Raw genomic sequence first — 243,793 nt, forward strand, 5'->3', positions numbered from 1 at the left:
TGTTTATATTTCTCCACCAAGTGTCCCTATTTCACATCAAACCAGACTTCAGGAACTCTGGGGTTTAATATGTTGTTTTCAAAGTGATGCTCATCAAAACCTTTTAGGTTCAGGTTTCTTATATTCACCATATTCCTAAAGGGTCATTCTGTGTCCACACAGCTCCTAGAATTGCTTTCCTCTGATTCTTGTTTCATTTTCTCAGCTGATGTCCTCCAAATCCCCACAAATCCCCCACTCCAGTGTGGGCTACCACATCTGGCAATATGGATTTGCTGCAGCTGTGCAAGTCCTCCCCACACACCTTTTCCAGTATGTTTTACTGCCCTGTGTCCTCCCCACACACCTTTTCCAGTATGTTTTACTGCCCTGTGTCCTCCCCACACACCTTTTCCAGGATGTTTTACTGCCCTGTGTCCTCCCCACACACCTTTTCCAGGGTGTTTTACTGCCCTGTGTCCTCCCCACACACCCTTTCCAGGATGTTTTACTGCCCTGTGTCCTCCCCACACACCTTTTCCAGGGTGTTTTACTGCCCTGTGTCCTCCCCATACACCTTTTCCAGGGTGTTTTACTGCCCTGTGCCAAGGGGGTGCCCTCACAGTGACAGAGCTGCTCACACAGAGCCATGGGAATTCCTAGGTGAACTCAGAAGCAGCTCTAACAGCTTCTTAGAAATGCTGCCTTTTATTTTGTATCACTTATGTGATGAACAGAATTTCTTTGTGTTTCAGGAGGGATCCTGGCCCTGATTCTCCAAGGGGCAGTTGGATAACTGTGTTCCCTCATGACTCACAAAAGGGACTCTCTAAGAAGTTGTCTGCAACTTCTTTTCCCATCCCTTTTCCCCCCTACTCCTCCATTTTCTCTGGGATAACTTCCTCTTTTACTAAGGAATTTCTCCCTGGTCTTTCAGATTTCTTGGGAGAGAGTGCCACCTCAACAAGCCCTGAAAGAAGAGCTGCCTCCTCCACCTTCAAGGATGATGGAAACTCTAAACACACTGTCAAACAGCAAAGATCAGCCTGCTTTTAAAAATGTCATTTTTAATGCCTTAAATGAGGTATGAATTGTAGAAGTTCATCTACAGATGCACAATCAAGTCCCTAATCTATAGCTACCTATATTGTAAAGGTCAAAGCCTGCAGAATTTTTTTTTTCACTGTTTGGCTTTGCTTCCTCCTAAGGGATCAATAAAGTAACTCATATTTCCTTTCTATTTTAACTGTGTTGTTGAGAGTATCTTCTCCTAGGCAGTGAACTGCTGGCACTACCTTTTTTATTGGCTATAACCTTTAAAGAATAGATAATTCAAACACCACCTCGAAAACAAGCTGTAATAAAATGCAACACCAGAAAAACAGCACAGAGTAAAACTTCCAGCAGAGTCTCCTCTATCAAGACTCTTCATGAACTTTCTTTTTCTCTCTCCACACCAGCAAGTACAGAATGAGAACATCCTGTCCCAAACCATGACTGGTTTTGGGATCCACCACAGGCCTTTGGTGACACCAGCTCAGTGCACAGTGGATTAAGCCTTTTTCTGACCTAGAGATGGGGTAAATGACAGGTGTTTTAAAACCTTTTATTCCATTTTCAGTCTCAAGTAAAGGGTGAGACAATACAGATGTTATAATTCATGCCATCACAATCAGAAGCTAATTATTTCTTAATTACAATACATTATAAGTGTTTCTTGGCCTATCAGTTTTTGCCACACCATGCATAAATGCCTTAAAGCCAATAATCTAAAATTATCCTTTGTGGGTCCTACTACAATATATCTTTCATAGTTCTATTTCTTCAAAGTATCCAGTCTGATTTGCAGGGCCATCCTTTGAAATTTGTTTCTAGTTCCATTTCTCTCTCAGCAATGTCTGTCCTATTCTATGACATTTCTAAGTCAGCATTTCTTATCTCAAAGTTTGCATACAGATGCACGCTGTGTGAGCCTTCTGTCAGGCTTTGAGAATTCTCTACAAATCAATTTCCCACATTTCCCCCTCTCTCTTGAAAGGAAAAAAATCTTCTTTGATGGCCTTGTTCATCATTTGCTGTGCACAGTGGAGTACACAAGGTACTATCACTAACATTGATACTGGAACTATCAATGCATATAAACCAATTTTGTAAAGCTCTTTCCACTAAGGTGTAAAACTCTATCCTTCAAACAAGTTGCCTGGAGGTCTGGAGAAGCCAGGAGAATCTTGTTGGAGGTGATGCAGATCTCACATCCCCAATTGCAACACACAGGCTGCTGCAGGAATACCTTGGTGGCATTAATTTTCTCCCCTCCCTAGCTTGACTCTGAGCACAGACATCAAGCAGCCAGAAAAGCAGGGGAAAAGGAGTGTCCCAAAGTACAGCCTGCTGCTGAAGCAGAAATTCACTTTAATCCCATTCCCAAAGATGACTCATCTTCTTCAGCAGAACTTAAAAGTCAGGGTTCTCCCCTTTAAAGTCTTCATCTTCCTGCAGCATTAGTCTCAGTGATTTTCCATGTAAACAGGGAAGTTTTAATTACATAATGGATGCTTCTGCTGTTTTCACAAGAATTCCTTTATTCAGAAGCAATGCTTAAAGGAAGCTGTTCATCTTCAGAGGTCAGGTTGTTGAAAAAGGTGAGTTATTGTTCAGAGCAAGTGAAGCAACGTGGAAGTACATTTTAATTAAGTGGTATAATCCATAACTGCAGGAAATGCATGTCACACTCCTTAACCCTGGCCAGATTCAAGATGGGACCAGGTGGTGCTTATTGGGGGGGGTGGTCTTAGAAAAGCCACAGATAAATCCACTCAAGAAAAGGTTGTGCAAATGAAAGGAGGCACAAGTTGCAAATTAATAGACTGTGATGGCCTAAAGAATAACTAAGGAACAGAATAAGAAGTAAATCTTCTCCTGGAGCCTGGTGGAGCTGCTTCAGTCCCCTGAGATGACAACAGACACCGAGAGCCACCCCAAAAGCATCAACATTTGTGAAGGACACTAAGTAAGGTAGGCTACCTCTAGAGGAAATCAGGGGGAGCAAATAGACAACAAAACAACCTGAAATTTATTGTAGAGTTCAAGGTAACCTCCTTTTATAACACAAATATTTGTTGCATGTTACTGGCTGTTCTGTTGTACAAAAATCATGTTGGCTTTGCTGTAGGCAGTTAATGAAACTCCTCAGTGCCTGGCAGCATTAATAACAGAAAAAGGTGTCATACTTGAAAATGAAATCTAATCTAGCCTGACACAGTGGATTGTTTACCTCTGACCTTCCCACAGCCAAAATCCTTTTAAAGATATGAAGAGGCTTTGGCTCATTAGGATGAGCAGCAGCAGCCCAGCTTAAGCTGTTTTGCTTGAGAAAGTTGATAAATGATTGTTGTCATGAAAGGTGGAGAAGAGGGAATCTGGGCAGCAGTGCCAGGTGCTGGGGAAGGTGAGTCAAACCTTTCAAGAGAGGGGATCTCCATTATTTCAGATTTTATCTGGCTGGTCACATCAGGTAGTGAGTCCTTCTCCATTTCTGTGAGTCTAGCAAAGTTTTGGGAGCTGAGAATGGCCCCACCTGGCTCTGCTCTGCAGGGGTTGGAGTGGGAATGATCACACAGCTAAAAACATTGGGAGCATTTGAAGAGTCTGTGGCCTGTTCAGCCAAGAAAAGCCTGCTGGGACAGATGTTGCCAAATAGGTAGAAGCAATAGTAAAGAGGAAGGGAATAAATGTTTATGCCTAGAGGAGAAAGAGCAATAAACATAAAGGATGCAGTAAACATAAAGGATACAACAGAAGAGCCAAGTTAAGTATCAAGAAAAGTCTCATAAAAAGAATAGTTAATCACTGGGAAGGAGTTTATCCCTGAAGATCAGATGAGAGAGCACCAGCTGAGCTGTGAGGCTGCTCCTGGGGCTGCACAGGGCTGACCCAGGCTCATGGAACACTTTGGGTGGGAAGGCACCCCCAAAAATCATCCCTCCACCCCCCCTGCAGTGAGCAGGAGCAATGCCTGCTGGCTGATGTAACCCCACAGCAAGGACAGGAATGCTCAAATTGCCATCTTGCCTGGGAATTCCATTTTTGGGACACTCTGCCACCTTCCCATTGTATTTAAAGCTCCCTCTCCAGAGTCTCCTGCAGAGGGTGAGCTCACAGTTCTCCAGCTCCTTTCCCTGCACAGCCCATCCATGATCCATCAGAGTTCCTCTTGTTCCCTGCCCCAGCAGGGCTGGGGTGGGTGAGGGATGCCCCCAGGGTCTCACAGCCTGCCCAGAGCTGCTGCTGGCACCATCCCAGCTGCAGCAAGAGGCAGAGATAACTTCTGTCAGCCCCACTTCCACACAAAAACCTGGCTTTTCTCCCACAGGCAGGCAGCTGAAGGAATGTCACATCTCTCAGCTGTTGTCTGCCCAGTGATTTCACTCTCCCATCAGCCAGGGGCTCTCTGTTGTTTAAAGCCCTCACCCTAAAAACCTGGAGAAGCCCAGGAATTGTGATGCAGCTGAAACCCTGACTGAAGTGGGTGCATTTCATGTAGCAAAGCTAAAAAATGTCAGGATTTGAGGCTGCTCGTTGTAGGCAGCCACTAATTACAGGCTCAGGTGGTAGTTGGTTTTTTTTTCACCAAGTCTCTGTATAATTCCTACAATTTAAAACAACTTCAAACAATGACAAGCATGAGACTGTTTCAGGAAATGGTTGCTACCAGGGCAGTCTGTAACAAGTATAAGGCCCTTAATTGTAAAGCTTCAGAAAAGAAGTGCTTTAAATGTAGTGTAGGGACTGAGATAAAACTTGGCACTCACTTCTTTTTGCCTCATGAAAACTAAGGCTATAATAAAAATGTGCCACCTTTTTTAATGCTATGGCCCACTTCAGAAAACTTCAAAACTCTGGCTTTAGTCCAGCCTTTTTGCTAGGATAGGTTGTGGCTTGTAGCTTCCATCATAAACAGAAGTCTAAAAAGTCTCCCAGCTGTAAAATTGTCTATTCAACACTGCAAGATTTTTCATGGCTAAGTGCCCCGAGTGCATCAAAATGCCAAATAATGCTGATTTGATCTGTGTATGCAGATCATTTTACTCCTCTTGACAGTCCCCAAATGCAAAATAAATAGCTGATGATTTCAGTGCTGTTTATACTCAGAACTTCAGTGAGCAAGATGAAAAAATACATGAGCTCTTTAGAAATCAGAATCACAGAAAGCACCTGCTCCAGAAACATGCAATCAAAGGAGGTAGAGATGCTCCTAGAAGCTTCCCACAACACTCATGGCTCTGCCCTTATGGCTCTTGTGAGTCATTTTACAAACTTCTTTACCACATTATCCTGTTCTCTGCAGGCAAAGTGTTTATTATGTTAATTAACAACTCAGAGGGATAAAGTTAAATATCAGCAGAGCTGTCTTCATCTTCCTGGTGGCTGAAGAGTGCTGCAGCCTGCAGACTGGAATGTTTTAAATAAAACCATTTTCAGTGTGGTCCACAGCCTCAGCTTCACTGCAGGTCAGAAAGAAAGGCCATGTGTAAATCCCCCCTTCTTCTTCCATTGCAGCAGCAGAGAAACCTGGAAACTTTTAATTTAGAAAGGAAGTGCCTGAATTTTTAAATTTAGAAAGCAAATGCACTTATGTGTGGCATGCATTGCTTTTAAAAAACAAATGGGTTGTGTTTTGTGATGCTGCTCGTGTGAGAAAATTCATCTCCTGTTTGATGAAAGCTTTAGGACAGTTATTCAGAGGGCAGCTCAAGAAATGTGTGTATTTAGTGTTTTTCTGCTGGTTCTGTTGGCACTGTATCAGTGGCTGACTTATGAGGAGCAACCTGGCCCAGGTATGATAACAGCTCAGCTAATTTAATGTACAGCACTGATGAAGCTGTAGAAGATGAGAATAATGACATCACTGAGGCCTTTGGGCTGCCTGGATGATTTCCTGCACCACCTCTCCCTGTCCCAGGTGGCTTTTGCTGCCCACAGGTGTCACCTGGTGAGGCAGAGGCAGGGGGGTCTGTCACTTATGCACCACCAGTGGCATCATGAAGCTCCTTATTCCTCCTCAGTGTAGTTGTGAGACTTTCCCACATGGCCATGAGTTACTTTGGGTGGGTCACCAATAACTCCCGTGCACAATTTCTTCTTGCCTTCTGTATCACGTGCTGAGATTAATCATTAATTTTCATTTGCAGCTGCCTCAACAAGTTCATGACATCACACTTATTATAAACAGCAAACTTCATTTCAATAGCCAGGCTCTGAAAACCAACTTTTCATTGGTGGAATTGACAAAACTCTACTGTATTGTCAGCATAGCTCCAAAAATTATATAGGAGTGGAGTGTACTGTTTCAGTAATTTGCATTCTAGTGTGAAAGGTTTAAAAGGACAGATGCATGGAACATCTCTATTTGCAACAAATAAAAAGCTAAAACTGAGGTGAACTATAGTGTCCAAACCTGTAAGGGATCTGAGCTGAGCTGAGGCCATTGCAGCAGGTTTTTCTATAACAGAAAACCCTTTTCCAACTAATTTCTGGAAGATATGAATGGGGATTTGTCACAGTCATATTTTCTGGAAAGATCCCTTTGCCAGGATTTCTCTCCTGGGAATCTGAGAAGCCTCAGAGAAAAATGAAAATAATAATTGTCTGATTTGCTTCTCCTGTGTTTTGCTGCTTTGGAATGTGGTTGGGAGATTGTTTATCCAACAGGTGATTCTTTCATTGGTTTTCTGTAAATTGTTTTAACTTAATGACCAATCCCAGTCCAGCTGTGTCAAGGCTCTGGAGTCACGAGTTTTCATTATCATTCTTTGCAGCCTTCTGTCTGTACCCTTTCTCTATTCTTTAGTATAGTTCAGTATAGCATTTTTTAATATAATATCATAAAATAATAATTTAGCCTTCTAAGAACATGGAGTCAGATTCATCTTTCCCCCTCTGACGGGGGACCCTGAAAATACTACAGGGATTTTTTTTTTCCTGCTCATAAAATACAATCTCATGTTGTCAGACTTGGCTGCAGTTGGCTTTGACGTGGATTTCCTTACTCCACAGAAATGGTGCAGTTTAAACTCATCTAGACTAGAGCTTTGATTTGGAGATTTTTCAGCAATAGAATCTAAAGCCAGCTCAGCTCACAATTATTACATTGTTCCTTTTAGGACAGGGGTCCAACCAGATGTGCTGCACTCCAGCACAGGGCAGCCCTCCCCAAAGCCATTAACTTCCCAATCCTTTTCCATCTGCCAACAAACTGTCTTTCCTTTTCTGCTTTGGTTTCCTTTGACTGTTTGTGTTGTCCAAACGAACGTTCGGATGCCGTTCTCGCCGCTTTTCTGCAATAAAATATCAATGGAAATCCCTTTGTCTGCACGTGGCTGATTTCCCAGCACAGCTCTCCTCCAGCCTTTCCCCCAAAGGAGGTGTTTCTTTTCCACCAGCAGCCATAAACGCCAGTGGGATGAGGAGTTCCAGCTCTTTCCATTCACTGCAATAAACCTTTTTAGCATCAGTGTGATGGATCTGTTCCATTATCCCCAAGGATAATGGGAAATGTGGAATTCAGGGGAGCTAACATTAGACAACTTTGCAAAGTTTTCTCTGTAACATGAGTTCTCTGATGCCATTCCAATTATTAAACATATTCCAAAGGGAGATTATATGATCTACCAAAATATGAACAATAAGTGAATCTCTTATGGCACAAATCAGGAAAACTTTGATCCACTGGGCTCTGCAAGCATTTGCAGATGGTTACATCCTACTGATTTTGGGTTTTAAATAATCGTTTCAAAATATAACTTATGAAGTTAATTTCAAGAGTAGGCTGGGGTCTCCAAGTTCCAGAGTGATCTAAGGAGAAAATATTTCCTAATGGCAACAGAATTCTTAGTGTGAAAATTGGAAAAAAATAAAAGTGAGAGTCCTGCTTTCAGTTAGCTAGTAAGGATTTGAAAGTCCATTTTGGACTTGGCTTCTTTTCCTGAATTTCTAATTTATTTTTTAGTTTTACATCTTGGGTGTCTTTTTTGGGCTAGTTTTGGTGATGATGGGTGTTTGTATCACATTTAGATTGTCCACATATCCTGCTCCAGGGATTTTCTTGCTTATACCTAGGAGGGAAAACAAACTTTATGCCACCTGAGTTTTGTTTTGAGAGGGTGCTGGAGGAGGCAGAAACTCCCTTCTCTGCAGAAGAGCCAGAAGAAGAGGCACAAGCTGTGCTGGAGCCCTGATATTTGAGTCTGGGGGTGATGGAAGCTCTGAGCCCCTTCCTCACCCTAAGCTTTGCAGGGTTACTGGTTCAGCTGCAGGGAATTTGCAGCTCCAACAGCCCCTGGAGTTTGGAAACACTTGGTCTGAGCTGGGTTCACATTCCCTGTGCCCCTGCCTTGTAATTGTTGAGCTTTGTGAGTTCTTGGCACTCTCCAGAGAGCAAAGCCTCTGTTGGTAATTTTTCAGTGAAGCATTAAAAGATCTGTTTAAAGATCTGTTATAGACCAAGCTGTGTTTGTCCATTTTCACTTTACTGGCCAGCAGTGTGTAATAATACTTCAAGATGAAAGATGATAACTTCACAGACACAAACAAGTTGGAGCAATAAATGCATTAGTCAAGCACTTTGCTGAGGTGCACAAGGGTTTTTTTTGTGCTAAATCCAATGCAAAAACTACACAGAGAGGGATCCTCCACTTGAGCTGAACCTATCAAAAGCAAAATATTTCAATGAGACTAAAACTCTTCAGCATAAGTGGTTTGCCTCACACTGTGAGGGAGAATAAATGATAAAAAAGAGATGTTTGCATTCAAACAGAGGAAATGTAAGGAAATTCTGTAGAATGAAGAGGTCAAAATGACACAAGGCAGAAAAGCCACAGCTTTGAAGGCAGCTTTTAGTAGGTTCAGAGAGAGTGGAAGTCATTAAATATACACTGCTAGCTTTAAAAAAAGAAGAAAATATGGATGTGTGAGATGTAACAAGGAACAATAAAGAATTAGGTAAGGGGGAAGGGCTGGAATGGTTACTGAGAGCAGCTAAAGACTAAAGAAATTACATGGAAAGTAATGACATGGAATAAAATGTAATTCCACCAGATGATGAGCAATAGGAAGTGTTTCCAACATGAAAGTGTTGATGAAGGAGACTGTGGGCTTTTCAAGGCAAAGAAAATCATTTCTAGACAATAGACTCAGCCTATGCAAGAAAAAAAAAATTAAATAAATTCCCTGCTTCAGTGTTCATAAAGGATATGGAACAGATGCCAAGAGCAGATGTACAGTTTCCAAGAGAAAAAAAAAGAGAAACATTGCAGAAAATCATTGCTATAACAGCTGATCGAGATATAAAACAATCTCAGCAGTGGGGAAGAAAGCCAAAATTAAACAAAGATTCATCTCACTGTTCAGAAGACATCCAGAAAGGAAATATGAGCCTGGGTCACAAATGTTAAAACAGGGAAGCAAGGATAGACTAAAGGGATATTAAATAGGGATATTAAACTCAATGCCCCAGAGCCTCATCTTTCAACTCAGAGAGAATGAGAGGGAATGAGCCTTAACTTGTGGTTTTCTTATAAAGGCCTTGAGGTGTTATGACAATAGAGGCATCCGTTTAAAAAGAAAAAAAAAAAGGGGGGGGGGGGAAAATAAGAATTTGGTTTTGTTTATTTCCTCTGAAACATCCATTTTGTGGCTCTTAACTTTCTGGATCATGCCTTCCCTCTACAGCACTAGATGTGGATCAAATACATCATAAAATAATTGGTTTTTTCCATTTTGGCACATTCCAGCCACCGAGTATTATGTTTTCATGATGAAGAAGGACATTTTTCCCTTGTGTTCCCGTGCTTCACAGGATTTTTAGCAATAAATATGAGCTGGTAGCTGAGGGGAATTGTGCTTTGCAAAGTGGCCATCACAAAAGTAAAGCATCATGCACTAAAATTAAACTTGGGGTTTGGGCTGGTTTCCAGCGGTGGGATCCAATTACTGGTGATGAAAGGAAGGCAGCAGAGTAAATCAGAACAAAGTTATTCCTGCAGCCAGAAACCAGAGCTGGGCAAAACCTTCTGCATGAGGTGGGGCACAGCCTGAACATTTTGAGTTAAGAAGGGAGCTGATGCAAAGGTTCTGGGGGAAAACACTTTCCTGTCAGAAACCACTCAAACTAACAGGACTTTGCACTTCAGCTGAAGTTGAGTGGATTGTTTTGAATCTCCTTGGGAAGCAGCCAAAACACTTCAAGAAGTTACAGTAAATTCATAAACTTCTCAAGAGAAAAATAAGGTGCGTTGTGATATTTGCAGGGAAGGGAAATGTCAGCACGTGAAAGGACTCGTGCAATTATCAAATGTTTTAACTTTATCTTTGAAAAAGAAGTCAAAGGTTAAAACAGAGAATGGAGAAAATGTTGTGTCCTAGGTGCCGGGTGACATCTCTGCATACTGTGTGTTACATGGATGGGAGAGTATGTTTTGGCTGGTGGGGGACATTGAAAATATAATCATCATTGGTTTTTTTCCTCCTGTTGTAATTTTGCAGTCAGAACAGCACTGGGGCCACATTCTGCAGCCATTCCTATGTAGTATGACCAAAATTCTTTGTGTGGATGGCATGGCACAGGTGAAACTTCCTGCATTTGTAAGAAATCTGTGAAGAAAGGAGCCTCAGGAGGATTCAGGAGGTCTGGGACACTTGCACTGGCTACTGATGTTCTGTCATTTTGAACAAATAATGGAGATATTTTTCCCTGTTTCAGAGACTGAGAAGTAGAAACCATTTACTGCAGAGGAGTATCCACCCAGAGAAAGGATAACATCATGGCCACTTCAGTAAACAAGTTTTGAAAGAAAGTTGAGAGGAATAAAAATAAGATTTAAGAGGGAGGGAGAGTTCCATCAAAGTGGGTACTACGTGGGAGGGAGTCGTGTTTGTCTTTTTGCTCAAAGTGCAATAACTCCCTATCATTTCCTGCACTTTATTAATAACTGCTCTTCTGTTTAAAAATATTTTAATCCCTTTCGTAGCTGGAATGAGTCACCAAGTCTTTTTTCATTGTTAAAGATGATTTCTTCCAGTCTCTCAGCCACCCGAGCAGCATCCCCAGGGAATAGCATGGTGCTAAACAAACACTATGTCTATTTTATCCCCCCAGATCCAGTCTAATTATTCTCATTAAGCTTAACAGACAGCTAAACATCTATGGTTATTAAAAATAAAAGAGTCAGAAAGCAATGCTGTACTCTGAGCTGTAAAGAGATGTGAATCTGTCAGGAACAAGAGGATTCCTGCTGCATCACACGGAGATGTGCTGATGTTTTATACCCCAGGAATCACAGTTTTGCCTGTTCTTGCTCTCAGCATTCATGAATAGATAATTTAGGGAGGCTTTTCCCAGCAAGCTGTGCAGGGAGGCTCATGCCTGACCCTCTACCCCGCCACCCCAGCTGGAGTTGTCCCTCCAGCTCTGGGGTCCCCAGCCCAGGAAGGACAGAGAGCTGCTGGAGAGAGTCCAGAGTGAGGAAACCACCAGGTGATGAGAGGGATGGAGCAGCTCTGCCATGAGGAAAGGCTGGGAGAACTGGGACTGTTCAGCCTGGAAGGGAGAAGCTTCATGGAGACCTGACTGAGGCCTTCCAGGAGCTGAGGGAGCCAACAGCAAAGATGGAGAGAGGGACAAGGGCTTGGAGAGACAGGACAAGGGAATGGATTCACACTGCCAGAGGGCAGGGTTAGATGGGATATTGGGATGGAATTGTTCCCTGGGAAGGTGCTGAGCCCTGGCACAGGGTGCCCAGAGCAGCTGGGGCTGCCCCTGGATCCCTGGCAGTGCCCAAGGCCAGGCTGGACAGGGCTTGGAGCCACCTGGGAAAGGGGAAGGTGTCCCCGCCATGGCAGGGTGAAACCAGGTGATCTTTGAGGCCACTTCCAACCCAAACTATTCCAGGTGCTGGATGGAGCCCAGCATGTTTGTTAGAGGAGAGGCCAGGCCCCAGGTCATGTTTTCACCCTGGTCTTGGTTGCCCCATTGTTTTGCCCCCCTGTGAGGGGCAGGGAGCTCAAGGAGAGGCTGCAGCTCCTGCCAGAGGACAGGGAGTGCCAAAAGCCTGCAGCCAGCAGGGGAAGCTGGTCACAAAGGGCACTTCCCAGCCATGGAAAATGTTGCTTTCCCCAAGCTTGAATTGCTTGATTTCATTCTCTGGAGCCCCGAGTCCCGGCGCAGAGCGTGGGGCAGGGCTGTGCTGTCACACGCTGTCACCACACAGGAAGGGACCCGGCCACCACGGCTCCTCCTGCTGTGAGGTCTCTGAGCCCAGCCCAGGGGAAACCAGAGATGTCATCAAGTCCCAAAGGTGGTGTGAGGACACAGCTCTGGCTGCTGGGCTCAGGCAGAGAGGCTGGTTAAGTGTGAAGGGTGAGTTCATCGTGCTACATCAGACAGGGATGTCTTCATTTAAAAGCAATTCTTTTTGTAGCATATTGAAGTTATTTTCCCACTTGTTGTCTATGTCAGTGCTGTATGCAGAGAAAATTAGGCCTAGGGGATGGTGGCTCACCAGTTTTTTATTTGAAGTCTATGAGAAAGGAGAATGTGGTGGAGTCTCCATTTCTTTGAGGTCTGTGTTCCAATGCATCAAGACAATAACTCCCTGAGAGATAGGCTATACTTCAAGTGTGCTTTATGAGCTGAAGACAGAATTATTGACTTGGTTCCTCTAGCCTGTGTTGTGCAGGAGATCAAAGAAGGTGTTTGCAATTGTATTCTAGGAACCTGACCAACACCAGTGTCACAAATCCAACATAAATAACCAGTGTTTGCCACCCAAGAAGTCACAAAGATGGTAAAAAAAAAAAGAAAAGTGACTCAGAGAAAAAATGGAAATAATAGGAGAAAAAACCTGACAGCTTTCCAAGTGTGAAATTTGTTTGAGAGTAATTATGTAAGAATACTATGCATAGTTTATTCCATGCCAGATCTCCTGGTGAGTGTATAAACATATTCATGCTGTTAATGTTTCCACTCAGAAGCAAATTACCATTGCACTATTTAGAAATTTGCCAGCAGAGAGGTGGAAAAGGTGGGAATTAAGGTCCTGCTGCAGCAGAGACAGTCCCACAATCAGCAGTGAGCCAAGCTCAGGCACAGCCCTGCAAGAAGAGTTTGAGGAAGATGTTTGCCTCAAATTGCATTTCTCCCAGGAAGAAGAAACTGGAGCTACCTGTCTTCCTCTCACCCAGGACCAAAGCCCTGGGAAAGCATCTTCAGGGTATCAATGCTTCAAGTTTGAGCATTCCTTCTATTCAAATGGGAACACAATGGACTTTATCTTCACTGGGCTCACTGGGGCCCTCGAATGTCAGATCTGTAACCCTGCAAAGCAGATCCTCATCACTCCCCATTGTTTTCCACCAGATGAAGATCTTCCAGAGAGGCAGCAGAAATAGGCCATTCATAAAAATATAAAAACATCTTGTACCAAGACAATAGCTCAACATCATCCCTGGTGAAGTTAGCAGAGTTAAACATGCAAAGAATTTCCCTCTCCTCCTGATCCAGTGCAGAGTCCCAGCCACCACCATCTCTGCCCCATCTCCATTTCCATCACCACTTCATAAAAACTGGGAAGTAAAGATCAAGAGCAAAGGCTTTGGTTACCTGGAGAGCTCTTGTGTTCAGGATGCAAATGGATTGTGATAATGGACTTACAGTAAAAGAGAGTCTATTATCTTGTCCTCTCTAAGAGGACTTCTTAGGAGATTTCTTTGATGTTTGCAAATTGGACAAGTTATTGATTTTGCTATTCATGATCCCTTTTCTTTTCTTTTCTTGTTTTTTTTTTTTTTTACCCTGCTTTCCTCCATGCTCTACATGTCCAGATGGGAAGCAAATGGAGCACCAGGACAGAAATGAGGGGTTATTTAATTTAATCCAGGAGTGGGTTTCATCACATCAGGCTAAATAATATTTATCTGTGCTTCTGTGCTAATTTTTCCACCAGGTTCATGTGGAATAAGACACAGGTGACTCACTTGATGGGATCATTAACACTATTAGACACTATCAAACACTATGGTGTTTAATATTAGAATTGTGTTTAAAACTAGTATTGTGTTTAAAATTAATATTGCCTGCATGGGAAAATCCACGTGTGCTTATTCTTCCCTCTTCCACATGTACCACTTGGATTCTGCTTTGTTGAAAAACTGAGGAAAAATTGAATTGTTCAAGGCCTATTTTCATTTGGTCACAGGAGGAGTTTCCTTCGGTCCTTGCTTGAAGAGAATTAATGTGAGAAATATAAGAAGGATGTGGATTTTACTCACACATTTCCAGGTTCTTTGCCTCTTTCTTGGACATATAATGTATTTTATTTATGCCACATCACTGAGAGCATGGTGGCAGCCCTCAGTGGTGATTTAATGACTGGCCACTTCTCCAGGTCAGCATCAGCCTTTACACAGAGCAGAAATGTTCCTTCCACCTGATTAGGCACCACTCAGGAGAGCAGTGGGAGGCCAAGGAGTCTCTGGTTAAAAGGCTGATTAGCCTTCCTTAAAACAAGCTTAAACTGAGCCAGGGGTGAATGATCTAGAAAGTAACAAAGTGCATCTAATTGGAGAAGAGATGGAACAAACTGTGCTCTTCCTTTTTGGCTCCCTTTTATGTTTTAATGAGAAGTGATAAGCACCATGTCTGATGATATTAAAGGGCTTGAGTGGATGAGCCCCTTGTCTGGGGCCAGATGCTGCTATCCTTGACAGCAGCATAAACAAGAGTTTTCCCTGGGATGGATCCAAGGAGCAGAGGCCTGTCCTACATTGCAGCAGCCCAAGTTTGAACCTTGAACAGCCCAGGCTTCTTTTCAGTCCTTCACATTGCAATGAGAACATCTGACCTCTCTGCTAAACCCTAAATTAAATCGGCCTCTGCTTTTTCAGGGCAGGAGGGTCAATTTGCAAAACATTTGGAGCTGCTTGGTTCCCACCAGCATAAAGTTCAGGGGAGGCCACCTCACAGCAGTGCCACAGAGCCCAGCCCTGCACATCTGCCCCTTGTCACACGTGGAGCTGCACATCAGCTGTGCTGAGCACAGAATTCACATGGTTCTCCTTGGGGCAGCTTCTCAGGCTCCAAGTGCACTGAGGCTGAAGGAGGAGGCACAGGAATTCCTTCACAAGTCTCTGGCTGAGTTGAAAAGGAGGCACTGAAATGGGCTGCTGGAATAGGAATGTAAAGAAAAGTAATATCAGCACTGGGTGCTGGTGAAATTACCCAGTTTTTTTATATCATGCTGCAGATTGCTCTGCTGTCCTGTACCCTCATATGTGTGTGGGACAGCTTAAAAGAAATAAAGGTGCTGCACCAGAGATGTTTGGGATCTGATAAAAATCAGTCTCTCTTTCATCAATATCCCTTAAGTATGCAACTAGGGACAATATATTAATTGGGACAATATATTCATTGGGACAATATGGTCATTTCCAAGTCGGGGGATAAATGAGTGTAGAAAGTCCTTTCCTGTGTTTAATCCTAAAATGATTTCCTTTAGAGGCTGAATATTCTCCTTACAGCCCTGGAGGCAATTCAGTAAGAGCACATTTGACTGTACTTTGAAGCTCACCAAGGGCTGGCTGTCCCCTCACCAAGCACACAGCTGTACAACATCCTACACAAGGCAAGAATGAGGATCTGACTCGGATTTTAATGACTTCTTAGTCCAGACAGGAACCAGGCTGAGCCAGCTCCCTTGCCCTGGTGTGTTTTAGGAAGCTGATTGGGATTCTGGGGAGCTCAGCCAGGCCTTTGTCCCTCCTAATCAGCCCACTCTGGCTGAGAGGTAGCAGTGCCAGCCCTTAGAAAGGTGCCAGTTGTGTTCTTAAATGCACTCAGATTTTCAGGCTGAAGGTGTGGGGAGAGGCCAATCATTAGTTGTCAGTTTAGTTTGGTTTCCAGGGGTGTTGTGACCTCCTGCCCACGGAGGTTTGTGGGCTGTGCAGCTGCACAGGGCCAGGAGGTCACCACTGGCACGCACAGCTGCCAGCATTGCTCACAGGTCAAGCTCCCAAAATTGTGAGACAGTCCAAGAGGGGAAGGAAGAAACCTAAAGCTTGGAAAAAAGGCAGGGGGGAAGAAATGCCTGAAGCTTAAATGTTCCTAAACTATGGAGAGAGGTGCTCCTGTCTCTGCAATCCAGATCAAAGCCAGGGTTCAACCCAGAGCCAGGCTTCATTCCCAACTCCACCCTCAGCTTCAGCCAGGCCAGACCAATTCTCCCAGCTCTTGACAAAGCAGATCTATCCCAGGGAAGAGTTTTTCCAGCATGCTGGGACAAAAATCTGGCAACGCCTCTGGACAGCTTTAGCCATCAAAACACTCTGGGGCCTCTCATTTGTTGGTAAGATTTTCCTATGATTCCTTGTTTAGTTTTCTTTTTATAGATTTTTGTCTTGCCTGTGAAATGACAAACCCTCGATGTGTTTGCTTTATTTCTGTCCTTTTAAAACTGCTCTTAACAAGGGTAGCAAAGAGATGCAGGAGCCTGGTAGAGGCTGTGGAGGGATCAGCTGCTGGGCCATGTCAGGGATCCTATGGACCAGTCTTAAAGCTTGGCTCCATTATTCAGGGCACAGGTGAACATTTTTTGGAGGCTGAGGGGTATAGGAATGTTCCTTTCCTGCTCCTTCCATTCCATTTGATGCTGTCCCAGCTCCATTTCACAGTGCAGGGCAGGAATTCCCTTCTCCTGCAGAGTTTAGGAGAGCATTGAAAGATTCCTTCGTGCCAATCCAGCTCTAAAAAGCACAAAAAGCAAGGGAAGGCTTTGAACAATGAGTGAGTGAGTGAGTGAGTGGTACCTTTGTCTCTATAGAAATGCTCAGACCTTCCAGCACAGGCTGTATTTCTGCATTAACTCAAAGTGAATGATCTCAGCCTTGAATTAAATCACTGGGGATGATGATGGTAAAGCTGGCTTTATATTGATGGTGTCACCTTCTCTGTGTCTCCTTCCCTGTGCCAGCATGGCAGTGCAAGTCCATTGTGGATGTTCCAGCATCCCTGTCACTTAATGCAACTGTCCCTGGTCTCACAGGATAGATGGCTCCATCCTAAACACATTATCTCCTTCTGAGGAGCCACACAAAGGGGATTTTTTTTTTATTTCTATTTTTATTTTTATTTTTATTTTTATTTTTATTTTTATTTTTATTTTTATTTTGGATATGCCTGCAAATACACAGCTGCACAACGAGGGGACTCGTGCACATCAGGGAGAAAAAAACACCTTGAAAAGTCCCTCTCCACATCCAAAGGCCTGCAGAGAGGAAGAGCAGGAGGAAGAGTGAGAAACTGAAGCCAGCCCTGGGATTGCATCAGGCTAAATAATATTTATCTGTGCTCATTTATCCACCAGGTTCATGTGGAACAAGACACAGGTGGCTGGCTTGATGGGATTACTAACACTATTAAACACTATTAAACTTCTGGAAAGCTCATAGCACTAAACTCTCACTAAAGTTTCTTTTTTATATGTACAAATTTACAACAGCAAACAGCAAATTCTTGAAGATGGACTGGAGGCCTGTCCCTAGAATACAGGATGATATCACATGAATTTCTGTGTCTCAGCTCCATTTAATAACACCCAATTTTTCTAACCCGATGGCAAAATAATTCTTCTAAACCACTAGCAAATTTATTCTATTCCCTCCTAATAAAAATTGAGATGTCCTGATCAAGGGTTTGATGCAAAAGTGAAAGAAAGCAGTGATAATCTTTCCACTGACCCCAATAAGCTTGGATAAAGACCCCTGAAATAAAAGTTAATGTGTATCAGGAGAAACAGTGAGCTGGAAGTGAAACAAAATAGATAAATCTATTGCCTAGAATTGCTGCAGGAATAGCATTTGTCTGATGTTTTAGTATGGTTAGATTCTAAAATACATTCTCTATGTGGTTAGAGCAGGCATTTTCCTTAAATGAAAAAAAATGGAGCCAGTCAGACTTCTCTGTTTGAATGCTGATGGCATTTTTCATTTTTATGCCCTGCTCCAAAGCAGAAAAGCAGGAGATTTTGCTGAAGCGATAAGGGAATTTATACATTCACAACAGATCTGCACTATTATGACTCCAACATGTAATGCTGAGGCAATAAAATTTATGACTGTCTTCCTCAGTGCCTTAATGAGGCATTGCAAGGCTCACTGTATATTTGCAAATGTCTTAACAGATAATGATTTTAAAAAGTACTGGAGTACAGCTGCCAGCACAAATGGTCATAACACCAATTATCTTTGCAGGATTTAGTCATTATGTGGAATCAGAGGCACAACTGAATCACAGGCCAGTTTTCTCCTCCAGTTTGAGAGGGAGGTGAAGGGAATGTGTTTCTCCAGACCCATCTCCTGTTAGCTTTCCTCTCTGCTGCTGGTATAATCCTAGCAATTAAGCTGAGCCTCCTGATGAGATTTATTATCTTTAATCCGGCTCGTAACGGGGCAGGAGCGGTTTCACTAATCCCTTTTTGGCACCCCTGCTCTTCCAGCTCTCTCTCCTTGTGGCAGGAGCAGGGCAGCTCTGGGAGCACCTGGCAAAGGCTCCTCGAGGGATGAGGGGCTGATCCCGAACCCACAATCAGCTCAGAGTCAAGTGGCACCAGGGGGAGATGGGGAAGTGAGTGCACTGACAAAAGCAGTTGTGGAATTAATTCCTGGCAGGAAACTCTCCATTTCCACACATCTGTGGGGCTGGAAATGGCAACAGAATGAGTGGGATCTACATTGTTCCCTATCTCCAAGCTCCCCAAACTCTTCCATGGTTTTTGGAGTGAGTCTGTTTGTTTGGGGAGGAAATGGCAAACCATGAAAACCTTCCACCCCTTCTATTTCATGGCCAAGACAGTGAAAACCCACAGGCTTGTTTTTGGGTTGGCCATTATATGGGGGTTTGGAGTGTTCCAGAAAGGTGCAATCATAGAATCATGGAATGGTTTGGGTTGGAAAGGACCTTAAAGATAATCTAGTTCCAGCCCCCTGCCACAGACAGGGATGCCACCCAGGAGATCAGCTTGCTCACGGCCCCAAAGAGCCTGGCCAACAACTGATGCTAATTTCACTTCTCCTAAATTCTGACTCCAACAATAGGAAGTAGCAACTTTTTTATTTCTCTTCAGAAGAAGGACATGTGTGGCCCATTGACGTCTTCAGCCTCCCCTGCCTGCTTTCAGAGTGAAGGGAGAGCCCTTTATGTGTCATTTTTCCCAGGGCAGTGCTGGTTCCTGTGAACAGGCAGGAGGAAGGTACCACACAAAGCCTTCCCCAAATACCTTACCCCATGCCTCTCCACCCTCAGAGGCCTCCAAGAGCAGCCTCTGGCTGGTCAGCAGCTCCTGGATTTCACAGCATGGGCTCCTGGGGGGTTTGTGAGACACCCAGGGCTGCTCTGCTGAGCAGTGACTCAGCTCCCCACCAGGAAGGCCAGGGGTTTACTCATAGGTCGTGATGAAGTCATTAATCCTGAATTTCCACCACGCTGGACTGCAGTTCAAGCAGCTCCCATGGCCTCAGAGTTTATCTGAGCAATTCCATCCTGGCCAGGGAGAGATTTCCAGACTCTGATGTGCCCTGCACCCCTCCAGCAGCCCCAGTGTATTGCCCAGCTCTGAAGGACAAACCTTCACTGCACTTTCTTGTCTGCTGCCACACCTGACTGGCCAGACAAGGCAGAAATCTGTTTATTAATTTAGCTTTCAGGTCAGGCATGAAACCAAAGGATGTGATGAGCTCACTGGCCTAATGTCCTTAGCTGCTTGGGTTGATTTAAGGTATGTGTTTTGGTAAGGTCCAGAGACCAATTTTTCCTGTCTAATAAAGCAGATAAATGAAAAAGAAACATTTGCCTCAAAAATATTTTGTGCAAATGCCCATGGTTTTTCTCTCTGAAATAAATGAGATTTTTATTTTTGTCTCATTCACTTGGATGCACTTTATAGGATCATAGAATAGTTTGGGTTGAAAAGGATTTTTAAAGGTTACCCAGTGCCACCCCCTGCCATGGGCAGGGACACCTTCCTCTATCCCAGGCTGTTCCAAGCCCCATCCAGCCTGGCCTTGGACACTTCCAGGGATGGGGCAGCCACAGTTTCTCTTCCATCCAGAGACAGAGCTCCATGTGAGGCTCTAAGCAGTAACATTTTGGTGGTTTTCTTTAGCTGGAAAATCCTGAAGAGAAAAAAAAAATGATGCTGTGGGTTGCACTGCTCCCCATTCTCATTCCCCACAATTTCTTCTTAATCTTAATATTCCATAAACACATCCACCTTAGTATATGGTGCCACTGTAGGATGAAAATTGCCTTGAAATAAGTGCTGTGTAAACCATGGAAGGCAGAGAAATTCCCAATCCAACCATTAAACACGAGAGGAAACGGTGACAAAACAGCCTGGCAGCTGCCTGCCCACACCTGAGAGCAAACAACACTTCTGGAAGTGAAGATTCCTCTGAAATTTTGCCCATTTTGGAGCAGCATCCCATGAGCAGGTAGAATGTGAGCATTAATTTGTGGATTGCAACATCCACCGAGGTCAGAGTGAAGACTCAGCTCCTTTATGGACTCACGTTGCTAAGAGCAAGGGTTGCTTTCATTTACCAACCCACAAATCCCATGTGTGGTATTATTTCCCTGTTTTTCAGTGCTAAGAAATGTGTCTATATAAAACCTTTCAGAAATATTGCTCTAAGGATTCTGTAATTCATTGTAACTCCCAGCCCTAATAACTACAAGGTGATTTTTCATAGATTTCTAAAATTGGCAGGCTAATATTTCTTGGATCAGTCAGAAAAGAAATACTGCCCTATCCTTTGCTTATCCTTTCCTCATCAACAAGAGTAATTACAAAACCATATTTCCCCAGCTCAGGATTTCAGGATTCTCTGTCAGAGCCATTTTCCCATCCTCCAGGAGCCAATCTGAATCCTATTACTCCAGGGGAATGTCAACTGATTCATCTCCCATCCCTGATGGCTTTAACTTCCATTCCTACCCATCAAATATCTGTCACAGCTGGAATGGATGAAAAGCAGAGATATTCTCACCAACCTAAAACTGAAAGACATTCACATTGAGGAGAAAAAAGAGGGATACAGAGGTTTCCATCCTCCCCAGAGAGAGTGGGACAAAGGAACCTCTGAACTCTGGGGAGGGAACAGAGCATCAGCTCCAGAAAAAAAAAACAAAAAAAAAAACACCTTCTGCTTATGGAGGGATCTGTCTGGGACCATTTACTGCTGTCATTTAATCAGCTCAGAGGTTTCACCTGCACTGGGAAACAGCCACCTCTATGGAAGCCATGAGTGTGATGTGGAAGAGAAATGGGATTCCTAAGCCAAAAAGAGGAAGACCCTTTCCACACAAAGGTTATGGATGCTTTTAATTCCAAAGGCCCCTGTGCCAGGGCTGCAATAATTGATGCTGGAACTTGACAAGCCAGATCAATGATTAATGGTGGGTTTGCTAGTTTTGAACCTAGAGCTGCAGCAGAAGTTAAATCCATTTTTACCCTGTCATAGGAGGGGTGTGCTTTTAAAAAGACAGGCAGAAATTGGCAGGATGCTTTACAAGGAGTCTGGTGGAGAGAATGATTTTCTGCATCCTTTAATAACAGCTTAATTTCATTCAAGGCATGCCACATATTCAGGTTACCACAAGCACAGGGTGGCTTATCTGACAAGTGGTTGTGATGGATCTCCTGTATGTTAAACACTTTCCTTCAGGAAGTGTCAAAAACATGATTGATTTCCTTTTATCCCTGTGCCGTGGGGAGTTCTGTTGCAATTCCATGCACTTTGTCAGAATTAAAACAAAAATCCAGGCAGGCAGGAATGAGCAAAATGGAATGCAGGCAGTGTGTGTCATTGCTTTTGGTGGGAAAGAAGGGGGGGTATGATTCTCACCTTTGAAAAGATCTTTACCCAGAGGTGGAGCACCCCTTTGCCTGAATGGCAAGTGGTCTACAATTTCCAACCCTGCTCTCCAAACTGCTGGATGTGAAACCAGGATCAGCCCTGAAATGTTGCTAATCCCAGGTATAAAGCAATCCAGAGCTAATCTTCAAATTCTCACTCAGGGAAATTACCCTGTGCCAGCAGTGGGCTCCTGACTTGTGCACACAGGTCAGGATTTGACTAATTGGTGATGATTCACAGCAGAGATGCAGCAGCAATAAATGTGGCAAATGTTTTATGAACAGCAGCACCATACTGGGAAGGTGCCAATGGCATGTTCTCCTCAGGGATGGCTTTTTGGGAGCACCCTCTGCCCTCCCTGTGGGGCAGGAAGGTGCCACCATGACATGGCAGCTGTGTTTTAAAGCACTGACACAAAACTGTCCAGTCGAGCAGCAAACTGCCAGCACTCACATTTTTACCATGTGAACCCCAAGTCAAGGTAATCAGAGCACAGATTCTCCTTCCCTGCAGGAATGCATGCCTGTTGCTGAAATATTTCCAACACAGTGAAAGGTTAATGTATGCATTGCCATGCATGTGATTAACACTTCTTCTCTTGTAGCACACCACCTTTTAAATTAGCACTGCTTTTGTCCATTTGTGGCAGGAGCTGGCATTTCCCTTCATTTTGTTCATATCTTTAATTTGCGGTGCTGGTTTTCTGTCCTCCACATGTACCTGCAGCCAAACCTCATTTCTGAGGTTTGACTCCTCGTTTCTGAGGCTCATTTCTGAGCCTGAGCTGATTTCTCAGCCTGTGCCCAGCACTGCAGTGCTCCCAAGGCAGCCTGTGGGCACGTGTCACCCTGATTTTTTAAGATTTTCTAAGCCTTCTGATGTTTACATTCTTGTAACAAACTTTCTCACACACTTTCTGTAAATAACTTACTGGTTTGCATTCTTTTATGCAGGAGGAGAAATTTGATGGACTGTTGGTTTGTCCAGTGTCATTGGAGAGGTGGCACTGTCACCCTCCAATCCACTGTCACTTTTGGAAATCTATAAATGCTAGAGTCAGAAAATAAACTTCCCTTTTTTCACCTGGAGAACAGCAGTGTGTGAGCTCGTGTTGTTTCGTGTCCTGTAGTGGCAGGGAAGGATGGGAAGGATGGGAAGGATGGGAAGGATGGGAAGGATGGGAAGGATGGGAAGGATGCTCTGCTCATGTTCCCTCTGCACCCACAGCTCCCAGGGGCTCCCTTCAGGCTTCCTGCCAGCCCATGCCTGCAGCATGAAGTGCAGCAGCTCCTCTCTGCCAGTCCAGCCCCTTGTCAAAGCCCTGCATCACCCAGAGATGCTTCAACCCACCCTGCCCTGATGTAGTTGAGACAGTCACAATACAAAGCAACACTCCATTTTCAGAAGGCTTCAAACTGCTTTTATTGTACCATGAATGCTCTTTATACATTCTTACAAAACTCATAAATTTACCCTTTACTCATTGGTCAGGAACGACAAACCAAGTGCTCATTGGAACAGAGTTGCAGGTTTCTCTTATTTATCCTTCTTTCTTTCTTGGTTTCTATGTCAACGACCTTGGTAGGGAATTCTTTCAGGGGTAAACATGGATCCTCCCATCAAACATGGATCCTCTCATCAAACTCCTCCTGGCTCACAGAAGTCACTGTAAAGCCTCTTCCACCCTGCCCCTCTGTCCCACCTCCCACCTCAGCTCCTCTTGTGGCATTTTGACATTTTTGGTTCACCTGCCAAGCTGCTCCTGCTGATGATGTGTGGCAGTGCTCCCAGGGGATGTCAGCTGATTGCTGTGCTGCAGCTTCAGCTTTTTCTGGAATGATCAAGGCTTTATTAGACCCAGACCAGGAGCTGACTCAACTCGGGGTTGATTGAAGTGTTCAGCCCATTTAACATCTGAGAGCTCTGTGCTGGAAGTCAAGCCATGTTGGGGTTTTATGGGGTTTTTTTAATTAAGGTTGGGACTGAAAGTGTTTGAGATTATTTTTGTGTTTAGATTTAGATGTTTATTATTTTATTTATATTATAGTCTTATAAGCTGTGAGTTTTGTAGTATTTTATTAAGTTATAAAATGGTTTTGTATTTATATCTGTAAGAGATTTTTTGTATTTATGTTTCTCTCTATATATAAATATTATAAATATATATTTATATATTCATAATAATTTTATTATATTTATAATGTTTTATATATTTTTATATATTTATTCTCTATTATATCTGTAACTGTATTTATCTCTATATTTATCTCTATCTCTGCCTATGACAAACACTCCTCAACATATAACAATCCAAACACCTTAAAAAAATTCAAAAAACTTCTAGAAACAGCAAAACAAAAACCTAAAAACCCCCTCACAACTCTCCACATAACTCTTCAACAAAACAATTCCACAAAAATAAAATAACAAAACTCACCAAAACACCATTCCTCCCCCTGCTATTCCCATCCCTGCATTTTCCTCCACAACAGGGGTGATGAGTGCCCTGCTGTGGGAGTTCTCTCCCTGAAGACAGGATGCATCACTCCCTTCCAAGCCCCTGAGGAGTTTCAAAGTCAAAATATTGAGAAAAAGAGCAAGGAAAAGGGTCCTTTTCTATTGTAGTTCTCGGAATTATTTTTCACTATTGTAGAAAAAAAATAAAAAAACCAGCCTGAAAACAAACAAACAAAAAAAACAACGGAGGAGAAGGCTTTTAAAAGACCAAAAGAAATAAACATCAACTGAAGTTCCTTTGCTCCAGTTGTCAGACTTGGAATTTTCAATACTTTTAACATATCCCACATGCCTCTGGAAACCCAAAGGCCTTCTTGGGGTTTTTGTATTTCATTTTAGCTTGATGAAAAATGAGCAAAAGCCCATGTTTTTGTTTTTCCAGCCTAACACAAAAGTTCTCTAAACAAGGAGGAATATCCAGGTCAACAAAGCAGGAACAGGCTGCACCATGGAAAAATAAAACATCAGCTCAGTTTCCAGAGAGGTGAAGAATCAAAGGCCTCGTCCCTGCCAGGAATTCCTGTCTCCCAGAGAAACTCAACAAACTCAAAAAGATGAGCAGAACATTCTCTAAAATGGAGTTTTATTTTTGTTCCCCATGGGAAAAGGGGATTTTGCATCTCCTGCCTGTTGCAAAAACCCTACATTTTCCTAACTGAAAGCTGGATACGTTTTCAGTGTGCCTCAGTGCTTTACAAATCATTTTGTATTTTAGTCTCCCTTACTCCCCTGCCATAGGAAGGGCTGAATTTTTGATTTATATTTCATAGGAGTAGGTGATGATACTTTAAGTCATCTTGGAAAGCTGTTAGCACAAGGAGTCCTGCTGGAACATAATCCTCTGCAAAAACTGCCTCTTCGTGAGAGGTATTTGCAGGCTGGCTCCCACCAGCAGGGCTGGGCTACATCACAGCCAGTCATAAAATATGATTGTAAGGTCTGTTCTTTCCCTAAATTGACTATCTTAAGGCAAAAATCCTTCAGCAGGTATTTTAGCCAGGGACTAAGGATACTTTATCCCACTTGAGCAATCCCACTCCCACTCATAAAAGTCCACATTATCTCAAAAGCAGCCCTCTGGATTTAGTAGTGCTTAGTCAGTAAAGCCCAGCCTATTTCTTTTTGTTCTTCTCCTAAAAGTATTCAATAAATTCAAACACATCATGAAAAATTGTACCAAACCAAAAATCTTTTTAAAAAAGTCGTAATAATAAAGGGTATGTGGAGGGCTTCCAAGGATTCCTTAGGAAAATTCTTTCCAATTCATGTGCATTCAAAAAATCATTATTTCATTCCAGGCACACTGACAAAAAAATGTTAGGAACTAGAGCTGGGAAAAATATGTTGGATTTGGTAAATGGCAGCAGATTTTTTTTTTTTTTTACCAGTTCAGTAAGGACCAACTTGTAAAAACCATTTTCATCAACTGCAGAACAGTCCTGACTGAATTACAGCACCAAAAACCAGGTAAAACAGCACCTTCCTTGGGAATTTACAGTGAAAACATCAGGCTAGCTCAGCAAACACATTTATTTATGTTCCACACATCATTCTTAATTTCAGCAGTGGCCAAGGTGAGCATATTTATGTGAGGAGCTGATTCTGTCACCCTTCCTTGGCTGGCATCTAAGGAATTGCACATAATTACTGGAAAATACAAGGTGGGAAGGAACTCTTCTTCCTTGGATTGAAAACCTAATGATGACACATCCTTAGAACCACAGAATCATAAACTGGTTTGGGTTGGGAGGGACCTTACAGATCATTTTGTTCCAATTCCCTGTTATGGGCAGGGACACCTTCCACCAACCCAGGCTGCTCCAAACCCTGCCCAACCTGGCCTTGGTATTGATCACTGGGAGGAAATTCATGTAAACAAAAAATTCATGGCTCCAAAAATGTGTTTTCCCCCTTCTTCGCTCCACTTTGGCTGCCCATGTCCAGCTTTAAGTCCTGCTGCATCCCTCTGTAGCTGCCAAACCTCCTAAATGCATCTTCCATTGATTTCCCTCTTTTTCTGCTGAATCCTGTTTTAGCCTTTTTATGAAGCTGGCAGCTGCAATAAAATATGCAAAATCATGAAACTCTCAGGGCTGCCTTGAGCTCATCGAGTTTGGCACAAAGGCCAGCAAAGGGCAGAACCTTCTCCTTGATGGATGTACAGAAAATGCTCCTTTCCAAAGCAGGACAGCCACAAAATGCTGCAGAAAATCCCTCCAGGCATCACTGAGGACCAGTGCAACCCCTCTTGTGGAGTAAAAACAGTTGAGAGCAGCAGGATTGTAAAGGACAGGAAGATGCAGGAGGTGGGGAAGCTCCAGCCTTTTTTACATGGTCTGTAAAAATAAATTCATAAATAAAAAATTGTCTCTGGGTGACCTCATTGGCCGTGCTTTCATCTGTAGACACTGCAAATTGGGAACAACGAGGCACTTCAGCAAATTGGAAAAGTCACTGGAATAGAAAGAAGAGGGAAACTGTTTCAAGCAGAACATTGTTATTTTTGTCAAGTGTTTACCAAAATATAAGTGGAAAAATTAGTTTGAAAATCCATCTCTGACATCACTCAAGGCTCAGCGAGGGCAAGGGGATGTGGAGTATTTTCTGTGTAGATGTGATTTACTCTGTATTACAGAAGGATGTGGACTGTCTGACTTCATCAGGTTAATTAATTATACACTAGCCCAAGTCAGAGTAGGTAATTGCATTTCTAATTGATCAGCAGTCTTAGCAGAAGGTGGATGCAAGCCAGATATTTTAAAGTATCCTCACTATTCCACTTGCTTCCAAATAGATGTTTTAGCTTTGAGTTTGAAGTCAGAGCAGCTCCCAGCAAAGCAACAAGCACCAGTTTCTCACTGTGGTGATGCCTTCTGGGCCATTTGAAGCACGGATGCTCTAACAGGGTGGAAGCTCTGCCTCAGCAAAGAGGGGCATCACTCTGAGGTTATTATAGATACATACCTTGAATGTCAGGGACTTGCCATAACAGATCTACATTTGAGAGTGGGGTTTTTATAAATAACATGGCACTTGGCACATCTCCCACTGCAGCAGGGAACGGGGCTGTCATGCAAACATGTCCTCACGGTGCCTGGGGGGAGCATCCTGGCTGACACTGTCATGTCCTGCTTCTGGAGATGTGTTAACCAGCACTAAATTTGTTCTGATCCTCTCCTGGCTTTGCTGTACCTAGACAAGAAGAACTCTGGGTCAGGAGCTGCTGCCTTATAGTTGTAACATATGGGCTCAAGCAGTGCCAGGCATCCTCGGTGGGAAATTGGAGAAACGAGCTGTAGTGACACTGCTTGCTAAATGCTGCAAGGAGATCACTGGAATTCATTGCTATTTTCATACTTCTGTGGCAGGGGAAACTAATTCAAGGCACTTTGAAAATGCAGCCGATGTGCTCTGAAGGCTGAGACAATACGGGCTGAGAGCAAAGGCCAAGAGCAAAATTCTTTCCGAGGAAGCTGAGCATGTGTTAGATATGCAGGGACCTTCTAAAGCAGTAGGAAATGCAACTGCTGCAGGAACTCCCCTTGCACAGACTCTCTCCAGCATTCAGAAGATTTTGAAGCCAGCTTTTTCCAACCTCAGCGTTCTCCTCTCCTCTCATTTCAGCTTCTCCAGCCAGCAAGAAAAAGGAAAGAATTAAATATTTTGAAAAAAGACCAAAAAGAACTGGCAGGAACTAAGGAGATTATCAACTCAGATAGAGAGCAATCCCCTTTAAAACGCCTGTCTTTGATATGCAGCCCTCGAGGTACATTTAGGGCAGCTCCCATTGAAATTGGTGGCAATTAGGCACTTAGGTACCTCAGCCTTCCCACTCCCCAGCAGCGACCAAAAGCTTTTGAGTGCAGCCCCTGCAGGAAGAATTAGTTTGGAAAAGGGAAATGGGTTTACAAGTTGTGAACTCAGACAAGGACATTCGAACAACAGAAACCTGGCCGGCTCCTTTGTTCAGTCACTAAAGCCAACCACCATTTGGCTGAAACCTTCGGTTTTTCCACCGCAGCTCCTTAAACGAGCTTTTGGAAGGTCAATTTGCAAGAAGCAGATAAAACCAGCTGCCAGTAAGGAAATGCCATCTCATGGTGGAGAAAGGACGTGCTGGGAAATCAGTGCAGATGCTGGGGCTCTGCAGGACCAAAAAATGTCCCCACCATCAAGGAGGAGCTGAGTGAAGGCATGAAGCTCCTGCAGCAACTGTTCTGTGGGGGAACCTACCCGTGCCAGGGCTTCAAAAAGGCACAACAGAACCAAAAAGTTCTTTTCCAACACAAGCTTTTGTTAAAGAAACAGCACAGACCACTTCTTGCTGGATGCCTTCCTCAACTTCTCCCCCTTTCCCCAAAAAGACACATGGTTGTGGCTCCCTTTGTACTGCACAGTTTCTCCTCCAGGCTTTCTTCCTCACCCAAAACCCTGCTGAAGATGGAGACAGGACTTGCAGAAGCACAGACTTTTCAAGAAAGTTTAAAGGAAAGTTCTGAACAGCCTGGCTGCATAAATGCTGAGAAGAATGTTAGTATCTGCCTGCCTGTGTCTGAAAATGGAAAGAAAGGGAAGGAACTTGTTCAAGGTGTTTCAGGAGGTTATAAATAAAAATTATGAGATGGGATTTCAAAAAGAAAGGGTAAGGCTGAATATCAAGGGGAATTTCCTGACAGTGGGTGCTCCTAGTGGTTTCTTAAGGAAAAACGATGGATGAGTTATCACTGAAGGCAGGAAATGGAGAAGGCACATCAGTCAACACTGCACCACTGGGCTGGGGTGGGCAGACCCAGTCCTCCTCCACCTCCCCTAAACCCTTCTTACAGTAATGTTACCCTAATGCCCGTCCCCAACCAGCCAGAAGCAACCAGATTCTTGTCACACAAATGCAGAAGCTTGTGGAAATCTCACTGAATGTGTGATCCAAGGTTTCTGCTAAGTTAAGTTTACTGAAGTTCCTGGATCAGGTCACAGAGCTACTCCTTTCCAGATTTCATTTCTATCATCATCTTTAGCCTCCAGTTAGAAAGTTCCCTATTACTCAGAAACCATGGGTTTTTTTGCATAGATTCAGCAATAAAATCACAGACCAGTTTTCAACAATTCCAGGGATGGGGCAGCCACAGCTTCTCTGGGCAACCTGTGCCATTTTCCATTCAAATGTAGCCCAACGTAGAAGGAAAAGCAGGAAAATTAAAGTTTCTGCACTTGTCACATGCTTTACACATGAGATTTATGAACCATCTGCACATACAGCAGCCCCAACCACATGAGAGCTGGATCCTCTCCAATAATCTGTTCCTGGCTTAGCCAGTGACCTTGAAAATCATTAATCTGTGCATTAAAATCGATATAATAATTATTTTTTTTTTCTTTTAGTACTTCACTATCTGTCCCTCAAAGCTGTGATGGAGATGTTGGAAATTAAATAAAATTTGTAACAGATTTGATTCTGCATCAAACAAATCGTGTTTAAACTAATGCCAGGTTCCTGAATTAGGCATGTACCTTCCCATTCAGAATTTGGGCCTTTACCTATGGACCTGAAATCAGATTTTGTCTCAGTCCTGTAATGAGAGGGGAGAGCAGAGAGATGCAGCTCTACTTTTAGCCTCTGACACTACAGCTGGGACCTATTTATGAGGCACTGTGCTACAGGATTAGATGATAAATAAGACAGTAAAGCTCTTCTACCCCAGAAAGAGAAGACAGGTGCCCAGAGGTGCTTGCAAGCATCCCTGTTCCTTATTTGAATGATGAAACATCAGTTTCTAAATCAATAGCATTCAACTTGTTCAGAGAAAACTGGGTGCAAAGCAGGGCTGTGTGATAAAGTTGTGTCATACTGGCTCTCCAAAAGCCAAAGGCTTTTTTTCCAAAGCCTGTTACAATTGTTCTGGGTGTTGCATCTAATCCTGAAAGATCCAGTGATGAAACATATGAATATCAAAGGAGGGATTACATTTACTGTAACTTCAGAGTCTTTTTCCTGCTCCCTCCAGGTGGATTTAGAAATGCTTGTTTAGTTTCCATTCACTGAAGGTTTTAATCTCCCCAGAAAACAAGAGCATACTTAGAAATTATCAAAATGGCAAAAATATTTCTTCTCCACACTGGTCACCAGTGAAATTTTTGATATAAAAGCAAAAGAGGGAACAAGGTACTTAAATCATTTTGCAGCAACAAAATACAAGTCTGATTAACCATATACTCTCTTTTCCTCCAGCAGCCAAAAAAAGTGTATAAAAATTTCAGTGCTGCCCAGTAAAAGTTGGGTACTGCAACGAGCTGGAATGGCTTGGCTGTACACAGAGAGTGTAATGACTTGGTTAAAGTCAAAGAGCAAATCAAAATTACTCCCAGGACAAGGACATGGACATTCACATCTGTCATTGTGTGCCCTGCCCACAGAGGTGATGATGGAAAAGCAAATTCCTGCAGCACTTCTTTCTAAAAGTGTCCTGACAAGGTCTTCAGACATCAGTACTTAACACTTGTCCTATTAGTAAACAGGAATGTCAATGAAATGTTAATGTGACATTTTACCACAATCAGGGCATTAATTTAATTATGCAAAGATCCTCATTAATTAGATTCTCTAATTGCTAAGTTTTTTGCTTCCTACGCCTGAAATTATTTGCAGGATCTTCATGCAATAGTTTCCATTCCAATATCTGTGTAAAGCCCCTGGACCTACAAGGTTCTCCAAGACCCATTCAATAAAGTGAATTACTTTTACTGACATCCATGATAGTTTGGGGGTTGTCATTGTACCTCCTACTTTTGATTAAAAAACCCCACCTCTGAACCAGGTAGCTACTCCTTGATTTTACAGAACATCTTTACAAAGAGGAAAGCTTGCATGCACGATCCAAAATACATTTGACAACACTTTTTTTATCTCTTTCTTGCCCTAAACTACCTGTTCTGTCTGCTGGGAAGGTGGAACAGAAAACCTTGCCAGACTGTTTATGGTAAATTTGTTAAAAACAAGTAGGTGCTGGAAAGATTTCCAGGCTTGCTAGTGGACTATGTGTTTTTGTGCTTCAAATTCAGCACTGTGGGGACGTGTTTGTATAAGTTAACCACAGGTGAAGTCCAGCAGCAAAAGCTCCCATTGCCATCAGTGGCAAGGCCATTGTTTGCCTTTCCCAATAAATTCCAAGTGCCCTCTAGAGCAGCCAAAAGCACCATCCCAGGATAAAATGTTATTTTTTTCTTTCACTTTAACAAGTAGATAGCCAGGAGGGTGGAGGGCTGCTTTGCTATGTTGTCAGAAAAATTCATTTGCAGCTGATGATGACAGGGAGCAGAGAACTGTGTGATGGTAAACCATCCATGAGGAGCTCAGCACCACGGTGAGCTGAGGGAAACTGGGCAGCAGTTGAGGTTTGGGACTGGAGGGCTGAGTGTCCAGGGGAAATGGGGCACACAAATCCTCTGACCCATGGCTCCAATGCACAGATTATCCAGCAGATAGGGAAGGGAACGCCAGGGACTGCCAGTCAGAAGTTCTGTCTCTGTCTGTCTGTCCTGTGGGAGCAGAGAAGTCCATCAGCACACTGGAGCTCAATGCAGGGAGCACTGGGATGCAGTGGGGACACCAGGATCTGCACAAAGTGGGATCTGCATGAAGACACCACAGCCCCACAGGCCAGCAGCTCTGTTCCCACCACCACCTCCTCATTTGTTTTCCCATTTTATTCTTGTTCTTTCAGGTGGAAATGACTAACTCCTTCCAAAGGACGCTGCTGGAGAACAACTTATTTATGTCTCTTGCACAGCTGGCCAGAGCCCATGCAGGAAATGCAGGTGATTTATCAGAGCCTGTTCACAAGGCTTCCTGCACAGCTCTGGGGCTCTTCCCTTCTTCTATTTCCTCTTCTTTTTCACTCTTCCCTGTTCATGAGGGTTTGCAAATTCCTCTCCAAGGGTTCCAACCATGCTGCTGTAAAATTACTGATTTCTTTCATGCCTAACAAAGTGCTCTGCCCTTTTCAGTGCAATTTTTTTCCTGCATCTCTCTGTTTCCTCACATCTCTCCCAGCTCACAGCCTACATCCTTCATCAGTCACAACCACAACTTTGAGCTAAATGCAGTAGAAAACCACATGAACTGTGTGGTGATGAAATGAATTCAGTACACACCATAAATCTCAAAAAAAGTCCAAAAAGCATCAATCAGCACATACTGCACATATCCATTGTCACCAGGATCTCACAGTCCTGAATTTAAAGGTTTCCCTCTTGAACTGGGTGAGTATGTTCCATCAGGTAGCACAGATGTATTTGCAGATCCCAAGGGCAGCCCCAGGCTCAGCAGAGGGTGCCCTGATGGCACCTGCAGATGGTTTCTCACCTCATGCCATGGCACAAATCAGGGCACAAATGTCTGAGCTCACATCCAGCAGTCCTTGCCCTCCTCAGCAAAGCTCACCTTTCTCCTCACTCCTTTCTCCTCCCACCTGTCCCTCCTCAGCAGCACCCTGTGCTTTCTGCAACAATGCCCACCCTCACTTTGGCATGCCCTTGAGTTGTTAAGAGACCTGCTTCCAAAATCTTATTTTTCGTGTTCCAAGAGGTTGTCCAGCTCCCAGCAGGGCCACATTTCCCAGCACTTGGTGTTATCACAGAATACAGAATCATGTACCTTGGAAAAGATCTCCAAGATCATCAAGTCTCCCCAAGAACCCACCACTGCCAAGGCCAGCACTGTCCCATGTCCCCAGGTGCCACATTCCCACAGCTTTTAAATCCCTCCAGGGATGGGGAATCCACCACTGCCCTGAGCAGCAGTGCCAGGGCTGGACAGCCCTTCCTGTGAAGAAATTTTAATACCTGTTTAGAAATACCTGATTTCTCTGCAGCCATACACATTTATACAACACAGGCAGTGCTGTCTGCTACATGTTCCTGGCATCCTAATAAAAAGGATGTACATGTTTCAGGGGGACTCCTCCTGTCAGAACAATTTCCCCCTGCCCTGTGTGGGTTATGGCTGATCTGGAAGCAACAGGACTCTCATGGTGGAGAGAGAAGTGTCACATAATTTCAGGAGCACATGGAGTGGAAGCACAATTTAAAATCTTTCTCTTATTAATATTTGATATGTTGTTTTCTTTCATCTGTGCTAGAGAAATCAGAGGAGTTAGAAGAAGCAAAATTATTTCAACCCCCACTTTCCTGTCCTGAGGGACTATAAACACCATTTTTCTTCCTTGATGTACCAAGTGAAGTGCCTGACAGGTACTGCATTAGGGAGCAGAAACACTCTGTGTTTTTCAGTCTGTTACAAAAGAAGGAAAAGCAAACCCAGCCAGGGTCTGCAGCTGGCTCGTGGCTCCCGTGGCTGCTGCTGACAGCTCACGTGTGAGCCAGGAAACAGCTGCACAGAACGGGGCAGTGACACTTGTCAGGGTGCTGGTGGCACTCAACTTCAGGCCCAGCTGACCTGTTATTCAGCTCCCACGTGGTTTGGCTTTTATACTCTCCCTTCTGGAGTTATTTGTTGGTTTTTACCTGCTTATGGCTGAGTAGGTCTGTGTGGAACTCCCAAGGACACAAGCACCTTCTCTTTCACTGCAGTGCACCCCTGCCACTCCCCACTGCCACTCCCACAGGGAAGGATCCAGGGACAAACAGGGAGTCCTCCTGGTCCCTCACATCCCACTCCATGCCCAAACCTCTTGGAACCCTGGATACTGAAAGTTTGGGGATTTTTGTGCTGAAAAACACAGACCCTCAAGACAACACTACATCTGACCTGAGGCTGGGGAGAAGGCTTCCAAATTAAGTAACAGACAAAAAAACCAGCACATAGCCATCAAGAGAAATACTTACAGTCATTCCTCTGCCACTGGACTAAGGGGTTTCCAGGGAGCAGCACTGGAAACACATCCTGCTTGCACTGACATTTCTACAGGACATCTTTCCCTCCTTGGAAAACTGCTCAGAAAACAGGCTGCACACATGTCAAGCTGCTGCTTGGCTGAAATTGTGAGGAAAAAAGATGACAGGCCAAGAAACCCTTATAAAATAAACCCTTTGAAAATTATATTATAGTTAGGAATTAGTTGGCTTCTGACTGAAATGGCATGAATTATAACACCTGTATTGTCTGTCTCCCCCTTCACATGAGACTGAAAATGGAATAGAAGTTCTGAAAACACCTCTCGGTTGCTCCATCTCTAGGTCAGAAAAAGGGCATAATCCAACAGAAAAGAGAATTTTTGATGGGCCTATCACTGTAAAGTTTGAGCTTTAATTGCATTGGGCAAGTCTTTCAGCTTGCCTTGGCACCAAGTCATAAGGAAGGAGTCTAAGTAACTGTGTCAGGTAGTGATGAAATGATCACAAAAGTCTCCTAGTGACCAGCAATTTACAGAATAGTAATTTATTCATAAGGGGAAAAAATGGAAGATTTATGCAAAATCATCAGTTAGGGCTTTGAATCTCAGACAAACCTGTGCTCAGTGCTAGAGGGTGGGAAAGCAGCACTCCAGAGATGTGGTGGTGCTGCTGCTCCTCTTGCTGGTTATCACCTCTGTAGCTTTTTCCTGGCAGGGAACAGCAGAGGGGATGAGCAGAACTCCAGAGTGTATGCTGGAGATATCTCACAGGATGGACCCCTGGGAGAAGCCTCAGAGCCCTGGGTTCCCAGACCAGCCAAGTGCCTCAGTGCTCCTCACAGGAGCCCCCCTTTGCAGCACAAACCTGTAATAAATTAGGTGAAAGGTTGATTGGTGCAGCTAATGAAACCCCTGCTCTGGAAATCCCAGGGCAGGCCATGGGCTGACTGCTGAATGGTTCCAGTGGGATCACAGGGACTGACTCCAGAGCCCACAGACAGGCACAGGATACAAGTTTCATTTCTGGCAGCAATTCTGTTAATCCAGGTAAATATTTAATAAAATGAGCAAGAGAAAATGGTATTTTCTTAAATGCATTTCTCTCCTTATATGGGGAAAAAAGGATGGATATTAAAAGGCCACGTACTAATGCTAATTTTTTACTAAGTCTTTTAGTTTGCCTGTGGCAAAAAAACATTCATTCAGGGTGGAAAAGCACAGCAAAAGGCAGGAAATATCCAGTGCAAACAAGACACCAAACACTTCCAATTTAAATGCCCAGCTGGTTTCCGGCCATTTTTGTGGCCACAGATCAACTGTGGAAAAATATCCATGAGAAATCAGTCCCTCCTTTCTTCCTTTTCCCTACCTATGAGTGTCTTCATAATGCTGTGTTTCCAGAAAGTGCTGGTGAGTTTCACAGCTGAATAAACTCAGGAGTCCCTTTAAAATGCTCTTCCCTGGCCTCAGAGGACCCCAGCTGCCATGGACACCATGGTCCCAAACCATTTCCTATCTTTTCCCATCTCCCCTCTCCCAGAAGGAAACTCCATGGATCCATCTCTCTTCTAGCCACAAAAAGCCCAGTCTGCTTTGATCACCAAAACCTGGCTGAGAATCATCCAGGGACGAGGCCTTGGGCTGGGAGAGTTCATCTTTTTTTTTTTTATTATGTTGGACATGTTTTCTCTTTTCTGCCTTTGGTTCATAATTGTTCAAGGGAGGGGAGTGTGTGATCCCTTTGTAGTCTTTAGATAGCCAAAGCTGGACACAGTAGGCAATCCACACTGGATTCACTCCCAGCCCACAGCAGGAGCTTCACAAGCCAGTTTTATCTCAGAAAATAAGAGATTCATGCTTGACCTTCTCATGGCAGACAGTTCAAATATGAATCCCTCTGCAGATGAAGATAAAGACTTCGTTTAAACTGCTCTAAAGGACACATCCTCCTGCTAGAGTTTTCCCAGTGGGAGCAGGGGACTTGCCAATAGAAATTCTCTTTGCCAAGCTTCTTGTTCTTTGGTGACTGAAGAAAACAGATTTAGCCATTCTCCATTGATGCAGACCAGTAATTAAAACCGTGTGACCCAAGTGTGATTACAAAAACAAGGAGAACTGGGCTAAGCTTTTACACTTTCTGACAGCAAAATCCTTCACTGAATCATGGGAATAACCATCCTCCTGCAAAGCTGGGAGTTAAGAGGGGAAGGCTTCAAAACCAGAGACAATGAGCCAACAGGATGGATTTATTTTGATGAGTTGTCTCTCAGCCTTTCTCCAGGAACCACCTGGAGTGATGCTGCCCAAGCTCAGGTGGTGCTGCTGGACAGACAGACAAAGGATGTGATCCCCACTGGGCTCAGCTGTCCAGTCTCTAACCCACAAAGGGAACAGAACAACTGAAAATCACCATCTTTTCCTTCAAATGAGTTTTTCTTTTGGGCAGGAAAAGTCATCAAAGTTTTGTTTTGGCTTCCTCTTTCATTAAAAAAAAAAAAATGCAGATGGTAGCACGTGTGAGAGCATAAAAAGGGCTGTCCTGCATCTTTGGAAAACAGCTCCTTCCAAACCTCAGACCACCCTTTCTTTGGGAATATATACATTTTTAGAAGAGTTAATTAAAGGCTTATCTCTGAAAGTAAGGGATTCTTTCCTGACCTTCTTGTGGAAGCTGGAGTACACACGTGAAGCTCTCTGAAGATTCAGAAAAAGACTCAGTTTACACAGGTGTAGCCCAATCCTCTGCCTAAACCCTGCTGAGTTTTTAATGGCTCTGACACCCCCAGCCTCCCCCTGGAAAAGCAAGCTTTGGGTGTCTGCCTGCACACAGGAGAGAAAGTGGGATGCTTCCAGGAAATTCTGTGGTTTTATTCCTCAAAAAAAACCCCCAACAACTGCCTTCAGCTTTTTGATCCCTGCACCTTGGGTGCCACCACCCATGGCAACCTGTCACATGTCCAGCCTTGCACTGGGGTTGCCACCTAAGCACCAAACACATCCCCCTGACTAGGAATGACAAGAACAAACACTGGAGTGTCATTTCCCCTGCACAAAAGCTCCTCTGCCTTCTTCCTTCCCCCCAAAACATGGAGCAGCCGTGCCTTTTTCAAACACAACTCTCTTCATATGCCTTCTGGATCCTGTGGTGTGACTTCCCACATGTGGATTTTTTCCATTGTCCTTGGCAGCTAGAGGAGTCAAATGCCAAGTGTGGAAGATATTTTCTATAGCCACAGCATCTGGCTTCCTGGCTGGCTGCTGTGTCAGTTGTGCTGTTGACTGTGGAGCTACCTCTGTTCCTGTTTGGTGTTTAAATCCATGGAGTTGCCTCATCCCCATATGCTGTTTTCCTTTCTCACTTTTCAACTGCTTTGAACATTTTTCCAGAAATTAATACTTCCTTGCATAATTTCCACATGGGTTCAAGATGAGAGATTTCCCTGGAATGGTTTTTCTCCTCATGTTAGGAAGATTCTGGAGAAATCCTCCAAGTTCATTCCTGGTCACATTTATGATATTGCTGAGAGTTTTCCCATGGCTTTATGACAGATGGTATTTGCTCTAAAAACAACCATATTTTCTGTTAGCTCAGTGCTGCTCTGTACTGTTGGTTGTCTCCTTTGGAAAATGACCTGCATTCCACCCCAAATCACTTTTTATCTAAAACATTTGGAGCATTGTTTTGTAGGAAGTGTATTAATTTGGTTTGTTCTGATTACCAGGGGCTAAAAAAGGCTGGCTCTCAATGGAAGAGAATTTAAAGACAGAGTTTTCATAAAACTGTGGGACACATCTTAGACAGAAGAGATGCATAAAGTTATTGACAATGAAACTACTTTGTTCCACCGCAGCAACCAAGGATCAGTAAGATCAGACTCAACAATTTTGGTGGGGTTTAGTTGTTAATAAGTATTGTATAAAACCAGATTCTCAGCAGCTATAAATCAATATATCTTTACTGAGTCAAATGTAGCAGCTCAACCAGCCCAGAATCCAGCCCACTGCTTTCTCATCTGTTTGAAAAATATGGGAAGACAATGCTGGGAACAAAGAAAAGAGGTGGGAAAAGTATTTTGACAACATTAAAGTTCTCCTACCTGACAAGCAGTTCAAAGGCTGTCATTTTTTACCCATAAAGGAAAGCTGTCCTGCTGCTGCTGAGCTCAGCACTGCAGAGGGCACACAGGAAAAACCAATTCCCCACCTGCTCCTGATTAAAATGAACATTTCTGCTCCTCTGCTAAAAAAGCAGCTGCACTGATGACACCAGGAGCACTGCCAAGCCAAAATATGCAGTGGAGAGGGGGAAAGATGGGCAGATAGTGACAGGACAAAGGGGAATGGCTTTACACCAAAGGAGAAGAGATTTAGATTAGATATTGGGAAGAAATTCTTTCCTGTGAGTGTGGTCAGGCCCTGGCACAGGGTGGCCAGAGAAGCTATGGCTGCCCCATTCCTGGAGTCTCCACATGACCTGAAAGAAATTAATCAGCAACTGTTAGACACCACAGCTCTTCGGCAGACAGGAGTGAGCACATGTGAACTGAGGACATTAATTAATAAAAATCGCAGTATCTTGTTAATTATGCCCTAAGCCATGTCTACTCCACAAATCAGTAGCTTTACAAAGCTGCACAACTCTTCAGCATTGCAATCTTTTCTGGTTTGCACTACAACAGGGAAAATTCTTTTTTAGGGATTTTTTTCTTAGGTTGTCTTTTTTTTTTTTTTTTTTTTCACATTATGTGGTTATGGGTTACAATACCTAGGAAATTAAGGTTTATGCTACGATGTCAATGTTACTTCAACTATAGAGGAGAACATTGTACAATCTCAGAAGACCATCTGGAAAGAAATTGTTTTTGAAAGACATAAAAGCCAACAGATAGCACTGTTCATCAGCTTCACACCATCAGAAACCATCGGGTTTATCTTTGTACAGAGACCATCCGTGTCATCAGTCACATAATTTAGAGTGAGAAATATATAAAGATTCTGTTCAGTGGCAATTACAGTTATAAAGACCAATAGAGAAATCATTTGCTGTGCTGTCAGCTCAGGGATTACAGATTTCATGCGAGGTTTTAGTGACCTTAGGGCATTAGAAGTGATATCCCTCTCAGCACAGCAGATTGAAAAGTATTGATGAGAAAGTCAAGATGAGAGAACAGCAGCTTGCAAAGACATTCCTCTGCCTCTGCCCATTTACTGCTACATTAATCTTTCCCTGATCTATTAAATTCCATTTTCTTGAACATTTATTCTGGGGACATGTAGGAAAGGAGGTGAACCTATATCATCATGTCAGCTGACACCCTAAAAGGACTCCAAAGCCACGAACCCCAAGGGATAGGAAATATGTCACTTGGCAGAGCAGGATATGAGCTTTCTATCAACAAATGAGTGAGACTATGACTTCCTTTTCCCCCAGTGGCATTGGCATCAAGGCTCTTAACTAAAACTGAAAGCATTTTCATTTTACCAAGTTACAGAAGCACACCACAAGCAATATTATCTTCACAGCAAAAATGATCCTGCACAGCCTGAGAGAGGGGGAATATTGACTTTATTAGGGTCAGGAGTCCACCTGCTTGTAGCTACTCTGTACAATGTTTATTCACATGAAATACTGAGCAAGGCATTCCAAATCAGGTGGACTCCCCATCCCTGGAAGTGTTCCAGGCCAGACTGGAACAACCTGAGATTGTGGGAGGTGCCTCTGCCCGGGACAGGGGGTGGAACAAGATGATCTCTAAGGTCCTTTCCAAGCCTCTACTCTCTGCAAGGGCGTGCTGCAAAGACCTTCAGAGAGTAAAAGGTACCAAAAAAGTAAGGTAGACCATAAGCAGTGCTTTACAAACACTAAAGAAGTGCTGCCAACAGCTTCCTTCAAAGCCTTCTGGAGGAAAATCCAGGAGGGTGAAGTTCAAGCAGATGCAGAGCATAGAGTGTGGTTTACCTCCTCTTGTACTCTTAACTCTGATGGAAAATTAATCCACAGCTTTAGAACTGCAGCTTCAATATTAATTTGTGAAGAGATATTAATTCTCTTGAGGAGATTCAGTCTGATCCAGTCATCATAAGCTTTTACCCCTTAATGCCCCTCAAAATGTGCTCCTCAAGGCAGTGAGGCACCTGACTTGCTGAGATGCTGAGCTGTGACCATGGGTGTCCCAGAAGGATTCAAGGACATTCCTTTCTGCACCTTGGGGAAGACTTTATCATGTCCCTGTGTGGAGGAAGAGAAACTTTTCTTCTGCCCCTCATTACAGCCCCCAAATCCATGCGTGAGCTGTTCAGCCTGCACAGCTGCATTTCAGAACAGAACCACTTCTTCACCAAGCTGCAGATGAGCTTACACTCTCTGAGTCACCACAACTTCTGTGATGAAGCATTACCAGAGGGAAAGGTGAAAATAAAACAGCCTTTCAGGTGGTTTGAGTCCTTGGAATTTCATATTTAACAGAATGAGAATCTTATTTAATCTCTTCTTCAGCAGTAGTCAATGGTTCATAACTTTGTTGCTCACAGACCCCACTGAATTCTAAGGGGATGGAAGGAGTGGTAGATTTGGCAATGCTGGGTTAATGGCTGGACTTCATGATTTTTAAAAGCTTCTTCCAGCCTAAATGATTCTGATTCTATCTCTGCTAAGCTTCACTGGCCACTACTGGCCCCATCCAACTCTCCACCTGCACATCTGCAGCCCACTGGAGCAGCCTCTTCACTCTGTGGCTCAGGGAAAATTGTTCTAATTAAAGCCAATGACACTGATAAAAGGATGAAGAAAAACCCTGCAGTGTCCCTAATCAAACTGGGATGACTTTGAAGATGCTACAGGTGCAAATGGCAGCAGCCTCAAGCCCAGAGTCACAGCCCTCACCTCTGACTGCAGGTGTGCATGGAAAAGGGTGGATGAACACAGCATTTAGAGAACAAGAGGCACCTGCACTCAGCTAAAGTACTCAGTTAACCAGATTTACCTGGCTGTGCATCCAATTTATTTTTCTTTCTTTGTGCTGCCTGATTTGTATTCTCCAGAAATAGTCACTCTTTGGGATTTAGAAAATAATCTGCATGTTCTGGAGAAAATCACATTTTCTTTTTCATCTCTTTGTCTCCCTTGCTGTCAAAATCTTTTTTTATGCCTTCCTCTTGCAATCAATTTTAACAATGGCAGTGGCACAGGTAATACTTCTCTGTGCTTGATGAACTGAGGGACACTTGCTTATACAACTGGGGGACAATGATTATGTCTGAGTCTTTGTGAAAGATTTGAAAGCATAAGGGGAAAATGCTGTATCCCAGCAGCATCTCACTTATCCTCACATAAAGAAAACAGCTCTGCAAACCAAAGTGTCTCATCCATATTCAAAATTAAAATAAAATAAAACAACACCTCAACAGAGTGAGTCCAGCCTGCCAGGGCTGCCTCACCCAGGATTATCAACTCTCCAAGTGGTGTTGTACTCAATTTTCTTTATTCCAGTTAGGAAAGACAAAAAATGACTTCTCACCAGTGTGATATTGGGTTAATGGATATCTCAAAGCCCCTGGCTGTGATTCCTCCTGATCTTTCACAGAGCGTTTTTGGTGTAACATTCATATCTGTGCCAGAAGCAATGGGTCTAGCTGATAAAATACAATCCAAAAAGGAAATGCAGCCTTTCACAATGTGACATGTACCTCAAAATCATTAAACTAAGCAAGAAAAACACATGGCCTAAATCCATTTTCCATTATTTCCACACATAATTGTGTTTATTCTCAGAAACCAGCCTGTACAATGTACCTAGCAGAAAGAAAAACAGAGAAATGTCCATCATACATCACAAATGGAAGGGAGTTTGTATTTCTACAATTTTGACTTAAAATTCTCTCACTGCAGCACTTCAGCTCACAAAGTTTTCAGCAGATTCCACCACTGGAAGCAGTCATGATGCTGAAGAAGTTCCAGGGAAAGGATATGCATAACCAGCCTCATTTTTTCACTATTTACTGCATTTTTGTACGAGCCTGAGAAGGAGAGAGATTCCAGGAATACTCTTGTGCAGTGAAATTACAGGGCTGGTCCTTGTTAAGGGTAGTGATCTCAGTAGTGAATGAGCACTGATTGTTGTTACCTCTTAGAATTTAAAAGATAGTTATTGCAGATTAATAATGCATGAGCTTGGAATCTCTTCCCCTGAGTTGAGATGCACAGCACAGGAACATTGCTGTGATTGCCTTCAGTGTGCTGCCTTATTGTTCTGAAACACAGCATAATGATGCCTCTTAAAACATCAGTTTATACAACTCACATCCACCAGGAATGGGGAGGATTTGTAGAAATGAACCTCTCACAGCTCCTGAGCCCCACCAGCAGCTCAGACCCAGGCTGGTCAGTGCTATCTGTTAAAACCAGGAAACAGAATTTGGGTTTTTAGACAGAAATCATGTTCCTGCATCACCTCCAAGGCTGCTACGTGTCCTCTGCTGGCTTTCCAAAGGCAATGGGTTATTGATCGCTGCTGATCAGGCAAATGTGCCTCCTGATGAATATGCAGACACAACATCAGGAGTGCTCTGAGCATCACAATGTTTTCACAATGTTAGGCTGGGTTCCTCAGCCCAGTATTCTGGGCTTTTTTTCAATGGCTCTCTTTACAATCTCAGTTAAAATGGATTAATTTATACTCCACACAACATCCAAGAAATCAAGTTCCTCAAAAATGCCATGCCAGCCTTGAAGCCTTGCTCTGCTCCTGCTCTTCTTGCCAGATCTCTCCTTCAAAGAGACATAACAGTGAGCCAAGGATGATGCCTTATTGCAAGGGATTGAGAAATTCAGCAACTCCCCCCCTTCTTCCTGCATGAAAACATCTGCAGAACAGACAAAATCAAAGTGTCACCTTATTCCACTCTTAAACTTCTAGTCACATGAGTGCTTCTCTGGACAACTCCACCTTCTTTTCTCAGTGTTTCTTATTAATGGACAGGGTTTTCATGGCTCACAGCAGTGGCATTCAGTGATGCTTCAGGTTTGTATTTGAGCCTTAGGAAAGTGGCTCTTCTTTAGGTAATGGAAAATATTCTCTGACCTAAAAGACCTTTTTCCTATGGGGAAATAACACGGAGAACTAGGAAGAACTATGGAACTTAAAGCACAGAGGATTTTCACTGATAGAGCCCTGAGACAGCACTCCCAAAGTGTTCCCTGCAGCTTGTTCAACACACAGGGAATTTGGGTTAAGTAGGATTTCTATTAGTGTCTCAATTAGGAATAGATGTTAAGTCAGACCACATTAAAAGCAGTTTCCCAGCTGTTTCAGCAAAACAATTTCTTTGTAAAAAAGGTGAATGTTATGTCAAAACAGCTGTGAATGTTACTTTATTGAGTCACTGGGCACAGATATGTAACTTATCCTTTAATTATTCTGAAACTTTGTAGATTTTGCTGACAAATAGCATGTGACAGCAGGATATTTATAGATTCCTACAAATTGCCGTGAAATTACCCTTAGAGAGCTTTGTGGTGTGTGTACTGTGGAACTGTTACATCTTTATTTTGGTACTTTGCAGTCTTAAATCTCTAAGGCATCCCCTCATTCACCACCACGCCTGGCAGCCTCTTTGCATTCATGTCAAGGGAGGCTGTCAGGGAGCAGACACAAATCCTAACACGTGTCTTCCCTGAAAGAATTGACTTTTGCTGTGTTTCTTATTGCTCTTCTCCCTGAAGGGTAGTAGAAGTCTTTTAGATTGAAAACAACATCGTTGTGCCATGTGTGGAGAAAGAAGAGCTGGCTTCAAAAGTGACTTTAGTGCAAACTGTGCTTCTGTTTAGGTGACAACAACAGCCTCCTTATAAGCTCTGTGTGCGAGGGAGTAGGGATGAGAGACTGATTTCCACAGCAGTTAAACTGTGCCAGTCATAGTCCAAAACAAGCAGCTCAAAGCAGCAAGGATGTCACAGTCATATTTTCTGGAAAAATCCCTTCGCCCAGGAGTCTTCTCCTGGGAAGCTGAGAAGCCTCAGAAAAAAGGAAAACAAGACTACCTGATTAGCTTTTCCTGTGTTTTGCTCATGTGGAATGTGTTTGGAGATTGTTTACCCACAGGTGATTGTTTCATTGGATTCTGCTGTGAGTTGTTTTCACTCTTTGGCCACGCAGTGCCAAGCAGTGTTGGGGCTCTGGAGAGAGTCACGAGTTTTCATTATTATCTTTTTAGCCTTCTGTAAGTATCCTTTCTGTATTCTTTAGTATAGTTTAGTTTAGTCATCTTAATATAATATAGTATCATAAAATAATAAATTAGCCTTCTAAGAACATGGAGTCAGATTCATCATTCCTTCCTTCGTCTGGGACCCCAAAAATACAAGGACAAACCCCCTCGGTTTTGGCAGGGATATTTGGTGGGGGCACATTCAGAAAGTCATAAAATTGTCTCAGTTCAAAGGGACTTTAAAGCTCATCTCATTTCACTCTCTGCCACGGGCAGGGACACCTTCCACTGGACCAGGCTGCTCCAAGCTTTGTCCAGGTTTTCCTGGGAAGCTCCCAAGGAGAGAGGGTGGCAGGTGAAGCCATCACTGGCTTTTGTGGCTATCCCAGGAACAAACTCCTCTCTTTCCCTGGGGTGTGTTAGGAGAGCCCTGGAGAAAAAGCAGATGGGAAGATATAAACTTTTGAGAAGATTGCAGTGTGAAAGGCATCATTTTGTTTTTTAATGGTCTGGGAACCGACTGAAGCTTATTAAAGAAATGTCTGTGACTAATTCTTCAGGAGCTTTTCAAAATAAAGCAGTCATTCGTTGCTGTTTTTGACTTAATATTACTTTATATTCACTTCTTAGTGTCATGGCTTCCAGTGGGAATATTTTCCATCAGAAATTTGGTATTAATTGACTGTGGATATCCTTTAACTGTTCCTAATAAGATACCCATTCACTAAAGCTTTAATGGAAATGACCATCATGCATTCAGCTAAGGGAAAAGTCCTGTGAGATGACACAAGTATTATTTAGTCAAAATAATTACTGACACTGCAGGAGGACACTGGAATGTCAGTAATTATTTGGACTAAATAAACCACACTGTGTGAGGCACAATGTCCTGTAATAATAAAAACATTATTCCTGATAAAATGTTATTTGTCAATCCCCTGACTGTAATTCATGATGTTTCTTTTCAGTCAAACTGGAAACATACAGCTCCAGCTGTGGGTCAGAAAAAAAAACAGGAAAAAAGAAAAAGAAAAAAAGTCTCACTTGCTTTTTAGCAGGCTGCATATTTCCTAGAAATCTTAAGGAAATAATTTTCATGATGTGGTAATTCTCTTTAATTACAATGACCTGGTAAAAGAGACCAGAGGAGGCCACAAAGATGCTCCAAAGGATGAAGCATCTCTGCTACAAGGGCAGAGTGGGAAGTGTTCACCTGGAAAAGGATCCAGGGACCATCACAACCCCTTCCAGTGCCCAGAGGGACTCCAAGAGAGCTCGAAAGGGGCTTTGGACAAGGGCTTTCAAAACCTGTGTCACTGGCCTAAACTGATCCCATCATCAGGTCACTGGCAGCAAAGATCAAACCAAGCATTTTTTAACATCTAAGTCTCTTCTTGACTGCTCATTTTTAACCAGCCTCATCACCCAAGAGCAACAATTCTGTTCACAACTGATTACACAGCTGTGCCAGCCCTGAGCAGAATGAGAGTGAGTTTTGAACCGATCAAGCAACAACTGATAGATCAAGACTGGGAATAAATCCTCTTTTATCTAGAAAAACTGTAATGGAAATAATTGGAAAAATGTGTTTTATTACTTTCCCAGAGGAGACGATTAGGGAACCTGAAGGCAAAGGCTGCTCTATGGAATTAATTATTTGAATTTTAACTGGCAATGCTGAGGCTCAAATGAAAAACCGTTTTAGACAGCAGGAGAGAGTTTGCCCATTTTTTTAAAGTGTTTTTATTACTTGTAGTAAATACATTTGCATAATTTGTACATCCAAAGTATCCCAACTGGGACTAATTATCCACTGTGTTAGACAACATACAAACACACAACAGAGCCAACCTCTGATCTGGGAGTCACAATCCAGTGCTCAGTTTCAGCAAACAACACTTGATAAGCCAAAGTGTTCATTCTCTTTTCTCTTTTTGCCCCCATTTACTAAAAAGGGCTCCTAGCCAAACCCTCAGTGGCCCTTTCAGAAGGCAGAAGAACAAGGAAATATTGTGCCCTGGTTAGTGCAGAGGGCTGGGCTTTGCAAATCAAAGCCAAGTCTCCATGCTCTGGAGCAGACTTTATGTGTGACAAGAAACAGTTCAGCTCCTCTGTGCCTCCAACAACCAATTTGTTCAAGGGTAGCAGCACTCCCCACCCTCTTAGGGGCACACTGAGAGGGAAGACATGAACATTTGTAGAGAAATTCCTAGAAAAATTTAAGAGACTAATCTTTTAGGATTTTGTCACCCTGGGACTAGACGGGGTCGTCATTGGGTGCACTTTTGTTTCCTCACTAAAACAAAACTTAAAACAAAATTTAGCAGTAAAATGTATGGTTTCCAGTACTAAAACTCAGCACTTGCAAGCTTGGATGTGTTTCTCCAGCCAACTTTGCTGCTCCTGATAATGTCCCTGTTATAAATGCCTGCTCCTGCCTCACCATCAGGTGCACAGTGCAACTCCACTGCCCTTAACCTGACACACCCTCGTAAAACCTGGGCTGCTGTTCACATCCAACTCGACACCATTAGCTGAACCATCAAAAGGAAAATGTAAAACTTGTGGAGTTCCAGCTTCTGGGAGGCTGCAACATTTCATGTTCCAACTGCTTGTTGAGGTCAGGAATGAAAAATGAGACAGTAAGGATTTTTATCAAACGCACCACCAGCTCTCTGAAATGGATTCATCTTCTTTACTCACAGAGGGCAAAGCCTCACTGCAGGGGTATTTTCACCCCTTACAAGGCTTCCTGTTTTCTGCTTCTTATCTGAGGATACCAATTTCATATCCTGGTTCTGAACAGACCTCCAGCACTGTAAAATGTGTCCTGTACTTCAGAACAGGCTCCCCAGGAAATGGCCATGGCCCCAAGGCTGCCAGAGCTCCAGGAGGGTTTGGACACTGCTCTTAGGCCCAGGGTGGGATTCAAAAGTCCTATTCAAGAATCCTATTCAAGAGTTCATGAATGTAATAAATTAAATTTCTAGTCTGGTTTAAAATACCTACTGGAAAACAAAAGGTTTTTCTTTGTGAGGTGCCCAACCAGTCAGGTGTTTCAAGGGAGGACAGAAGCCATGGGATGTGCAGTATCACTACAACATTCACCTCTGCTGTGAGGTTATAGGGAGGGAGAACCTACCCCTGAATTAAGAGTGCCTTAATCACGTGTATCTGAGCTTCTGCTGGCTCCCAGGCCCAGCAGGATTTGTGGCTCTGAGCTCGGAGGGAAAGCTGACTCCTCACAGGGCCATGTGCAGGGAGCCTGCTGTGACAAGCCTCTCCTCCTCCTCAGGCAGGAGATGATCCCAGGGAGACATCACCCAGCTCTGCCCACACACAGGCACTGACATGTGGGGGTGTTGTCTGGGTACTTTGGGCAGACTTTAGAAGAAGCCAAACAGACTGGACTCCAAGACACTACAGCATCCAGCACTCAGATAACACACAGAATGGGTGATAAACTGGGGGTGAGGGTAAAAGTGCATTTATTATTAATTGAAATAACAAAAGAATTGGTTTTTTTCTTATAGAGAAGTCTCCGTAACATTAACAAAAAGAACTTCTCTCCCTAAGTAAACTAAAAATAACTACTAAAAGTAGTAAACTAACTAAAATTTTATTCCTTTACACTATCAGCAAGAAAAAATTTATTAAAAAAAAGTGTTCTAAAAGTTTTATTCTAGATTTTATTACTCTTAGTTACTGTTAATAAAATTTTCTTTATACCCTTTAAAGTTTTAAACCTACTTTATCTTTCTCCTAATCCTACCTCACAAATAAATACACTAGTAATTAACCAACACCAAATTCACCACACTCATTAGTACATTAACAAAAATCTCAAAATTAACTGAAAACTCTTCTCTAAGAAACAGAACTCAGCATGGTTTCCATAAAACCCCTGGGGAGAAGCTCATGTCCTCAGAGACAACAATAAAGGCAATGAAAAAATCATCACTTTTTAATGATCCTCTCAGTATCCCTCACCTCTGCTCCATGGCAGAGGTTTTCCTTCACCCAGATTTGAGTCCTTCCAAGCTTTGTTAACCCTGTTTCCCTGCCTGGCAATATATCACCTGTGTTATATACAGTGCCTCTTGCTTTCTTTGGGATTCCTAAAGGAAAAACAACAAACTTGAAATTGCAATTAATTTATCATAGACATATTATCTTCAGATTGCTTCACCACTGCCTCAGCAGCACTTGCAGTCCATCTTTAGAGAGGGCAAGGCTGACAAGAGCACATCAACCCCCCCCCCCCTTTTTTTTTTTTTTTTGCCCTGTAGGTCTGTAAATAGCAACTTCTCCCAGGCAGCTGGTGAGAAAGGAGTTGCTGTGTTGAGTCAGAACCTGCAAGCCCAGGCATTGAGCAGGAATGTTATAAATGTGTGCCATTACTGAGTTATGTGTGTTTGGCTGAGGGTAGGGTGGGGTACAGCTGGTTACCTGGGACTGGGGCTGCTGGGATAGCCCAGACTGTCTCTTTGGGAAGCAGGATGAAAAGAGACTTTGGCCACAGCAGCTGCAGCACACAAACCACTCAAGGATTCTGTGAGATTCAGGAAGAGTTAGCATCAGGGAGCACTGAGTTTCACTCTTCATCTGGTCATTTCTTAAAACATTTATAACAACCCCTACTCCAGATAATGAATTTTTATCATAAGGCTCCCCCCAGGAAAGGAAACCAAGACACATGAGATCTGGGAAATGATAACAGAGGGTGCAGTCACAGTGCATCCTAGGCCTGAGAGGATGCTGGGCTGAGTAATCTGTATATAAAGCAAGAGAAAAGGTCATTTTGAGGGAAGATTTGCATGAAGGAAAAATGGCTTACAAATAGTAGAAATAAATAATTCTTGCAAACCACTGGAAGTGATACAAACCACTGAAGGTGATACAATCCAGCTGGGATGAGCAAACAATGGGAAAAGAGCAGATTTTCCTAGAGAGACCCAAGAAACCATAAGCCCCTCCCTGCCATCCTATCCCAACACCTCTAGCTCAGGAAAAAAAAAAAAAATCTGCTGGGTTTTGTTAGTCTGGATAAAGGGCACATTTTTCCTACCAAAGAAAAAGTTTGTTTCAAAGCCTTTAAGCTTTATGTTAGGGTAAACTTTCCATAGGGCAAGCAATTCTACTCATATTTGGAATAACTTTTGTTTAAAAGAGAAGTCTGACCTGGGGAAGAGTGCCAGGCAATGGAATGTGAGTCAGTGCAATGGACTGCTTCTGATGTCCTCTGCCAGGCTCAGGAAAACCATCTAGAACATGTCATGTCAGCAGGTGGACTCTAACAGATCAACTTCCTAAGGTAACAAAGAAGCCTGGGATATTCCTTCATCTTGTGTCCTTAATAAATCTGAAGAGCAGAATTGAAAATATACAGAAATGTGCTCCTTTTGCCCTTGAGAAAGCTGGCACTGCTGGGTCTGAAGGGAGGAAATTCAAGGCCAGCCATGTTCACTTGGTATTTTGGGATCTCCCAAGCAGAACTGCACCATCCCTGCTGTGCCCAGACAAAAACCTGCCATTAATTCATCTGTAAAAGCAGACCCTAAATGCTACCCAGACACAAAACACACCCCAAACTATTCCCAGATAGCCTCAAGAATGTCTGAAATGCCTCTGCCAAGGTATTTAAGGGCATAATTAGACAGACCTTTTAGAAATTAAAGGTGATGAAGTTGTAATGAATGAAAATTTTCTTTTAAATGAGGTTTAGGGAATGTAATGGATGAGGCACAGAAAGAGTCAGGAAAGGAAAAACATCCTGGGAAAGTTCAGTTGTCCTGGATAAAGAATAAATACAAATGAACAGCACAACATTCACCACACATTTTCTTACAAAAAACATTCTTTCTTACATCTTAAAAAAATTGCTGTTGCCATTTACTACACAGCAAAATGCTTTATTTATGCTCTGTATTTCCTAAAGGAAAACACTGGGAATTGCACAGAATATCATTGGGAGGAATGATGTTATTGGATATAACATGAAGGATCACTGTTCCCATTGCTTTTACCTATGACTAAACTATTTAATCATGTCCATTACATCACCTGTGCTGATGATGAGCTCGCTGTGAAATGCAGATTTTAAAACAATTCCTGCCAACAACCCCTCAACCTTCACTATTTCTTTTTTTCCAGCCACGAGACTGTGTCAGACAGACTCAGAATACATTTTTATTAATCTGTGCAAGAAAAAACCTGGTCACATCCAAATCTGGGTGTGTACTGCCGGAGTTATAAAGGCATGACTGCAAGGTGGCACATAAATCACATCACTGCATGGGAAAGCCCCCACTTTCAGCAGACCAGTAAATAGGTCAGCAGCAGTAAACAGGTCAGGAATTCAAGATTTGAGGGAAAAAAGAGACTATATAGCAAAGGAAGAAAGCTTATCCCCATTCCCATGCAAGTATTGGGATAGAATGTTTGTTTTCTACATGGTGATTTTTTATATTATGAAGGGATGGATGATTGTTATTTTTCTTTTATGATTTGTAATAGTAATTATGAATTTATTTTGTAAATACAGCGTGATTTTTAAAATTTTTGTGAAAGTGTTTATGAGTGTTCCAAGATTTTAATTAATTGGTTAAAATATATCAGAAATTATAGTAGTATTTGTGGTGGTGTTTAGTATATTGTAATATTAATTCTTTTACTATGACGTGTCAGACTGTAAGCTAGTTGTGGTTGTTTATTGTTGACATACATTTTATTTAAAGGATATTCAGTGTTGGACTGAAGTTCTTAAGTGGTACTAAGAAAACCAACATGCAAGAAAGACAAGATTTGGATTTTTCCAGTTTCACATGAAAGAGCAGTGGGGTGAGGAATGGCAAAAAGCTGTCTGAGGGTTTATGTGTGTGTCTCTCCCATCAGGTGTGTATGATAGCATTATCCCTTCATGTGGATAAACCTCTTTTCTCACAGAAGCTGTGGCCAGGATATGGGTACACACAGATGCAGCTCCCCCAGCACATCCCAGCTGTCCAAAGAGGGAACAAAGCCACTGCCTTCAGGTCTCCTGGGACTGCTGGGACAATGATAGCAAACTCCACACATACAGTCCCCCAATATAAAAATCACATGAAAGCCAAAGTACACAAAAATGAGGGCTAGAGTTGACCTCCAAGAGTATGAAAATTCTTCAGAGGTTTTTCATATCTGAAAAGTCTCCAAATTTGGTGTGCCTTAACAAAGTTCTTGACTAATATTAATAAATACAAGATCACTTACCAGCAAAATAACCTTTGGTAGTGACCACCACTGAGAATTGCTTCTAATTCTCATCTGCTTCTTATTTATTCAAAAGTATGGGCTGTATTTTAGCATCTCAGGACTAACCCCATACATTTCCTGTTTGTTTCATAAATACACAAACCTGTTCCCTGAGAGAAGACACAAACCCCCAAGTGGCTCCAACTTCCTTCCAAGCAACTGCACAACAGCAAGATCCCCTCCAAGCCTCCTTTTTTTGAGGCTGAGCCCTATATCCCCCTCTGCTGCTCATCATCAAATGTCTGCTCCAGATCCTACCCCAGCTCCATTCCATTCTCTGACCATGCAAGAGTACTTCAATAACTTTCTTTTTTCTAAGGGGCTGAAAACCAACTCAGGAATTCAAGGTGCCTCAGCAGCCCAAGTAGAGAAGGCAGAAAACTGCCCTGCTCCTGCTGCCCACACTAGTGCTGCTACAGGGACAGCTGCCAATGGCCTGCTTGGCCACATGGGCACACGCCACCTCACACTCAGCTACTGCCAACCACCACCCCCAGATCCATTTCCACCTGTCAGCTTTCCAGATGGGATTCCCCACACACACAGCATAGTGTGGGACTGCTGTGGGTGGGAGCTGAGTGCCTGACAGGGCAGGAGCAGATACCAGGACTGGGCAGGTTTTCATGTCATTGGAGCTGAGAAGGCTGATAGGACATTGAACACATCCTGGTCTGCAACTTGCTTATAATATCAGAGTTGGAAGAGGAGATGACAGGACAAAGACTTGTGGGATGAGATATTTTAATCAGCAAAACAAATCACAACAAATCCTACAGGTGATGAAAAGGCCACGCTGGCTCACAACCAGCTGCCATAGGAGTTGCCACTCTGAGAGCAGCAGCACCAAGGGGTAGCTGTGCAGCCAAGCAGACTTGCAGTCAGGTGTGGGCTCTCCCTGGGATCCCAGGGATCTGCTGTCCCACCTGTGTCCCCTGCCAGCAGCTGCTGCCACCAGCCTGCTCCCTGCTGCTGGGGCTCAGCAGCACGACAGGCCTCACCACTCACTGCTCAGCCATGGCTCACACAGCACTGTGTCACCCACATTCATTTTGTCACAAAGACAAAATTCAGTCCCAGCAGAATTTAATCCCATCCCCTCCAAAGAAGCCACTACTGCAACATCACCTCATGGGATGGGCAGGACATCACCATCACCCATCACCACACATCAGTGCTGGCCATGTCACAGTGGCCCCAGTGACATCACCACCCCGGACTAAGCCATCAAACGGAACTGCACCTCAACACCACCCTCACAGTCCAGCAAAGGACTGTGGAGAAGGAGCTTGCCTGAGGCTGCTCAGGCACCAGAGTAAGTCAGAGGCTTCTGCTGCCTCGGACACAGCTCACACGCTTCCCTCTCTTCACTCAGGCTTGGTGCACAAGTGTCAGGAGGAGAAATGCCAGCACAGCAGCGCAAGAGACGCTCCGGCCACTCGCCATCAACCTCTTCCAGATCCAAGAGGGCACGGCCAGAAACTGTCCCCAAGGAAAAAGGTGGCAGCAGAAGCCTCCCTCCCCACAGTTCCCTGGCAATGCCACAGGGGGTTCTGGAGTAGTGTGTGAGGAGCCAAGAATAATGCCAGGCCAAGGAAGGAGCTCCCCAACCAGGCTGAGCTCTGGGCACTTGCTGGGGCACCCATGCCTGACCTGCTCTGCCCTTTGGCCAGCACCACACAGACCCAGCAGGGCCCTGGGCCTGATCCTGCACGGACACTTGCCCAGCCCCACGGACATGCTCATGCCTGGGACATTTGCTCTGTCTCTGCAGCGTGCATGCTGTGCCACCAGACCCAGGACACCGACATCTGTGGGGACAGGAGACTGAAGTTCAAGCTCTGTGTCCACACCTACTGCCAGGTGAAGTCTCTCGGGGCTCCCTCCGAGGCTTTCTGCCCACAAGGGCCCGGCCTTCCACACCTAACACCCTCCTGGCCTTCCCTGCCTTGCAGATCCTCGCCACTGGGCTTTACCCACAGGAGGCCACTGGACACTTCCTCGTTGGGGACACCAGGCGCATCATCAGAGAAGCAGCCAAGAAGGTGAGGACGACCTGGCAGGAGCAGGCAGCTTTGCACCTGCAGAGGCTTGGCCAGTTCCTCCTGTTCCCCAGCAAACAAGCCCCAGGCCTGGATCACAAAGGAGGCTCCTGTGCAGGAGGCTCCAGAGGCTCAAAGTAGGCTCTGCCCACATCCCTCTCCCTGTCTGGAAATTCAAAAGGACCACAAAGCTCCAGTCCTGACTCTCAGGGGGTACTGTGCTCTTTCCAGAGCTGTTTCATCTGCTGCAAGATGGGGGCCACCATCACCTGCTGCGAGACGGGCTGCGACCGCACCTTCCACCTGCCCTGTGCCCCAGACGGCCAATGTGTCACCCAGTACTTCGGGGCCTACAGGTAAGGGCTGCCCGCCCTCACATCTAGCCACTGTGCTCATCTCCAAGCTCTTTCCACCCCAGAGGGCACGCAAGGGGTTGCCAGCCCATGGCGACCGGCAACATGTCACACACAGGGGCAGAACCCACAAAGGGGTTGGGGCTCCCTCACAGCTCAACAACCCACAATGCCAGCACAGCTGAAGGACTCTGCAAGTCCCCCTTCCCTCGCCCATCTCCTCCATCATCTTCTTCACAGGTCCTTCTGCTGGGAGCACCGCCCCAAGCAGGTACTGCAGCCACGTCCAAGCCAGGACAACACCTGCAGCATCTGCCTGGACACTGTGGAAGACAACATCTCCTACAAAACCATGGGGTGCCCAGCGTGCCAAGGCGCCCGCTTCCACCGGCACTGCATCCAGAGACTGGCTTTGCATGCTGGCGTTGGCTTCCGATGCCCGTGTTGCCTGAGCCAAGAGCCGTTCATGACGGAAATGCTCATCATGGGGATCCGACTCTCTAAGAGGTTGGGTTTTCTCCTCCCAGCTCCCAAGGCAGCAGGCACAAACACAGTGCCAGCCTAGGGACTGCCCCGCCAGGCCTGGCCACTTTCTGGCCTGCACCTCTTGCCCTCAGCTCCACCAAGGACCTCTATATGGGACAGGCAAAGGAGCAGTGACTGCCAGAATCTGCCTGAGGGGACTCAGCTGGGCTTAACTCTCTCCCTTCCTTCTCTGGCAGACCCCCATCATGGCACAATGACCACGAGGTCGGACCCTCAGATCAGAGGCACGGCCGCTGTGATGCCGCAATGTGCCTTTGTCCAGGAGGCAGGGAGCACACAAAGGCAAATGGGTAAGCTGCCAATGCAGCAATGCAGGCATCTGAAAGGGGTCTGTTTCCCCACAGGCTTAGGGATAGAGATGTATGCAGAAGAGCTCTGCCAGGCATTCCCCTGCTCTGACACTTTGTTCTCATCACCTCCTTGCTCCTCCAGACCCTGGCAACTGCAGCTGTGCAGCTCCTGCGCTGCCGAGGGCACCCACCGACTCTGCTCCTCTTTGGGGAACAGCACCTGCTCCTGGGAGTGCAGCACCTGTGCTGCCGCGGACACTGGTAGGCACCAAAGCATTTGGCACCATGCAATGCACACAGGGACCAGGATGGGTCTGGCAGCAGGGCCTTCAGCACACGGCTTGGCTCCACGAGGGCGCTGGATACCACAGCAGTCTCTCCTGCCTGCCCCCTGGGGTCTGTCCTGACAACCTTCCTGCTGCCCCTCTTTGCAGGTTCCACTGGCAAATCCGAGCTTGTGGGGCCCAAAACGTCCAGCACAGAACTGCTGACACTGTCCCAGAGCACGGTGCTCCTCAGGAGCAGCTGCTCCACCAGCCCTCAGCAGGCCTTAAAGCAGTGCAACACTGAGGAAGAAATACAGCCAGAGAGAACGTACAGCCCTCCTGCAGAACGCTGCAGAATCCAGGATGGGCCTGCCCACAGGGCTGACACCTGCAAACCCAGCACTTCCAGCCAGGCAGCATCACAGCTCTCCCAGGGCAAGTGTCCTGCCAATTCCGGCAGCTCTTCCTCTTGCCCTCGGCGGGCCTGCAAACGGGGCTGCCCACAGCAAGACAGTGACTCAGCGATATCCTATGGCCCACCTGCAAAACGCCGCAGGATTGACACTGGGCCAGCCCAGAGTGCTGATGAAAGCGGCCCCAGCACTTCCAGACAGACGGTGCTGGGGCTGTCTGAGGGCACTTTGGCTGCCAAGAGTCAAGCAGCACAGCCACAATGTTCATACAGGCCTCCATGGATCTTCCACGGATCCACGACGGACAACCGCTCCCAGCCTGGGCCAATTCGCATGAGACACGTCTGGCAGCAACAACAGCGGGCAAAAAAGCCCTACAGCCGGCCACAAAAACACAGCAGCACAAACTGTCAGCCTGCCCAAAGCCCCCATCACCCTTATCCATCAAAGACACATAAACAGATACACTTTTAGATAGAGATAGATATATACATAAACACATAGGTAAGTAGAAAGAGATAGACAAGAAATAAAGGTTTTTTACACTAAGAGAATCCTTATGTCTTTTTCAGTAATTTTCTTCAGACTTCCTTCAAGCTTCTCTTAGTGTAATGAACACAGATCTACGTCCCCAGGGATGGCAGCACATTTCCAGTGTGCAGCTGCTCTTCCCGGCCGCCCAGCACCATGGCCATGCTGTTCAGGCCTTGCTGGCCTTGAGAAGCTGCTTTCAGTGGCCCTGCAGGGCAATGCCTGGCTCCTGAGCAATGTTCACACCCCCATCCACCTCTTAGCACACTGCATTCCCTGGCCTCCCACTCCCCATGAGGAGCCTGAAAGCACCAGGGGCCCTCCCTGCCAAGGACGAAGTACACTCAGGTTGCCTCATGACAAACTGTACCTTACACCTGTGAATATGAATAGTGGTACCAGTCCTCAGCCCTGTTACATGACCCCAGTTCATCTCCACAGAGACCCAAAGAGCAAGGCCTGTCCAAAACTGTTTCATTCCAGCAGCTCCTTAACTAGCAAGAAGCAGCTGTGCTTGGAGATGGCACTCTGTTGTCACCTGAGGTCTGTAATGATGTAGGTATGGTCTGCTCTGCACCAACCCCTGCGCAGGAACACCCACTCCACTTGGCTTTAACCTCGTTTTCATTTTTGTGCTTTCCAAGATTAACTTCAGAGCTGGGAGCTCAAACCCGAGCTCTTCAGCTGGGACTGCACTGCATGCAAATGCCAGTCCCGTTCTCACACTGCCTTTAGCCTTGGTGCAAAGGAACTGTTACCACAGATGAGAGCGAGAAATCAAGGACTGTACCAGTAAGGCCATGGCTGTGTTTGTACAGCAACTTCCTGGCATTTACTGCAGTCCAGACAATACAACATGTCTCAGTTACATGACTCTAGTCCATGCACACACAGAGCCTCCTCTAGAAAAAGCCAGCCTCATGCAAAGGCACAAAAACCCTAATTTTCCCTGTCTTCTTTGACTTTTCCCTTACAATATTCTGCTATGTAGAAGTTTGAAACCCCTTATGTGCGTGGGACATCACTTCCTCAGGGCCTACTCCATGATGGCAATGCTTAGAGGCCAGAGGAGGAATCAGGGTCCGGTCATGCCAGGCACAGGGCACCCCCAGAGGAAGGGACACTGTAACTGTTAGGTTGGACATGACATACACACGGGTTTGAAAAAAAAAAATCTTTCTAGTTTTGTGTGTTCCCCCCCTTATATATTGTTAACAAAGTGTAATCTTTAATCATTAACTACATCATAATAATTTATTATATTCATTGGTGCAAAACAATTAGCATCAATATGATTGGCAAAAGTTTTACAGAAATTTAACAAGGCACATAGGCACATACACACACCTACTTATGCATGTAGCCTAGCTTACAAAAACTTTCACTTATCTTTTCTAATCTGTTTCCATGCTGACAGCCTGGTCTTTTTCCTTCCTATAGATACACTGAAAAATCACCAATAATTATTTCTCCTATTAACTCAGCTTTAATTACAAACCAGCTGTCAAGCCCCTCCACAGGACCTTCATTGGTATCTCGAGAACTTCTAGTCCATTAAATGCGGTGGCAGAATAAATGCAGGTGGATTTATCCTTGTTCCATAGAAGGGGAAGGTGCTGGGCTCAGCAGCAGGGCAGTGACATCTGTCCTATGGAAGTAAGTGACTGCCTACAGGTCACTGCCACTCCTCAAGCACCAGCCCCCCAGGAGTGACCTGGGACTGGCTCACCACTGCCTTCCCTCACCAGAGCAGCTAAAGAAACACAAACTGCTCAGGAAAACTGAGCACTGACTGGTTAACACTGTTCTGTTCCTTAAACCAAACTGAGAAGCCAAAACTCACTCTTCTAAAGGTTTTTTTATCTGAAAACCAAGCAGAAACAAGTGCTCCTCCCGTGGCTTCCTGATGCGTCCCACCAGAGCCTGGGCTGTGCCAGCAGGGGGGAACTGCCTCAGTATGGGATTTACCAGAGGCACAACCTTTAGAACCACTTGCTCAACACTACCAGACATAAGCCACAACAGGGACCAGACACAAGAGAAAAGAGGAGGCTCTCCATCTTGAAGCCGCACAACAAAACCTTCAATCCAGCAAAGGAGAGTAGGAAGAAAAGAAACTCCCCAGCTCCCTCGTACAACAGATTTTATAGAGCTACGAGCCAGGGGGTGGACACAGACAGCAAACCAATAGGGAATCCTCAGGGGAGGAGTGAGGGGATTCCATCGAGGGTCTGGGGCCAATTGGGGTAGGAGGGTGGAGAGGATGGCTCACATGGGCCAATGGGGTCTCCAGGAGTAGGGGAATTCCAAAGGGGTGTTGCAGACAGGGATTGGCCCAAGGTGAGAGTGGCAGGGAAGGTTCGGGAACAAAAGGGGCTGGGTTGCCTTGCTAGGCAGGGACAAGAGCTGGAAAAGGGGTGGGGAATGGCAAGAGGGACAGCTTTGAGGGAGGGTAAAACCCAGGGGTAAACCAAATTGAGGAGAAGAACATGGAGGTACGGCAGAACAAACTTGACAAGGAATCAATAAAATAAATTCAAACCACAACAGCTTCCTGTCCCTGCAAACGACATAACCCCAAATAAAGGATACTTCTCAAAGCACCTGCTCCAACAAGGCTTCCCACACACACAAAGTACAGTTACTCATCTATAGTGCAATGCAACTAGGAATGTTCTGCTAAATCTAAGTCCTGACCAAAGTTTGTGTATTAAACTGAAGTACATGTAAAAGTGTGGATTTTTTTTCCCCTGAGTCTCTACGGTTGCTGCTGCTGACACCTGTGATGACAAAGCTGGCCAGTCCCTGTGGGACTCACCCTCATCATTCAAAAAGGCGAGTTTTTATCCTCAAAGAAGGCAGGAGCTGCCACAGCACTGGTGGCAGAAGGTATAGAGCAAAAATAATCACTGAAGCTTTCATAGGCTTTGTGGTTTCATCACCTTTCCTGCCTCCATCAGGGTAGAAATTAGTGTTTCTGTTCTACTAACACATTATTCAGAAATGCTTTTGAAAGACCAAGTAATTCATATTTAATGATTTCTGACTGTTAAGGATAAAAGATTAAAAACTACTAAGGAACACTGGAAGATACATGCTCTTGTCCCAACACCAATGCATGTAGAGAAGCACTCCTGAGCATCTTCTCCCTCAATGGTCTTAGGATGACTTCTGAAGGAAAATTATTTGAAAATTCCCACCACATCCATGTGAGCCCAATTTCCTTCGGCACAGCCCTAACTGCCAAATACTTCACTGACCAGGCACTGGCCATCTTGCCAACAAGAGCCAGATGGAATATACACCACTGTCACTCCTCCCAGGACAGCCAATTTGAGCCATGGTTTTATTCTTTACACAAAACTAGGCTCTAGCACAGCTCATCTGAGGCAGGGCAGCCTCAGTGTCTGCTGGAAATATCTATGGTAGACAGGGAACTGAGTGTTTAGAGGATAATTACTCCCCTTCCTCAGTTCACAGCTCCTCCAAATGACTGTATTAGTTGGAGGATTAGGTCTCCCATGTGTCAGACCCGGAGAAGGTCTGGGAGTTCATCCAAGGTCCAGGCCTTTGTTTGGTTTGCACATTGTGCCAAGGGTCACAACTCTTGAGGGGCTTTCTCTGCAGCCAAAATCATAGCAGATTACTTAGGATTTTATACAGGAACGAGTAGGAGTTGCTTTCTACCTCTATTTGTTTGGACTAGTGCCGATAACAGCCTGGGGATTTTCCAGACAGCACCATCTCTGCTCAGATTTCTCCAAGCAAGCCTGAGCAGAGGGATAGAAAGCTTTGAGGGCAACAACAGCTGAAGAGGATTCCTGATGGTCACCTCTTATCTGCACCACAGTACATTCACCACGCTGGGCTGCCTCAAGGATGAAATCCAAAGCTCAACAACTTCAATTGGAAATTAAAAACAAAGCAGCATTCCAACCTGTGCCTAAGTCAGCTGCTCTTCCTTGAGCTGTGAGCAATCTGACTTCTATAACTCCCCGTGTTTGACAGGCAAAGCAGAAAGACTGGACTTGATGATTTTAGAAGTCTTTTACAACTTTAATGATTCCAAGAAATCTTACCACTCTCAAGCATTTGGTGACCCTCAGGACCCCTTACAAGTGATGCTCAACACAGGAGCTTCATGAGCTTCCCACTAGGGTACTACAAAGGGATTTTAATCCAGTAATATTTTTTCTCTTGCTTTTCCTGCTGAGGGAACATTCAGCAAAACATCTCTTTTCACTGCAAAAATACAGCAACTCCAACTACTTAAGGATGGAAACATGACAGGGAGGTCTAGGGAAAGCAGTTCACAAGTTTAAAGGTCTACTTAAAATTTTGTCCCAAATCTCCCCCTTCTCATTTCTCTACTTCAGTGAAGTGAGGAGAGCCTCTTTTTTTCCCCTCTCAGCTGTCCCCACATCTCTATCAGTCAGAATTGCTGAGTGTTTGCCACACTGGAGGTACAGGAACTCTTCTAACAATCCCCTTCACTCAAGATCAGCCACAGGAGTGCACAGCACAAGTTATGCACTGAGGGAGCACCCAGAGCCGAGACTGAAGCTTGTGTCACACCTTGGTTTTAGTAAAGCCCAAAAGCAAGCCCCCAGGAGTTCCCAAACTCCAAAAACTCTCCACCCAGCAGTAAACTCTAAGTTTAAAGCAAAGCTTCTGGCTCCACCTGCTGCTGGAAGGTTGGAAAAGAGGAAGAAGCAGCTGCAGACAAAACAAAACAAAAAATTAAAAAGAACAAAGAAATAACTAAGGCCTGCTTTTCTAATTAGCTCATCCTCCCAACATTGTTGTTAAAAGACAAAACAGAGATTGTTTCATCATGGAAAATTCTAACAGGTTCAAGATGTGAAGCTCTTTACCCGGTCATGACCACCAGGCACTTGGGTCCTATTAAAAATTACCAAAATACATTACTTAACTTTAGAAAATAGTGCCTGATGACACAAATTCATGGGTTTTGCAGCTGAAAAGAACCCAGGTCAAGGACAATGTCATAAGCATGATTCCTAAGACTGCCAACAGGAAGGAGGAAAAAAAAGGAAACCCTGCATTGTATGTTTTCCCATCTCGCCCTGTTCACTGTTTGGCTCTTGCCTCTGTGTTTCACATGGTCCCCTTAAATCTTGGTTTACATTTATCCACAAACAGTGTAATTTTTTCTTTTTATGCCAGTATATATATTTAATGATTTAATGCCAAAACCCACACACTTTTCCCTTGCCAAAGTGCACAGGTGCCAGCACAACTGAGCATTATTTCCACAAACAAAGCTCCCAGTGAAGCCAAGGGCTGCCCTGGGTGCCTCAGGAATGCTGGTTTGGCTCTGGGGTGCTTGCATTACCTCCGTGTGTTTGCCCAGCACTGAAGGCAGGGTCACTATTCATTTAGAAAAGCATTTCATATACCTGATTTAAAGAAACATCACAAGCTACTTCACAAAAATATGTGCAAGTGATATGATGGAGACAGATTAAGCCTTTTCAGCCAAATTCTTATAGCAACATTTTGCAGATACATATTTGTGCCTTTAAAAAGTTTTATTGCTGTACAGCTCTTGCTAAAGAAAACTAAGCCCTCTGGATAGGCAATACAGAGTTGTTTCAAGTGCCATTTTCAAAATAAATTTCAATTGCAGCAGAAAAAAAGTAATGCCATTTCCACACTTGCATCTCTACCTAATGAAAACTTAAAAAAAAAAAATACACTAGGAAGGTTCAGAAAGGGAATTCTCTGAGACTGCACTTGTCAATTTTTCACCACCTACACTTACGATTCAAAAACCAAATTCATTTCATGAAACATACATTTTCTCTGCACATTCCAGGCGTATATTGCACTAATTTGTAAATTATTTTCCATTTCTTCTCCTTCAAGTTAAAATTTGCTCAACACCAGCCTTTGGCTGAGCTACCTCCACTGGAGCAATCAGTGGAACAAGTACAAACCCCAGAGCACTGATTTCTGGCACTCAGCGGGTAAGAGCACTTTAGTTGTCTACATTTTTTAGGGAATAAAAGCCCTGAAGAAATTTTCTAAGGCTAATTAAGATCCCAGACAACAAAAGCACATGCAGGTTTTACAAGCACATTAGTTATACAAGCAGCAAAATTTGAGAGGTTCAGGCAATGTCAATGACAACTGGCCAAATCCCAGTTTAGGATTGCCAGAAGACACAAAAATCACTTTCCATGATACAGCAAGCCCCCAAAACAGACACATCATGCCAAAAGCTTTCTGATAGCCTATCATTTTATCACTTTGCACAGAAAAAGGAGCTTTGACATTCCCTTTGAGTATCCAGCTCCACCTCCTAACTCACAAACTTCTGCCAACAGGGTTTTCATTATTACTGAAGTGCAGGTTAGCTGGTGACAGGCTTGGTGTTTTGGAAGAGACATCCTGTATGTGTCTTCACTCCTGAAATAATCCATGTAATTTTGTACTTGTTTCTGGTATTGAACTGTAATAAACCAAACAATCAAAACCCTCTGTCTGCTCTAGCTCTGGTTCCAGACACACACCCTGGACCTTGATTACTTAAGAGAGCCAAAGAGCTTTCAGCTTAAAAGAGAAAACTCAATTACCCCATCATTAAATAAGGGCAATTTAGGATAACTTGTCTTGGGAATTTTCATAAGCTTGCAAAAAAATTGGACTCATGAAGTAACAAAAAGATAAATTAAGAGCTCAGAGATGCAACAATGGTGTGCTGGAGAAAAAGAAAAAATTCTCAAGTTCTGAAAAGTCTCAGCCTATTAAAACTGCAACCAGAAAGTGGGTTGGGTAAAATCTGAGCTCAAATTGATCAGCAGCAGACAGATAAATATTTTGAGACAGTACAAATGAGTAAAGCATGTCACAGAGTTTTACATACAATTCTTGTTTATTACACAAATAAAATAAACGAGGGGGAACAGCTTCAAAGCTGTTCTTCAAAACAGCTTCAACAAAAAAAAAAAAAAATCCTCCACAATGGTGGGCATCAACTTCAGGACAGCACCCAAATCATGTGAACTGGACTGGCAATGGAGGAGCAGGGAACTGCAGAACAAGAGCTCTAGAAAACAGCACTGCTAAAAAAAAAAAAAAAAAAGAGAGAGAATTTTAACCAGAAAAAGGTTAAGAACTGAAACAAGAACAACCACAAACTTTAGGTACGTGAATGGCTGTTGCACAAAAGGAAAATAATGCTCTGTGGCCTGAGGGGCACAATGGCAGAGTGACACACACGAGGCAGGAATATTGCTGAGAGTGAGGACAGGGAAGCACCAGAACACAGACTGGAACGTTCTGCCCTACAGCCCCTTTTGGCAACTGGGCAAACAGTGGCAGAGCTGGGGCAGGAACAGACCTGAGCATGTCCTTCATCCTTGCCAGCCTCGTAACTCTAAAAAAAAGTCAACTTTTGTGCTGCCAAGAGTTTTGCAGGTTTACCTGTTGGGGCTCTGAAAGGTCTCCAGCAAGTGCTGTTTACCCCGTGGTTTCTCTCAGGTATTTCCCTCCTTGCCCATAAGCCCAGCTTTCAGAAACATCCAACTTCCTCAGCAACACCTCCCTGCATTTTTTTATCTTATTCCTAACGTGTGGAAAACCACTCTGCCAACACTCAGTGCCCACAAAGGAGACGGGGAAGCCCTACAGAAATCAATTCTATTGGAACCCACGAGAATTTCACCGCACGGGAGCCCTGGGGCTTCTGGAACGTTCGGGGTGTAGGCAGCTCCTTATACAGCTAACCTCGAGCCCCAGTGCCGCCCTCCTTCCCCCATGGGCGGCGGTCCCTCCCGGTCGGGCACAGCCCCCGTTCCCCACGCCCACCCCTCGCTGTCCAGGCACAGGGTCTGCCCCTGAGGTCTGCCAGCCCCGTTCCTGCAGATCCCGAGTGCTTCCCGCAGGTTATCCGGCGCACGCAGCCATTCCTCCTGTCCCTAAGGATAACAGTGCCACTGCCACGTTCCCCCTTGCGACTCAGAGGCTTTTCCAAAGGGAGCTCAGTGCTGCTTCACCCACAGCTGACACATCACCCAAGGCAAGGAAAGGAAATGTTCTGCCACCCCACTGGGGCACTGCCATGAACTAAGGTGCCTTCCAAATCCCAAAGGATTCTTTTATGAGCATGTGACTGTATTTAACCCCTATGCTCAGCAAAGGGAACATTTTGCACTGCATGATTAATCGGGGTTTAGTTCAGCTAGAACCAACTAAGAAAAATTTAAAACTATGAGTTTTGCTCTATTTGAAGACTCAGACTATTTTCATTGCAAGTCAACGTATTTTTTTAATGTAAAATGTGTTTTAATATAAACATCCAGATGATAGAAAGTTTTGTAATAGTAAAAACAGATCTAAATGTTCAGATTTATTTTACAAGATTGTAAAGCCAAACACTGAGGCCAGGCTTGAAAACAGCATCTCTTGTCATACAATCAAAATATTGTACACACAGAACACAGCTCGATGCTTCTCAAGTCCACCAGCATAACACCCAGTTTGTCAAACCTTCAGCATTAGAAATTTTTTTCAAGCTGCACACGAAAAACACAAATTCACCCACAATGATAAGTGCTTCCATCCTACAGACATCTTGCTGAGAGGCAAAAATTGCCAAATGCCATGTTTTGGAGAGTGATATGAGAGTGCAAGGCAACCTAAAATAGATATATATAAATCACACTTGAAACTTTGGCCAAGACTTATAACAATTAAGCAGATTTCTATAGGTATCTCCCTCAAATATTCCAACCTAGTTGTTCAGTACGTACAGAACTTTATTTCCAAGTATTTCAAGACTGGAAAGTCTTTAAAATCATTCTGTATTTTCTACAGAGCCATTATAATTTAAAGATACAGCTATGTTTTAATGGTCAAGTCCTCTTAGATAAAAGGAGAGATGCTTGCTTCAAGAGCAGGCCTCCATCACACACATTTCAACACACCCCCTTGGACCAGTCAGCAGCCAGGCTGTAAGAGCCATGTTTTCAGAAAGACAGGATGGTTTTGTGGATGATTTCGATGGACTCTCTGATCTCATCCTCCTTGATGACGAGGGGCGGGGCCAGGCGGATGATGTCGCCGTGCGTGGGCTTGGCCAGGAGCCCGTTGTCGCGGAGCCGCAGACACACCTTCCAGGCGTCGTAGTCTGCAACGGGAGGGAGAAAGGGAGGGAGAACATCAACAGGACATTGAGGACGTTCCCAGCACAGCAGAGGAGGTGTCACACGTGCAGCACACCTGGTGCTGTGTGCCAGCTGGCAGAGGGGTGATGCGGGATGTTCACAAAGGAGAGGTGACGCTCTGGAATCCGCACAGAGTGACACGGCTCCAGAGCTGTCCTTTGCCTCAGCACACACAGCTCCTTCACAGCTCAGTGCTTGTCTGGCACTCAGTTAGACTTTAAAATAAATTTTAAAAGGGGAACCCTGTGAGGAGGAGGTAAGAGAACATGTGGACAGGACTGCAGATAAGGTTATGTTTATGTAATCTGGGTTTCAGGCAGGGCATCATTGTGGAAAATGACACCACCTTTTTGCAGCACTTGATCAAGTACTGCCTTGATTTTCAGATTCCTGATATAATTCAATATTATTCTGATATAATTTCTCCCTAGAAACTTGTTCTCCATCATTAATTTTTTTCTTCTTTGTACCCTCCTGTATTTATTGTAACTCTTCTGAAAACGACTAATCCCAGCCCATGCTCCCATAATCTGGCAGGAACTTGTGTTACAGCTGTAGGCAGTTTTTTCCCAAAGAGGATAGATAAAGGTATTTGTTGGGAGGCAGACTCACCACCAGGTTTGGACATTATCAAATCATAAGAGTTCATATAATTTAAAAATAATTGTTTGGTCTTTCTTAATTAAAAAACTCTATTTTTAACAGTACACAGTAACTTAAATCAATTTTTAGTGGTACGACAGTACTATAGTCATGTTCTGAAAACAAACATTATGTCTACATGCTGTCCCCTATCTACAATTTAAGTTGAAAAATACTTCTCCATGCTGAGTTTGTGCAGTTGATTTTATTTCCTTACCTTTGGTTTCCCGAATTACGATTGCATTTAAGAGTCCTTTTCCTCTTACAGCAGTCACAATATTAGATGGAGTCTTCATGAGCTCACTTCTTAGCAGATTACCCATTATTTCTGCATTTTTTGCCAGATTTTCTTCTTCAATTACCTAAAGAGAAGTCAAATCTACAATCAGCTGAAGGGCACTGCATTTGTTTTGCTTACCATGGGGAAGGATGGATAATGTCACTGAACCTGCTGATTTGTCACAAAAGTTGTTGCAGCCACAGTGTCCCTGCACAGGCTGCAAGTCCCAGCAGGTTGGTATTGAGCCTTTACTCATTCATGTCTACAAAATACAATAATGGCTTTGAAATTTTATTCTAAATAAACTGCTCTTTGATTGCTGTTATTTGCAAGTAAACAGCAAACCTCTGAAGGCTCTGAATCTCTCCGAGTACTGGGTAGTGATGAGGTTTTCTGTGTGACCTGCATCAATAAAGTCAATTAAGCAATTACAAAATAATTGAGTTGCACCTTCTGGACAGGACATTGTCATTTCTGTTTGAGATCCATACCTGTTCTCAAGCTCACAGAGCAGCAGCTTCTACTGATGTAGTAAAATAAGCCAATTTCAAAATGTCTTCATGAAATTAATGAAGGTATTTGGTGAAATTTACATAATTGCTTTAAAACTTCTTCTAGATGAATCTTATTTTGACATTTAAGACATTAAGATCATAAGAACACAGGAAGTGGGCCACATTTCCAATAAAAAATTTAAAATTTGTTTTATGATTTGCAGATAACCACTACCATTTTTCCACACTTATTTAAAGCTAGATTTCTACCGATAGCCTGAAAAAATAATACCATTTATTTAAGCAAAGATCATGAGACCCTTTTTAATTTGGATTCCAGACCTCTAGACCTCTAGCCCCACACACAAACCTCCAGTGCTGCCATTGCCACACGACAAGCTAATGGATTTCCTCCATATGTGGATCCGTGTTCACCAGGTTTAATGGTCAGCATAATTTCATCATCACACAGCACTGCTGAGACCTGAAATGGGAAGGGCAGCAAATTCACATACTTACAACAGGAAACTTTAGTATATCTAAAGCAAACCTTCCCTCAGAGCTCAGGAAATTTTCAGCCTCTGGTGATAAATTACATTTACATTCCCAGCAGAACAGCAGATCTGACAATCCCATAATTAATCCCTTAAATACACTTAGCTATAGTGGTAACACAACTTTCAATCCCAGTTGAGGGGAATTTCTCCAAACTGAGTATTATTTCAAGAGTTTAAGCAGAAATCCTGTCAATTGGCCAAAAGAGTTCAAGGCATTGTAATTTCCAGCCTAATCAGCAGGAATTTAAGTCACTCCAAGAGGATAAAACCAGCCATGCAGGCATGCCAGCCAAATGAAATAATGCCAGTTGGTCAGCTATAAAGGTAGTATTTGGTATTCCCTTATTTTATTATGTCTCTCTCAAGCTGGACTGTCTGGTCATAAATCATAGTTAGTCTTGCAAACAACAATTTCCAAGTACAACAAACATCAGATTCATTGTTCTTCCAACTGGCAGATTTTCAGAGTTGATGACTAATTAAAAAAAAGATTATTCAACAAATGTTTGGGTAATTTTATGTTACTTTAAATTACTGATATTTCTTCAGTACTCACAGGGTATAAGCCACCAGAAAGGGCCTTTCCAAGAAGAATTATATCAGGTCTCACATTTTCATGGTCAACAGCCAGCATTTTCCCTGTTCTGGCTAAACCAGTCTGTATTTCATCAGCAATAAACAGAACCTTTAAAGAGAAGAAAAATCCAAACAGAACAGGGAATTACTTTCACTGTCATTTCAAACCCAATTCTGATACAATTTTTTGAGGTATCACAGCAATAATGAAGACAACTTTATTAATAATATGTCAATGTCTTTCTTTGAAAATATGAAAATAATTATGACTAGCACAAATTAGGAATCTGAATTCTGCTGGAACAGAGAGACCTCTGAATTTTAAATCAGAGATCACTGATAACCATTTTTCTCAGTGTTTCATTCTGTGACCCATTATTGTAACTGATTCTTGGTAGCAGTTATACACATCAGCAACAAAGGTCTTGGATAGCCATGGTAATTGGAAACTTATAATGGAAAAGAAAATAGAAGTTAAATGAGTATAAAATAAATCTAGTTGAAGAATATTAATTAGAAACTTAAATCAGTGACAATAGTAAGAAATATTGAATAATGTGCACTGCTAAGAAGTAGTTTTTAGTGAGATATTACCAGGAAACACAAGAGGTATCCCTGCATTGTTCCACTGAAAGAAAAGGGAATTATTAAATTGCATATTAAGTTGTATACCTTGCATAGAAGGGTGACCTTACAAGTTACACCAGTAAACACAGTGTGTAGTGTTAAGTGTTGAATGTTTAATGCTACAGTGAATTCTCACATTGTGCTTTGTGCAGAGGTCCCTCACTCCTGTGAGATAGCCTTTGTCAGGAACAATCACACCTGCTTCCCCTTGAATTGGCTCCACCATGAAAGCTGCCACGTTGGGGTCTTGAAGGGCCCGCTGCAACATTGGGCACAGGGAGAGGAGAGACAAAAAGAAAAAGATTTTACTCAGATCAAATACAGAAAATACATGTAGTAGAACCTGATTCTAGCCCTGGTGTTCTTCCTCAAAGGATGAGAAGAGAACAGCATTGCTGTCAGACAGCTCTCTCTGAGTGCCACTTCAGTTCCAAAGCTATGTCACCGTCGGCAGTGTGAAGTCAGCTGCTGTGCTGGCTTGGGAGGTACAAACCTTGCAAACTGCAAACCTAGGCAAGCAGTTTATCAGAACAGTTCATAAATCACCTCAGAAATACCCTCAGTTTCATATTACCCCATACAATACAAACAATTGCTCAACTCTTCTCTTAAACAAAAAAAGAATTGAGCCCCTCCAGACAATTTTACCTTAAAGCAAAGTCCACAGGTACATTCTGCACTATCAAGGTCAAAAAGGTTTAGAAGTCCACAAGGCACAAGAGATCTAATGATTCCCAGCATGAATTTAGTACAGCTTTTCTCAGCTTTGCCCCATGAGCAGAATGAATTCAGCTCTAATGATGGCATGAAATATTTGCAGGCCTTTCACCATGGGCAGCCTGCTGTAGGTTCAGATCTGAACAAGCTTTTCCACACTGCAGCTCTAGCCCACTGAGAGACCTTTGTGTCCCCTAAGCCAAGTCCAAGGAGAAAAGCAGCTCTGTCCTATAATCCCTCAATCTCCAAAGCCCACTTACTTGGATGAAGCAGGCCCAACAGGCACAGAGGTTTTTACTCACAGAAATGGTACCTAATCAAGGGTCACCCCTCCTCAACTACTTGACAGGATTAACCTCAGAAAACCCACTGGGAATCACTGGCATTTCAGGAGCTTGTGAAAGTGAAACAGCAGCCTGGCATGGTTTTAAGGATGCTGTGAAACTGGAAATAAATCTTTGCAACTGCAGTGAATTCTAGTCATAGAATCACAGGGTGGTTTGGGTGGGAAGGGACCTTAAAGCTCGTTCCATCCCACTTCTTGCCATGGGCAGGGACATTTCCACTAGACCAGGTGGCTGGGAAATTAAACAGATCATGTAGTTTTTCTTTCACATCCTGAAGCATAACTGAAAATCAAAACCAAAGCAGAATTTACCCACATTTCATATCCATAATTATAACAGACACATTCCTTATATACATCTACTTACAGATATCTTAATGTCAAAGCACATGTTTCAAAGTATAACCCTCTGATTTTCCTTGCTATTTACCAAAGAGACATTGTAAAATGATTCCATATAAAATAATAAAAAATTGTCAAATACCTCAAGAGCTGGTAGATCATTGTATGGGATCAGTTCAAATCCTGGCATGAAGGGCCCAAAGCCATCATAGCTGGATGGGTCAGTAGAACTGGAGATGGCAGACATTGTCCTGCCCCAGAAGTTGCCAGCTGGAAAAAAAAGGGGGAAATTGTTACAAAACTGACCAACAGCCAGAACACTTTAAAGGACATCACACTTTCCACTTGGTGATGCATTTTAAGGGTTATCTAACAAGATATTAGGATCCCCCTCCTAATGGTTAGCATTTTGCATTGATGGCATAAATACACTCTGTTCCTATATCAAAAACCAAAAGAAAATTATACTCTAAGTCCTGACAAGTACACACAATAATTTCCTTAAGTTTTGTTAGTAGTCTGGAAAACTGAAAATAACTCTGATACTGCCAGTTTCTGGAAGACCTGGAAAATGCAGGACAAAAGCCCTGGTAGGTGAAGCCAAGAGGATAGCTTAACCCTGTTGAGCAATCTGTGAGAGGTGTGGCACTAATCTGAGGAATTAATCCACAAAGAAGTTATGCAGGAACAACAACTCAGGAATAAAAAGTACTGCACTTTAAGTGATTAAAAGAGCATGGAGGACTGGATGTTCTTTCTTTCCCTGTGACTTCAGGCTGCCTCCCAGTAACCCAGTGTCCAGATCCTCAAGTCCTCAACTCATAACACACATTTAACATACCTGCAAAAATTATTTTAGCTTTGTATTTTGGAATTCCTTTCACAGTGTAGGCCCATTTCCGAGCCAGTTTACAGGCAGTTTCTCCAGCTTCCACTCCTAAAACATAAATCAGCACCGTTATCACTCTTGCACATGAAACAGGCCATCAGTGCAGCAGAGAATGTTACAAAACCATTGAATCTCAGAGACAAGAACTAAAATGGAAACAAAATATTTCCTTACCAGTGTTCATTGGAAGAACTTTGTTGTAATTGAACATTTTGGTGACCAGCTCCTCATACTCCCCAAGGACGTCGTTGTAGAATGCTCTGGATGTCAGGGTCAGTTTTTCAGACTGGGATTTCAGAGCATCCACAATCTTTGGGTGACAGTGGCCTTGGTTGACTGCACTGTAAGCACTCAGAAAGTCAAAATACTTCCTACCTTCAACATCCCACACGTAAACACCTGGGAAAAAAACCTATGGTCAGCACACAAAATAAAAGAAGACACAAGACCAAAAAAGGCTCCTCATACATAATTAAAGACCAGAGTAAATTTAAATTAAGTGATAATATATGAACAGCCCACAAGGACTTAGATAGGGTTCCAATGCACCTTTTCCTGCTCACATTAACATTAAACCTCTCCACACAAGGTAACAGAAGAAATTAAGTTGCTTAAAAAATTTCTTGTGTTATTCTGGAAATTAGCAACCCTTTAAATCATTTTAGAGACACCACAATTCTTTCAGGTGCCCTTATGCATAATGATCCAGCTCTCTAATCAACAATTTGCTGACTTTATTTCATCAATGATCTCAATCCCACACAACAAGAACCCAAAAAAGATTCAGAAACCAATCAGGTCAAAATCATTCTGCCACGTTCTCATTCACCTCCGCAGACACCTACAACACCTACAAGCTCCAGGAAAACCTAAATAAAATACCTTTTCCTCTTTCCAGAGCAACAGGCAGTGGGTGATAGTTGTGAGCACCATATTTGGCCTCACGTTCAAAGATTAAATCCGAGGAGAGAGGCCTCTGAATGGTTTTTTTGGGAGCCACTGAGGTAGCAGAGCTCAGCGAGGAATGAAGAGCTCGGCAGAGAACAGCCAGGTGCTGGGAGCGAGTTAGCTTGGAAAGCATGATGGACTTCAGGAGTTCTGATACTCTGGAAGGGAAAAAATAAAGACAGTTAATAATTAGCACTAAGGACTCTTCAGAAGAAATGTCTGAATGATTGAAGTGGTTTTACTGCCAGGATTACAGGTTCCTCAACTATTTTGCAATTCAGCCAAGAAAGCTTATATGAAGTATAATTTAATGTGGGATTAACATCAAACAAGTACTTTTTTCTGTTCTCTGCACTTACAGAAACAGAAAGAAAACTAAACTGTGTGACTCAGCAAGTCTGTGAACTAGTTACATCATTTCTCCTGTAAGTTCCTTTTTCACTGCACTTTAAATTCTGATTTACCAGTATAAACTACAGTAAGAAAGTTAAGTTCATCAAATTTCTTGTTCTATTGGAATGCCCATTTTCTACTAGATTTTCATCAGACAAACTTCCATGATATTGGCTATCCCTGGAAGTGTCCAAGGCCAGGATGGATGGGGATAGTGGAAAGTGTCCCTGCCCATGGCACTGGATGAGCTTTAAGGTCCCTTCCAACCCAAACCATTCTGGAATTCTATGATCAAAAAATAGATGTAAAGTAAGAATATGTCAGATATTAATCATCATTAGAGCACTCTGTATTTTCCCAGCAATTTCCCCTGAATACATAACCTTGTATTTTCACCATTTAGGGATTACCTGAGGGAAGGAATTCATGAGGAAAATGCACTTTGATTTCTTCTCTGTGCCTGCACCTCAGTCAATATAAAGATACTTCCCAGAGAAGAGGATGTGAGCTGGCACTTGAAAAGCTGTTTGAGGAAGCTCTTCCCACAGCAGGGAACAGCAGAGAGCCAAGAGTTCCCAAAGTTCGGGTTTCTGGTCTCACAGAACATCACACAAACTGGCAAAAGGTTTAATCCCCAGAGCAGGATCACAGATCACAAGTGCTCTGCCTGTCAAATGCAGCCTCTCTGTGACTCACTGACAGCAGAGTGAAGAGCTGAGCAGCCTGGACACTGCTGTACCACCTAACACAGGCAGACTGCAAAACCTCAATACCAACAGCAGGATGCAAAGATGGCTTACACAAGGGTGCTGTTATTTCAGGCTGCTTGCAGAAGACAGAAGTAGTAAGTCATGGATTTATCCCTAATTTATTTTGGAAAAAATCCACCCCCTGAATGTGCTGCCTTGAACAGAGAGGCATTTCTTTTAGCAGACTCCTCAGGTATTACATTTCTGCTCCTCACTTCTAACCAAAGCCAAAAGACTTTTCTGCATCTACCAAAATCCAAGCATTTAGGAAGAGTCAGTATTCTCCATTCCAGCAAGAGATGAATGCTGCACAACTCTGGGCACGTTTCCAGCTGTTAAAGATTAGCCCTTTGTGTTAATACTTTTCAAGAGTATTATTCAAGGATTTCGCAAACAAAAAAGACAAATACTTCTCTGTGCAAGAAAAAATTTTGATGACTCAAAATTTCAACCTGCTCAACCCCTAAAATGTAATTGGTCTGTGACATCCTGGCCCCTGGCACACCTCCATGGCAGAGCAGCTAATCCTATCACAAGCTTCTAGATTTTGGAGATTTTCCAGACATTCCTGAAATGAAAAGTACAAAGAAGTTAAACTCTTATCTGCCCTGTACCAGAGGTAGCTCTCTGCATGAAGGATCACAGATCCCCAGTTTGAGGTTCTTGCTTTACTTCTTGCACACTGGAAAATATTAATCAGATTTTTTTTTTAAAGGGCTTTTTCCTCCATGAAGGGAATTGCCCTGCACACTGTGCTAGTGAGACCACATCCTTTAGCCAAGTGTGGAAGATTACAAGGAGAAGAGGTGAGTAAAGCTGAGAATTAAAGATGAATCTGGAGTTAAAAGAAGGGGGGAAATTTGGGGTTGATCAGCAGGACAAGGTGAACAGAAATTTCAAGAAAGAGGAGGGGGCATAATAAGGAGAAAAACCCAAGCAAACAAAATGAAATAAAATCAAGCTCATTACCAAGTGTGAGAAATACGATCATGTACTGGAGCAGGCAGTGCAGGAATCAGAAGCCAGGAAGTTACACCAACTGGAAGAGGTCTTGCATCAGAACAGAAAACCATTCAAAACACAGCTGTAAAACACTTGAACAGCTTTGCTCAGCTATTGAGCAAGATTATCCAGACAGGAGCCTGCAGACTGCACAGGTAAATTGAATGGTTGTATGAACCTGACACTGAAAAACACCCCAAGGTAAATGGGGGGGTGTTTTCAAACACATTAAAACACTCAGGTTCATGTTGATAGAGCAGAGTGGAATTGGTGCCATGCTGCAGCCTCTACCAGCTGAGTCAAAGGGTTGAACACTCAAGGGGACAAGCAGGGGGGACATCAGTGTGGACATGCCAAGCTACCTGTGCAGACCAGCACCACAGCAGGAACAGCTCAGGACCTAGGCTGGCAGACAAGAACTGCAGAATCACCGAGGCTGGAAAAGACCTCTAAGATCACCGAGTCCAGCCTGTGCCCGATCCCTACCTCGTCCCCAGCCCAGAGCCCTGAGTGCCACATCCAGCCCTTCCTTGGACACTTCCAGAGATGGGCACTCCAGACCTCCCTGAGCTGCCCCTTCCAATGTCAAATCACCCTTCCAGGGAAGAATTTCCTCCTGATGTCCAACCTGAACCTCCTCTGGCACAGCTTGAGCCCATTTCCTCTTGTCCTGTCACTTGTCACCTGGGAGAAGAGCCCGATCCCTACCTGACTACAGTCCCCTTTCAGGGAGTTATAGAAAGGATGAAATCGCCTCTGAGCCTTATTTTCTCCAGCAAAACAAATGCAAAAAAAAATATATATAAACAAGGAAAAGCAGTAAACTCAGCGGTGAAATACCAGATCCCGCTGGCCATCTCCGCGCCAAGGCCACGGTCAAAGACAATGCAGAGGCAGGGATGTGGCATCGCGGAGCGGGGCTGGCACAGGCACAGAGGAGGGGAGGGACTGTCGCCTCCCCCGCTCCCCGCGCAGTGACAGCGCTGCCGGGGCCTTGCCGACGGAGCCGGCTGCGGCGGGACAGAACCGGGGCACGATGGCCCGGGGAGAGGCAGAAATGGCCCCGGAGAGCCGGACGGGCCGTACCTGGTGCTGCTGGAGGTGCCGGAGGTGCTGCCGGTGCCGGAGGTGCTGCCGAGGCCGGGGCCCGCGGATAAGAGGCGGATGCGGCCGCGGGCCACTGTCACCGCTCCTCGCCCCGCCCCTCCAAGCTGACGTCGCTGGAATTGCGTCCGGCGATTGGCTATCGGGACTGATTGGCAGCCACCGCCCCCGCGCTGCGGCACCTCCCTTTGGCGCGGGGGGTCTCCATTGGCGGCGCGCGCGAGCCAGCGCCCCGCCCGCCCCCTGCCCTCAGGGGCGGTGCCCCCGGCCCTCGGAGCGAGGGCTCCCTTCCCTCTTCCCTCGCCGCCTTCTCCCTTCCCTCACACCGGCGCCCCAGGCCCTCAGGCTGGCGGCTCGTCTCCTCTCTCCTGAACTAGCCTTGGGAGCAATCTTTGTAGCCACAGAACCCCTCCGCCCCCGGCGTTCTGCCGCTGTCACCGCTCCTCCGCACTTGTGCCCTCGAGGAAGTCACAAGAAAAGGGCGAGCCCTGACGAAAAAAATCGAGAGGAATTGGGAAAGGGAATAGGTAGTGTGTGGGATGGTGGTGGTACCTCCACTGGTGGCTGCAGGTTCCCCAGGGACGTGATGACAAGTGCTCTGTGTGTGCTCAACTCTGACCTTTCTCTTCCCAAGAGATGAACATGAGCTTTTTCCCAATCTTGTAATATATGGCTAACAGAAAATAATTCAAAATAACAGCCAGGGATTCACAGAGGTTGCTAAGGAATTGTTCATGGAGCTCCTGTAGCAGGTGGTTTTGCCTACACACACCAATTTCCTCCGCAGTCTGTCACGGTCCATCCACTGTCCCCGTGCCTTGCCCTTCTCCTCATGGAAGGGCATTGATGGAACCCCGAACTTCAGGCTCTGCTGCCTTGGGAGAGAGGGAGGGAACGTGGGGGGAGTGAGGTCCAGGAGGGCCCGGGGAGCTCTGAGCCAAGCTTTGAGCTGGGACCAGCAGGTCAGCAGGGACGGGCTGGAACGAGCCAGCGCAACCCTGACCTTTCTCCCGGCTAAATTACACCTGGAGAGCATTTTGTAACCAGAAGATCTGGGCATTTAAGGGGAACTATGAGGTGTGCTTCATAAATACATTCTGGTTTTAGCCAAAAAAAAATCATAGACCTGTTTGGGTTGGAAAGGACATTAAAACTCATCCAGTTTCATCTGCTGCCATGGGCAGGGATACCTTCCACTATCCCAGTGTACTCCAAGCCCCATCCAACTGGGCACTTCCAGGGATTCAGGGGCAGCCACAGCTGCTCTGGGCACCCTGTGCCATGGCCTGCCCACCCTCCCAGGGAACAATTCCTTCCCAATATCCCATCTAACACTGCCCTCTGGCACTGAGAAGCCATTCCTTGTGTCCTGTCCCTCCATGCCCTTGTCCCAAGAACTACTCCAGCTCTCTCAGAGCTCCCTTAGACACTGGAAGCAGCTCTGAGGTCTCCTTGGAACCTTCTCTTCTTCAGGCTGAACAATTCAAATTCTCTCTCTCTGAGCTTTTGCTCATAGGAGAGGTGTTCCATCCTTGTAATCACCGCTGTGCCTTCCTCTGGGCCTGCTCCAGCACTCCAGGTGGGATCTCACAAGAGCAGAATACAGAAGAAAACAAACAATATTTCACTTTTTTCATATCCACCTCACTAGGAAGAGCAACAAAAAAAAACAACCCCCAAAACAACAACAAGAAAAAGCAAGCAAAAAAACCCCTCAGTCTTAGCAGTGGTAACTTCTTAGTGCTTCTTGTTCTTTGTCCATAAATTGCCCTGACAAATTTATCAATGCTGGAAAACAATTTATTTCTTCCACAAAAAAACACACTATCCTAGTTGACACACAGAGAATTTGCATAGCTTCCTCTCACTAAAGCAAGCAATTTGAAAATATTCCTGAACCTTGTCATATCTTCTAATCAAATTGCTCAAATCTTGGATGTCAGGGAGCAGCACCGCTTATGCCTTTGGAGAACAATGCCCTCGGAGAAAATTTTCCCAATGTGCAGTCAGCCTGATGCAGCGAGGGCTGGGAGGAGAGCAGATGATGTTGAGCTCTCTATAAACACACAGAGAGTAAGGCTCAATTTGCTAATATGTTTGTGTCTCCTACTAGCCCAATTCTGCCAGCAAACAGTGCCCTGCATCTGCTGCCAAAGATGAGTTCATAAAGCACCAAAAGGTTGTGCCTTAGGTGCTGAATTGCAAAATACATTTCAGAGTCATGACTGCTGAATGAATACACAGTAGTACTGTGCCCAGTTCCTTAAGTCCAGAGGCAGTTATTGTCTAGGAGCTATTGAAACCTTTATTTCTAGTTGAAGTTATCACTTTTTGTGAAAAGCCCAACATTTTAAGGCTGAAAATAAGCAATGACCTCTCTGCTTTGAGTATTACACACTGTCCCAGTTCATTTTGCCTCCCTGCTCCACTCTGGTGAGATCCCATCCGGAGTTCTGCATCCAGCTTTGGGGTCCCCAGCGTGAGAAGGACAAGAACCTGCTGGAACAAGTCCAGAGGAGGCCACCAAGTTGATCAGAGGGATGGAGCAGCTCTGCTGTGAGGAAAGACCGAGAGAATTGGGATTGTTCATCCTGGAGAAGTTTTGGGGTGACCTGACTGAGGCCTTCCTTCAGCTCCTGAAGGGGGCTGGCAAGAAGGATGGAGAGAGACTTGGGACAAGTGCCTGGAGTGGCTTCCTAGTGCCAGAGAGTAGCTCTAGATTAAGAAGAAATTCCTCCCTGTGAGTGTGCTGAGGCCCTGGGCACAGGATGCCCAGAGAAGCTGTGGCTGCCCCATCCCTTGAAGTGTCCAAGGCCAAGTTGGACAGGGCTTGGAGCACCCTGGGATGGTGGAAGGTGTCCCTGCCCACGGCAGGGGAGTTTGGAACTGGGTGAGTTTTAATGTCCCTTCCAACTCAAACTGTCATTCTACAATCTCTGGTGTGAGGAAAACAATCACATAATTTGTTTGTTGCATACTCACGTTTCTTAAATGGCCTTATAGGACACGGTTTAGGTTTGCAATTCATGAGATCAATGGGATTTTCCCAGGTAAGAAATGCTGGTTCAAGGTTAGATTATTTTTTACTTTGACATTTCATTAGCATGGCATTTCATTAACATAGATCTCTTATCTCAGGTGATGCTAATGATGCCTTCTACCTATTTAGCCACAAAAATAACATGCTGGGAGCTATATCCCTTTCATCTTTCATAGACTCAACTCAAGACCTGACTTTTACCTGCCTTTAAATGCTCTTATTCTTAAGCTCACCTCCAAATTGGTTTAGATTCATCCAACCATGTTCTTTTCACAAAAGCAGAAAAATATAGAAAGAACAAAACTTGTTCTAAGGATTAAGTAGCACCGATCATGTAAGGGAAATGCACATCTGCAAATGTAAAGAATGCAAACTAAAGGCAACCAAGATCGACTGAGTGCTGAATCTTGGGTTCAGCTCTGCCTCATGGGGCTGGAGGCAAACTGCCCTGAGAGGTGAATTCAGAAGCCAGACATGCAGGAAAACAGCAGATTCCTGTCTGGAAGGTGGAGATTCAAAAACAAGATAATAAACAAACAAGCAACCCTCAAGCAAAAAAAGTCTTGCTTGCTTTTGGATTCTGTAAGGTCTGAAAAAAGAAATAAAGGCATAATTTGGAATGCTCAGATACTATATGTAAATGTGGTTTTTTAAGCTGATATGAACTGTTTCTGAGATTTAAAAATTATAAATATGAAATAACTCTCAAACTGGAATCTGGTTAATCAAGACCTGAAAGAAAGTGCCCTCAAAGCTCTGTTTAATTTAAACCTGATCAGTTTTATACAGGATCAGTGTCATGGCTTGCTTTCTTTCCTCCTTTGTTTTTGGTATTTATTATCAAGACACAGAAAATATCCACTTTTGTTCTTTAAACACTATCAAACTGGAATTTTAAACCATTCACATTGTGCACAGTAGCAGCTATTACCATAGATCTTGGAGGAATTGTTCTCAGTTAGATGAAGTATTTTATGTGAATAAAAAAGAGAAAGAAGAAGCCTAATGTGTACTGTTTAGTTACCTGTAGATACCTAAAAGACTCCACATGACAGTAACCAAAATATGAAAAAGGGAACCCATGAAATGTTCACATTTTACAGTAATTTGCCCTGCAGAAAAGAGGAAAACTCTGACCTACTTGAAGAAAGAGGGTTATTATATTCATTCTGCTAATCCAGAAAATACAATTTGACATGTAAGTAAACCATAAAGTTGTAAGAAGGAACAAGTTAAGTCATGCCAGTTGTTAGGAGTAATTCCACAGCCCTGTCTCTGGCAGAAATGCTCATTGAAGTTGTTGGGAATTAGGCATGTGAGGAGACTGAGGAATTGCATCCCACTTATTGTGGTCATTTAGAGGCAGAGTAAATAGCAGGGAATTGTGTGTTGGTTTGGCTGCACAAGCTCAGTGTGTGCCAGGGATTCACATGCTGCTCGTGGGAGCCGCTCAAGCACTGGTGCCAAGGCAGGATTGCAGGACCCTCACTCGAGTTTAACACTGTCTTAGGAACACTGCAGGAAACATCCAGCATTCCTTGAGAGCTGATGTTTTGCCCCATGGCACCAGTGTTCAGTTCCTCAATGGCATGGGACAGTTCCTCACCTCTGAGCACAGGGTGGATATGGAGCTCACCAAGCCAGGAGGCTCGAGGTGCAAATTCATCATTACCTAAAACCAGCACACATCTGCAGAGCTGGCACGAGGACAGTTCCACCTCTCTACCCACCCATAGCAAAGCCACAAGGACAGGCTTCACCCTTTCTCCTCCTGTTGAAACTCTGCTGCCACTCAGCAAACATGAAAATAGGCACTTTTCTGAACCAAAGGCAGGTTTGACGGCAAACAGTTAACAGTGCCCTGGGGAACTCGACCTTCAGTCCCAGTCTGACAGTGAAGAATATGAAGCTACTGGAAAGTGACCAAAGGAAGCTACAAAGAGGGTGAAGGGGGTGAAGGGTCTGGAGGGGAACCTGTACAAGTGGCAGCTGAAGTCACTTGGTTTGTTCAGTCTGGAGAAGGGACTGAGGGGACACCTCACAGCACCCTACAGCTTCCTCACAATGGGCAGAGGGGAAGTACTGATCCCTGCTCTCTGCACCAGATACAGGAATGAGGGAATGGCTGGGCTGTGTCAGGGGACGTTTGCACTGGGTGTCAGGAGAAGGTTCCTCCCCCAGAGAGTGGCTGGGCCCTGAACAGGCCCCCAGGACAGTGGGCAGAGCCCCAGCCTGACAGAGCTCCAGGAGCATTTGGACAATGCTTTTAGACACAGGGTGGGATTATTGGATTGTTCATAGTGCCTTATATAGAAAAATGGCTTTCCATGGCCCATGATTGTGTTACTGTGCTTGTTTACTGACAGTAGAACTCTACATTAAAACATATCTTGCAGGACAAGAAACCTTAGCCTTTCCTGCAGCACAGCTAAAATATTTCACAGTGCAGTGTGTCAGAGCAGGTCAGCAACAAACTGTAATGCATGCAAAGCAGATCTGCCTCTCAAGTCCACTTAGAGATTTCTTTTTTAGTTCATATCTTTCAAGATAGTTTGGCAAAGCATAGCACAGCCCCTTCAAAATAATGCTGTTTTATTGGATGGGTGTTAGTTAACCCAGCGTAAAGCATCACAAACAACCCTTAGAGCTGATATTCCTTTTGCAATATAAACCTTGAGCTACAGCTCATACTTATCCTCCCTCATTTGTATGTTGGCTTATTTTACAAAGATTTCCATGATACTCTGTTAGATGACAGCATGGATAACTGAATTATAGAAACAAAGGAATTTAAATTGCTGTCTTCTCTCAGGCAGTGTTCCCCATGTTTGAACTTAACACTGTCATTTCCCTCTGCAGCTCAGCAATACCTACATCCAGAGGCATCCACGAATGAGGTGAGATGTTTTATTTCTGTGTGAAACCTAAAGGTGAATTATAAACTCTTTCATTTCTCGGACTTGTAGTTAATTTAATGAGCCTTTTTACACATATTTCTGGTGAGCATCACATTCCTTGGATATCATACTAGCAAAAAGACAAATTGGAGGGAGCTTGGGAAAAACAATCTTTTTTTGGCTTTCCCAAGACAGATTAAAAGAGCTTTATAAATGGCATTTTATGGCATAAAACTCACAAATGTTAAAATAAAATCCAAGGAAAATTGGAGTGAGACTTGGTTTAAATTTAAGGTTTTCAAGTGCCTTGGATGTGACCTTAATTCTTCCTTGAGTGAGTGTATTTTGTTTTGGATCCTGAGGACCTTGTGCTTCCTAACTCACAATCTTCATTCTTGGATTCTATCAGGACAATGATTATCAGGAAAACTCCTTTACATGCTCTCCTGACTTTGAAAATCTGACCCAGATGGCAGCTCTGAGAGCACACAGAAAACAAACATAAATACTTCTAACCAGATAATAAGAATAAATACCTTGTCAATTTGGTTAATCTCAGGACTGAGCACTGAACATCTGGATATGCTTTATCTCAGGAGCTGGGAAACTTCTCCAAATTCCAGCGTGACACATCCCCACTGGCCCTGCTGTTGCAGAGTTTGACATTGCTGCCACCAAGATTGCCAACCTTGCTAAATGGTGAGCACTCAGCTCTGACCTCAGGGCTGCTGTAGTTAGACACTGGACAAGTTACATAATGCACCAGGTCAGGCTTTAACTGGGCATCACTGAGGTGAAAGATCAGCAGGGTGACCGATTGCATCACCTGTCCCTTGTCATTACCCCAGGACTTCCTGCACTTCCCCAGTTAGGACTTTAAACAATCCTTAGATTTTTCTAGAATATTAGATAATTGAGAAAATTAAAGGTTTTCTTGATACATCTTAGGATAAAGGAATTTGCTTTTGATCTGTTGTTTCAAGACAATTTCTTTCATCATAATTGTTTTCAAAAATCACACACCTTGAGATATGGAAGTACGGAAAGCATGCTGCCAAAAGGAAGGAATCTTCAGAAAGACCTTGACAGAAATTGTCTACTCTTAAACTATCAAGTGCCTGTTCCTTAGAAGGGACAAATAAACTGGTGAAGAATTTAATTCATTCTTTGCTCTCTGCAGCTTGTCTGTCAGAGTTCCCTGTCCATGACAGGGGTGTTGGAACTAGGTGGTCTTTAAGGTCCTTTCCCACCCAAACTGTACTAGGACTCATCAGTTTTGCTCTTCTGTATTCCAGTGAAATGCAGCAAATCCTGAATTCAGCAATGCTTGTGCTTTGCAGGGTAATTCCATGGAGGGGACTGGATGATAAGGGAAGCTGTCAGTCCAGTTGGTACCCACAAACACCACTGGAGGTATCAGATGTTGGGACATCATCACAGAACCGGCCTTACCTGAGAGGACAAGGTTTCAATTGACCTAACTCTCAGTTTGTTGTGTCAGGCTCTTAAAGACCCACAGATACAAAACCTAACAGCTTCGAAGGTTCCCATTTTGCAAAGTTGATGTAATTTCATATATTCTCTCTTTTTTAAAAAATGAATGTTTACAGCATCTTTCTGTAAACAATAGCAGTTGTTTATGATCAGAGCTACTATAATAAATCAGCATGTGTAGAAAGGAGAAAAATCTTTTATTTGTATTGATCTTGTACCTAGATCTAGTATTACTCAAAGTGTTTTCAATCTGTCAGAGGCTGCTCAGTGGAAAAGCACAGATCTTGAATACTGCTAAAATCCCTCTGCTGTGTTGCAGCGTGCCTAAGCCCCATGGAATGCCACATTTTTAATTACATTTTTCCTGTGGCATTACAAAGAACACAGAAAAAGCAATGATCAGCTTGAGAAAGAAGCCAGCTTGGGAACTCTTCAGTGTTTGAAGGGGAAAATCTAAGAGAAATGGAGTTTTATAGTAGTGCTGCAGTAGAAAGCACTGGTAGTATTGCTACAGGCTGCATGAATCACAGCCAACACAGAAGAGCTCCTGTGAACAACATGGTAAAGATGCCAGCTAAGAGGATAAAGCAAACCTGTAACAAGCAGCTCATAAATTAGTTGTACACATCATTATCTTCCCAGAAACTCTTTCTGAGTGCACCACCAGAAAAGGGGCCCACAACATGAGTTTGCCATGACAACAAAGTGCTGTAAAGATTAAGGTGACTTCAGCTGATACAGGATCATACTGGAAAACAAAAATGGTTCAGGCCTAGTGATGCAAGAACATAATTATCAATTTTTCTTCAGGAGGATCTCACCCATCAAATATTTTGCTAGACATCTCGTCGGCCTGTGAGTTGTAAAGCTGCTGAAAATCAGACTTTGCTCCCATTCCTGAGAGGTTTTTGGGGGCACAGCAACACTTCTCATGCGTTTCTGAGTCACCGGAGAACGCTGCCATTACCTCTCAACCTCTGCTGCCACCAGGAGGTGAGACTTGCATGCTCCACAGTGACCACAAAAATCAGTGATCACATCTCTTCTGAAGGAACTTCTGCCAGAAACAGGGAGAGTAGGAGACCTCTGGGCTCTCTCTGCTCCTTGTCTTGGGTCACCTCTGGCTCTCTCATGGTCCTACTTGATCTCAGTGAGGAAAAATCCACAGGTGGAAAACAGGAGTCTGTTCTCACCTCAAGAACCTGTGTGTAGGTAGCACAAATCTTATTACACATGTTCTAATAATAATAATAATAATGAGAGAGAGAACCAGAGAGAGATTTCCAGGAAGAAAACAGACTTTAGTTTAATTTTCCAGTCGTGTATTACACAACAAATACCATTGATTTCCTTCAAGAAAAATGCTTGGTCAGTGACATGCCAATAAATACATTTTATCTTTTGTTCTTCCATTTATTTAATTTTTCATTGTATTCATCCAACTTTGCAAACTCAACTGCATGAATTGTTGTGGATATTTTTTCTTAAGTACGGTTCTGAAATTCTGGTTAAATTGGCATTTCTAACATTTCCCTAACTGTGATGTCATGGTGTGCCTCCCTGTACTTGTTTCATTATCAGGTTAAATGAAGTCTATTTCCAAAGTGATTTTGTGGTTCTTGGACTCAGAATTGGGAGCAGTTTGGGCAGTTTGACCCCCAGCTGCTGCTGCCTGCTCACTGCAGACACTCTCAGGTGCTGAATCACAGAATTGTTTGGGTTTGAAGGGGTCTTAAAGATCAGCAATTTCCAACTCCCTGCCATGGGCAGAGATGCCACACACTAGATCAGGTTGCCCAGAAATGAGGGGGGCTCCTAACTTTCCTGTTCTCTCTGGAGCATTTGAATTCAAAGCTCTTTTAATTTAATATACATGCATTTTTGCTTTTTACACTTAGGACTTACTCATGATTCCTTTTAACATCTATATTCAGCTGTGAGTAAAGTCAGTTTCTGTATGTGCCTGAAAATATTGCACAAATCTTTATTCAGAATTGTTAGAGATAATGGATACTCAGTGGGGCATTTCTAGAAGTGTTACCAGTGCAAATGGCCTCATCTGGGCATTGCAAAGTTTGACTTCAATTGCTGTTCCCAGGACTGCTTGGAACCTCAGCTGGAATAAGTGCCCAGCTACCACATGCCTAATGAGAATCACCCATCCAAGCAGCCCCACTCAACAAGGCAGGGAGGGAAGGCTCTGTCCAAAGGGCTTGGAAGCATTTAGCCAGGAAAACTTTGGTGGCCTGGGATCAGAGCCACAAAATCTGCATTCCCATTGATGTGTATCCCCCTTCCAGTGCCATGCAGAGGTGCAAGTTATGCAAAGTGGGGACCATGACTGCTATATTCTCTGGAAATAACTGTAAAACATCTTTTGGGAATCTGGGCTAGAAGTGACTAAACAGAGAGATAGGGGAAAAGAAGGCTAGAGTGTCTTGCACAGGAATCAATATTTCCTCTAAAGTTAATACAGTTTTGGCAAGGGTAAAATTGCTGGCAAAGCAGATCCTTGAAAGGCTTATGAACACCAAAAACCACATCTTGAAGGAAGAGACAATTTGTACTATTTATTTTGACTTGTAACATTCCCTGTTTTTTTGCTGTGATTTACACTTCTCAAGGAGAGGAAGTAACCATATGACCATAGGAGGGCACAAGCCTGTCTTGTACCAGGGCTGTGGGTACACTGTGGGTAACCAACCCTATCATGCTCTGGGAACCTCTTAGAGTGACAGCAAGGTGACATCAAGACCTGTTTTTTGCATGGACAGCAATGACAATCACAAGTAGGAGGCCATGAATAGTCAAGAGGATTTAGGTCTAGTTAGTTCCAACCTGAGGCAGAGAAGATAGACTAGGCCAAACTGCAGGAATGCCTTTCCCACCCTGCAGGGCTTGAGCTCTTAACTGCCATTGAGCGGCCAGAAGTGGACACACAGTTTGTCAGCAGTGGTGGGACCAGATGGCTCAGGCATTTGAGATTGCTGATTGCCTGGCCAGAAAGGAAGGCAGCTCTGGATGCTCCCCAAGCAGCTGAAATGCCCTGGTCTTTTGTAAGTCTAACTTAAATTAGGGTTTAAAAGTTACTTTAATTAACCTCCAAGTAAAGGCCGTTCATACAGCAGCCATGACTTCCAAGTCCATGACCTGAGGTGAACTTTGTGTTCTGTTAATAGCTCTGCAAACCACTGAGGAGACACTGAGTACCTCCTCTCGATGTGGAAAGACAGCCTCAGGTCATTTCAGCTGGCCCAAGCTTAGGCTTGTGGCTCTCACCCTTGATCCCTGCAAAGCTGGAAGTCTGGAGGGTGACTTTTGCAAGAGAGGGTTGTCCCATCACCCATCCAGAGGAGATGAGGTATCACCCTCAGTCACTGACATGCAACACAGGGACCATCAAGACCCACACCAGGTGGGCAAATAGTCCACAAAGCAGACAGTGCCTCATCCCAGTAAAATTAAAAACAATTAAACAGGGAATAATTTAAAAACCCTTTTTATTTAGACCAACACAAGAGCTAGATAGGATTTATGAGCTAAGTTTTTTGGTTGGAAAGCCAGTGTGTACTTTAAAGCATTGTCAGAGACCAAGAGGATACAGTCTGGAATACTGTGTTGTAATAATTTGTAAAACTGCATGAGACAGATTTTTTTAAACCAATTACTTCCCATCCATTCAGGGACAGATGAGCCCCCAGCTAAAATTCCTTTTCATTCTGATGCTTGTAACGATGAAGATGAAATGTGATTTTCCTTCAAACAAATGCTCCAAAAAGCAAAACCAGAAAAAGCATGTGTTTTTCTGTTATGGAAAGTAGGTCTCAGCATGCTGGAAATTCTGTGTTTTACTTACTTTCTACCACAAATGCCCCATTTTTAAAGAAATGAATAATGTAATCATTTTCTCTGATTTATGTTTTCTTTTCTGCCTCATTTGGCACTAATGCTGTGTTATTACAAGAACAACTGGTCTCTGCAAAAAGAATGATCTTTAGATTTCTTATCCAAAACCTGTGAAGTCATTGGGACTGAACTGCAGAGAAAGCAGAGAGGCCGTGGACATGAGCAGCAGTTGAACACTTTCCCACTGACCAGGCAGATTTTTCCTTCTTGTCTCCCGATGACACAGAGCTGCATTTTCCTGCACCTTCCCAAACAAAGCTCTCCTCCAGGTAGGGTGTCAAGAACATTACTGGCAGTTTTCAGAAACGACGATGAAACGTGGGTCAAACAGGGCTCAGAAGAGTCCCGCGGGCACAGTCAGAGCCTGGGGACGTCTTCACTGCCGAGCATCCCTGGGATCCGACACGGCCGCCTGCACCCTCATCAGCATCAGGATCGCAGCAGTGCTAACGAGTGCCACAGCTCCCGAGCCCCCGAGGCTTCAGACGTGTGCTGGCAAGCCGAACAGCAACGAAGAGCATCTTAACAATGAACTTGGAGAAGAATCTGCAGGGAATTAGTGTCAGGCATGTGTAAAGACGGTTACTTTTCCCATCTCCAACACCTATAATTACATCTCAAAGGTGCTAATAAAATCCAGTGGTTACAGTGGGTTTTTTTTTTTTTTTCTCTGTATGTCAAAGTTAAGCACGCTGCCGCGACGCCTAGGAAAAATCAACTTTCTTACACTTCAAATGGCCACGCAAGCAGCAGAAGTGATGACGGTGTTCCCCGCTGGGTCAGAAGGGCTGAGGTGCGCTCCTGGCTCCCGGGGGCTGCCCCGCCGCTGCCGCCTCAGAGGTGCGGGGCGTAGAAGGGGCCGAGGTACGCGGGGCCCAGGAAGGGTGCGAAGGGGCCGGCGCCCAGCGGGAAGGGGGCGGCCGGCGGCACCAGCACGTTGGCGGCGGCGTAGGAAGGGAAAGTCTGGAGGGGCAGAGCGGCGGGACCCGGCGGGCTGGGGCTGCCGCCGCTCGCCGCCGCCGCCGCCGCCGCCGCGGGGGATGCTGCGGGGGCCGCCCCGTCGGCGCCCGGGTGCTGCTTCTTCCACTTGGTGCGGCGGTTCTGGAACCAGATCTTCACCTGCGTCTCGGTGAGGCTGAGGGACAGCGCCAGGCTGAGGCGCTCGCAGACCGACAGGTACCGCGTGGCTCGGAACTTGTTCTCCAGGGCCACCAGCTGCTCGTAGGTGAAGGCGGTGCGCGCCCGCCGCGGCTTCCCGCAGCCCGGCTCTGCCCGCCGCCGCCGGGCGCTCCGCGGTGACCCCGGCTCCTCCGGCCCGGGCGGGCTCGCGGTCCCGGTCCCGTCCCCGCTCGGGTCCTCCTCGTCGCGCTCCTGCCCCGCGTCCTCGGCGCCGCTCTCCGCCGGGGCGTGCGCATCTAGGTGAGACAGCGGGGTTCGTCAGGGGATAGCGCACCCTCCTCCCGTTCCCCCTCCGAACCCCGAGCTTCTGCTCCCACATCCTTCCCTCCCCCCAACATAAGGGCAATCAGTAAAAGTAAAATAAAAGGGAGAAGAATTCCGCCCGTCGTGCGAGACCACCCCCCCGCCCCGCGTCCCCCGCTGTGCCACCGCATCCGCGGTGGGGAGGGGGGAGCCGTCGATATGGATTTCTTACCAATTAAAAAAGAAGTTATTAAAGTCCCCTTCTGAAGCGAAATAAATCCCCTCCCCCCTCCCTATCCCTGCGCTAATGGAGTTTCAGATTTGCGAGGGCCAGATCGATAGATGTCATCTATTAAAGGTAAGTTTTAATCGAACAATATTAGGATCAGGCCGGGGGAAGGAGGTTTGAAGTGGGCACCTGCAAGCTGCGGGGAGGAGATAGGCGGGAGTCGGTAATAGGATATCGATCACCGGGAGCTAAGGCATCCTCCGGTGGGGACGGGCTGAGCAATTACCCAGCCGGCCGTCCCGCGGGCCGGGGCATCCGACCGCGGCCACCCCGGGGAAAGGAGCGCCCGGGGGCCGCTCTTGCTGGGGGAAAGAAACCCCTGCGGTGCCTCGGTAAGAGCCGCGGCCCGTACGGCGCCGGGGTGGGGCGGCGGCGCGCCCTGATGTGCGCCCTCCTGCTCCGGCGGCAGAGGATGCTCCGCACGCCGGGAGCCGGGCAGGGCACGCGGATATCGAGAACTTTTCCCTTTGCATCATCAAGGCTTAAAATCCAGTTCCAGCCCCCCTTCCCTCGCTCCTGCGGGACCCCGCGCGGGGAGCGCGTCCCGCCGGGCGCGGGGACGAGGGTCCCCGTGTGCCGGCGCCTCCACCTGCGCGCCCCGCCAGCGCCGGCCGGAGAAACGCGAGCGCGTTCCTACCATGTGCCTCTAGTTTATTCCTCCCGCTGCCGGGAGCAGCAGCGTCCTTTCCTACTTCAACTCTTCCCAAACTTTTCTCCCGCTCGCCCGAGCGGGGGGCGCTGCCCCAGCTCCCCGAGGACGGTTCGCGTCTTCTGCTGAATTTCTGAGGATCCAGGATGTCTAAGATGGAGAAGGAGATTTTATGATGGATGGGGGCCGCCTTGGCCCCGCGGTCCGGGCATTCCGGCATCCCACCCCACCCTCCGCGCTTCCCGGAGACCTTCTGGCTCCCAGCGCGGAGCCGGCGGAGCGCAGCGCCGGGCGCGGAGCCGGGCCGCTCCGGAGCCGCACGCTCGGCGCTGGCGGCGCGGAGTGAGCGGCGGGGAGGAGGGTCGGCCAGGGAGGCGGAGGGGCCGGCGGTGGGGTGGGGGCAGAGGAGGGGGCAGCGCAGCCATTGGCACGCCGCCCCCGCGCCCCCTCCCCGCCGCGCTGGCTCCGCGGGGGCGCAGCGGGCACCTCCCTCCATCGCAGCCTCTCGGCGTCGGGGCTTTCCCGTTACCTGCCCCGGGTTGGGCGGGTAGACGTGCAGAGGGGGCGGCCAGGAGCCCCGGCACCGGAGCCGGGACCTCCGCCGGAGCAGGGATGCGGCCGCACCCGGCAGTCCGACGGCAGCTGGGGTCCCCCGGGGCCCGGAGAGCCACCGGCTGCACCTGTCCTCTCGCCCTCCGCTGAGCCACCTGCAGCTCTCCCGGTCAGTGCGGGTCCAGAGGGGTGAGCCTCGTGTTCAGAAGGACCCAGAGAGGAGGGATGGCTCCTGCATATCTGTCCTGCTCTGAGCGGGATCGAAGCTCCAAGTGCTCCCTGTGCCAGCAGCTGCTGTTTGAGATGTGAAGCTACTGCCTGGTCTTCAGGGAGAAAGGAGCAGCTTTTCTTTTAGGAGCAGCTTGGGATCAGTGTAGTTCAGACTGGGCAAATCCTGAAACTCTCCCGTGGTGTTCATAGTGTTCCCAGTTAGTAGGCAGGGAAACTGAGGCCTGACTGAGCTCCTACCCACTGGGCAACCCCATAACCAACTCTCCTTGTCTTGGGGGAAAACACTTTGTTGCCTGTTCACACTATAACTGGGACAGGGCAGGTGACAGCAGGCCAAGCCTTCCTACTCCGCACCAGCCCTGTGACCACTTCTAGACAGTCCTGCTTATTGAAAACACACTTGCAGTGTATTTCTGCACACCTATATCTGTTCATGAGGATGCTTTTCCCTCTCCTTGGCATTTCAGCGTTTGTTGGTGCCACAAATCATCAGATAGATTGGGGAAAGGCACCCTTCAGCCAGGGAAGGCAGCCCTCAGTAGGAATCTGCTGGTCCACCTGCTTTATTCCAATGGAGAGACGGAGAGCACTGCCCTCCTCCTCCTCTTCGTCGCTGTCTCAGCCTCAGCAGAATTGGGCTCACAAATAATTCTTGGCATAGGCCTTAAGATAAGAGGAAAACAGGAAGATGAGATGATGAAGTACAAGGGTGATGTGATTAAATGTAACTGTCACTGTTAATTATCTAAAAGCCCATTTGGTACCGGCCTCTAGGGTAGAATACCACAAGAATGCAGAAGAGAAGGGAGCTCAGACCTGAGGAGTTCACACTCACAAGCTACAGGTGGCTAAAGCTTGATTTTGGGGATGTGGGAGCTGGTGAACTGGGAAAAAAAAATCTGGTGTATGTGAGACTACAAATACTTCTGCTTGAGTTGCTTGGTCTGCAGGAGCTGAGAATGTAAATTGCAGCATTGAAATGAATCTGTGAGCTACAAGATGTTTTCAAATCTCGCCAGTTTCACATATATATATATACAACAACCTACAAACATACATGCATGTGGAAGGGCACATACTCATGGATTAGTTCCAGCACTCTGAAGTTGGTCCGTTTCCCAGCTCAGGCATTAAGATTCAGCCCAAGTGCTGTCTTTAAATTGCTTTGATGCTAGGTGGGTTTCAACCCTGACCTGTCCTGACGGCAAGTGATGGCTGTAACAAGCTGTGGATCAATATTCATAGCGGGTGTCCTGCACTGATAACACTATCCAAGACAATGTTCACTATTGCTGCAGACAGCTGAGATATTGTGCCATTAGTAATGTTGTTTTAAATAACCTGATCCATTTCTGAGTCTATTTAATGAATTTCACAGTTTAGATATTATCTTTAGGGAGAAGCCAGAGGCTATTCCAGAAGCGGTGATGCAAATCAATGCTGCCAAAGCTCCTCTGCTTTCCTTGAAACAAAACGGACTATAATTCCACCACAGCTCCTTATACATTCTGGGAGTCGTGCCATGCTATTGATGACATTAACAACGAGAAGATATTTGGGAGAAAACAATACTATCCGTAAAGCTGGAACAAAGGTGATAACATCTTATCTGCGATTGTAAAATTCTTTACACGATGAGTTAGTGGGATTTTTTCCTTGGTTGTCATATGAACCAAAGAATGGTTTGGGTTGGAAGGGGCGTTAAAAATCATCTCATTTAACTCCAGTGCCATGGGTGGTAATGCTACCCACTAGGACAGGTTTGGGTTGGAAGGGGCGTTAAAAATCATCTAATTTCACTCCACTGCCATGGGTGGTGATGCCACCCGCTAGGGCAGATTGCTCCACATCCAGCCTGGCCTTGACCGCTTCCACGGCTGGTGCAGCAGCAGTTCCAGCGCGCTCTGCCCCGCTCCGGGCGGTGCAGCGGGGCGGGCTCGGGGCGGAGCGGAGTCGGGACTGCATTTCCCGGCAGCGCCGGGCGCGCAGCGGGAGCGGCCATGGCGGAGCGGGGCCGGGGCTGGGCCCGGGCCGTGCGGGGGCTGCTGCTCGATGTCAGCGGGGTTCTCTACGACAGCGGCGCCGACGGCGGTGTCCCCATCGCGGGCTCGGTCGAGGCCGTGCGCAGGTGGGTGGGGGGCGGCGGGGAGACCCGAGGAGAGAGGGGGGTCCCGGGGCACGGCGCGGGGCCGGGGCAGCACCGCGGGGCAGCGGGGTCACCGCCTGGTGTGAGTCAGCCCCCGCTGCGCTGTGTAAGTGAAGCGGGAATCGAGAGCTTTTGGGGGCACCGTGGTGATTTTGGGGGTTATTTTAGGGAAGGGAGCCCTCAGAGCCTGGGCTGATGGGGAGGAGAGTCTGGGCGGTGGGGCGGGCACGTCCCGCGTGGTTCTGTGTTTGCTGGTGTCACTGCACGTGTGGCAGGAGCTGGCACTGTGTAGGAGATCTGGCACTGTCCCGCGTGGTTCTGTGTTTGCTGGTGTCACTGCACGTGTGGCAGGAGCTGGCACTGTGTAGGAGATCTGGCACTGTCCCCTGGTTGTCGTTTTTCAGGTATTACCCACATTGGTGTGTCTGTAAATTGATTAACTCTGCTGTCAAATTAGCTGGAACTTCCTGCAGGGAGCTTGCAACCCTGCAGTGGGAGAGTTTCTGTGCTGGGGTTAATGATTGCCCAGCTTGGAAGTGACTCAAAAACAAAGTGTGGTCCTGGTGAGTTACTCCCAGTGCCCACAGGTAGGGAACTCCTTCACTTTTAGCTGGGTGATGCTGTTCAGGTAACACGAGCCAAGTAACTTTAACTTAACTAACTTTAATTAATTAGGTTGACTTGCCAGTGTGTCTGTTTCTGCCCAGCTTGTCCGGAGGAGCAGGATGGGGCCAGGGGAGAGCAGGGGCCACAGGGGCAACTTTGTTTAAAGACAGGTATTGATTGTGTGGTTGTGAATTTCTGGAAGAGCCTTTTGGCTCTCTGTGGTGTTTCATTCACCCACTGTGGAAAGTCCAGATCTGCTTCACCTGGCCAGTGCTGGATGGAGCTTGGAGCAACCTGGGGTAGCGGAATGTGTCCTTGTCCATCTCAGGAGATTGGAACTTTAGTGTTCCTTCCAACCCAAGCCATTCTGTGATTCAGTGCTGCTGCATGTTCCCCACTTGTAATGTTTCAAATGTCTAAATTCTGAACTTCTGTGAAACACTGACAGCTCTGCTTGGTGAGCACCTCTGCAGCTTCTGCCCTCTGGGGCCACTCAGCACAGACACAATTGGGACAAGTGCATTATTGAGTAGGAAAACATACAGGAAGAAATATTGAATTCAGTATAATTAATGTTATGAGGTTAGTTAAATGTGTGCCTAAATGTTGGTGGAACCACCATGGAAAGGCAGAACTGGAGAAGATCCAAATTAGGTGGTAATAACAGAACTCTTTTCTGCTTGCTTTTTTTTTTTTTCCTACCCATAATTATGTGTTCATATTTCTTGAGACACATGTAGGATGCACAGAAGGTGGTATCAGATGGAACAGAGTTCCCAGTGCTGCCAGGAAGCAATATTTGAAGTAAGTTTAAGCCTTATTGAGGCTCTTGGCCAGTTTTTGGTGCTCACCTGCCCAGGAGAAGCTGCAGGTGCCAGGATAGCCGAGGGGAGAGCAGCATTCCCAGGGAATTCAGTGAAATTAGGCAAAAGGAGAAGTTGCTTCTATTGAAATCCTGTGGTTCTTCCAGGGGATTGTGCATGTGCAGAGCACAGCCTGGGATAGCCAAGGCCTCCAGGCATGGCCAAACCAAGCATAAATAACAACAACTGCATGAATACTGCCAGAGATCCGATCATTCCTTTAGAAACCAGGACATGTTCAATAATACCTGTGTTGTGGTTCACCAGATGATTTTGACATTGTTTTTTTGCTCCTAAATTTTAAATATCATCTTTTGTCGAGTTGCAGGCTGTTATTTAATAACCTTTGTCACTGCATTTGTTGAAACCTCCTGCATGGAGGCAACTTAAGCTGCACTCTAACTCACAGTAACATCAGAAATATGCTGGTGAAGCAGCAGTAAAACTCTGGCCTTGGGCTAAATGTAGGACAATTTTCTCTGGAAATCCTGGGAATGTCTAAGCCCTTTCTGCCTGTTAGTCACAGGAAGCCCTCAGCAGCTAATCTGACCTGTCTGCCTGTCTGGAAGGGCTGCAGGGGTTTTTGAGGAGAGTTTGGAGATGCAATCCAGCAAAAGGCTCTGGAATGTTGTGCAGGGAAAGCTGATCTCATTTGGGCAGGATTTGGTGAGCAGTGTTCATAGCTGTGGGAACTGGGAACAGCAGAATGGAAAATTGCCAGGAAGGGAAAAAAACCCCACCAAACCACTTTGTTCAGGTCACTCAATGTAAGTGGTGAAGAATAATCATTTTCCTTGGGTAAAGTCAAGCAGCCTTATTTATCTGCCTATTAGGTTAGTAATTGTTCTGGCTCACACCATTTAAACTCTTTATTGACTCATTATCCTATTGCCAGTTGCTCATTAATATTTGTGTCTGTGTCACAGTATAGCTGGGTGGTTTCAAGCAGATGGATCAAAGCTAAAAGGAGCTCTTTTTAATTAATTCCTTTTTTTTAATCAATTAAAGAGCCATAATTGCAGATAGTAAGGAACCTTATAACTAATTCAAATTGCTGTGGCCCTCTGCTAAAGGAGCTGTCTAACATCTTTTAGTGCATATATATGTCCAGCTGAAACCTTAAATCCTATTTTGGTAACTCAGAGTACAGATAAGGACTCTTACAACAGGACAGCTGACCTGTTCTTTTCAGACTGTCTTGCTACATCACCTCCCCATTACAGCAATTAACTTAGTGTAGCAACATATAGTACACTCCAATAAAAATGATAAGTAAACATACTAATTTGTCATTGGTTTCATGTGACTGAAGCTGTCCTGACCTCCTAAAACTACGTTTTCTGCATTATTTCTCTTGTTTTCAGGCAAATTCTGCTGTGCAGTTATTTGAATTAGTGTTTGTGAGAGCAGCAGCCTAATTTCTGCCAGCAGAATTTGGCCTGGTTTCTATTTGTGATGGCTGCTTCCCTCTTGTTTGTTTGTTTTTAGCCAACAGTACAGTCAGATGCAGCAGAAACATGGCCAGAGAAGCTGATGGACCCTGGAACACCCTGAGCAAGGTGACATTCACTGCTGTAGAGACCCTGCTGAGCAAGGCATCAGTAGGTGGTATATCCTGTGGTGAAACACTAAGTGTTAGCAGCTGGGATTGCTTTGTTTATTGCTGGTGTACCTGCAGCCCTGATACATCTCACCTGTGAAATACTGAAGGATTCGGTGTGCACTTAGAGGGGGTTGATGAGCTGGAGGCTGAGAAAGTGAACCACAGGAGTGTTTGTTGAGCAGAGCTTGTGTCCTGTGCTCAAGGGATAAGGTGAATCTGGATCCTTGTTACTCATCCAGACTGTGGCAGCCAGGCACCTGTGTGCCAAAGGGTATTGGCACTCCTGGAACCAGGAATGTCTCTAAATTCTCCAGGGACTGTTCTTATCTTTAGATGGGATATTACAGCAGTGGATGGCTAAAAAAGCCAAAATTGGCTCGATAAGATAATTTATCCCTTTAAAACTTTTAAGACACAATGTTTCTTGATGGTTTAACTTACTGTGGCATATCTTTGTTGTTGTTTTGAAAAAGTTACATAAACCCCACCCGTCTCTTCCCAGGGTGTGCAGTTCCCTGGCAGATGCTTTGGAGCAGATCAGAAAGCCCGTGGGTGAGATCAGAAGGGCCATTGGTGACTTAAAGGCTTCTCCTGGAGCCAGCCCTGACAGAGCCTCAGTGCCGTGCTGGTATTGTCCTAATCGATTTACACAGCATTGACACGAGGTGAGCTAGCTGCTTTTTATCTTACAAATAGCAGGGAGCTGCTCCCTTACAAGACAGAAGGTGGTTAAACACCCATAAAAGATGCTCAGCCTGTGCTCTGGCATTTGCATTTAGGGCTGTGTGCTGATAGTGTGTCCATTAGCATATCCATATGAAAAGCACACAGGAGTTGGAGGTTTACAACATCCTGTTGTTGGGCTGGGATGGTGCATCTGTTAGCAGAGCTTTCTACAGAGCCCTTGAAAGGGGCAGCGGAAATCTGGGGAGCAGGGAGGCTGGGGAGCAGCTGGACACTCCTGGTAAAATAAAATACATGGGGAGTCTAACAAGAAGAAGATTGTGAGGAGAACAAATGGAACTGGGACTGTAAAACAATTCAGGGTGTGGGGGTTCAGAGGAGCTGGGAGCTCACAAAAGAGCCTTTTGGAAGTGTGTGTGCCACGAGGAGTAGGAAATCTTTGTTGTCACAGCAGATAACGTGGCTTAGCACAGGCTGTGCAGATGTTCAGAGTTCCAAGGCTTGCTGTGCCTTCGGGACATTTGATAGAAAAGGAGTTGTTCTCCTAGAAAGAGACCTTCAAATAAAGTATACAGACCCTTGTCTAAATATCTGCTAATTTGTTTTTATACTTGACTCTCTTTGCACTTTCTACCCAAAGGAATCCAGTGACCCAGGTGTCACTGCCCTCCTGAAGCAGCAGACACACAAAAAATGAAGCATTCTGTATTGCCATGTGGCTGTGCCCTGGCAGAGCCAGAAGGGGATCCAGGAACTGATCCTCAGCTGCACTCCAGTCTGTAACATTAGCAGTGGTCTCAGTTTTCTGAGAGCAGTGGCTGTTCCTAACCCATATTTGCTTTCCTAATCAGCAGTGTTATTTCTTTATAAAGATTTGTGTCCCTGAAGTTGTGGGTGTTCACCTGCTTTGTGCACAAATTGCCTGAGTGAGGGCTTGCATTTTTGGAGTTTACACATCCTTAACCTTCAGGGTCTCAGAATTCCTTCTTTACAAATAGATGCTCTTTGTGTACAAAGTGAGAATTCAGCCCTGTCAAAGATAACTTGGTTTTGAGTGATTTTTTAATAGGGTAATCAGCAGCTTCATAGAATCATAGAATAGTTTGGGTTGGAAGCAACCTTAACGATCATGTGCCCCACTTTTTGCACAGAATAAAAACTATTGGGGTATCATTCACTGTGTTGTCCATAAAAATATCTTGCTTAATACAAATAAATATATCCCAGACCTGTTCATGCTAACTGAATCCCCAAAAATCTGTTTTTTTTTTCTTGGCAGCTCCCAAAGTGGAGATTTACCAGCTATTTAAGGTCTGCCAGAGTTTACTTATTGAACAATTTGCAGTGTGGTTAAAGTCTTTTAGGTGTAATACATTAAGCTGATTTGGTAATCTGCAGCCTTAAATGCATCTTGTTACTGAACTTAATGGACCAGAGAGGTTTTTCTTGTATTCTGCTTTGTGCTTCCTTTCTGCAAGTTCCTTTCAGAAGCATGTGTTATTTTTATTAAATACTGAATTCTAGATGTCACTGTTGTGGCATATTGCTGCCTACTAATCTATTGTCTTCCCTGCTGTTCAAGGAGGTGGGTTATGATTTATGGTGTTGGATAATTTGTGCAGTAATTCTGGTATCTAGCTGTATTCAATGGCCTTTGTAGAGGATTCAGGGCAAGATGGACTTTGTGTTTGTTTTACTGTTAAAACTTCCAGGATTTCCAGTTAAAACTTCCAGTATTTCTTCCTACCTCTGAAAAATTCTAAATTATCAAAACACCTAAATAAAAGTGTTCGTGGGTGTTTGAAGTTTGCTTTGAGCTACAATTTAGCGATTTTTTTTTTCAGTTTTTACTGTCAAAGACTATCTCAAAGTGGTGTTTCCAGAGTTTTTACTCTTATAATTGTACCCTTCCTTTTGTCACCCTTGCCCACCCTTAAGTAACATTGGCCTCTTCTTGTGGCTCCTTCATGTGTGCCTATTAATCTGCTTTTATTCATGTGCAAAGGTAATGCCCTCCTATTTTTTAATCCCTTTTACAATCCCTCCTTTGGATTGCCTCCAAATTATCCCCTTCTATATTTAGAGAGAGGTGAGCCATATGGGGCTGGAGAGGAAATTGTGCTGGGGAGATGGCAGATGTAGAGATGAGTTTCAGGAATGCAGGAGGGACTGGGGCCAAAAAGTGCCATGTGTAAGGATTTGTCAGGGCTACATGGAGCAGAAAGTTGGATCCCCAGAGAACCAGGGCTTTAATGAGCCTGGCTGTACTCAGGACCCATGACAGGACAGCAGTGAAGGGAAACACCAAGAGGTCAGGGGGCAAAAGTGGCATCAGAGATGTGACAGCAAGATTGAAGCAGTTTGGATGTGCTGTGATGGCAGAAATCAGAGGAGCGGGAAGTTTTGGGCACTGGGGGAGAGAAGGAAAATCCTGGAGTTTTATCCACAGTCTTCTGATTCCATTGCACCCACCAGGTTAAAAAACCACTGGGGAATTCAGTGTTTCCATGGAATTCAGAGAGGCTTGTACCATGTAAGGATGGGCAAAGGCACTTATGGCCTCCTTCAGGCTTCTAAAATAATGCCTTTGCTGCAATGGCAGGAATACAGATTTGCAGAGAAAATACAGCACGTTTTTGCCAAAAAGACACTTTTCAAGCAGAGCAATGTGCTCTCCTCCCACCAGGCATCTCCACAGCTGGACCCCAGAAGGAGTTACTGCTCTGAGCCAGTGTTGAGCCAGAAAACCCTTTTGGATCCTCAGGTGTGTGTGGTGCTCCCAGGGAGGTTCTCCTGGAAAAACCTGCAAGATCAGGAGGGGTGTTACCTGGGGCACCAGCACCGTGGCCCTTGCAGAGGGCACTGACATTAACCCTGCCCAGTCCTGCTTTTCAGACAAGGTATCAGAGTGCTGGAAGGTTTACACTGAAGCACACTCATATTTGTCCACTGATGCAAAAGAGTCAAATAGCAAAAGTGCTCAGCATGCTATTTTTTTAAATTAAAAAAAAAAAAAAACCAACCCAAAACTCTGCAAAATCTTATCCCCAAAAGCAGGATAAAAAGCCAATTCTCAAAATCTCTTGTAGCACATTTCCAAATCCCTTTGAAGCTGTTGTTGGACAGTCTTCAAGCTGAGGTTTGTTGCCTGTTCCGGGGTTTTGCTTTCTGCCCCACTGCCCATCTGCACAGGACCTCTGACTGTGGGCTGCACTTTCCTATTCCCATCTTAGGAAAAACCTTCATTGCAAAAGACAGTGGGAAAAGATGGGAAATCTGAAGTTTAGCCTTACACCTTTTTTTTTAGTTGCTCCAGCCATGTGCAGGATAATGTGAATTTAAGTTTGATGATTCCCAGTCTGGATTCCAGGACCATTGCTTTTCCTACGGGTGTCACAACCTTTACATCACCTGAAAGAGCTGATTTTGTGTTTTATGTGCCCAAAGGCTGCCCATAAAGGTTGGCAAGGGCAGCTGGCTAAGTCTGCACAAGGTCAGTGAGGATGTCCAATAATTGTCCTAACACTTTACCTGTTATGGAGCAATAATGAGAGTTTTTTTCATTATTTTCGGGTGAGTGAGCCTGGCAGATGCTGACAGCCAGCAGATGTGTAAAGTTCGAGGTGATTTGTAAGGGACCGGCTCATCTGACGCATGGTAATTGCACTGGGGGACATTGTCACTCAGCCCCGTGTCCTGCTCCAGCAGAACGAGGTAAAGGTCAGTTCAAAGAGCTGCTGAGGCTCCAGGGGCAGCTCAGGGCTGCAATTAAACCCCTCACATCCACTTCTCCCCCTGGGCAGGTGCTCAGGGCTGGGTGGGTGCCCCAGGTGTGGATTTGGGGATCATTTGGGTGGGTAAATGCTTGTTTGGATCTGGAGTGGGCTTAAATCCCTCCTCTGGTAGGGCTGGTGTGGTAGCTCAGTGCTCACCTGTCCACTTGTAATTTGGGGCTTGGAAGTTGTTTTTATTTTCTGTGACTTTTTCCTTCAGTGTCTGTGTGCTGTGGCAGCTCCCTGGCAGAGCAGGCACTGGCAGCAGAGTGACACACAGCTGCAGGGGACAGTGGCCTCTCCATCTGCTCCATGCTGCCATCTCTGTTCTGCCATGCCCTCTGACAAGTTTCTTTTGCCACTGTAGCTGAGTTGGCATTTGTCACACCCTGGAGGGCCAGGAGCTGCTCTGCCTTGCTCAGGTGAAGCTCCCCTGTTCCTGTTCTTGGGCATTAGGAGTGATGTGAGCAGTGATGTTGGAAATCGGTGGATTTGGTAGAAAAAGTGGATTTGTCTGATGCTGAGCCTGCTGATGGCCCCAAACAGTGAGGGAGAGGCAGCCTTGGGGGGATGCCCACAGGTACCTGAGCCATGCTGGGTCCCTGCAGCATGGGCAGCAGTGCTGCCTGTCCACTGCCCTAATCAGGATTGATTTTCCTGGTGTTTGAGTGGGATCTTTATCACAGCCACGATGTGTGGAAGTCAGCTGAAGGCCTGATTGACTGGATTTCCTGGGTGTGCCTGTGTGCTTCTGTAATGGACCTGCTGATAAATCTGTAATACTCTGAGATCTCGATAAAATGTGTGTCGTGTATTTCATCTCCTGCTGCCTCATTCTTCTGCTCTTGCAGGTACCTAATCCCTTGCTCTTTATCTCATAAGACATCACATTACAAATCTTGTTCTTTATTCTTCTCCTGACATCCCCACACTTGCCAGCAGTGGAAATTGCAGTGCCTTGCCTTGCTTTGCTGGGAGTATGAGCAGTGGGTCACTTCAGAGGCTGGAGGTTTCCCTTGAAGCTGTGCACCCTGTAGACTCACTGAGCACAGCATCCCACTGTGAAACACACACCTTCAAGCCACTTCTTTTAGCCTCTCCATGTGTAAGACCTGCCAGACCAGGGAAACTGAATGAGAGTTTTGCTGTAAACATGATTGGAGGCAGGTTTTCCCCCATGCAGAGCTATTGGTAAAAGCTCTCCCTAATTATTTAAACTGTGACTTTAACAGTTGTTTGCTGGCCTGCAGGCTCTGCTCACCATCTGTGTGCTGAGCATCCAGGGATGGATTCATCCCAGTGTGTGATACTGAATGCACAGGTGAGTGTGACTGCCAAATCCTGCACAGAGCAGAGTTTACAGGGCTCTTTTCATGCTTATTGGGAAGGAAAAGGTGACTTTTCATTGGAAAGAGATTTTTGTAGAAATAAGTCTTCTCTAGAATTTTGTGGATTTTTGTTTCATTTAGTGTTCCAGGATATTTTTAAAAGTCCTTTTCATGTGTCACCAGAGGACTCCCATTTTTTGTCCAGCTTGGCCTAACTCTTTGTAGCCCTGATCCTGAGCATTTCCTGAGCTCACATGTTGGGGTGGTAATTGCTGGTGGCCACGAAGGCATGAAGCAGTCTGGGATGTGCCCAGACTCCTCCTGCTCTGCTCAGTCCTTTCAGAAGTGTCACTCTGTTTTCTATCCAAAATGCTGAGAAAGAAGTGAAGTTTGTAGTACAGGAAAACTGAATCTGTGCTTTCACTGAGCTGACCTGTGAGGATGCTGGTTTGTCTGTGCAGGTCTGTGGTTGGTGTTGTCCCTGGATTCATTATGTTGACCTTTAGGAAGAGAAAAAGCAGATTCTAATTCAACAAATGTCTGCTTCCAGGCAGTTGTGATTCATGGGCTTTTTTTCCCCTAAAAGTGTGCAGGGAGGCTTTGCATTTAGAATATTTTTTTTTCACCCGTGGCACACTCTATTAAAGTTTGTTGTGTATCCAAATTACACTGCTTTGCTTTTTAACTCCAGCTGAAACCATGTCTCAAATAACAGATGTGGAATATTGTCATCCCACTGTCACACCAATTGTTCATTGTTCTGAGAAGGTCACATCATAATTCATTAACAATAATTATTCCCTGGGTACACCCTGCACTTCTTCACTCAATTGCTTCATTAACTTGAGAGTGAATCTCACATTCAGTGCTCCAATCAATGAAGATATATTTGTAATGTACAAGTGGATGCTATTAGTTACAATATATTAACTGCCTAATTTAAAAGAGAAAAGCTATCTTTATGAAGGGCAATTAACCACTAAGTGTAATTGATAATTCACATATCTATGATTAGGAAAGACAAATAATAAGAAAGAAATGAATCACCAGCATTATTAAAGAAGACATTGGTGTGTAGTTTTGATGAGCAGAAGGGGCTCTCTGGGTCAGGACCAGATTTCCAAGAATCCTTTGATGGAAAGTTCATCATCAGATCTGGTGTCTGGAGGTGGCTTTGGTGTTTGTACCATCCAACTGAGATCATCTTCCCTACAAAATGGACCCAGCATGTTTTGTTGTCTTGAGAATCAGTGCAGAGGCTTCCTTAACAGAAAAGACCTTTTTTGTTTTAATACAAAGAAGAGTCATAATATTTTTATAAGAATTTATAAGCCTGGTTCCAGACTTACCTAAGTATCTGAATCTGCATGTGCTCAGGTTCTCAAAGACGATTTTGCACAAATTCACATGAAAACTGATAAAAAGCAGGCATTTTCATGTATTAGAGTCCCTTAGGCAAATGTTTATTTTTTATTAATTGTGGTACATTTTCAGTGCTTCTGAGTTTCTGTGGCCACTCTGAAGTACATTGGCTCTCCAGACAGCTGACAGCTCATCCTTGGGGAAGAGGCTTTTTGGGGGCATGCACAGCAGGTCCCCAGCTTGGGAAACAAAGCTGCTGAGAGGCAGAGGGCTTGCAGGGGATTCACAGAATGGTTTGGGCTGGAAGGGACCTTAAAGACCCCATTCCACCCCCTGCCTTGGCAAGGACACCTTCCACTATCCCAGGCTGCTCCAAGCCCTGCCCAGCCTGGCCTTGGACACTTCAGGAACGGGGCAACAACGCAACTTTTGCAGAGTACCAATCCACAGGAGCCATGTCCTTGGCTCTGGACACTCATGGCTGTGTTTTCTTCCCCTGAGAAGCCCATTACCTGTAAACATTTATTAATGAATCAGTCAAAGTGCCACATTTTTCAGGATGATCCACCAAGTAACAGCACAGGTGTTTCATGAGAGATTTAATGATAAATGTGATTGGATCCACCCCAGTGTTGATAAAACATCATTGCACTAACTGGCAGCTGCAGTGCCCAGAGTCAGGATTTCAGTGCATCTGGTCACAGCAAAGGATCCTGCTCCTGGTTTGGAATATCATCTGCACCTTTGTAGCAGAATTCATAGAATGAGCAGGTTGGAAGAGACCTTCGAGACCATCGAGTCCAACCCAGCCCCAACACCTCAACTAAACCCTGGCACATCCAGGCTTGTTTCAAACACATCCAGGGATGATACCCTTCCTCTGGGAGCAGAAATCATCTCTCTGTGGCTGTGGGCAAACCAGGAAAGTCAAAAACTTCCCACACACATTCCAACACACCCAGGGATGGTGACTCCACCACCTCCCCAGGCAGCCATTCCAGAACTTTATCCCCCTTTCTGTAAAAAACGTTTTCCTTATATCCATCCTAAATTTCCCTTGATGCAGCTCGAGACTCACGCTCTTGTCTCATTCCCTTCATCTGCTTACCCCCTCTGCTGCCTTCCCTCCACAGGATCAAGGCCTCTGGGCTGAAGCTGCAGCTGTGCACCAACGAAACCCAGGCGACCCGGGAGAGCTTTGTGAGGAAGCTGCGAGCCCTGGGCTTCGACATCGCGGTGGCCCAAGTGACCGCGCCAGCGCCGGCCGCCTGTCACCTCCTGCGGCAGCGCGGCCTGAGGCCACACCTGCTGGTGCACGATGGTGGGACAGCACTGGGGACACAGGGAGGGAGGGAGGGGAAATGCTCTGTTTTCCTCTTTGTCTTAGGATAGATGAGGAGGTGTTTGAAAAGCACTTGATTCGGACTGAGATTTATTTATTTTTTCGTGTATTGTTGTGAGTGAAGGGGAGCACGAGTTGGGGATTTGTCTCTTCCATGGGGTCTGAAATGGTGAGGTGTTAGAACTCTGGATGCTGAGAATTTCAGACTTTCTGTGCTGGCAGACACTCATACCCAGGAGAGCACTGCATTGACCTGAGGCCGTGGAGAATGCTTCCAAAATGGAATGTCAGAACTGGGATTGTGGGTGTGGAGTTTGAATAGAAGTTAATAGAAGTTGAATAGAAGTACAATATCACATGGTAGAAAACTTAAGAGTTTCAGGTTTTAGAATACAGTAATGTATATAAAGCAAGATGGAGGTTTTAGGGCCAAGGCTGGTCCTTCTTCTTCTCCTCCTTCTTGACCTTCTTCTCCATGGGTTTGGGTGGTTTTGTGTCATTGGATGAAAAAGTTATGGATGGTTGTTGGGTTAAAAGTAAAAATAATTTAAGTATCATTTCTAAATTAGACAGTTTATCCTTAAAAGGCCTTGTAGAAAGAGAGACACACGTCTCCATTTTTAGTTTGTTGGAGTGAAGTCCTATAGAACTCATGGTTTATGAGACTGTAACACAGATAAGAACTAACAAACATCTGAGTCCCAACAAGGAATTCCATCTCACACATTTAATCCTAACCTTGACAGAAAAGAGAAGCAAAGAATCCACAGTGAGGGATTGGTGATCTTTTTGGTTTTTGCCTCCTTCTGTAGGTCTTGTCCCTGAGTTTGCTGAGATTGATAAGACAAACCCAAACTGTGTGGTTCTTGGAGATGCAGCAGAGAACTTCACCTACGCAAACCTTAACGAGGCTTTTCGACTTCTGATTGGGATGGAGAAGCCTGTTTTGATCTCCCTTGGAAAAGGGTGAGTTAAGCTCTGTTTTTACCTCAAGTCTTTACATTTTTTAATAATGTCTTTAATGGAGGCCAGAAATCAGTGTGGGCACTCCCAGTACCAACTTTTCAGTTTTTAACCTGTGTGCCTGGGCTGAGAGCCTCATCTGATCTATGAAGAGGACTTGTGGTGCTTCAAGAGAGCCTCAAAGCCTCATAGGAATCATGGAGAGTTTGGATTTTGATGTGTGTGACCCCCAAGTGAGTGAGAATTTAGTATCTCAGGGGTGAGAGCTGTTGGTTTAACTGCTGCCTGTAGCCACGTGTTCCTCTCTGAACTGAATATAAATGATTTTTCATAGTGAAGGAAACCCAAAATTTCCCAAGGCCATGCTAGGGTCAAGAGCTCTTGGTGTAGGTTTGTGATGCAGTTTGGTGCTTTTGAAGTGGCAGATCAATTGTTTTGGTAGTTTTAATGTCAGACAGCATTTTAAATTATTCTCTGCCCATTAAGGGTAAATTTTGACCTCCTGTTTTCACACACAGGAAAAAATCCAGTCAGGGAGTTGGAATGTTTTCTGAAAATAATTAATTTAGATGTATTCAGAGATTTTAAACAGAAGGTTATTAATTCCTGTGCTGAAAAATGACAAATCCCAACAGGAGCAACAGGAGTTATTCTTACCTGTTGTGTGATGCATGGGTTTAAAAGAGACTGTGCATGTTTATCTTGGGGAAAGTGCAGTGACAACTTTGCTCAGTGGTTCAATAGACTGTAATGGGCATGAAAACCCTTCTTAGTTTGTGGGTTATTGATCCAGCTGGGCAGAACTTATCAGTGGGAAGGAGCAGTTGAATTCATTGTGCTGCCTTACCTGACACTCTAATCCTCCAACAGGGCTGAAAAATCCTTACTGCTTCTCAGAAGGATAAGGAGAAAATGTTGAGTCCACAGGAGAATGGCTAATGTACATAAAATAGTCAAATTTTGTGTTATGTAATACCATATTTCAAAATTAAATATAGAATCAACCTTTTCTTAGGAAATATATTGTCACCAATGCAAAAAATGCTTTGTACCCTGTGCATGTAAAAGTGTTTATTTGGTCATTCATTGATAGAAACAGCTCTTTTTTCTTACTTCTTTGAAATATTATTTTATTAAAAAATAAAGGTTTTGGGATATTCAGAGCTCAATTTTCACCAAGAGCATATTGTATTTTGATGGCTGATCATTGAGGTGATGTGAATACAAGTTCTCTGACTCAAAGGAGGGAGATTATAAATTCTTAGAACTGTTCTCCTGACTGGAGAAGCCTCATGGATGCAAAGGGCCATCCACAAAACTCAGCTTCATTTTCAACCTGCAGAGCCAGCACATCTGGGTGGGCCTTTGCAAGGTGCCTGCCTTGGGCCAGCAGGTTGCTTTTGGTAGAAGTTTTAGTTCATTCCATAGAAAACAAAAGTGTCAGAGTCACTGAAGCAGAATGCCCTGCTCCTGGAAATGGAGTGATTTACATTTAGCATCTGTTTTGGGCTGAGAGTGGGAATTGGCTTTGTAATTTCTTCTGTCATGCCACTGTCAGAAAATTAAGCTGTTTACGCCAGACTATGGAAGGTTAATGGCTGTTCCAGCAAAGGTCAAGTGGTCATTTTAAAGGAAGGCTGTGCTGAATAATCGAATATGGCAGAAGGATAAGGCATAAAATCTTAGCTGACTGCTCATCCTACCTTTTTTCCTGTCATACAGAAACCTGTCTTTGCTCTGCCCAGAGCTTGGAAAACCTGTGTGAATGTGAATTGCTGTTCTAGAAAACCTCTCTAAAGACACCTCCTAATTCCATCAGCTTCATGGCCATGGGAGCACTTTTAGAAGCAACAAAATTCAGCTTGGAGGGCTTTTAGTCCTGATAAACAGGGTTTCCTGGTGTGGGAGAGTGAGACAGCAGTGATGGTCCTGTCTGGGGTCTCCTTGCAGACACACTGAGGAGGGGTCACAGCTGCTGGCTGGGGCCAGCCCTCACCTTTTACCTGCCAGGGCTCTCTGTCACTGTGCAATAATGCACAGCCCAGTCCATCCTGGTTCAAGCACACTGAAATCCCTCTGAACCAGTGAAGTTGTTCCCAGATGGGCACCTGGGATCCTTTCCCTGAGCATTTCACAGTCCTTCCCCTAACTCCTGGTGTTAAACCTGGCCTGGGATTTTCTGATTACTTGACTTTTTATGCAGCCATATGGACATCCATAAAGGCCCAGAAATAATAAAATGTGGTTTCTTTGTCTTTAACTGCCAGCATTTTCATTTCATGGGAACTTTATCACTTTCATTTCCAGACGCTACTATAAAGAAACTGATGGGCTGAAACTTGATGTTGGAGCATATATGAAGGCATTGGAGGTATTTTATAGCTGGAATTGTGCTTACTCACCCTGTGCACCTTGTTAAAAGAGTAACTGGCATAAATATGGGTCATCTGCTGTAATTACTCACCTTGGTGGAGGGAGTTTCCACACATTGAAACTCATTTGCTGCATTCTAGAGATGGGTGGATTAATTTCTTTTCTGCCTTTGTTCTTTTTTTTGTTTTAAATTTGTTTTACTTAAACCATGAACTTTTTCCATTGTGGTACCTTTATTGCAAGTGAGGCCCTTGAAAGGAGGAATCAGACAAGAAAAATGTGGAATATTGTGTGCAAGATACCCAGGAAAACCTGAAGGTCCATGTTATCTGCTAGGTTTTTGTCTAGAAACAAGCAAGAAACAATTTTTTTTCAGCATAGCACTGATATTTAGTTGCAGTAAAATGCAACTTGTAAAATCTGCTTTTTCAAGTGTAACTTTTCAAAACCTGGATTTGAAACTCGATTTTTCACTTGGATCATTAAAGTCATGCCAGGTGGTTGAAGAAATCCTTTATATCTTTTAACGCTCTCCAGTACTTTTGATAGTTTTATATAAAGAATATTTGTTACATTTCTAGGAGTGGTGCTCCTGACAAAATGAGCAGTACTGGAACTGAGTCTGCAGATTACTCAGTGATGGAGAATGTGCAAGATTTGTACCTTGAGGTGTTTCAAGAGCATTTTCTCTCCTGCCAGAAAACTTTAAACACTTCTGTTATCCAAATTCTCTGATATTCACCTTCACCTGCTAATCCATTGTGTTATTTAAGGGCAAAAATCAATAATCACAAAGGTTTTATAACTGGAGTTATGGAGTTGAACAAATCCTTTTCCAATCAGCATTTTTTGTGTTTCTCTCTTCTTTTTTTTTTTTTTTTCCCCAGTATGCTTGTGATATCCAGGCTGAGGTGGTGGGCAAACCATCAAAAAGGTTTTTTGAGTCAGCCCTGGCAGAGCTGGGAGTTCCACCAGAGCAGGTAAGGTTGAGGTGCCATGCCCAGGGGCTGTGCCATCTATTTGTGCCCACTGGTGTTTTTTTCCTGCTTTGCTGTAGCTTTGAAAAGTTACAGAAGAGGCTGCAGGAGAATGTGACCAGGACTCAGTGCTTGTCAGAGGTAGAAGAGGTGCCCCAATGCCTGGCAGTCTGCTTGGAAGACTGGTGGCTGCACTGACCCCAAAATGCCATTTATTTCCTGTGCTGTCACACTGACTACCTTTTATTAGTAAAAGAAAAAGGCAGAAGTAAAATATTTTATAATTTTGGTGAATAGGATGCACTGACTGACCCCCAAACCCCCTCCTGGATTTCTGGCTTTGCAGAGACATGCTGTGCTTCCTCAGCACAGCCCATTTTCCCCTCTCTGTAGTTGTTCCCAGCTCCTCTTTATTGATTTGTTGTTCTGTCACACAGGACATCAGGATGAGTATGAGAAGCCTCACAAACAGCAGTGAATTACAACACAATAATCCCATCAGGGGGGTTTGGGTGACATTATAAACAACAGGAGAGAAGTTTGGGGTGGCTTGTAGGTCCCTGGAGCCTGGAGATGAAATTACGGCCCTGTAATTCAGCATGTGCTTGGGTTTTGCTTTATTACAGAGTGGGGAGATGGAAAAGACCTAGTGGGCCATCTAATCCATCTCCTTCCCCATGCAGGAATGTTCCCTGCTCCACAGTTATTAATGTTTTGTCCACAGTGGTTTTCAGAGAGCCAAACAACTGTCAGTGCCCTGGGATGGTGTTCAGCCCAGTGGGTCTTGGGGGAAGGCAGCTTTTCCTGAGATTTATCAGGATATTTCCCTTTTAAACTGCATCTCCTTATTTCTAGTTTTACTCTAGTTAACAACCAAAATAACTTCCTGGACATTTTCTCCATCCAGTTATCTCTAGACTTGCTGTCATTGCAGGAGGGTTTTTTTTGATGAAACTGTTTTTTAGTTCTGCTTCCTTCCCTTCAGTCCCCCTGCTTTTTTCTGTGCTCCCTTCAGTCTGTCCATATCCTCCCAGGAGTTAGATAGCCCAGTCTGGACTATCCCTGGAATACCCAGGTGCAGAACTCCTGTCTCTAAATCCTTACCCCAGGAAACAAACGTGATGTGATGCATCCCCAGGCTGGCAAAACTGGTCCCATAGGGTGAGCCCTGGGGAGTGGTTCCCATCAGCTTCAGGAGTATTTATTCTGGGTACAGAAAAGCAGGAATAGTCCCCAGAAGAGATTATTTACTCATTCTCTGCTGTTTTCCATGTCTGCTACTTGTACCTAACTTTATGTTTTGTCAGAGTTTTGCCTTTTTTTTCATATTGTTTCTAATGTTGAGTGCCATCAATCTGTAGTAGTGATATATCTGGTTTGTAGGTGTAGTATTTTATAATTAGAGAGTTTGCAAGTGAAGGGAGTGTGTTCTAACCCATGAGGAGTGCAGCAGACACCTCTGGATAATGGCACCAGCCACTCCATGCTTTCCACCATGGAAACAATAATCCACACTGCTGGAGTTAAAGCCTGGATCATGATCCACACATATGTAGGAGGAACAAATTCCAAACAAACAAACTGCCTTAGTTCTGGCATCTTTTCCTAATTTTTGAGTGCTTGACCTTGTGACTTTAATGTATTTTTGGAGAAGGATTTGCTGGTTGGTTTGGCTTGTGGTACACAGTAATAAAATCTCATTATTTTCAGTTTAAAACCTCAGTAAGTTCCTGTAATGCACTGCATTACATTTTAATCTGTTCCTGAATGAATTCTGCATTTGTAGTAACATGACAGGGGCTGATTTTACTTTCCTTTGCTTTTACAAAATGTTTATTCCAATAATTTATTCCACCTGTGGAATGCATTTAATCCACACCATCATTAAACCATTTTAGATGAGCTGTGCTTTTGAAAACATACTACAATTTTCTTTCACTTGGCTTTTAATGAAAATACCTTTTTAATAAAGCTGTCTCACCACAGTAATTTGAGACAGTGGCAATTCTGAAATTCCTCAAGCTGCTTTAATCAATAAAGTTATCACCAGCCATTTCCCTTGATAACTGCTTCTTACTGAGACCCTGACTCTGCCTTCTGCTGCTGAGATGTTTTCAGCCTGCACTTAGAATAAGAGGAACTCCCTAAAGTCCAATTTTCATTTTAACCTTTCCTCAATGGCCTAGAAATAACAGATTGCCAGTATTACTTTAATAGATTGGAAATTTAAACCTCTTAGAGGTAACCAGACCTATCTTACAATTCAGTGCTATGACAAAGAATAACACATCTTAAAGGTTACTGAAATGCCTCATTCATGTGTTTTAAGGCAGCTGTTAACAGTGGATGATTTTTACAGCTTTACAATAAAACCTAAATAATGTTAAGGTTCTGGTAGTTTTATATAATCATAAAAAGTTCTCTCTGTAGCAAATTATGCTGCTTTAATGGGAGTTCTGGCAGGTCATACTGGAGTCCATAAACTACTGGTAGTTAAACAATTCCCATTGCTGCCACCTGCAAGCCTCAGGTGAGTTAGTGGTGCATGAGAGCAGAGAGAGGTCACCCAGGGGTGGCACAGGGGACCTGCTCCTGGGCCAGCATCCCCTCCTTGCCCCCCAGCCTAACAGGGCAGGGTCTTCTATCCCAAAATAAAAGTGCCCAAGGGAAGTTTGGAGCTTCAATCCATGTGAAAGCTTAGTGAGGACTGTCTGGCCCTGCACCTTTGGAGTTCTGAGATAGAAACAAAATGAGCAGTAATGTGGGATCCTGCAGCCTGGGATATTATTCCTTGGGTGAAGGAGAACAGGGAGAAAAGTAAATGTGTTGTATTTCTGGTGTAAAGGGATTTAAGACATCAAGGTGTGGTGTATAAGTTTTATTTCCTTATGGTTCCAGCACATTTAACTTAAGATTATTAAATCTATAGCAGAAAGTCTGTTTAGGCATAAATATGTCTGACTCTAGAAGCATTCTCTCTGCTTAATATCCTAGTGGAGTTAGCACACTGCCTTCTGTGCATCTCTGTTTGCATCCTGCCTGGGCTCCAGCCTCCAAAATCCCCCATCTGAGGGCTGGCTAAATCAGGCTGTTCTCATCTTTCTGCCTCCTTCATTTCCTTACTCTGTAATTCCTTTTCTGATCAGACTGGCCATCAAACTGGTCATTTTCCTGTGACCAGTTAATGAATGCTGCAACTCTATTTATGGACAAAACCTACCTGAGGTTCCCACTCACCACCCCAACAGCATCTCTAAAAGATTTACTAGTTTTGGCTGCTCAGGGTCTGTGGCACAGACAGCACCAGTGGCATTGCTGACTGTGGGGAGTATATTTTGCCTTTCCACCCCAAATTCCTGGGGGCTGTGTTGATCTCCTCTGTTCTCCCTGCCCCTCTGGGCTGAGTCTGGTGGAACCCTTTGAGAGCAGTGTTTCCCCTCAGCTTTGGCACATGTGCTTTATTTGCTGTGTCTACACCACCACACACCACCTCTCACCATCTTAGGGAAATAGAAATTACACCCATCCTCCTTCTTTGAGGATTTGTCTTAAAACCCAAACACTCACTGCGTTTTTTCTCCTTCTTTTTAGTTAATTTGTAGCCAATCTAAAAAAAAGTAACTTTTGCCAAAGGATTGAACAGATTAATGGTGTGATCCCTGTGTAAAATGTGAACACAAGTGGAGATCTTTTAATTCCAGCTTTCAGTGGCTATATGACCTTTCAGTTTTATATCTTTCTCTCTCTTCTTACCATATTGCAGTCAGAGAGGAAGTTAAACCCAGGTTTGACAGGTAGAATTTTTTTATTTCCCTTGACAGCACACCTTCTGACCTCTATCTTCTTGCCAATGATTTTTTAAATCCTAAATGATTTTGGAATAATTGCTCCTCCTTTAGTGATTATTGCCCTTCACTGATAGTAAATCTGTGAAGTCCCTGGGGGCTGGAGCACATTTTTGTATGCGTGTGCCACAAGCTGGCCTGGACAGGCATCGCTGCTCAGCTGCAGCTGCACTTCCAGAGCTGCCAGTCTTGCAGGAAAACTTCCCTGGATGGGGTAAAATACAGCCCTGGTGAGCAGGAGAGGGCTTGCTTGGAGAGGCTGCCCTGCTCTGCCCTTTTTGGTCACAGGAAATTCTTTTTAGGGTTATTAGGACACAGGACTGAAATTGTCTTTACATCCCAAATGTTGGGATTTGGGCTGAGCGAGGGCTTGAGGTGGTGCAGGTCTGTTCCCTCTCACCCTCAGGGAGATGTTGGAAGGAATTCTGTAAGAAAAAGGAATTATAATCTCTTAAATCCAATGGTTGAGAGTGATTAAATATCCTGGAGCAGCCTGGGGGGAATTGGTAATGGTGCTTGGCTGAGGATGGTGTTGCCAGGTTCTTGCAGCTCTCCATGGGATTATTCTCTTTCCCTTATCCACATTTACATGCTTTATTTGCTAATTACTTAAATCTAACCCATCATTTTCTCCCCATTTCATGCTGAATTGCTGGTTTGGAAGAGCACTAAGGAAGGGGGAACTGTCTACAGGAGAAGCTGTCCCATATTTACATGTTTGTAGCTCAGTCTGGTTTATGAATCCTCTCAGAAAATTTAAGTATATCCTGAGATTTCCTTTACATGCAATGTAATATGTGGGAGAAGATCCTGTTGCAATTAGAGAATTCATCAAAATAGCTCTGGAGGTATTTTTATTCTTTCTCAAGCAAAACAGAGCTGGGGAAGGGATGGAAATTCAGGCAGCAATGTCTGGAGCTGGAAGGTACCATGGTTGTGAAAGCCAGGCAGTTAAATTCAGGAAGCAAAAGGCTGATTTAAAAGATGAAAATAAAATACTTAAAGATGCAGCTAACTCTGTATTAGACAAAATTCAACTTTAATGCAAAAGGTGAAAGAAATCTGATTGATAAACCACCTTACAGACTTTCAAATCTGTCCCTCCCCAGTTTTAGGTGCTGCCTCTGTTCTCTGCAGAATAATCCAGAACACCTTTGGGAGGTGTAAAGCTGATTTTGGATCATTAATGGAAAATAGCTGTTTTGTGTATATATTGGGTTTTGTTGAAACTGTAAAATGACATTCCCCCAATCATTTTTAATTTGAAGGATAGAATAAATACAGTAATTTGTAATGCAGGATGATAAGCACTTGAAATTTTGGTGATGTGATTGTCAACAGAAAGGACCCCTTGGTTGATACACTCTGATCTAATAAATATCTTTAGCAGAGGCAGGAAGGTGCTCTGTGCACTCTTTTTATCAAGCACCAGACAAATCTTAGCACAACCAGTTACTTTTTTGGTAATCCACTCACTTTTGTTTATTAATATTGGCATATACTTAAACTGATGGTAACACAAACAGTGCTGGGCCTGTACACATTGTGTCATTCTGTGCAAAAATGAATAAATTCCATTTTGCAGTGATTTCCTGAATTTCTGTATCAACCTGAGAACAGGTTGGGATCGAGCTCTCAGTGATGACAAGCTTAAGCTTTTGACCAGCCTGTAGAACAGCAGATTTAAGAAGTTAAGCTTAATTTAAGCTGTTTGGAGGGTAGCAGGAATGGATTGTAAGGAACAGAAGAGACCTAACTTCATAAAACTCACAATTTTCTTTCAGCTGTGCCCCAAATCACTTTGATTTCTGTGATTGATTACAAATGGTACAGGTGTGTGCTGTGCCAGTACACTGCTGGAGGAGCTCTGGCATGAATTTCCCTCAGGGTAGGATGACTTTTAATCAATACGGTGACAATATTATCGTGTTTAATTTGTCCAGTGGCAGCATTAGACCTCAAATCAAGCTGTTTGTTATGTCAGGGGAGGGTGACAGATGGCAGAAATGAACTTTTCCTGTATTTCACTGCCCTGACAGGCCATCATGATCGGGGATGACATTGTGAATGATGTCGGGGGAGCCCAGCAGTGCGGGATGAGAGCGCTGCAGGTGCGGACGGGCAAGTACAGGTCAGTGCTCCCCCTGCACCTCCAGAGCAGAGCCTCAAGGCCAGGCTTTGTCCCTGCCTTTTCCCCATCCTTTCCCCTTGCTCTCAGTGCAGGTTTGCATTTGTTGTCTGCCCAAGCACCTCCTTGTGCAGCACAGACTTGGGTGGATGGTGATATTTTCTTGTAGGAAAACACTGTGTGAAAGTAGCAGGAAGGGGAGTACAGACTGTCTGTGATCTTTTGAAGAAAAACTTTCTGCTAAATTCCTGCTGTATTTTTTTCATCACACCGCATAGAATTGAGGTATTTCCTGGGGTTTGCTTATTTTTTTCCTGCTGCTGCATGGAAGTGTTGTACACTTGATATAAGACATGTCTGAAATCTGTGGCAGGGGTTATATTATTGGGATTATAAAATTAGACTGTTGACTCAGCCATCCCTGTGGGTCATTCATCTCTCCATATGTCTGCCCTTCCCTCCAGACACACATTCAGCACTGAGGTGTCTGAAACACAAGAGCTGCTTCCCCAGCTCTCCCCTTCCCCAGAGTGAAGGGTCCTGTAGGGTCGCTCATGGCTCCAAAAGCAAACCCCTCCTTGAGCAGCTGTCCCCATGGTCTGTGCTCTCACTGAGCTGTCACAAGGCCAGCTGCTGAGGGGGGCACAGAGTGCACCTCTAAACAGGACATGACCCAGTGCTGAGCAGGTTGGGTTTGAGGTCAGCTCAAGATGACTCCAAATGCACTGCAGAGATCTGTCCCTCCCTTTGACATTCTGATCCCAACACCAAAATCTCATTTTAGCCATCTCCCCTTACCCAGAACCATGCCTCCTTGTAGTATGGTTCAGCCACACCCTTTGCCATCTGATGTCATTTGTATTTTCACAGTTTTTCTTCACTTTCAAATGCTGGGACTGTAAAAGAAGGATGCTCCTTTGGGGAGGGATACAGCACATGAAAATTATGCTTGCCATAAACTATCTGAAAAGTTATTTTGCTTGTTTTCAAGTCAATCTGTTCCTCAGTTTTCCTTTTTAGTTTGTGTAAGGTGATAAAATAATACCCTGTGCCTTAATTCTAATGGACCAGTAGGTGATGGTTTCTGAGGGAAAAAAGTCAGGTACAAGTGTATTGTATTTTCTGTAATTTTAGGTTAGTACATCTGAAAATCAGATATGTATCTGAATAAAGCTTGGGAAATCCCAAAGATTAAAATAGTAGTTATATAATTTGTGCTTTTAGGGTTATTTATCTGTAATCTTTGTAGTCCCAGGAGCTGGACTTGATCCATGCAGGTCCCTTCCAACTCAGGACTTTCTATGGCTCTAATCCTATGAGGTTCCTAATGGAGAAAATAAGGATTCAATGTTGATTTTATCCTGATATTAATGGGATCACTTTGCAAATCCACATTTTGTTGCCCCACAGATCCAAGTGCCAGCAAAGAAGGTATCTTTGCACACAAAGGTGAATTAGGTCTTTGCTGCTGACCAGAGCTCTCCTGTTCCATGCTTTGCCCATCATGAAACGTGCCCCAGGTGATGTTGCATCCACACTGCTCAGGCAGCTGGCACAAACTCTGTGTGCACAAACACACAGAAATAGGTGTAATCATGTGCTAGAGAGGCATTTTCTTGTGTCAAGTTTGAGTCATGAATTCCCAGCTGAAAGGGAGTAGCTGGCTGTCCTGGATGGGGAACAAAGGCTGTGTTTCCTGTTTCAGTGTGTGCTTGGTGCTTTCCCAGCTCAGGCACTATTGCAGAGCAGTCAAACACAGATGAGGGTTTCTCTCAGTTCCCTGTGTTGTGCCAGGCCTGCTCTCAGCAAGTGGGAGTAAAATGAAGTAACTCCTGTTTGCCAGGAGAGGTCAGAGGTGTATCTGTATTTTTCAGAATGACTTACTTAGTATGCTTAGAAAATCAAGGCACACGGTGAGGAGAGACAGAAAATAAACGAGCCATGGGCAGGATAAATTAAAAATAAATAAATAAAATGTAATTATTTTGGTGGTGAGGTTAGTTTAAAATCTGATTTTCAAAGGTCCTGTCTTTGCCTTTAGCCTTTGATGGCACAGAGTTCTGTGCTGCACCCGAGCACCTCTGGATGGCATCATTGGCTCATGCACATTGTCAGCCACAGCCTGGGGCTTCCCCACCATCCTGGGCTGTTTGTCCAAAAGTCTTGTAAAGCACAGAGATGCCAGGGGTTTGCTGTGAGTGTTGGGGGAGTGCTGGTGTGGTGGGATTGCCCCAGGTTTTAATAACAGCAGCACTGAATGGTTTGGGTTGGGGTTGTCCCCCTCCTTCCTCAGCCAGGGGATGTCCCCAGCTGGCATTGTCACCTCCAGAGCACAGGGGTGCTTGGGGCAGCTCTGCTGCTTTCAGGGCTCAGTGCAGGTTACATGAACGTTTTAGGCAAAGGTTCTTCCCCCAGAGGTGCTGGCAGTGCCCAGGCTCCCAGGGAATGGGCACAGCCCTGAGGCTGCCAGAGCTCCAGGAGTTTGGACAGCACTGCCAGAGTGGGGTTGTTGGGGTGTCTGTGCAGGGCCAGGAGCTGGACTGATGACCCTGTGGGTCCCTTCCAGCTGAGGACACTCTCTGATTCTACAGTTCTGTGGTTTTTAAGGTCTGCTGCCCACCCAGGTTGTGCAGGGATGTGCCCTGGGGTTGCCTCCTCCCCAGGCTCTCACCCTCCTGACCTCTGCAGTCTCTCCACTGCTGGCTGCTCCCAGCATGAGATTCAAAATATGGATTAAACATTCAGTTTTGTGCCACCTTGCATGGAGTCCTGCAAGTTGGCTCCTTTGTCTTGCTTCTCTTGGATCTTTAAAGTCAATTAAAATCTGTGCAGCCTGTTTCCTTTAATATGATGCACTTTGCCTGTCCCCCCTCCATCTCAAGTGCTGAACTCTTTCTCAGTAGCCAAAGCAGGCATAGATCAGTCCAAGAAAAGCTATAAATAATGAAACAGAATAAAACTTCTGCTGGCACAAATCAGGGCAGAAGTTGGAAGGTGAAGGGCTAAGATTGGTGTGTTGGGTGACCTGTTGGGTGAACAGCTGTGCTGGCCTTTCCTGGGTGTAAATCCAGATGCAAAGGGTCAGTCTGGGCTGCAGGTTTCTCCTCTCTGTTTGTCCCATGCCCAGGACAGACCAGGCCATTGCTGCAGGCTCCTGAGGGCTCTGAGATTTGTCAGCATTGGGAAATGTGATGCCAGTTCCAGAATTTCTGTGCACACCTGGCCAACATCTTTCCCATCTAGGGAAGAGCATGTTCTTGTCTTCCAGCTCGGGGCATGTGCTAATTCCACTTGCAGCTAATTGGCCTTGACATCAAACCAATGATTCCCACAATAACTATTGATTCTGCAATGCTGTGTGATATCCTCATTCCTTTTTGTAGCCTGCAAGTTAGAGCAGAGAAAAATGACTTTGAGGCTTTTCCAAGTGTCTCCCTGTACCTCTGGAAACAGCTTCCAGGTGCATCAGATGGATCTTGGCAGGGGGTAAGAATTGCTTCCCCCCTTCTACTCGTTGTTGTTCTGAGATTTTGATTTGTAAATAGTGAACTTTCCATTGCTGGTGTGTGGTAGCAGCCAGGAATATTCATGGCCCACTGCCCCTGCTCACCTGTGAGCTCTGGGCTGGCTTTGGAATGTGGCAGTGGGGATTCATCCCCCCTTGGTGCCCCCCTGGGCTTTCCTTCCTTGGATTAGGGGTTTTTCTGGTGGCCATGGCTGATGCTGACATCAGAGTCAACATCCTCATTACAGACATCAGGGATTCCCCAGGGATGGAGGTCCCTGAGAGCTGCCATCTCCTGCCAGCTCTGACACTGTTCTCCAGAACTGGGTCAGGTTACTTCATGTGTCCCTACTTTTTAATTATCCTCTGAGAATAATTACCCTGACTTCCTTAATAAAGTGGCTTGTGATCTGTTCCTCTTGCCTGGTTAAAGAAAACACACAGAATTTGTAGTAAATTGGCTTGCTAGGAGAGAAATCAGAATGTGACCAATGCAAAAGTTGGGGCAGAGAAATCTTTTAGGCTGACTAAGAATTGGGAAAAACAGATTGTGTCATTTAATGAAGTTGTAAAAGTATTCTTAAAAAACATCCCACACATAGATCAATTCACTGCTGTCACTGTGTAATTCAGTGAAACTCATGACAGTTTCTGTGAAGAAATAGTCACCTCTTGCTGCTCTGCAGAGAAGGAGCATCCCTCCAGCCTCTCTTTCCTGCTCCCTGTGTTACCACCCCAGCCAAGATGAACAATTTTGGGAGTTCTTTCCCATCTCCTGGGTACCAGCAGTGGGTAATGAGAACAGAGCAGGCAGAGGCACTCCCTTTGTGCAGAAACACAGCCAGAGGCATTCCTAGGCTCTCACATCCTGATAATTAAGCCTGTTTCAAGCATTAAATGGAAAGAGTTCCACCCCATACTTGCACTGTGAAAAGTTGTGTTACCATTCATGTTGGTTAATGTCTTAAGCAATGTTTATTAAAGCTGGAGTCAGTGAGTTGGTTGTGATGGCTGATTGCAGGCAGTCCCAAGGCACAGCCTTATCACCCTTTATTGCATATTTAAATTATAGTTTGGTCTGACTGTGAGAGGATCTTCACATGTTTTTATCAATTTCTTGACCACAGTTTGGTTACCATAATATTTGAATCAGCTTTGCAGAGGAAGCTCAGAGTAAATCCTGCAATGCCTTTAGTGTGCACATCTGATCACAGCCTTCCACCTTCCCAGTATATTCCAGTGTCCAGTCACAGAAATTACTAGCTCATGCATAAATTTAATTATCTTCAGCCTGAAAGAGGAGTGTGAGTTTGAGGGGGGTTTATTAGCAGGTAATTTATTTATTAGTAACATAATAAACCTCGAGGGAGCAGTGTGTGCTCAGGACACAGCCATGCTGTGTGCTGATGTGCTGCTCTGAAAAAAATCAGCCTGAATATCAGAAAAGAGATCAATCTGCAATGAGAGTAGGAGAAATAAAGGAGGAATGGATCAGGTGAGTGGGGAAAAGCAATATTCCTCAGGACCTGACAGTCCTGCTCTCTGCCTGTCCAATGACAGACACTGCAATCAGCTCCCTCATCTGCAGCCCTTGGGAAGGCAGGCAGTGCAAAGCAGGCTGGCACTGACCACATCAGCTGCAATTCTGCTTCCCCTCTTGCCTCACATCCTCCCAGCTCATGCAGCAGCAGCAGAGGCAGCTCAGGTTTCTCTTCTGAAGCTGATGAAGGGCTGGAAGAGGAGGAGCTGGTGCCAGTTTCTGCTACCTGAAGCCAGAGGCAGCAGGACCTGGGGGGACACATGGCTCAGCTGGTTTGATGTATGGGACCAAAGCACTTCCAGGCCCTCTCTGACAGCATCCAAAGCTAATGGCCTTTCTTCTTTCATTCCCTTTTGCTCTGGTGCCTGGATGTCTTGGCAGGACGTGCTCTTCCAGCCTGGGCTGGCAGCCACCCTCCCTCCACAGCTCCTGCCCTGCCTGAGCAACACCAGAGCCCTTGGCAGCTGCTTGTCCAAAGTGTTTTCCTTTCCCTCCTGCTGCACATACACAGTTCCTGAGCTGAGCTGGTGCTGGTGGCAGTTCAGGGCTTTTCCAGGGCTCCCACAGGCTGTGTCCATGTGCACAGCACCTGTGACCTGAGCAGCACAGCCCAGGGGATGGTCCTCACTTATTTTTATTCCTATTTTTATCCCTTTTCTCAGCACCTGCACAAGGCTTCAGTGGAGCATTCCCCAGTGAAGGAGCCTTTCTCCACATTAGTCCCTTGCAGAACCCTGAGCTGCATCAGCTTGTCCAGCCTTTGGCAGCATTGATGAATTCCTTACCAATGGAAAACCAGTTTATTTCTGTGAAAATGCAGATGAGAGTGCTGAAATGTGCTGTAGAAAGGGCACAGCTGGGACAGCTGCACAATTTGGGTTTCACTAGAGATTTCCTTTTTTTTAAGCACAGGTTCTTCCTCTCTGCTTGTCTTTTTCCTGCAGCTAAATATCCTCCAGGCTCTCTGGTGCTGCAGGGAGTCCTCTCAGACTGCTCTGATTGATAAAACCAAGGCAGAGCTTTGTTTTCAAAGGCAGGGAGAAGCAAATAAGAGAGAGACAGGCCAAGTCAGCTGCTGATGTAACTCCCTTGAAGCAAATGGTTCAATATCTGAAGTTCAATCTGGCTTGGGCCCTTGCTTGTGCTGTAAACATGCTCAGGAGCAGCAGTGCCAGAACAGTGCCTTGTGCTGGCACCCTGCAAGCACAGAACACCTGAGCATTCCTGTTTAAATGCTGCTCTGTGTGCCCATGGGTGCTGGACAGTCCCTGCAGGCTCAGCCAGTGACATTTATTTTTTTTCCTCTACAAGTGGGTTCAGCCAGCAAACCCAGAGTGGCTGCCTTCCACCCCTGGAAGTGTCCAGGGCCATGTTGGATGGGGCTTGGAGCAACCTAGGACAGTGGAAGGTGTCCCAGAAGGTGGAACTGGGTGGGCTTTAAGGTCCCTTCCAACCCAAACCAATCAATTCTGTGATTCCAGCAGCTGCAGAGGGGGTGCAGGGGACAGGGGCTGCCAGCCCCACAGGAACTGCTGCCCTCCAGCAGCCCCTGCTGGGCTTTGGGAGGGTGATGGGACTCACAGAGTTAAAAACTGCTGCAGCCTGGGATGTGTGAGAGTGCTGGTGTGCTGCAGCAGGAGCTCCAGTGCAGGGTGAGAGCAGGGCTTGGGGTGCAGGGCAGCTCTGCCCCTGCTCCTGGCTGGCTGCAGACAGCCTGCAGCTGGCCTGGGACGTGACTCACAGTCACACTTTGCCCCCAAACCATCCCAGTTGTCACTTGTCTGTGGTTTCCAGTGGCTGTCAGCAGTGGGTATGGTTCCACCTCAGCCCTGCTGAGAGGAGCTCGTTCAGCACACGGGGCTGGTGCTGCTGCTTTGGGTCTGCATCCTCTGGGCCTTTGAACTCCAGCCAAAAGGCTCCCTGCAAAACAGGGTGAGTGCCTGTGAGGAGCAGAGGAAGAGCCTGCCTGCTCTTTGGGTGGATCTGCAGCTCATCTCAAAAGCTTTTCCTTACTTCACTGCTCTGTGTGCACAGCAACACATCACTGCTCAAATGGCCAAAGCACAGCACAGGCACTGGCTGGTCAGGTGTTGCAATTAGGGAAATTAGTGCAAGGAGTCTGATGAGGAGCAGCTGGGAGGGCTCAGCCTGGAGAAGAGGGAGCTCAGGGGGGACTTTCTTGGTCTGTAACTGCTTGGAAGGGGGGTGCAGCCAGGTGAGTGGCAGTCTCTTCTCCCAGGTAACAACAGGACAAGAGAAAATGACCTCAAGCTGTGCTGGGGAGGCTTAGATTGGATATTGGGGAAGATTTCTTCCCAAAAAGGTTTGTCCAGCTCTGGCACAGCACTGCCCAGGGCAGTGGTGGAGTCCCTGTCCCTGGAGGGATTTAAAAGCTGTGTGGATGTGGCCCTTGGGGCCGTGGGTCACTAACAGGAATTCGGGGAGGCAGGGTGGGCTGATGGAGCTGTCAGAGCCAGGTGGGTGGGTGGGAGCTCCCAGGCTGCAGCCACAGGGCCCTTCTCCATCCCCACTCCCAGTGCAGACTGGGGGGCACACATTTCTCACTGGGAATTTCCAGAGGGCTCTGTGGGGCTGCACACAGCCAGCAGACTCGTGGAATAACAAGAACTGTCCAGCTCAGCTGTTGGCTGCACAACAGAGTCCAGGCCTAAAAATAGGAGGATGTCTGACCCCAAAGTGAAGGATTTTCACTTGAAACCCAGCCTGGCACCCACCCAGGGTGACATCATCCAGAGGGGAAGTTGGAAAAGCTTCCAAACTCGTTGCTTTCCGTGGAGAAGTGCTAAATGCATGTGTCAGCAGATAATCAAGCAGCACATTTGCTGTGGCCATGAATCAGGGGAGAGAGGAACTGGGAAGGAAGGACCTGAAAGGGGAGAAGCAAGATTGGAGCTGCAGGTTGGAAAGGAGTTTTAGGAGTGTTGTCTGTATAACTCAGGGATAGATGATAAAGTCCATTCAGGCTGAGTCTGTCCTGTGAAGATGACATTTTTCTTTCCTTTAAAGTCTGCTAAAAGTTACTGTTCTGCTCTCAAGGTTGTGGCTGTGAAACCACCCAGTGCTCTGTGGTGATACTGGCCACAGCTGTGCATGATTTGGATTTGCAAGTGCATGCACACTGCTCCAGGTGGCCATGGAGATCTGAGAGGGCCAGGTACTGACTGACTCCCTCGGTTTGGGCTCTCTGATATTTGAAGCAGCTTTTCCCAGGCTAACCTTCAGGGATTTGATCCAAATCTGTGCTCAAGTGGCATGGGTGACCTTGCTGTTTTTCTGTGCTCGAACACAGTTCCTCATGCTTCTGTGCTGAGCTGCTTTTTCTTCTGCAAAAGTGGCAGTGTCTATAAAATGTGGTGGCAGCTTTCCTCTGAAACTTGGTGTCTTTTCCCTCTGGATGCTGCCAGGCAGCTCCTGTGCTCACCCTCTAACGAGGACACCTTTCCCTCAGTGCTGAAATGCGTAGCTCTTTTGAGATGATGAAAGCTGAGTGTGATATGGGGAGTCTCCTCGATCTGTTTTCCTTCTGCCTTTTAAAGTCTCATTATGTATTTATGATGCTGTTGTAGCAAGGATGCCTGGAGCACAACCCTGGGCACTGTTTGGTCTCTGGGTCCCCAGTGAAGCTGAAAAAGCTGCTCTTGCTGTGTAAACACTGTGTCAAGAGCTGATTTCATGTGTGCTGCTGGGCATTTTCGCCAACTCTGATAATGAAAAGAGGGAAAGAGTTTTACCATGTCAACATAGACATCTGATAGGAAACCAATTTATTGGGTAGAGACTGAGAGCAGGGTTCAGGCACACCAGCCCTTCCTTCTTGGGGTTTTAGCACTCTTAGATCATTACAGCAGTGAAACTGCTTGTGTGCTGGGAAATGACGTGGCTGTGGTTGCAGAGGTGCTGCACTGGCACTGGCTGAGCCTGGGACAGGCAGATGATAGCCCAGGCAGGGTCAGGAATTTACTTCCATCAAATACGTGGCCCAGACAGGAGCTTGACCAGTTTTTCCACAGTTTACCTTTTTTCTGCATGAAAGCTTGCAGCCTGCCTGACCCAGGGACAGATCTCTGCTTGCAGCCAGACTCTGAAACCTCTGAGCTTTTGATCCCTGGCACTCCTTATGAGTTACAGCCCAAGTGGAGCAGCTGGGTGAGTGGCAGGGGCCTAAACCTGAGCAGCTGGGATAAATCTGGCACTCCAGGAGTGAATGGCAGTCCTGCTGCAGCTCCAGCACAGAGCCTTCATCCCACTGAGCATTAGTGGAGCTGACAGACGTGAGAGTGAGCACACACTGGACGAGCCAGCTCTCGTTCTTGCAGATGGAGCACTTTTATTTTTCCTTGCTGGTTGAGATGTTCTAGCAAACACTCGACTTCCTTGTCATCCTTAAACTATGTGGAGAGGTGGGGAGTTGCCTTTTTACCCAAGCAAATGGACTTCTGCTTTGAAAAGTCCCTTCCTGCAGTTTTTGGCTTGTCTGATCACTCTGTTCTCAACAGCCCCTGAGCTTGGTGATACAGTAGTTTTGTACAAAGCTGTATTTTTATGTGCATAAGCTTTTAGAGTTCTTTGAAAACACATCCCTAGATATCTGTGCTGTGGTTTTAAGGGAGAGTTGGAGATGGGCCTTGCTTGGGAGGAGGGAGTGGGTTCTGGGATTGTGAGACAGTGGCCAGAGGCGCTGGCAGACACACGCTGCTGGCCAGCGCTGCTGCACGTAGCACAAGTTGTCAAATCACATGCAGATAAAAATACTGCATATTAAAAGACCATTACAGCATGAATTGAGCCATATTGTGCATTTACTCAGAGGAGCAGTGCTTGATGAAACACTTGCATCCCCTTCCCTATGCTGAATCCTCATTTCCCCCTTGCACACTTGTGGGGGGACTCTCAGAACAGCCCCTTCCCCTCTCCAGTCATCTCTATTTTTCTGCCACATCTTTCTGGACGTTAAATACAAACTTTAATGCACTTATTTCTGGAGCAGAGCTTTGCAATCCTTCCCTGTGCACACGGGGCCAAGAGGCACAGCTCAGAGCTGGCACTGGCCACAGGGCTGTGCGCTCACGTGCTCGCTTTGAAAGGACTCGAGCATTTTGTGCAAACATATGTTGGAAATGCCACTCGTGACCGCCTCAGGGGCATCATGTGGGCTCAGCCCTGCTGCAGATGGACTCCCAGCTGGCCCTGGGCAGGCACTCAGAAAATCCCAGTGCCCTGAGGAAAGCCTGGGAATCACAGAGGAGCAGTGTGGCAGGGCAGAGGGAGAATCCGCTCCTCTGCGGGGCAGCGCTGACCTTTGTCATCACAAAAGCATCTCTGTCTCCCTCCATCAGGCAGAGGGGCTGCTCTCCTCTGGGGGCTCCCAGAGGCTCTGCTGAGGTGGCTCTTCCCCTTGACCTGGCTCCTGGGAGAGGAGTGAGAGGACAGGTTTTGGCTGAGGATGTGGAGGCCGGCTCCTATTCATACAAATTGGGTACAAAGACCTCAGTGGAAAGGGGGGAAAAAAACACCCTGTCTGCATTTCAATCAGCCTAATTAAAGTGGTTTTTGCAGGGGCTGGCAGGCCCAAAGTGATTTGTGCAATTAATGCCTTTTGTGTTTGTCTGGTGGGGTTTTTTCTTACCTCACTCATTTATGGGACCATCACCTATGTGTAATCTGTGCTTTTAAGGTTTGAAATGAGGGGCTGGATCTTCAACTGCTCCAAGGAGTGGAGTAAATGGGGAGAGCTCTGCTGATTTACACCTGTGCTGCTCTGGATGCCTGGAAATAGCTTAGCAAGTGTAAAAGAGGAAAAAAAAAAAGGTTTCTCCATCCATCTGGAACACATTGCATCCATCAGGGGAAGGAGAGGCATTTGTGAGAGTGAACGCTTCATTTATCAGTGCATGAGCTATTGAAAAGCCTGGATGTAGCTGGGATAATTAGAACCCAGATTAGTCTTCTTGGAATGGAAAAGTAACGACAATCCTAATTTTACCAAATCCTCTGAAATTTATTGCCTATTTGTTTAACACCCCAGACCCTTTCCTACAGCAGGGGATCTGACAGATTTATGGAGGTGCAGTTTGGTAATCTGAATGCTTGGGAGTTCATCTGCCTGGGCTGCTCTGGTTATTTTCACTGTCACCACTTGGAGGCCGTGGGAACTGGGGATGCCGATGGGAGCACACGGGAGGCCCAGGCCAAACATCAGCTGGAGCCACTCAGAGCATTCTCCTCCCACTGGGCTCTGCAGGTGAGGAGGACCTGGCCAGCTTCAGCTCTGGGTGGGAAGGGAACAAAGCTCCTTTCCTTCCCCTCTTCAGGACCTGCCCCTTTTTTTTCCCTGAATATTTGGGGTTTTTTTCCCACTGCATGTTTCCCCCATCCCTGGAAATGTCCAAGGCCAGGCTGAATGGGGTTTGTTTGGAGAGACCTGGTCTAGTGGGAGGTGTCCCTGCTGGTGTCTGGGATTGGAACTGGATGGTTTTTAAGGTCCTTTTCAATCCAAACCCTTCCATGATTCTCTGTAAGGAAAGGCAAGATGTATTCAGAAATACCCCATGCAGGGAAGGAAGGTCAGACTATCCAATATTTGGAGATATTTGGAGAGCTGACTGCAGTTACCCTGTGCCAAGCCATAGGTATCACCTGTCCCTCACAGTCTTATCAAAACTGAAAACCTCTGCTAGAGGCAGGAACAGCAGCACAAGAAGGAAAATCCCTCTGGGACAAAAGAGGCTTTGTAAAGAGCAGGGGTTAGCCAGAATCTGGGAAAAGGCAGGTGAAGGAGCAGAGCTCTGCACCTGGAAGCTTCATTTGCTGCCATCATTTAATAATAGAGGAAAATACCTGGGCTGGGTTTTTATAAATGTTTCTGGTCTTATTTATAATAAGTTCATAAGTTTTAGGCTTCTCTGCATTTGTGGCTTTATGGGCTGTGCTACCTTTTGGCTGAATATTTACTCTTTTCTTACCACAAAAGTCAGTGTCTTTCCAGTGCAGCAGGAGCTGAAACAGAGTCCTGATTTCATGTTCAAATCTAAAGCATTTGGGATTTTAGAGTTTTTGCAAGCACTCACAAAATTCCAAACAACAAACCCTGAAAGATGAAAATGAATTCAAAGAAGAATGAATTCCAGAGAAGACAGAAGGAAAATTTCCTTTGCCTCCTTCTGAGTTGGGGGTTTAGTCCAAGGGGTTCAGTAGCATTTCAGGCCTTCATGCTTCAAGACACAAGCCAAATTCTCCCTAATAAAATTCAAAAAGCGTTTTTCCTTCAAGGCACAATTTCTAATGTAAAATCTCCCACATTTTCCTACACCCCTGTCAGAAACTGGCCCCTGCTGGAGGTGGAATGCAGAGTTAGCTCAGCTGCCTGTCTGAGCTGGCGTGGAGGCTTTTCCTGCTGCACCTTCCACGGGAGCACACAGAGGGGGCTTTGTCAAAACAATTGTATGAATAAAAAATCCTTGTCACCAGGATTGCTGTGTGGTCACTGGGATGGCCACCAGCTCAGATGGGACAGGGCATCAGGGACACAGGAAGGGTTGGGACGTGTCTGGGGTGGATCAGGAGGCTCCAGTGTCCTTGTGGCCAAAGCAGTGTCTTCACAGTGCTGTGCTCCCAGCTCCTGTGCTGCCATCCCTCAGTGCCTGATGACATTTCTGCAGGATCCAAGTCCTGAAAAGTTGGGGTGAGCTGTTGGCTGGTGGTTTATGAGGGAACATCTGTGCTTTGTCACCTGGAAGTTACAAAACAGTTGGCCTGAGTGAGACAAAGGAGGGAATCTTTGTGTGTGCTTGGGAAAATGGTGGGGAGCAGCAAAAAATGAACCTCCCTTTGTCCAAAGCAGAGCAAGTGCCCTCAGTGCCAGCTCTGCTCCACATTTAACCCTCCTGGAGGCAGATTGCTGATCCTGGGAGCCAACAGCAGCTCCAAGGGTTAGGAAATCAAAGCCACTTCTGAGGTCTTTTTATCTCACAGGTTTCCTGCTGCAGCCTTGGCAGAAATGGTGCCAGGCAGGGATGTGGCAGTGGCTGTGGCTCGTGCTGCCAGCTGTGCAGCAGCTGTGCACCAGGGAGTGTTGCCATCTGTGTGTGGCAGCCCTGCCAGGCTGGAGAGATGAGCAGATCTGGTCCCTCCCTGTCTGAAGCCAGTGGGAGCCTCTCCATCACTCCTGAGCTGGAAAACATCTTGCACCTCCCAAATCTTCCTGTTCTTTTTTTTTTTACTTTTAAAACATCCCACCCCACAGTCACAAGAGGCAGGGCAGTTCCTGAAATCCTGACCTGGGATTGTTTTCAGCTGCAAAATGCAGTGGCAATATTTGTGCTGTGAGAGGATTTTCATGGAAAAATCTTGGGAGAGGATTTTTCATGCTGTGTAAACATGAGGTGTCTTAGAAGTTGCTCTTGGGGGTTTTGGGAAGTGCCTTACAGGAGATGCCAAATAGGGTGGTTGAGGAGGGTGGGATGGAATAACTCCTCTGGCCTCCATCAGTGCCTTGGACCCTCTGTTCCAGCTGCAGTGAGCACCATTCAGCTCCAGAGTGCTGCACCCTCCTCCCACAGCCTTGTGTGGCCATTCCCAGGAGCTTTGTCCCTGCCAAAGCACAGCCTGCCACCAGGAGGAAAGGACAATCAAAAGCAAGCAGTGGAGTTTGCCATAGAAACATTTAAACCTTATCCAGGCTAAATAATGCTGCAGAGGCTCATTCCATACAGAGGGATGCTGCCTGGATGGGAAGGAGCCCCTGGATCTGGTGGGAATGGATAAACAGCTTTGCAGCTCCCAGTTTCTGCAGCTCAGGTCCCTGGGGTTGTCCCACTGACTGTCCCTGCCTGGCTGCAGGTTGCTCAGGGAGGGGATTTTGGTTGTTCAGGGGTTTTGATGGGATTTTCTGTGCCAGCCCCAGCATGGGCTGTTCCTGCTGGCTTCAGGGAGGGTCTGCAGAGGCACATCACCAGTGCCAGCAGCTCCAGCTGCCTCCTGGCACTGCCTGACTGCTCTCAGACTTCCTATACACAGAATTCCCAGAGCCACTGGGTTGGAAGAGACCTTCAAGACCATCGAGTCCAACCCAGCCCCAACACCTCAGCTAAACCCTGGCACCAGTGCCACATCCAGGCTTTGTTAAACACACCCAGGGATGATACCCTTCTCCTGGGAGCAGAAATCATCTCTCTGTGGCTGTGGGCAAACTAGGAAAGTCAGAAACTTCCCTCAGTGCCCTCTCTGATGCTGGCATTGTGCCCTTCTGCCCTGCTTGCCAGACCACCTCGTGCACAGGGTGGTCTGGCACTCAGTCCCTGCTGGATGCTGTTTGTGGGGACACCTCCCAGGCAGTGCTTCCCAGGAAAAGCCAGGCTCTGCTCAGAACCCTCAGGGACAGGCTGTGTTCACCCTCCTGACTCCACCTGGGCAATGGGAAAGGTGCAGGGAGATGTTTGGGGGAGGAGCAAACCCAGCCAGTGCTGCTGGGGCTGGAATCAGAGTGCTGGCCCTGCTCTGAGCCAGACCCACACACACAGCCAGGTAGGCTTTGTAAGGGAGCAGCACCCAAGGAAGAACAGACAGAAAAAGCTGTGGTGCTTGTCCCAGCTCGTGTGCAGCAGTGTTTTCCAAAGGGAGAATTCCACACTCCTGCAGGAGTGGCTGGAGACAAACCCCATCCCTCAGCCCCTCACAGAGCATCTCATCCTGACAGCAGAACGACCTCCCTCGTCCCAGGTGGCCATCCTGGGGAAAGAGGCTGATTGCCAAGTAAATCCAGGAGCTGCTGCCTTTATAGGGACCTCCTAGAGGATTGACAAGGCAGTAAAACAACAGTTTTTCTATAGCAATTGCTCTGTGGGGAATTTGGTCAGAGCGCTGCGTTGCAAATGTACAGAACAGCCTGCCTGGAGAAGTCCTTGAGAGTGTGATAGGATTTAATCAATCCCATTTGTTTGGATGGAGAGGCAGCCCAGATCTCCATGGCAGATGCCCAGGAAATGCTGGAGGCAACAAAACCTGTTAAACAGGGCTATGTGTGGCCCTGTGAGCAGAATATACTGAATTTGCCTTTTTTTTTTTTTTTTGACTCAGTCAACCCCTCCCCTTCTTACACCTCAGGTGTGTCCAGTCTTCACTCATCCTGTCATTTTCCTCATTTTTTCCCTTTCTCCATTTCCTTGCCTCAGACTCCTGTTTTTATTTATTTGTTTCTTTATTTATAAAATGTGCCTTGGTTCCCTCTAATGCTTCACTCTGTGCTGGGAGGCCACAGGAGGAGTTGGATGTGGTGTTGGGCAGCCCTGCTCAGTGTAGGACACAGGATGAGCATGCTGGGGGTCCTCCTGGGACCCAGGTGTGGGTTCCCAGGGGTGCTGTGCTCTGTGATGTCCCTTCAGGAGAATGTGACATGCTGCAGAATGAGCCCCCCACCAGCACTGGGCTGTGGAGGGGGGTCCTGTCCTTGGGGTTACACACAAATCCCAAATGTGATCCTAACCATCCATGTTGCTTTAAAGGGCTTTTATTTCCAGATAAGTGACTTTCTCAGGCTTGTTTTTCATTCCCTTTGAAAACTCTTGGTTCTGCTGCTTGTCCAAGCAACAAACAGTGATAAAGAACAACCTATTGGCACAGCAGTGCAGGGGCCAGCTGGTTGGGCTGTGTATTTATTGGACTGCACATACTGGCAGCGTGGAATTATGAAGATCTGCTCTTAGTTTAGCCTTCTCCTCTATCTGCTTTGGCCAGCTGTCCTTTCAAATAACAGGCAAATCTCATGTAGTAACAGGAGAAAAGTTTATTCCCATGGTTTATCCAAGTTTGCTGTTTGCTCACTGACCACACGTTGCCTGCCACCACCTTTACTCCTTCCCCATGGCAGCCAATCCTTTGTCTGCTGGCTCTTTTGTACAACAGAATGAAAGAGGAACTTTCCAAAGGCCCAGCAGTGTTGTAAAGCCCCAGGAGGGCTCAGCACGGGGCTGGAACTCCCTGGAGCTGCCAGGCTGATGGAGGAGCCAGGCCACGTGGCTGCCACGATGTTGTCAAGCTGGTTTTGGGAGGGAGTGTGGGAGAAATGTCCTTTATCCTGAGATTGCTGGGTCTGCCATCCAAGGGGACACTCGTCAGCAATTTCCTATCTGCAAATCATAATTACTGGGACAGGGAGAAAAACAGCCCTGGGCCAGTCTTGGTCTTACCTGCTGTGGTTCCTAAAGAAGAGGCACAAGCTCCTGTAAATAATCACCCCAGGAAGGGCAATATGGCATGTAACATCTTTCTAAAATAGCTAGGACTCAAGAAGCACCCAAGTGTTGTCTGTTTGTCTTGCAGAGTGTCTGCATAAAGCAAAATCTGGTGGTTTTGGTTCAGTGGGAGGTAAGCAGCAGCAGCACAAGGGAGATAGGCAGAGATCTGAGCCTTGCTTTTCCTGTCATGAGCTGCTCTGGTGCTCTGAAAGGCACATGTGGGAGGAGGAAGACATAGATGGTGCTGTGCAGGGACTTGATGAAGATTGGCCCATCCTGATGGGAAAACCCCAGGGATTTCTGCCACACCATCCCAGTCTTGCTTCTCCTGTCATTTACAGGCAGCAGCCCAGCCTCATGTGGTTTGTCTGGAACCTGCACTGGGCTCTGGCTGCAGATGGAGGAAGCTCTTCCTCCTTTAAGGAGCTGCTGTGTCCCTCCTCTCCACTGCCAGGAGTGCCATTGCCTCCTGCAGATCCAGCCTTGCAGCATTCCTTGGGCTCTGCCTCCCTGCCACTTTTCCCTGGACATCTGTGGGCTCGCAGGAGCAGCACACCAGGTGTGGGAATCCTCTGAAATCTCCTGCTGCTGGGAGTCCCACTGCAGCCCTGGCTCCTGCAGAGCATCACTGTGGCCTGGCAGCCTTTCCAAGCCTGCATCCCACTTGCAGCATGGGAACAAGCCCTGCTTTTGTGTCTCCAGCAGAGCAGCAGGTCCCAGGCCCTGGAGCCACCATTCCAGCAGATGGCATCAAAGACAGCTCGTTCCTCTGCTGGATCCAAGGGCTGCTTTCCCACAGTTCCACTCCCCACAGTCCCATTTCCCAGCAACTCTGGAGCAGATATTCCTGTAAGAAAAGCCAGCTCCTTATGAGAAGTGAGCTGTGCATTGTTTTTCTTTTGCCTCACTGTTGGGTGACCTGTCCCATGTCACACGCCAGCGTGGTGCCCAGTTCTCCACCCAGCAGCAGGGACTGGGGGCTTTTTGCTCACCTTTGGCCATTCAGCCACAATCTCACCTGAAAAATGCGTTGAAAAATTAATTATAGACCTTCAGGTGCAGGTTTTGATGTCTGAATTTAGTTTACTTTATATTCATATGAGTAATATTTGCATATGCTGTGCCCTGCATAGTAGGGAGATTAAATCTTCCTTTTTCTTTATTTATTTATAAACTGAAGAGGCCTCATAGTTGCTGGAGGTCATTGATCTACCAGACATGAAGAAATCCCTCTTCTTGAGTCCAACCTGTAGGATTTCCCACGACCAGCAGGTCCAGCACACTGCCAGACTTCAGCTGACACATCACACTGGAAAATCCAATCAGTGCCACATCACATCTTGAAAACTTCAGCACTGACTCACCATTATTTCTGATCTCTCTGGGACTATTCCAAAATCAGGCTCCCTCCATTAGCAGAAGGAGGTCAGGAGTAGTGAGTGAGTGCAGGAAGAGGGAACATCAGTGTAGTTTTTACTTTTAAACTTAAGACCCCTGTGACTTTTAAATGTAATGATTGTGACATACCCTGCCCTTGGGAAGTGTATTCCAGCTGCCTCCCAGTGCTTGCATTAGCCAGTAGACTTAGGAGGATTTTATGGATCTATTTTCAATTAAAAGGAAAGAGCTGGAATTTCTTCCCATTGGGTTTGTCTTCTGCTCTATTTGTAAGTTCAAAAAGAAAAAAAAAAATTACCTTTCCTTCTTCACTAGGCCATAGATACCACATATCCTTTGGGCTGCACTCTTCAGTCTTCACCTGCTCAAGGTGACTTTGGCTTCTTCAGGCTGGGCCAGGCAGGCTTTGGGCTGTGGGGTGAGGTTTGAGGGAGGCAGAGCATGGCAGGCACATGGCAGTGTCCATGGCTGGAGGTCCTGCTGGAAAATCTGTGAAATTTCAGGGTGGTTGGTCTGTGCCAGGCAGATTTTTGATATGTTCTGTGCTCAGAGCAAGCCCACTGCAAAAACCTCGTGCAACAGAGAGATGTGACCCAGAGCTCTGCTGGAGCTCCAGGAGAGAAGCAAATCTGCATAATGCATTTGTTTAATGGATTAGAGCTGAAAGCAGGATTAAGCCCTGCTGAGGGCTCTGGGTGGCAAACAGAAGGCTCAGCTGGGCCAGTGGATGCTCCTGTGGTCCCACGGCAGTGCTGGAGATGCTGCTGGCACTGGTGGCACCTTTCAGTGGGTGCTGCTGCCTTGGTGCACCCTGAGGCTGCCAGGGCTGCCAGCCTGGTGCCCACCAGGGCCAGCTGGGAGCCTTCAGATGTGCCCTGGCCTCCCCTCAGGTGGGGACAGCATCCTCCAGGTGAGCAGTGCATCAGTGCTGCTCCTAAAGCATCCCCTCTGCAGAGTGCTGAGGGAGGGAAGCATTGCAGATTTGGCTTTTAAGGCACAAACTTAGCCCAGAATGCTGGCAAATTTTCCAACACCAGCAGCTAAATCCCTTTCACAGGGTGAAGCTGGACCGTGTTTTCCAGGTGGGATGTTCCACAGTGCCAGGGAAAAGATTCCTTCCCAGGAAAAGTAATGAAAGGTGGCAGTCACCTTGTTATGCTGTGCCCTGGGAGTGAGCAGAGCCTGAGGAACAGGTGTTGTGGGGAGAAGGGGATTAAGGGAATGAACTGAAAGAAAAGCAACTCGATGCTCTGCAGGAAGGGATCACAGTGCCTGGGGCCATTCAGGTGTTATCCTGGTTACAAGGGCTGGAAAGCTGGGAACAGTGAAAGGGGAGGTAGGAGGGACCTCTCCAGGTGACACTTAGAGATTTATCAGGAACCTGAAGCCTACAAAAAATACAGTATTAGTAATTTTGCTGGGAAGGGACTGGAGGGTGTGCTCTCAGAATGCTGCTGTGCAGTGGCAAACCCTCTGTCCCAACATATTCCTCCTCATTTGGAGTTTCAGGAAGGTTTTACACAATAAAACACCTCACTCAGCAATACCTGGGGGCTCCAGGGATCAGTCCACAGCCCTTGGCTCTCACATGCACTCCCAGGAGACAGGGAGGGTTTGGCCCTGCCTGCCCTGAGGAGTGAAGGAATAAATAATTAATCCTTCCTGCCCTATGCAATTCACCATTTATAGTCCTGCAACAAAATCCTGCATTCTGGTTTTCAGAGGGGTGGGAGCAGGGAAAGGGGGATCCTTTCCATCCCTGTTGTGGGGAGCTTTGTCCAGAACACGGGGCAAAGTCTGATGGGAGAAGATAAAATCAGCCTGTGCTCTACAAAAACCACGTGGAAGTTATCCAACAGCAGCTCCAATTTGACTTTTCCTTGTCTAGTTTCCATGTTGCTCCCAGATACATGCAAACATATATATATATGAATATATATATTTATATATATGTATATCCTGGGCTTCACAAATTTGGCCATTGGTTTGGGGGAATTCTGGAAAATCCATCTCCCTGGTTCAGCAAAGGCAGCTGAAACATTTCCTGGCTGGAATGCTGGGCATTGAGAAGATGCTGTTTTCAGCCTGATTGGAGCAATCTCCTGCACATTCCAGATTTTGCAGAGATTTATAAGAAGGTTTCCTCTGTAGCTGTGCCAGGGAGGGGCAGGTGATGACTCAGAGCCAGCTGGTTCCTGATGGGGTGTCAGGAGCACAGGGACATGTGAGGACAGAGCCCAGGCACAGAGAGGGCCAGAACAACCTGTCAGCAGGTGTGGGGGAGCTGACCTGGCCCTACAGCTCCAATTTCCACCAGAGCACCTCCAAGGCCAGGTCTGACCATGCCATCCTGGCCTGGGCCAGCCCAGCTGAGCTGTTTGGGGAGTACTGGGTGACATTTTGGGGTTTTGGGGCCAGCTGCTGCCTCTAAGCAACCTCTACAAACTGAGTTTAGCTGGTCATGAGTTAGGGACACAAAATACAGAGCTTGAGGTGATTCTTCATCTCTCCCCTCATCACCTGCTGTGAAGGACAGGCACACAGTTAAAAGTTTTCTGTAAATGCTAATTAAAATGGACTTAGCTAATGACTGATTGGTCTTTTGATTGCATTAAGATTCTGAGTGTAATGAACTTAACTGAAGTATGGATTACAATCTTGTTCTAATTAAAACAAAAATGTCTAACACATATTAGCACATATCAGAAAGAGTTTTAATTGCTGTTTGGGATCAAGCTGTTGAAATTATTAATGTGTTGTCTAAAGCCTGCAGCACTTCATTAAATTCTTCATCCAGTTGCAATTCAGGTTACTTCAAAGGATGCATCCATCCACCATTTTCTTGTGCTCTCAGAAATAGAGGGAATATAGATCTGGATTGTTCCTTCCATGCTTCCTGCCCCTCCTTTGTCCTCCAGCTCTGGATCCTGACTTCTCAGTCCCCTCCAACCCCGTGCCCTGTGGGAGAGAGGGGAGTTTGTAATTCTGAACCTTTTGCATATCTGATTGCTGAGCAAGGGGCACCATTTTCTGCCTTGCTTTGGGCACAGAGAGCAGGGCCAGGAGGTTGTTGTTCCCTTGCAAAGATGGACAGGGATTAAACAGCACCCTTTGCTGCCAGCAGCCCCTGGGAGAAGGTGTTCAGTGTTGGTGCAGCAGCAGTGCCCAGGGAAAGCTGTGCTCAGAGAAGTGAAGCAGGGCTCAAGTTGAAATGTCAGAATGCAGGGGGTCAGGAAGGGCTCTCAGCTCTGCCTCTCCCCTCTGCAGCTCTAGAGGGACTGACCTACTTTAATCCAAATTTTTAGTGCCAGATGAAGAAGGGATTACAGACAGAGCGTTCTCCCTGGAAAGCACTGGACTTAATTTCTTCCACTCTTTTGGCAGCACCTGTTTCTGCACTTCTTTAGGACAAAACACAGCCCTTTCCTTTTCTCTGGATGCTGCCTGGGGCAGAAGAAAGCCATTTGCTGTAGGTGGTGTCTCCACCCAGCTCCTACAGAAGTGACATGTTTGCAAAGTCAAACACTCACTGCTTCTGGGGCCTCTCCGACCACCACAAAAGTATTTTTGAATATCTGTGATCCCTTTTCTCCCAGCTGTGACCTTCAGCTGTCTGCAGTAACCATTCCTGTTTCTAAACCACCTGGAGGTGCTTGGGAGGGCACAGGGGAAATGCAGACTCACCTCTGAAGGGGAGCAGGATCCCAAAACTACCAGTGAGACATGGGCAGTTACACATTGACAAGCTCCTGCATCATTTCTATGAATTTGGTGTCAGGGCTTGATTTTTGAGGAGCAGCCCAGCAGATGTCAATGTTCCAGCTGCCCCCAGCATGGACAGGTCAGAAGCTGGTGGAAAGGATCTGCTCTCCATCGTGGCTTTCCCCCAAAAGACAGACAGATCAGAGCTGGGAATGCCCTGTGCTCTCCTGGCCATGAGGAGTAGGGAAGAGGCTCTGTGGGAGCAGCAGCTGCTCAGGGGCAGGGCTGGGGAGCAAAACGTGTGAGCTCAGGAAGAGCGTGTGGTTATGAGTCAGGGTGTCACCAGGCAGCTTGTGAGGTGACACTTAGACCAGAACTAAAGGCTTCCTCGAGTCAGAACATCTCATCTGGGTCACACTTGAAACAAACCAAGCTCAGCAGCACCTCACACCAGCTCAGGACTGAGGTGGGGCACTTGTTGCAACAAGTCTGGCAGTGCAAACCCTTCTGGTCTTGGTGCCACAGCACCTCCAGTGACACATCTGTAACTGGGGCCACACAGCTCCCCTCACACTGTGACACAGCAGCAGAGCACTGCTTTTAGGGCTGCTCTGGCCATGTCTCTGCCCAAATCAGTGCCTGAATGGTCTGGGATCATCCCAAACCCCCTGGCAGCACTCCACAGCTGCTGAGCCCTGCCATGGCAGTGGCACGACATCTGTGAGTTCTGCAGATTCCAGGATAATCTCATTTCAGAGAGCCCTGACTGGCCATGTTAACCCAGTCAGTAGCTGGTGTTTACTCAGTTTATCAAGTCCTTGGCTGTGCAGGCCTGGGTGTGCCCTGCATTGATAGAGGAGGGGATTTTACACCAGAATTTGGAGGTTGATTTAGGAGTCCTGCTTGCCTGATGTCCAAGTCTGTGGTATGAGTTTACAAGCAAGGCAGAGAGGGTTTGAGCCCAGTGAGGGCTGAATTGCAGCCATCAGCTCTGCAAAGAGAAGTACCCAACCCTCTGAACAGAGAAGAGGAGGAACACTGAGTGAGTAAACCTAATTATGTGCCAAAGAGGTTGCCAGGAGCTGGAGGGACAGGAGATGCTGTAAGGGGAACTCATGAGCATGAGATAATGTCACTCCTGTGGCAGCACAGAGAGGAGGGAGCCTGCAGCCAGAAGAAGCCATGTCAAAAATCCTCAGCACCCTGAAATGTCCAAAAACCCCAACAGCCTGAAATGTCCAAAATCCTCAACACCCTGAAATGTCCAAAATCCTCAACACCCTGAAATGTCCAAACACCTCAACACCCTGAAATGTCCAAACACCTCAACACCCTGAAATGTCCAAAAACCCCAACACCCTGAAATGTCCAAACACCTCAACACCCACCCTGAATTAAAGTCAAGGAGAAGAATGGGACAGGCTGCCCAGGGCAGTGGTGGGGTCACCATCCTTGGAAGGATTTAAAAGATGTTCAGGTGGGGCTGGACTCTTTGAGGTCTTTTTCAACCTGAAAATGCTTCTGTGATTCTGAGGTGATTCAGTCTAATTCAGGGTAAAGACAGGGCTTTGGGACGTGGAGAAGCCTCAAATGCATGTGGGTCTGTGTCTGTGTGTGTGCAAACGTGGCCGTGTAACCCTGGGGACAGCTGGGGAAGTCAGCAGGCACCTGAGAGCTGTACCTGAATGTGATTTACTGAGAAAACTCCAGCTCTGTGTTCCTCCAAAAGCCACAGATTCTGCTCCTGAGGTTTCTGTGCCATTAATCTCGTTAGTGACAGGATTTACATGTTGAGATGAGGAGGTAAAGCAGGGTTAAAAAAAAGATACCACAGATGCTACTTCATGAGCCCCAGCTAATTTTCATGCAATTCTGGTTTCAGATAAAGAGCCTTCCCTGGGTTTTTGTAGGAGAACAGCAATGCAGGCTATTCAAAGGGTGATAATACATGGCTCTCATGGCTAAAGCCTCCTGCTTTCTGAACACACATCCTCCAGGAGCACAGCAGGGAGCAGGGATGTGCCTTCAGCTACACTGCTGCCAGACTCAATCTCCTCCAATCTCTTGCTCCTCTCCAGCTTCAGGGCAGACAATGGGAGAAAAATTATTTAGAGTGAAGCCCTTGCTCACTAATTGCAATTTGTGCTGAGAACCAAGCAGGAGCAGCCAAATTTATTTGGTGTTTTGGCTGTTTCAGGGAGTAATGGTGAACACTGAACCCTGCACAGATTCAGGAAGGGACAAGATTAAAGCTTTGTTAAAGCAGAATAAATGCATTGGAGTTCCACTGAAAACAGAGGAGCTGAGTAACATCTTCAAGTGTTTAACAGAACTGCAGCCAACCACAGATCCATAAACTAGATATTATAAAAAAGGAAAACAAAACAAAGGAAATCCACTTTAGCTGAGATAAAGTGAACCTGGACACATGTGCAGACCCAAAAGAGCAAGAGGCACCTCACAAGGCTGAATGAGCTCCTCGTTCCCAAGAGTGTCAAGTGTGATCATCTGCAAAACAGGAATGCAAGCCAATGTTTCTTTTAGTAAAAGGGTGAAATGAAATGTTAGTTCTGAAAAGTTTACATAAAGTTAAGTGAGCAGGATAATCCCAGCCTCTTACAACAAACCTCTCATGCTTGACAATGAATGAAAGAACCCTCTCCTCATGTGTCCTGTATTGTGTCCCTAGCTCATGACCAGCTAAACTCCCTTTGTAGAGGCTGGTTAGGAAAGACAGCAGCTGGCCCCAAAACCCCCAAGCCCACGGTGCCCCCCGTCCTCTCCCCAGAGAGCTGGCTCAGGTGGATGGAGCTGTACAGGCACTGTGGTGGGCTGGACCAGCTCAGATCTCACCAGAGCTGTTTTGGTGGGAAGTGGAGCTGTAGGGCCAGTCCAGCTCCCCCACATCTGCTGACAGGTTATTCTGGCTTTCTGCTGTGCCTGGGCTCTTGAGGCATCCTTTGTCCCCAATATCACCCCAGTGCAGCTGGGATTTCCCTGCCCTGTGTGCAACATCCTGACAGAGCTGCAGGGACAGCCGTGGGGAAGCCGGAGCAGTGGGCACTGCCCTCCCTCACAGCATGGCTTGGGTTGGAAGGGACATCTAATCACACAGATCATCTAATTCCACCCCTTCCACAGTGTGTCAGGGGACACACTCAGGGCTGTTGGCAGGGCAGCTCCAGGCACCCACAGCCAGCCAGGCTGTGGAAGCTGAGGAAGGCAGCCCTGGCTGCTGGCCGAGCCGTGGCAGCAAGCTGTGCCTTTCTGCACTGGCAGCCCCAAGATCTTCTCCAAAATTGCTTGTCTGCAGATAATGATGAATAGTCCCTTTATGCACAGTAACTGAGCAGGGCTGGTGTCACCTCCCTGAGAAAAATCAGCAGCCCTCCTCGAAGGGATGGAATTATGCTCCTTTGGCCATACACAGGCCACATAATTCACTGTAATTTTATTATCTCTGTGCACTCAGACCTACACCACATGGCTCTTCTGTAAGTGGTGAAGGTAAGAGGCTACACCAGCATGAATTTTCTTTAATAAGATTATACCATGATAATAGGCTTTGAGAATAATTCAGCTTCTAATGATTTTGTTCTTCCTTGCTTCCACATGATCAAGGGCAATATGCATTAAAATTGTGGAGGCTTTCTTAATTATGAAGTAGTGAGTATATATTTTATGTATCAGCTCTAATATTCAAAGGGAATTTTTTTTTTTGTGGGAAAAACTTATTTGGTGTTGCCATTTTCAAGGCTCTCTGTGTAAGCATGTGCAGACCTATGACAAATTTCTGCAATATAGTGGTGGTGTTTTTGTGGGAAAAATCCAAGTGTTGAAACACAATGCAGCCAACCAAGCTGTCTGAAAGGGGATCAACCTTGTAATACTTTAATCTGATTTAAAAAAAAAAAAAAGAAAAAAAAAAAGAAGTAGTAGTAAAAATTATAAATTATTTCTTCATGCAGATGAGTTGCCTAACATCAGGCATTCAAATTAGGAAATGCTGGCTCAACTCCTCCAGGGCCTCAGTTTCCTTTTCAGTAAAACAAATGCAGGAGTCCTTGGCACTTCCAGACCTGCCTCGGTGGGTTATCCCAGCCTGTTTGTGTTGCACCCTGGGAGCACCAAGAGATTTGGTTCCTTGATGTTTGTAAAACTCTCAAAGATCTCTCAAGAAACACTGCAAAGCCTTATTTTAACATTCCCAGGAGCAGCTCTGGGTAACGGCTGCCGCCCGGATTATTCCCGGTCCTTGGGGAGCACGATTTTATCCAGGATCCTGAAAGCTTCCAGCCCTGCACGGTGCAGCTGGCTTGACCTTCAGTGCTATCTGAACCTGCCCTGCCATGTGCCAACCTCCCTGCAATCTCTGCTCTTGTGGATGAAATATGGCTCAGCGTGGCCCGTTGTGAACAATGGCTCCTCAGTGAAATTCATATCAGCACCGTTCCTGACACAAGTGGGGAGGGTGGAGGCCCAGAGCCACACATCTATTAATCAGGGCTGGGTGTCACTTTGCAATTCAGGGATGGTTTGTGTGGAAGGAAGCCGAGCTCTGCAATGAAAGACTTCTGAGGTTTGCTCTGAAAAGGCTTCTCACCACTCGTGACGTGCTTCCCCACCCCAAGGCTGGGTCTTTGTGGCTTGCATAGAGTACCAAGAGAGCAGAATTCACACCAGCTGGTGAATCATGGTGAAATTGGTCCCTTCTTCAAGGACCTCCCTGGGTCCACCTGGGGAAGGAGGGAGACCGGGGTCCCTGCATCTCCCAAAGCTGTGGAGTTCTCAAAGAATGAGGATTTGCAGCAGATGAGGCTTGCACTGGAGTTGTTTGATCTAAAGCTGCTCACCACTCGGGCAGGGTGGCTTTCACCTGGCCATTGGGGTTTTCACCTGGGAATAGCAGCAGGAAACTTAATCCAGGTGGGATTTCAGGTTCTGGGTTGGAGGGAGAGCACCAGCCTTTCAATCACTGCCTTGCTCTGCTGGCTGGAAGAAGGGTTGTGTAACCCAGCGCTGTGAAACTCATCAGCTCCTGAGCTCTGCCTGCACTGGGTCTCTCCCTCCTTTGCCAGCAGAGGGGAAACAGCAGAATTTTTCCAGCTAGATGAGGCAGTGGAGTTGGGAAATGGGAAAGGATCAGGTGAGTTTTCCTCTGCCCTGGCAAAGGCCTTTCCCCAGTGCTGTTAACCAGGAGGATTAAAGAGTGACTTCTTCAGACACTCCTCAGCTATTGACCCTGAGCTGAACCCTTGGGTTAGGAGCTGACTTTTCATTTGGGACTGACAGACTTGCAAGCTAAATCAGAGCCCAGATGGCTTAGAAGAGCCCAGAGAGCTCCAACCTGAGAGCAGCTCTTGCCACGCACGTTCCCATGCTCTTTCAACAGGCTGGGGCTGCAGTGCCAAGTGTGATTTCAGAGGAAGCTTGGAAAGAAAGTCCAGCCCCGTCTGTCATCCTTTTTTTCAGAGAACTTCTGGTGCCTTTGCCATGTGCAAAATAGCTGAGAGAAAGGGCTTTTACAAAGCTCAGAGCTGGGCTTCTGTGCGTCCTGCTTTCCTTCTTCCGAAGATGTGTTCTCTTCCTCCATGAGTCACCCCGTGGATGAGAACAAGAGACTTTTTAGGGAGAAGGAGACAAAATAGAAGCTGGCTCTTCAGAGTGGCTGTGCTGTGGCCGTTTGTTGGTGGCTCTGGAAGCATCTGTCATCTTTAGCCCGGGGAGATCAGTCCCAGGGCTGAATGGCTGGGCTGTGTTTGTATGCGTGGCTGCACGCTGGGCCAGCGGCCGCCTGCCACCCCTTGCCCAAGGTGGATGTGCCTCCCAGGAGAAGCAGTTTGCACGTACACAAATATCCAGTGCCTGTGGGTGAGCTGCAGCCTGTGCCAGTCAGGCTGGTAAAATAATTCCTGGGGTTTGCTCTGAGGGCTGGGCACTCCAGGGATTTGCTTTGTTAGCACCTGAGGAGTCAAACCTGTCCTGCCATGGGGGCACCTGTGTCTGGCCACGTCCCAGGGAGGTGTCTCTGCTCTGACATTGCTCTGGAAGGGGCTTTGGGGACCTGGTAGCTGCTCCCTGCTCCTCCTGAATATTTTAGGACTCTAAAAGAATTTGCAGGTGTCCATCCAGCCTTGTCTCAGCACCCAGCTCCACGTGCCAGGCAAGCACACCTTGGCTCTGAGCAAACATCCCTGCCGCTCCTTCATGGAGCTGTGAGCTGGAAAACTTCTAATTAAAGCCAGATTATTGGTCTTGGCCCTTCGTGTTAGTGTTTTGATTTGGGGTTTTCTTTTTTAAGTCCCTTTAAGATGTCTGGATAGATGATATCAAGGTTAATTTGTTTGTGATGGAAGAAATGTTTTCACATGGTGGCTAAATGTTGTTGGAAAAGAGCAGAATTAATAGCTGCTCACTTAATCCTGATTAAACTGGCAGCTGGGAGATATTGATCAGTGTGTTCACAGCAAACTATCCCTCTCTAATGCTTGGGGTAAACAAGCCTGGGACTGTGGTTACCTTAACCCTTCCCACATTGGCAGCCTCATGCACTGGGCAGGACCTGAACCTGTGCATCCTCCTTCTCCCCAGCACAAGGGCTTTTTCTGGGGTTAATTCCCTGGGGTATAGCCAGGTTGGCTTTGCCCCAAGATCTCCTGGGGTTGCAGAGCAGTCACCCAGGGCTGGGTGTTCCTGGGGACCCCTCTCTGCTGTGGACCCCCTCGGTGGCCCCCAGGCCCGGCCACTGCCACAGCCATCACATGGGGTGCTGGGAGCAGATCATTGTTTCACAGAAAAAGCTGCTCAGGGGGCTAGCAGCAACTGATTTTAGGAGTTTAAATAAAAAACAGGGTTTGGCCAGAGCGAGCACCAGCTTGGACCTGACCCCAGCTTTGCTGATGTCCCCAAATCCTGCTGCTCCCACCGCTGTCGGTCATTTCTGACACACAAATTTCTGGGGACAGATGGCAGGATAAACCCTTGCTCTCCTCCCAGCCCACCTGTTTGATTGTGCTCTCACCCCCAAAGTCGTCAACCAGAAACAATTTTGAGGCTTCCATGAGAGGGAAGGATGCTCCACAGCCCCAGCTTTCCTGCTCAGGCTTTGTTACTCTCAGCAAAAACACGTTCCACATTTGAGCCTGTGCATTCTTAATGCAGCCACTGCCAGGCTGGCTCCAAACAACACAAATTGCTCTGGCTTGGGTCTGTCTTCACTATTCACAAGGTCACTGCATTTTTGCACCTCTGGCTGCTGCACTATGGTCAGCTTCTTGTTAACACAGACAGGTCTGGAAAGACCTAGAACTGTCTTCAGCCTCCCAGGGAACAAGTGGGACTGCTGGAGTGGATGGGGAGTAACATGGCAAGGAGCATCTCTCCAGAGGGCATTCAGGAACGTGCTTTTCTCAGGGAGGTGAGTACTGCAGGGGGTCATTTTTATCCTTGCTAGAAATTCCATTTAGAAGAGCACAATTCCTGTTGGAGGTACCATAACTGTAACCAGTACTGGACCTGGACCAAAATTAATGGCTCAGTACTTCTGGAAAAGATCAGTGTTTCTTTTGTGAATGTCAGATAAACTGTTTTTCCATGGGGTGAGTAGGAGATGAGGAAGGGAATTGACCTCCCTGTTACCTTAGGCAGCATTGCTCCCAAAAAAGAGCAGCTGGCTCTCCCCACCCTTGCTCTGCTTCTCCATCCTGGTGCTCTGCTCATCTCACACTTGATGGGATGAAGGTTCCTCACCTCCCTGCTATCCCAAGGAAAGTATTTCCCCAGATGTCCCTCCTCACATGACAGTCTTGCAGGGATTGTATTGTATCCTGTGAGGACAGGCCCTGTTACAATCCCTGCCTCTGGGCAAGCAGGCTCAGGCTTCCTGTTCTCTTTTTACCCTTGTGCCACCAAATGTTGGGTGCATCCACACAGAAGCTGACTTCCAGCCCACTCCTGTGTCTGGGCTTCAGCCTGGATGATGGATTGGCCTTTACCAAGCATCCTCTTGCTGACCACAGGGCCAGCTCATCCTCCTTGCATCCAGGTTTACGAGGTACAAAGCCGTGGCAGATGAAACCCATCTGCTGCAGGTGAGTGGAGTTAAGCTGTTTTACAGCTGAGGGAGCAGGCATAAATCAAAATGGGGAAATTGATGGAGTTTGGCTTTACTGCAGGGGCTGTTATTCCACACAGGCAGGAGCATTGCTGCTCCAAGCTCGTAGTTCAGTTGTACCTTCAGGCTTCAGTGCCCTTCCTGCACTCCCTGGGGTCGATGGCATCACTCAGCTCTCCTTTGGGCACAGGCCTGACTCTCAGAAAGCACCGTGTTGGCAGAGGCTCATCCTGCCACTCCCCAGGGGACTTGACTCCTGCAAGTGATCCTTCAGCATATTTGCATTTGGATTTTCTTCATTCCAGCCTGGGCACGTCTGGGTTCTCTCTGCTGGCTGCTCAGGACTGGCCACGGCGTTTTTGTGCTTTGTGGGATTTTTCCAGTCCCAGGGAGGTGCTGGGTGAGCAGTGGCAGTGTGTGAGGGCATCCAGAGGGATTTCACACCCCGTGCTCACTGTGACCTCTGAGCCATCAACAAGAAACTGCATTTTTTCCTCAACTCCTGCCAAACCTTGGACCTTTCTTCCATCCATATGCTGCCTTGTTGGCCTGAACAGCCATCTCTTAATCTAAGTCTGTCTGGGGAGAGCCAGTTAGTAAAACATCCTTAATTAACCTTGCTGGGTTCAGCCTAAAAGCAGACCAGACCTACTGAGGTGCTGCTACGCTTGTGTCAGCAGCTGTTCTTATTTGTAAGAGAGAAGACACAGGTGGTGTTTGTTCCTCAGAAACTGGGATTTGATGTGCCTCCCCATGCTGCTGGAACAGGCTGTGGATCTTCCATATCCCCATCCCTTTTCTCTCCTTTGATTTGCAGGAGCCTTGCAGTGGCTCATTGTGTCTCCTTCTTGCTCAGTTAAAAGCTGAACCAGCTGGAGCTGCAGCACTGGAGGCAAAATTGTTTTCCTATTCAGAAGCAAGAAGGGTGGGAATCTGGGGTCATTCCTCAGCAGCCCATTTCCCTTGAGTAGGACAAGAGACTCTGCTCTTGGGTTACTTACCCCAGGAGCTCTTGGGTTACTTACCCCCAGCTTCCCTGTGGGAAATCTGGTCCTTTTCCCCTCTTCTGGAACAGAAACAGGGATGGGAGATAGAAGGGTTTGGCCAAGTGGATTGTGATTTGGACAAATGAATTAATTTATGGGTCGGTGGGCAGATAGGTGGTTATTTTAACATCTGAGGCAAAGAGAAATGCTCCCTTCTTTTATTATTATACCTGGAGCAGAAGACTCTTATTGTTTAAGCTAGGAGACTTTAAGGTAGGTGTCGATTCCAGCTAATGTTTGGAAAAATCTGGTGGAGGCACAATAAATGAAACCTCAAGACAGTGGAAGGTGGTGTGTGAATTATCCATCAGGTAGGACAACGCTGTTGAGGGAAATGGAGAGGCTCCTGCTATGATTGCTGAAGTCAGAGCATTATTTCTGTCTGTTTGAGTCCCCTCCACTCTGCCTGGAGCGACGTGTGTTTCGTGGCCCTGCAGAGAGAGCAGCTCGTCTTTCGTCTTCCTCGTCTCACAGCTCAGTCTCACTGATATTGTGACAGAACGTGTTCAGTGCACAGAACTATTAAAAATGTAGCTCATATGGTGCTGATGGGAGGTTGACATCTCCTGAATAATTTATTTTAACTGGAAAGATTTGTAACACTTAAGCGTTAGCGGGACTCTTTGTTTTAACTCTTCCTGAGGCAGATGCTTGTTGTGATTCTCTTGTTTGGGCAAGAAGTGGCTCAGCCTGTCCGAGGCCAAAGCCACCTCCCTCAGGGACAGTCAGACTGCTGGTCGTGGTCCCTTGGAGGCTGGAGAACCCCAGAAGAGCCCCAAAAGGAAGCTGGAAGAAGCAGTCTCAGTTGGATTGCCCCTGCCTTGGGAATAGCAAGCATTTTCCAGTGTGGAGGGTTGAAACAGGCTGCAAAATATTTACAGTAAGCAAGGACCTTTAATTCCTGGCAGCAGCTCCCTTCCTTGGGGCAGTGACTGTAAGGACCTGCTCTGGGGAGTGGCTGCTGCCATCCCCCTTGTCCAGGGGGAAGGACCTAATGTGTGCTGGGCCAGGGGTTTGCACAGGGTCTTTTCCAGTCTTAACAATCCTGTGATTCCATGGGTATGGATGGAAGTCAGTCAGGGCCATTGCTTTCTTGTATGCAATCAGTAGGAACTTTGTGCAAACGTTCTTCCACACAAGCCAACAACCTGAATTTCTAAATTTATTCTGGCAGAAAGGCAATCACAAGGGGGGCTTATCAGTTGAATTCTTGGTATCAGTGTTAGAAAGGCCAAGATCATTTCTGTCACGGTCATCTAAGAAGGCTCTTCCTCTTTTTTATCATTGCACATAGAGGGACAAATCCTGCTCTCAGCTGCAAGGAAGCAATTCCCACTCAAGTCAAAGGAAGCTGCTCAGAGAGACCAGAGTTTGTCCCATAGTTTATGTACAAATTCATCACTGAAATTGCTGTGCTCACACCCCATGGCTGCTTCAGCCCAGAGGGGCTCAATGCTGACTCACAAACAACTCCTCCTTATTTTGTCTCACTCTTCTTCCTCTTATTGCTGGTTGTGTTCCTTGCAGGGTTGTTTCACTGCCTTTCAGTCTTCCTCCAGGTTCCTACCAAAACTGAGTTTAACACCTTAGGTAAGACACAGTCTGTCCTTAAGGGGTGCAAAATCCATGTTGGTGAGAGGGAATGGGAAGACAGAAATCCTGCTATTTCTGGTTTACACCTGAGGTCCTGCAGTGTAGAAGATCAAACTCTGAAGGTCTTGAAGTCAATGCCAAAATCCATTTATGGCTCCCAGCTGGCCAGGGCATCATCCCAAACAGTTTGTGGCTGATCCATTCTCTTTTTGGCCACAGATTCATCCATCACTCTGAATCTTCTCCCTGCCTAGTCTTGCAGGGTCTGGAAACACCTCACTCTTCTGTACCTGTTTTTTCCCTAATGAAGTTCTGAGGTGCTCAGACCAAGCAGCAAGGTGGTGTTGTTCTCATTTTTCAGTTGTGGAAACCAAGAATGGCCAGGTAATGTACCCAAGGTCACACACCAGTGTCAGAAGCAGCAGCAGCTTCTCCATGTCCTCTGTTCCTTCCCAGCCTGTCTCATAAACCCAAAGAGCAATAAAATGAAACAAAGGTTCCTGGCAAGAAAAATTGGATTGGAACCTGCAGCAGCCCAAGATCAACCATGGAGACCCTGTGGCCCAGTACAAACCCTGGAGTTAATGAACTCTGCAAAACTGATGTATTTTTACGTAACAAAATTCCAAGAAAAAATTAAGTCTTTATTAATTATTAAGACATGAACTAGTAGGAGAGAAGATCCAGAGTCTTTAGGTCAGATTCATCTAAATCCATCACCTAGTGAAAATTTATATTACGAATAAATACACCCTAGAAACTAGTTCAATAAATTTTTCTTATTGTAACAAGTTGTCTTCCTGCTTTATGTATCATTTTAAAGGAAGGTAATTGAGTAGAAATTTTCTCCATCTACAGAGAAATGGACTTCCAAATGCATGTAGGTGTCTGTGAGTATCTGTGTTTTGGGGATAGTGCTGACATCTGTGTAGGACATGTTGGGCTGAGTCTGACTGAATTCAATAGCTCTTGGAGTGGAAACCAGCCCTGATCTCCAACCTGGGGAAAATTCTCCTCAATTCCAGCTTCTTTGTGCATTAGCAATTACTTTCAAATGTTTGAAACTCAATAGCTGTTGCCAGAATCTGCATTGCCTCCCAAGGAAAAACTCTTTAATTTCTTCGTGTTTAGAGGCCAAATATGTTACTAAACTAAGCTTGATGATAGCTGAGGTTTGGTTTTGGGCAGATTGTGAGTCCATGTACAGTTAGTGCCTGGAATATGCACTGGGACTGTGTCTGTGGAAATGTAAAAATATTACTCTTAAAAAGAAGGTAATCTTTCCCACATTTCCTGCTATGGTTAGAGGTGATTTTCTCATTGTTTTGTTCTCAGCTGTCTCAGTGCTTTGAGTCCTCCTGCCCCAAAGTCTCCTCTTGCAATCATTTTGCAGCCTCATGTATTATGTACACATGAAGAATGGTTGGGTGAGTAAGAGCTTTCTTGGTTTCAACCAGAAAAGAACTACATGAAGTCACTAGAAAGCGATTTTATGAAGAAAATCTCATATATACTCATAAAATCAATCAGATATAACAGGCCTGGCTGTGAGCAGAAGTAAACTGGTCAAGTTTAAGACTTCATGTTTTAATGCCTGTGTAATTCAAGTGCCCATTTGCACTCCACTGGCTCTGCCAGCTCCCACTGCCTGTTTTACAGCACGGGGTGCAGGCTCAGGGCCACATTAAGTTGTCAGATGCAGGAGGATGTTTCCTGCAGCCCCGTCCCTGCAGCAGCAAGGAATATTGCACTGCTTCAAACCTGCAAGGAGAGGGTTATAAAATTATCATGCCTGTAAATTCCAGCTGCAAACCATATGATTGCAAAGCCCTGCTCCCCATCCTTGTTTAAATTGACTCTTTCCTAAGCCTTCTCAACATCTGCCTGGCCTGGAAGTGCAGATTTCCCTGTGCTCAGTCACACTCTCGGTGAACACCTTGTGCTGGGACTAAAAAGTCTTTTTTAACAAAAAAACCCCTGTGCAGCTGATGAAGTGTTTGCTTAGGATTAGGTGCTGTGCTTAATATAAGCATTAAAAAATGTCTCTGGCCACTGTCCTGTGTCACAGCAGCCTCATATTTCCTCTGCTCTGGAGACGGATGTACATCTGGTTTGGGTGGCTTTTGTCCTATTCCCTGGCCACAGAGAGAAAAAAGAATACTGGGCTTCTAAGGATGGAAAGTTATGCAGCAGTGCTAAATATATCAGCATTTCTTGGACCTGGGCTTAGGGAGATAGGCTGTTCCAGCAGCACTTCCAGCACAAGAGGCAAGGCTGCCCCTGAGGGTTGTGTTTTGAAACAGGGAGGTGCATCCACGTGTAAAGGAGAGCTGGAGAGCAGGGCTGCCCTTGGGAAGCTGCATCCCAAGGCAGGGCAGAGCCCTTGGATGTGTCTCCTCTTCCCCAGAGCGATCGAGTTACACGCCTTGAGCTTTGCCATAGTAGCAGAGGAAGGGGAGAGTACAAAGGTTATGGAAAACAAAACATTAATTTTCGGGACCAGCTGTGTTACAAGCAAACTGCAGCTTTATTTATACCCACAGCATAGTGTCCATAAATCAGGGCTGCTCTCCAGCAAGGCATTTAATGAGAACTATTAAATGATTTCATGATGTACTCATTGTTACCATCTGATAAAAACCAGTGCTCCCTCTTAGGACCAGGACTTTTCAATTGTAGTTTTCGTGGGGGAAGGAGGTGTGTGGGGGAGCCAAGCCCTCAGCAGATGAGTTCTGCAAACTTCTCTGGGCACATCGTGCTGGGAGGATCCATCAGTCCAGCCTCCTTGCAGATTTCAATTAGGGACATGGACTGTGGATGTGAGCAGCCTTTGGAGTTTATGTAACTCCTTTTGGAGAGAAAATACCTGATCTGATCTCTCCTCCATGTGCCAGGGTAAATCACAGCATTGCTGTGGAGGTGGGTGCATGAGGTGGACCCCAGCCCGTGGTGCACAAGGAACCACAGAATGGTTTGGGTTGCAAGAGACCTTAAAGCTCATCTATGCCATGGGCAGGGGCAGTTTCCACTAGGCCAGGTTGCTGTGGCCTGGAGCAGGGAGTCAGGGAGCTCCACAGAGCCATGCACAGCCCCTGCCTGTCTCCCATCCTCTTCTTGCTGTTGGTGGCAGTTCCAGCCAAAGGGATCATGCCCGATGCAGTGTGGCATCCTGGAGGCTCCCCATGACCCTGGGGCTTGTCCACACGTGGTGAGGGGGGCACAGGTCCATCTACAGCCTTTCCTGGACCTTCCCCCAGATTTTCAGGCCAGAGAGGCTGGATCTGATGGCTGCACAGAGCCCTGTGAGGCTCCTTTGTCACGAGCACACCCAAGCACTAAAATCACAGGGATGGCTAATTTATGGGAGGTTTTCTGTGAATCACTGGGGAGGACGTTGTGCCCAGAGCCTTGCCCCTCTCCAAGTGCTTAATTGCTAATCAGAGGCTGGATTCAGCAGCTCCCATTCTCTGGCACTTTCTGTCTCCATCAATAAAACTGGAGAGGCTCTTGCTTTCCAACAAAGATGTTTATCTTGCCCGAAGTTGTGGGAAGCTGTAGGAGGCTGTCCTTTCTTACTGCACAGCTCTAATGGGGTAAACAGTTGCTGGTACTTTTAGTTTCCAGCCAGATTTTTCTGAATGGGGGCTGGGAGGAGGATTCCTTAATTAATCCTTTGGGAAAGTGGTTGGGACTCGGCCTTGTTGTTCTGGGTTTGTATCTAACTAGCATCTCCCAGATGCAGAGTAGTGAAACCCAGGTCCAAATGTCACCTTGCATTTCTGCATCCCTCTGATGGGTATTTTTTCTTCCTCCTTTAAGCCAGCTGCCCCTTTCTCTGGGGTGGAACTAGATGGTTTTTAAGGTCCCTTCCAACCCAAACCATTCCATGGTTCTATGAATATTTTTCCCCCCAAAAAAGAAGGAAGTGCCCTTTCCTGGGGAGGAAACAGCTGTGTGTGAGGGGCAGCATGGTTTAACATTAAAGCTAATGATTAAATTCAAATATAAACAATCATAAAACCTGCAGAGTATTGCATATGTGATGAGCTGCTCAAACAACTTGTACCAAACACACACATGTGGTGTTCTTCAATGTTCCTTGCTTTCTCAGGACATGCCCATTTGCAGGGCCTTCAGACAAATCCAGGCTAGCTTGCTGGTTTTTTCCATCCATGTGAGTGTATGAAATGAGAGTGAGGTGCATAATCAGGTCTGGAGGAAGGTTTTCCATTAGCTGCAGGTAGTAATTTATGGTGGGAAAGCAACAGGCAGTTAAAGTCTTTACATTGCTGAGCATTAATGTATAGTGCTGTAAGTTAGAACATTTCCTTTAATGTTTTACTGGATGAAGTCTCTTCCTTTATGATCTGCTAAAACCCTTTCCACAGAAGGGCTTGGGTGATTTGATTCAAGAAAATCTTTATTATATTTATATATATTATATTTACATAGCACACATCCACGAGCCACTGCTTCATTTTAGACTGAGAAAAAACATCAGAGGATTGATCAGCCCTCCACTGATTGCTCTGTGCTGCCTTGAATGCAATTTGAAGGGGACTGGCTTATTGTTAGGTTGTTTTTAACTCCACAGACAAATATCTCCACCCTGAAATGCCTTTGGAATTTAGCAATATGTGCAGACCACAGCCTTGGCTGTCCCACCTCCAGTGCAAAGTAGACCTTTGAAGTATTTTAAGTATTAGATTTTCTCAAAGCTATCAAGCATGGTATGTAAATAGATTTCATTTAACCAGGTTGGGTTACAGAAGCACAGCTAAAACCAGTATTATGGGCTGTTCATTCTACAAAGGATCAGTCTTCACTTGAAGCTGATGCGAAGGGAGGAAACTGGTCTCAACCACAATGCTCAGATAAAAGCAAATACTGCAGATACCAAGAAGGTGAAGCAGTTACCATGCCACTGCTTTTGTTTGTTTGGGGTTTTTCCTCCTCTGTTCTAAAGCTGTTGAGTCTTTTTTAGTGATTTCATGGTTAAGAAATGTCCCAAGTTCAGCCTGATCCTAAGAAATGGGAAAGCCTTGCCAGCTGCACTGGAGGTGGAGAAGCCCCTGGGCACTCCTTTCATTCCCAGCCCTCTTGGGCACCTTGCACAGCCTGATCCTTGGCTTCTGGGTCTTGGAGCTCATGAAGAGCTGACTCAGAAACCATCTCAGCCCTACCAGGGTGAATGTGGCAGGGTTTGGAAGCAGCAGTGGTGCCTGGTGCTGTTCTGAGTGTGCCAGGTGTGGTACAAACTCATCCTGCTGGATGGTTTTTGGTTCCAGGCTGTGGTTTGCACGTGTGATAACAGCCAGCAATAAACTGCTGTGGGAAATGTCCAGTCAGTCCCACAAAAACTAATTTAAAAAAGCTGTTTGGAGGTGGCCATAGAATTAGCTATTGTATTTATAAAGATGGAAGGGACTGACAGAGAAAATGATGCTGGAGGATGTGCAAGTTAGCACCGGACACAGACTGACGCCGTGCAACTCCCTGCACTGAAACCAAGCATCCCAAACCCAAATATTCATCACTCAGCTGTTGCAAATTTGGGATTATCTCTTTTGACAACATGCAGCAAAATCCCTGTTGACATGACTTGGTATTTGACAAAACTCTTGGAAGGCTTCAGCCAGGGGTTGGCTCTGAGCCTGCACTGAGAGCACAGCAAGTGGAACACACGAGCAGCCTCCATCTGAGGAGCTGGAAGCCAGAGCTGGAAGGAAGCAGGTACAGCCCTTGGCCTGTTCTCTGTGTCCAGCCCCAGGGCTGGCTGCCAGGAGCGTGGGGATTTAATCCCTACACTAACACTGTTAGCTCAGTGCACTTTCCATAATCCGTGCTTAAGCACGAGCCTAGCTGTGGTTTGACACCTTGAAAAATGTGCTCGCTGCCTTCCCTCAGCCCAGCGCTCCCTCCTGCGTCCTGCCGGGGTGGAGGAGAGCCAGGAGCAGGAGGAGGAGCCCAGAGCCATCCCTGCAGCACTGGTGTTTCAGGGCAGCAGTGCTGCCTGCTTCCTGCAGTGCTCCAAGGAGCCCTGGGATCCTTGGGCGAAGCGCGGTCTGCGAGCGCAGCGTGTCCTCATCTTTTGAGCAGCTTCCCACATTGTGAACCTCGTCTGCAGAGGACATCCTGCCTTCCTCTGGAAGGTCCCCATTGCCAGGTAAAAAATGAAAGAGATCCAGTGTGGGCTGGCTATGGCTGCTCCATACAGAACTGTGTTGTTTTCTGCTGGATTTAGGGTCTTACCCCCCTGCGACCCCACTCAGTATCCTGGAGGCTGCAGGCACGTGGCACAAAGTTTCCTTCATTACCTGCTCAACAGCTCAGCAAATCTGGGTTTTTTCATCTGTGAAACGAAGCAAAAAGCAAACCTGATCAGCTCCATCACTTCATAGAATCATGGAATAGTTGGGATGGGAAGGGACCTTAAAACCCAACCAGTGCCACCCCTGCCACAGACAGGGACACCTTCCACTATCCCAGGTGGCTCCAAGCCTCTTGAACACTTCCAGCAATTGGTAAATATATCTCCCAAGCAAATAAAGTTTCATTTCCTTGGCACTGTGGTCATGGAAGGGAAGGCAGGCAGACATTCAGGCCATGCAAACTTCCAAAGATTATGAAGATCTCAATTACAGAGTTGCTTAAGCAAATGAGCTGTAATTTGGAATAACTTTAGTAAATTTTCTGCTTTAGAAGGGACAGGAGTTTCTGAGGAGCAGGGCTGAATTATTTGGGTGGCTCTGTGAGCTCAGGTGTCTCTGAGCCCTTCCAGAGGGCATCAATCATGCACTGACTCAAAGCCAAGGCAGAACTCCTGGGTTTAGCCCAAATATATATTCCCTTTTGTTATATCAGTTCAGCATGAGCACATTTAGAGTGTTCCTGACATCCTTGAGTGAGGTTGGATGCAATATTCCTATCTGGAATCTGGTCTGGGAAGAGAAGTCAGACAGACCCCATGCCATTGCCTTGTCCAGGCCGAACAATTTTGCAGACAAAAATATAAATTTTGCCTGCATTTTCCTGTGTAGGTGCTTTTTTGGCTTCCCACGTGAGAAGGGTTTTGGAGCAGGGTGGTGCTGGTTCCCAACACGTGTGTGAATTGGCTGTTCCTGCCCTTTGGAAGGAGAATTGGCTGTATGTCTGTCTGCTTGGGTTTCCTGGGAGTGGCACAGATAGCTCATAGTTTCATTCTCATTTAAAATTAAAGCTGATTTAGTGAGCAGCATCTGGAGACAAATATTATTCTCCTTAGGGTAGCTCAAATTCTTCTTTGGTGAGAAACAGTCTTTTAAAGCTGTAACTTGGAGTGTCTTGTCTCGAGGGTTGAATTATCAGTGCCAATCTGGCCTAAGAGTTTTTAAGTCAAACTTTTCCAAACAGCATTTGAAACCTTAAATTAAGGCTTCTTTCTTTTATAATCTGCAAAGCTCCTTTCTTGCTAGAATCTGCATCTGCCAGAGTTCTGTGACTTAAATCTCTGTGAGATGCTTTGCAAATGTAGAAGCCAGCATTCGTTTTACACCTTTCACAGGGATTTTGTAAGTGATATATTAAAGGAAAGCAATGAAATATTCTCTTAGGCTAAGGTCTTTAAAAGTATCTAAAAGAGTAAGATGTCTGAGCACTGCTGAGCTTTACATTCAACCCTTGAAATTAATCTTTCTCACTCCTGTGTAATATTAAATCTGATTAATAGCTAATGCATCAGCTCCATTTAAGATGCACATCTGTTTGTGTGTATGCACAAAGAAAATATTTATGTCCAAATTCTTTCTCAGGGGCGTTTAAAATTATTTTCTACTGAATTGAGTAAGGTCATCTGGCAAAGCCAAGCAGGTCATCAATAATTAATCCAGGCAGGCAGAGCTGAGTCTCAGGGTGCTTGCAAACACCCTGTTAGACTGGATAGTTTGGCAGAGCAGGGGCAATTCTCAGATTTTCTCAGAAAACAAGCAAATGTGCTTTTCACTTTTGAGGGGGAGAGGGAGGCTTTGCTTTTATTGGAAACAGCTGTGCTGTGCTTGCACTGCAGCACTTGGTGCATCCACATGTGCAGTGAGAGCTTCTGGTCCCCCACTGCACCCCAGGCCAGGCAGGGGGTCACTGCACTGACACAGCCTGGCACTCATGGCTCGTTTCCACCAAGGGGGTGGATTTATCTCACTGAACTTTATATTTTATGAAAAGTTAGATTCTTTACACCTAACCCTTACTCTGGCTGTCCAAGAACTGGCTCTGGGGTATGAGCTTGTCATCTGGTTTAAATAGAGTCAGTAGGGAAAAGAATCATCTCTTCCAGAGGTTATTTCCTATCCAGACTTGTTATCTAAGAAACTGGGATGAGCATGGGATGAATAAGAAGGGGGAAGAAAGCTGGTGAAGGGTCTGGAGCATGAGTCCCATGAGGAGCAGCTGAGGGAGCTGGGAGGGGGCTCAGCCTGGAGCAAAGGAGGCTCAGGGGGGCCCTTGTGGCTCTGCACAGCTCCTGCCAGGAGGGGACAGCCAGGAGGGTCGGGCTGTGCTCCAGGGAACAGGGACAGGAGCAGAGGGAACGGCCTCAGGCTGGGCCAGGGCAGGCTCAGGGTGGACACCAGCAGGAATTTCCCCATGGAAAGAGTTGCCCAGGGCAGTGGTGGAGTCCCCATCCCTGGAGGGATTTAAAGGACCTGTAGATGTGTTACTTGGGGACAGGGGTCAGTGCTGGCCTTGGCAGTGCTGGGGGAACAGTTGGACTCAGTGATCCCAGAGGCCTTTTCAGCCTGAGGGATTCTGTGGTTCTGTGTGTCCTTCCCCTTTCCCCTTTCCTGTCTGTCCTGAGCAGGAGGCTCCTGGAGAGGTTCAGGTGACCACCCTGGGCAGAGCATCTTGTTTTTGGACAGACAGCTCTGGGTGAAATGGGTCTGGGCCAGCCTGATGGGAAGCCTCAGCTGGCTGAGGGTGAATGTTCACCTCTGCAGTAACAGGAGCATTTTGTGCTCTCAGATGTTTGTTTCCTCTGGCTGTTCTGGTTGGCCTAACAGAGTACATTGAACAAATATTGCCAGTGCTCTCCATCTCTGTGTGAGATGGATTGAAGTGGTTTCCATGGGGCTGAGGATGGCAGTTCCTGATGCAGTAACTCCCTTCCACCTGTGTCTTCTCTGGACTCAAACCCAGCATCCACCACCCAGCATGGAGCCATGATGGCTTCACCTTTGGATTCAGGCTTGGATGGGACCACAGCAGCACAGAGCCCATGAGATACCTGGATTATGGGCAGAGAAGAAGGGAGCAGAGCCCCTTGAGGCAGAGGGGACTGACTGGGTGTCCCCCATCCTGTGCCCACCAGGTTCCAGCTCTCCCTGCCATGCCAGCTGTTCCCAGGACACGTGTGCAGCTGTTTTGGGATTAGCAGGCTGGGAACCAGTCCAAAACCAGACCAGGCATGTGTGCTGCTCCCTCTCCTCCACCATAATGCTGGTATGCACACTTTTAATGCCTGGCCCCTGCTGAACTGCTCTGGCTGTGCAAGATGAGAGAGCTGTGCAGTTTTGACAGGAAAATTGCTGCCCAGCTGCCGGAACACCAGTGCTGTGCTTGTTTAAATATTTGTTCAAACCAGCTTGACTTTCCATGAGGGATTTTGGAGGTAAGGGAAAGAAGTCAGCACTGATAAAATCTCATGCTCTGGTGTAATGACATGAGAGCATTTAGCCAGGAGCACCCTCTGTCCCAACAGCAGCACTTCACATCACGTCTTCCCATCACCATCCTGCCTTCCTTGGTGCCTGTTTCTTACTGTATAGATGTGTATATATCCTCTGCACAGACTTTCAGGACTTTTATTCTCCAGAGCTTTTAATCTAGCATGTTCACATGTGCTGGGTTTCCTGAGAGAGAAAATAAATAGGGATGGGTGGAGGAAAGCAGCTGCCATCATCTGCTTCCTCAGCACTGTGTGCTCAGAGTGCAGGGTGCACTGCATCCTGCAGAGATGCCAGGAATTGGGGTTCCTCAAGGGTTAATTTGCAATCACCACAGTAAATGTCATGCCTGTGGAGAGGACTATGGGAAATACTTGTGCTCTCTCCCAAGCTTTTTATGTGGAACCATGGGATTTTGCTCCTGCCAACCTGCAGCTCCTGATCTGTTCTCTCACCTCTGGTCATTTAACTTCAGTTTTACAAAGTCCCACTTGCTCTCCCTGAACCTCTTCAAACCTGTGGTTACAGTCCCCATTTCCAACCTGTTCCTTGCTTCCCAAAGTGAGGTCTTGCACCAGATCTTGGCAGTTTAAAAAGACCTGGTGGAAAACCTGGTAGAGCAGAGTGCAGCAGGGACACCAGGCACCCCTCATGCACCTCTTTTAGCCCTACCAGTGCTCTCAGCACCCTCTTCTAAGCAGTTATTTCTGGAATTGTGTATCTAAGATCTTTGGTTAGAGCATCTCCATGCAGCCAACTGATTACAAATGAACAAATTCCAATTAAACACTTCCAATTAAATTTTCAGCACATGTATGTTTGAAAAGTACAAGTGTTCACCCCAAGAAGTGTATTGAAATTAAGAACAACAAAAATCTGGGGAATGGCAACTTTCCAGTGCTTGAAGGGGCTGCAGGAGACCTGGAAAGGGAATTTGGATGTGGGATGGAGTGACAGAATGAGGGGGAGCAGCTTCCCAGTGCCAGAGGGCCAGGTTAGATGGGATTTTGGGATGGAATTGTTCCCTGTGAGGGTGGGGGGCCCTGGCACAGGGTGCCCAGAGCAGCTCTGGCTGCCCCTGGACTGGAAATGTCCAAGGCCAGGCTGGACAGGGCTGGGAGCAGCCTGGGACAGTGGGAGGTGTCCCTGCCCATGGCAGAGATGATCTTTAAGATCCTTTCTAACACAAACTATTCCAAGATTCTGTGATTTCTAGCATTTGGCAATTTAATTTAATTTTATTTTTAGGTAAACTATGCAGAAGGATAACTCCCTGTACCCTCAATCTTAGTGTTCCCCACGTGTTGAGATGTATTACCTGGAGAAGTGTTGGACTTAATCTGGTTTATTCTGCTCAGGTAAAACTGCAGCAGTTTAACAGAAATGGGAACAATTAAGTCACAAGCCCACAGACTTTCTTCAGGTGTTAGCAAACAATTTGGCTGTAATTTCCACTCGTTTGTGGATGCTTGAATTTAAATGAGTCACAATTAAACACAATTAGTGGCATGTGAAGTTCTGGGAGGCAAGAGAAGAGCAGGTTTGCTCTGACACAGGTTTGCTTTGCTTGGAGCTCTCCAAAATCCAGTCTTTTAACCACAAAAGCCTCTCTTCCTATCCCAGGGATCTGCCCATGACATGAGAGGGTCCAGTATGGGGTTTCCTGGAGTTCTGGGAGCTGCTCCAGCCCTGGGTGCTGTTACTGGCTTTGGTGCAGGTTTTTCTCTAATTGTATGATCAGGAAATGTGCTTTACAACCATCCCTCAGCTGTCCATCAGGGACCTGTCAGTCATTGTGATTTATCTGGGTTTTCAGTGCCAAACTGATTAAATTGCATGTTTCACAAAAGAAAAAAAAGGAGAGTTTCACTCATGGCCCCAAGTCTACTTACTGCATCTTTCCAAAGCACCCAGCAAAGGTTACAGTGTCTGTTTGCATTCCTCATAAAGAAAACCTTGTTAAACTCAGTCTTGCATATTTTACAGCCATGCTGAGAGCCCCTGAAGAATATGCTGTCAGGAGAAATGGTCTCAGGCTTTTTTGTCTCATTTTATGGAGCAGGACTTGGTGCTGTTGGTGGGGAGTCTGAATGGTGACACAGAGATGCCTTGGTCAAACAGAGGGTGACTTTTGGGTTGGGGTTTGCTGTGTGACAAAAGTGGTGCAGAGCTGGGATCAGGTTTGCCAAGGACTGCAGCCCTGTGGCACTGCCATGTGGGATCATTTATCTTTTTCAAGTTCACTTTGGTGCCTTGCTTTGTCCCTGCTTGGTGTTTTCCTGCCTACCCCAGTTTCTGAAGGGCTGTGTAAGAGCTAATTTTAACCTGTGATACCAACCAGGTGTTGATCAATGCCTGTCTGCTCTCATTCTCAAGGCAGGTTTCAGCAGGTCTCAGGGTGAGCTCGATCCCAGTGCTGTTTCCACCCCTGTGACCACAACCATCCAATATCACCCACCTCCACTTGGCCTTTTAGCTGTTAAATATTTTGTCCATGCAGTAACCCAGCTGTTTCCTTTTTGTTCCCCATGGTTTGCTGGAGAAGAGCATGAGTAGGGTGCTGAGAAGGCTGTTCCTCCTGTGTGTGAGGGTCCCTAGGACAGCATGAGAGAGGGCCTGGAGCTCAGACATCCCCTCTTAGCTCCTGGTGGGGTGGTTTGCTTCCAGCTCGTAGAGAATCAGTCCCATCCCACGTTCTGCAGGTCCAATTCCCTTTCCAGCAGTGATTCCCTGTGGCAGTGCCATTGGAACTGGCTGACAGCACCATCCAATCCTCTCCAGCCCTCAGACCACCCCTGGAATCCCAGCTGCTGTGGGAAACAAAAGAATCAACTCAAAGTCTGAGGTTTGAGGTCATCTTTCTATGTGTCATCTTTCCTCTGCATTTGCTTCAAAGACTCCCAAGTAGTTCTGAAAGGACCAGGCAAGCCAGCATAGATCCCTTCATCCCTCAGGGATGCTCAGCTGCATCTGGGTGAGCCATCCCAGAAGATTGCACAGAAGTTGGAACAACTCAAGACCATTCCTGATAGCTGAGTCTAGGCAGGGAATCCAGCCTGTCAGAGCAGTGGAAATCTGACCCACACAGTAAGTGAACCTCCTTACCCTTGCAGAAGCTGATTTTTTTTAAACCAGCCCCTTGCAATTTGGTTTCATGCTTCAGCAGGAGGAAGCCATCACTTTCTGACAGGCAGCAGTTCTGATACTGGAGTTTGCTGATAACTGGAGCTTCTCTTCCCAGTTAAAGAAGAGTTAAAATTGCACAGCCAGTTTCCTGCAGCACCCTGCTGCTCCCTGATGTCTCCAGGTGCAGCATTGATCTGAACTAACCACTTTAGTGTGGGCTGAGGTCTGGCTCAGGGCACAGGGGGCCACAGAGCTGCTGCAGCCCTGGCAGTGATAAACAACCCCTGGGGGAAGAGATGTTCAGGCATCTCCTGAGGAGCATTTGATGGACACCAGTAACTGGAGCCTCAGGACCACTGTCTGAGCTGCATCGTGTTAAAAATAGCTCATCTTGTTCGTGTGCTCTATGCACTGGTCCTTTTGGGTGGCTTTTCTTCTCCTAACATCACCCTGTGTCCCCATAAGGACCAGGAAGGACCAGCCTGGCTTTCAGAGGGATCCTGTGCTAAGCCACTCCTTTCCCTGCCAGCAAGGTGGCCACCAAAGGCAGTGCAGAAGTGTCACATTCCACAGTGCCATGGCCAGTTTGGGCTGGGAAATTGTGTGCACTTCCAGGCTGTGGTGCTCAGCCCCTCCAAGGAGTCCTGCTTTATGGAAGAGAGTGTTTCCCAAGGCTGTAGTTGATTTTTCACAAGCAAGTTTGTACACTGGCCAGGAGTGCTGACAGCTCAATGTTCAGCTGCAGTATATAATTTTCTGTCATTTTGATTTATGCTCTTCTCTGTAACCAGAGTCCCATATGAGAAAAAAAAATCAGAAGGAGTCTGTCCTAAAGTTAGCTCAGTGCTAACTTCTTCAACTGACCTAGCAAATTAAAGCTATTTTTAGATTTTTTAAAATTATTATTATTTATTTCTGGAATATGAAAGAAGAGAGTATTAAAAGGTAACCTTCTCTGTCAGTTCTGTGACCTGCAGTTCCATGGGGTTGTTGTCACTGAGAGAGAAGCTGAGCTGGACCCGTGAGACCGAAATCTGCTCTTGGCTCAAGCTTCCATCTGCACCCAGTGACCTTGTCCAGGGAGGTTCTGACCCATCAGAGCAATGCCCAGGACATCAGAGCAGAGCTCCAGAGCACTGCTTCACCTCAGGGCATCTTAAAATTCCCAGTGGCTGGTGTTTCTCTTAGGGAAAAGCCCCAATTCCCCAGGGAAGAGGCTGGTTTAGAGCCATGGTCTCTGCTCCCTCTGGACAGCAGAATAAGGGCTCATCCTCCAGCATTTGGGTTTGCCCAGAGGTTTTATGGCACAGCTCTCCCTTTTGCATCACTTCTGGCACCCAGACTCGGGCTCCTGAGTTGTTTTGCTGCATTTGGAGCTTAGTTTCTTGGCATTAGAGTTTGGGGGTTGTTGCTTGCAGTTCCCTTTCTTCGGATGCTTCGAGAGCAGCTCTGAGCCAGAGGGGGGAGCAAACTCATCCCTTGGCTGGTTTTGTGAGCCACAAAATGCCTGTGAGACAAAGGAAGGGGCCACATGAAACAGGGATTGTGGTGGCACTGACAGGGACAAAAGCCCCACGCACAGCCCTAAGAAAAGGCAGGAGAGCAGGGAAGTGTGTTTATTCCAGCTCTCTGCTTTCCTGCAGAGTTCAGACAACTTTATTTATTGTGTTTTAATATTAACTTCAGTGGAGCCAGGAGTGTGATGTGATCCCATGGTATTTGGGCAAATGGGTAAAAATACCTTATTTCATGTCCATATTTATATATTTATATATACATATACACACCCCCTTTTCACAGGACACATCAAGTGTGACAGGACTTTTCCTTGATGACTGGCATTTAGCAGCTGAGTTACAGATGGATTTCTGTGTAGTCAGCACAGATATTAATCACAAAATCCTTTTAATAGATCAAAGAGTGCTGTGTAATTAAAAATTTCTTGTGGAAGCGTTCGTTTCGAGCAGTTCTTAGAATTTTCTCCCAATGTGTAATCTAGGAAAGGAACATTTTTCAGGGTCTAAAATGCAAAGAGAAGTTTTGTTCATTGCTTTATTTAGTTCTCCACTCAAATTAAGGATTAGTGACAAGAAATTGATATTTTACTGTTTGCCCAGAGTTATTTTTGTGTTCATCAAAGCCACTTGGTTAAATCAGGAGTGAGCAATAATTACCACTGAAGGGGTGGATACACACTGGATTTTTACTTGCTTTATGTGTGAAGGTTTTTCTCCATCAGCAAACTCTTTTTCAGTTGAGAAAAACCTAAAAAACATCATAATGATTATTCTCATTGCTCCCTAGCCCTGTAACAAGATGGAATTGGGATATTTAAAGAAAGACCCATCCACCCTTTAAATAAGATGCAGAATCTGTTTCATGGAGCCTGGTGCTGGGCATGGCTTTGCAGGTGACACAAGGAAAGCTGAATATCAGCTGAAAATACAAAAATATTTTATTTTTTCTAGTTCATAGCCCAACTTTGCAGCAAGCAGAGCCTCAAGCACACAGTGTGGGCTTCCAAAAGAAGCCATGCCTTTGTGAGGAGCTCATGGGCTTGGATGTGAGGAGCAGGGCTGAGAAAAGAGCAGGAAGGAAACAGCCCTGGGGAGCTTCAGTGCTGGGACAGAAGAAATGATTTGGTGCTTGTACAGACAAGTGCTCAGCAAATCCTGCACATCATTAATAATAATAATAATCATCTCTCTGCCTCCCCTGCATCCGGTGGGAAATGCATCTTCCCCACGGAGAGGCTGTGCTAAATAAAGGTTTGCCCTTCCCAGGGAGCAGGAGAGGTGGGAGGTGGACATTTGGGCTCCCATCTCTCTCCCAAAGGAAGGTCATTAAGTGTATAAAATACATATGTTTTCCCTTCAGCAGCTGTTGGGTTTCTCAGCCCAAGAGCCATAACAGGACCATGAGGTTTGGAAAATTTCTGCCTCCCACATCTGCCCCCCTCCCCGGCAGCAGTGCTGCTAAATCAGCAAAATGGGATTGTGCAGCTGTGCCTCGTTAGGCCAGTGCTGCTAATTAAGTACTGGCAAAAAATGGCTTCAAGTCCCTCTGCTTTGGGGTGGTGACTTGGTGGAGGGTGAGACTGAACCTTCCTCTGGTGGTGTTTCAAACCAGCACTGGTGGGTTTGCAAGAGATGGTGGTCCTGCAAAATTCCTGGCAGAACCTTCCTTTTCACTGAAGTGGTGTGAAGACTTTCTGTGTCTCTAGGTTGAAAGGGAATAGTTCTTTTCACTACTTATTTCTAGATAAGAACTGTGGGAGAATAATTATTTGTAATTTTGTAGGGTCCCAGGCTTGCAGGGAGGTGTCCTTACAGTGATCCCTGCCTGGTGCTGCTATTGCCTGGATGAAGAAGTGCCATGTAAAATGCAGTGCATTCACTTGGATTAGTTAATTAACTAATTGGAAATTCTCTTCCATTTGAGGTTTTGCGAAGTTTTACTGAGCTCATTTGCACAAAGGGACATAGGATCCACCTGGGCATGTGGGAAAGACCTGGGTGTGGGAGAGAGAAAGGGGAAAAACAAACAGAAGAGGGAGGAATGTGAGTCAGGAATGGAGTGGCAGCAGGAGCAGGGAGGTCACTGTGCCCTGCCCTGGGCACTGGGGAGGGCACACCTGGAGTGCTGTGCCCAGCTCTGGCCCCTCAGCTTGGGAAGGACCTTGGGACACTGAGCACATCCAGAGGGGACAGCGAGTCTGGAGAGGGGCTGGGAACACAAACCCTGAGAGGAACCCCTGAGGGAGCTGGGGAAAAGGAGACTCAGGGGTGCCCCCATCCCTCTCACAGCTCCTGAAAGGTGCCTGTGCTCAGCTGGGGCTGGGCTCTTTCTCCAGCAGCACTGACACAACCAGAGCACACAGCCTCCAGCTGCACCAAGGGAAATACAGGTTGGATAGCAGGGAAAAGTTTTTCACAGAAAGGGGGATAAAGTTCTGGGATGGCTGCCTGGGGAGGTGGTGGAGTCCCCATCCCTGGGTGTGTTTAACAAAGCCTGGATGTGGCACTGGGTGCCAGGGTTCAGTTGGGGTGTTGGGGCTGGGTTGAACTCGATGGTCTTGAAGGTCTCTTCCAACCTGGTCATTCTGTGAATTCTGTGAACCTCAGGTGCTCCATTGGCACTGCCTGGACTCTGTGGGCAGCAGGATGACCAGGGACATGGGGGCTGTTTGGGATCCTGCCCTTGCTCAGCTATGCCCCTCTGTCTCCTTCCAGGCCGTCCGATGAAAACCACCCCGAGGTGAAGCCTGATGCCTACGTGAACAACCTGGCTGAGGCTGTGGACATCATCCTCCAGGAGCTGTAAATCCCAGCAGGAGCAGGAATGAGCCCTCACATGCAGCCCTTCCATGGAAGCATTTCATCCTCTCCCACCTCCATCTCACCTGAATGAACCCAGCCCAGCCTTGTGCAGGGTGGTGGGCACCTGCCTTCCGAAATATTTCACATCATGGTACTAAAATGATCTACTGACCTCCCATCCAAGGGAACACCAAACCTGCTGTCCTCTGGCAAGTCTTGAATGCCCTGCCCTTGGTGCCTGTGAGGGGCCTCAGCCTCCTCTGGGTGATGCTGGGGGGCTGTTCCCCCTTTTCATCTTTGCTCACTCTGGGGAGGTGGGAAACAGGGAGCCCTCCTGAAGGGATTTACCCATTTAACCCCCATGTCCTGTGCCTTTTGGGGTGCCTGTGTGGGATGGAGGATGTCCTTGGGGGCTGATGGAGGCCACCAAGCTCCTGTGTGTGCCTCAGGTGGCACAAAAGCCCTGGGGAGGGGGACAGCCCCACATGCCTTGGCAAGGCAGGAGCTGTGGTTCTGCCAGGAGCAGCCCATCAGGAGCAGCCCCAGGAGAGGACACAGGAATCAGTAACACGTTAGGGAATAACTGCACCATCCTGTCAGGAATAAACCCTGTCCTTTGGATCTGGCCTGTCTTGTTGTGTTCAGTTGGATCAGCACTGGCAGGGGTGTTTACAGGAACTGAAATGTTCTTCCCTACCTGGAAAAGCTGGAAAAGGCCATGGGACTGATGGTCTTTGCCTTCCCTCTGCAGGGGGGTTTTGTGAGCAGCCTGTGTGGGAAAGGGTGTGGCTGTCCTGCCTCTCCCCATTAAAATCCTGGATGTGCAGTCCCTGAGCTGTTGGGGCTGAGTCAGACACAGCTCCAGCTGAAAATGGACTTTTCACAAGGGCATATAGTGATAGAGCAAGGGGGAATAGCTTCAAAAGGGCAGGTTTAGATTGGATTTGGGGAAGAAATTGCTCCCTGTGAGGGTGGGAGACCCTGGCACAGTTTGCCCAGAGAAGTTGTGGCTGCTTCATTCTGGGAAGTGCCCAAGGCCAGGTTGGAAAGGACTGGGAGCAGCCAGGGATAGTGGAAGGTGTCTCTGCCCATGGCAGGGATGGAGTAGGATGAGCTTTAAGGTCCCTTCCAGCCCAAACCATTGTGGGATTCCAGGATTCTGTACTCACTGAGCATCCCCTGGGCCTGATCATGCCCCACATGCCTGCTGAGAATCTGCTGCACCAACTCAGCTCCAGCTCAGCCCCCTCCTGCTGCCAGGAGTGCTCAGCACACCCAGAGCCAGGACAGGCGTGAGATTTGCCTTTTTTCCCTAATCAGAGTAAGGATTTCTAAAGGGAGCTGCTCCCTGCCTCCAGGCACAGCAGCCCTTCCCTGGGGATTTTGGTTTCTCCCCCTGTCAGGTTTGCAGTGCAGCTGTTGCAGCATGTGTGGTAACACCTGGCCATGCTGCACCTGGCAAGAACATGGAAGGGGCTCAAAATGCATCAAAAATTAAAAGATTAGGGGTTGTTCCATCAAGTCCTCTGCCCACCCTCACTGACACGTGGTAGTGTTTGCAAGGGTCACCTTTTAGAGGCAAAAGTCCCCTTTTAATAAACATATCAGCAGTTCTGTACTCTCTCGGGCTTTGGGCAAGACTATTTGGGCTTTAACCTACTCCAGATCTCCAGGGGACCATGGAAATGATGTAATTATGTTTGTGTTACATATATTTAATATATATCTATACTCTCAGGCAGCATGTGCTGGCCACTACATTCAGCCACTGCTCTCTGCATCTGCAAGCAGGAGGTAAAGGATAATTCCAGCTCTGTTTCCAGCAGTCCCAACAGCTGAAGATGACCCCACTCACTGAAGGACACCAAAATGATGCTGCCTGTTTCTGGAGTGTTGGAACACTTGTTTTCAGAGCTACCAGCTGGCCCTGGAGCTGCATAGCACCCCTTGGGGACAGCAGGGGAAAGGGGGCTGGGAATTAAGTTCTAATAAAATAAACTACATCTGGGAAAATGACCTTAGTGCAATTTTTTGGGTCTGTTTTTGCATCTCCTGTCCTCTGGGTAGTGGTTCAGCCAAAGTGTATGGTACTGTCAGCATCCTCACACATGGAAGGATGCTGGTCAAACGTTCAGGCTGTGATGGATCACTGAGAATTTCTTTTTTAACCCCTAATTCTTCCCTTTTTTGTTCTATTATACTAAGCCTATCACTTCAATCTGATTAAGTTTAGGCAGATAAACATCCTGCCATCTGTCATGAAACTTTTTATACTGCCTGCTGGAGGAAGTGCAGCCGTTTTCCTTTTTGGGTTGCAAAGGCTGCAGGGAGATACTGCTCTGTTTCCCCAAGAACTTCTTTAACACCCCCATGTGCCCTTGGCCTGCTGTGGGCCCTGAGTTTAGATTTGGGTTTAGATTTTAAGAGGCAGGATATTATGTTTGTCCTCAAACACAAAGAAGGAGGTGCTTCTTGGCACTTCAGTTTGCATTTTGTTGTTTATATCTTTGGCTGTGTTACAGCTCAATGACAGGCTGGGGTGGGGGAGGCATGGGAGATGTCCCCCTGCCATGGGGAGGGTGCAGTGTGTCTGCCTGCATGTGAATATCACAAAATGTCCAATTTCTTGTGCACCCCATGGCTGGGATACCCTTCCTCCACAGACACACAAGGGAGGCTCCTGGTTGAAGGCTTTCCTGACCCCCACCCATTTTTTGGGACATCCCTTCCCAGCACCTATAGAGATGTCAAAGAGCTGCAGCCAGGAGAGGAGAGGAGAGGTCTCCATCAAACTCCAACCCCATCAGACTCCAACCAGTGCCACAACCCTGAGGGTCAGTGATGTCCCCAACCCCCCCGGACCCCACAGCCACGCCCGGCCGCGGGGACAGCACAGAGAGGCGAGACACAGGTTATTGAACCAGGAAGCTTTATTTACACAGTAAAAGTAACAAGCAATTTCCTGAGATTGAGCTGCTCTAGTGCAATCAAGTCATGGAGGGGGCAGGAGCAGCCTCCTGGCCCGTCCAGGGGGGACACCTGGGGCAGCCCCTCCCGGGACACGCTCGGCCCGCGGCGCTTGTGCAATTGCCAGCGAGACTTGGCTACTACAGGTCATAGCTTCAGAAGGCTTTGTTTTTATTCTTCTTCCCATCTTTCTGGTTTGTTTTGTTTTGTTTTGTGTATTTTTTTATTTGGCCATCCTCTTATTTTTCTTTCTCGAACACGGAACCCACACACGCCGCAAAGCACTGCTACAATCCTAGAACATCCTACGTCAGTCTGTTTGCCTGGGCAGCCAGGAGCTTTAAACAATGCACTTGAAACACAATTTTATTGGCCAAACAGGCTATGCTAGCACGTGGAAAAATTACAATCTATTTTACAAACGCTTCTTTTTGTTGGTTTCTCTTTTTTTTCATGTATTCTTTCATAGGACAGGCTCAAAGAGCTACATCTGCAAAACACACAGCAAACTCCTGTGTGCCTGCTAAGACTTTCTGTGTTAAAATCCTATTTTTTTTCAGGATGAAGAACCTTTATTGCTGCTGCCACAGCTTTGGTGTCATCCCAAAACAGCTGCTGCCCAGACTGGGTCACACTTTGGACAAGCCACTGAGTCCCTTCACAATAATGAACCTATTTTAGCTACCTAGCAAGGAATAACATCCCTTGTCTGCATATTACTTTAGTATCACATTCTGGCAGCCAGCAGGGGTTTGCTGGGGGATCTGGGGGCTCCCAAAACATCTGTGTAATAGGTGAAGTCCTTTACAAACCAAGAGCAAGACCCCCGGGGATGCTCTCCCACTGCCTAGGGGACAGATCTCCTGACACCAGGGGAGCAACACCACTTCTGACTTTACAATCAACAGGATGTCCCCTGAATCTGAGGCACATACTATATTATATTTAATATTTTTAATTACTTTATTTATATATATATTTATATATATATATAAATCCACAAATGTTTTACCTCTACAGAGAGAGAGAGAGAAAGAGAAAAAAAATTTTAAAAGTAAGGCTTTCTTAAACTGACAATGAGTACATTAAATCATACAAACCCAACAAGAAATACCCAACAGAACACCACTGTGGCCTCAAAACTGTCGCTAACTGTAGTCTGTGCCTACGCCAACGTGCCCAGTATAAGGCCATGACTCATTGGAGAAGCATTTTTAGTAAGGCAAACGGGTTGTGCTGAATGTAAACTGAATGCTACGGCTACGTCCAGGACAGCTGAGCCGTGGCCCGTCGGCCACCAGGTCCAGGACAGCTGGGCCGTGGTCCCTTGGCCACCTTCCCACTCTAGGGGGTTAGCATGGCACCAGGAGCAGCCCTTGGAAAGAAAACAGAAGCCCTTATGAATTCCAGCCCTGGGGATGCCCAGGTGAGAGCCCAGCCGGCGGCCGGACGCGGGTTTGGGTGGGTTTGCCCTTTGTTGCTCAGCTGAGGAGGTGCCTGTGGCCAGCAGGAGCTGTGTGCCCCGAGACCAGGACCTGTCAGTGGTGGGGAGGGATGGATGGAGCATCAGGAAGACTCAAAGCCAAGAACTTTGCTGTGAGGGTGCCACTGTAGGGGCACAGACAGAGGGGCAGCAGCCTGGGAAAACACTGGCGTGGCTGGACCCTCCACAAAAGGAAGAATAAAAATTAACCCAGGATATATTTTTTCCTAAGTGATGCATAAAGTGACACTTTAAAAGAGCTGGAGGGTTCCCCAAAATGAAAATACATCCCTGTCATCCCCTCCCCAAATATCTGGGGCTTGTCCTGCTTGCCTGGAGGGAGTGGACATGGCCACAGCCACCAGCAAAACCTCAGCAGTGCCAGGACAGGGGTAACAACCAATGGGTTCCACTGTGGTGAGAGATGCCACACACATCCCAAACCACTGTGGAAAAAAGTGCACTAACATAACCAGAAATGATGAATGAAACCTGTACCAGCAGCTCTCAGCCTTTCTGAGTTATGGACCTTCAAGGCATTGCCAGTGGGGCTGCTGAACCCCATTAAAAATGTCCTGTCTTCAGCTGCTCTTGATATCAATGATTTTTTTTTTCCTTTCTCAGGTTTGCAAAGCTCAGGAAGGGACCCTTGAGCTTGAAGGAACCAGCAGAAGGAATGCAGAAGATGCTGGAAGCCATTTGTACAGCTTTCCTAGAGCTTTCAACAAACAAACAAATAATAAAAAAAAAACCACCAGAGGGAGAAAAAAGAAATATGTGTCCCTCTAAACCTGTTAGCAAGTGGACAGCTTACTTTTAGCAAAGAGAATTAATATCGTACAAACATAATGGTCACCACTTTATCTGTGCTTTAAAAAGGCACAGGAAGAGGAAAAGCTTTCAGTGCTGCTACCTGGATTTTCAGCCTTTTGCCAGCTGACTTTGTCAAGTAACCCTTCCACGACGTGCCTCGGGCAGGCAGCCCTTCACAGTAAAGCCAAAAAATAGAGGGTGGCAGCCATGCCCTGCCTGCGTAGCAAAGTGGGCACAGCTGCTGGTAAATGGGTAAACAGCCCAGCCCTGCTCAAAGCAGGGTGTTGGGAACCCAAATGAGGGTGGCACAGAGCCTGAGTAGGGTTTTTTTCCCAAAAAAGTTGAGAGAGGGGGGCTGGGAAGGAAAAAAACAGGGAAGGAAGGCATTTGAGCATCCCCGTTCAGCGCCCAGCAAGCGCTGCTGCGGATGCCGCCCCACATGGGCCGGGGATCTGTTTAATTCCTCATCAGGAAAAGGAAAACTAAAAATAAAGGAGTGATAATCTAGCTCTTGCCATTATTAAATTTAAGCAAAACACTTCACTTGTGATTTCCTCCTCACGGCACTGCCAGGGACATGGGGAACGAGGGGGTGCTGGGGCCACACAAAATGCGGCCAAAGGAAAGGAACTGTGGCCACTCCAGTGCCACCAGCCAGTGCTCGGTTTGCAAATCTCAACATTCTGCTTTTCCCCCCTTTCTCCAGTCCCAGGGGTGGTGGTTTCTCCTTGTGCACCCTTTTCTGAACCAGCACAGGTGAGACCCGTGGGAGCACGGCCAGCTCCATCAGCTCCACCCCTATCCTGGCAAAAGCCATTTACTCGTGGATTCTGAGTTTTTGGCGATCCCCGTGCCTGGTTTCCCTGTGGGACAGGCACTTTTCCTCGGCCTGGCTGATCTCTGGCTACAGTAGTTACAAAGAATTTCAAGATTTACACACGCATGCACACGAATTCCTCTAAATACCTGATGAAATTTTGGCAAAGCTGCTCGGTCCCCTCCAGCTGGCAGGAGGGGAGCAGTGACAGGATCCCACAAACTCGCCGCCAGCCAGGAGCCCTCCCTGGCTCTGCCGGCAGCCCTCAGAGCCCAGGGCGAGACGAGCGGCTCCCTCCTCAGTTGTTCTCTATCTGCTCGATGTCTATCTCGCCGTCCAGCTGGAAGAGGCTCTCGGTGCTCCGCCAGGCCGCCCGGTGCTCCTCCTTGGCGGCGCTCTCCTCCTCCTCCTCACAGGACAGGTCGTCCCTGCTGGCCCGGCGCTCACGGGGCCGGGCCCGGGGCGGCTCCGGGACCGGGGTGCAGGCGGGAGTCCTGCCCGGCATCACCTCCGGGGCCGCCGCCCACGCCTGAGGGCCCGGGAGCCGCTGGGAGCCGTCCTCAGCCGTGCTGCTGAGGCAGGTGAGGCTGTTGAAAGTCTGGCGGTTCTGCAGAGGCAAGGGGAGAGAGGCAGCTGAGGTGGAGACTGGGCAGAATGCTGAAGCTGGGGTAGAAGTTACGCCAGATGAGCTAGGAGGGTTCCCGACCCCAAACCTGAGCTGCCTCAGCCCAACAGGAAACAAGCAGAGCAGCAGGAACACTCAGCAGGGCCCTGGGAGATGGGGAGATGCTGCAACCTCTCATCTCCCCATCCATGGCAGGTCCTGTGGCCCCCTGCCCCTACAAAAGGCAACAGCATCAAAACCACCCCCAGCCTGTTCTCCCATCTCCATCACCATCTCCCAGCCCATCACCATCTCCACCTCATGCATCGCCCAGTTCCACATGTAAGGCAGAACAGAGCTCACCAAAAAATGAATGAACATTTCCAACAACTCCCCTTATTAGCCAAGAGAAACTTCAGCACTTTCTTTCAGTAGCTGGAGCTTGTGTCCTGCTAAACCCTCCTCTGTGATGGCTCATGGCTGTTCCTGTTCCCCACACTATAGACCAGGCGAGCACAGTTACCTGTTCCCCGAGTCTCCATGCCTGGTTACCTTGGCCAGAAACTTGGTTTAGTTTATGTACTGTCACACCTTCTAAACAGTTTCAAACTCTGAGAATGATGAGGAGCATGCAGGCATTCCAAACCCTCTGGAGCAGAGCATGCAGAACCTCCCAGGGGTGCAGCCTGGCCACGAGCGTGCTCACCTGCCAGGGAATGCCTTTAGCCCAGGCTGGTTTTTAAAAGAACAAACTAAACCCTCATGACTGAGTGCCAATGGAAATAACGAGGCCATGCCAGTGGTAGAGTGTGTGCTCCGAGCTGGAGGAGACTGAGGAGGATCTCAGCAGCTTGTGGAGCCTCTCATCAAGCCAGCCAGTGGTGGAGCATTCACTTCTCAGACATTTGGCCTGGACACATCCCATGGGATAGGCCTGAATGGGAATTCAATGAATCCCAGATGTTCACCTGTTACTGATCAATTCTGGGTCCCTCATGACAAGAAAGAGAGGCTGGAGAGTGTCCACGAAAGGAATGGAGCAAGGGAAGGTTCTGGAGCACCAGGAGAAGCTGAGAGAGCCATGAGAACTTCATTACCCAACAGAGCATTGGTGACAAAGAGTGACAGGGATGCTGCCTCTGTCTGCTCTGGCTGGCCCAATTCAGGACCAAGCACACAGCCTGAGACAAAACCTTGCTCCAAAACGTCCCCACTAGCATTCCCAAGGAATTTGGCATGTTTGCTTGAGGGTCTTTTCATTCAAATCCAGGTGAGCTGGGAGAAACTCCACCACAATAACCTACCCCAGGCTGTAAACAAAGGAAGATCATGCATTTACAGAGCCCCTAAGGGAGATGCAGGGGCTCTGCATCACACCCCAATCAGTTCTTAACAAAGCAATGGGCCTTGTACTGAGTTGGATCCATGGACCATAGCTCAGAGGCTTTGGGTGCTGCTCTACCCCATGCACACAGTAAAAAGAGTCATTGCAGAGGCTGCTCTATCCAAACAGAGAAGTTCCTGCTGCCCCAGGAGGAGTTGGCCATTGCCCAAGCTGGGGGAAGCTGCATTTCACATGGCCTTCAGTCTTGAAACCTTCAAAAACCCACAAACCCCAAGCCCGTGTGAAAAAAAGGACATTTGTTCTCTAACTATGCAATTGCACCCAGCCCTCACATCATCCTGGTCATATTTTTTTTTTAATCCCAGCCATGCCTCTGTCTTCTGGGTGCTGAGCATGCAACAGCTTCAAGCAGAGAGCTACACACTGTGGTTAATGGACAACTCATAATTACCACTGAGGAAGGCCCGAGGACATGGTAGAAATATTTTCTAAGCACTTCACAAAATTTGCAAGCATATTTCCAACAGTGATTTAGGCACTTGAACAGCCTAGGTCTCCTGAAACTCAACAGCCCTCTCAGAAGTGCAAATCCTTCTACAAACAAAACTCTGGCACTTTTGGGAATGTTATTTTTTTCCTTCTTAATCAAGCTCATCTCCTGGATCAGCCCTTCCCAGGGTTTGGTACCCAGCTGTGGACATGCTGGGCTGCCCGGTGGGATAGATCATCCTGAGAGGATGGGAGAGGCTCCCCAGAAGGAGGATGAAGACTGGAGAGTAACTCAACAGGTCCACAGCACATTCTTCCCATCCAAAAGAAAAGCATTTCCAAGCCCGGACACATCTTGGGGAACGGCCATGACGTTACTTGACTTTTAGGGAAATTTTGCATTTTACGGGACTTGGGCAACCAAGCCAATGGGCTCATTTTCCCTGCTCAAATCCACACACGCTGCAACCCTTGAGTCATTCCAGGGAATGCAAGAGGATGGAAAACCCCTTCCAATGATTCTAGTGCTGTGGCAGCTGCTGGTGGAGGAAGGCCACGTGCAGGGGGTGCTGGGCAGAGATGCTCCCTCTGAGGCAGGTTTGACAGCTCAGAAAGCAAGTTTTCACAGGCAATGCCTGCCACAAAATGCCACAGCTCACCTTGCCAGTGGCTGGGGTCAGGAGCGTCTCCCCAGAACAGTGATCACCAAGCCAGCATTCCATGGGTGGATTCCAGCAGTGGTGGATCAGCCTCCACCATCAATGCAGTGTCTGTCTGCAGCCCTTCCAGAGGTTCTTTGCTCATTTTTTATTTATGGGGTGAATTTAGCACGTGCTGAGGTGCTGAGCTGGAGAAACCAGGCAGTCAAGTCTCTATTGATGCCAGCAAAGAGCAGGTTTGGTGGCACAATGCGTCACTTTTCCCCGTGGCCAGGCAGCCCTGGGCCCCTCTGAGCCTCTCCACAACCTTGGCCTCCAGTGCCAGACAAAAAGGGGTATCAGGCACCTCAAATCCTGTTGTTCTCAGGGAAACTGTGGGAATCCAACACAGATGGATTTTGGGAGGTGTTTTTGGCCATCCTGACTTCATCCAGCGAGCACTTGTAACGCACCTTACACCAAAACCACATTTTGGTGGTTTGACCACAAGGACCCATTTTTGACCATTTGAGGTGCTGGTTTTTCTTCCCCCAGCCCTTCCAAAGCTGCCTTAATCCAGCACGCTGGGCAAGCCTTCAGAGAGAAAATGAGGCATTGCTAATGGAGGTACTTGAAAAATCATCTAAAAATACATCAGTAAGAAATTCTTGGTCACTTGGAATCAGCTGTGGGGTTGCTCCAGATCAAAGCTCTTCTTGCATGCTGGTCACCAAGCTAAGGCTTACTTCTCTTTCCCACAGGGTCTCATGATGCTCCACACTGTGCAGGGACCAAGGCTACAATCAGAGAAGGCTGCAGGAAGCAACTCACCCCTCACATCCATCCTTCTCCTCAGGTTTTCCCTCCCCATCAGGGATGGAGCTGTCAGCCGCAGAGCCCTGACAGCGAGCTGGAGAAATCCCTCAGCAACATTCCTCTGCCTGACTCTTCCCGTGGTGAAACACCCAGCTGTGAGCTCTTCCCCAAAACACATCCCTGCAAACGTGGTGGCTCTACCAGAACAAACATCAGCAGGACTGTGATCCCTGTGGGGATCACGGCTTTTGCTCAAACACCTTTATTTTTATTTTCCCCCTCACCCTGCCAGGTGATTGCCACAATTTTCCCGGGAAAGGTGTAACACTACAAGCTGTCAGCAGCCCCGGCCCTACCTCCCAAGCTGTCATCACCTCCTGTTAGCACACTGGGCTACAGTTGCTTCAGAAAGCTGAAAATAACCCGGTGCCAGAAGGGAAGGGGGAAGCGGGCAGAGAGCTCCATGCGGGACTGATGAGCCTCTGCCAGCCCTCCTGAGCCAGCAAAGTCACCTCCACTGGGGGATTCTCTGCCTGCCTTGGGTTTAAATCACTCTCTGAGGCAAACATCTTCTGTAAAACACCTCCAGCCTGGGCTGTTATCTTTTTATCGTTATATATAAATGCTCTGGTTGTTTCATCACGGTAAATCCTGCCTGGCATTTGTGCCAGGGAAAGCGCTCATCCGTGCTGCTGAGGAGGAGGGAGAGGTGCTTGAGACTGGAAAATGGGTTTGAGTCGGTTTTTAAGCTCTGCAGAACTTCATGATGGCAGCTGCTGTAATTTGGGCCATGCACAGACACACAGACACACACACACATACACACACCACTGGGGTTCAAAGCTCTGCACTGCCTTTGAGGCACCCACAATCTTCTCCATTGAAAACCATCCCCAGGCTGATTTCCTGATGAGTAAAGATGGAAGGGACACAGGGAGGGAGCTACAGCAAGCATGGCTTAATCCTGAGGCTCCAATACCCAATTACAAAGGAGCATCTCAGCAGCTTTGCCACCAGGTCCAGGCTGCAGCTCTGGCACAAGCATGTTCTCAGTGATGCCCCAGTCTCACCAGCACCTCCCCTGCTGCAGTTTGGCCATCCCAAAAAGAGGGAGACACAGCCACCCTGCCCCAAGGAGCACTGCTGACCACTGCCCCATGTGGCTTCCAAAATCAACGTTGCCTCTGGAGGAAGGTCAGGGGGCTTACACCGACCCTGTCCTCCCACAGAAGTGTTTCACTCTTCTAAGTGATGAAGTTCTCTGAGTTCATCACTCCTCTGAGTGATGAAGTGTTGGGAAAGAAATGCTGGAATAGCAGAGGAAGGAAAACACGGGAGGCAGTGATGGGAGTGTGAAAAGCAAAAGGAGCCTGTGGGCCTGGTGCAGAGCAGAGCTGGGTTAGACCTAGTTTTGCCATGTCAGGGAGCTCAAACTCATCTGCTGCTCTATTTTCTTTTAAAATTTGATCTATGGAGGCATTGAGTAGCTCACAGGCAGCCCCACAGCCTCCACCAGGCCAAGGTGCTACAGAACGTGCCTAGAACAGCATCCCAGAGCAGGGGATGGCTCCCTGCCCTGCCCCCAGTGGGTATCACATCCCTGTCCTGGTCTTCAGGGTCTGCCTTCCCAGTCTTTCCCTTCTCACTCACTAAAGAACAACCCTTACTCAGCCCCAATCCTCCTTTTGCAACAGGCACCATTGGTGCATTCAAAGTTTCAGCCGATAATTTTGCTCTTATTCTGTTTGGTGTGAAAACCAGCTTTAACAAGCAGGCTCAGAAATGTCTGTTATCCTCCCAAGCCACTTCTGACCACAGTATTAAACAAACAAAACTAAAAAGGCAAGAAGGAGGCTTTAAGTCATTAGTTCTGGTGCTGCCCTTGGAGCCTGTGGAGATAATTTGGATTTACTCACAGTTCTGCTCTGTCTCTGGAGTATGTAGCTGCCTCAGTGACAGTGAGGATGTCCAGGGAGATTCCATAAGTGCAAAAGCAAAAGCTGATGTGTGACCCACCACTGGGAATCCCTCTGGTGGTACAGAGCCCCAGGGAGAGGCTGGAGAGACAAATCCCAGCAATCACAGAGCAATACAGCAATGCAGGGAATCAGAGAGCAGTGAACACCACTCTGGGGCTCCACTGTCCCACCTGAGCACAGCATCCCACACGTGGGGACCCAGGCCCAGCACAGCCTCCCAGCCCTTTCCTATTCATAACAATAATTGGAGGAAACCCTCATTTCCTGCCAAGAACAAATATTTTCCCTAACAGACACCGAACCCTTTGCTATGAGCTGGAAAAATCCATTTGCTCAGACAGGTCATTAGTGATCACTGTGTATTTATTTATTTACAGGTTGCCCTTCCCAGCCTTTCACCTTGGCCTCCTCTTCTGCATCCTCTTGGGATCCACATCCCTGGAGCACTGCAGACCCTGTTACAGTCCTAGATACTGAGAATTTTAAACTTTCTATACTTAGAGACTCTAACCCCCAAGAAAACTACATTTGACCAAAAGCCATAGAGAAAACTTCCAAAGTTAATTAATAACACTAAGATTACAAGTGTATAGTTTAATTAGAAGTATATAATATCACTAAATAGAAAACTTAAAGTTTTAAAATATAGTAATATATATAAAACTAAAATAAAGATTTTAAAACAATAACTAATCCTTCTTCTTTACCTTCTTCTTCACCTTCTTCATAAGTTTAAATAATATTTTATAATCAAACAAAAAAAATCCACATTACAAACTTCAAATTAGTTATTAAATCAAAAATAAAAATAATTAGTGTCATTTCTTATTTAAATAATTTAACTTTAAAAACCCTCATATAAAAAATAGCTAACCATTTTATAACTTATTAATAAAATACTATGAAACTCACAACTTATAATATAAATAAAAATAATAAACATCTAAACCTAAACACAAAATATCATCTCTAACACTTCAATCCCAACCTTAACAAAAATTAAAAAAAACCCCCAAAAACCAACAAGGCCCCTCCTGCCAACACACTCAGCACTGCCAGGAACCCAGTGGGGACAGAGGCAGGGCTGCTCTCCCACTGATGGCTTTGCAGTGCCATGGATTTCAGTGGAAAAGGGAGAACTTGAACTTGACCTGTCCCCCCAGGATTTGGAGTGGCTCATCTTTGGGGAAATTCAGTGATTTGACTTGTCCCAGGGTAGGAGGAAACATCACTAACATGGAATTATTCTTTTTTCTCAGCCCTATTCCATTTCCATACTTCATAATTTTCAGCACAAAGTAACATTTCTGTTATGCCACTGTGGTTCTCACTTCAGGGCCTAAATGAAGGACCTTATAAAAATTAAAAACAAGCTTCACATCACAGGGTGAATCCCTGTGCTTTCTAAAAGCTGGTTTTTGGAGTCACAGAGCACACAAGCCTGGGGATGGAGGGTTAATCAGCACGTGGTGAATCAGATGTGCATCCTCGGGACACAATTGGATTTTGTCCATCTTTGGGACAGACACTGCCAAGCTTTGTTTGTGTTCCCAGCCCTGTCCTCCCATGTGAGTGCAGCACTCAGCCCTGCATCCCTGGGCCTCGTGGTGGGATGGAGCAGGGGATGGAGGGTGGAGGCAGGAGCAGCAGGTACAGCCAGGAGCAGGGGATGGAATGGGATGGAACTGGGAGAGACCTTAGAGCCCCTTCCTGTGCCTGAAGGTGCTGCACTGGAGCTGGAGAGGAACTTCACACAGGGTAAGACAGGATAAGGGGGAATGCCTTCATACTCTCATAGGGCAGGGCTAGATGGAATTTTGGGAAGGAATCCTTCCCTAGGAGGGTGGGGAGGCCCTGGATGCTCAGAGCAGCTGTGGCTGTCCCTGGATCCCTGAAGTGTCCAAGGCCAGGTTGGACATTGGAGCTTGGATTAGCCTGGTATAGGGGAAGGTGTCCCTCCCACCTTCAAACCTGTTTCTTTTGATCCTCACCCAAAGACTTTTTCCCACCAAGCCACAAACTGACCTTTGCAGACTCTCATTCCTGTTTATTTAAAAAACACTGGGGCCTGGAATCTCTCTCAGAAGTTACATCAATAGCAAACTATTTCCTGGGATACGTATGGAATTTAAAACCTCCAGTATTTTTGCCTATCACTGCATTTGGAAATATTTGTCACCGGCTCAAGTGGGTGCTGACGCCAACCAAGATCACTGCCACCTCTCCTGCCCTCTCCAGCAAGCCTGAAAGGTGCCAAAATTTAAATTAAAAAATCTTCTTATGTGAAAATTAGAGATTTTTACCCCTCAAGGGAAAGCTTGGGTGCTCAGAGAGGAGAAGTCCCTTCTTCCACCCTTCAGTTTGAAACTTCTTCCCACTCAGTGCCAAGACCAGCCTGAAACATTTCAAACTGGTGGGCTGCTTGCTCCAGCCCGGGGAGTGTACAAACTCCTTTGTGCCTGGATCCTCATGGAAACTGCCAGCATTCCTAAGTTTGGAAGGGAAAAAAAGGCAGAGGGGCCAGTCAGGCTCCCACCACCACAAGCATTACACTCTGCACTGTGTCTAGAGACCCTCTGGGTCTCCAGCCCAGGCTGGAGCTGATTTTTACCCTGAGAACCACAATAACCACACATCCCCCTTTCAGGGGATGCTCCTGTGATTCCTGGTGCAGATGACTCCATCCTCTGAAGGCACGTGCTCCTGGCAGGGCAGTGAAGTCACCCATGAAAGGCTCTGTCTGTCCAGGGAACAACGTCAATGGTCCCCTTGTGCCCAGACCCTTCCCACAGCAGGCACAAAGTCCTCTCTGTAACTCACCCTCATCAGGCACACCCAGGGCTTCACCCTCACCACCTCCTCAGCTGTGCCCACTGCTGCCAGCACCCTCTCACCCACCCATCCCTCACAGGGAAGAAGTTATGAACTCATAACCACGGGATGCTCTCCATAAGCCATGGGAGATGCAGAGCAGTATTGTATTTTAATTGTTTCATTTATTCTAGAGTAGCTACCCTCTGTCTCATATACTGCAAGGCATTACATAATACAGAGCTTCACAGAGGAGAAATGCTTTGACAGCTGCCTGGGAATCCTGTGTTCATGGGTACAACCTTTGTAAAAAATTAAATGGATTTTAGAGAAAACTCAGGAGGGAAAGACCAGGAGTACAGCATTCGTTAGGAGAGAGGTAGCTCTTCAAACTGCAGCTTCTCTGAAGGCTCAGAGAGGGACTAAAACCTTGAAGAGCCATCAGAAATGGGGCACAAGAGCCACCTCCAAGCCTTGATTTGCTACCAATACATAGATCCTACAACTGGGAGGAACCAGTATCTCATCACATCTGACAATTCCTATCAGCAGTGCAAAGCCTTACATGCCAGTGAGATATTTCTGCCTTTCTTTTCATGGAAAGTTGTATTTTCAAACTCTCCAGCACCACCCTCCATTTCCAGCCAGGGCTACTCCTATCTGGGGTTTGGGCTGCAGGGAACATGGCTGGGTTGAACAAATACATATATACATTAAAAATTAGAAAAATAGAATGGTTTGACTTGGAAGGAACTTCAAAGACCATCACATTCCAACCTCTGACTTGGGCAGGGACACTCTCCACTAGACCAGGCTGCTCCAAGCTGTATCTAACCTGGCCTTAAACATTTAAATATATATGTATAAATATATATATATAAAACACATATATAAAAATAAGTTATCCATTTAAAAAGCACATCTGTGTCAAGGATAGCTGTGTTTGGAACCGTCCTAACAGAAATTGAAATCTCTCAGTGACCACCACATCAAAATTTTAGACAGCAGGAAGCAGAATGGGGAAGAGATAGCGAGGGCTTGCGTGGCCACAGCTGGGGATTATTGCAAATTCCCACTGAGGGTGGCAGTCCCTGGTGTGAGGGACATGTCATGTGTCCCCTGCAGCTGCCCAGAGCCTGTGTGAAGGAAGGCAATCTGCACACACCAAGATCAGGGCTGGCCTATGGCTCAGCTTCCCGTCAATGACTCAGCCAAGCCACCAAACCCAATGTTTGTGCTGCCACAAGATGTTTCAACACACAATGCTTGAGATCCCAGGAAATGTTCACGCCAGGATGTCAGAAAGCAGCAGATGTGGAGGTGGGACATGTCAAGTTCCTCTGGAGAAAAATCCACTACACCACAGGGGAGGAAAACCCAGTGGTGTCTCTCCACCACACAGCATCCCTGGCAGAGTGTGATTTTATTTTAGAAAATCCATCTTCTCACCTAATTCACCCAGATGCTTCTCTGAGTGACTAGCAAAGGGTAAAACCACTCATTCCTGCCAAAATCAGCCCAGCTGGGAGGACTCCTGGGGTCTAGGAAACCTCCTGTCACCTTTGTGACACTTTTTATTTCCCATTTATTTTACATGCACACACATCAGGAAAAGGAAAACCAGCTCTTTGAAAAACCTCCCAATTCATGGAAAAATCTGATCCAAACCATTTCTGATCCTGGCCTGCCACTACAGACACAGTCCCTGGGGCTGTGAGGCCAAGAGCACCGTGCTGGGAAGGAGAGCAAGCTGTGAGGAGATTAATTACCACTCTGTCAGAACAACTGCTGGGATCAGGGAGGTGAGACGTGTCCTCCTTGGGCTTGTGCTTCACGTGGAAAGAAGGAATAAAAGCTGAGGCTGGAAAGCAAGCCCAAACCCTACACTGAAATGAGAGGATGGTTCATCTCCTCATGTTAAGGAGGTGGGAGATGCCAGGCCAGGCACCCAAACTCTCCTTGACTGGGGTGAAGATAGAAACCAGCCTCTCCCTACCTCACCTGCCTCTGGACTTGGGATAATTGACACCTCATTGTCACCCACTTACCTGACTGAGAACCCCCTGATCACTCCCGGTTTGAAGGCAAAGAGCCACAAGGCAAAGAATTCATGTGCATTTAAAAGGAGCAGAAGGATTGTCGTGGTGCCTGTGGCTTTTAAAAATTGTTGCTATTTCAATGACAACCCTGTGCAGGGTTTGGGTTCTGCCCAAAGCTGAAGCCTGTCTGGTTTGGTGCCATATGAGCAAATAATAAAGGGAGGGATATGGGCTTACCTTCCCTCACTGGGCTATGGGAATTGCAGACAGAAGAGACACAACCAGGATTTTGAGGAATGAAAGGCAATATTTTCCTAAGTATTTTCCCTGCCAGCTTAACTTCAACATTTAGTTTTCTCTCTTAATTAGCCCAGTTATGTAGCCATGTAATTGCTTCCAGGAGCAGCTCCCTCCCCTCCTGCTTGGCCTAAATATCCCTCCCAGTATGAAGAAAACATTTCTTTCAGGTTAAATTATTTTTATTTTGATTATGGTGCCAGGTTTCAGGCCTACAAACACACGTGGTTACCAGCACAAGTGAAAAATTAACCAATCTGCTGCCAGTGCCAGATGCTGATCCAGTATCCAGCACCTCAAAGCTCAGTTCCCACTTTGACATTAGCACCCAGGGACTCAGGGAAAGCCCCATGTGTCAGTTTCCCCATTTGGAAAGTGAATCCTTTGTGGATAAATGGAAAGTCCAGTCTGGACACTTTGGCTGTCCTTTGCTTTGCCCACTGCACACGAGGTGTTTCTACCCCATACAAACCCAGACTTGAGCACACGTGCAGCCACACAGACACTTGCCATTATTTCAGCTCTTCCTCTGAGATCACCCAACTTTGCATCTCCTGGGCTGGAAGCATTAAAAGCAGCCTGGGGGATGCCCAAATGTGCAGGGTTTTCTTGAGCACATTTATTCCCCACGAGGAATTAGTTGGTTTTCCTGGTGTTCCCATCCTGGGGAGGGCTCTGACCGTGCCCCACCAAAGGCAAGAATGCTCCCCGTGACTTGCCTCATCCTGCTCGTCCCTCTGTGCCAGTCCTCCCACGCCAAGAGCTGCCTGCCAGTGCTGCTCTCCACAAGCCCTCAGCTCTGAAACCCCAGCCCTTGCACAGCTTTGCTTTCACAGAATCACAAGGTTGGAAGAGATCTCCAAGATCATTGAGCCCAACCCCTTTCTTCCCACTCTGCTGCTGCCCCACACCCAGCAGCACAGCCCTGCCTTGGGGATTCACCCTCTGCCACAGGCACCTGAGCCTGGCTGGGTTTCCTGCCTAGAAACTGAAAATATCCATGGGAGCTGCTTGGACTGGATCCCACTGGGGAGCTCCTTAGTGATGCTGTTGTTGGTTGTTGGTTGTAGCAACCTCCGGGCATTTGGCAGCAGCTCCGGCCACCCAGCCTGGGCCAGAGGGACAACAGGGGCTGGGAGAGGGTGTGCCCACAGACACTAGGAGAGATGCTGCACCAGGCAACCCCTTCCCCATTCCCACAGAGCTTGTGCCACACAGTGTGGAGCTTCCAAGCCTTTCCTTGTGGTATCACTTCTCCCAGGGGTTGAACCACCCCAACACTGAGCAATGCTGAGTGTTCAGGCATTGCTTTCTCACTTTGGAAGGTGTTTTGATGTGGGGGACAGCAGCCAGAGAAAACACAACTATTCCTCAAGCTGAGGGTTTTCCAGGAACATGGACTGAGCTGCTTTTGGACATCCAAGTGATTGGATTTTTTGTCATCCTTGGATCACCCACCCACGTCAAAGCCATGGCCATCCAAATTATAAACATGTGCCTGGCCTCAGCATCCACTGGAGGGAAAGGGAAGCTCCTGCTGACCCTCGGGATCTCCTAGGCCAAGCCCATTTTTTCAAATCAGCCAACAAACATTGGACTGATGCAATGGAGAAGCTGCCTCAGAACATCCTGAGGGCAACAAAGGTCTTTCCAGCCAGAGCCTGGACAGTGTCCTCCTTCCCTTCCATCATACCAGACAACCACAGAATGGTCTGGACTGAAAGGGTCCCTAAAGCCCATCTCATTCCACCCTCTGCCATGGACAGGAACGCCTTCCACTGGATTGGGTTGTCCCAAGCCCCATCCAACCAGGCCTTGAACACTTCCAGGGAAGTGAAATGAGGCTTGTCTGCTTGTACAGAGAGAATCAGGGGGCAGTTGTGCTATTCCACCCTGTGGCTACTAAAGTATAACAACACATGTACACGGTTTTGACTGTCCATACAGCTTATCTAATAAAATAAGCTTGGCATGAAAAACGTTGTTGCTGCGATTTATGAAAAGACAAGAGCAATCCTCATGTTTTTTGCCTGATCTCACCAAAAAATGTGACTCCTTCACCCTTTTTATCCTTCAAGCTCCTCTGGAAGAGGAAAAGATGATCTCTTCCTCCAATGCCACTGCGCTCCTTCAAACAGCCTCTGCACTGCCAAGCACAGAACACCATAAAATATCATGTTCTTGAAAGGGGCAAATGCACACACAATGTTGGATCTCACCCATATGGTGAATTTCTCCCAGCAGTTTCCCTGCAGACAACAAGAGGATGCCTTGCACCACACAGGCTTTGCTGGCCCCAGCACTACAAAAAATCTTTACGGCAAACACACCCAACACAGGTGACTCTGGGATGAAGCACAGCAGGTGACCACATGGAACTGAAACCATGGGGGAATTTTTAAGGCCAGCAGAAGGTGACAGCCCACCCTGGGAGGTGGCCAGGGCACCCCTGCTCCCACAGTGAGAGCCCTGGGGCCTTTACACCCTCCATTATCTCCATTCTACACTGAGCTGATGGTGTCATTGACTCTGTGACTGTAAACTATTGATGTGGGAAATGTCAAATCATAAAACTGTAGGAAATCTTATGAGTGTGGAAGGGAAACGCTGTCCTTCAATGCAGCCTCTTGCTCTGTCTCTTGCTAATGTCCAGTCACTCGGTCCAGCAGGGAGAGGACCAAGGAGCAAAATCCTCCCTGGTTTGTGCTTCAGGTCTGTTATCTGGCTCTCCGCAGCAGATCGAAGAGGGAGGCTGAGCTCTGTGTTTGCAACTGAAAATGAAACATGATAACATCTCTAGAGTGGAAAATTACAGAGCCTAAGCGCAAGTAAAGCCTGTAGCAGTAAGAATTTGGCACCTGACGGAGCCAGGGCTGGGGGCCTTGGGGTGCTGCCTTCATCTCACTATGGCAGGCCCAAGGCTCCTCTCCTCTGAACTCAAAAATGGGGGGTTTAACATATTCCTGCTCAAAACCCGTGCCAGGTGGAAATGACAACACGGTGCACTTGGTGTGCAAAAACCAGCGTGGAAGAGAAATGCATAAATTTGCCAAAGAAATCCATTCAGAAGGGAAGGGGTTATTCTGCCTGGGCAGCAGGATGTGTTTCTCCATAACACCCACATCACTCTTCGTGCCCACCCACCCACCCACCCTGGAGGATGCTGAAGGCTCTCGAGCAAAGCAGAGAACAGTCCCTCGCAGGGACGGCCCCGCCGCCTCTTACCTGGGTCATCTTGGCGAGGTCCAGCGAGGGCCGCTCCTCCTGGACCTCCTCCGGCCTCCTCCGCTTGATCCCCACCTTTTTGTCGTTGAGGACACAGGGCTGGGAGCGGCTGCGGGCCAGGCCGGCGGCGCGGCGGCCCAGCTCGGGCGTGGAGGCAGGCGTGCTGCAGGCCGAGGGTGCGCCGTACTCCGAGCACGAGAAGCGCTCGTGCGAGCAGGACAGGGACCTCTGAATGTCCACCCTGTCTCCCCCGTGCCCTCCAGCAGCCGATCTCCTGGGCTGCCCGCCGCAGAGCGGGTTGGAGCGGGCCGGCAGGCTGAAGCTGGAGCTCCTCTGCATGGTGGCGAAGCCATTGGAGTAGCGCTGCACGCTGCCGCCGCTGTAGCAGCGCCTCTTCTCCACCGGCGTCCACACCTTGGAGCCCAGGGGCCTCCAGGAGGGCCCGCAGCCCGACATCTCATCCGAGAAGGACAGCGAGCGGCACTGGCGCTTGCTGGGAGGGGCGGAGGGGTGGCCGTGGGGGTCGCTGAGGCTCAGCTCCTTGATCAGGTTGGTGACGGAGCAGGTGCCGGCCGCGTCCCTGGGCCAGCGCGAGCCCTCCTCGCCCTTGTCCGACAGGCAGTCCCAGATGCTGGCGCCCGGCTGCTCGAGCTGGAGTGGACATTTCCTGCTGAGATCTCTCCATCTGTCATTTTCTGGTTCAGAAAGGAGAAAAGAAAGGGGAAAAAAAAAACAAAAACCAACACACACGCACAGGCATTAGCATTAATTAATTCTGCGACTCGCTTTCTACGTCCATAAACAAAAAGAGTAGCATATGGGACGTTTTCCAGTACAAATTAATTAACTCTTGGAATATGGTTTCCTGAACTGCCAGCAGAGTGGGTTGTGTGGCGTAGATGGAGAGAGAGAGACAAAGTGACAGTCCCAGCAGGAGCAAAACTGCTAGAAGAAGATAAAAACATGCCTCTGAATATTCCAGGTTGCACTAGCTAAGGGGAATTTAGTGGTGTAAAATGTTGTGGCTATTGGTTATCTCTGTGCTAAATCATGTCTCAGATCTGCGTTGTTTGCCCTGGGCTCCACAACTGACAATTGCCTGAATTTACAGCTGAATTTAAAAAACATGGAATCACAGAATCGTTAAGGTTGGAAAAGCCTTCTAGGATCATTGAGTCCAATCATTAACCCAGCACTGCCAAGGCCACCACTAACCCACGTCCCCAAGGGCCACGTCCACATGGCTTTTAAATCCCTCCAGGGATGGGGACTCCACCACTGCCCAGGGCTGGACAGCCCTTTCCACGAGATTTTCCCTAAAATCCAATCTAAACCTCCCTTGGTGCAAAACTTCAGGCAGTTTCCTCTAGTTTTATTACTTTTTTACCTGGAAGGAGATGCCCACCTGGCTGCACCCTCCTGTCAGGGAGTTGTGCAGAGCGAGAAGGTGCCCCCTGAGCCTCCTTTTCTCCAGGCTGAGCCCCCTCAGCTGTTCTTATCAGACTTGCTCTCCAGACCTTTCCCCAGCTTCCCATGGACAGCCATGGTGGAAGAGAGGATTAAGGAGGATGATCTCATTCCCACACACATCCCACTGACAGCAAAAGAAGAAAGGAAAGCACCCTCAGGGCTGGGCTGCCCTGCAAAGGACGGGGCTCTCTGTAGATACACCTCCAACGCTCAGCAGGAAAACCATGGCAGGACAACCCCGCCAGCTGCTGCAGTGGAAAAAAGTCATCAGCCAACAGCCTCTCCCCCGTGCCTGTTTTTGTCGTTGGCTGCTGCACACAGAGCCCAGCCGTGCTGGAGAACCATCGCTGCCAAGTTTCACATGATTGTATCTAAACCAGGCAATATTTTGGGGGGCTTTTTGGGTATTTCCACTCCGGCAACTGAAAGATGACTTAAAAGTCGTGCCCAGCTCGCAGCTGCAGGTACCAGCCTGGTAGGGAAGATGCAACAGTGCAGAACGATTCTGACTAAGGTTTCAAGTCAGGAGGTCAGATTTGGGGCCCCTTGCACCACTCTTGGCCAATTTTCCCATTTCTCCCTTCTCCAGCTGCTGCCATAACAGCTCCAGCCACAAACAGCCTGGCTCTGCCCGCAGTAACCGCACAGCATTTCAACTGTTGCTCTCCTCATTTTAATAAACACAATGAAAAGTGAGAAATCTGCTCTAGACAACTCCATCTATGTTTAGATCTTTATTATTTTTCCTCTGTGCTATGCTGCCAGCAGAGAGATTTCTTGGGTCAGGTCAGCAGACAAAAGAAACAGAAATAGAAGGCCGATTTTTCATGGCAAGCTGCCACAATCCTCTGGCCGGAGACTGTACAAAAGGCCTTGGTGAGGAGGATACGGGACACCTTCCTCTTTCACCCCTGCTTCAGCACAAACAGCTATAAATCTTCCAAACCTGGCAAAGAAAATGGTACAAGCACCACTATCCCCAGCCCCAGCTTGGGGTTATTTGCTTTTCCTCTTGCACAATGGGAACTGGCACAACCTGGCCCTTCCAAGTCCCCAGCCATCACTGACCAGTCCCAAAATATCAGATAGCCCAGAAAATGGGTTTTCAGTGCAAGTAGGAAGTAGGTTGCCCTGAAAAAAACCTGAAAATGGAGTAGTATAAGGGCCGAGGGTATAATTAAAGAACTCTGGAAAGCCTTATTGAGGAAAAGCAGCTGGTTTTCTGCTCAGTTTTTAAAGACTAAGAGCCCCATCCTGCACACGTTGATAACGATAATTGCACTGGAGCCATTAATTCTGCCTCAGTTAAACATGTATTAATTTTCTTAAACTACAAAACTCAGCCTGGTTTACCCTGAGGCAGCAATTTGTTCCAGGATAAAACCCACCACAAGAGCCCTTGGTCTGCAAGTGAGCTGCCTGGCTGGAAAACTCTCCTTTGGCTGTTGGAGAACAAAGGGACAACTAGAGCACGCTGTAAGCGCAGCCCAAGGGGCTCTTGCCCTGCTTAAACAGGTCCTTCTTGGCTGTTAGTGTTCCTGGATGAAACAGCATCTTCTGGATTTTGACTTAAAAGTGCAAAAATAAACACTGACACCTCAACAGAACCCAGCTGCTCTCTCACAAAACATTCACAGCATCGAACAAACCCTCGTGGTGCTCATGGACTGGAGTCACATCCCAAAACTGGGGACACGGGTGTTGTCCTGCGTCCTTGAGAACTTTGCACTGCCCCACAGAGAACGGGATCCACCCTCAGAGCATCACAACCAGCTTTCCAAAGGCTGAGCTCCAGGTTTTGCAGGAGCAGCCCACGGACACATCAGGCAGCTCAGTGATGGCCCTGGGCTTTTTAAATGACTGCTGTGCCCCTCTGGTGACACAGAGTAAATTGCAATGGCCACTCATAACCACAGAGAAGGGTGTAAAACCAAAACGCTGACACAACTTGAACTACAGCGACACAAATGTGCTGCTATAATATTTTTACAGTTCCTTTTTATACATAATGCATGATCCTTCTGCTCAAGTTTCCTCTACGTTCTTTTCCCATGAAATAATTTACATTAATACATAATTTATTATGGCAACTTGTAAAGCAATTAGAGGTTTCAATCAATTTTTCTTATCCTTTTTGGCAGATAAATTCTGTTTGGAACCTAACCCAAACATTTGTCTGGGCACAGGTGCACATCCAATTCCCTTTTTTTCCGTGTTGCTCAAGTGGAATTTTGGTCTCACAGTCCCTGTGCACAGGGGAAAAGGCAGCCTGCATTTTCCACTGCCCCCTGTTTATGTTCAGGAGATAATTTGTAAGTGTGAGACACATTTAATGGCTGTAATTAGCTGATGGCAGTGCCAGGGAGCTTTCCTAGTGCAGAAATAAGATCAAAATACGATGGGCAGAGCTGTGCTTCAATGGGAAATGAAAACAACAGCCCCAAAATGTGCTTTGGAGATTAAACACACCTGTGGGCCGTGGGCTCCTTGTGCCAACAGCCTGCACGGGGGAGGGAAATCCCCAACCTCGACATTGAAACATGCCCAGCTCTTCAGAGGGATCCTCTGGAGAGGTGTGCCTGCTCCAGCTACGCCTCACCACAATGCCCCCAGCAGCTTTTTCTCTCTGCAGGGTGACTGTGTTTGAATGTGCACTAAGATGCTCCTCACTGATGGCCTTTCCCAAAAAACCCTAAAATTCCAGAAAGCCCTGGTTCAGAAGGAGGAGGCATGCAAGCCTGGCAGGTGCTTTCAGGAGGCATTCAAGGGCCATCACCCCCATGAAGGGGTTCAAGGTTGAACTTGATGATCTTGGAGGTCTTTTCCAACCTTCATGATTCCATGAGCTGCCTCTTCTCCTGGTTTCCTGGCTCTCCTCTGTCACCCAAGGATGGTGAAAAGCCACTTCCAAGAAAGAGCTGTGCAACAGTGAGCCCAAGGCTGCAGCCCTGCCCTGGCACGCTCAGAACGATGGTGCTGCCAAACCATCGTGCCAAAGGTGAGATGGTGCTGCCAAACCAAGTGGTGTGAGAGTGCCAAAGGACAGACAAACTGACCTGAGTGCCCCATCCCTCACCCTGCTCAGCTGCAGCACCCTAGGAGGACAAACTCTGAGAGCCCTCCAAGGGAAAATGGAAATGATGGCTGCTTTGAAAAGAGCACTTCCCAGAGGATGAGTGCAGGATCTGTCCCCAGTGGCTCAAAGCCATCCTCCTCCTCTTCTTCCTGCCTTTTACAACCAGGGCCAGGACTGGGATCCTGCATGTGCAAGCACCTTGTCACTGCCTCAATAAAGCCCTGCCTGCAGCTTCCCTCAGAGATAATTTCTTGCTTACACAGAAGACAGGAGATCACGGCTGTCAGCACACACCTACTGAGCTTCTCTTACTGGGTCAGGTTGGACAGGGCTTGGAGCAACCTGGGACAGTGGAAGGTGTCCCTGCCATGGCCAGAGGTGGAGTGAGATCATCTTTAATGTCCCTTCCAATTCAAACCATTTTGGGGTTCTATTACTTTTGACTTCCTGTACTGGAATTTTTCTGTCTTTGGGTGGATAGCAAAAGACATGGGCAGGGACACCTTACACTAGCCCAGGTTGCTCCAAGCCCCATCCAACCTGATTTTGAACATTTCCAGGGATAGGACATCCACAGCTGCTCTGGGCACCCTGTGCCAGGCCCTCACCACCCTAATGCCACAATTTTCCAATATGCCACCTTTTTCTAGCACAGATGTTTTCAGCTGCCACAGGGACTGCTGAGGAAGGAAAAGGGAAAAAAAGGAGGGGAAAAAAAGCAAACCAGCAAACTATCCATCAACAGGACAATTCTTACACTCCTGGGTGTTTCAAGGACCCATCAAGGAGAAGGGAAAGCAGTGGTTGTTGAATTTATAGTTTTAGGTATTTCACCTTTAATCTTCCTCCAAGCAAAGGGCTATATAGAGATAAAACCCAGTCTTTTCAGTAATATTATCATTTCGCTGGCAGAAATATTTCTCACAAATCTAAAAGCCAAAAGATTATTTAGGTCACCCTGAGAGTTGGACCTAACCATGCATCATCCAATATATCAAGTCTTTAAGAATGGTTACTCAATATACTGAGTTTGGTTACAATCTATAATCCATTTTCAGATTCTTCCAGTGTTTAGTACCTTGCAAGAAAAGCTCCAGGGTTTGTATGATGCTCTCCCTGGCAGAAGCTGAACTTCCTTCTCCCCTGCTGCCCCTTGGCCACAGGGTCCAGAAATAAACTGCCTTGCTGCCCAAAGCTGCCCTCACCCCAAAGGTATCACAAAGATTATTTTCTAAGATTCTCTTTTGTCTAAAACCCCCCAAAAAATCAGCCAACTTCCCTCCAAACCTCCCACATAGGGAGGACTGTGAGTCTTTGCCTCATGTCTGTGCTACCAGTCCAAACTTCACTGTGTTTATTTATCTCAGTGCTTTCCACCGACAGGGACTTGGCCCTATGAACTAAAATATTCCCCAAGTTTTGCATTTCAACCGTAACTTATTTAAAAAGTCAATCAAGTTTTCATCCTGGATTAGTCTGTGATTGTGGCTTGCATTTGGGGACATCAAGAGGAACTCTCAGGGAAGATAACAAAAATGAAACCCAAGCAAGCAATTCCTTCACACGAGGGAAGGAAGGATGGGCTTCTCTTGACTGGGCATGACAGGGACCACAGCAGGGCAAGCTGAGGTCAAGGAGGTGATATTTAGTTCCCTCAGAAGGAGGATAATTTGGCAGAAGGCTCTGGAAAAGCTCTTTAAGACAGGCTGCTCCTCAATTAGGCAGAGACTCTGTGTATCTGCTGAAGAGCCTGCCAGTGCCACAGTGCAAGACAAAACCATCTGATTGGGTTCTTTGTTCCTCACTCATGTTTGAAAGGCAGGGGAGAGGGAAGGGGCAGTCTCTATCCCTTCTTGACTTTGCTTTTCATCTGAAAAACCCCACAAATGCTGTCCATCTCCCCAGTCTGCCAATGGCTGGAGCTATCAGAGAGCTTGGGGGACATCTCCTGTCAGTGCATGTGCTCTCATTAACACTAATGAGAGCTGTGTCCATGAGGAACAGGAGCAGCCTCTTTGTCTGTGGAGGACTGGCTCTCACAGCAAGGAGCTTGGCTCAAACTTGACCTACAATTTTAATTGGGTTTTGAGGCCTGGCCCAGTGATTGGCTCCCTGCTAGGAAGGCCAAAGAGAACAGCACAGCAGCACATCCTCTGGCACTATCAGTGTTTCAGGATCATCAGCCAGGGCACCAATCCTCCATCCATTCTGGTGGCTGTTCAGCATAAAAACTGACAGCAAGCTCTGACATAAAAGGTATCAAACATATTATATCATGGGTCCTGTCAACAGCAAAAATGAGACATTTTCCTTATTGTTTGAGGCCTGTCCAACCACTTTGTGCCAGGTGGTAGAACTTCTCAGTGATAATGCTGTTATTTATTGCTTGCATCATGAAAACAGCCAAGAACCACAGTCTCGGGCTGGATGCTCAAGCACAACCTCAGACCCCAAATGTTTATCATCTCAGCTGTAAGAGTAGCTCTAAAAGTAAGCAGATGTATCGAAGGGGAGGGGAAAGGAGATAAGCAATTCACTCAGCAATGGCAACAGCACAAAAAGTACCTCTGGGGAGGAGAGTGGCACAGGTGTGGTGGGGTGGGCTGCAGGGGAGTGGTTTTGGAGACATCCAAAAGTCAAGACATCTTCCCACCCATCACTGTGAGGAAGTGGGAGCAGAGGTGGAAGAAACACAGAGAGAAGTTTCTGTACTTACCCATCACGCCACAGGAGAAGAGGGTAGGTCCTTGACTCATCTTTGGAGTGTGCTGCAAACAACCAGAAAAACTATTCACAGACTCCACCTGGGCACCAAACACCAGCCTAGGCAAAGCCTTCCACAGCCCTGTTCCAGCAGGGACCAGGGGACAGACCCAGCCACCTCTCCTCAAGGAAATCAACTTGAATTAAACTCTGTGCAGAGTCCTTGTCAAGGCCTCAGCTTGCAGATGAAGGGTCCTGCAGCCAGCCCTTACCTCAGAGAAGAGCTGCAGTGAGGTCCCAAAACTCTGGAGAAACTAAAATGGGAGCTGCAACCCAGTGGTAATCCTGAATTGGGCAAGAAAGGAGCAAAAGTGGTATCTTGAACCTCATCCAAGCCCATTAAGGCCTCCCCACCTAGGTACAAAGCAGCTATTTAGCTTTTTCAAGCATATAATGTGTTTCTAAGGCAAGGTATCCTCACCTCAGCACTTCTGGGGAGTCTGCACTCAGATTGTGCTGATTTGCACTAAAAATAGGGAGAAATGCCACTGCATGGGTACAGAATAATCCTGGTTGCTTTTCACACTCTTTTTTTTTTCCTCAAGAATTTTCCTCTTGACAGCGTAAGAGACACCATCAGACTTCTAAAAATGAGCATGGATGGGTTCACATATAATAAATCAATATGTTATCCACAGCTGCATGCCATTTCAGCTATGCCTGCAAAAACACACTTTCCTACTAATTGTTCCTTTATTATCCCTAAAAATATCCATATTCTGGCTTCTGAAGTGTCTATCCTGGCAACACCATCCCATCTGACTGGGGCTTTACATCATCTGAGGGAAGCACCAGCACAGCCCCCACGTTCATCTGCACTGCCATAATTGTGTTTTATCTGGCATTAGGCCACTGCACTCACACCTTCCCTCCTGATCCACGTTTTACAAGTTGCCTGCTCACATAACTATGGAGTCTCACAATGGTTTGGGTTGGAAAGGACCTTAAAGACATCCAGTTCCACCTGGGCAGGGACACCTTCCATGTGTCCAGGTTGCTCCAAGCCCCACCCAACCTGGCCTTGGGCACTTTCAGGGATGGAGCAGCCAGAGTTTCTCCGTGCCAGCATCTCCAGTGCATCAGGAGGACAACAACAACAATAATAATAATAACAATAACAACAATAATGTACCAAATGATGGCACCTGAGCAATCCAATAAAGGCTCCCACTTCATATGCAGAATGCTGGAAATACTGAGTACAGAGGGGTAGGGAGGCATAAAACAACTACAGGGTGCAGATGTAGAGAAGGTAAATAAGGGTCAGTCACCTCTGGGGCATGTGCCACTTTTCTAGGTGAAGTGAGGATATCTCCATCTGTCAAGCCCCACCTTATGATCCATCAGCAGAATTAATCAGGAGGCAGGGAGGACAGGCAGCTGTCTCCAAGGAGCAGCCAAAGTGGAGCAGAGATGGAAGTGGGACAAGCCCCAGAGAAGGCAGGGGCTGTGCCAGTGCACATCTGTGTGCCAGCCCCAGAGAGCAGACACTGTCTGCAAGGCAGGAGGGAGAGGAGCCTGACATATGTCCCATATCGAGTATAATTACCATTTTGTAAGAATTTTCATACCAAATTGGGAGCTGAACCAAAGGAGCCCACTGGCTCTTGGCAGGAGACACTGCCCCAGCGCTCAGACATTTATTTCCTTTGGGTTTCGCTTTTTGGCCTTCCCCGTGAAGTCAACAGAAAAACTCTTGCTTTCTTCAGTGGATTCTTGTCTTGGCTGCCCCAATTTAACAATCCAGGCAACCCAGCAATTCCCCTTGTGTACCCAGGACTGTCCCTGCACTCCTGACCCAGCCCCAGAGCTCAGGAAGAACTGGGCAAACACGCGAGGGCAAAGTTTTGTGTTACAGCTCTGCATCTCTACCACCTGCCACCCCGAGCACCCAGCCCTTCTCTGAGGAGTAAAACAAATTACTCTCATCTGCCTCTCTGTAGCCAGCTCCCCTTCACCTGCCCCACACACTTCCCAGGGCACAGCTGGCATTGGAAGCTCAGGCTTCCCCCTTCCCACCCTGAGCAGCAGCCATGGGAGATGCTGCCTTCCCAGCAGGAGCTAACACTACAGCAAGGGTATTTTTTTAATGTATCAATACCCTTCCCAAATTTCACCCTTTTAAGGCAGTATTTTCCAGTGCCTCTGGCTTGCTCACCTTCTCCTCTGCCTTTCACTGCCAGGGCAGTTTGCCTTCACCCCAGCACAGTGTGCTGTCTGCCTGGGGAGCCCAGCTGGACAGTCTGTCATCCTCAGCAAACTCAAGCATTTCTCTTTCTTTTATGTTCAGAATGCCCATTTATGGCTCATCCTGCCAGATGCTTCCTGCTGTGCTCCTGCACACCCTTATCTGAGACTCTCAGAGCCTTTGGTCCAGCTTCTCCTCAGACCATGCCCATCTCTCCAGGAGAACAGGGGGGCAAATGGCCACAACCAGCCTTGCCCTGATGGCTCTCCATCACCCTGCACCTCCTCCCTGTTTTCTCTGACCCTGCCTCCAGCTGTGTGTCCCCTACCACAGGTACACTCAGCCCTCACAGCATCCTTTTGTCACCCCTCATTTGTTTTTTTTTTTTTTGTTGCTGCCTGCTCACTCAGCATGGTGGATTTGCATCTCTCCAGGCTCCCAGAGAAATTAGCTACCACAGCACTGCCCTTCACCATCTCCCACTTAATCCTGCTTCCCACTTGCTCATCCTCCTATTAATGATGAGCACCTGTTCTCTGTCGGTGAAGCAACTTCTCACCTGTCTTATTCACAGCATTGATTTGATTTTTTGGTGCTGTTTATCCCCTTTGGTGCTTACTGAAATCCACATATGCAAAAGCCACAGCACTCCAATCATTTACTAATCACCTGCTCCTTGGATATTAATGCAGCTTTGTAGAAATCAGTGCTACAAGCCACCTAAAGATCCATCCCTGCAGGAAAGAAAACCTTTATTATAAAGCTACAGCAAAGTTCTTGGCAGTGAAACAGTTCTGAGCAGAGATTTCACAAAGCTTACCAGCTCAGTCCTGCATGTTACAGAGTCAGCACCTTTGTTTTCCCGAGTTTTGGTTAAGATCATCACCATGGTAATGCAGTCCTGCCTCGGAGTCCATCAGGGTGCAGGCAAAGGGTGCTGGCAGCTGGGGGCTGGCAAAGCTCCTCTTTCAGTCCATGATCTCCCAGGAGAGGCAGGGCCCTGCCAGCTCCTCAGGGGATGTGCAGGGACAGCCTCAGGGTGGGGAAAGCTCCCTGCACAAAGAGAGAGAGGGGAACAGCATTAGGGGGGTGGATGCACTGGGCAAGGGGCAAGAACTGCCAAAAAACACCCAGATGGTGGTTGCTTGAGGGGTGTGTTTATTTTAGGATCTTAAACGTTGTGGGTGTCCCTCTGCTCCTCACCAGCACAGGATGGGGCACTCACAGGAGCTGTTGGAAGCACACAAGGTACACAAGGTCATCCACAGGGACTCAAGTATTTCAGCCAAATTAATAAACTTTCCTCTGAATTCTCCATTTGAAGAAGGGACAGGCATTCCCTATACTGAAGATACAAAAGACATTGAAAGAAGAGCTCATTAGAGCTCCAGGGTTGATCACTTTGTCCCCAGACCAGCTGGGAGCAGATGTCCAGCAGAAAAAGCCTCTCCAGCATCATTATGGCTGTGAAATCCCCTGGATGCACCTATCCCACCCAGTCACTCCATGATTCCCAGTCTGTGAAGAGCCCTTTAGGGAGAAACACGAGGCAAAGAGTTGCCTGCAAGGAAGGAGGGACAGCTCCTTGCCCTGAAACCCTAAGGGCCACGCCATGCCTCTCGATCTCCACCTATTTCTTAGGTAGTTTTAGCAAAGAAAAGCTAAGGCTAGACAACAAGGAGGCTCTTGAAACCAAAACTGCAAGCCAGCTCATAACAGCCCTGACCATGAGCCCTGCCTCACCCCTGGCATCCTCCCCAGCAGATTTATTCCCTTGTAAAGCAGACAGATTGAACTGAAATCTGATTACCGAAATCAGCGTTTTCCCCAAATCACTCCCCTAATCCTGTTTCTCTGTTTTGCTGCTTTGGTTGTTAATGCAAACAACCAAACTCACCATTTGCACAATCCAAAGAGCACAAAACACTGATCTTGTACCATTCAGTCAAAGCCAATTGTGATGTTTAAGGATGGTAGATGAAAATATTGCACTAAGTATTAACCCTTATTCTGAACTGATATGGCTGTTCTCCCCAGCTCCTGAATCACCCTGTCCCTGTTTGCTTGGATTAGAGCTTGCAGTGGTGTTAAGAGTAGCTCATTTAAAGGCCAGCTGGCTGGTAAAGAAAAATCACCTTCTATTATTTTATGAGGACAAAGTTCATCCAGAGTGCAAAGCCAAGATTGGGAATCAATACATTTTCCGAAGATTTACTGTTCCCAAGGGTGCCTGGTTCAGTCTCCAGCTTTTGTGGGATATCAATGGAATCATAATTTACAGTTCACTGGTAACTTCATCATAAACCTCTGGGCAGCTCAGTGACCAAGTGAAAACTGTCAGATAGAAAAGTAAACATTTCAGAGTGTCAAAATGACACATAATTTGTGAGCAGGGTTGGATGGGATACTGGGAAGGAATTCTTGGCTGTGAAGTTGCTGAGGCCCTGGCACAGGGTGCCCAGAGAAGCTGTGACTGCCCCTGGATCCCTGGAAATGTCCAAGGCCAGGTTGGACAGGGCTTGGAGCACCCTGGGATAGTGGAGGGTGTCCCTGGCAGGGGGTGGAATGAGATGGTCTTTAAGGTGCATTCTGAACCACACCATTCTGTGACTGTGATTTCCATCTATCACAACCTCAGCTGTCCCTGACCCTGACACAGCCAGGAGTGCTGGCTGCAGTGACAAACTCTGTGCTGGGAGGACACTGGGGCACCTTTGGCACAAAGATCAAACAAGGGTTCAGAGCAGCATGAAAGCAGCTAAGCACATTCACCAGGTATGATTTCTTCAGGAATAATTGCCCTTCCCTGAGGTGATGGTTAATGCTGCAGCAGCAGACTCGGGTACACACCCAAGCAGGAGCAGCAGCAAGTTCAGGCACAGGCTCCCTGCCCTGGCCAGGCTGCAGCACACACCATCACACCTCCCTGCTCCTCTGCAAGCCCTGCAATTAACACAGCCCTAATGACAGGCAACACAGCACACTGCTGCCAAGCTGGCAGCCACCACCACCCCCAGCGCCGGGGCCGAGGCGCACTTGCAGGTATCAGCAACTTCAACCACTGCTTGGCTGGGTTTTGGAACCATCCCCGTGGAGAAACTGCAATAAAAAGGGAAACTTTCCAGTGAAATGTGATCTCTGGCTCCCCATCCTGCCTCCCAGGGCTCCTGACGCACGGTCCTGCCCTGTCACATCCTCTCCATGCAAACAAGTGCCATGGGACACAAACTGCAGGGCCAGGATGGACCCTATTGATGCTGAGGAGGAAACCACTGTGTATTTATAGACTGCATGCTTTCACACACACACACATGCTAATAAAAAGATACTCTGCAGGGACCATTAATTACTTTAAGAAATGTATTTCCTCATTTGCAATCAGATAAAGGAACTATCTTCATCATGATGTCAAGGTTAAGTTTAGACTCGAGCCACGGCCGCTGGGACTGACACAATCTCCTGAGCTTTGTGAAAAGCCCCCAAGAAACTCTGGGGCACAGAAATCCTCAAATTTTAGCAAACCCTGCTTTTTACATGGTTCAAAACACAGACCAAGCAGAAGCCTCACGTGATCTTTGCAGTGGCAGAGGAGGGAAGAGGTTTCTCTCAGAGTTGCTTTCTAGACAGTATCACACCTATGGAGTGCTTGGCTTGGAAAAAAAAATAAGTGAAATGATCCAACTCTCATCCACAGGCTTGAAAGATAAATTCTAGGGAGCAAACATGCTCCTTGTGAGGCACAAGCACAGCCTTAGAGCTGCTCATGGGGATAAAGAGCCCTTCCCTGCAGGGAGGTCTCACACATAACTGTGTTAACACAGCAGGCTCCAAGCACCACTCAGAGCCATGCCCTGCTCACCTGCTACACTGAACTGCATGGAAAAGACCTCAAGATTCAGCCAACTGTCTGCCAGATGCTCTGTCACAGCTGGAGGGAGACTGAGCAGTGACCAGTATCACATCCCCATGCAAATGATGAAAAACTTCCCCACAGAAAGGGTTACCAAGCCTGGACTGCCCATCCCTGGAGGGATTTAAAAGCCCTGTGGATGTGGCACTTGGGGACATGGGTTAGTGGTGGCCTTGCCTGTGCTGGGGAAACAGTTGGACTCCATCATCTCAGAGGTGTTTTCCAACCCTACCATCTCCATGATTCCGTGGTCTGACCCCCAGAAATATTCCTTGTGGAGACTGAGCACCAGCATCACACAGATTTCCTCTTGCTATGGGATCATCACCTTCTGCACAGAAAACATTCAACCCCTGTCCAGCTCAATAATCCATCTCCAGCCACACACACTGACATAAAACCTATTTACAGTGGAAAGGGCACGGGGAACGAGGAGCTGGAGCTGTGGTTTGCATACTGATACACCTCACAGGCAGAGCACTGAGAATTCTCTCAGAATATAAATCACCTGCCCCTGCTGAATTTTTAATGCTGATCAAAGTGAAGAAGCCATGACCCAAGCAGGACCCCACTCCCTAGCCCTGCCCCAGCACCATTCCCTGTGCTGTGCTTGAAGAAAAAGGCTGAGCAAGGAGCCACTGAGGTTTCTGGAGTTTATTCAATGCAGGTTAGACCCACATGTCTGAAGAAACAAGGTGAACACTGTCAGATTTTCTGCTCTTTTCTCACCCAGAGATGGGGCAACTGAGAGGTGTTTTAAAAAATTTTATTCCATTTTCAGTCTCATGAGAAGGGTGAGACAATACAGATGCTATAATTCACACCATCACAATCAGAATCTATTTTCTAATTACAGTACACTGTAAATGTACTCCTACTACAAGTAAGTCCTACTACAATACATCTTTTATAGTTCTATTTCTCTAAAGTATCTAATCTTATTTACAAAGCCATCCTTTGAAACCTGTTTTTAGTTCAATTTTTCTCTTAATGTCTGTCCTATTCTATAGTATTTCTAAGTCAACATTTCTTATCTCAAAGTTTACATACAAATACACACAGTATGTAAACCTTCTGGCAAATTTAAAAAATTTTCCACAAATCCATTTCCCCCATAATCCCTCTGGGCCAAACTCTGAGCATATTCTAGGGCTCCAGCACCATCCTACTCTCACCAGTGACACAGAAATTCCCTCCACTCTGCACACCTTGATTTCTCTGTGCAGTCAGACCAGGCACAGCACAGCTGGTCATCCCCTCCCAAACCTTACAGGGGGCTACAAGGAATTTGGGGAAAGAGACAAAACTGGTGACTGTAATTGAAAATTGTGAGGTTTAAGGTTTTCTGTAAGTATAACATGGCAATATTCACCCCAAAAAAAATCATGCCTCTCTCTCCCCATCCTTCCACTTCTTAGAAGTGATTTGGGCTACACTGAATCTCCTCATGGCACAGCCTGTCTCACCCTCAGGGCTTTGGACAATGCCAAGGAGTGCATCTTCAATTTCTTGATTTATTGTCTTATGAATTTGGAAAAAATCCATGAAGTCTCTCATTTGCATGTAGCTCAGTCTGGGTTTATTTCCTCACTCAGGCAATTTTTGTCTTCTGCAACAGGGCTGAGCAGGCTCAGCTCTGGGCAGTTTGATCCCTTTGCTTAAGTCTATGCCATTAGAGAATATTGAGTTTATTTATGGGGTAAAAACCTCCAATAAATGTGAAAGATGCCATTCAGGGCCCAAGAAGAAATCTTTACACTCTGGAAATGCCCCATGGACTAGTCCTGAGCAAACAGGATCATGAATCAGCACACATGACTTTCAAAGGATGAAATTTCCACGGAGGCAGCTGCTTCAGGATTGTCCCCTGGGACTCTGACAAGAGCAAAGAGCTGCCCCAGGATGCCCAGCCTTGGGAGGAGAAAGGCTGCAGCCCTGCCCATGTCACCCTGAGCCTGCAGTCAGTTCCTGCTGCTCCACGGGGTGCTGGAAGGGCAAACAGCATCCAGGACACCATGGCTCTCACACAGAGTTCCACTCCTGCCCAACTCCTGCCTGGCAAAATCTTGTGCTGCCCCATGCTCCAGGCACTCAGAGATTACCAGCCAAAGAAAAGGAGCAAGGAAATGCCTTCCTCTGCCTCCTGCTTGCACCCAGACTAGACTTCTCCAGGCCTAACAAGGCAAGGACACACTTTCAGCACTAATTAGCAAGTAAAGGACTTGCCTGCACATAACAAAGCAGTGTGTGAGGTGAGGTCCTCCAGAGGTCTGCACAGCCTCAGGAACCATAATCACCTCAGTGCCTGTGAGCAACAGCTTCACACAGGAACACAGGCTCTCACCAGCACAGCCCAGAGCAGGGCAGGGCAGGACAGCCTGGATGGAGCCTGGATGGATAAATACTTCAAGACTGCAGAACCCTCACATGAAGCCCAACAAAATGATCACTTAGAACCTTCCAAAAATTGAAATTATCTCCCTGAACTACAGCCACACTAGGAAATCCACAGCCAGAAGGAGCTTGAGGTCTCCCATGACAGCACCCATCCCACGGGGCCACGTTAGCAACCAAAAATGCCACGTGCAGCCACCACGGATGGAGCCTGAGATAATCCTCACTACCAGGAACCACAGCCACACCAGGCTCCTGCCCACAGCCATAAATGAATTACCAAGCAAACAAAACTATTATTTCAACCCATCCCCTGCTCCACGTACCTGGGCACTGCCTCAGCCTGACACCAAAGTCACACAAGGCAGAGGGGCCCCTGCACTCCGAGCTCCAAACCACACATCCAAACACCCCCAAATCTCTAGGGAGAGCCTGAAGTCCAAGCTCATGCCCAGATCTACGTGCTTGGGTTGAACCTCAACTGCAGGCAAGCACTCACAAGAAAAGGAATAAGGAATTAAGGAAAATTACACACCATCTACTCGGGTTAAAGGTTTATTGCCCCCGTGCTCTTAGGGCATAGGAGTGGCAGGGGAGTGAGTCCTGGGCACACCAGCAGCAGAAGGACTGAAAGGACAGGGCAGGGGCAGAGGTGCTTTGTCTCAACATCTTTAGCTCGAAGGAAATGATGCTGACAGTGACTTTGCCTTTTCCTCCCTGGCAACTGAAAAGGAAAAGAAGAAAGCAAAGTTAGTCATCGCAAAACAGCGACCAGCCAGAGAGAGGGGCAAGCCAGGAGCCCTGGGAAGCAGCAGGACAGGGGGAATGGCTTCAGACTGAAAGACAGTAGGCTTGGATTAGATATTAACAAAAATTCTTCCCTGTGAGGGTGGTGAGGCTCTGGCACAGGTTACCCAGAGAAGTTGTGGCTGCCCCATCCCTGGAAGTGTGGGCCATGCAGACAGAGCCTACAGCTGATCCCAGTCCCAGTGACCACAGAAATTACACATTTTCTTGGAGCAAACCTCTAATTGTTGCCTATTCCATTCATTAGGGGCCTGCTTCTACCTTTGAGTAGTATTTCCATGGAAGTATTGTCCCTGGGAGGGTTGTCCCTGGAGAAGAGCAGCTGAAGCAGCAGCAGCAGTCCAGCCTGCTGGTCCAACAAAGCATCTCACCTTTCTGTGGGTTTCCCCTGCCTCCCCAGTTGTGAGATTTATTACAAGAATTTGCAGTGGTCTGTGAGACACTGTGAGTGTTGGCCACGCTCCCAAAAGCTGAGGAATTGCTGAATTGAGAATTGCTTTGGCTGCTTAATCTCAACAACTAGAGATGCTGAACAAGGCAGCACGGTCTGGGTTTACTTTTAATTACTGCTCAGAGCATGCTGCTCTAGTAAACAGACACAAAAAACCAATTCTTGTTCCTTCCTTATATTCTTTTCCCATCTACAGCCTGAGATGTCTGAGCTGAAGCCCCACCACACTGCCTTTACTGACACACTTCCCAGCATAAACACCTCCAAATTGCAGATGAACCCCTCGGAGTACCTGTCTCTATGAAACAACATCCATCTGCTTACAGACACGTAATAATGTTCTCAGGGTTAGAATCACTGAATGGTTTGGCTTGGAAGAGACCTTAAATCTCATCTCATCTCATCTCATGCCAAACCCCTGCCATGGGCAGGGACAACTTCCATGTGTCCAGGTTGCTCCAAGCCCTGTCCAGCCTGGCCTTGGGCACTGCCAGGGATCCAGGGGCAGCCACAGCTGCTCTGGACACCCCATGCCAGGGCCTGTCCACCCTCAGTTAGGGGAATTCTCAGCCAGCCCAGGCTTCCTTGCTGGCTCCAGAGCTCTCAGGGTCCCTGTGAGAAGCAAATCCTGGAGATGCAAAGCGAGTTCAGCGCTGCCTGTAACGCTGCTGCTCAGCAGTGACCACTAAAACCCACCCAGATGAAGCAGGAGCAGGATCTGGGACATCTCACTGAATAATTGGGGAACACTTGCCAAGGCCCACAACACCACCATCGCTGTCAGAGCCAATTTGGATGCTGCTTGTAAGTCAGATTTCTGCCTTCTGCAAGGCAGAGAAGGCGAACAGGTAGAGGCTGACAGCCCTTATGGACATGCCTGCATCTAAAGCAGGAAAGTCCTGGATGCATGGATCAACTGCCAGACTCCACGCTATCTTCTACCACCTCCCCTTCGTGGATAAATACTTTAAAACTGCAGAACCTCATGTGAAGCCAAACAAAATGATCCCTTAGAACCTTCCAAAAATTGAAATTTTCTCCCTGAACTCAGCAGGCAGTATAAAAAGAATTTCAGATGCTTTCAGTGGACGGGTCCTGTGCCCACACAGGGTGACACACGTGCCTGCTGTCACCTGCACACCCCACACTGTTTGCATTGGACCAAAGTACTTTGGCTCTTGGGCAGGCTCTGGGGGTTCATTCCTCAGCTGAGAAATGGCTTTCAAAGAGCTCCTGGGCTCCTGAAAGATGAACCTGGAGCCTTTATTAATTCTCCTAGTGACCAAAAGGCACTTTTCTGCTGTTTGTCCACCCGTTGCCACCAACACCAGCCAGGGGAAGACCCAGGGCAGGGAGGGAAGGAAACCTTTGCCCACACTGCCACTTCCACGTCCCCATAAATTTCCAAGCCCTGCATCTTCCATAAATCTCTTTAAGGCACGAGCAGCCAAACATCTGTGGGTTGTCTGGACGAGGGGGAATTTGGCAGACTGAAGAGCAAACTCGCCTCGCCCCGCAGCCTTCGCCCGCCTCGTTTTCCTCGGGTTCATTAAATACACAACAATCTGTTACCAGAAGATGGTTCCTACGTGCAGGGGCTGCCAAGGAGCCGGGTGTGATGGCTCTGGTAGAGATGGGGGAATGTGTGATGAGCACAGGGGGGCTCTTCTTGGTGCAGCAGGGCAAGGAGAGGATGGGCTGCACCCACCCTGCCTCCCCCAGCGACCACCTGCCACGTGGCAAAGGTTATCTCTGATGTCAGAGCCATCCTGCAGGTGATTTTGGGTAGCTACAAGGGAAACAGAGCAGAAGAGTGTGGGACAAGCAGGAGGAGATGCCAGCCAAGGATGTCATCCTGCAGCATCATCCCAACTGGGATGACTGTGTCGCATCCAGATGGAGGAACCAGGCTTTGTCAGAGTTATTCACACCCTGAGCAGAGCCCTGGGCAGGGGACATCCCTGATCCTGAGGAAACTGGGGGATTCTACTGCTGCTGGGCAGCACGAGGCCCAGGCATGCAGGGAAGGCACTGCCAACACCCAGCAGACTGGGCTGCTGCTGTGATGGGGAACAGCACTGGAGGCTTCGCCTGCCCTCAAAGGAAGTCTTTGGCTACGAGGGAGAAGTCAAAGCAAACACCCACTCACGGTGTTTACCTGCCTAAATCAAAGCCAAAGCAGCACTGAAACGTGCCCGACAGCATTTCCACAGAGTCATTCATGGAGAGCTTGGACTTGGCTTTTAGCTGGTGTTTTTAATATCCAGGGAGACGCTTGCGAGGCTGGAATAATACGGAATCTGTTGCTGTAACACACTCAGGGCTCCTGAGAGGTGTCAGCAGCACGTAGAGCCCAAACCTTCTGCAGGTTTGGCTCCATCAGGGGTCCCTGAGGGCCTGCAGTGAGATGCTTCCCATGGGGAACTGCTCCAGCAAGCCCGAGGTACCACTGCCCCAAAGCAAGGTACCCACCAGGGGACGGCCCAGCCTGAGAAGTAATGCCCACAGAGGACAATTTTCCCAAAGCTGGGATGCTTTGTCCCCAGAGATGCCCCTGATTCCCATGGAGCAGGGCAGGATGAGCTCCACTGTAGTTTAGCAGCCATAAAAGCCCAGATTTTGCAGCCCATTTTGGAGGTGAGGAAATTTTTTAAAAGTAAGTGGAAATGCAAACAGCCCCTGGTTTTATTTGGGCTGGCAGGAACACAGTTCTGTCCTTCACTCCTCCAGCTCATTTATGACAGCGTGAATAGGAAGTAATAAAGGGAGAAAATAATTGAAAATCTGCATTTTCCACCCTCTAGGTCTCCATCTCTGGATAGTCCCCATATATCCCTCTTTCTCTCATGCCAAGGGTGAAAATCAGGAGAGAAACAGATTCCCTTGTGCCACAGAAAGGGGAAGCCCAAAGGACAGATGGGCTGGCCCCAGCACCAGCGTGGTGTGAACCACAAAGACCACTCCTGAAACAGCATCCCGAGGAGAGCTGACCCAAATGCTGCATCCCATCCCTGCTCCAAAGCTGCCAGGAAGGGAACCACGCCAGGTATTTTGTCAGTGCACAAACATGAATGATTGCCCAGGACAAATAGGGCAGCAAAAATGTCCACCTTCATCACATGGAAAAAACATGTATCAACTCGCAACCCTAATGGGCAAAGGGATTAATGAATCCTGGAATTTGTAAATCATTATGAAGTGCCTAAAATAAGGCCAGCACCTTAAATGAATGAGACTGCTAGTTAAACAGCAGGTTCTGTTAGAAAACAAGACACAGGGGTTTTATAGATATTAAGGACTACAAGAAGTCACACTGACAACAACAGAAAGAATGGTGGAATCATTCTTCAGGATGCAGAAAAGGAAGAAATTAACAATATAAACATTACTGTCCTGAGCAGAAGGGAAAACAACACAGTCACATTTGTCAGGAGTAACCTGGGATGATACTAAACAGCAGGCACTAAATATAGATCCTTCTTAAACAACAGCTCCAAATAAATTTACACCTTCAATTTTATAAGCTCATGCCAAAAAGTCCTCTGAGCCATCAGCACGGATGGTCCCTGAGGACAGGCACAAGCCAGCCTGGTAAATGTGGTGGGTGAGACCTCGAGCCCAGCAAGGCTCTGGTTTCAGTGCAAGGTCAGTGAGTCAGGAATCACAATTACAACACCAAGGAAAGAGCTCTCCCCTCACCTGAAGCCTTTGTGCAGGTGAAAGGGAGCACTGGTATAAAACACCTCATTAAAGGGCACAGGAGTGGATGACAGCCACTGATAACCCTTTACTGGCACATCTCAAACCTGCAGGTAACTGGTGACACTGGCTGCAGCAGAAGCCACACTGCCACCCTAGGCCGTGCAATATTTCTGGCAGTAATTGGGAAGGAAACAGGAAAACCAGTGCTCTGTAAGTGACTGAGACCAGCAAAGTGCTAAATACAGAGAACAGCATGCTGGTGCAGAACAGAGAGAAGCAACCAGCACAGTTGGCTGCAGAGATGTTAAGATACACCCTAAAAAACCAAATTGCTTAAAAGCCCTCAACCTCAAAGGCAGGGGCATGAGCCCAGGCTCCTGCATGGTGCAGTAGATTCCCCAGGCATGCAGGGATATGTCCACAGGCTGGATAAATCTGGGGTCTTCAGGAGGAGAAGGGATGGTACAGCCTCTGTGCTCTGCACTCCATGCCCTCTGCAGGCACCTGGAGCCTCCCCTCACCTCTAACCAAGGTCTGGAGAGGACTCCAGGAGTAACTGGGGGGCCTCAAGACTCAGGTACAGCACAAAACAGGGGGAATGAGGAGTGGTAACTGCTGAGGATGACTGGCTGCCTCAGAGAGGGCAGGAGAAGCTAAGCAGGTCCCTCAGACCAGCAGTGGGACACCTCCCAGCACAGCAGGAAGATGGAGCTATGCAGATCCAGAGCAAGGGCAAAGTGCAATTTTTTCCTGAACAACACAGACAATAATCATTGCAATAAACTGCAGCATCACAAACGACTGCACGGGGCTCTCAGCCCGTGCTACAGCTTTATCTCTGCACTGGGGCCTTTCTGGAAGACACTGAATCATAGAATCATTAGGTTGGAAGGACCTTTAGGATCACTGAGTTCATGCTCTAGCAAGAATTAGCCCAGAAAATTACTAGAAATGGTGATCCACAGAGCAGTCCCAGGATCAGGGCTCTCCTGGCTCGCTGCCCCACACCCCAAGTGAGCTGTTGCACCCCGTGCCCAGCAGCCCCCACGTCCCAGGGTGGGATGTGCAGGGTCAGGGGGGTGGGCTGACACAGCTGCTCCTCCACAGGCTGGCCTGGCTCTTGTCCAGCTCCTCTTGAAGCTGCCACCTTCCTGGTGTATCATGGGGTTCCCAAGACAGGCACAGGGAGGGCATGGACAGCACAACCCATCACAATGCAGGGCTGGAACTCTTCTTTAAATTAAGTTTCAAATACATACATCTGAAACCTCCATGGGAAAAGTAATTTCTACCAACAACACAAAGCATACAAAACCGAAAATGTGGGTGAGGGTTTCTAAATGAAACATTTACATTTTGGCAATGTACATCTTCATTCCCAATGCTTTCACTCTGAGAAGTACCATCCATTGCACTGCATTTCATTTATAGCACCACTGACAGTCCAACAATCACAGAATGGCCTGGACTGGAAGGGACCTTAAAGAGCCTCTCATTCTAACCCCCTGCCATGGCCAGGGACAAATTCCACCATACCAGGGTGCTCCAAGCACTGCCCAACCTGGCCTTGGACACTTCCAGAGATCCAGGGGCAGCCACAGCTTTTCTAGGCTTTACTGTTTTTCTGAGTTAACAGAGAGTCTATAAACCCAAAAATGGATATTTCTAATGCTTTCTGTATCTTTATAATTATAATGGCTCTTAGCTTTGGCACACAATTGTAGCTTTTGGCATCTGGTTCATAATATTAAAACTTGTCCTGTCGAAAATATTATACAATATTCATTTGTACCAGCTGGGACAAAAAAAAACCCAAAGCACTTGGTAACTGGGATAATAATGTATACACTTGAAGTAATTCCATAGCATTGACAACTACTGCCCAGCACACCAGAAGACTGTTCTCAGTAAGGTTAAGGCAGTCACAGAAACACAAAAATCACAGTTATTGTGACTTTCCCACATCACTTGGAATGAGAAATGCCAGCTCCACCTGGCCTAACTGTGCTGCCAGGCTGTCCTAAGCAGAGAGGACCAGTTTGCATTAACTCCTTTTCCTCATAATTAACATTTCCCATTGGTGCAGAACAGTGATGATGGCACTTACACAGCTGGGGCAGATGAGCACGAAGGTTTGGCTGGGGTCACTGCAGGAGTTGTCACAGGATAAAGGGCAAAAAAGATACCTTAAAGGCAAGTAAGTAACACACTTTAACTCATCCCCTTGGCTTTAGGAGCAGGATGAGGGGTGAGTGTCTTGACCCCCTGGCCCAGACCAGTCACTGAGAGCAAAGCCAGACACTGATGCACCTGGGCAGCCACATCCTTCTGCACCACCACCTCCCTGAGCCCTGCTGCTCCTCAGCCATCCAAAGAACCCCTGGCCCTTCATTTCAGGGGCTGGCTTTGAGCAGAGAGAGGGAGAGCAGGTTTTCCAGCTGCTGGATCAGAGCTTGCCAGATCCCATTTTTTACAAACCCTAGGAGAGGTAAGGATTTGTAAGCACAAAACGGCCGAGAAGTCAAACTCCTCCTTCAGCAGGGTCCCGTACCTACCGCACAGCCAGCCTGAGCCCTGGCTGCTGAAAGCAAAAGCCATGGCCAGCAGCCACAAATACAGGGAATGATGTGGCCCAAGGGATGCTTCAAATGGACTACAGAGGAGTGACACCAATGATGCTGCTATATTTAATCCTCTAAAAGCAAAAACCATGACCAAGTCTCCCTTGGGTGCACTTTTAGGGGGGAGGTACAGAAACTCAACGCACCAGAACAGATTTTTTACACTCACTCAACCAGTTCTTAAAGTATTACTCAAATGAAGTGATTACTGAGCCAAACTGGCCTGGTACTTCCCACCCATCCATGCAGGGACCCACAGCAAGCAGTGCTGGGGGCAGCCACGCTTCACACAGGGTTTGGTGCTGCTCCTCCAGGTCAGTCAAATGCAGTTCACTCCTCCCTGCATTTCAAAGAAACTTGTAACATACCAAATCTTATTTATCTTATCTTTATAGCACATGTCAGATGTATAACATGCAATATCACACATATCCAACACCACAGGCTACAAAATTCATGGATAAACCACCTGAAGCCAGGAGAAATTCTGTCTGGAATTTCACCACACTTCTTAGTTTTCAATCCCCACCCCACCTGTTGATGAGTAAAGACCCACACAGACACAGCTTCTACTGAGAGGCACCATCCCAGTGAGGCTCTTGCTTGGGAATTTTTGTCACCCTAAAGGCAACCAACTCAGAAAAGTTTGGAAAAACAAACCAGCCCATGGATCTGCTCTCTCCAGCTCCCTGTAGCAGAGCCACGTTCTGCATTGCTGCTCTGCAGAAATAGCTGGGGAAAGAATTTGTAACATAACAAAGAAACTTGTAACAAACCAAATCTTATTTATCTTACACAACATATGTCAGATGCATAAGATGCAATATCACACATATCCAACGCCACAGGCTACAAAATTCATGGATAAACCACCTGAAGCCAGGAGAAATACTGGCTGGAAATTAACTGCACCACCACACTTCTTAGTTTTCAATCCCCACCCCACCTGTTGATGAGTAAAGACCCACACATCCACAGCCTGGACTGAGATGCACCATCCCAGCAAGGTTTCAGAAACAGGCTCTTGCTTGGGAATTTTTGTCTCCCTAAAACCAACCAGCTCAGAAAAGTTTGGAAAAACAAACCAGCCCATGGATCTGCCCTCTCCAGCTCCCTGTAGCAGAGCCACGTTCTGCATTGCTGCTCTGCAGAAATAGCTGGGTCATGGGCAGCCAGGCTGCCACTGCAGGCACAGAGTGTGACCTTGGAGAAGTCCTTTTCCACAACTACAACACAGCCACTGCTGGTGGGGAGACCTGTGGGCAGAACCACAGCTCCAGGGCTCAGGTCTGCCCGTGTCCTGACTGCTTCCAAGGAATTTACAGAAGGTCTCATCCCTACAGAAAGTGGTGGCACTCATCCCATGACATGCTGGGGATCAGGGACAGGAGTTTCCCTGGGGGGAGCAGCCACAGGCTTCATGAGCGGGCAGGCTGGCAGGCACAGAGGAGTAGCACGGTGGAAAATTCCCTCCTCCTCACCCTCTGAGTTTATATTTAGCTCTCTGAGGAGCAGACTGTTGTTTTGGTGATATTTTTGCCCAGCCCCGCAGGGACCCCTGCAAAGGGAGCTGTGGCTCCCACCACACGTGAGACCCACGGCAGTCACAGCCCTCTGCTGCTCGGCAGACCTGCTTTTTTTGTTTAGTTCTGTTTCCCCGAGTCAGCAGGCTTGCTTCCTCTTCCTCCTCCTCCCGTTTTGGGAGAGAAAGGAGCAGAAAACGTCAGCCAAGAGAGTTTGCATGAGGAGCTGCAGAGGAGCAACATCCCAGCTCCTCTGCTGCCCTGGTCCCCAGTGACCACAGGAATAAAACTTGTCTTTCTGAAGGTATTTTCACTCCAGGAGAGAGTTTTGGTGAGTGCAGATCTGACACAAAGGCTCTGCCTGCCCTGTCCCTCCCCTGGGATGTGGGAAGGAGACTCAACCCAGCTCTCCAAACAGCAATGAGCATCTCTGGCACCTCTCCCTGTCCCAGCCCGTTGGTCCAAAGTCTGCCCTGCCACAGATTAATGTTCATTAGGACTATTTCCCAGCAACATCATTTGACAAACCACGTGACAGGGGAGGGGGAAGGGAACAAAACCAAAATCACACTTTCAGCTTGGGGTGTCCTCTTTTCCATCTGAGATTGTACAAGGCAAGTGCAAACCACCTCCATCCTGGCAAATAAAAGAAAAATTCTATATAACATTATAAGAAAGAAAGAAAAAAGGAGGAAGAGTCTCAAACCACACAGGTGCCATTTGAGAAAGCAGAAATCTACCAGCAATAATAAATAGACAAGTGGAATAAAGCTCATTCCCCTCCCCACCCATCAGGACACAGCCTGTGGTGTCAGTTCTGCACACAAATACAGGTGTTTTGGCAAAAAGTTGTGTATCTTGTTCTGCTTATACTTTTGCTAAGAGTGAAGCAAGCCTTTGCTACTACTAGAAAAAAAAAAATATTGCATATAATTAACCAATGCAGATTTGGGGATTTTTATTGGTATATATTTGCCTATTTGCATGTATGCATATTTATACACATGTGTTTATTTATGCAGGTATCCATAGCTGAAAATTAACCTACATTGGTGCTGGCTCTGTCCCACAGTCTGCTTGATCTCCATATACAAAAATCTGGATCTCACTCGCACAAATCAATTATCCACTGAACTGATTTGCACAGATTTTCTATGCAAAGTTTTGCATTTACAGCAAAAGGCCATCTGCTTTCTATAACCACTGTGGTTCCTGGACACCTCGGCCCTGTGCAGAGCTGGAAGTCACAGAAGTTTCCTCCCTCCTCTGGGTCGAAGCTGGGAGTGAGAAAGTCTGGAGCCAGGGATCCAGCAGCAAACCCAGCACGCGTGGCCCTGCTCCACGTGGCTGTGCTTGGCACGGTGGTGAAGGGGAGAGAAGGAAGGAATTCCACGGCAGGTTGTTTTGGCTGGGTTTTCCCCCCACTTTTGGAAGCAAGGAGGCTGAGTGCTTCTCCCGATAAAGTGCCTCCAGCCCTAATCCTGCCCCCCTGAGCAGGGCCGTGCCAGAGCTGGGTGTGACACACCCACTGCCACAAGCATCCTCAGGCTTCACAGGACTCTCAAAAATGAAGAAATAAATCAGAAGCTCACTTCAAACCTGCACCGAGCCACAAGAGGTACGGACAGAGCAAACTGCTCTGAAATTCAGGTTTTTTACTATCACTCTAATTAGTCTGTTTCATGACCCACCCCAAATATTTTCTCTAGAAACATTATCTACACTGTTTTGGGGTTTCTTTATTTCTTTTTGCAGCCCTCAGCCAAGCCCTGGTAAATGTTTCAGCCCACGAGAGAGGCAGGCCAAGGGAATCCGTGCTTTGTGATGGCAGCAGCACCTCCTGTGCTCGGAAATACCCAACACTGGGCAGAGATGCTCGCAGCCCTCCGTGTTTTTACTGGATTATCACAAAACACTGCTACCTCTGCAATTTGCAAGTAGTTTTTAATCTGTCAAAACAGACTTTTAGTATTGCTCGAGGATTCAAAAGGAAAATATGCACATCTGGTTTCAATCGCCAACTGAAGTTTTGTCTATCAGCCTATTTCATAACAAATTACGCTCACTTTTCACTCCAGAGGATTTCCTAAGGAGGGGATGAGCTGCCAAGGTACACCAGCGTCTGTGGAGACCGCACGGCACCGAGAGGCAGCGGCACAACTCAGTGACAGGCACCGCGCTGTTACAAACTCTCTCTGTGTCAAGTAAATTAAAATTATTGAGGAAAAGCCCCATACCCGTGAAATCTCTGCGTACAGCTGTACGTGAAACCTTCACGTACCTTAGAACTCGATCAACCTGACGTCACTGAATGGAGAAACAAGACTTACAGGCTTTCTAGGACACCCCCCCTGCCAGGGCACTTCGCACAGCAAGGCGCTGCCGTGTCCCATCGCAGCAGCGTCGGGGGCTGGAGACCGCCCCGGGGACCGGCCTGTCCCCCTGTCCTGCTGCCCCGAGCCACCTCACACGTGCCAGGAGTGAAATGCGAGGCACGGCACGGTGGGAAGTGTGCGCTGGCCCTGGGAGAGCTGGAGAGCATCTCTGTGGGGATGCTCAGGCACGGCTCCGCGGGGCTGCAGCCCCCGTGAGACCCCGAACCCGGGCAGGGCTGCACCGAGCCCGGCGGCACCCGAGTTTCAGCTCCCCTGGAGCAACACTCTCGGCCCGGAGAAAGGAAAGCACGTGTTGATCCTTTCGCAGGAAATAATTCCAGTGGCAAAGGCAGTGGACTCGGAGCGGGTGAGGACCGCTCGCTGCCCGCTCGCCAAACTCCGGAGAGCCGCCCATCCCCGCACGTCGGGCTCAGCATCCCGCACCCCCCGCCGATCCCACCGCTCCACGCTCCCTCCGGCCGCCCGGGCGGCTCCTCCGCGGTGCCCCTCGCTCACCCCGGGGCGGGGTGAGACCCGACGGCACAAAGGCGGACATCCCCAGCCCGTTCCGTGGGGATGCGGTGGCGGCGGGGGGTACCATCCTCCTACCCCATCCCCTCCGAGCCCCGTCCCCGGGCAGGGCGCACCGCCGCCCTTTGTCCGCTCCCCCCCGGCACCCCTCCGGGCTGCACGGCCCCGCTGCGCTCCGAGCATCGCTTACCGAGCGCGTCCCGCGGTGGCGGCGGAGCGGCCCGGCCGGGCCGGCTGTGGGCGCCGCTCCGACCGCGCTCCGCTGCCGCCGCCGCCGCCGTGCTGCGGGCGGGGCGGCCGGAGGGAGGGAGCGAGGAGGAGGAGGAGGAGGAGAAGGAGGAGGAGGAGGAGGAGGAGGAGGAGGAGGAGGAGGAGGAGGAGGAAATGTGCTTGTCACTTCCTGAGCGGAGCCAGCGCCGGCAGAGCCCGGCCCGCACCTGCGGAGCGCCCGCCCCGGGGACCCGCGCACCGGAGCGCTCGCTGCGAGGCGAGGCGGGGGAGACCCTCGGCTGCCGCCCCGAACGGGCATCCCCGGGGTTAAACATCGCCAGAAAGAGCGTATATCGGGGGGGGGAAAGTCCAAAAATAATAAAAAAGGGGGATTCGGGCGGCGGTGAGGCGCTGCCCGACGGGGAGCCGCGGGCTGGAGCTGGCAGCGCTGCCGCGGCATCAGCGCCCGCACACGGCCCCGCAGCCCGGGATGCTGCGGGTGCGGCTCGCGTGGGGCTCCGCCGCCCGTTCGGAGGCCGAGAGTGACTCCTGGTGGCACGGCCGGCCCGGGGAGGAGCAAGTGAACTGGACTCACCAGCAGCTCATTGAAGGGTCCCCGCAAGAAGTAGCGCTGAAGTTTTGGCACATCACAGACGGACACCATGCGCCCCTGCACCCACCAGTGAATAAAAATCCCGCTCCTTAATTTTTCTCACCCTTTCATAGAATCATTGACTGGTTTGGGTTGGAAAAGACCTTTAAACATCATGTAGTTCCACATCCCTGCCATGGGCAGGGATGCCTTCCACTATCCCACGCTGCTCCAAGCCCCAACCAGCCTGGCCTTGGACACTTCCAGGGATCCAGGGGCAGCCACAGCTTCTCTGGGCACCCTGTGGCAGGGCCTTCCCACCCTCCCAGGGAACAATTCCTTCCCAATATCCCATCCAACCCCGCCTTCTGTCAGCTTGAAGCTGTTCTCCCTCACCCTGTCAGTCCAGTCCCTTGTCCCAAGTCACTCTTCAGCTCCCTTGAAGCCTGTTTAGGAAGCGGCCGTGAGTGCCCTGCAGTACTGGAGGTACATCTGCTTGGCTTCACACGGCAATGGCCTTTAGCAGCACTGAGCTCTCAGTGACATTTTCCATCCACCCAGGCTGCACCACGCACAGCATGCGGGCTCCTTCCGAGAGCGAGCGTAACGAGCGAACAAGGAAACGACATGACAGCTAAAAGGGAGATTTAGGGCTCATTACAAAACAGAGCCCAAACATTAATCTTAAACATATGCGAGCAGACAACACAGATGCCATCAGGAATGAATCTGGGGCTGAATTTCATCCACCCGCCTGGATGGCCGGGCACGGTGCTGGGGATGGCATGTAGGGACAAGTAAGGGACAAGTAAGGGCATGAATGGCAAGAGAGGCTGTAGCTGTGAGCTCAGCAGTGCTCCGGGTGTCCTGCCCTGCTGTGCACTGCCCAGGACAACAAATTACTGTTGAAGAAGACTTGCCACTTAGTATTTAATGCAGTGAAGAAAGAGGGAGGCAAGCTGAAGTAGCGGGCAGATACTTAACAAAGGAGCAGCTCCCACCAACACAGTGAGGGCTGATCTCAACAAAAGTGGCTCCGTGCTCAGTACACATAAAATTAAGCAGGAGTGGCCAGTCTGAGTGGGTGATGAACAGGGAGAAGGGTTTGATGATGTGAAAGGGCTTTTGCATCATGTTCCTCCATCCCACTCAGTATTTGCTTTTCTTATCACGTGTTGAGACTAGTAGCAATAAAACACTTGCTAACTCCTTTTCCAGAACTTCGGGAATCAAGTCTGAAAATGTTTTTTTATGGTTTCCCAGTGGAATATTTCAGCAATAAAGCTCGGAGCATAATTGAATCCATTCCCGTGGCAGCCTTGGGCTCCAAGACTCAAGCAGAAAGTTGTTTTCTGTCTGCTTCTGCAGCTTGCTCCAAACCCAGCATTTTCTGCCTCTCATCCTCTGTGCTTCCCAACAGATGAGCTGGCTGTGGAGAATTCCCAGCACGTGTGCAAGCCTGTTGCTGAAGCACAAACCTGTTTTGCACAGAGATTATTTTCAGTAATGTTGTTCAAATAACTGGCTGCCCAAAGGCCCTTGCTCCGGACAGTGCTTTTTCCCTTTGTCAGAAGGGGGAAAAAGAAAATAAATAACTTTCAAGCTTTAAAGAACTGGCCAGGAGAGTTTAGTCTTCATGGACAGAAAATTCATTCAGTTCATTTGTGAGCTGATTTAATTTGTGGTTTTGTCTCAGATGTCAGTGCCTTTGCTACCCACTGACTGGGAGCCTTCCTGATGGGGATGGAAACTGTGGGTAGGGAAAATATCTAATGATCCTCACAGTCCTTCTGAAGCAATTCTGGGGTCCAAGCCATTAAGACATGTTGATGTAGCAGGGCAGGGCTAAGCCCTGAGGATAGACAGCATTTCCTTCACTCCCTGTACACAGGAACTGGCTGCATTTACAGCCTTCTTTCCATGTAGCCTTTCCAACGCTTCGCTGTCTCTCCAGTTTGTTGTTATTCATGTCATTTGCACAAAGGTTACCGATAATTTCAGAAGTTTGTCCCTTTCACAAGGACTCTGCGCTGTCCTTCTGAGCACCTGAGCCATCCCAGTTATTTATGGGTCTATCCTTCTGCTTTTCTGCCAGACAAAGGACACAGGTAAGGGGCTTGCCCAGGGCCAGAGAGTCAGAGTGTCCCAACCACAGGCTGATGTCCCAGTCACCCAGCTGTGCTGGGAGCCACATACTTACAGAGACATGTTGGCTACACCAAAGGTCTCCAGGAAAACCCTTCAGTTTCAGGGGAAATCCTCAAATCCACTAAATCCTTATAACAGCAAGCAGGAGTATTTTTAACAAATATTTCACACCCAGGGAATGAGCATATCTCTGTAATATGATCAATGTGCTCTGTGTCAGAGAGCACCTGAATCACAGATGCCCTAAACCAGTGAAGCATTGCTGTGCAGAGGGCTGAGATGAGGAGTGTAGTTCTGACTACATTTGGCATACTGTGGGATTTCCACCAAACTTAAACATCCCTTTTTTATGTCACAGGCCATTTGCTGCACACATGTAAGAGCTTTGTGTTTGCTGCCTCTCTCTCTGCCTTGGCAGAGGGTGTGACACCTGATCTGGGTGCCCCAGACTGGGAGCAATGGAAACATTGATGGATAAAATAAATAGGCCATGAAATACATATGGGAGCCTGAATGGGCTCATCATTTTGTCAGCCACATCTGGGTCTGAATTGGTTTAAGATAAGCCCAGAGTTATTTGTCCATCATCCACAAAGCCCGAGGCAGATGCAGACATGCCCCAAAGGATCACCCTACCTTGGTAAGCAGCAGTGCGGCACCCATGGAGTTGAGGAGCCCTGGGATAGGGCAGCAGCCAGCAAGGCTAATAACTACTGAAAACTGGGCTGAAAGAGCCTTCTACTTGAATTTCACTTCTCAGCCCAATCAACAGCTAAAATTTCTTTATATAAGTGCACTCTCCTCACCTCTACTTGACACATGACACTGTCCATGCATACCTGGCTGCCTCAGTGACTGTGCTGAGGTTTGTGTCTGTTCCCTCACTGGGCTCTATTAGCTCTGCTTCTCCAGCACGGGCTCATGCACTTGTGATTACCCAGAATTTATATGTTACCTGGCAGCAGCTGGTTTGCCTGACAGCACTCAGCTTAATTTCCAGTAACAGAGAAATGGGCTCATTTCAAGCTATACTGTTACCTAACAAATGGAAATTAAGCCGCAGGTTGGCTTTTCCCTTATTTGTGTTAAACAAAACAGGCCAGCGTTCCTTTTCCTCCTTTGTCTGGAGGCTATAACACCTCATCCCCTTTCACTGAAAGCCCTTGGTAGCCTTTAATTGCTCCTCAATTTAGCTGCTACTACAAGGGTTAGGTCATGCTCAACCTACTTGCAGCCAAAGTAAGGGATAGAGCCGTGCACCACCCAGAGCAGGTAAGGATGTGCAGGGCAGCCTCCTCCTCCTCTCATCCCAGAAAAGGCAGCAAGCAACAGGAATTCAAAGGCAGATCTCCACATGGCTTTGCAAAGCCCTGGCCCAATTATTTTCTTTGTGCTCTCCTATTTTACAGGAGATGATTCCATACATTAAAATGCTTGGAGGGCCTATAAAATGAAGCAATTATTGTTGCAGCAAGCCATGTTCTGCACCTCTCAGCATGCTAAGATCAGGGAAGCAATCCTAGTGCCAAAACACTGAAAATTTTGCTGTATTTTGCTAAATACCACGCTTAAAGATTTTGTCTGGTATGAAATTACACAAAATTTGGCAGTCTCATACGAGGCACCCTGGCTCACAGCAGAACAGACACAGCAGAGTATATGCACAGGCAGATTTTCCTCACAATGGCTACAGTGCTGCCAGTGCATTCCTGGAATGCAGAAATACATGGAAGCCACTGTCAGCGATGAAGAGAAGCATGCTGTGCCTAATGCACCAGAAAAGCTATTCAAGAACTCGTCCTTACATAAAAATAACTCCAAAGAGGCTGTGTCAGCTCAGCTGTGCAGCTTTGCAGGTATCTGTGTGCTGTGCCCTGCACACCTGGCCTCACCCTGCACTCCTGGGAACAAACCCAGTGGTTTTAAGTGAGGGATTTCAGTTCATCCCCTCATTTGCCCATTCATTTGACTCTTTGGGCTCACAGATTTCATAGCCAGTGCAGAACTGAAGTAATCTTGATAGAAATTGTATGAGAGAACATTGTTTGCTCTCCAGAGAATCACACCTGAGATCTGTGTGGTGGGACATGCACTTCCTCACCCAGGTATAATGAGCTTTGCTGTAAACAGCAACTGCAGGTTTAAAACCCCAAATATCTGAAAGCTCCTTTTTAACATTGGTTGGAAAAGTACAAAGTAAACAAACAAACAAACAAACAAACCCCCACAACCCTGAATCTCCTTTGTTATAGGTGTTAAACACCTCAAATCCTATGATACAATCAAGGCAGCTGGCTCTTCCCAGATTTCAGAAATGGTGTTGCAACAGTGGGTTTGAATTCAAGAAGGTGAGCCCATAATGCAAACAGCTGTTTCAGCCTCAGTAATGCTTTGCAATGATGCTCTCAATAATGATTTGCAGGAATATTCTCCTGATGGGACAGAGAGGCTGTAATCACACGCTGCATCACTGCTGGGCCTGTCTGGAAAAGCAGCTGCCATAATTCTGTTGGTGTTTCTGATGTAACCCAACAGCTCTTAAAAAAACAGTTGTAGCTCCCAGAAATTCTTCGTGTTACACCACAAAATTATACTGACTTTCAAGAACAGAATATTCATTTCATATCTCCTAAGCCTTCAAAAAAGAAAAATCAGCCTTTAGAAAAACAGCCTATGGAGAGCACTGCAGGGCAGGCTGGGGAGGGCTTGGAGTAACTTGGTTTAGTGGAAGGTGTCCCTGCCCATGGTAGGGGGCTGGAATGAGATGGTTTTTAAAGTCCATTCCAACCCAAATCATTCTGGGATTCTTGAACTATTCCTGCTCCTTAAGGGCCATCAAATGAACATGCCTCTGTTGCAGATAACAAGCTGGTCACCAAAAGGGAAGTCAAGAGCAAGGAAACATTATCCTTCCCTCTGAATTTTCCGTGTTCATTCAGTTGTGCCATGATTTTCATGTCTGGTATTTCTCACTTTTTAATCCCTATAAAAATGATTATAGGAGTACTTATTTAAAGAAGGTACTGTGATGCTGAAAGGGCAAAGGCTTTTTGTCTTGAGAACCCATTTACCTGACACTCTAGCAGAGTCCCATGTGTAGAAACTCTCCTAGAACAGACATCTCAAATCAATAATTATTTCATTAATATCGCTTGTTCACCTCTCTCAGATATTTCATCCTGACAGTTCAGCTTTGTGATAAGCACCATAAAATTCCAATGTAAAATACTCCAAGCTCCTTCAGTAGCACAAACCCTGCAATGAATTCAATGGCCTCTCCCAGTAAATGCCTCAAAAGACAATCTCTTAACAGTTTTCTTGGCAATAGGAGGCATCAGGAGCCAGGTTTGAGCTGTACCAGGCACAGATGTTGGTGGAGGTGCTTTGTTTGGGCTCAGGCAGTAAAACCCATCCTCAATCTGCCAGGAATAAAAGGTCAGTCCTGAGAGAATTTCATTCTTCAGCATGCTGTCAATGAACCAGGGAACACAAACCCTTTCTGTTCTGCCCACGTTCTATGCAAAACCACTCCAGGAAGGTTTGCCAGCTCTGCAGCATCATCCAGCCTAAACTCAGTCCTGCAGGAACAGCCTGTGGGCTCAGCCACCTCTGGGATCCATGGAAGATGCTCATTTTACTACCCACAAACCTCATATTTGACAGTGAAATCACAGACAGAGTTTTCAGATAGCAAAACAATAGGAGTGAAACGTGTTTCAGATGCTGCATTTATTCTCCTGCATTTAGTTTGGGGTTGCAGCTGGAACCAAGAGTCACACAGCTGGGAAGTCATGAAGATTCCAGCCTTCAGGAAGCATCATGGAGCACTCCCCCAGCTTCCAGCAAAGACTTGCTCCTCCTAAATCACTGCTTATTCCTCTGCCTCTTTTTCCAAGTTTTTTTCACTGAAATGAAATCAACATTTAGAGATCACACCAACATGAACTGCCCCAAATCAAGGACAGTCTTGGACCAGTCATTTCCAAATCCTTGTAGCCAAAAATACCCCACAGCCTAAGTCAGTATTTGAGCAGCTTCCTAGACTCCATTATCCAGAAAATGCCAGGTTTCCAACAGAGCAGATTTTAAATAGTAAGCCTTTGGTTACTGTTGCCTTAAAATAAAGCTCCTAAAACATGTTTTACAAGCATTTTTCTGCTCTCCAGTGACACCTGGAAGTGCTTGGGACTGAAGGAATATGCAAACTACAGATCAGATGAAGAAATCCTTATTTTCAGGCAATTTTAAGAAGCTTATTTTTTAGCTTTACAAGTTATATAAAAATACTACCCAGAGAACAAAAACTAATAATTCTGTGAAGAGGAGAAAACAATCCTTGCCCTGACCCTTCCATATCTTGTGGAGTGGGAATCTGTGGTTAAATTCCAACTAATTGATTAAAAGAAAATCCATGACAGTCCTGATTTTATTTTCATCCCATGATTAAATACACATCATGCCTTCATTAGCAAAAATTACAGATGGGAATAAAACAGATGCCCAAAACACATCCTGCCAGAGTCCTTGAAAATTAAAATTTCCTTGTATTAACTCTACCTGATGCCAAAAATGTCACAGGCTTTTAACTGAGGCTGTTATCAGTAGTGTACTTTGAATCCTTTGTGCTACTATGCTAAAAAAATTTCTCTGTTTGCATTCCCAGTTACATTTCCTAGCATTCCAGCTGGCTGCTGGGCAGGGGCAGAACACAGGACTACAACAGTTACCCAAATGGTAACAAGCCCTTGCTTTTGGCACTCAGGTTAGAACCCAAGTCTGACCAAATATACAAAGAATCATTCTGGGACTGAATTTTTTAAGCACTGCTGCTAAACCATTCTCCCAATTGGATATATTTCATTTTGCAAAAAAGATGCAGCAGTAAGATTCCTATCTTGAAAACATCAACAGATGGATCACAGAGGGAGGACTCACCACTGTGCAAAAGAATGCCTCGATTCCTATCCTGGGAAAGGACTGGAAGTATTTATTGACCCTTAAAGATCTCCTGAGCCCTGGGAATGAGGAGAAGCATGGAAAGTAGGAGAAGCAATTCCCTGATAAGCAAACATGACCTTGCCTGTGAAACAAAACCTGATTGCCTAAGAGGGCCTCCTTGATGTTTGAAAGAACAAGTTTATTGTCACCTGCAAATGTGTTTGTTGAGGCATGAAGAAATCTCATTTTCCTGCCTTTCAAGCAACAGCAATATTCTGAGATTACAAAACTGAAGAAATGAAGGCAACGAAATTGAGCAAAAGGATTGCACAGAGAAGTTTAAAAAATACATATTAAAAAAAAAAAAAAAGAACAAGGAATGGATAGTTAGGCTTTGAATTCTTTTGGATTTGCGCAGTTAAAATCCACCCTGAGAAATTCACTGGAAAACTTCTTGTCATTGTGGCTCTAAAGACACTCCTATATAGCAGGTTAATAATGAAGGAGGCATATGTCACACACCAGAGGCTGCAACATCACACCTTTATGTATTCATGAGATCGAGGAAAGGAACTGACCAGGCATGAACACACTCAGGAAAGAGAGACTTAAAAAACTCCCTCTGTGGCAAAAGAGCTGAGCTACTTCAGAGGAGACACAATTATGCTAAGTCTGAGAACGTCAGAAAATCTGAATTTAAAGTACCAACTGGTCCTTTTTTGAAAGTGCTGTGGACTTTGTATTCATTTCCCTCCCTAACAGCTACCCTCCTGTTCATTAAAGATCCAGCACTTACATTGCAAAACCTTGTTCCCTATTCCACTGCACAACAGAGAAATGGGATTTTTGCTTTGTAGGACTCCTTTACCTCTATAAGCCACTGCTTACCAGCACAGAAATGAAATATCAGATAATCTTTATGTTTCAAACACAAATACCATTTGGTTATATTGGTCTCTGTATTTAGCACATCTGATTTTCCTCTCTCTTGCAAACTTGCAGCTTCCCTGAAACAAGTGAGGTTGTAGCAAGGACACAATTTATGGGCAAATTATGCAAAGCTGAAATGTTTCTAGAGCAATGTTTTATGGTCCCTTAGAGCTCCATACATAGTATTTTACTGTGCACTCCAAAAGCATTTATTTACACACGTGTCTGAGGTTTTCTGTCAGGTTTAAAGTTCAGACTTTTCTCATCTAATCTAATTTGTCCAAGATGGATGGCCTCACTTTTTTCCTTTGGAAAACCAATGCTGTTACACTGTTTCCAATTCTTCCTCCAAAGCAAAACTTGGGTGTTGGCAGCTCCTCCAGAATTTCAAATCCTGCCAGACAGAAATTGAAATGCTTTTATTAGAAGGAAGTTGTTTTATTCGCCTCTTGGATAACCCTTTGCAAACCATTCTTTATTCATCTGGAAAACTTGCAAGTCAGTTAATCTGTGAGTTTATAGGACTGTATTGTTACACTGCACCACTGCTTCATACAGCTGAAACTCTTCCATGGATAATAAAAATCCTAGCTGGCTGACTTGCACAAATTAATGGCAGAAAAGATGAGAACTTGCCAGTAATTTCGGTTCCCCAGAAGGGATGGTTGTTTCAGATCCACACTGAGTTTCAAGCCTCAGGCATGAGATTCAGGAGCTGACTGGCGTGTAAAAAAAAACCCTAAGTGGATCAAAAGTGATAGAAAAGGTCAAAGACTCACAGTTCCCCTAAACATGGGTAACAATGTTACCCCAATTTCGGAGCAATCAAAGGGTGAACTGGGTCTAGTAATCAAGGACCCAAAAAGTATCAGCCAGCCACACATACTTTCCCAGGGTAATTAGACTGAAATTCCCAGCCTCCAAAGCTTCAGAAAACCTGTCCTCCCTTGGCACTGGCAAACACAGGAGTAGTAATTCCCGAGGAAAACAGAGGGAAGACAGGCTGGAGCATTTACTAATCGCTCCACCTCCTCTAATCCTGATCTGGGAAAGTCAATATGCTAACACACACATTAAAATTCCCTCATCCCTTCCTTCAGCAACCCCATGTTGGCAGAGGGCTCTGCCCAGCTGCCTACCTTCTCTGAACTCGTTCAGCAGCTCCTCCTTGGTCCAGTTGCAAGAGGTGATGAGGAAGAAGCCCTCTGGTTTCAGCACCCTGCCCAGGGATGCCACGTACAGCTTCCGCTTCCCCGCCGCGTCGCTGGGGTCAAGGCTGATGGCATCAAAAGTCCCCTTGTCAATGCAAATGTCAAAGCCTGACAGCTCAGCTGAGGGTACCAAGAAGTCTTCTACCTAAACCAGAAGTCTGCAGCTGTGAGAACAATCTTCTACTCCTGAATCTTTAATGCAAAGCAAGACTTTAGGACACAAAGCTTCAATCCTGACAATGGGTGTGCTCAGGGAGGGGTAACTCACAGCGCCATGGCAGCTTCTTTCTTCTGCACACATTGTGTGATGATCTATTTGCTGTAATCTAAAGCTCAAACTAACACACTTGAAACTCATTCTTTAAATCACTATTTGTACTTTGATCCCTGCCATGTGCCAGGCACTACACAAATGCAGAAGAACAGAGACTGCCACAAAGAGATTTTACAGCTGACACACAGGAACAGAGACATCACATAGGTAGGGAGCAGGAGGATAGAACAGCATAGCAGAGAGCTCAGAATGACAGGCAGCCACAGAATCCCAGCATGGCTGAGGCTGGAAGGGGCCTTTGGAGGTCATCTGCTCCCACCCTTGCTCCAGCAAGGCCTCTCAACCTTCCTGCTGTTCAGCTAATGGTAGGCATTCTATCACATAAGGATTTCTTCCTCTACCTCAAGTCTGAAATTCAGAATGTAGCAGCTAAAATACAAAATTTGCCAATTGGTAAACCACTACCCTGTTCCAAGCAGGGAAACTCTTGTTAGCCTTAATGACTATTACAAACAAAATACAAATAAAGACCAAAAACCTTCCCACAAACAGATTTATTTGGGTAGATTTCTCTCACAAATGAATCTCAAAAGACATCATTCATTTAGTACACTGAGTACATCTGAATATCAATTAGCTCATTTAATCTTGGGCTCAATTACTTTCTATTTCCTCAATTACCTTTCTCTCAAGACTTACCTTTAATTTAATGTTAGACATCCCTTCTTTCTCTCTTACTTTTTCTGAAAGCTGTATTGCAGAAGGTGAATAATCAATCCCTGTGAGATTCATGTAGCCAGACTTTGCCTAGACAGAAGCAGAGAATCTTAATCAGTGTGCAATTGTTTTTATCCAGCCAGAACATTCCCTACCTATAATCCATCTCATCTCTCCTCCTCTTAATAACAGGAAAAAAACCACAACTCACCTTTTAGTCATTTTTATAATTGTTACCATTACAAGAGCTCAATAGCTGAATGAGCTGAAATAACTTTATTTTGCCCAAAAAACCTCACCAAAATGACTGGTGACTGAAAGCTGGTTTATGTCAAGTGGAAAACTGAGCACAACTGGGAAAAGTAACACCCTGGAGGGGAACAGGCTCTCTTATCTGCACCAAAAGTAACTTAGAAACCAGGAATTTTCAGTGATGACATGTGACAGATGCTGCAAAATAAAGGAAAAAAAAACTCTCTGACATATACCATGGAAGATTGAGCAATTATTTCGTTTATAACCCAAATTTTAAGAGCCAAAAGATGTAATACATTGCACTAGGACAGAAATCCACTGCAAAATCATACATTTTTCTAATTATTCATGCTAATGTCTATTTGAATATAACTATTTGCATGCTGCCAGGTGTCTGTATCAGCAATTTTCAGGCAGGTTATGCACCACATATAATAGCACACAGAGACTTTGTTAATCTAAGTTTGTTGGAGATAAGGATAACTCAGTTTAGGGAACTCAGTGAGATCCCAGCAGCCCTTTGGCAAAGCAGGTGGGCTCCTGGCATCAGCTGGAGCTGGGCACGTGGGAGAGGAGCAGGGACACACATCCTTGCTCTGAGGTGGAGGCTGAAGGCACCAGCTCGGGGTAGAAGGTACAAACTCAGGATATCCCACGTGTCTGGCAAGATCCAAACCTTATGGAAGAGCTCTGATCCTCTGGCCAGCTGCAGTCTGTCAGAGCAGAGACAGGGAGGAGGCTGGGGTTTGGAAAAACACATGGAGTGCTGTTAAGCAACCAGCTGCCTGTGTGCTTGCTCCAGAGGCTGACACCCCAATTGCCAGAAAAACGATGAGGAGTTTCCACAACTGTCCTTCCTCCTTGCAGCACCCCCTCAGGCCTGAGCTCGGTGCTAACCAGCTGTTCTGAACTGAGGGCTAATTGCAGCTGAACACAAAGCCACTGTTGTTTGCATGGGATGGAGAACATTTATTGCTCAGGCTCCTGCCCACGTTCCTCCCCGGAGCAAAGCAGGCTTCCTCAGATGCCTGTGCTGAAGGTTTGGGGGTGGAGGAGTGGTTCCCACAACAGCTCCTCTGTTTGCAAAGGAAAGGCTTGAGTCACTTCAGGGAGTTCCCATTCACTCCTCTAGTCTCGGGGGCAGAGAAGGAAGGTTTAGAGATAAACAACATTAAATGCTGCAGAACCTGTAGGGCCTGACTGTGACAGGAAGGGATCCCTCACTTGTGCCAAACGTGACCATGCTGCACCCTGCAGCTGGCCTGCTGCCCTGGAGGTGATTTTACAGCACTCTGCTGCTGCTGCTGCTTGGAGCATAAGACTGAAGAGCAGAAGGAGTTTGGAACATTATCAGCTCTGCCCTGTGTTTAGGGCTGACACCCCCACTTGGTGAACACTCTCCACTCCAGAGATTATTCAATCTTCAATAGTGGTGGCTCCCACATTACTTATAAAAAATAAGAGGAGGCCAGAGTTTTCTGTGGCAGCAAAGTTTCCTCAGAAGAGCTGGAATTTTTGGAAGGCAAAAGAATGATGTCAGGAATCCAAGCTTCCAGATCCATGAAGTTCACAGGGATAATGAAAACAAGGGCTGCCACTTATGTGATACTTATGTACCCTCAAGTAGCTCCCTTGCAGAGAGCTGCTACTAATGCCCTCCATGACTGAGTTTTTCCCAGTATTGCCATTTCTATCCCACAATGGAGTCCAACTCCAATGGCAGAACAGTCCTATGGTAGCTGCCAAAAGAATTCCAACCTGATTTCCAAGCCTTGCAGCTAACACACAAAAAATTCCTTTTACAACAGGTAAGCAAGTGAGATGCTGAATTACTCAGCAAAAATAAACAAGGTAATTTTTGAAGCCACTTTTCAAGAGGGAACTGGACTGACAATTTCCTATGAAAGAAACCACAGTACTGTGAGGTGCTTAATGTAAGGGAGGAGGGTGCTCTCACAGGAGTTAATAGTTTTTAAAAGCTATCAGGCTGTCATTTTCCCATTATAGGATGAAAAATCAGTTCCCATTTGCAAGTGGAGTCAGTATAAAATGGAAGTCTTACAAATAAGATTTTTCTGTTGGGTACTTCAACCATGATAGAGCTATCACTGCTTTCAACAATCATCATTATCAGGCTAATTTCTCTTAGTGAGATGAGCAATTTCTGCTTTTGGTGACATAAATTGTCCTGTGCTGTAGTGTAGCAGCCAGTCTCCATAAAGTCTTTAAAATCTTCTAAAATCAAAGTCCATGTTAAATAAAAATTGCACTTCAAACTTCGACTTTCAGTCCTTCCAATTCCTACAGGAACTAATGGAGCCAAAGGGGAATACAAAACAACAGAAGCTGTGACAATGTGACAGCCCCTTTTTTTACCAACTCCCCTGCAATATAACACCAAAAAAAACCAATCAAAACCAGGAAAAAAATACTGGAATTCATGAACATCTTGTGCACAACAAAAACATCAGAACACTTCAGAACACACCTGATCAGATTTCCCACCCAGACAGAAATGGATGCTTCTTCAAAAGAAGTGTTAACAACTTTTTAAGTTATTTACATAAAGTCCCTTGGGTTTACCTACTTTTTTACATAAATAATGAGTGTTATTATCAGAACTGAGTGCAGAGAAAGAGTCTGGTTTTGTTCATGAGGGTACTTTGTGAATTAATCAACTTAATTTCCTCATCTGGGGGAGTTTAAACAACAGTGGGAAGAAACACAGTTTTAAATGTGGGGAAACAGGAAGGTAAAGTTAAAACAAGGGATGCTCAGGCTGATTGATTTAGAGAAATACTTCAAATTTTGAAGCCTGAAGTATTGACACTTTTGGAGCTTCACACAAGTTACAGCTCCCCAGGACTACCACTGCTACTTGTGAGAATGTATTTAAACTTCTCTGATTCTGTATTAAAAATACACAAACTACAAAATACCAACCAATTCAACCAGTAAAACACCATTCCCAGTCCCAATGTCAAGCACAGAGCTGTCAAGGGGGACCTTGTGCTTTTCCAGCCACCTGATTATGCGCACCATGCTTTCTTCTCCAAACCTGGAAAAAACAAGGGCTCAGGTAATTAAACCAGAAAAAAAAATGTGCAAAAGGTACAGCAAGTTTATTTCATCACTCACTCTCTCCAGCTTTTGCAAAGCCCTTTTTACTGTTACTCAATAAAAGCTGCCATAGCTCATATTTCATGTTTGCGTTGTTCAGATGAAAATTAATCCTGCAGCCTTAAAATTCACTGAAACACCAACTCTGGCAGGTGAAAACATCCATATATTAAAAAAGGAAGCAGCAAGGGCAACTTGTGTAGTTAAACCTGAGCTCAGGGATAAAAAGCACATTTGCCAGTAACATACAGCTCAATTACCAGCTCAATTTCTGTGTAATGACACTTGTCCAAGTGCAGCTGAGCAATCCTCACTGTGAAATTGGGCCAGAGAGGAACTGCTGGTTTCAATGGTAAAACTCCCCATCATTTTGTCACCAACTCGCTGAATTGCTGTCTGTGGTTTTGCAATGTCTTTATGGTAAAGAAATTAGAGAAACACTCTGCAGAAGTTATTTTGTTTACCAGATTTCCCCGGTATCTCCAATGTCTTGAAAAGTTTGCAGTTCTCTTTCGTAGGCAGCATCCCAGCTGGAGTTGGGAGGGAAGAAAGGAGAGGATATTATAATTAATACTGGGAAATATTTAGATTAAAGAGGGATGGGAAAAAAAATTGAAAGATTTAGGCTAGATATTTGGAAGAAATTGACTGTGAGGGTGGTGAGGCATTGGTCCTTAGCATAAGAAGAGCACGCACATGTGGGAGAGTTTGGGGAATGCCTGGAGATGCTCCAAAGGCTGGAGCCAGGCTGGAGAGTGGTGGGTGGATTCACCTGGAGAAAAAGCTCCAGGGAGGCCTCAGAGCCCCTTCCAGGACCTAAAGGATCTCCAAGAGAGCTGGAGAGTGACTTGGGACAAGGGATGGAGGGACAGGACACAGGGAATGGCTTTAAGCTGAAAGTGGGTAGATGTAGATGGGATATTTGGGAAGGAATTGTTCCCTGGGAGGGTGTAAGGCCCTGGCATAGGGTGCCCAGAGCAGCTGTGGCTGCCCCTGGACCCCTGGCAGTGTCCAAGGCCAGGCTGGATGGAGCTTGGAGCACCCTGGGATAGTGAAAGGTGTCCCTGCCATGGCAGGGGGTGGCACTGGATGGGATTTAAGGTCGCTTCCAACCCAAACCATTCCATCATTCTATGAAAAGCTGAGAGCACTCTATCCTCTGTGTAGCAGTGCCACTCTACAGAATAACACATTCTCTAAACAAATAACACATCAACCAGAGACCGCTTTGTGTCGAGAGGGGCACCTTAAAGACCTTCCATTTCCCCACCCCGCGCCGTGGGCAGGGCCGCCTTCCCCAGCGCGGGTGGCTCCGAGCCCCGTCCCGCCCGTGCCCGCCCGTGCCCCGGCACTCACTGCTCCCTGGTGCCCAGCACCGAGGGGCTGAAGAACTCGTCCCCGGCCAGCGCCATGCCCGGCCCGCCCCGGAACCAGCGAGCGCTGCGGGCGGAGCGGCCGCGGCCGCTCCCGGGCGGGAGGAGCCGGGCTCGGTGATCCGGCCGTGAGGGGCGCGCAGGAACCTGAGTGGTTTGGCATGTTTTAAAGCATTTAAAACCGACCCGCTCCAGAACCTGGCGTGATTTCTAATGTTTGCCAGTCCCTGCGGGCACCTAAAATCGCGTCTGGCAGTGTCCAAGACCGGGTTGGATGGGGCGTGGAGCCACCCGGTCTGTGCAAGGTGTCGCTGCTCATGGTTGTAATTAAATGGCCCTGAAGGTCCCTCCCAGTTCAAACCGCACCGCGATTCCATGAAAATCAGTGCAATGTTTATATTCTTTTCGATATTTATTCGTTGCAAAACGTCACAGACGTTATTGCTGTTACAAGGTTTATTGCAAGGTGTTTTAATAAGATAATGAGAGTGATAAACAGCACTGCTGCACAGTTGCCTCCTGTACAGCTCCGCGTGTGTGAACCGCGGTGTTTCTTCCCAATATCCCATCCAGCCCTGCCCTCTGGCAGTAGGAGCCATTCCCAGTGTCCTGTCCCTCCATCCCTTGTCCCCAGTCCCTCTCCAGCTCTCCTGGAGCCCCTTCAGGCCCTGGCAGGGGCTCTGAGCTCTCCCTGGAGCCTTCTCCAAGTGAACAGCCCCAGCTCTCCAGCCTGTCCCTGCGGGGCTCCATCTCCCTCATCACCTTTGTGGCCTCCTCTGGACAAGGTCCAGCACATCAGTGTTCCTCACGATGAGACAGACATTGAGGGGCTGGAGCTGGGAAGGGTCTGGAGCCCCGAGAGCGGCTGAGGGAGCTGGGAAGGAGCTCAGCCTGGAGAAAAGGAGACTCAGGGGGGCCCTTGTGGCTCTGCACAGCTCCTGCCAGGAGGAGACAGCCGGGAGGGTCGGGCTCTGCTCCAGGGAACAGGGACAGGAGCAGAGGGAACAGCCTCAGGCCGGGCCAGGGGAGGCTCAGGGTGGCCATCAGGAAGAATGTCTCCGTAGAAGTTGTTAAAGATTGGAAAGGGTGAGGAGTCTCCACCCCTGGAGGTGTCCAAGGAACCCCTGGACGTGTCACTCAGTGCTCTGGGCTGGGTGACAGGTTGGTGATCGGTCACAAGTTGGGCTCGATGGGCTCAGGGGTCTATTCCAAACTCAATGGTCCAACTGCTCCCTCAGTTTCCCACCTCTCCAATGCGGGTACCCCACTGTCCCCCCCCAGGACTACACTCCCCATGGCGCCCCGCGGCGCCGCCGGAAGCGGGCGTGCGTCCGGCGCGCGTGCGCCGTGGCGGCGGCGGCGGCGGTGTGTCCGTCATGGCGGCGTCCATCTCCGGCTACACCTTCAGCTCCGTGTGCTACTGCAGCGCCAACAGCAGCGCCGACCACGTACGTGTCCCCCGCTGCCGTCCCGGGCCCGCGGGGCTCCCTCACGCTGAACCCCGACCGGCGGCTGCGCTTCGGAGCTTCCAGGCCGCGCAGCCGCCGGTGGGGCCCGGCCGCGGGTCACAGCGGGCGGGGGCGGCCCCAGACAGACACAGCGGGGCGGGTTGTGGGGTGTCCGGGCGGGATGTGGGGCGTCCGGACGGCTCTCCGCGGGATGTGGGGTGTCCGGCATGTGGGGTGCCCCGGATGCTCCGCGGGGTACCCGGGATATGGGCTGCCCGGTTTGCTCCTTCCCGGGGAGGATGTGGGGTGCCCCGGCTGCTCCCTGGGATGTGGGTGCCCGGGGTGCTTCTCCCGCAGTGTGGGGTCCCCAGGATGCTGCTCCCGGGATGTGGGGTGTCTGGGTGGGGTGTGGGGTGTCGGAGCGGGGTGTGGTGTCCGCGGGATGCTGCCCCGGGATGTGGGGTACCAGGGATGGGATGTCCGGGCAGTTCCGGGGGTGTGGGGTGCCCGGGTGGGGTGTGGGGTGCCCGGGGTGCTCCCCGCGGGGTGGGGCTCCTTCAGGACACGGGTTGTAGGAGGAAAACGCTCCTGTGAAAGCTCCGTGAGGGACTTTTCCAGCAGCTGCGACCGACCACGGGCGCAGTGCAGTGCCGGGCTCTTCCCGAATCGCTCGGTTTTGTTGGCACCTTTTAGCCTGAGCTTGCTCTTTTCCTCTGCACCTTGTGCCAAAACCTCCTGATTCCAGCTCAATCTCCTTCTTCATTTTGGGCAGGGATGGAGAATAAATTAATATACCTTAAAATTGCCTTACTTTTAAATTGCCTCCTGGGTTTTGCAATCCCTGGCGTTGGTCAGGGTCCAGCCCAGTCTCCACAGTAAAATTTGTGTAAGTCCCTGCAGGTTTGAACTCCTCTTCCCTTGGCTTTGCTGGAGCTTTTTCCCCCTTGTATCTGGGGCAGAGCCCTCCCTTTTGTGATGTGTTTGCCTTGTGTGGGTTGTGTTTAGAATGTTCATTCTGGACAGCCCATCCTTGTAGTGTTATAAAAGGATGCTGGCAAAGCAAAAAACCAGCTTTGGTAAAACCTCAGGGCAGTTTCTACCCACTGCAGCTCAGATGTGTCTTTCAAACTTCATCTTTGTTTCAGTTTGAAGCTAAGAAAGTTACAGTAAATGACTGCATATAGTGGATGTTTTTTCTATTTTTAATCTTTTTCTTTTAAAATTGCAGGAAGGATTTCTGCTTGGAGAGGTGAGACAAGAAGAGACTGTCAGCATTAGTGATTCACAGATCAGCAACACTGAATTTCTACAAGTGATAGGTAGGTGATATAACTTTGAGTTGTTCTGAAATAGGCACTGCTCAGGTTTCATGTTTTCAGGAGGTTTCATTAAGAATTGTTTCTGGTGTGAGACAATCACAGGGTGTGTCAGACTTCCAGGATCACACTTGCCACAGTGTCTGTGTGCTTGTGGGGGAGATGTGAAGAAAAGAAACAAATCTTTGCAAGTTAAAGGGGTTTCATGCACCTCCTTTTATGGAGGAAAGATTATTTATTGAAGGTATTTGTCTGCATTCCATGATGGAAAAATTACTATGGGGAATTTCCTGCTTGATACAGCTGCTTAAATACAGCATGTGCTCAAAATAAAATTAATTCATTGCTTGATTTACTGGTACTGAAAGGGGCAGGTTTTCAGAAGCAGGTTTGGATGGATGGCTGGGAATTGGTGACATCATAAACTGTCATAGCAGGACTGGACAAGGAATATTAGACAATTTGTTGATAAGCACAAGTTCTGTACTGCTGATGTGTTGTGAAAACTGAGCAAAGATCAAAGATCTTGCTGCTCAGTGTTGGTTGAAGGAGATTTTTTAGCCATGAATGAGAAGCTGTTGCATGTTTGGTTTATAGAATATAGGAAAGCCCTGAAAAAACTGCCTTTTTGTTTCTGGATATATAACCAGCTGTTTAAATAGATTTAAACCTTCTTAAATACCTGGCTTTGGGACTGTGATCCAGATAACAAAGCAAGGTGTGCATTAAGCTCAGTGAGAACACAAACAGCTCTGGATTGACTCTCAGATGTTACTCTGACACAAACAGGTGATCTGTGAACATGTGCAGTAGCACCATGTTATGTCCCACCTTGCAGTGGTGATGGTTTTGTGAGCTGGGCTCCAGAAGGTTCAGTAGTTTCCTGTCCTGGTTATTCCTGAGAGAACATGGGTGGTGAATTGACTGGGAAGTGTCAGTTATGAGCTAAATTTGAGAAGATCAAGGCAAGGCATTTGTTGTGTTTGCATATAATCACTATCAGAGTGTTGCTGATGGCTCTGTGTGTTCAGACAAAACTGGCAGAGCCAGTCACTTCTAGGTTTTTAAATTAGACCTTGCTCTTCAGTGGTCACTGATCTTAGTTGTTGTTGGCAGTGATGTCACCACCTGCAGCCTTGGCCTGGTTTCCTAAACCAAGTGTTTGTGGTGTTAAAAATTGCTCCCTTTTTAAATCACCCCCTTGTCACGTTATTGATTACAATGAGAATGGAAATTACCCACTCCTGAAGACGTGCTGGTTATTTTCTTTATTTGCCATTTTGACTTCAATACTTATTCATCAAAGTCAACTCTTGGACTGCCAGTTCAGCTCATGAGATTGACAGTTTTGTGGCAATGTTGTCACAGATGACTTTTCACTTTCTTTTGTGTCTCCTTTGTGCTGGTGTTTCAATATATGAGTGTGTACTAGATACAGATATATATATAAATAAGTACATATATATATAAATAAGTCAGTGTAAACCTTAAATTTAAAATGTTGGCTGCTTCTTGGGGTTTGAGCAGGAGGCTTCTTGTTTCCTTTTTCTCAAAACACAAGGTCTGTGTAGCAGCATCATCACCCAAGAACCAAGAATGTTGTTGCAGTCAATGTATTTGCTGGAAGGGACTGATCTGACATGGAATAAGTGTACTTACAGGCTTTGTTAGCAGATTGTTTCCACAGATGCCTGCATGGTGGTATGAAAATATTAGAGTTGATACAATTTTATATCAAATAAAGGAGTCAGTAACTCTAACAGCAGCATCCTGAGGAGTTCTTGCCAGTGAGGATGTGCAGTTTGTCAGGCAGTGTGCCTGGAATGGTTGCTCAGGGCCTTGTTTTGATAGACACCAAATGTGCTGAGAGGTGGATGGTGCTGGCTGCTGTTCTTGGGAGCTGTGATCCATCCTGGTGCTCTGCTGGGATGGCAGCCCCGAGCAGCAGGTGGTGAATCACTGCAGGGAGGCACAGCCTGAGCAGAGTTCCTGCTGAACTCCAGTGGGGCTCTGCTGCTGCAGCTGGAAATATTTGTGCTGTGTGATCACAGAATCCCACGGGGGGTTGGGTTGGGAGGGACCTTCAACCCCATCTTGTTCCACCTCCTGCCATGGGCAGGAACACCTTCCACTAGACCAGATTGCTGCAAGCCCTTGAAAAATAACTCATGCTTGGTGTTGGAAAGACAGTGTAAGATTGGACTTTTACTCTTTTCTCACTCTCCTCTGAGATTGCTGGCGTGTTACAACATTTGCTGATTAAATAAGAACCTTAGCATTTATCACAACCTTTTCAATGAAAAAGCATTGCCCTGATTTTTTTAATATTTTCATATAACAATTGTAAAGTGCAGCTAAATCTTTTGAAATTGCTTTTAACCCCTTTTCTCATTAGAGGTTCTGTTTGCCTTGCCTCTTTAAGCACTACAATGTATAATATTTCAGTGATTCCCTTCCCCATCCCTTTTTTATTTCTTGCTGATGTAAGAAACAATGTATATGGATGCAAATAAGCTGTTGTGGAAAGGTGTAGAAAAAGGAAATCAGAAATGCCTTTGTGAGGAGTTTGTCATTATTAAATAGTACCAAAAGTGTATTTGAGGCTCAGATAAATGTCTGTGTATCTGAGCAAGTGTATACCTTGCTTATTGAAATATTTTTCTATGTAAAAGGTCAAATTATGAAGTGAAGGCAGTTTTCTGTGTATGGTGCTGTGTCATCAAGTGTTGAGACAGTAAAGACAGTGTGTACTCTGACACAAATGTTTCTTGCTCAGTAACTCTGGTGTGGAAAGTTCATGCAGGATATGCCACTGTAATTTCTCTTTGCCAGGAGCAGTTGGACATATGTCACTTTTTTTGTTTGTTTGTTGTTGCAGAAATCCATAACCATGAGCCTTGTTCAAAACTCTTTAGGTAAGCTTCTTTTGTTGTCTTGCTGTGGTGGCTGCAGAATATAAAAATAGGGAGCTCCCTGCAATGTATTAGCATTTCAAATGTCCTTAGCAGTGTTTGCTCATCTGATGGTTTTACAGAAACACATGCAAGTGGCACCAACCATGACAATCAGAGTAGGAGTTGATAGTTGTAGTGCAGCTTGGAAGGGGTTTATTTCTCCATCTGTTTGGATTTCTGTGTACCTGGTGGAGGTAGGGCAGCAGTCAGGTCAGCTCATATCACTCTGATGATGAGGATGAATGTCAAAATCAATTTAAATTGTTGTAGTCTAGGCTGGCTCTGCCTGGGCCTGTGTGCCCTAACCCTGGTAACCTGCTGGGTTAACAAGTTGGTTTGTGCTTAGTGGTACCAACCTGCACCAACTAATTATTGTAAAATCTTCAGCTTTCTAGTTATTTTTGCCTTCTGATCTTCTGAAATCCAGAATTTAAATTAAATATGGGGCTAATATGGTCTATTTAACAGCTTCCATCTATTTACATGTAGATTTTCTTTATAGTCTTCACTTGTTACACAGTGTTGGCTTCTAAAGCACTGTCTAGAATTCCTTTTGAGAAGGAATTCCCAATTAATCTCCTCTCATCTTGAGAGATTTCCAGCCAATTAAGAAGACACAGTAGCTTAGACATTATGATTGACAGTGGTTGCATTAAAGAGAAAAGCTGCAGTCAGTCACTTGCTGGCTGATAATTACAGTGAGGGTACTCTTAACCCAGTGATTTAAAATGCTGCAGACTCCACACATGGAGATAAAGCACAGACACAGAAAGAGTTGGATATCCACCAGGATTATAAATAAATATTGCAAACATGAATTGAAAAAATTGTTATATATAACATCGTGTCTCAGATTTTTCATTAGTTCTAGTCTTGAGTTTTCCCAACAACTTTAGACCTTGTAGCAAATGGTATTTCCACCCTTATTTACTAGCCAAGCACCAAGCTCAGGATTTGGTGGTTTTTCACCCTACCACCCAAAAGCTGAAGTCACAGACCCTTAAACCAGGGCATTTTCCTGCACTGCTTTAAGTGTTAATGTCAGCTCTTGAAAGAGACCAAGGAGGAATCTATTTTCAAATGTTTTTCCTTTTATCATGCACTCTGATCTACCTAAATACCTAAACCTGTCTGCATTGGTAGATTTATAAATTCCTAAATCTGTCCTGTCCACAAAATAACAACATGTCAGGGTTTGGGTTCAGCTGTGGAAGCAGAACCATTTGGAATGACCATGATACTTTGAATTACTGCTGACTCTTTTGGCTTCAAGGATCCAGCCATGTGAGTGCAGTGGCAGCATTGGAGCTCCAGAGATTGATTTGGAGTTGCATTTGGAATGGCCCTGCTTTCATTTCTTCTGGCCCAGTAGGCTTCTGATTATCAAAGCAGGGTTTTACAGAATGCTGGTCAAAATAAAATTGCACAATGCATTTCTGTGGTAAAAGTAAGGCTCTGGAAGTTGCTTTGTATTGTCTAGAATGCCATCTACTTGTAGAACACTCAAAGTAGAAATTACTTACTTTGTATAATGTGTGTGTATTAACTGTGTACCTATCTTTCTCCCTTCCTTTTTGTTCAAGCTTTTATGACTATGCAGGCAAAGTTAATGAGGAAAGTTTGGACAGGATTCTCAAAGACAGAAGAAAAGTAAGTTGTCTGTCTTTTCCTCCTGTTGTAGGCATTAGAGTGGGTTTGGAAAACAAATGGGAAAAAAAAAGGCAGTTAACTAGAATAAATGCTTTCCTTCACAAATCTGATGGTTTGTTTTGATCCAGAGCTTATCCTGTACAGAAGTTGTTGGATTTGTGGCGCTTAGATTAAAGTGGGAGCAATGTCTAATTTTCCTGAAGAAATGCAAAGGATTTGAGTGTAGGTTTCCAAAGGTGTGGGGCTCTATTGACCATCTCAAACTCAGATCTTGAGGAATTCAGTTTGCTTTGTTGTTCTAAAGCTTTTGGGTAATGGTGACGCCACAGTATCAGCCCCTTTATCCTCAGAAGGTAAATCTGTGTCTCTCAGGTAACACTGTGGGTTTTTCCTGATGTGCTTTGATTGCAGAACGTTATTGGATGGTACAGATTTAGGAGAAACACTCAGCAGCAGATGTCATACAGAGAGCACATCATTCATAAACAGCTGACACACATCCTTGGAGTGCCTGACCTCGTCTTCCTTCTCTTCAGCTTCATTTCCACTGCAAATAACTCAACACATGCTTTAGAATATGTGCTTTTTAGACCAAACAGAAGGTAAGCAAACTCTTACCTTTGAAAGAATGAGGTAAGCCCTCATTCTTTGTTCTGCTTTTTACTGCTATTTTTAAACTATTTAGGAGTTTGTACAATGGCACTTAAAAAAGGCTTTGTGTTTGTCCAATGATGTCTTGGGGTGCTTATTAATGATGACAGGTTTGGTTTTATTTTGGGGGTTTTTTTTGTGCAAATAATTCATAAATTAAAATTGGAGTGAAGAAAAATTCTTTTCAATCTGTAAAGCGTCAGACCAAAAAAAAAAAAATCTGTTTTAAGAGACATCAGATGTCATTACCATGTTTCTTCTAGATGATCTGAATATCCCTCTGATAGTTTGCACATTATAAAGGTTTTTGGAAGTGTAGAGGTAGCTCTGTATTAAGGGGTTTTGATCCTGCATTTATTTTGAACATAACTTGTAATATTCAGCTACTTTTACAACAAATCTAATGCAGAGGCTTTAAAATTAGATGAGTTCTGATCATCAGAGGGATGGGATAATATCAATGCTTTTGTAAAGAATCTTTTTCAACTGAATTAAAAAATCTTTCTGAACCTTCTCTGCAGGTATAATCAAAGGGTGTCACTTACTATTCCTAATCTAGGCAACACTAGTCAGCAGGAATACAAAGGTTCTTCAGTGCCAAATACTTCTCAGAATTATGCCAAAGTTATTAAGGAACACGGGTAAGGACTTTTCCTTTTTAAATGAAGTAGCCATCAAGCTCTGCTCTCTGTACCTCACAGAGAATACCACAAATGTGCATGCTGAGCAGCAGAAAACCAGTTCTGGAGGAGACTGGTCAGTTCCCAGTGTGCTTTTTTCCTGGTTAGAATTGGATCTTTCAGAAGAACCAAGGGAACTCAGTGCACTTTTCAGAAAAGCAGAGTTGGTGTGCCCAGTCCATGCTGGGACCCTTCTGGCTGGAAGCTTCTGACTTGATTTCCCCACCACCCACCTCCCCATGGAATTCTGTGTGCACTTGAACTCTGCCTCAGAAGCATTGAATTCTTGATGTTTTTCTTAAGTATTTTCAACTAAATGCCATAAATTCAAAGTAGCTTTTCTGGCTGTTAACAATGAAATTATACAAGCTTAAAGATTTTGGCACAAGTTTAATCTCATTCAAATGAGACTTTATTGTTCCAGAAGAAGTTTTGGAATTGAATATGCTGCTGTCCAAATTTTTGTTTATGACAGTATGGTACATTTTTAACAATATACTATTGCTGAAATAGCATATTTAGCAATAAGATACATTTTTAAAATACAGTGATAGACTGCATAACAGGAATTCAAAGACAGCATGAGCTAGTAACCTGTATTGTCTTTTCTCACTGGTGATTTCTGCTTTCTTTTTAGTACTGATTTTTTTGACAAAGATGGAGTGATGAAGGACATCAGGGCTATCTATCAGGTTTATAATGCACTTCAGGAAAAAGTACAGGTAACATCCTTTACTCCATATTGGTCTGTATATATGTGGCATCTTGTGGCATCTTTTATTCATCCTTTGGTTAAAGCAGGAGTGGAGGAGATGGAGATTTTTAGAGCTCATAAGCAATTATCATGGAGTGTAGGAAAATAAGACTGACTTTAAAATTAAATGTTTCAGTTTCTATTTAATGTGAGCATTTGCAGTGGCTTCTGTGAAAGTGGTTGGTACAAATAACACCATTTTTTTCTCTTTTGCAAGTAAAGGATTTGATACTTAGTGATTTATGGGAGGTGTTAGTCATTTTTAAGGGTTTGCAGTGAAGAGAAACCCTGCTGAAGGCTGTTGGGATTTGCAGAGGTTTAAAAATGACTCCTGGCTCTGGGTATGGAGCATGAGCAGAGCACCATCTGTTAGTTCAAACTTGTGAACATTTTGTGTGGAGCATGAGTGAATCCTGCTCCAAATGTGCCAAAGCATCTGAAAATGCCTGGAGTGTCAGCTCTGCTCATTGTGAGCTTGTCAGTTCACAGCTTGTCCTGTGTGAAGAGCAGTGGAGCTGTGCTGCCCGGGGAGCTCACACATCTGCTAATTGTGCTGGAGTCACAGCTTGTTCCCAGGCTTTCCCCGTGCATCTGCCCTGGGGGGATTCGTGTCTCTGCTCCAGCTCAGCTCTGCTGGCTGGCTCCTGAGCAGGGAACAAGGAGCAGTCCCTCCAACCATCCCCTGCATGTGCCTGCACAGGGGGAGCTGCTCTTTCTCACTGCGAATTTGCACCTTCCAGCATCCTCTGGAAGGCAGACACTTCCAGGCAGCTTCAGGGAATAGGAAAATTTCTCTTCAGAGCTGTATCCATTAGCTAATGGCATTGTTGTGTGATGCTGCTCTTGCCAGGAGCATGGCTGTCCTCTGTGCTCCTGCTGTTTCAGTTGCTGTCTGGAAAAATGGAAATGGGCTTCTTTAGAAACCTGGAGCCAAGGAGGCTGAGGGGAGACATTGTTGCTCTCTTCTCCCGAGTCATGAGTTACAAGCCACGGGAGGAGGGGAAACCCCCTCAAGTTGCCCCAGGGGAGGTTTAGCTTGGAGATTAGGAACAATTTTTTTCCTGAGAGGTCTGTCAGGCATTGGAACAGGCTGTTCAGGACAGTGGTGGAATCACCACCCCTGGAAGTGATCTTGGCCAATATTTAATGTCATAGAATCACAGAATGCTTTGGGTGGGAAGTGACCTTAAAGCTCATCTCATTCCACCCACTGCCATGGCAGGGACACCTTCCACTGTCCCAGGCTGCTCCAAGCCTCATCCATCCTGAACACTTCCAGGGATGTTGGACACTAACCAACTTTGGATCTTACTGCAAATCTCCTGTCATGATGCATTATTTGGAAATGCTTTTCCTATAATGCAGCAGCAGCCAGTATAGAAAACAATCTTGAGGTTGAGTATTTCTGCTGCAGTTAAATCCTGCTTTTAGTTTTGTGCTTCAATAGCTTCTTTCCTGGTAGTGGATTTATTAATGTTGTCCTGAAACTATTTCCTACATTTTTGCCCAACCTTAGCATATCTTACATTTTTCTCCCAGGCAGTATGTATAGATGTAGAAAAAAGTGAACGTGTTGTTGAATCTTTTCAAGCTGATGTAAACAAGTTAAAAAGACAAATCGCACAAAAGAAGAATGAAAAAGAACAAGAAATAAGTAAGTTGCCTTTTATTTAACCTTTTTTTTTTTTTTCAGAAACAGATTTTGTGAGGAGAAAATGTTTTGTGGAGTTAAAATAATTGTTGTATTGCTGATAACTCATGGGAAAAAACATCCCATTGGGAAGGGCAGTATGGTGGTGTTGAATGACACCTGAGCTGTGAAAGTGTGTGTTGAAGGTATTTCTGCTGGAATCATCCAGTGTTAGCAAGCTTAAAATACAGCAGAGACAACACTGTAAAGAATAAATGAGCAAGTCAGTTCTGGAAGTAACACAGGAAAAGATCAGTTGTAGGAAAAGAAAAGTGGGAGAAAAAAAACATAGATAAATACTGGAGAGATTCTTTTTGAAGTAATGTGCTCACAGGCCAGGAATTATCCATGGTTTTATAAAGTCTTTATTCCCACTCCCATTTGCTGACTTAGTGGCAAAGATGTTTAGCACTGAAATGTCAGTTTTCAGTGTTGAAGTAAATCGTTGTGGGTGTTGTTCATCTTATTTTGCTGCTCCATAATTTCTTGAGTCAGTGAGCCTTGCTGTGTGAGCCCATTTGGCTGATTGCCACACTGTCCCTCCTTCCTAAAAACTGAGTGTGGCCTCAGGAGACTTTGGTTAGCAGTAGATAAGTTTTGTGAAGCACTTGGCTCCTTCCAAAGAGGCATTGCTGATCTAATTGAATTTGTGAGTGCAAAGGAAGACTGAAGGTAGAGAGTAAGGGCAGAGAACAGGCAAATGGGAAGTAACATAAAAACCTAAATAATTCATAAGCAAATTAAATATTTCAGCAAACAATGCCTCTTTTTACCTATGTTTGTAAATTATTAACAAATAATGAAATTTTGTCATTTTAGCTACGAGGTGTTTTTTATTATTTCTGTATCCTGTTACCTAAAGCAGTGTGTGACAAAAAGGTGGTTTAGGTGGGTGGACACCCCAAACTCTGCAATGGGCCTGCTGCTGTGACTGGTATTTTAATTTCCTCCAGGCAGTGAGGTACTGTTATCACATGAGCATTTTAGTCAGCACAAGTTCTTCTTTGAACCTCAAAGATAAGGTAACAGAGCCAGGATTAGCCCAGGACCATTTGAAAGGTGGAAGTAAATGAGTCACTGCTGTTTCCTGCTTGGCTGTAGATGAAGTAGGCAGGGAGCTGCTACTATGGGGAAGCAGAGGTGGATATTTACTGTGACTGGAGCTGATCCCAGCACAGATGGGAAAAGCTGGGGGAGGAGGAGGAAGAGCAGTCAGTGCTCAACTCTGGGTACTACCAGGGAGATGCAAATGCTGGACTGAGAATTGATGCCAGAGCAGAGAATCATGTGAGAGGGCTGAAACAAGAAAACATGCAGCTTGGAGCTCTGCAGTATTTTTAGATGTGAGTAGTTAATTACTGAATCTGGCCTTCTGTTCCCTCACTTGCTCAATGCTGGGAGAATTTCCTTGGTTTTAGTGAGGAAAAGGGAGAGTTTGATTCCAATGCCTGTGGGAGTGTTGTGTGAGAGCTTGGTGTTCTTACAAACCTTGGGTTAACAGGTTATGACTTAAACACTATTATAAAAGGCAGTTGAGACTTTAGCTGCCAGATCACTGCAATAGTTCTGTACATGTAGCAGGATGTTCCAGGCTTTGGTGAGTGCTGTGCACTTCCCAGATGCCAGGAAATCTCCCAGTGCAGTTCTCCTGTCATGGCCCAGAAGTGGAGTGCTGTTCTGCAGCCACTTAAGGGAATGTGCTTTTTTTCATTCCCAAGAGACATCTCAGTGACTTGGCTAAAGGAACTCTCACCCTCCATGTGGGGTTTCTCCAGTAAAAAGAGCTGATCCCATTGTGTCCCTCACCTTACACATTCCTGTGTCAATTCTGGCAGGTTTGTTCTTTAATAACCCCTTAGGAACCAGTCAAAAACTTCACTCTCTCCCAGTGCTTAACAAAACTTCCTGCCAGGAAGTCTTTCCTTGTGTCTAGTGTGCAGTACTCAAATTTACCTTTCTGCAGCAGCCTCTTAGACACATTTAAGAATAAAATACTTTCTTCAGTTTTCCCTACTAACCCCAGTTATTCCAGCCTTTCCTCTTCGGTCACGATTATTAGATCTCTGACGAGTTCTTGTGTTTTGTAGCATTTCTCCAGCTTTCCCTATTTTTTAAATTGTACATTTATTTTGGTTGTATTTTTAACAACTACAGTGAAATCATACATACCTGTACCTCCACAGCTGAGCACACCTCATGCATATTGATTTATAGTTTACATCAATCAAGTTTCTTTTCTGCAGGAGGATGCAAGTGTTCCTCATTTTGCTGCTCTTGCAGTTCATTATTCCTGTGCACGTCTTCCTCAAATTTAGTTTCCAAATCAGCTCATTTAAGATGATTTTCATGTTCCTGTTCTGATACCCTGCTACACTCCCAGCTCTAATTCCATCATTTAGATTTTTAATGTGAGTGCAGTTATTAAAATAATAATTTGAAGGAAGAACACAATAGTAATTTGAGGGAAGAAGACATGGTGATTTCTTTGCAGGTGTTACGAGATTGTCCCCTAGCACAAGGGGCACTGAAAGAGAAAGTACAAAATGATATTTTTAAGATACAATATCAAATATCAATTATGGATGAAAAATGAGTTGAGTTTTACTGAGTGAGACACAGATAGAGAGGAACAGGCAGGTTGAGCTCTAGCACAGGTGCTTTTTGATGTGAGAAGGAGCTGAAAAATACAGAGAAAAGATGAAATGTAAACAGCAACAGGCTGTGGAAACATCCTGTAGCTGTGTTTTTTGGGAGCTTAAACTGGAGGAAATGATCTGTACAGGATGACTGTGCACATGAAAGTGTAGCATGTTTGCACTTGGATAGTTTATTTGCTTTCTGACTCATTTTGGGTTTGAAATGGGATCACTGGGATAATTGAGCTGGTCCTGATGAGGTTCAGGCTGCACTGCTAAATTTAGGGGAGTTTGTCGTGCTCAAAGAGAAGGGTGCAGTGTTAAGCAAGATTTGATGTGACAGTCAGGGGTAGAGTATTGATGACTCTCTAAGCCTTAAATCAGAGGTATGAAAGATGAGTAGAGCAGCCTGAGAGGACAGGATCCAGTGCTGGAGTTGGAAAGCAGTGCCAGGGATGAGCATTTGATAACAAGCAGAAGGAAAGAAGAGAGGGCAGGCGAGGTGGTCACAGCTCAGGTATGTGGAGCACGTTGCCAAGAAAGCATTAAGTACCCCCTGTTCTTTGCTTTGTAGGAATGCAGCAGGCAATTTTAAGCAGGCAAATGCCAACAGATAGCGTGGAACCCATGTTTGTTCCCCGAATGTCCTACACTGGGTTTGCTGTGGAAGGCTGCACACTCGAAGATTCCGACGTCTCCGATCCGCCCCCGCCGTACTCGGATTTCAACACAAGCACTCACGACAGCTCTGGCAGCCCTGGGCTCCTGGAGAGCAGCAGCATCTTCATGCCTCGGCCTCAGGCAGTTGGTTCTTCCAGTTATGTTTCCACAACTGCAGGATTGAAATATTCTGGCAATGGAGCATCCATGCCATCTTCCCAAAGAGTGCTCGCTGACAATGTTGACGAATCAGAAGACAGTGATTATGAGAATTTGCTTGAACCCACAGAGTCCTCTGACAGTGAATACTCACAGACAAGGGAGTCACGACCTTCAGCACATCCTGATGGTGATTCCAGGAACACTCAAACTTCTCAGATTTGATAGGGGGGAAAACAGAACAAATCCACGTGACGCTGTTTTTTCATAATTGTTACCGAGAGATTTTGGGGATTTAACCCGGAGGAAATGAACTACACAGGATTCCTGTGCACACGAAATGTAGAAGACTTGCACTAGATGGTTTATTCACCTTGTGATACATTTTGCAAGTTTTATAATGGAATCATTAGGATAATCAAGTTGTACTAATACTGATGAGGTTCATGGATGTACTGGTAAATTTAGGCAAAATGAAATTTATAGAGATCTTGTAGCTTTTGTTGCCATATTTTCTTTAAGACAATAAATTGGGATGTAGTAACTAAGCACAGTTAGTCTACAGATAATGTTCTCAAATCAAAACTTACCTCTTGCACTATCATGCCTTGAATTTTAATTTTTGAAAGGGAATAATAAATATATCAGCCGCCTTCCGAATAGCTTTCTATGGTAAGCCAAATTGGCCTTTGCAAGCAAAGAAATTTTGATAATTCTGAGAAGCCTGATAGGAAAAGACGTGGTCAGCCTCCTTCTGTGGGCATGCCCTCATCAGAGGAGGGGGTTGGTTCAACATTTTTTACAAACAGAATGTGTCTCACTTCAACTGATGGTTGCCTTTTTTTCTGTAAAGGATGTCTGGGGGGGTGGGATGCCTGGTAAATCATCCAGATGAATGTCATAAATAGAATTATTCTGGTTTCGCTGGGTTTACAATGACTTTATGCCACACTAGCCTCATTTATTGTCTCATGTGTTCTTTTAGCATAAATATGAAGTGCACATACAGGAGTAAATGACCGACAGAAGTAGTAAATTCCATCATGATTGGACTTTGGAGTCTGCAAATTGCAAACATCAGAGACTGCTACTTGCATTTTATTTGCATCTGAGTATTGGATTTACGCTTCTAGATGAGTTATTTTATGTGATAAATAGGGGATAGGGTAGGAGAAGATTGTTTGGAGAGTCCCCTGGGTTTATTACCTCTTTTCCTCTGGGTGAAACATGTAAATGATTATTTTAATTTGAATTACAGCTCTTGTCAGAAAACTGCCGTTTGGGATAAATGAAGTGTGGTATATTTAGAGAATTTCATGTTTGGATGCACTTACTTTTATTTAAATACTGCTTGTATGCTAACGTTGCCCAAAATATGTGAAATTGTGCCACTAAGAAGTTTGTATTATTGGACTTTATCCCTGATGTGTAAATGAGAAAATACACATTTTAAGATGAGGTTATCTGCAGCGTTTATCACTTTGAGGTATCAATAGCCACTTCTTCAGTTTACACCCAGAACAGCAAAGCAGTTGCTGAAAAATTTTAAGTATCTGAAATTTACCCACGGAAATTTTAGTCTTCTGGATCATATCCATAGGCAAAAGTCTGTTCATTACCCTCTCCTTAGCTGTACTAAATTAAGCAAAATAACTTTGGGAAAAAAAAAAAGAGATGTTAAAATTGCCACTCTTCTACCAAGTGGTTCCATCTTTAAACATCAAGGTTTTAACTATTTGACATTGTTCTCATTACTCTTGACTGGATGGATTTTTGTCTTGGAGTGTTGCAATCCCTGGAGCAGAGACCTGGCTGTGGAGTCACCACCTGTGAGCACCTGTGGCTCAGGTGTGGACGTGTCGATGCTGGAATCAGAACTGACAGGTTGGCAGCCACCCTCTTCATTTTTATTCTGCACAGAAACCTGCAAAATGTACATCTCTGAGAAAGCAGTTAAATGTGACAATAAAATGTTATTTAATCCTGCTATAGATTTTAATGCTTGTCAGGTGCCACGTTGGTGGAGGAACTCACTGGAAAGCAGAAGTGCAGCTCAGAAGTGTTTGTTCAGACTGATTTGCTTGGGGGACTGAGGGGATGTGTCAGAGGGAGCATTCCATGCCTGACACATGGTTATACAAGATCTTTGAATTCTGGGGTTATTTAACAAAAAATGTTACAAGTTCTGCTTGGTTTTCCATGCACCTTGTAGGTGGGACAGGTGTGTCATCGTGCCTCCAGCCACTGCCTGCCTGCAGGTATCTTCATTCACCGTAATTGCTGACTCATAAGGACAAAGGGTGTGGCTTTTTTTTGTTTTTAATGTAGATGATATTCTGGTAAAAATACACCTGCTTGGACTTTGCAGTTTTCTTGACAGTCCTGTTGAAAATAACAGTGGTGGGTTGAGATCTGTCAGAAGGCCACAGG

The 243,793-nt window shown here is 46.5% G+C and overlaps 6 protein-coding genes and 1 pseudogene across 11 annotated transcripts; 3 read left to right on the top strand and 4 right to left on the bottom strand.

Moving 5' to 3' along the window:
* Positions 1–53,582: 53,582 nt before the first annotated feature.
* Positions 53,583–55,817, top strand: LOC132330217 (PHD finger protein 7-like; annotated as a pseudogene).
* Positions 55,818–64,511: 8,694 nt separating this feature from the next.
* Positions 64,512–75,233, bottom strand: OAT (ornithine aminotransferase). The gene is made up of 10 exons (XM_059852180.1): positions 75,084–75,233; positions 71,788–72,011; positions 71,080–71,304; positions 70,858–70,953; positions 70,159–70,286; positions 68,748–68,870; positions 67,965–68,093; positions 67,222–67,335; positions 66,295–66,439; positions 64,512–65,398 (listed from the first exon to the last, which is right to left on the bottom strand). Exons 2-10 carry the CDS (start codon positions 71,984–71,986, stop codon positions 65,238–65,240), a joined length of 1,320 nt encoding a protein of 439 aa, XP_059708163.1. The 5' UTR covers positions 71,987–72,011; positions 75,084–75,233; the 3' UTR covers positions 64,512–65,237.
* A 10,716-nt stretch (positions 75,234–85,949) lies between these two features.
* On the bottom strand, positions 85,950–89,294 carry NKX1-2 (NK1 homeobox 2). The gene is made up of 2 exons (XM_059852297.1): positions 88,787–89,294; positions 85,950–87,853 (listed from the first exon to the last, which is right to left on the bottom strand). Exons 1-2 carry the CDS (start codon positions 89,292–89,294, stop codon positions 87,273–87,275), a joined length of 1,089 nt encoding a protein of 362 aa, XP_059708280.1. The 3' UTR covers positions 85,950–87,272.
* A 2,267-nt stretch (positions 89,295–91,561) lies between these two features.
* On the top strand, positions 91,562–163,484 carry LHPP (phospholysine phosphohistidine inorganic pyrophosphate phosphatase). 4 transcript variants are annotated; one of them, XM_059852184.1, is made up of 8 exons: positions 91,562–91,709; positions 103,080–103,267; positions 104,101–104,254; positions 106,559–106,622; positions 107,512–107,604; positions 113,486–113,577; positions 116,958–117,060; positions 162,777–163,484. In XM_059852184.1, exons 1-8 carry the CDS (start codon positions 91,582–91,584, stop codon positions 162,786–162,788), a joined length of 834 nt encoding a protein of 277 aa, XP_059708167.1. In that variant the 5' UTR covers positions 91,562–91,581; the 3' UTR covers positions 162,789–163,484. The 4 variants fall into 4 exon arrangements, with proteins under 4 accessions (XP_059708167.1, XP_059708168.1, XP_059708169.1 ...); XM_059852185.1 differs by lacking the exon at positions 116,958–117,060; XM_059852186.1 differs by lacking the exons at positions 116,958–117,060; positions 162,777–163,484 and adding an exon at positions 113,744–113,807.
* Positions 163,485–165,775: 2,291 nt separating this feature from the next.
* Positions 165,776–211,284, bottom strand: FAM53B (family with sequence similarity 53 member B). 3 transcript variants are annotated; one of them, XM_059852183.1, is made up of 7 exons: positions 211,188–211,243; positions 199,523–199,711; positions 193,504–193,736; positions 190,708–190,780; positions 190,449–190,500; positions 183,187–183,881; positions 165,776–169,550 (listed from the first exon to the last, which is right to left on the bottom strand). In XM_059852183.1, the coding sequence occupies exons 5-7, from the start codon at positions 190,486–190,488 to the stop codon at positions 169,242–169,244; spliced, it is 1,044 nt and encodes a 347-aa protein (XP_059708166.1). In that variant the 5' UTR covers positions 190,489–190,500; positions 190,708–190,780; positions 193,504–193,736; positions 199,523–199,711; positions 211,188–211,243; the 3' UTR covers positions 165,776–169,241. The 3 variants fall into 3 exon arrangements, with proteins under 3 accessions (XP_059708166.1, XP_059708164.1, XP_059708165.1); XM_059852181.1 differs by lacking the exon at positions 190,708–190,780 and having other exon boundaries at positions 211,188–211,237; XM_059852182.1 differs by lacking the exons at positions 190,708–190,780; positions 199,523–199,711 and having other exon boundaries at positions 211,188–211,284.
* A 6,377-nt stretch (positions 211,285–217,661) lies between these two features.
* Positions 217,662–226,879, bottom strand: EEF1AKMT2 (EEF1A lysine methyltransferase 2). Its single transcript, XM_059852188.1, has 6 exons — positions 226,749–226,879; positions 225,857–225,922; positions 225,216–225,330; positions 222,000–222,107; positions 220,955–221,171; positions 217,662–220,209 (listed from the first exon to the last, which is right to left on the bottom strand). Exons 1-6 carry the CDS (start codon positions 226,802–226,804, stop codon positions 220,082–220,084), a joined length of 690 nt encoding a protein of 229 aa, XP_059708171.1. The 5' UTR covers positions 226,805–226,879; the 3' UTR covers positions 217,662–220,081.
* A 1,213-nt stretch (positions 226,880–228,092) lies between these two features.
* ABRAXAS2 (abraxas 2, BRISC complex subunit) lies at positions 228,093–243,354 on the top strand. Its single transcript, XM_059852189.1, has 9 exons — positions 228,093–228,213; positions 229,442–229,532; positions 232,408–232,444; positions 234,067–234,133; positions 234,545–234,735; positions 235,306–235,425; positions 236,102–236,186; positions 237,758–237,872; positions 241,119–243,354. The coding sequence occupies exons 1-9, from the start codon at positions 228,142–228,144 to the stop codon at positions 241,586–241,588; spliced, it is 1,248 nt and encodes a 415-aa protein (XP_059708172.1). The 5' UTR covers positions 228,093–228,141; the 3' UTR covers positions 241,589–243,354.
* The last annotated feature ends 439 nt before the right edge of the window (positions 243,355–243,793 follow it).

This window comes from Haemorhous mexicanus, chromosome 7, assembly GCF_027477595.1.
Source record: "Haemorhous mexicanus isolate bHaeMex1 chromosome 7, bHaeMex1.pri, whole genome shotgun sequence".
Lineage (NCBI taxonomy): Eukaryota > Metazoa > Chordata > Aves > Passeriformes > Fringillidae > Haemorhous > Haemorhous mexicanus.

What these genes read in the sequence shown, in the direction of transcription:
- OAT (XM_059852180.1), bottom strand. Translation starts at nt 71,986, where the DNA reads ATGCTTTCCAAGCTAACTCGCTCCCAGCACCTGGCTGTTCTCTGCCGA. An exon ending in AGCTAAAATAATTTTTGCAG is followed by an intron (nt 70,287 to 70,857) that starts GTATGTTAAATG and finishes TTTTTTTTCCAG; the next exon opens with CTGGCAACTTCTGGGGCAGG. An exon ending in ATGATCTACCAGCTCTTGAG is followed by an intron (nt 68,871 to 70,158) that starts GTATTTGACAAT and finishes CCAATGTTGCAG; the next exon opens with CGGGCCCTTCAAGACCCCAA.
- NKX1-2 (XM_059852297.1), bottom strand. Translation starts at nt 89,294, where the DNA reads ATGGAGGGAGGTGCCCGCTGCGCCCCCGCGGAGCCAGCGCGGCGGGGA. An exon ending in GAATAAACTAGAGGCACATG is followed by an intron (nt 87,854 to 88,786) that starts GTAGGAACGCGC and finishes TGTCTCACCTAG; the next exon opens with ATGCGCACGCCCCGGCGGAG.
- LHPP (XM_059852184.1), top strand. Translation starts at nt 91,582, where the DNA reads ATGGCGGAGCGGGGCCGGGGCTGGGCCCGGGCCGTGCGGGGGCTGCTG. An exon ending in ACACCTGCTGGTGCACGATG is followed by an intron (nt 103,268 to 104,100) that starts GTGGGACAGCAC and finishes CTCCTTCTGTAG; the next exon opens with GTCTTGTCCCTGAGTTTGCT. An exon ending in TTGATCTCCCTTGGAAAAGG is followed by an intron (nt 104,255 to 106,558) that starts GTGAGTTAAGCT and finishes TTTCATTTCCAG; the next exon opens with ACGCTACTATAAAGAAACTG.
- FAM53B (XM_059852182.1), bottom strand. Translation starts at nt 193,572, where the DNA reads ATGGTGATGATCTTAACCAAAACTCGGGAAAACAAAGGTGCTGACTCT. An exon ending in TAACATGCAGGACTGAGCTG is followed by an intron (nt 190,501 to 193,503) that starts GTAAGCTTTGTG and finishes GGTTGTTTGCAG; the next exon opens with CACACTCCAAAGATGAGTCA. An exon ending in CTTCTCCTGTGGCGTGATGG is followed by an intron (nt 183,882 to 190,448) that starts GTAAGTACAGAA and finishes TTTCTGAACCAG; the next exon opens with AAAATGACAGATGGAGAGAT.
- EEF1AKMT2 (XM_059852188.1), bottom strand. Translation starts at nt 226,804, where the DNA reads ATGGCGCTGGCCGGGGACGAGTTCTTCAGCCCCTCGGTGCTGGGCACC. An exon ending in GGAGATACCGGGGAAATCTG is followed by an intron (nt 225,331 to 225,856) that starts GTAAACAAAATA and finishes TGTTTTTTCCAG; the next exon opens with GTTTGGAGAAGAAAGCATGG. An exon ending in GCTGAACGAGTTCAGAGAAG is followed by an intron (nt 220,210 to 220,954) that starts GTAGGCAGCTGG and finishes TCTGTCTGGCAG; the next exon opens with GATTTGAAATTCTGGAGGAG.
- ABRAXAS2 (XM_059852189.1), top strand. Translation starts at nt 228,142, where the DNA reads ATGGCGGCGTCCATCTCCGGCTACACCTTCAGCTCCGTGTGCTACTGC. An exon ending in CCTTGTTCAAAACTCTTTAG is followed by an intron (nt 232,445 to 234,066) that starts GTAAGCTTCTTT and finishes TTTTTGTTCAAG; the next exon opens with CTTTTATGACTATGCAGGCA. An exon ending in TTCTCAAAGACAGAAGAAAA is followed by an intron (nt 234,134 to 234,544) that starts GTAAGTTGTCTG and finishes CTTTGATTGCAG; the next exon opens with AACGTTATTGGATGGTACAG.